The sequence below is a fragment of the Dasypus novemcinctus genome, chromosome 9 (genome assembly GCF_030445035.2).
Source record: "Dasypus novemcinctus isolate mDasNov1 chromosome 9, mDasNov1.1.hap2, whole genome shotgun sequence".
Classification (NCBI taxonomy): domain Eukaryota; kingdom Metazoa; phylum Chordata; class Mammalia; order Cingulata; family Dasypodidae; genus Dasypus; species Dasypus novemcinctus.
The window spans coordinates 62,139,075-62,374,173 of NC_080681.1; the positions used below are offsets into that span (position 1 = coordinate 62,139,075).

At 39.6% G+C, this 235,099-nt stretch overlaps 2 protein-coding genes, 1 long non-coding RNA gene and 1 pseudogene across 6 annotated transcripts; 2 read left to right on the forward strand and 2 right to left on the reverse strand.

The window, feature by feature from the left end:
• Positions 1-31,865: 31,865 nt before the first annotated feature.
• On the forward strand, positions 31,866-32,048 carry LOC111761985 (small nucleolar RNA SNORA73 family; annotated as a pseudogene).
• Positions 32,049-48,264: 16,216 nt separating this feature from the next.
• On the reverse strand, positions 48,265-52,561 carry LOC139439664 (uncharacterized). The gene is made up of 2 exons (XR_011649651.1): positions 52,306-52,561; positions 48,265-48,630 (listed from the first exon to the last, which is right to left on the reverse strand). It is a non-coding gene; the product is annotated as an uncharacterized lncRNA (long non-coding RNA).
• Positions 52,562-52,599: 38 nt separating this feature from the next.
• On the forward strand, positions 52,600-69,725 carry SERBP1 (SERPINE1 mRNA binding protein 1). Of its 4 annotated transcripts, none has more exons than XM_058303373.2 (8): positions 52,600-53,226; positions 56,769-56,919; positions 57,541-57,681; positions 57,808-57,879; positions 58,257-58,331; positions 62,126-62,303; positions 66,122-66,295; positions 67,501-69,725. In XM_058303373.2, exons 1-8 carry the CDS (start codon positions 52,755-52,757, stop codon positions 67,555-67,557), a joined length of 1,320 nt encoding a protein of 439 aa, XP_058159356.1. In that variant the 5' UTR covers positions 52,600-52,754; the 3' UTR covers positions 67,558-69,725. The 4 variants fall into 4 exon arrangements, with proteins under 4 accessions (XP_058159356.1, XP_058159353.1, XP_058159355.1 ...); XM_058303370.2 differs by having other exon boundaries at positions 52,716-53,226; positions 57,790-57,879; positions 58,212-58,331; XM_058303372.2 differs by having other exon boundaries at positions 52,716-53,226; positions 57,790-57,879.
• On the reverse strand, positions 67,789-169,937 carry IL12RB2 (interleukin 12 receptor subunit beta 2). The gene is made up of 16 exons (XM_071217389.1): positions 168,801-169,937; positions 162,337-162,448; positions 160,824-161,111; positions 152,542-152,656; positions 151,495-151,685; positions 150,109-150,251; positions 148,606-148,756; positions 137,378-137,457; positions 120,795-121,014; positions 110,940-111,140; positions 105,379-105,477; positions 105,129-105,287; positions 89,158-89,295; positions 86,923-87,013; positions 84,494-84,593; positions 67,789-80,060 (listed from the first exon to the last, which is right to left on the reverse strand). Exons 2-16 carry the CDS (start codon positions 162,410-162,412, stop codon positions 79,488-79,490), a joined length of 2,625 nt encoding a protein of 874 aa, XP_071073490.1. The 5' UTR covers positions 162,413-162,448; positions 168,801-169,937; the 3' UTR covers positions 67,789-79,487.
• Positions 169,938-235,099: the final 65,162 nt, after the last annotated feature.

Below are 235,099 nucleotides of genomic sequence, written 5' to 3' on the forward strand. Positions count from 1 at the left end.
CTTAGACTATTTTCATATTTTATAATTCTTTTTCCTTTCTGCTTTTCTGCCTGTCTCATTTCAAGTGTCTTGTCTTTGCATTCACTGATTATTTATTCTGCCAGCTCTAATCTGCCCTTGAAACCCTCCTAGAAATTTTTCATTTCAGTTTTTATGGTCTTTCGTGGTCAATTTTAGTAGTTCTGTTTGGTTCCTTTTTTTCATCCTCCCCCACCCCCACCCCGCCACGGCTTACTTGCTGTCTGCTCTCTGTGTCCATTCGCTGCATGCTCTTCTGTGTTTTTACGTGTCTCCCTTTTTGTTGTGTCATCTTGCTGAGTCAGCTCTCCACAGCACTTGCGGGCCAGGCAGCGCTCCACAGTGCTTGCGGGCCAGGTGTCACTCCGCGTCACTTGTGGGCTGGGTGGCTCTCCACGGCATGCAGGTGAGCCTGCGTTCACAAGGAGGCCCGGGGATGTGAACCCAGGGCCTCCCACATGGTCGATGGGAGCCCAACTGATTGAGCTACAACCACTTCCTTGTTTGGTTCTTTTTTTTTTTTTTTTTTTTTTCTTTTTTAAAATCAATTTTACTGAGACATTAACAAACCATACAAGCCATCTAAATTGTACAATGAATGACATTTGGTATAACCACAGAATTGTGGATTCATCATTTCAAATACTAGTAGAGCATTTTCTTTACTCCGCAAAGAGAAAAAAAAGGGGGGGAACCCCAAAAACACATAGGAGAAGAAATCCCTTCCACTTAGTAGTCACCTCCCAATCTCTATCTTTCATGTGCCATTCATAATTACTGTTGTATTTCCATTTGTGTATTTCTATTTTGTATAGATGGAGTCCAAAGTATATAGTACATTTGGTGTAGTTTCTTTCACTCAGCATGCTTCATTTTTATCATTGGTGGAAGATTTTAATATACTATAGTTAGGTCCTTTTCTTTCTTTTTTTTTTTTTTTTTACATTTTTTTTATTGATTTTGTAATAATATTACATTAAAAATATATATGTGAGGTCCCATTCAACCCCACCCACCCCACCCCACCTCTCCCCCCCCCCCCCCCCCCCCCAGCAACACTCGTTCCCATCATCATGACACATCCATTGGATTTGGTAAGTACATCTTTGGTCACCTCTGCACCTCATAGTCAATGGTCCACATCATGGCCCATACTCTCCTCCATTCCATCCAGTGGGCCCTGTGAGGATTTACAATGTCCGGTGATTGCCTCTGAAGCACCATCCAGGGCAGCTCCATGTCCCAAAGACACCTCCACCTCTCATCTCTTCCTGCCTTTCCCCATACCCATCAGCCACCATGTCCACTTTTCCCAATCCAATGCCACCTCTTCTATGTGGACATTGGATTGGTTGTGTCCATTGCACCTCTATGTCAAGAGGAGGCTCAGATTCCACATGGATGTTGGATGCAATCCTCCCACTTTCAGTTGTAATCACTCTAGGCTCCACCGTGTGGTGGTTGTCCTTCTTCAACTCCATCTTAGCTGAGTGTGATAAGTCCAATAAATCATATTGTAGGTGCTGGAGTCTGTTGAGGCTCAGGACCTGGCTATCACATTGTCAGTCCAGAGATTCAAATCCGCTAAATATATCTTAAACCCCAACATTAACTGCACCTCCATCATCTTAGCATGAAAGTCTTATGGAGGAAGATCCCATCTGAGTCCAGATTCATCACACATAAATACCAGTTCCAAAAAGGGGGCCATCTGACCTGGTAGTTAACCCCATCGGCCATGACCATAATTCCCATGGGTCTCTTTAGCCCTCGAAGGTGTTTGGTTCTTTTTTAAATCTCTCTCTCTATATTAAGATTCTCATATTGTTCAGTCATTGTTTTCCTGCTATCCTTTAGTTCTTTCTCTGTGTTCTCCTTGAATATTTTTAAGATAATTTTTTAAAGGCTTTGTTGGTGTAACAGTTTGATACTGTTTATAAATTCCAAAAAGATATTGGATTATGTTTGTGAACTGGTCTGGGCATATTAGATTGTATTGGATTCAGAGGTTTCACTTTTGCCTGATTAAATAATGATTAAGACTTTGATTGGACCATATCAGTAGAACAGAGAAAACAGTAAGGCACAGGAGTTAGCTGGAGTTTCGAGCTGGTGCTCCAGGAAGTAAACACAGAGAAGCAGATATGTTAGACATGGCAGAGGCCCTGGGAAGAAAGACAAGTCATTTGCCTGATAGTCTACAACTGACCTTGTGGAGAGACCAGAGCAACTGAGTCCAGAGAGGATGAGCCCCAAGAGAGAGATGAGGCTTATTTCAGCCTACAGCTGATATTAGAAGAAGCTGGGACCACAGATCCAAGAGAGAAAGAGGGAGCCTGAACCCTTGCAGACATTAGCAGCCTTCTTGCTCCAACACACGGCAACAGACTTTGGTGAGAGAATTAACTTATGCTTTATGGCCTGGTATCTGTAAGCTCCTACCCCCAAATAAATACCCTTATAAAAGTCAACAGATTTCTGGTATTTGCATCAGCACCCCTTTAGCTGACTAATACAGTTGGTATGTCAATATTCTGATCTCCTTCATTGGTGTACTCTGGATTTTTATCCTCTTCCTTTGGATGATCATAATTTTCTGTTTCTTTCTTTGTCTTGTACTCTTTTACTGCACACTGTACATTATAATATTTTTAAATGTTGACTCTGGGATTTATTCCCTGAAATGTCTGTCTCTTGATTTCAAGCTAACTTGTGGTAAGACAGAAATTTTCTTGAACTTCAACCCTCCTATCAGGAAGGTCTGCTCAATGTGAATGCAGTGTACAGGGTTTTCCCTGCCTTTCTGGGCCTCTTTTTCATTCTGAGCTTTTGCTTGTTAGTTGTTTTTCAGTTCCCCTGTTTACAGGAGTTTGGTTGTCCCCTCTGTTTCCCAGGAGACAAACCTCTCTTTCACGTGTGTTTGAAGCTAGCAATCCTTTGCCCCAGACTTAGTTTTGTTATACTCTTTTCATTGTTTAAAGCTGCTTTTACCTTGAGGGCAAATCCTGGGAGGAGGAGCAGAGCAGTGAGGTCTTTCCCAAGTGAGTCTTTCCCAGCCAAAACAGGGCCCAGGACTCACAAAGGGTGCATGAACTGTCTCCAAAGCACCCTGAAGAGGGGATCAGGAAGGAATTGAAGAGCTTCTTCCACAGCTGCCCGAAGGTGAGTTTTCTTGGCCTGCCCAGAAAATGCTCTCCTTCAACTAACTATCCCCCACAGTCCTGCAGAAAAGTGTAGCATCTTTAAGTCTCCTTCACGACTGCCTTTGCCCAGGCTGGGCTGAAACAATAGCCATCCTCAGAGCTGGGCTCCAGAAATTTGAATTGCTAATCAAAAGCATGATCAGTGATTGACCCTGCTGCCTCCAGTCCCGTGGAATGGCCCAAAGATACAACATCCTGCACAACTGTACCCTCTCCACCTGAAGGCTTGGCGTCAGCCTCAAACCCTTTAAAGTCTCTTTACGTCACAGCTTCTTGCCACAAATTCTTCCACGCTGATTTCATTGGTCTATAAGAGACTTCATTCCAGCCTTATCAATAAGATTAAGGCAGTGCAGGATATTGAAATGCTCCTTCCAGAATTCTGTGAGGGTCATCTGGGTGTCAGAGGTGATCTCAAAGCACCTCTGGAAAAACGTCTTGGTATACAACTTTTTGAAGTTTGAAATGACCTGCTCATCCCTGGACTGGATAGGAGTAGTGTTGGGGGACAGGAACCTTACAGTGATGAAGCTGAACTCCTCCAGTAAGTCATCCTCCAAGCATGGAGGGTCAGCAGGTGCATTGTCTAAAAGGAGGAGGGCTTTCAGAGGCAAATCTTTCTCTAGCAAATATTTTTTTTTCACTGAGGGAACAAGCACTTCATTTATCCACTCGGTAAAAAATTGCCTCGTGACTCAAGCTTGCTATTTCCTTCCACATCACATGGAGTTTGCTTTTTATGACATTATGCTTCTTGAAAACTCACAAGTTTTCACTATGATAGACTAGTAGAGGCTTGACTTTTAAGTCCCCACTAGCTTTCCCCCACAACAACAGAATGAGCCTGTCCTGCTTTGGTTTGTGGCCTGGTAATGCCTTCTCCTCTTTTGTGATGTAGGTCCTGCCTGAAATCTTTTCCCAAAAACACCATTCTCATCACAGATAAAAACTTGGTGGGGACTGAAACCCTCAACCTGTATGTAGTCTTAAAATTCACTGATGAATTCATAAGCAGCCTTTTTATTAGCACTTGATGCTTCACCATGCCCCACAAAACTATGGATGCCAGTCCTCTTTTTAAAATGATACAAGTAGCTGTAGCTAACCTTAAAAATTTCAACACTCTCATCACTCAGTTCCTGTTTGGTTTTTAAAAGTTTGGCATGCAACACTTTTGCTTTTTCACATATCATGGTTTCTGATACACTGTTGCCCTGCTAACTGCTTCTCCTTTACCCAAATTAATAACAACTTTTCAACTTCCTCCAGTGTTTGGGAAAGCGGCTTTGTTACTGCTTTAACTCCTTCACAACATCAGCCTTTTTTATTGCATCTTTATTCTTAATCATGGTGGAGACCTTTGTTCTAGGCATACCATATTCCCTAGCAAGATCAGTAATGTGAATGCCTCTCTCATATTTGCCTATTTTTTCTATGTTTTGCTCAATGGTGGTATGAAGTAATATTCTTTTCTGCTCAGTATTATCACTGCGATAAAAAATGCAAAATACACAAAATAACCACGGAAGCTAAGATAAGACCACAATGGATGTGCAGAGGACAAGAGCTACCATGTGACTAACACGTGGCCTTCAGCTGGCAAGGGTAGAAAGTCACGAGACAACTGACACCAATAAGTTCTAACTTGCACATGGAGTACCAAACAAACGATGCATACAATTTTTGTGTCAAAATGTGTCAACTACCATATTCAAGGAGTTTCAAGTAGTGTAGTCAAATACTAAGCTATGACTGTAGTCATTTCAGACAATTTCTGCCTATTTAATAGTTGTTCTGGTGGAAGGACTGAGTCCTGGAACTCCCTACTCCACTATCTTCCCACAACCATCATTTAGTTTCTTGTTTGTTTTTTTTTAAACCTATCTTTCTTTTTTTATTTTTTATTTATTTATTTTTAAATTTCTCTCCCCTTCCCCGCCTCCCCAGTTATCTGCTCTCTGTGTCCATTCCCTGTGTGTTCTTCTGTGTCTGCTTGTATTCTTGTCAGCAACACCAAGAATCTGTGTCTCATCTTGCTGCGTCATCTTGTTGTGTTATCTCTCTGTGTGTGCGGCGCCATTCCTGGGCAGGCTGCACTTTCTTTCACGCTGGGCGGCTCTCCTTACGGGGCACACTCCTTGCACATGGGGCTCCCCTACCCAGGGGACACCCCTGAGTGGCAGGGCACTCCTTCCACACATCAGCATTGCATGTGGGCCAGCTCCGCACGGGTCAAGGAGGTCCTGAGTTTGAACCTTGGACTTCCCATGCGGTAGGCGGATGTGCTATCTGTTGGGCCAAATCTGCCTCCCCATCATTTAGTTTTGTATGTGTCATTTTGCTTTCATGGGAATCTTGTGAAGTCAATCATGGTACAGGTGATCTCAGGTCTTCTGAAGGTTCCTAGGGTACTCCTTCACTATGAACTTAACCACAAAAAGTTGAAGACCATTCATGAAACTACAGCAAGTTTCAATGAATCTAATCCACAATTGCCAATTCCTTCTCCTCTCTGGTTTTTATTTCTCCCAATACACCAGGCTCATTTCCCTTTACCTCTTTGAGATTGTCATTTCTACAGCCATCTGGAGTCAACAATTCATTATGGTAAGAGTGAGACCTACCTTTTCCATGCCTGCACAGATTGTTTCCTTCTCTAACTATTTTGCACTTACTATTTGTACTACACAATGTGTTCTTCTTATAGAAAGTCCCATATTCTGATTTGTAAAATAGATCTGGTATGTTACCTCTATCTCTGAGTTGGAAGCTTCTTAGAGAAAGGATAATGGCTGTTGTTTCTACTGTATCTTCACATTATGAAAGTGTGCTGAACTCTTTAAATAATTATCTGTTTAATGACTAAACTGAAATAATAATCTTTGGGGATATTTTCATCTCAAAATTTTAATGACCCCTATGTCTCCTAAATGAAAAATTATCAAGTTAAGAAGTCATTTCCAAGATTTTTGTTTATGTATACTTGTGCTTTGCCTCTGTCCCAAAAGGATTTAAGATGGGCTTAAAATATTATGAGAACTCGGGAGGCAGGTGTGTCTCAATTGATTGGGCTCCTGTCTACCATATAGGAAGTCCAGGGTTCAATTCCCAGGACCTCCTGGTGAAGGCAAGCTGGCCCACACAGCAGTGCTGGCCTCAGTGGAGAGCTGGTGCAGCAAGATGACACACAAAAAAGGAGACACAGAGGAGAAGCAATAAGAGACGGAGCAGACAAGTGAGCTGAGGTAGCACAAGAGATTGAGCACCTCTCTCTCCCACTCTGGAAGGTCCCAGGATTTGTTCCTGGCACTGCCTGCAGAGAAGACAAGTAGACACAGAAGAATGCACAGTGAATGGACAACACAGAAAGCAGATGGGGGGGGGGGGTGTTAAATAAATAAATAAATCTTTTTTAAAAAATTATGAGAACTAGACAAGGCTATTAATTCCATTCCTTCAAACTCTAGAATTGTATAGTTCTAGGTTGCTTTTTTTTTTCTTTTTTTATAGGTTGCTTTTTTTTCTTTTTTTTTTTTTTTAAGTACCTGGGCTGGGGATTGAAACCAGGACTTAGCATGTGGGAAGCCAGCATGCAATCACTGAGCCACATCAGATTTTCTTTCTTTTTCTTTTTCTTTTTTTTTTTTTTTTTTTTCTGTTTTAGGAAGCACCGCAGGACCTTCCATCTGGGAAGCAGGCACTCAACCGCTTGAGTCACATCCATTCCCCTAGGTTACATTTTAAACAATGGAGAGATTTTATTTGTTTTTTGTTTTTGTTTTTAAAGATAAATGGCACATTTTATAATATCTCTCATTATCATGGTAGGGAACACAAAACAGGAATCACAGATTAAAAATTTTATAAAAAAAAAAAAGATTTGTTCAGCTTAGTAGAATGAGGGAAGGAGATGATGCTATGAGTCAGCCTTAACAGATGTGAGGGATTTTAACAGGTAAGGAAGGTAGGATTGAAAGAGGCAACATCTGAAATCTGAAACTGTTTTATTTTTAATTAAAATCAGATATTTTTTAAAAAACATTTTAAAAAATCTGCTGTAGCCTGGGGCCAGGGTGGGGATCAGGAATGAAGAGTTAATTTTTAAATTTTACAGTTTCTATCCAGGTTGATGGAAAAGCTTTCGGTAATGGATATTGGTGATGGCAGCACAATACTGTGAACGCAGTTAAAAGCACTGATCTATATGCCCATATATGGTCAAAGAGGAAATCCCAGGCTGCGCATATGTTACTAGGATAAAAACAGAAACAAGAAAAAACAAACAAACATAGGACTACGCAATACAACGATTGTACCAGGTAGCACGTTGTGTGGGTCTCTGCTGCTGGCAGATTGGGCACTCAGCAGTGGCTGTAGCCAAGTCAGCCTTGGTGAGGGGAAGTCCATTTTGCTGACCCCATGCATTACCTCTATCACTACCACTGTGGCCACTTTGTTCATGAGCCCATTGGGCAATGACAGAAGTGGCTGGGGATAGAGGCTGACTGCTATCCACACAATGAGTCATCATATTCATTTGATTATTAAAATCTTCCTCTGCTGAAGTCATCCTCTGGTGAGCATTCATGCGGGACACAAATATTTTCATGTTTTTTACCCACTCACAAAGGTCTATCCACATACCTCTTCCATAGATGTCTTTGTCACCAATTTTCCAATCATGTTCTTTCCATATCCCTGACCATCGATCCAAACCATTGGCAATATTCCATGAGTCAGTGTACAAATGCACCTCTGGCCATTTCTCCTTCCAAGCAAAATGAACAATCAGGTGCACTGCTCCAAGTTCTGTCCACTGGGAGGATTTCCCCTCACCACTGTCCTTTGGGGACATCACAGAACGAGACTGCAGTGCTACTGCTGTCCACTTTTGGGTGGTACCTGCATATTGTGCAGAACCATATGTAAGCCAGGCCCAAATTTTCTCTTCTGCAGCTAAATGATTATAAGGAACTTCCCAAGAGGCCATAGCTTTGATCTGGGAAAAAGATGATAATGTGGCAGGAGTGGTGACCATGGGCATTTGGGTCACTACATTATGTAACTTACTTGTGCCTTCAGGACCCACTCAATCCCTATCTCATATATACCATTTCCACTTCATTAAGGAGTGCTGCTCTGCACACCCAACATTATGCTTTGGTGGGTCAGACAATACCCAGCTCATGATAGGAAACTCAGGTCTCATGGTAACTTGGTGGCCCATGGTTAAGCATTCAATTTCTTCTAAGGCCAAATAGCAGGTCCAAAGCTGTTTCTCAAAAAGAAAGTCATTATTTGCAGAGGATGGCAGGGCTTTGCTCCAAAATCTTAAAGAGTCTGTGTTGTGATTCCCCTAAATAGGCCTGCTAAGGGCTCCAGATGGCATCTCTATTTGATACTGAAACTTCCAGCACCATTGGATCTACTGGATCATATGACCCAAGTGTTACTACAGCTTGAACAGTAGCTTGGACCTATTACAGAGCCTCCTCTGGTCCCCTCTCAAAACTAGCAGCTTTTCAGTTACACAATAAATGGGCCAGAATAGCACACCTGGATAGGGAATACATTGTCTCCAAAATTCAAAAGTCCAATTAAGTGTTGTGCCTCTTTTTTGGTCATAGGAGGGGCCAGATGCAACAGCTTATCCTTCAGTTTAGAAGGGATATCTCGACATGTCCCACACCACTGGACACCTAGAAATTTCACCAAGGTGGAAGGCCCCTGTATGTTTGTTGGATTTATTGCCCATCTTCTGTCATGCAAATGCCTTACCAATAAGTCTACAATAGTTCTGACTTCTTGTTCAATAGATCCAATATGCATGCTATCATCAGTATAATGGACCAGTGTGATGTCTTGTGAGAGTGAGAGATGATCAATGTTCCTGGAGACAATATTATGACATAGGGCTGGAGAGCTGATGTACTCTGAGGTAGAAAAAGTGGGGTTATATTACTGTCCTTGCCAGGTGAAAGCAAACTGTTTCTTGTTGTCCTTAATAATGGCAATTGAGAAAAAAACATTTGCCAGATCAGTAGCTGCATACCAGATACAGGCGGATGTGTCAATTTGCTCAAACATTGATACCACATCTGAAACAGCAGCTGCAACTGGAGTCGCCACCTGGTTAAGTTTATGTTAATCCACTGTGTTCCTCCAAGATCCATCTGTTTCCTCATAGAAACAGGCCAAATAGGAAAATTGAATGGGGATGTGGTGGAAATCACCACCCCTGCATTCTTCAAGTCCTTGATGGTGGTACTAATCTCTGCAATCCCACCAGGAATCCAGTATTGCTTTTGATTACTATTTTGCTAAGTAGGGGCAGTTCTAATGGTTTCTACTTGGCCCTTCCTACCTTAATAGTCTTTACTCCACAAATCCAATAACTAATGTGGGGATTCTGCCAGTTGCTGAGTATGTCTATTTCAATTATGCATTCCAGAACTGAGGAAACACCACAGAATGGATCTGCGAACTTACTGGACTCACCGTGAGATGGATCCGAGCTAAAACTCAATCAGCTGACCTCTATAAGCCCCTACTCTGACTGGTGGAACACAGTGACATTTTGTGTTTCTTGGAATTAATGTCACTTCTCAGCCAGTGTCTAATAATCCCTGAAATGTCTGATCATTTCCTTTTCCACAGTGCACAGTACCATGGTAAAAGTCTATAGGTTTCTTTGGGGAAGACTGGAAGGAAGATTAACAGTATAAACTTTTGGCAGTATTATAGAGTCCTTCCCCAAGGGGGCCAGACTTTCCCCTCATTCAAAGGGTTCTGGGTCTGTAAACTCTCTCAAATCTGGGAATTGATTAAGGGGCTGTGACTCTCTGTTTCTATAATTCAAGTTAGGGTTTTGTTCACTCTACCTAGAACTCTTCTGCTTATAAAGAACTAGTAGGAATTTAGTAGACTGCCCATCTATATTACTTCTAGGTACCCTATAATCTATTAGCCAACACCATAGATCTATGTGGCTCAGACTATTTTGATTGCCACTTTGAGTTGGTTTTACATTGAGGTAGCCATGCCCACCCTGTCTTTGGTGATTAAGTGCTGCCATTTGCCTTCTGTTGGCCCAGGATTTGAGAATCCTCATAATGTGTAAGGATCCTAGTTCCATTTTAGCAGTTCCCACAGTAATATCTCACCCACAGAAAAGTGTGGCCACGGAGCTCTTCAAAGATGATAAAGTTAGTCTCACAAATTTATTCCTCACAGTCCTGGTGAAAGGTGTGTCCTCTGGACATTCCTGGAGTGGTTGGGCAGGACTTAAATGGTAAATCTATTCTAACATTCCAATCTCTCTAAGCCTGGAGATCCCCTCATCTGCAGTGTACCAGGGAAATTCTGGCACCTCAACCTCAGGCAATCTCAGACATCTTTTGACCCATGTTTTAGTCAGCCATCCAAACAATTTGTAAGAGCCCTTTCTAACCCCTCAAACAACAACACTGAATCCAGAATCTCTCCTAAGTGGGTCCATATCAATAAATTTAGCCTGATCCAAATATTTATAGTCCTCCCATCATTATTCCACACCCTTAATATCCATTCCTATACACATTCTCCTTATTTCTATCTATATAATTTTTTTTGTGATAGGTGAATTTTTTTTAATTAATTAATTTTTTTAATTGACTTTGTAATAATATTATATTAAAAATATATATGTGAGGTCCCATTCAACCCCACCCCCCCCACAGCAACACTCATTCCCATCATCATGACACATCCATTGGATTTGGTAAGTACATCTTTGGGCACCTCTGCACCTCATAGTCAATGGTCCACATCATGGCCCATACTCTCCTCCATTCCATCCAGTGGGCCCTGTGAGGATTTACAATGTCCGGTGATTGCCTCTGAAGCACCATCCAGGGCAGTTCCATGTCCCAAAGACGCCTCCACCTCTCAATTTAAAACTCATGCAGTCCTTTTGGAGTATAGCATACTTTCTCATGGGTGATACTTTGTACTTCATCTTTGGGGGCTTGTTTTGACTTAGTCTAGTTATAGGTCTGGAAAAAAAGAGAGGTGGTGAGGTAGGTCACAAGAAGAATTATGTGTGCCTATTGAGTGTGAAGGAGAGGCAAGCCAATTACCTCAGGGCATTCCTTTGAGATTTCATCTGGTGAGACAGAATGATTTTCTTCAGGTGAAGGTTGGATGGCAGATTATTCAGGGCAGGCTGGAGGTTGGGTGGTTGTTTTTTCAGGGCAGGGAAGAGGTCGGGAATCCTTGGGGCAGACTGGAAGTCTGGTTGGGTGACGCCTTGGAGCAGTTGTCACCCAGGGCAGGGAGGAAGTCAGATGGCTATCTCCTCAGAGTTACAGATTCTCAGCAGAACTTAGGGTTTCAGTGTCCTCACTGCCATCATCATCAAACTATATGTCTCAATCCCAATTGTCAGGATTCCCTCCTTTCCAATTAATGTTCTCTCTTTAACAGCAGATGTCCTGCAAGTTTGAGATTTTAATTTCCATTGTAACTTTGCTACTCATACAATGAGATGCTGAATCTGATAATCAGAGATCTCAAGTCTGTGGCACATGAAAGAAGATATTTTTTAGGGAATACATAGAAACTTTCACAGAATGCTGGCAGTGCTTAAGTTGCAAACTTGAGGCCTTCAGCTCATCACTTCCTTTTGCAACTGTATCCAGAGTATTTAGGAACAGCCAGCCAACATCACTGTAACTCCACAAAACTCTGTTACTGTGTTAAAAAAAAAAAACCACTATCTCCCAGATCCTTGCCTCTTATAAGCAAGGAAGTAGTTGTATCCAGTAGTGATATTTTGCATATCTCTACTGCCAACTCATGCCATGGACTCTCAGTGGCTTCTTGATTATTGGAAACAGTGTAATTAGTGTCCTTGAATCTAATCAGAGTAGAAAGCCAGCTGCAAAAATCCCAGGACCAATGAAAAAAATCCCATCTTTAAGATTCTGTTTTTTAAGAACCATTCCCAGTGCCAAGCTGTATTAGTCAGGGTTTTCTAGAGTAACAGAATCAATAGGAAATACCTGTAAATAGTATGACATTTTATAAAATTGTCTCACAATTCCAAATTCCATGTGGCAGACTACATGCCAGGGACTCAGATGAAAGACCTCAACGAGCTCCCCAGGAGATGCTGGTTGGCTGAAGTAGAGATGGAAATTCTCTCCATGACTGCTGAAATCACTTCTCCTTTTAAGGCCTTCAACTGATTGGATGAAATATCACTCATTGCTGATAATAATCTTAGTTAATTGTAGCAGTAATCAGCCATGCAATCAACAAACTCATGATTAAATTCCATGAAATGTCCTTGTATTACAATTAGCCTAGTGCTTGCTTGACCAAAAAATGGACACCATTAACTAGTCAAGTTGACACATTAGCCTTACCATCACACTGCCCTTCTGGCTTCCCAGGAATATGGTGCACAGGATTGAACATACGTTACTAGAATAAATAAAACAAAGCAAACAAACAAAAACCATAGGATTGATTGCACAACACAAACACTGAACCCTATCCTAAATTATAGGCTATAGATAATACCTCAATTATAAAGATGTTCTTTCCTGAATTGTAATATACCACACTAATGCAAAGTGTTAATAATTGGATGCATTTGGGAACTTACTATTTTATGCAAGATTTTTCTGTGGACATTCAACTTCTCTTAAAAAAACTCTCAGAAAAGAATACATTTACTCATTTTGCTTATAATAAATCTTGAAAAGTTCTTTTTAAAAAATTGGTGCTGACTCTTGGTAGGAGGCATTGGTTCCTCTCCACATGGGCTTCTCCACAGGGATGCTTGAGTGTCCTTCAGAACATGGTGGTTGGTGTTACACAGAGCAAACAACCCAAGAGACCATGGTTGAAGCTATCAACTAGCCTAGAAAATCACACACTGCCACAATATTCTGTTGGTCACACAGACCAGCACAGACTCGATGTGCAAGTAGACACTACACAGGACATGAATACCAGGAAACAAGGATTACAGCAGGCTACTTCTTCACAACAAGGCTATTTTAAGTGGGCCTCACTCTTGTCCTATCTTTCTTCTATTTCAGTCAAATGTTATCACAGAACTTTCAGAGAATCTGAATGTCTCAAACTTCTCACATTAATCATAAAACACAATACAAATACCACTTGGTTAATATGGAAACATTAAAAATTAAATGAAGAGGTGTGATATGGGGGCATTTTCGGGACTTGGAGTTGTCATCAAAGATATTGCAGGGACAGATGCAGGACATTATACATCTTGCCATAACCCACTGAATGAACAGTGGGAGAGTGTAAACTATGATGTAAACTATAATCCATGCAGTGCAGCAGTGTTCCAAAATATATTCATCAAATGCAATGAATGTGCCACAATGAGGAAAGAGGTTGTTGATGTGGGAGGAGTGTGGGGGGATGGGGAGTGGAGTATATGGGAACCTCTCATTTTTTAAAGTAACATTTTTGTGATTTATGTATTGTTTTTTAAAAAAAGACAAAACTTTTTAAATCTTAAAAAATTATGATTAGAGATTTGATTAGGTCACGTCAGTAGGGTGTTGAGTCTCCACCCTTTTGTGGTTGGGGACCCACAGATAGAAGACATGGCAAAGGACAGAGTTGGAGGGGTTTTAATGTTGGAGTTTTGATCTTGGAGTTTGATGCTGAAATCTTAAGCTGGAACCTCAGAAAGTAAGCTCACAGAGGAAAGAGAACCAGGCCCCAGGAAGAGAGGAACCTGAGCCTGGAAAGAAGAAAGTCCTGGGAATAGAGGAACCCTGATGCCAGAGAGAAGCAAGATCTGGGAAGAGAAGAATCAAAGAAGCCTGAACCCTGACAGATACAGTAGCCATCTTGCTCCAACATGTGAAAATAGATTTTGGTGAGGGAAGTAACTTATGCTTTATGCCTGGTATCTGTAAGCTCCTACCCCAAATAAATACCCTTTACAAAAACACACACACACACACACACACACACAAATTAAATAAATCTTGCTATCTTTACTCCCTTAAGAGCATGAAAAAGTTTGGTGTACAAATACAGGAAGCCCATCTCTAGAATTCTCCCTCAGAGAAATAGCTCATTGGATGGGATCTTTAGCTGTTCCCTATCAATGAATCAACCCCAGTTCTCCCTTCCCCAGAATCCCTTTGCAGAATGGTGAGCTGCACTAGATAGCCACTTACTTCATTTTCTACCTTCCATAAATGAAGTAGAGTCTGGAAACTGCTATTCAAAACATTACCTAGAAACACAGCTCACTGTTCGTTACAAAGATCCAATGAGGGCAACTTAAGCAAACAGCTCCTGAACCAGCTTTCTTCCTATCAAAGTTTTTGGAATATAGATTCTAACATTTTAAAACTGAAGGGAACTTACTATTCTTTCCAGCCCCCAATGTAGTGTAACACCCTTTCCCCAGCATCCTTAACAGACTCCCTGCTTCTATTTATAAGTGTCACATGTTCTTTTTGGCTGGGCAGGGCCTGGAGAGAAGCTGGACAACATCTTTTCAGAGTGTATCTTCCCTTGGTGCATGGAGACTCCAAGTTTTATGACTGAGGGAAAAGAAAGGAGGTTTAAAAAAAAAAGATTTTTATTTATTTATTTCTCTCCCCTTCCCTCCCCCCACATACACAACCCTTGTTTGTGTTCACTGTCTGCTCTCTGTGTCTGTTCATTGTGTGCTTGTCTTCTTTTTAGGAAGCACCAGGAACCAAACCTGAGACCTCCCAGATGGGAGAAAGGTACCCAACAGCTTGAGCCACCTCCACTCCAGTTTTTGTGATAATTATTTTGCTTGTCTCTAAACTTAAAGAGAGGTAAAGATGATAGAGAAGGATATTATATCATATGAGCCAACTCCAGTTCTTGAACTGTCTTTGAAACTCTATAATCAGGAAGATGAAAGGCAGTAACTGTAAAGGCATCTTGTTGCTGGGAGATGGTGGACTCAGGCCAAAAATATTGTTTTCTGGGGACTCAGATGACAAATAATATATAGAAGTGGAACCATTCTCCACAACGCTGCTCAAAACCCAGCAACACATGGGTACCCCAAGGCCTGGGGACTGAGGGCATGTTGGGGAGCAAGCGCCTTTGGCATAGACATCGATGTTCTCACAACTGGCAGACACAGCAGAGAAGTTGCTTGAGCAGGACTGATGGCAAAGGCATGGCTGAGAGGGAATCTGTGGTGTGTGACACAGTTGCCTATAGCTTACAGATGAGTTTGGCCTGTAGCTTACAGATGAGTTTGTAAGCATAGGTAGGCATTCTTTGGGAACTCCTGGAAATGACTGGGGCATCTCTGGGTGAGGGGGAGCAAAGTTGGCATGGAGAGGCTTGCAGTAATATCTCAGGTGTGACCTCAGAACGGTCATTAAGAGCACAGACTTTGGAGACAAACTGCCTGAATTTGAATCACAGTATGACCCTGAGCACGTTACTAAACCTCTCTGAGCCTCAGTTTCCTCAACTGTATTGGAGATAATACACTTATTTCAAAAGGTTGTTGTAAGTATTCTGGGAATTAATATATGTAAAGTACTTAGAACACAGTAAGTACCATAAAATTTTGAAAAGAAAAAAAGGCACTCTCAGGTTAATTATGCCTGAAACAAACTTGTTACATACACTTCCTAGTTAGGAACTCATTCCCTTACCTAGGGAGCCTGTTGCAAGTTGGAAATTCTAGTAATTAAAATTTCTTCCTGATGTTAAGACAAACTCGCAAATTCTTGATGTTGCTTCTCATTTTCTCTCTAAAATTCTCACCAAAATAAACTTTTACCATGTTTGTGCATGGAGAAGCACTTGGAACCGATCTCCCTGAGTTTCTCTTCTCCAGGATAACCACTCCTCTGAGAACTGGGCCAGGCCCCTCCCCATTCTGGGCACTGGCCTCTGAATGCATTTCAGATTGTCAGTCTTGGGGAAGGATGCATAATCCAATCAGGCAGCCTCGGGACTGTCTCCAGGATATCCTCCCCTTGCCAGCAAGCATATTTTCCTCGGAGGAAAACTGTCAGATTAACCCAACCACTTCAAATTAATTTTATTTTGGAAAGCAAGGAAAAGGAAATTTCCAAACAGAGCCAAGGACTTTGTCAAAACTGTTCCACTGAAATAGAGAAGGACAACTGGCTGGCCCACAGCAGAGCCAGCTGGGAAGTGTAACCTGCCCCAAGGGCTCCTCCTCTCTGGGCGTAAGAACAAAAACATGGTTTTCTTCGTAAAGGATAGTGTGATGGTGTGTGCTCAAGATAAAATTAAAACTTCTCCTTTTCCCTGCACAGGCTCTAACACATGCCCCCAGCTGGAGACACAGCCTCCCTCATTGTGGTTTCTCTGTCAGAAGTCTGGATGGTTAGTTGTCTGCCCCTCACTTCCAGGGCATGAGGTTGCCAAGCATAAGCACAGCAGATTTCCAGGTTTCACTTGCTCAGGGCTTTCTGAATCTTTTATCTTTTATGGGCTTTAGGGATGGAGGAAAAGGAGTCGAGAGAGTGTGGAAAACATCCCTTTTGGTCCCAATGAGATTTGTTTTCTGAAAAATGACAGTTGAAACTCTCTTCAGTTGCTTTTTGTTTAGTAGGATTTAATAACGATTATACTCAAGGAGAGTTTTGAAAATGTCCTCATTTCTTTCACTAAAAAAAAATCCCTCACTATGAAAGTAAGGACATCTCATCAAAGGAGGAAAAAAACAACTATAGTCTACTACCCACAGACAACCTCCAATCACAGGTTAATGGCTTTCTTGCCAGAATTTGCCAGAGCTATTTTTCACCTCTTTTCCACATAATTATAATCACAATTTATAATGAACAATTCCAAATCATTCACACATATCATGAACATTTCTTCCATTATTATATACTTTAAAAGTATTTTAACAGTTTTATTGAGACTTAATCCACATACCATACAATTCACTCATTCAAAGTGTACAATTCAATGGCTTTTAGCATATTCACAGAGTTGTGGGACCATCATGATTAATTTTATAATATTTTCATGGCCCCATAAAGAAATCCTATCTCCATTAGCAATCACTCCCCATCCCCATGCCCACCCTGGCTCGGCCTGGTCAACCCCTGATTTATGTCTTTATAGACTCATCTGTTCTGGACGTTTCACATAAATGGAATCATACATTATGTGGTCTTTTGTGGCTAGCTCTTTTGCTTAGCATAAAGTTTTCAAGATTCATCATGTTGTATCACATATCAGGGCTTTATCCCTTTTTATTGCCAAATAATATTCCATTTTATAAGTGTCCTACATTTTATTTCTCCATTATTCAGATGATGAACATTTGTTTAGGCTGTTTCCACTTTTTAACTTTTATAAATAATATTGTTAGAACATTTGCATACAAATTCTCATGTGCACATATATTTTCATTTTTCTTGGCTATATACCTACGAGTGGAGTAGCTAGGGCATATGGTAGCTCTATGTTTTCCAAAGCAGCTGTACCAGTTTAATTCCCACCAGCAGTGTATGAGGGTTCCAATTTCTTTACATCTTTGTCAACATGTGTTATTATATGTCTTTTAGATTATAGGTTTCTAAAGGGTATGAAGTAGGGTTGTATTGTGGTTTTATCTTGAATTTCTCTAATGACTAATGGTGTTGAGCATCTTCTCATGTGCTGCTTATTGTCCATTTGTTTATTTTCTTTGGTGAAATGCTTCAAATCCTTCAAATTTCTTTATCCTAGACTTAAAGGAAGGTTTCCCCCTCTTTTCTAAAGTAATTAGCGATTTTTACTTGGCTACCCACATTTTTCTGTGCACCATAAAACTTTTGGCCCTTCGTTTTCTCCTTAAAACTTACAATTCCTGTGTTCTGTCCCCTTAAAGCTCTTCTGGTTGACTCATTAACTCAACTGTGCAAATAACACTTAGACCAGATTTTTATACTTGTTATCTCATTTTAGCCCACAAACTCTGAGAGATGGTGTATTAGTCAGGGTTCTCTAGGGAAACAGAGTCAACAGGAGATATCTGTCAATAGTATGCGATTTCATAAGAGTCTTTCACGTGACCATGGGGATGCACAAGTCCAGGTTCCACAGGCAGGCTGCAACCAGGGGCTCCAATGCAAGTCCGATGAAGGTTCTTGATGAGTTCTGGGAGACACTGGCTGTCCAAAGACGAGCTGGGAAATTCTCACTCAATGCTGGAATCACTTCCCCTTTTAAGGCATTCAACTGATTGGATAAAGCATCACTCATTGCTGATGTCAATCTCCCTGACTGATGTAATTGTAACCAGCTATCTATGACTTATCACTGCAGTAAAGTCAATAGCGACTAAAGTCTATAAATGCCCTTGTATTACCAAACAACTGGGCACAATTACCTGGCCAAGTAGACACATTAGCCGAACCATCACAGGTAGTTTTTACTATCATCCCTAAGGTACAGGTGGGAAACCTGAGGTACAGAGTCACAGAGAGGTTAAATATGCTGCCCAAAGCCACAAAGCTAGTAAATATTTGTGCCTGGACTAACCAAGCTATCAAATGGTTAGTTAATTTGATCCATGAATTCCTATCAAGGTGAGGGGGATTGAAAAGGACCTTCGCAGGTTGCCATCCCAGGTTAATATTTACACTTTAATAGTGACCTCAGCCCAAAGTTGTGATTAGTTCTGGGCACCATGACAAGATGGGTAGAGGGTAGAGGAGCTATTCTGGGATCAGGAGCCATGGTTTCCTTTTCCTCAACGTACACCACTTTGTTCTACAGCATATCTGAGCTAAATATACACAGGCCTGACACGGAGCAAGCACTCTGTAAATGTTGGCTTTCCATTCCTATTTCCCCAGTTCCTGGACAGGTCCTCTATCATCATCAGTGTAGGACCTTGGAAATAGTTTATGAGCTTCACCAGTAAAATAATCATAAGAACTATTGCTTGTGTGCATTCTACTACCAGACACTGGGCTGGGTGCATCATTAGCTCATGTAATCTCACCACACCTCCGAGCAGTCAGTCCTTTAAGACATACATCAAATCACATATTAAAACCATAAACAATCCTGGTAAGTAGATCCTGTTACCGCACATGTCAGACAATATTACTACTATTCTATTCGAACCCCTCCAGTGGATTCCCAGCTCATTTAGAGTATAGTCTAAAGGGTACCCATGAACTAAACATTTCAGTCACCTTGGCCTTCTTGCTCTTCCTCAAACACTTACTCAAAACATACCTCCTGCCTCAAAGTCTTTGCATCTGCTGTCCCCACAACCTGGAGTCCTCTTCATATACTTAGTTTATATCTAAGTTTGAATGTCACCTCCTCAGAGGGGCCTTCCTGACCCCTTCTTCTAAATAGCCCCACTCCATCCCTCTTACCCTTACCTTTGCTGTTCACTGTACTTGTCAGTAGACATCCTTATTTGTTTGCTTATTTGCTTGTTTGTTTGTTGTTTGTTTCCCCCAACTGATTGTTAGGTCCCTGAGAAAAGGAACTTTGTCTGTGTTTGTTCCCTGCTACATTTATTCCCACACCCTTGAATGGTACATTGCAGGTTCTCAAAAGTGTTTGTGGAAGGAAAGAAGGAAAAGAAGGGAAGAAGGGAGGGAGGGAATTAGGAAGAGAGGAGGGAGGGAGGGAGGAAGGAAGGGAGGGAGGGAAGAAGGAACTATTAAGATTCCTATTTCATAGATGGATCATACAGCTAGTTAAGAGGCATTGCTTGCTTTTTGACCTGAATAAAAGGGGGAAATGGAAAGGACAAATGAGTTTATATGGCTATGAGTCTCCAAAAAGAGCTGGGAGGTTATCAGAGGGGTTGCCCTTATGCACAACTCAGCAGAGTCCCAGAGACAGATAAAGTAGATACAACCCCAGGTATTGGTTCTTCTGAGGGCTACAGAGACCCACAGGTTCTATGATCATGGCAGATGGAGTTCAATGCCATGTCAGTTGGCCCTACTTTGGAGTTTGTGTTTCTATGTGATGGAGCTGGACTCAGATGTGATCTTTGTCCACAAGTCTCTCCTGTTACTTTTACCGGAACTGTAGTTGGTGCTGGGGTTTAATGTATACCCAAGGGACCTGAATCTCTGGACAGACGATGTGATAGCCAGACCCTGAGCCTCAATAGACTTGCAACTCCTACACTCTGGTTTATTGGACTTACTCCACTCAGCTAACATGGAGTTGAAGAAGGTCAACCACCACACCAGGGAGCCAAGAGTGCCTACAATTGAAAGCAGAATTGCATCCAGCATCCATGTGGAATCTAAGCCCCCTCTTGATATAGATGTGGAGTGGACACAACCATTCTAAGGTCCACAGGATGGAGGAATATTCCTCCATCCTGAGGTATGGACTACTACTCTTAATCACTACATGGGTCTGTCACTAAATGTCACCTTACACACAGGGTACACAGGATAAAGGAATAAAATATGTATTAGGGTGGACTTACTGGTATTCTACTATAGAGCTATTGTGACTCTAGCAATGGAAGAAATTGTATCATTGATGTGGAGACAGTGGCCATGGGAGTTGCTGAGGGCAGGGAGAGGGAAGAAGAGATATGATGTGGGGGCATTTGGGGGACTTGGATTTGTCCTAAATGATATTGCAGGGACAGATGGTGGACATTATATATCCTGCCATAACCCACTGAATATACTGGGGGAGAGTGTAAACTACAATGTAAACTGTTATCCATGTGGTGCAGCAGTGCTCCAAAATGTATTCACCAAATGCAATGAATGTGCCACAATGATGAAAGACGTTGTTGATGTGGGAGGATTGGGGGAGGTGGGGTGGGGTGTGGGGTATATGGGAACCTCATATTTTTTAATGTAACATTTTTTTGTGATCTATGTATCTTTAAAAAAAAAGAATTTAAAAAAAAAGAACTCATTTGCAATATTGTGTGACTTTTAAAATAAAAGAGGCCTAAATAAATGTCAGTTATATATTACTTGCTTTAAAAAAAAAAAAGGAAAAAAAACACAAAAAGAATCAAAAAAACAATGTGTACATTCTGGTTATAGAAGTGCTTGAATACTATAGTTGGTTTCAGTTTGGTACTTCATTTTTATTCCTTCTCACTATAAACACTCAAAAAGCACAGAATAATCCTTTTGTCTGTGACATGGGGCAGTGTTGCAAATCCCTGGTCACTGGGTTCATCTAAAAGGTTAGATGGGCTCCTGGCTTATCTAAAAGGCCAGAATCCAGGCATCCTCTCAGAATTCTGATGTGTCTTTGTTGCTTTGTCCAAGGTAACAGTTTGTAGTGAACCGAAACATGGTTGGAAAATTAGAGTCTGGATATTATCTTTTTTCCCTCTTTTCAGGTCATAGTAAACAAAAAGTAAAATTAAATGCTCAAAATACATAAACCAGAGAACATGAGTACTAGAAATACCTCTAGGGAGCATCTGGTCCACCCCCTCATTTTCCAGATGAGGAATGTAAGTCCCAGGGAGGTGAATTTCTACATATACAGTAATTATGCCTGACATTTGCTTTTAAATTTAGTATGGAGATATGCCAAATGAACCAGAAAGCTGAGAATATATGGCCAAAAATTTCCATGTGTTTCCTCAGGAACTGCTTTGAATCATAACACCAGTTTTCTTCTCAAGTCCCTATAAATTGAATTCCGCTAAAAATGATCTCACACCCCAATGGGAATACACTTGTAAGCCTGTTAACCTCATGTAATCCAAACTGGCAAAATAAAAAATAAAAAATTGGCAGTCCTTGTGATCCTGGATGACATTTTGATTCAACCCACAAATCTCTGTTGCGCTCCATCTCTGTTCTGTGATGCTGACAAGGGTGCTGCAGATATGAAGCCTCAGTCTTTAGCCAGGTAGGAACTCCAGTCTCAGGATGGTCTACATGATTGCAGCAAGATTCTCTGCACAAGAACTCACTAGCTTGAATGGCTGAAGGCAAGTGTAATAACCTTTTCTTTTCTTTTCTTTTCTTTTTCTTTTTTGTATTCTTTTCTTTCTTTTCCTTTCCTTTCTTTTCCTTTCCTTTCCTTTTCTTTTCTTTCCCCCATTCCTCCTCTCTTTTATCACCCACTTTTCCTCTTTGTATCCTTGCTTCCTATATAGTAAAACAAATACATGTTTAATGCAAAAAAAAAGTCTGCAAGGAACAATTAAGGATTGAGAAAAAAATCTATAATTCTATCACTCAGAGGCAAACATTATTAATCCTTGCATGGGTAACACTGACAATGTCTGGTTATTGGGAAAACAGGACTCAAGACTGGGGGAAATCCAGAACCTCAGATGTAACATCATCATTCAACACCTCCTCCAATGGGGCCAGAGCTCATACTAAGAACGAAACTTAGTGTGGATGGCCTGGTCCATGGTGGTGAATTTTGTATAACTGAGATCATGAAAATATTGTAAACTGCATCAGAAGTTTACCTTGAGATTGAACTCATGGTCGGGGAGAAAGGAAGGTTTCCAGCCATGGTAGGTATGTTGTGGTCAAGGCCCTTGAGGATCTGGAACCTGACTACTGGGGTTACAACCTCAACTCTCTCTTTAGGTGGGTTACTCAACCCAACTGAGCCTTAGTTTCTACCTTTTTAAAAATGGAGTAGATGATCCCTTCTCTGTAGGAAGAACACAAAGATTTAGTGAGATGGGTCAGTAGAGTTATTAGCAGAGAGCCAAGCACATAGTGAGTCCTCACTCAGCGTGAGCCGCTCTTGTATGATGTCTTTAAGTACTCTCTGTGAAGTCCTTTAGTGCAGTGTCACGGCAACCACAACTGAAGGAATAGTCAGCAAAGACTGGTTCCTTGCTCTGAATCATCCTTGTGGCAGTGTTTATTTGAGGAGTCGAGGTAGGAACCAGACAGAGACTGCCCTCTGCCCCAGTGCAGTGCAAAGTCATCTCCATGGGCTTCCCTGCCCTGGGTCATCTCCTCTCTGACCCAGAATCTTGTCTAGGTGAAAAATTGGTGAAAGTAAAGCATCTGGATCACCAAAGGAGTAGAAGGAATAGAGGCCCCAGAGAGAGAATCTGCAGCCTTGGGTGGGGTTATATAGAGTGAGGGAAGTGACTCCCACTTCCAATGTCCTCCCCTGATGGGGGTGGAAAGGAAAACAAGTCAATCAGCTGGTTCCTGTGGCAGGAAAGGGGCTCCCCAAGCCCAAGCCCTCAGAAATCAATTTAGGAAATTTGGTAAACCATTGGAAGGATAAAGATATAGGAAAAGAGGTTTCTAAAAGGGGGATGGGAGGGCTTGTGGGGTGGTCGCACTTCCTTTGCAGGGAGAGATTCAAATAAATACATTTCTTCTTGTGTTATCTGTCTTTCAGTGGAAAGGAAAACCACACACCCTCTCCTCTGTAATGAGAGGTTTGGTATGCCCTTCTTTGACTTCCTCACAAACAACCAAGAGAAGCAAACAGACTCCTCAGATTACTCTTGACCTTGAGAGTTGACCCTTGGAAATAAATTTGACTTCAAGATCTGAGGGAAAAAAATCAAACCAAACCCAACAACCTCATGTGAAAGATGATTTATTCTGCCGGGGGCCCAGTTTCTTCTCTTTAATCCATTCCTTGCTCCATAGTTAATTTTATAAACACACACACATACACCACATTATCTCTTCTCTAATTAAAATCCTTCATAAATTCCCACTGTTCTTAGTTTAAAATCCAAATTGTAGACAAAAAGTCTCACACAATTTAGCCCTTGCCCACCTCACAGTCCTTGTTCCACAATACTCTCCAGCTATTCATTATTTTCCAGCTTCAATCGTCTTGTTCTTCTTCCTGCCAAGTTTGTTTCTGCTAAGGGCCTTTGTACCAGCTCTTTTCTCTGACATGCTCTTCCCTATGATTTTTGCATGGCTGACTCCTTCTTGTCTTGCACATGCCATTCAAATGTTACCTTCTAAAGGAAGCCCTCTTGAAATACCCAATCTGAAGCACCCACTTTGTCACTCATCAACACTTATCACTGTCTGGAATTTTTCTTCTGTACTTTTTTTTAAAATAAAATTTTATTGAAATATACCATTCATACATGAATATACATAAACAACAAATATATGGTAAAATTTGTGAGTTTACAAAACAAGCACGCATATCATCATATAAGGCTCCCATACATCTCCCCACCAACAACACTTTGCTTTGTTGTGAAACATTTGTTACAAAATATGAAAGTGCATCATCAAAATAGTACTACTAACTGTAGCCCATATCATACATTTGGTGTATTTTTCCCCCAACCCACTCAGTTATTAACGCCATATATTGGTATTAAATATTTCTCATTCTGGAGAAAACATCCTCATATCTGTCCTGTTAACCACAGTCCATCATACAGCACTGGATGTTGTACTCGTTTTCATGATTGTTGTTTGCTTGTCACTCTCTACAGGGACATAAGCTCCCATGACCACAGGGTCTTATCTGGCCTGTTTACCACTGTATCCACACAGCCTAAAGTAATGGCTGGCATGTAACAGACTGGATGAATGAAGCTCTCATCTCTCTACTCTTTCTCCCACCATCATCTTGATGACTTCATCATCCATTTTGATGACACCTGATTCCTAGGCCTTCATCTCCCCTCCATACCATCCAGGTATCCACATAAACATCATTCTGGCCTTCATCATCATATTCCTGGGCTCCTACTCAAACATTTCCATCTTGGAACCACTCTGTCTTCTTCAAAATCTCTGAATCTTCAACTCTCCTTTGCACTACCTTCATTAAACTAGGCAATCCAATTGTACAATACTTTCCAAATCCCCAAGCCCATGTACTCCCTCTCAACTTGACTCCCTACACATATTTTTGGCATCATGTCTAAGAACACAGTGTTGTGTTCATGCCAGTGACCAGGCTTCGGGGTTTGTTGTGAAGATTAAATGAGCTCAGCTCCATGCCTGGCACAATGTAAGTGTTCAAAAAATATTAACCAGTTGTATTACTATCATTATTATAATTAAAGCTTCTTCTTTTCCCTTTGCCTCCTACTCTTCTTCTTTTCCTCCTCCCCTATCATTCCTGCATCACTAGTCTTATTTTCCCTGGTTCATTTATATTAGGTGCAATTGGAGTCTCTCCAGGTCTTCTTGATGCTCAAACTGGGTAGAACCAGCTCAGTGAAGGTTGGAGAAGAGATGAGAGCACCCCAAGAATCACACCAGTCCATAGACTTAGGCTCTGGCTGTCTGGTGTCCGTAACTTGGCCCTCCAAACCTGTCAGGGTGACAGAGGCCCCTGAGTGGGGTGAGTTGAGGAGATGTCCACCTGTTGTTTTCACTTATTGGATGCTCAAGAAGCCAGCTTTTTCAGTCTTTCTCATTAAAAGTCTCAGGCATCTGAAGAGCAATCTTTGGAAACAATTGTGCATCATTCCCAGCCTGGTTCTCTTTAAAGAAGGGTGGAAGGGTAAGCATGAACAGAGGAACCTTCCTGGGTCTTCTGCCTAAGGTTCTGCAACCCTTTCCTTGCCTCTTCTCAGATATGTCTCAGGCCCTAACTGTGGGGAATTTTTAATTTGGGGAAGTCTAAATTTATTTCAGGATGAACAATACCTATCACATACTAGATTTTCAAATATTTGTTGAAAGAATGCATGGGGAATGAATGTATCTCAAGTGGTTGAGTGCCTGCTTTCCACATATGAAGCCCCAGGTTCAATCCCCAGTACCTCCTAAAAACAAAAACAACAAACAAATGAAAAAAGTCAACTTGAGAGAGCCAGTGTAGTTCAGTGGTTGAGTGCTAGCTTGCCATATACGAGGTCCGAGGTTCAATTTCTGGCCCCAGTATCTGAAAAAAGGAAGAAGAAGAAAAAAAAGAATGCATGAATCAATGAAGGAAAGAACTCAGAAATGGATATTTCCAGAACCTGCAACTGTGGGTGACTGACAAGTCTGGGGTAACCAAGGTGACTTAATAGAATTAACCTAGTTGTTTCCACAGATGAACTGAATGCATACTATGTTCCAGATACTGTACTAGATGCTAGAGAGACAGTGGTAAGCAAGACAGTTTCAGTCCCTGTCCTCAAATTTCTTAGAATCTAACAAAGTGTACAGGCAAATACAAATACAGTGTGATAAGTACTGATGCCAGAAGAGAAAATATAGCATGATCCAGTGGGTGCACTTGGGACATTTAACCCATACTGAGGCAACAGGCTTGGCAAGGACTTCTTAGAGGACAACATGATACTCCAGTTGAGGTCTGAAGGATGAATGAGTTAGCTGGGTGGAAGGAGAGGAGGCAAGAAAGCATTGCAAGCTAAGCCAAGAGCAGGTGCAAAGGATAAAAGATGAGAGAGGGCATGGCTCTTTGCAGGAATAGAGAAGCAGTCTGTTATGGCTCTACTGTAGAGGTTCTGATTTAATTAGTCTAGGATGGATCCCAGTCTTGGATATGTTTTAAAAGCTTTCCAGGTGGATGTAATGTGTAGCCAGAGTTGAGAGTCACTAGCCCAGAACATGGGATGAAAGGGAAGGAGTAGTGGGAGATAAGGCTGGAGAAGGAAGCACAGCCAGATCATGCAGGGAGGGCCTGGCAGACCATGTTCAGGAGCTTGAGTTTTCTTCTCTGAGCATTAGCAATGTATTCAAACATTTAAGCAAGGGATTGAATGGTACTTTCAGAATGTCACTATTCTGGAATATGAATTAGAAGGGGTTATGAATAGAAGTAAGAAAAACAGGTGGGAGGCCCTTGCAATAATTCAGCCTCAACTAGGCTAGTGGCAGCAGGGATGAAGAGAAGTAGATGAATTCCACAGATATTCAGGAAGTAGAACTGATAACACTTGAAAGATTGCTGTGGGAGGGAGACTTTGTTTAGACAGTTGGGCAGATGCAGAGTCATTCACTGAGATAAGGATCATAGGAGGGGAACCACCAGGAGGAGGAGAAGCTGATTTGTGGATGTGTGGGTGAGGACATCCACCTGGGACATGTTGAGTTTGCGATGCCAGTGGAACATCCAAGTGAAACAAGTAGTAAACAGAAGGTAGTTTATACCTCAGGTGAAGATGGAAATTCAGAAGTCATCACAATAGAATAGGAATGAGTGAGATCACCCAGGCAAGAGAGAGTGTGGAATGAGAAGAGGAAAATATATTCACAGAATCTCACAAGTTATTGTCTTCCTTCAGGTAAACACTAAATCTATTGAGGGTAATTAGGCTTTTCCTGACCAGTCCTCCTCCAATATGTGAGCTGACTTACCCTAGCCAATGTGAACCCCTGCAGTTGGCCTATATTCAGGCCCTCGCTGTCACTGCAATTGGATCAAACTGATTTGCAATGAAATGTGGGCTGGCAGTTTTCTTGCACCTATGGAGCTTGGCTGCGGGAAGCAGTTCCAAATTTCATGGCTCTGTTTAGAGGTTTCTAAATAGGGTGGTAGTTATATTTTAGACATCTGAAGCATTTTAAAGAAAGTAAGCCTGAATCATCTGAGAATGGGAAAGTTCAACAACTATCTCAATACCAAAGTCCTGGGGAGAATTTGCTGTGGATAAGGGTAGGTAGCCAGTAATGCTTTTATTCTTGATTCTGTGCAATTGTAATTCTATTTTTGGTTTTTAAACTGCAAAGACCAAAGTGCCTGTTATGTCCTCAGATTAACAGAATCAACGTCTGTTTTATCGTAAATAATGACTACAAAGCATTTCTGCACATTAGGCAATTTCTTTTACTCCAAAATATGTCTATAAAGTAAATAAGCCAGGTGTTTGCCCCGTTTTAAAAGTGAGAAAACCAAAACTCATACTAATTAACTTACCCAAAGTTTCAGAAAATGTAAATTAATGGGACTAAAAATCTAATCCGGTTTTGGACTCCAAGCCTACTCTAACCTCCCAACTCTGGCTTCTCCCTCTTTTTAAAAAGGGCCTTTTTAAGCCACTCCAAAGAAGAAGCACAAGAGGGAATAGGAGGAGAATTTGGAAAGAAGCTTAGCAGGCACTTTCAGTGATTATTGTGGCTTTTTATCTTTTGATAGTTTTTCTTTTGCTCTTAATCTCATCCCAGCATAAATTGCTCATGCCTAATACATAAAAGTTTGAAAAAGACTGTCTAAATTGGGCAGAGGGGTCAGGAAAGCCAATTCCAAATGAATTATAAACCCTTAAAACTGGGAGGGACCACTTGATTCATCTACTTTAATCTCTAATTTAGAGATGGGAGAAAGTGAAGGCCAGAAGGGAATGTAACTTGCACATGCTCAAAGTCATCTGTGGCAAAATAGAGACCAGAATCCTAGCCCACTGGTTCATACTCACATTAGAGTATGAAAATAACTTCAGACTCAGAGCATTAAACAAATAAAACCAAAAAATTGGGGGAATAAAGAAACAGTGCACACTCTACTACCCCTTCTGGTTTCCTTTTAGATATGTTTTCATAAGGCTCTGATTAAGAAAATTAATTAAGAAAAATTGTTACAGTACTCATTTTCTCTTGTCTTTTATTAAAGTCATGGGAGGAGGTAGGTGGAAGTACCTGGAAGGTAGAGTGGGTGGAACTGGGAAATTACTCTATAAGATTTAGGTTGGTAACAAAGGGATTTTTGGTTCAACCAGTTTTATTATTCACTAGTCACTAGAATAAACTATAATAATAGCTTGCATTTGTGTAGCATATTCTAATTTACAAAGGGCTTTTATGACATTATCTCATTTGATCCCCTGACAATCCTGTGAGGTAGACAAGGAAGGTATAATTATCCTGCTTTATGGATGAGAAAGCTGAGTCTTAGAGAAGTTAAACGACTTGACCAAGCACACTCTGCCATTAAACAAAAGAGTCTGGACTGGAAAACAAGTGTTCTTACCTAGTGAGCTTAAACATTGGAATGGTCATGCAGCTATGTAGGACTCGAATCCCAGTGAGGCCATCTCTAGAGCCTATACTTTTAGCCACCATGCTCTACTAGGCATTCAACAGATATTTGTTGAGTGTGTTTTGCTTCCTTAGTTCCTTGTGCATTGTAAATATAACCCATGTGCTCTTGCTGAGTTATGTAAATATAAATAATGTGCTCATATCTTATTAGTGGAGACACGTTTGGCAAAGGCTTCCAGAACTTCAGCAAGTCACTGGGCCACGGAAGAAAATGCAAGCCTGTGGCCTAATCCCAGAGTCCCCAGAAGCACTAATTGTAGGGAAGATGAACAAATAGGAGACTGACTCAGAGCCCAAAGAGTATGACTGGAGTCCTCTCAACCTTTAAACTTAGAACTTGGGCATGAGGGAACTGGTATAGTGCATTTTCAGTTGGGCCCACTCATGAGGAAGCCAGATGAAAACTCTTCTTCCCAGGAGTCTTCAGTGTTGTGTGTTCCCTTGCCCTGTTAGCATTTCTTCTTAAAAATTAGTAGCAGTTATTGGCTGGTTTTGAAAACTGTCCAGCTCCAGAAGAGCAAGCCACAGAGCACACAAGGCCTCCTTGGGGCCGGAGCCCTGGGACAAGCAGCTCCATAAATAGCATCTGGACTGTGTGAAAGGGGAGGTGGGTCACGGACACATGCTGGCTTTCCTCAGTGATTGTAAACCAGGGAGTTGGACAAAAAATAGTTCCCATTACTGGTCTAAATGTTATACTAACCTAACAAACACTGAGAAATCCCTTTTAAAACTAATTTGTATTATGAATTGTTTAGGACTTTCCTCTCTTCTTCATTCCTTCTTTCTTTCTCTTGGTCTGTGACTAACATGCCTTTTCCATCTTCTTTGTCAGATGATAGTGTATAAGAAGTCAGCCTGAGTTTTTCTAACTCTATTTATAGAAGACAGTTGTGCTGCTTTAGCCACTACAGGAACTAAAGTTTGGTTCCTGGTTATGTTACAAGCAAAAAATTTACAGAAATGTCCTTGTTTCAAATGTTCCTATCATACCCTCTTCCCATCATACCAAGAGACCTCTGTAAACAACATCTCCCTCCCCCACATCCTTTTTTTATTTAAAAATACTTTTATGATTGTAAAAACAGTAAATGCTAAATTTTTTTCAGAGATTGTACACATATAGCTGAAAATGTAACAGTGTCTCTTAATCTCTTGCCCACAGATAACTGTTAAGGGTTTGGTGTCTTTTCTCATTTGGAGGCTTCTGCAATGATCTATGGGAAAGGTATTGAGAGAGAGAGACCAAAATGAGAAATGCTTCAGAGTAAAGTCAACAAGGTGTGGGAGAAGAGGAAGGTGAAGAAAATTAGCTCCAGTCTTTCATCCTGAGTGACAGGGAGGATGGTGTTTCATAGGTAACCCAGGGGACTAAAGATGTTTAGTCTTTTAGGCCTGGCTGATCATTGGCAATTATCATCGTTTTTCTAAAAGCTACAGTTACAATATATTAAAACCCTACAGGTAGCCTCACAGAAGAGCTGTTTAGTATTCTAAACTCAGAATTCTTCAGCATCTAGATAGAAATTAGAAACCAGGAAGGAAGGAGAAAATTCAAGTGTAGAAGAAACTGACTCACCTATTTGAAGAACCTAAAGTTTTCAAACATCACCTCCAAGCAGCTGCTTATAAAACTTTAGCTCTTGGATCCACATTTTCTATACACACAACCGTGACCTTCCCAATTAATACAAAATCACCATCAGCAAAATGAAGAAAAGGTGAAGGTTGTAACTTGGACCAAATGTACATTTTAAGGCTACTAAAGTGAAATGTAGACTGTTTCTAAGAAATGTGAACTTTGCCAGCCTACCTAAGGGTTACATCATCTAATAATTGGAGCAGACCAAGACTCAAACTTTTGATCCCATCACTCCTGTCACTATTTAATGTTGCAGATACTCATCCTCATATGGATAGCCAAGAAAATTCTGTTGCCTTGACAAACAGGTCCCACTGGTTTTTCCCTTCTTAATTCAGTATGCTGACAAGCACACACTATTAAGAAAGCTGCAGTAGTGTCAGGTCTTACACACCTTGAATGAGTCTGGTGAGGAGAAAAGTCAACCACTGGCCCTGACCTCAGACTGGGAAGGTAATTACTGCTGACTTGCAGCTCCAGTTCTTCTGAGGCTCTTACTCCCTGAGATTGCCCCTCAGGTGAGATTGTGTGTGGGGCTGGGGATCCTGTATATATACTTTGTTTTCTTTGTAATTATTGTAAAAGAAAAATAAAAGTGCAGAGATAAGATGACTATTGGTGCCACTTGGTTGTTTTATTTCATTTTACTTTCCTATTTTAGGTTTTTAATGTTGGCTAAACTAAACCTAAGCTTAAATTTTCTCAGCATAGCCCCAAGGGGTAGACCTAGGATCAATAAAAAGAAAAGGAAAAGGAGGCAATTTTCAGCTAAAGGCGTTTCTAAAGGCACAACCGAAGATGGAATGAGGTACGCTATGACTGCCAAATTTCTTCTACCAGGAGTCAAGTACATATAGGAAGCATGGCCATTTGTTAGGATGTTCTTATTTGGATGGAAATGAAGGCCTGGGGTAAAGTCAGGTGTTTCTTGGGCAAGGCAACTGGCTGACGATCTGGATGGTTTACCAGAAGACATTATTTAGGGACAGTCACCAGATTTCCAGGAAGGGTTATCCCCTTGAAGGCTCATAAGTACACCAAGAGGTGATTAGTACAACGTGAATATCCGTGGGAAGTCCCTCTCCTCGGGCTCTGTCCAGGTGGCCCTATGATGTATAGTCCCATTCCACATGTTAGAGATGAAGCCAGGCCTCGAGCTGGCACCTGCATATTCCTACAGCTTCTCAAGAGTCCTATGGACAATGACTGAGGAGACAAACCATGCAGGAAACAGCTCTCCAGGGTACCCTAATCTGGATCTAGGTTCAGTTTACCACATGTCCAAGAGAAGTACATTTTGTCTTGTTTAATCTACTGGTGAATTACACTTACACTTTCTACCTTTGTTTTACAAAATTCTCACAGAATTCCAAAGTAGCTAAGATTTGAGAATTCTCCAAAGAATTCCAAAATACCTCAGATTTGAGGAGAGAAGAGGAGCAAAGCCTTTACATTGAAATACAAGGTGGGAAAGTGGATACTATACTATTTGGAAGATGATCGTGGAGGGTTTGAAAATTGGCACACGTATCTCCATGTCTGGCTTTTTAAAAAACTGAGTAAATCAAAGAATTCCAGCCTTAAAAACAGAATCATGGGAACTGATTAGAAATGCAAATTTTCAGGTGACCCCAAACCATTTACCAGTTTTAATGTCTAAGGTAATAAATAACCCATGTATTTGGAGAATAAAGGCAAAGTAGATTAGCCTAATAAACTAATGTATTTATGAATTCAAATAAAGATGACTTTGAGGGGAAAAAAGAGGTGATTAGATGCTAAGAGACTAATTTACTAAACTCACGAGAGACCTATGTCTCAAAACTAGAGAGCCATTTACTCATTCCCATTGGGAAATACATCTACACAGCATATTGGATATATCAGTCAATTGACTGCCTTCTTCACTGTGAGGGAAAAGAACAAAATTTAAAGACATCATGTTGTCAAGACTGTATAGTTATGGATTTTATCATACTTTTATTTCTTTAGGAATAGAAACTATTTCATGAAATTCAAGTCTATTTACAGGATTTTACATTATCACCTTTGGAACATGATTCCAACTTCTGTCTTTGGTTATGTTTTCAAGAAAAGGTCTGCCTTTATTTGGGGGTTCACAGGCTCTCTTCTAGGTCATTGCCTCAGTTACTGAGCTGATGCCTTACATTCGGATTCTTGCTAATGCTCTTCTCACAGGGTTCTGTGTTGTCAGTTCTGAGAAAAACTTGCTGTTGACCCCTGTCCTGACTATAGCGTATTCATTTATTGAATGGGAAGACCTTGATGGTTCTTTTGAATTCAGGTTTTATGGTTCTATGAATAGAGCACGGGAAGGAGAAAGGGGTGGAAAAAATTAGAGAGCTGAGGCAGGAGAATAAGGAGAAGGCCAGATATAATAACTAAAGAAACTATTTTTTTTTTAATTTTTTTATTTTTTATTGACTTTGTAATAATATTACATTAAAAATATATATGTGAGGTCCCATTCAACCCCACCCCCCCACCCCCCCTCTCCCCCCCCCCCAATAACACTCGTTCCCATCATCATGACACATCCATTGGATTTGGTAAGTACATCTTTGGGCACCTCTGCACCTCATATACATTGGTTCACATCATGGCCCATACTCTCCTCTATTCCATCATGTAGGCCCTGTGAGGATTTACAATGTCCGGTGATTACCTCTGAAGCACCATCCAGGGCAGCTCCATGTCCCGAAGACGCCTCCACCTCTCATCTCTTCCTGCCTTTCCCCATACCCTTTGTCCATTATGTCCACTTTTCCCAATCCAATGCCACCTCTTCTATGTGGACACTGGATTGGTTGTGTCCATTGCACCTTTATGTCAAGAGGAGGCTCAGATTCCACCTGGATGCTGGATGCAATCCTCCCATAAGAAACTATTTTGACTGAGGTCAGAGACATGACATTACATACGTTTAATTTTCTTGACTTTGATTTTTCATTGGCCAAATGCCACTTTGGGCAGCTATAAATCCAAGGTGGCTCTCCTATGGCACAAACTATGCAGCTGCTCAGGATCATGCCTGCACAGTGTCACCACTGTGTGGGAGCCCATGAACCGGATCACCAAGAACACCTTCCAACTCCACACCGGAATTGGTTTGGCTTCAATTCTATATTCAGCTGAGTAGCTTCATTCCAGTCACTCATTTGTTCAAACCACTCTTACTGATCAATGAGCCAGATGCTGTCTAGAAAAATGAGTAAGATATTGTCCACTCAAAGTTTAAAGAAGAAAAAAGATGTACAAAAATGGCTTTAAAGCACAAACTATGTGTTTTGCTAAAGGAATATGCAAAGTATTGGTGGACTCAGTAGAGAGAAAGAAGAACTCTGCCTGGCTGGAGAGGCTTCTGAAGAGAAGGAAGAATGGTCTACCAGTCAGGGTCCCACCGGGAAGGAGGAAACACATGGCAATATTTTTTTTTAGGAGGTACCAGGGATTGAATGTGGGACCTAGCACATGCAAGGCAGGCACTTGCTCTGCGTGGTAATTTTTTTTTCAAGTTATTTTTTAAAGATAATTATAGAATACACTGCAGTTGGAAGAAATAATACAGAGGATCTATTGTACCTTTTGCCCAGTTTCCCCCGATGATAATATCTTGCAAAACAATAGTGCAATATCACAACCAGGATACTGACATTGATAGGGTCACGATACAGACATTTCCATCCCACGAGGATCCCTTGTGCTGTGCTTTTATAGCCATACCCACTTCCCTCCCACCCCACTCACTACTTAACCCTTAGCAACCACTAATCTGTTTTACAATTTTGTCATTTCAGAAATGTTATATAAAAGGAATCATACACTATATATGCTTTGGGGATTTTTTTTTTCTTTCACTTAGCATAGTTCTCTCAAGATTTATCCAGTTTCCTATTTGTATCAATAGTTTGTTCCTTTTTATTGCTGAATAGTGTTTCATAGAATGGCTTTACCACAGTTTGTTTAACCATTCATCCGTTGAAGAACATCTGGGCTGTTTCTAGTTTGGGGCTATTACGAATAAAACTGCTTATAAACATTTGTATACAGATTTTTGTGTGAGCATAAGTTTTCTTTGCCCTGGGATTAATGAGCCAGAGGCAATTTCTGGGCCATATGTTAGCTGCATTTTAATTTTGTAAGAAATTGTCAAACGGTTTTTCAGAGTGGTCCTACCATTTTAGATTGTCACCACAATGTATGAGTGATCTAGTTTCTCCATATCCACATCCTTGTCAGAATTTGGGATTGTCACTTTTTTTTTTTAATGGGAAGAAGGCACTCAATTACCAAGCTACACCTGCTTCCCATGTCAGTTTTTTTAAAGATTTGTGTATCTTCCCCCCTTCCCCTCCTCCCACCCTGCTGTTTTGAAGTCTGTGTTGCCTTCTTTTCTCATTTTCTCTCCTCTAGGATTCACTGGGATTTGATCGTGGAGACCTCTGATGGTGAGAGAAGTTCCTTGTCAATTGCACCACCTCAGTTCCTGGTCTCTGCTGTGTTTCACCTTGACTCTCCCCTTGTCTCTCTTTCGATGCATCATCATCTTGCTGTATGACTCACTTGCACGGGGCACTGGCTCACCATGCGGGCTCCACATGGGCAGTCGTGTGGGCACTGGCTTGCTGTGCAGGCACACTTTCTCTTCTTTTTCACCAAGAGGCCCCAGGGATCAAACCCAGGTCCTCCCACTGGTAGGCGGAAGCTCTATCACCGGAGCCACATGCGCTTCCCATTATTTTTAATTTTAACCATTCTAATAGTTGTAGGGATATTTCACTATGGTTTCAATTCACTTTTTCCTAAAGACTAATTATGCTGACTATCTTTATCTGTGCTTATTTGCCATCTGTATATCTTCTTTGGTGAAATGTATCATCCTGTCTTTTGCCAATTTTCTAATTGAACTGTTTGTTTTTACTGTCGAGTTTTGAGAGTTCTTTATATAAATATTAGTCCTGTGTCAGATATATGGTTTGCAAACATCTTCTCCCTGTCTGTAACTTATCTTTTCATTCTCCTAACAGGCTCTTTTGTAGATTAAAAGTTTTTAATTTTGACTAAGTCCCATGTATGGATTATGCTTTTGGTAGAAGTCTAGGAACTCTTTGGTTAGTCCTTGATCCCGAAGATTTTTCTCCTGTGGGAGTAGGAGGGGCACAACATTTCTATTGGCTGGGGGTGGAAAGCTAAGCTCTCTAGTGGTCTGCCCTGACACCATGGTGTGGGAGATGTCTCAATGATGCCTATTGGAGGGTGGGGGTGGGAATTCTGGCTCCTTACTTGCCCTTCTCTGGTACCACCCAGCACCCTAATGTAGCCTGGTGAGGGTAGAAGTCTAGGCTCCCCACTTGGCCATAGCTGGCATGGATGGGCGTGGGGCCACAGTTTGTTCTGACATGTTTGGGTATAGTAATTTGTAGACAGAGTGTTTATTATCTAAAAGTCTTCTGCTTCTTGGGCTTTCCCTTGTCTTGTCCTTTGCCTAGAGAGAATGAGGCTTTGTTGGGATTTTTATTGTCTGTGCCTCTTGGCATTTCCAGCTTGCTGGTTCTGGGATATATGAGGTGAAAAAATGATTCAGGGGAAGTGGATGTGGCTCATGCAATTGGGTTTCCATCTGCCTATAGGAGGTCTAGGGTTCAATTCCTGGGGCTTCCTGGTGAAGGCAAGCTGGCCTGCGTGGAAAGCTGGCCCACTCAGAGTGCTGGCCCATGCAGAGAGCTGGCGCAGCAAGCAGATACAACAAAAAAAGACACAGAAGAGAGACAATAAAAGACACAGCAGACCAGGGAGCTGAGGTGGCAGAAGAGATTAAGCACCTTTGTCCCAGGATCGGTTCCTGGTGCCACCTAAAGAGAAGACAAGCAAATACAAAAGAATACACAGTGAATGGACACAGAAAGCAGACAGCAAGCACAAAACAGGGGGGGCAGGGAAGAGGGGATAAATAAATAAATCTTTAAAGAAAAATGATTCAGGGAATTCATCACTGTGTTATTCTTTCGGTCCCAAAGTCCCTAACAGGTCTGCTCTCTTTCCACCTTTCAAAATCTTCTTATATTTGTTATATATTTGTCCAGGATTTTGAGTAATGTTTGGTAGGAAAAAGTATGTCTACTCTATCCTCCTAGAGGCAGAAGTCTCACCCAGTAATTTGAACAGAGAAATTTTAATGTAAAGAATTACTGACCATAAAAGAGGATTCGAGTAGTGAGGGAATTGCCAGTAAGACATAAAGAAAACTCTTAAGAATATAGGAATAGCAAATATAAGGAGAACTCACTAAACTCAGAGCTGAAATGGAGCATCCTCCTTTCCCCATCTTAGATCCAGTCCTTGTCAGAGAAGGCTCACTGAATGCCAGAGAAGTCACTGTACAGATGCTCTGGTGCAAATTGCTGGAATTTCCTGGGGAAGTCTGTTCACAGGGAAGTGTCTCCCCAGGGACACTCTACTATCATACTATCCCTGAGGAGTGCTGGGGGAAGCTGCTAGCTACAAGGTGCTGCTGGCTGCTGTGCACTATAGAAGTTGTGAGTGCATTGCAGGAGTTGGTGAGTGCACTGCAGGAGACTGCTAAGTGAACACACCAGAATCAGGCAGCAAAAACTTTCCTCCTATAATGTCTCTCCAGTGCTTTCTATTGACAGAGCTTCAGTGCCAGCTAGCAAAAGAAAAATATTTAAAGGGCCCAAGTCCACTTTTGTAGAGCAGACAAAAAGGATGCATTTGGAGCTGAGAGTCAATAAATTGATAACCAGTACAGGTGGGTAGGAGTTTTTGGATGAGAAAAGAGAGGAAGAACGTTATAAGCAGAAAGAAAAAAAATATGAAGAGGCACAGGAATGTGAATAATTTTAGGTGGCTGGTAATAAAAGGAGGGAGGATAAAAGAATTACTGTTATCACTACTGCTAGAGCCAAGTGATGCTTATTATGAGTACTAGGTTCTAAGCACTGTACAGAGGACTTTATGTATATTATCTCATCTATTTCTCCCAACAACTCTATAAGGCTATCATGACCTCCATTTCATGGATGAGAAAGCCAGGGTTCAGAGAGGTGATTGTGCTAAAGGGTACAGTGCTAGAAAATAGTGTATGTGGGCTTCAGATCCCAGCAGCAGGACTCTAGAGTCCCATTAAGGAGTTAGGCCCCGCAAGGAGTTTATTTTACTTTATCCTAAATGCAAGGGAAGCTGTCAGAAATTTGAAGTAAGGGAATAATATCAAATTTGTGGGGATGAAAAATTTCAGAGGTCATGGCAATCACAACAGGCCATAATAACCAGTTGAAAGTGAGGAAAAGGATGAGGTTAAAGAGAACTCCCAGGTTTCCAACTAGGAAGACTTGGTGGATGGGGATGCTATCCCCTGCCACAGAGCCTATAGGACAAGCAGTTTAGCTCAGAAAGGTGAGGGGATTTGTTGGGGGCATATTGAATTTGCAGTGTATATAAAACATTTTAGAGAAGCATTATTGGAGTTGTGGCCTATGAACCTTACTCTCCTTGCAGCTTTATAAATACGTGCTTCTGGTAAAAAGTAAAAGAATAGGTTTAGAATTCATTTTAGCACTGAGAGGCACCTTCAAGTTTACCTAGTTCAATATCCCTCTCCTCCTCAATTATAGATGAATTTCTTTCCAAAGAAAGAACATTAACTACAAGGAGCATTTAACTACAAGTAATTGCCTCTGGGGTCTGAGAAAGTCTTGATATCATAGAACCCCAGGTTTCAGGCTGCCCTCAGATCTCCAGAGGTGCCTGTCTATAAAATCCAGACTGTCATATCCATAAGAGAAAGAGATGCACTGAAATATTCATCTAGAAAGCTACCAATTATCCATGTTAACAAGCAAAGGGATAGACTAGATTATTAAAATCCAGATGTAAATTCCCAAATTCCAAATGTTAGCTGCATATATCAACCTACTGAATCTTTAAGAAGGTTTGGTTAAACAATAGAAAAACTGCCCTGTGCAAATTTCACCTGCTGCTCTTACTTTTTTGCCAATATTTCATGTAAAGGGAGAAATGGGGCATAAGTAATCAGACTGGATTATCAGCTCGCAGGTACTTTGAGTGAGAATGGTATGAATTGGTAGGGGCTGAATCTCAGCCTTTCCATTTACTATGTGACATTAGCTAAATTACATAACCTTTTGTAAAGTGAGGTTAATTATTTCTCATGCAAAAGTTTGTCACAAGGACTAAATAACATAGAAGGTTTGCAATAGGCCTTACCTAAAGAAAGTATTAATAAAAAAGAGTTCTCGTGTTGTGCTCCTGATGATTTCCAAAGAGAAAAGACAAATATTTGTATTTGAGTGCAAGGGTAATTCCTAACTGGGCCTTTCTTACCAGCCAGTTTGTATTTGCTTATACCATCCTTACTTTTCAGCATGAGTTGGAGTAACAGACAGAAGAGAGGTGTACTAGATGTTTAATATTTTGGTAACACTAACAAAGGCCTTTCTTAAGGAGCTTTTTGAAAAGTAGAATTTAGTGATCACTGCCTACATGATGAGCAGAGGATGGGCACTTTAACATCTGACATTCTGGCTTCCTTTCAGTGCACCCTCCAAGTCATTTCTGAGATCCAGAAAGATGAAGAGTCACATACACACAATAGGGAGCTGGCTTGAAAACTGAGCCTGGGATCCCGATTGGAGTATCCTTTGTAATTATTAATATATGATCTGAAGGAGTTACTCAGCTTCTTTATGCCTCAGTTTCCTCATCTCTTAAATGGGTTTAGACTTGTCTTTGGGGAAGTTATGCGGGTGAACTAGGTCAAGTCTATAAAACACTTGGGGACTTGGGGAGAAAAACATTTACAAACTTATAAACTTCATTGTCATCATCATATTATTATTGTTGATAAAGGGGACTACTAGTTCAGTGTACATGCCAATTTCAGAATTGGAAATATTTATTATAGAGAATGTAAATCTGAAGACACCTCTTTCCCCACTCTCTTTTCTGCTGCCTTAAAACATCCTACTCCCAGAGAAGTACATTTGCTCATAGAATTGACATTTTATTGTATAAGAAGCCTCCTGAGCCATCACCCCTCTTTTTCTTAATGTTTAAGGGTCTCTAATAGTGTGTTAGGTGAAAGTAGAAAGGTTTTCACCTACCTGTAACCTTCTCTGTAATGTAATACCTTTTTTGGTAATATGAACAGCTAACAGTGACAGAACCCAGCGTACCTCTGGTATTATGCTAAGAGTTTACCTGCCTTGTTTCACTTAAATCTCAAAACAGCCTGGAACACTCTTCATTCTCTCACTCTCTTTAGTCTTTACTCAAGGTTACCTAATTATGGAGACTTTTCAGACCACTCTATATAAAATACTAACCTGCTCTATCACCACCCCAGCCCCTACTGGCTAACCTGCTTACCTGGTATTATTTTTCTCCATAGCATGAAATGCCATCTGACATATTTAAATGCTGGGTTGTTTTGTTTTGTTTTGTTTGGTATAATCTCTGTATCTCCCACTAGAATGCAAGGGCTGTAAGGATGGGAATTTTGTTTTGTTTACTGCCTATCCTCAGCATCTAGTACAGTGACTGACACATGATGGGTTCTCCCCACCCTCCCCCAAATATTTGCAAGCAAATGAATGGCTCTTTGAGTTAAGTGGGATTATACTATTTTACTGGTGATGAAAAGGAGGCTTTCAAGATCTGCCCTTGGTCATACAGTAAATGGTAGCACTGGGACTGGAAACATTCTATTGGATTCTAGCCTGATGGCCAACCACTGACTGCGTGCTCCATCACCTTAAGGGAAGATCCCAAACATGATACCTTATTGCTGAAGCATGCTTCTCTTAAAAGAGTCATGAAGGTGATAGAAATGAGATGAAGGCATGGGATGTGTCTCAAGTACAAATAAGCTGAGGAAAATAGTTGGATTTTAGTAAATTCTCTCCTAAAACATGTCATATCTTAATAAGTATGTTATCAACTTTCTCTTCTGGTCTAACTATGAAGGTCTATAATTTCAGGGGCCCCAGATCCTTTCCTTTCCACGTTTACTTTCCATTATCTTTCTGTCAGTTTGCTGGTACCACAAATTTCTATAACAAGGAGAAAAGGGGAACAAATATTTATTAAGTACTTAATATACACCGTCACTGTGTTAGGTACGCTACCTTCTTACCTCTGCTACTCACCTAATCACAAAGCATAAGTAGTTTATATACACATTTTATAGAACAAGTTAAGGCCAAAAGAAGCTAATTATTCACTGACTTCAAAGTTCATGCTCTTTATCTGTATAGATTAGTGAAGATAGCCAAAGAGATTGGAAGATTTACCTATTGGGTAAACTCGTTTTTCTGCTAGGATTATTTGGTTGACTAGGATATTGATGACAAATGCCAGTTGTTAAATATGTTGCAATCAGACAGAGCAAAAACGTCAAGATTTGGATCTCTGTACTTGGTCAGGATATGGTCACCAGTGTTTTCTAAGAGTTGTCTTCAGATGCTTTTCAGTGTGGGAAAAGACCAGGGTCCAGAGCTAAGCATGCTCTACCTTGATGCTTTACTCTCTTCAAAGAGGATGCCTTGGAAAGAAAGGCCTGGTTAAAATAAGTTATCCAAGGAGTGTGGTATAGTCAGGCTGTGAGAAAATGGATCTGACTCTGGAAAAAGAAAGGGAAGGAGCATTGAGGGAATGCAGCCCCAAGAGAAGAGAGGGGGTTGACTCCCAGGGAAGGACTGCAATTGGACAGAACTCTTTCCTCCCCACTCTCTACTCTTCCTCCCCTTCTCTCCTAATCCCACCCCTACCCCCACATTCATTCTATCCACCCCCTACTTCCTTCATTCTCCTGCTGCCTGCATTCTAAAAGGCTATGGGGAAAACACAAATGCCTAAAAAACATAAGAAAAGCTGCCAACCTCCCTGGAAACCTGGGAAATGGAAATTTTAAACAAAGCTAACAAACCTTGGTAGAGTTTTAAAATGAAGAGGGATGTAGTCAGAATATTTTTCAAATATCCTCCTTAGTTTGACTCAGATTTTAATGCAGTGTGTAATTCTTTGAGTACAGCTCGAAAAATAAACGATTCCATTTTAGGTTGTAAACAAATATGTTAATAAATACACAGGTGTTTGAGTATTTATACTCAAGGATATATTTCCCATATATCCTTGTATATGGGAAAGTAGTTTTGCAATTAACCAGTTACCTTTCTTTTTCCATGTTTGAAGTTCTTTTACCTTGGGACTTTATAAGGTCCAAGAAACCCCAAAAATGACCAGTGAAGAAAAATCAAAGGCAAGGCACATGAACAATTTAGTTTGTAAACCTTAATTGACATATGCAATAAATTTCATTTAATAATAGGTCATGACTTATAAGTGGTATTGAGGTTAACTGTGTAACTCAGAAATCTTCTTAAAAGTTACAAAAATTGAAAGCTGGTTTGGTGTTTCTTGTTTTTCTTTTTTAAAAACTCATTCCATGGCAAGACCCAACCTGACCTGAATTCATTTAATGACAAAACCTGAATGGAGCTCCTATGTCATGTTGGCTATTTATAATCTTTACTTCCCTTTTAACATGAACATTCATATATTTTGCTGCAGAAATATTAATGCTTGATTACAAATATGGGTCTACTGTAGATACCACTGGAGTGCCATATAATATACCTTATATGCACATACTATCTTTCTAAAATCTGAAAATTTCTGAATTCTGAAAGTTTCTGGCCTCAGATGTTTTGGATAAGGGATTGAGGGCCATTTTCTAGACTCAGTGTTAATAGTTGCATAAAAATGTTAAAGAACAAAAGTATCTTAGAGATCATTAAATCCAAAATCTTCCCCTTTTAAAAATTTCTTTATTTTTTCTTCTCCTTTTTAAAGGAGAAAACTAACTTCCATAGAGTAAGTGCCTCCAAACATGCAAATGATTACTCATAAAGCTGGGACCAGAATCCCCACATCTATCTCATTCTAGAGAATTTTGCCACAGAGTGGCCCCTATGCTGTTGTGGCCTGAATCATCACCTTTTCACTGACTGTTATTTCATCTGTCCTCTCTGAGGGGCTGAGAAAAGTCCAGATCATGTTTGTTTTGCAAGGCTCTTCATGTATATTATTGTGGAAAAATATATATACAATAAAATTTGTCATTTTAAATGTATGCTTCAGTGGCATTAACTACATTCGTGAGAATAATCAACCATAATAGTTATTTATTTTAAAACTTGTTGATCACCCCAAACAGAAATGCTGAAGCCATTCAGCAATAATTCCCCATGTCCCCTCTCCCCAGTCCTTGGTAACTTCTAATCTGCTTTCTGACTCTTTGAATTTACCTATTCTACATATTCCGTATAAGTGCAGCCACACAATATTTGTCCTTTTATGTTTGGCTTATTTCATTTAGCATGTTTTCAAGGTTCACCCATGTTTTAGCATATATCAGAACTTCATTCCTTCTTTTTTTTTTTTTTTTAAAGATTTATTTATTTAATTCCCCCCCCTCCCCTGGTTGTCTGTTCTTGGTGTCTATTTGCTGCGTCTTGTTTCTTTGTCCGCTTCTGTTGTCGTCAGCGGCACGGGAAGTGTGGGCGGCGCCATTCCTGGGCAGGCTGCTCTTTCTTTTCACGCTGGGCGGCTTTCCTCACGGGCGCACTCCTTACGCGTGGGGCTCCCCCACGCGGGGATACCCTTGCGTGGCACGGCACTCCTTGCGCGCATCAGCACTGCGCATGGGCCAGCTCCACACGGGTCAAGGAGGCCCGGGGTTTGAACCGCGGACCTCCCATGTGGTAGACGGACACCCTAACCACTGGGCCAAAGTCCGTTTCCCGAGAGTTGGTTTTTTGGTGTTTTTGTTTTTGTTTTTAAAGGAGGTACCAGGGATTGAATCCAGGACTTTGTACATGGGAAATAGGCACTCAACCACTTGAACTACATTGCTCTCTGGTATATAGATCTTTAAATGCTGAAATAGGGTTATAAAAACTGAGGTAACAAAAAATCAACAAAGAAAGAATTTTTAAAAATTTTTAAAAATTGAGGTAATGCTTATATTAAATGGTTTTTGGTAACAGCTTTGTTAACATTTTAAAAATTGATATATTTGTGCTATTAACAAAATAATGTCAGGATTTATTAAAAATATTAATTGTATTACATTACAAGTAATATGATCCAATAATAGGAACACAAGTTTCAAGTTACATAATAAACATAATCTTTCAATTCTGTTTAAGTATATCTCATGACAGACATATATAACCTCATTTGGAGATAGTGTCAAAAGCCTAAATTTTGGGGACTTTGAATGAGAGGCCTAGGCCACAGACCTCCCTCGGCCATTCCTGTGCCAGGTCTTCTGGACTGTCCCTTGATTGCTTTCCTGTTTTAATGCTAATCTTTCAACTGCCTGGAACTGTCTGTCAAGCATGGGCTTTCCTTGCATTAATGTATTTCTGCTATTGAATTTATGTTATTCTTATGTTATCTTTCTGTACCTGAGAAGTTCAGGAGTCATGATTCTCTTTCCTATAAAAAATATGCTCTAGAAGGCCTGTGACTTTTCTCTAACTTGGGAGAAGAACCGGCTGTTTGGAGCCTCTGTGGCTTTAGTCTGTTGAAAAATAGGATCTCTCCTGGGCCAAGTGCTGCCCAGAGGACTTCCCTCTTACTCAAAAATCTTTTCCTCTTTGGTTGTTTCCTGCCTTTCACTCTAATTGTCTCCCTTGGCAGAGGAACCACCTGTCCTGGTCCTCTAGAGGCTGAATGCAGCCAACTGACCTAGGACTTTCTGTTTAACCACTTCGTGCCTAACGTATATAGGTTATTATTCCCTTTCTGTAGGTTAGGAGATTGAAGTTGAGAGAGGTTATATAACCTTGCCCAAGGTTTTACAGTTAGTAAATGGCATAGCAGTGACATCAAAATCCACGTGGTCCATTCTTTCTTTTATAAAGCATTTGTAACTTATTATTCAATGTCATAAATCACATAACTCTACTATCCTGTGACCCGTTTCTCTCTTTTCCACAAGAAACCCAATAAGTGCTTTGCTAAATAAGTGAATTCTTTATGAAATGTGAAGTAACCGTGAAAGAAAGAAAGAGAAAGAAAAGAAAGATTAATTCATAGAGCTAATATTTCTTAAATACCTACTGTGTGCCAAGCCATATTTTTGGCATGACTTATTCTTAATGAAGTGTCATGGGATCCTAGTGATCAATTCTTCCTATTTTAGTAATTCACAAACTATTCCTCTAACATGCAATTCCAGAATCTAGCCTACATTAAAGTACCTAAGTTGCAGTTTGTAAAACCCAAATTTGTCACTTTTTAGAAAATCAGAATATTTATACATATTTATATCCCCAGAAGACTTATTCTCCATGATGCTAAGCAAGATAATCAAAGTTGTTCATCTTCCTCATTTTTAACTTCTTTCCATGGATCCAATAAACTTTATTGCAGAGTACAACTTTGTTCACATTTTGGTTGACTATTATTTTTAACAGTAATGCCTATTTCTTCAGCTCATTCTGAGGCAAGTATACTGCCCGCATTATTCTTCGAAGGTCTGCCCAAATGAGATAGAAACCTGACCTCAAGGAAACCTTACTGCTAGATCTGGGATTTATATTTCATTGTGTAATATCAGCCTCCTATGTAATTTGGCCTACTCATAGACTTGCTTTTTCAGCATTTTCCTGGTTAGGGCTGCCTATAGCTGTTTTTTATTTTGCTGTTGTTGTTTGTTTTTGGTGTGGGGGGAGGATTTCTGGTTATCTATTGCTGAATAACAAACCACCCCAAAACTTAGTGACTTAAAATAAAAAATTTATCACTCTGTTCCATGGCTCTGTGGGTTGACTGGGCTCAACTGGGAAGTTCACATCTGAGATCTCTCAAATGGCTGCATTTAGAAAGCTGTTAGGTCCAGGACCTGTGGAGTCACATAGGGACCCATGCTTAGGATCTCATACGTGGTTCAATGCTCTGCTGTTGCCATCTCAAAATTCTTAATACTTGATGAGCAAGAGGCCCCAATTTTTCATTTTGCACTGGATTCTGCAAATTCTGCAGCTGGTCCTGACTGAGGCTGCATCAGCTGATGCCTTGCCTAGGATGGATGTCAAAGATGGCTCTCTCATCAGTTTGGCAGCTGATGCTGGCTGTTAGCTGGGAGCTCTGCTGGGCCTGTCACCTGGAGTCCCAAACATGACTTCTATGGCTCAGTCTTCCAAGAGAAAGCATCTCAAGAGCAAGTCATCCAAGAGACCCAGGCAGAAGCTAAAATTCTTCATACTACCTTGCCTCAGAAGACCCAGAACATCACTTGGAACCCATTGCATTGATTAAGCAAATCATTGAAAGCACCTCAGAATCAAGGATAAGTGAATTAGACTCCACCTCTTAATGGGGGAGTTGTAAAATCACATTGCAAAAGAGCATGTGGGTTGAAATAGATTGTTGTGTTCATCTTTGGAAAATACATTCTACTACAGGAGTAATTGGGGCATGCTATTGCTTTGCTTGAGTGCTCTGCCTGTCACAGGATGCCTTATAAGCTCTACCCTATTGGTGGATTTTCATTATCATGTGTGGATACACAAAGCAGCTTCAGAGTATCAGTCTTATTTTTTTATTTCTTCCTAACATGAAGAAAATAGGTCTTAAACAGAATGTCTTCAAACCAAGCATATGCCTATGAAAAATGTGCTTAAGGAGGATTCTGACGTCAAAGCGGGGTAAGGGCCTGCTGGAAGGAATTACTTTTTGTGCTCTTGCCACAGGTTCATGTTGAACAAAAATATCAAGTTTTTCTAGATTACATTAGCAAATCTTATAGTTTCCCACTCCAGTGGATTACTATGGTTATACAAGAGATGAAGGTATGGAGTTGGTAAATCTGGGAATAAATCCCAGCTTCACCATCAATTCTGAGCACCTCAATTTCTTTATCTATAAATTAGAACTAATGAGACTTATTCCCATAGAGGCTGTTTAATGATTAAGTGGAATAATACCTTATGCTCAAACTATGACAGGCAGTTATTAATAAGTGTATTATTTATCCTTGATTCAAATTACTTCCTTTTTGGTTTCCTTTGCCCTGGAAACTCATGGCTGACTTATTAAACCCACCCAGATTCTCGGGTGACTTACTAGGGTGGTCATAATGAAAACAGCCTAAGAGTGGCAAAAGGCTTTAAGTGGTTCAGAAGCCTCTGTGCTAGAAGTTGTGGTATGAGATGTTGGTATCCACCTGTAGATGTTGAAGGCTGGCAATACTAGTAGTAGAGGTAATAAATGTATTTAGATGTGCTAGGAAATTTTGCTTTAATCCTCATTACAACCCTGTCATGTGGGAACTGCTTTATTACTAATGTTAGAGATGAAGAAATAGTAGTTTGGGTAGAAGAAGCAATTTGTCCAAAATCACCAATGTGGTAAGTATTGGGCCAGGAGCTAAACTGAGATCTCTCTGCTCCCAGGGTCTGTGTCTAAACATGGTGATATACAGCTTCCCAAATACAATAAAGCATTTGTATTTCTGAATCCTTTGCATATGACCAGAGTGGCAGGCTCTTGTTTGGGAGCTTTAAGGCCTTAATATTTTACCATCAAGTGCATCTGTAGGACCTTGTTGTGGAAGAGCTCTTTAAGCCGCCTGACTTGCAGGTGTAAATTTCCTGGAGGGTGATCTTGGAGCGGACAGACCTAGTGGTCAGCCAGACCCTCAAGCATGTGTCTGGGTAGCTTTCAGCAAGGCCCTGACAGTTGACATTTTTCTTGGCAGGCAGTCAAGGGGACTGAACGTATGTTTTCTTTTTACTTTCATTCTTAACCTTTTCCTCTCAAAATAAATAAAAAGGAACTCAGGAATTTTACTAGTAGAAATGCATTTTTAAGAAACTGTGAAGGAAAGTTTGTGGAGATTGGAAAGGTTTCCATTTCTTCATGCCCTCATTTGATAGACACTTACGCACACGTAGGAAATACAGCATATTGTTAGGAGTGCAGACTCTGGAACCAGACTGCTTTGTTTGAATTGTGGCTCTGCCACTTACTTGCTCAGGTCACACAACTTGTGATTTACCCTTTCTGTGACTCAGGTCCCTCATAAAATAAGTTAATGATAATACTAATTTCATAGAGTTGTGAGTTTTAAATGAGTTCATCCATATTAAATGCTTAGAATAGTGCCTGGCACAGAGTAAATTCTCAATAAACATTAGATACTATTGAACACACGTTTGGGAAATAGAAGTATGTGAGGAATATACTTATTTACTTGTTTACTCTTTGTTTTTCTCCTGCCAGTGTGTAAACTCTATGAAAACAGGGTCCTAGCCTGTTTTGTTCACATACTCCCCAGGTCTCAGAACAGTCCTTGACACATACATGGACATTCAGTAAGTAGCTGTTGAATTAAATAAAGGTTTATTATCGGAACCAATAGATAAATAGTATTAAGAGTCTAATGCAGGGAAAATAAGGAAGAGGTCAAATCAACAGGTTTAGCCTTCAAAGTGAGTTTGAGGTGCAAAACAGGGGGTGCAATTATTTCTGTTTTAGCTTTGATATGCTAACTATAGCAAGAGTCTAGACTTACAGAAGTATACTTAGCATTCCATCCTCAGGTATAGAAGATTTGCTTTTTTATTCACAGGAACCACTTTTATTGGTTTGGCTTTAAGAATATATTATAGGAAGCAGATGTGGCTCAAGCAGTTGAGTGCCCGCCTCCCACATGGGAGGTCCCGGGTTCGGTTCCAGATGCCTCCTAAAGAAAACACAAAAAAAACAGACAATGAGCAAACAACAAGGAAAAAGATGAGGGAGCTGATGTGCTCAGTGGTTGAGTGCTGGCCTTGCACGTATGAGGTCCCAGTGCCTCAAAAAAAAGCATTATATATTCAGAGCATACTATGGATTAGAGAGTCTCTTTGTTACATTTGCGAAGTATCTGCATCCAGTGTCCCCAAAGAGTTAAAAACAGATTAATGATTTTATTGTGCTACATGTGGTAGCATAATAAGGATAAAAGACTTCGTTCCTCTATCATGTCTCTGACAAGTATAATGGGTGGGTGCCCAAGCTGTGGGTTCAAACCACCTGGCTCTTTCAGGTTCTGTGACGTGGGAGAGGCACGTAACCTCCATTTCTCCATCTGTAAAAGGAAGGGTAGTAATGTTATTTACTTCATAACATTGTTAGGAGAATAAAGGAAATAATCCATGTAAGGTACTTAGCACAGAGTCTAGCACATAGTAAATGCACAAATTATAGTTGTTGTAGTTATTATTATCATATAGCATAGTTTGCTAGTAACAGGTGATTGAACTACTGATAAGAAATAGATGAAAGCAAGATTGCAATGAGGCTGAGGACTGAGCACTACAATTCTAAAAGCAGATATGGGAGCTGGAGGAAGGTATAACTTTGTGTTTCTCAGTTTCATTAACAGTAGGCAACTACATTTGATATTTAGTCAAGGTGGTTTGCTAGAAAATTCTTTTGAGGGCTTTTCATAGATAAGTCCTGTTAAATTGTGGGAGTATTTCTTCAGAGAACAATATGTGCTTCAAATATTACTATAGAGAACTATTTGGTGGTATCTTTTAACTGACTTGTCACTTTACAACTAGAACATTTAAAATGAATAACAGAGTCTGCCAATAATCTGCTCTCCCTCCTCCCATGATGTTTATTTGACCAGTATTTTTCTGTTGAGAGTTGTGGGAACTTTTAAATATTTTAGAACTCTTAACTTCTTGGCAGAAAAGAAGCAAGAGATATAAAATCATAATTGTGAGATGTAAAAGTCCATTTTGGGTTTTGTCTATATATTTTTAAATGGGCTTTAAAACTTTTCTGGATTAAATTTTCTGGATAAAAATTCAAAAAGAGAAGAAAAAGGGAAAAAGAAGTTGAGTTTACAAGAGTCTCTTCTTTTTCCTCAAATATTTAAACATATTTTAAAATTATCCTAATAGGCAAATTCTCTGATGAGCATAAACGAACCTCATAAATTCATGACCAGGGAAGGGGACTTGGCCCAGTGGTTAGGGCGTCCGTCTACCACATGGGAGATCCGCAGTTCAAACCCCCGGCCTCCTTGACCCGTGTGGAGCTGGCCCACGTGCAGTGCTGATGTGCGCAAGGAGTGCAGTGCCACGCAGGCTGTCCCCGTGCAGGGGAGCCCCATGCGCAAGGAGTGCGCCCCATAAGGAGAGCCGCCCAACACAAAGAAAAGTTCAGCCTGCCCAGGAAAGGCGCTGCACACAAGGAGAGCTGACACAAGATGACGCAACAAAAAGAAACACAGATTCCTGTGCTGCTGACAACAACAGAAGCGGACAAAGAAGAACACACAGCAAATAGACACAGAGAACAGATAACTTGGGGGGAAAGGGAGAGAAATAAATAAAATAAATAAATCTTTAAAAAAAAAAATTCATGACCATACAATTCCCCTATATGTAGCCTGTCTTCAAATATTCTTATTGAAATAATGTTTAGTGGTCATAAAGATCTGTTTGAGGACACTAAGGATATAGTATGGAGGGAAAAAATAACTAAGGACAGGCCAGCCCCACTCTCTAGATTGTGACAGGAGTGGGCAAGTTATTCAACCTCTTTGCGCTTCACTTTCCTCACCTTAAAGCAGGAATAATAACACCTTCCTCATAGAGTTGATATGAAGATTAAATGAGATCACAAATGTAAAGTGCACCAAGTGCATAGTAAAATATTACGTTTTAACCATTGTTGCAGTGGCTTCTAAGTAAGAAATGGAGTTTTAGCAGATGCTCAAAGGCACAGATATTGACAGTCTTTCGGGAAAAGAAAAGGGTTTAGAAAAGCATGCAGATCTTCCAAATTTCACTTGAGCTATTCTCAAAGGGGTGGCAAGAATATGGTCTAAAGATCCTGGTCTCTTGTCTTTGGTAGGAGCCAGCAGAGGCACAGCCTGTGGAAAGTGGTGGAGGGTAAGATGGAAGTGTGTATGGCTGGGACTTAGGCAACAGGGAAATGAGCCAATTTTGGCGGGAGTCAGGATTTAGAAACAAGAAAACTACTAGGCTTGCTGCCACGTCTGTAATGTGACTCTTCTATTTTCCCTCTTAAGGAATTCATTTAGAATCTGCTAAGAAATTGTTAAGATTTCATTCAGCGATATTACATTCCCTAACATGCAACAGTGTTTATAAATCTTACTAAATACTGGAAATTAATTAATAATTGGCTGACTTCTATCAGAAGGCAGAGTCTGGATTTAAAAGAGTTGATGCCAACAGTTTTGGTGGTTAGAAGACTGGGTTAACTCACAGCACTGACATCTCTCTCTAGAGGTGTGAACTTGATAAATCATTTCACCTCTCTGAAACCATTATCTGTGGAAAGGAGAAACTATCTACCTAAAAAATTGTTATTGAGATGAATGTAGTCATAAGAAGTGGCACATAGTTGCATTCCCTACTCTATTTTGTGTTAAGGGAAAAGGGTTTAAAAACCCTTTTTACACTTAAAGTATTTCCAAATATGCATCGACACTGCATTACCTTAACGGACTTTAATGTTCCTCAACTAATCACATCAATGCTTTTAGTAAAGACTATTTGCTGACTTATTTCCCTCCCCTCACTGCACCTCCCAAGCACATATACACTGCGATTCTCTAAGATGCAAATTTGTTTTACTAACACCACAGCCACCTAAGCCTTAACTTGCTGGACACTAATAGACAATTAGAGTGGTTCTAGAACAGGGGTTCTTAACCAGAGGTCCACGGACCCCCCAAGGAGGCCATGTAAAGATTTCAGGGGGTCCCTGAGCCTGAATTGAAAGAAAAATCAACTTATTACCTTTATTTTCTCTGACCTCTAACTGAAATCAAGCATTCCCTTCCCCTATGAATGTATGCAAGAAATTACAATAATATTCATTTCATATCACATTACAGTTCTTGCATATCTCGAAAAATTGCTTACTCTCAACCATACTTCGAAATTATGGTAGCTGTTAGACCCGATGCTACTTGAGTATCATAAAACTATCTGCTGCTACATTCTGAGAAGAGATCCATGACATTCATCTTAATTGCAAAGGGGTCTGTAGAACGAAAAAGGTTAAGAACCCCTGCTCTAGAAAGTGTTTCCCCAAAAGAGTGTCTTCTAGAAACTTGCCCACGGTCTGGTGCAGCACCGTCAGAAGAAACAGCTAAGAGCAGCCTAGCAACAAGATATTTCTTGCCGGTGAAAGGTGCACAACATTTCCATGCGATAGTTCAACCTGCCTTTTTGCTGAATTCTGCTAACCGATTTCACGTCCAGCGACAGCAAGCGTATTCCACCTCAAACGAAACAGTAGAGGCTGGATTCGTTACTGGTAATGAAGGAGAGAGACTCCCGCAACTGAATTGCTAGGGACTTGGAACAGAAGAGGTTCTGCCTACCCGACGCCGGCGCGGCACCTCTGCAACCCCCTCTGCCCGAAAGTTTGCGAGTCTTCAGTTGAAAGCTCAGGAAGTGACACTGACCCTCCCGAAGAGGTGGAGAAAGTCCTGGGCTGGAGGCGGGATGAGTAAAACCAAAGACCGAGCACTTTCGCGAGCGAAATGTGCCGTCCTGTGTTCCTGTTTTCAGGGTAGCTGGAGACCTAGAGCGTATCACGGTGGCCAGAGCAGGTGGTAAAACTCCGCCCACTACCCCGCTTCCCCGCCCACTACCCCGCTTCCCCTCCCACAGTTCCCCTCCTTCAGCTCACACGCTATACTCCCTCCCCGCGGTCCCGCCTCTTAGGCGCGCGCGAAGAGTTGCCGCGCGGTGCATTCTGGGAATTGTAGTCCTGATCCCGACAGCCGCTTCTGGAAAGGCGCCTCTTGCCTACATACCCCATGGTGCCATGCGGCGAGGGCCGCTCCCGGATGTGTGTCTGGCGCCGGAAGAGAAGACGGCCCCCCTCTCTCGGCCCGGCCATCTTGTGGGAAGAGCTGAAGCAGGCGCTCTTGGCTCGGCGCGGCCCGCTGCAATCCGTGTAGGAACGCGCCGCCGAGCCACCATCATGCCTGGGCATTTACAGGAAGGCTTCGGCTGCGTGGTCACGAACCGATTCGACCAATTATTTGACGACGAATCGGATCCCTTCGAGGTGTTGAAGGCGGCAGAGAACAAGAAAAAAGAAGCCGGCGGGGGCGGTGTTGGGGGCCCTGGGGCCAAGAGCGCAGCTCAGGCCGCAGCCCAGACCAACTCCAACGCGGCAGGCAAACAGCTGCGTAAAGAGTCTCAGAAAGACCGCAAGAACCCTTTACCCCCCAACGTTGGCGTGGTTGACAAGAAAGAGGAGACGCAGCCGCCCGTGGCGCTTAAGAAAGAAGGTAAAGGTGGGGTAGAAGGTGGGGGGAGACCAGTGATAGAGGGAAGGAGCGAGGGGATTTGCGGCTGCCACTTGAGTCTGGAACTCCGAGGGTCCTTGGGACACTTTGCCGCCGATTTCCTCACGTTTACCCCCACGCGGTAAAAGCCAGGTCCTGCGAAGGTGCTAGGAGCGTGGTTGTCCTAAGTTTGAACCACCGCCTGCAGGTTTCCCGGAGCCATCCCCTTCCCGCCTCAGGTTGTGAGCGGGGGAGCGTGGTCCAGAGCTAAGTTGCTCCTCGTGCGTACTTGGTGTCCTAGGAGGGCGTTTGCCTTCCCGCCGGATTCCTTGGCGGCGAGCGCGTGGACTTGAGGTCGGGGAAGCCACCCATTTACAGAAGCTTTTGTAGTTGTGGAGAAGCTTGAGAAGCACAGCTTCTTCCTGCGCAGAGGTCTTCCTCAGCATGGTCTTTAGAGTTGCTGTTGTCTGTTTAAGCTGCTTTTCTGCCATCTTGTCCCACGATGGTGTGGAGTACCCCAGAGGAAAGGTTGGTGTCGGAGTTTATGTGTAAGATCCTAATACGTGTCGAGACGACAAGATATTGTGGAGTAAGGTGCTGTTTGGGCTGCTACATGTGCGTTGCACAAACCATTTTAACCATTAACTTGCTGGAGTGATGTAGGCTGGGAGAGCAGTTTGGTTGCATTCTGTTAAGCAAAGTGGGAATTCTGACCGAAGACTGCTTGTATCAGGAAATCCTAAGGATCGCCCGCGTGTCACGGTCCTTTCTCCCAACTGCTCACACTCAGAATTTCACATGGCGGCGTGGCCTGGGCCTCGTGGCGAAATAAGTGCTTAGGCTGTCACAACATTAGCCGCTGCAGAGCTCTTTTGAGTCTGCAGCTTTTTCTCTGTGAGTACATGAAGCATGATCAGGATTTCACGGCGATTAATAGTTACTTCCAGACAAGGTGAATTTCACAGGATTGTCTTCAGCTTCATTTTTAAACATTCTCACTTTCTGGTTTGTCTTTTGTGATGGATGAAAACGAGTAAAACAATTGGGGGTCAACAAAGAAAAGTGTATATGATTAGTAGCAAGTAGGTAGGACCTAAGCTCTGAATCATTAAAATTGCCTTAATATGCAGAAAGTTGAGATTACCCTTTATTGCCACGTGCTCCTGAAAAGAGTCAATTCTCATTTATTTTAATTGGTTTCTTTAGCAGTCAACTAATTTAAAAACAAAAAAGTTTACGTGCTCAGAATATTAGATTTTGGTTTAGGAATTTTTTTTTTTTTTTTTTTTGCTGACTTTTGTGAGTCCTGGAATGAAGAACCTAGGTGGTGAATAAAAGAAAAAAATAATTCTTGCATTAAAATCTATAGGTTGGGGGAAAGCACAGGTTGGAATATTAGAAAGCATGTGTACAGCACTTAGGCCAACTATTCAGCTGATTAAGCTTTATGGCAATCTTTAGTACAGTTGAATAAAACGTTTAATTCCTGTCTTAAGGAACACTGACTTTATATAATTATTTAGACTCTTCTCCTTTACCTCCTTGATTACGCTCATCCAAAGAAAACACATGAAAAAATTGAGTCTGGAGCATAAATCTAAAATATTAACAGGTAGGTGTGTTTACCCATTATGAATGTTCAGTGCATGAAGCATGGTTTAATACCTCAGTTGTTCTGATCATAAAAGCCTATCTGAAGTATGCCCTTACCTGGAAGCTAGCATTTTAAGTTGTAAATGCAGAGGATGATTTTGTAAATTTATAACCAGGATTAAGTTCAACACTGAGGAGTCGTTCTTTCCTTGGGAAAACTGTTTCGTGTTAGCTATCAATTTTTTCCTTGGGCTAACATATCAGAGTACCTTTTAAACTTTAGTTGCTTAAAACACATGCTTGTAAATTGTAAATATGGGGGAAATGTTGAATGAGAAGTATAATTAGTTTTGAGATTTTACTAGTCAGTTAATGTTCTGGACCTACAGGTCCCTGTGCTCTCAGTGGGAAGGAGTCTTACCTGATGATGCATTTCTGTACATTTTGATAATAGATACTGGCAAAGTGTTAAACATACCTTAGATAAGTATTATTTGTATTGTGAATTATATAGCTTGTGTTCAATAATAAAATCCTAGAATAGTGAAAATGAGCTGGCAAGTGTAGAAAAATGGAGTAGCTTGCAATTTTAATCATTCTTCATTGGGTGAGTTTATTTAATAAGCCTAATACTGAATATTGGGTGGAGAAGCAAGTCATTGTTCATTTGGGTGTGCTTTAGCTTGGATGACACAAGGACTGGTTCCATAGCCCCACCCCAGTACACTGTATCTCTGAAGAAATATACTTAATGCTTTGGTGTAAGGCTTTTTATCATCGTGGTCTCCTGAATTTACATGGAATGAATTTTAAATTTTCATTAGAATTGAAATAGTGACTATTTTGACACTAAAGTCAGTTGAACAGTTGGGTGTGTCGTGATGGTGTTCCACTTTCTTAGAAAGAACAAGAGTGAATCACCTTAAGATCTTGTTATAAAACCAATCCCTCAATGGTTTTTTGGCTTTATCCGAAATTGTGGTTTGGGAATTACAGCATACCTGAAATATTAGCTATGAATCTTATCATCAGTCTGTTAGTCTTTAAGGCCATCAGTAATGCATATTGATTGCCTTTGGGTGGGCCTCAGGCATTAACAAACAAAAACTAGTGAGGGGAAATCTTTGTCACTTAGTGCCATTAATAAGTATAAGAGTAAACTAAAAAAATTACTGTAAATTTCCTAGTGGTACTTAACTGTCTTTTGTTGTTGTTTGTTTGGTGGTACTGTGTGTGTATGTGTTCACACACAAACATAAAATATATGTAGACTGAACTATATATAAAACTATAGTTGGAGAGGGAGTGAGCTGGTTTTTTTTTTCTGGTTAAATAGCTATTTTAAGCTACGAGGATGTACTCTAGTAATCCTAAATGCCATTTATAATTTCATAGACGCATCAATCTTTTTACTCTATTGTATTTTCTCCCCTTCCAGAAAATGTAGGATAAAATATGGTGCCCATCACTGTTTTTTATTTAATTTTATGTTTTTGGTTTCACTGTTTTATTTTTTTGAGGGTTCCATTATTGGTGTGTTGATTTGCTGCTTTATTTATGAGTGGCTAGTATTATCTTCATAAGTATCTCTTAAGGCCAAAGTATATCATTTCCCTAAAATTTTATTCAATTTAAGTTTTTAAATTAAGAGATTGTAATATCTTGAAAAGTGAGAGGAATATGACTCCCCAAATAGCTTCCACGTTAGTAATAGAATACTTCAGGGAGAAAAAGTGAGTTGGCAAAGAAGGTAGAAATTTGAAAAAAGTTCATTGTCTTTAAATAGGAATCTCCCTAAACTATTTTGTTTCACTTTAGGGATGCCCATTGTTTGCCTTTTTCAACAGGAAATGGTAGTTAATGGACTGACAGAGGGACAAACTTTTTTTTTTTTCTCGGTTTAAACTTTTTACATTGCAAAAATAATTTGCTTGTGCATGCTATCATTTTAGGAATAAGACGCGTTGGAAGAAGACCTGATCAGCAACTTCAGGGTGAAGGGAAAATAATTGATAGGCGAACAGAAAGGCGACCACCTCGTGAACGACGATTTGAAAAGCCACTTGAAGAAAAGGGTGAAGGTGGAGAATTTTCAGTTGATCGGTGAGTTTTTAAAATCTTTTCCTTCTTTTGTCAGCTTATAGAATCACATCAGATTATTTACTGGGCATAAGTGTGGCTGATTACTTTGATAAGTTTTCAGAGAAACATAAATATGAGTGCATTGTTAATATATTAGACCTTTTGATAGATTTTAGTGTTCAAACTCAGATTTCTTGTAATGAAGTCCATAAGTTACATTGATGAACAGTTTCTTTTCCTTGCTAACCGCAGATGAGTTAAAAGGAAAGTCCTTTTAGCTAATTGTTCAAAGCAAAACAGATTAGATGTGTTAAATTTTAAGTTAAATATGTTGGTGGTAGCAGCTTTGCCTAGATTATATTGTACAGTGAATAACAATGAAAAAGACTATGCACTACAGTAATGTTTTTGAGAATGCCAAAATAATTTTCTTAGTGTTTGGGGTGGGGGGGTTCCTAGTTTTAATTTCCTTTTTATGGGTTTAGAAATAGATATATTGAAAATTTTAAAACATGTATTTATTTAACTGTTGGGTTATAAGGCAGTAAACATGTCCCTGCATTCTTGACCTCTTGGAATGAATTTCCCTTATTCCATTTTCTGGAAATCTCAAAAGTATAGTATTTTTTATTTGCATTGTAGACCGATTATTGACCGGCCTATCCGGGGCCGTGGTGGTCTTGGAAGAGGTCGAGGAGGCCGTGGACGTGGAATGGGCCGAGGAGATGGATTTGATTCTCGTGGCAAACGTGAATTTGATAGGCATAGTGGAAGTGATAGATCGTAAGTCTTATATTGGTTTTTATTTATTATATTTTATGCTATTTCTTTAATAAAACAAAATTTGAATTTCTGTAACTAAAGAGTATTATGTTAACTCAGTTTTGTTAGTTCTTTTTCACATTACAGTGGCCTGAAGCATGAGGACAAACGCGGAGGCAGCGGATCTCACAACTGGGGAACTGTCAAAGACGAATTAACGTTGGTATTCTAGTGTTTTTAGTTAATTAACTTTAATAAAATCAATCCCTTTAATTTACTAGAGGCCAACTAGAGGTTCACCCCTACTTCTGTTAAGTTTACTTGTCGTCCCTGGGGCAAGAATGAATAATCTGATCTCAGAGATTAAAGTACTTGAACTAAATTAACTGGTATACATTTTTATGCTTTTTTTCTCTTAGCCATCTACTGGGGAGTAAATTTAGGAAGAAAAGACTTCTTGGGGAACTTGGGTTTTAATATTTTAGGTGTAAAGAATCCTTCAACTTCTTATAAGTGGACCTAGATGCCTTTCTTTTTCTTTCTTTCCTTAGAGAGTGCCCAAAATACATTCAGAAACAAATGTCTTATAATTGCAGTGACTTGGATCAAACAAATGTGACTGAGGAAACACCTGAAGGTGAAGAACATCCAGTTGCAGACACTGAAAATAAGTAAGTGGTTTTATATGTAGTAGTAATGCTTCAGCATTGAAATCAGCTTGGATTTTTACCAATAAAACCCATAGGTTTTTTTTTTCTCCTTTTTTATTTTATTGAAAACCCATAGATTTTAACGTTGTTGTTTTATGAGTTTTTGGGGTAAGATAGACATTTTATACTTGTTAATGTAGCCTCTCTCAAGTGGTATCTATTTAGAAGAGTGCTTTGTACCTGTATATACTTGGCTCTTGTTGGTTTGAAAAATAGAATATTTCAATGCAATTATTTGTTTTGTTTAGTCATTTTACCGTTACATTGCTTAAATTGAGGAGTATACTTTTTTTTAGTAAAATCTGTTAGCCATATGTACAAAAATTACCCAACAGTTGTAATTTAAGAATTAACTACCTTACTTGGATTATTTGAGAATTATCTGCCTTAGTCGGTGGAGAAGTTGTAATGAATAATTCGGTAGTTAATTGAGAATTAACTACCTTATTTGGTGGAGAAGTTGTAATGGATAATTCTGGTGATTGCTATCCTAAGACATCAAATGGGTAGGAACTAGAAGCTGGGGTTGGGGTTTTCTAAATATTGGACTAAATATTTGAAGTAAAAGAACTTGTAGTATTTAGAATTCGTACTCAAAGTACTTTTGACTCTTTACAATGGTACACATTTTATTCCAAGGCAGTTTAAAATTATAAAACATGGCCATTTTCAGATTAGTTCCTCCATTTGGTAGGTTTTTTCCCATCAATATAGAATTTGGAACATGGCCTTACTGGCTTCTTTACAGTGGGTGAGAACAGCAAAGATCAAAATATTCAGTGACCACTTTTCTTGATATTTCATTTTTTGAGTTTAGGAAGAAGACTTCATTTTAAGTTTTGTTTTGTTTTTTTCCAGCAGTGGAGTTGTTTTAAAGATTCAGGTTATGCCACTAGAAATAACTTAATGCCTCCTCCTAGTTCTCATCACCTGGAGTAGAAGTTATATGCCAGTCATTTGTTAATGGTATTATTGTTTGAAGTCTTGTATTACGGATTATTTTAAAGAGACAGTGATTTTCAACCAGAGTATGTATAAATCAGTGAGGGAGGAGATCCTTTCTCCAAGGAAAATTGCTTGCAGTGAACCACTGCTAATGGTTACATAGCATTCATATTCTGTGGGTTTGTTGAGATAAAGAAAAACTTGATTTTCTATTGGATGGAGTAAACAAGAGAGCATTATGTTAGGTAATTGATAAATTGGGGGGGGTATAAATTTGTATATGAAATTGTAGAATCATAATTTTATTGTGATAAGCAATGAAATTGTGATGGGTGATTTAAGTGAATTCTAAGTAATATGAAGGAGCCCCACAGTGCTTAGCAAAACTGTTCCATTAATAAAGAGCCCAGATTTGAATTACCTTCAGAATGATCAGTGGAGATAATTTTACCAGAAGGAAGTGATTTCTTTCTTGGATATTGGAAATAAATCCATAGTTCTCAAGACGTAGGAATGAAATTGGGAATATATTTTATCTAAAGAAGATGATGATGGTCCATTGGAATTTCTTTAAGAGAATGAACCAACCCTTAGATTGGTAGAATAGAAGTTTTTTAAGTGATAGGCCAACAGGATTGAGAAGTGTGTGTCCTCAGTAGTATATGAAAAGATATTTACATAAAACATCTAATAATTAGAGCCATGTATTTACCTTGCTGACTATATTCAGCCATCTAGCACTGTGCTTGCTATTTTCCACTTAAAAAAAAAATTATTCCCGCCCCCGCTACTTGCGCTTACTGTCTACTCTGTCCGTCCATTCACTGTGTGTTCTTCTGTATCTGCTTGTCTTCTTTTCTCGTGTTCTCTTTTTTTTGTTTTGTTTTTTTTTAAAGATTTATTTATTTTATTTATTTCTCTCCTCCTCCCCGCCCCGCAGTTCTCTGTGTCTATTTGCTGCATCGTCATCTTTGTCCACTTCTATTGTCAGCGGCACGGGAATCTCTGTTTCTTTTTGTTGCATCATCTTGTGGTGTCAGCTTTCCGTGTGTGCAGCACCATTCCTGGGCAGGCTGCACTTTCTTTTGCGCTAGGCGGCTCTCCTTATGGGGCGCAGTCCTTGCACGTGGGGCTCCCCTACGTGGGGACACCCCTGCGTAGCAAAGCACTTCTTGCGTGCATCAGCACTGTGCATGGGCCAGCTCCACATGGGTCAAGGAGGCCCGGGGTTCGAACCATGGACCTCCCATGTGGTAGACGGACGCCCTAACCACTGGGCCAAGTCCATTTCCCTTGTGTTGCATCACCTTTCAGTGCAGGGCTGGCTTGCCTTTGCCTGGAGGCCCTGGGAATCTCCCATATGGTAGGCAGGAGCCCAGTCGCTTGAGCAACATCTGCGTCCCTCTTCCCACTTATTTTAATGAGTTTTTGTTTGTAGTCATAGAACCTTTATGTATGTCTAGCTGGTCTTACCAACAACCTCATGAGATAGTTATTCCCAGTTTTATAGATGAGAAAGTTATTCTCATTTTTTAACTTAACCAAATGACTAAGCAAGGAATTCAGTCTCTAGTCTAATTTCAGTGTAGGAGAGAATCTGGGCAGAGTATAACTTGGATACAGAAGTATAAATTTAAGAAGTACAGCTTTGATTAACCTTGATTAGCTCTCTTACATATGGTTTTTCATAGCTGCTATTTGGCTCTTATTTGGTCCTCACAGCAACCTTGAGGGTAGGTGTCATGGATGCATGATTGATGAAAGATATGCTAGATTCTCTATTCCTAACTAGGCATATTAACTAACTTAATTTTCTTATGGGTAAACTGACAAAATTGGACTTGATAGCCAGGATCATGTCAGTTCAGTGTAAACTTGATCTAGGTGTCTTTAAGATAGGATGTCTAGACAGTAAAGGACAGTGTTAAAGGGAGAGATCTTAGCTCTAGGGCTAACTGAATCACCTGCTATCTTTGGAAAGAAGCAGAACTCCCAAAATAGCAAACATCTTGCTTTGGTGACAATTGAAAATTGAGATTAGGTTGATATAATGGGTTCCTAAGCTTGTTCTTTGTTTCTGAAAAAAGGGGGAAGCATAATATAAAATTAATTAATAAGCTGAGAATTATTTGGAAATAACTAATTTAATATTAAGTATTGAAAACTCAGTGTATTTTGTGGGAAGGTATAATACTGGTAAATCCTTGGTCTCCTGTCCATACACAGATGGGTTTGAAAGTTGGAATATATAGAATTTAGGATTTGTAGAAACTTGGTTTTGTTTTTGTTTTGCCTTAAGATCTTGCTGAAGTCAAGGATAGGGGAACAGTTCTTTCAATATTTGAAAATAGGAAATGCACTTGCTCATGGGCATCCTTTATGATTACATTCAAACTTGTTATCATGAGATATGTATTGTGAGAAACTTAAAATTTGTGTTTTAGGAGAAGATAGGCCAAGGATTTTAATCACATAAGATGGTACAGCTTTAAAAGAAAACTGTGGTTTTAAGAAATGTGTTTTTTAGGTTTAGTAAGGTCAATTTTAAGATTTTATTATAATAGACGATCATTTAAGATCATGAAGATAAATTTAGGTATTCCTCTGTATACCTACTTGCCTTCAGCAAGAATTAAAATCTAGTCTTGGCCAAGTTGCATCTTAGCTGTTGGGGTGTAAAGAAATCTGTGAGTCACCCCACATCTGGATGATCTTCTTTAAAATAGTCTATCCAGCCAGGATTAACTTTTTTTCTTACCTAACAGATAAAAGTTTGAAATACTTTATGTAAATTGTGTAACTTTTCACAGGGAGAATGAAGTTGAAGAGGTAAAGGAAGAAGGTCCAAAAGAAATGACTTTGGATGAGTGGAAAGCTATTCAAAATAAGGACCGAGCAAAAGTAGAATTTAATATCCGGAAACCAAATGAAGGTGCTGATGGGCAGTGGAAAAAGGGATTTGTTCTTCATAAGTCAAAGAGTGAAGAGGTAAATTAAGTTTCATGGTGTTTGAAAATGTTCAGGTGTGACATGAATGGCAATTTTTATTTTAAAATTTCACATGGATAATCTGTTTATAAATAAAAGCTTTATATAGGGACAGATAATTTGTTCAAGAAAAGCTACAGTAAACTTTCAAGAAATTTAGTCTTTTTGATCCATAATTATATTTAATGTAGAAGTTCTTTTTCTAAAAAGTTGTCAGTGTTATACAATTATAAATGTTTTAGAAATACAATCCTTTTTCCAAAGCTGTGGGGCTTATTTTTCAAAATCCCACCTAAATGGGAATCATTGAGGAGGACTGGTATTAGCTTGGAATTTGGGTATTTTCATATGGTTTAACCTAAAATATAAGTGGCTACATTTATCAATCAATCTTTGAAACTGTCTATGTCATTTAATAGTGGTCAGGACCTTCAGAATTTGGGAATATCCTTACTGAGGAACGATGCCTTATGAAGACCAGAGCACTTTGGGCTTCTTTTACTTAAGAAACATGGAAACTAGAGAAACTATTTGATAAAGGCATGTTTGTGGCTTTCGATTTGATGAATGTCTATTTAAGCTTTAGAGCACATTCTAGAGGAATGTCCTAGTGCTATATCCTAATATAGCTTGTTTAAGTATGTTAGCTAAACTGATCTCTCTTCTAAATTCTTTTCAACTTACTCTAACATTATGGCATTTTGGGGTCGTTCCCCCCCCCAATGTCATACCAGAAATTCAGAGTGCAAATTTTTCATTCTTAAAATTTAAGTTAAATTAAAATATTATGAAGGTAACCTATAATAAGATCCAGTAAAGTCTTCTTACTTTTTAATCTTCTAAATAAAAGTGGTGAGACAAACTTGCAAATATTTTTAAACTAAAATTGAGGTTGAAGAGACTAAAATGCTTTTCTAGGATGAAAAAAGATGAGTTTTAACATTAACTGCATTTTTATGAATTATTCCTGTAGTTATTTTGAACATACAACAAGATAAACTGGTGGTATTGAATTTTGATCAGAAAGTAGGGAGATAAAAACTGTGGAAGCTTGAGTGCTCATATTGTTGTTATAACACACCCTGAGGAAGGTTGAGAAAGAATATATAAAATACTGGAAAATTTACTGGCAGTCATCCTCTTAATCTCTACAAGTCTTTCACTGTTCACTTTAAGTATTTTTAAATTATTCAGATTACCCATTCCATTTTGATGAACCAAAATTAAAAGCGCAGTAGCTCAGTGTCACCATCTCATTGGTCCATTGACTTGCATCCTTTTTTCCCCCCTTAAATGGCATAGGTTTTCGTCTAAAAGCATCTAAATAATAAATGACATTATTGTGTCAAGCTTGGTTTTGGTGGTGGGAGGGGCATTTTGCTTCATTAGAACACTTTTTCTTAATTTTTTCATAGAAATTCTTAGTGTATCTGGGTAAAAACATACTAGACTTCCTGGTTCAGGAACCATGGAAATTGATTTTGGAAGTTTGATCAGTTGAGGTAATTTTTTTTTGTCTTTATTTTTTTAATGTTACATGTATGAGGTCCCCATATACACCCCATCCCCCTCACCCCACTCCTCCCATAACAACCACCTCCTCCATCATCATGGGACATGTCATTTTGCTTGGTGACTACATCTCTGAGCACTGCTGCATCACATGGTCAGTGGTCCACATTATAGTTTACACTCTCCCCCAGTCCACCCAGTGGGCCATGGGAGGACATACAGTGTCGGGTAACTGTCCCTGCAGTACCACCCAGGACAGCTCCAAGGCCTGAAAATGCCCCCACATCACATCTCTTCTTCCCACTCCCTACCCTTAGCAGCCACCATGGCCACTTTCTCCAAATCAATGCTACATTTTCTTCGATTACTAATCACAATAGTTCATGAATAGAATATTAGTAAGTCCTCTCTAATCCATTCTCTATTCCTCCATCCTGTGGACCCTGGAATGGTTGTGTCCACTCCACATCTATATTGAGAGGGGGGCTTAGATTCCACAAGTTGAGGTAATTATTAAACTGCCTCAGTTAATAAGAAAAAGATTTCCCTAGGCTCCATTAAGACAGTTTGTAAATTTTTTTTGAATACTGACTGGGCTTTTTTCCCAGAACAAAATACGTATGCGCTTGTAAAATTCTGGTTGTAATTTAATAACTTAAAGCCTTTTCATGCATTTTTTAGACATTGGGTTAGGTATTCCAGTTTTAAGTACCATTTTAGACTCAAGTTTTCAGAAAAATTGTCTTAGATGATGTATAAATTTGAAAAGCATGAAATATGAACTTTGCTTTGATAGCTTTGGAAGTAGGACATTTTCATTATCAAGTCTGGGCCCTTGTAGTTATTGTGCCTTTGTGATATGGATACTTGTTTGAATCTGGCCCTTTTGGCATATTGACTATTTATGTCTTCAAGTTTGTTGTATATAACACTCCAAGCATTCTTTAAGTATCTTTTTCTTCACTACAAATACGATGTAGCAATCAACAGAACTGAAGCTGGAGCTCCTGTTTCCTGATTATTCTTTTTTTTAAATTTCCCAGCCTAAGCCAGTAGTGCTTAGGATGTGCTCTGAACACCCAAGGTTCCTCTTAATTTTTGTAGTTAAACCTTCTAGCAGTAATATATCTCTTAATATTTTTTTGTTTCTGGACCCTAGAAATTTATAAAACTTTCTAATTCATGACTTGATAATATTGACTTGGAGTAGCAGGTGTTTTAAAATTAGAATATATAGTTGGTTTTTAATTTGCAAATGGTTTTGTGAGTTTCTATGTGTATAGGTTTCTAGACTCCTTTAAAATTAATAATTAAAAAACCTTGCTTCCATTGCCTTTAAATTTAAGCTGGAATGGCTCAAAGGAATGATGTATAATTTGACTTTGAGATTAAGGGAGTAAAAATATGGGTACAAATAAAAGGGTATTTGTGCTTTAAAGAGTGGTTGTTAACAGATATATAATATTACAAGTTGGTTAGAAAGAACAAAATGTTCATTATTTAGAAAAGAGTGCTTATACCGTGTCAAGGGGGAAAATGTAAGTAGTATAAGAAAAGTTTCCAACTAGAAGGTTTAAAACCATTTCGTTCTAAATGTACAAGAAGGAAACAAGAATTAGTGTAAAATTCTCTGGTGTCTGATCTCTCTCCCTCCTTCTCCCTCCCCCACCACAAGGTTCCTTTGGTATAATTTAAGACACGGATTTATTTGTGTGCCTCTTTTCAGGTTCCCCTCTTACATAAAAATGAAGAATTACCACATTTCACTTAAATTTGTGGGTTTTCAACTTATACAGAAAAACCTGTAATATATGTATTTTATAGCAGGAAAACGTCTTAAGGGGCAGTCTATGCAAAATAATTTTTATTTTCATTTTTTTGGTTAAGTGATAACTGGAAGAGTCTGGAGTAGAGGTTTTCCTCATAACTTGTGAAAGAATTCCGTTTACATTGTTATTGTAATTGGAAGGGCATATTTAAAATGTACTTACCCAGACTTTACTAGTGAACTAAAGGTGATTCAGTAGGATAGGGCCCTGCAGCTTGGGTGATTGTGATCTGTACTTTGAATTGAGTACTGCCATTATTATCTGTACTTTAAAATTAGAAGAGTTTGAGAGAGAGAAAAGTAAAAAGGTATTTTACATTTTAGGTCCGTATACCAGAAACCAAAGCTAACTTATTAACCTTTGAGAAGTATCAATATAAAAGCACAGATCAGACTTGGGTATTTTTAGGAGAAAGCTCATTTATAAGTTCTGGAGCATTACCTTTTTATTAATTATCCTATGACCCTTAATTTTTAGGCTCATGCTGAAGATTCAGTGATGGACCATCATTTCCGGAAGCCAGCAAATGATATAACGTCTCAGCTGGAGATCAATTTTGGAGACCTTGGCCGCCCAGGACGTGGTGGCAGGGGAGGACGTGGTGGGCGTGGGCGTGGTGGACGTCCTAATCGTGGCAGCAGGACTGACAAGGTAATTTTTGGACTTGTTTCCCTCTTTAAGTAATTCAAGGACATCTTTTGTTAAAGTACTGGCTGGGTGCTTTTGGGGAATATAAGAAGAAAAAGGAGTAGACATGCCTTCAAGAAACTACATTTTAGGTTATGTCTTTGTTTAAAGCCTTAAATTACTATTTCTGTTTTTGAATAGTTGGCTGCTAGTAAAGTCAAATTACCATCCTTTATTGAGTGCTTATTAGAATGTGCTGGTCATGGTGCTGTGCTAGACATTTTTTATACTTAGTCAATGTCATTTAATTCTTGCTACTATGACAGCATCCCCATTTTATAGAAGAGGAAACTCAGGTGTAGGGAACCAGTTTAACTCTTGACCTTTGCTAATAAGGTCAACCTGAAATACATTGCAGTCTGTTCCATCTAGTTTATTAATTCCTGCCTACTTTTTAGATCTCCGCTTAACATAACCTTTGTATCAGTCTCATAATTCCTCTTGTGGCATTTGGTAGATGATTATTGTCACCTTTGTTTTTTTAAATTTTATTTAATAGATTCTGCTCTGAAGGTTGGAATTCATTTCTGTCCTACTTCATAGAGTCTTAACACCTTGCACAGTGTTAGGCATAAAATAACTTGATGAAATACTTTGATTTACATTGTTACTCTAACCCGAAGGGCATATTTTAAATGGGCCTTAGTAATTGATGGATTTGAACTCTTTTCATTGTCTCTTAAGGTCTGATGTCCTCCTAAATTTTCAGTACCTGATAATCCTAACATTTAGATTTCATGGTCTTCAATGACAAGATAGTATTTTCTTTCTTTCTTACTCTTTAAGGCCAATGTTTTGTTGTTATTTGTACCTTGGGCTCTGAATATCCTGCTTTCAAATTGATGCCATTCTTATTTAGCAGTTGAAGAAAATATTAAGAATACTGAACAACTAAGTAGGAATCTATAAACATAATTCATATTTGTGTGATTTAGTAGGAAATTTTCATTGGCCTCGATAGAAATTGGACAAAGCTCTTTGCAAATATTTGTAGTCCTTTTCTGATCCATGTAAGTCTTGCCTTTAAAGTAAAAGCTTTGACACATTTTACTTAGTATTTTTAACTTCAAGATTTTTTTAGAATTCTGTGTCTAATCAAATTAGAGACACCGGCAATCCATTTTCAAGATTTGAGAATTGTGGTTAATTTTGGTTTGTTTCTTTTTCAGTCAAGTGCTTCTGCTCCTGATGTAGATGACCCAGAGGCATTCCCAGCTCTGGCTTAACTGGATGCCATAAGACAACCCTGGTTCCTTTGTGGACCCTCCTCTCTGAGGCTTTGCATGCTTAAGGATCCCAAACAACTACGAAATTTAAAAAAAAAAAAAAAAAAAAAAGAGAGACTGTCATTCATGCCATTCACACCTAAAGACTGAATTTTATCTGTTTTGAAAATGAACTTCTCTCGCTACACAGAAGTAACAAATATGGTAGTCAGTTTTGTATTTAGAAATGTATTGGTAGCAGGGATGTTTTCATAATTTTCAGAGATTATGCATTCTTCATGAATACTTTTGTATTGCTGCTTGCAAATATGCATTTCCAAACTTGAAATATAGGTGTGAACAGTGTGTACCAGTTTAAAGCTTTCACTTCATTTGTGTTTTTTAATTAAGGATTTAGACGTACCCCCAATTACAAGCTGGTTTTAAATATTGAACATATCAATTTTAATACCTGCTTTGCATTTTCACACATGGTCAGCTGGGATATGTGTACTTGATTTGTCAAATTTTATGCTGTGTGGAATACTAACTACTATTTTAACTTAGTTTTAATATTTTCATTTTTGGGGAAAATCTTTTCAATTCTTGTGATAGCTGTTATATATGCTAAATCTTTATATACAAAATATCAGTACTTGAACAAATTCAAAGCACATAGGTTTATTAACCTTGCTCCTACAGTGATGCATGGTTTATTAGGTTCAAGTTATAATTCACAATTTCAGCTATGTGTACTTAAAAATATGTGACTTTCCCATTCTAAAAGTCAAACTAGATGGGTGAAAGTTGTTTAAGCTACTTATTATTGGGAGACAAATCCTATCAAGTGAAATAGTTAAATGGGTATAGATTTTTTCCCCACTCCAACAGGGTGGGTAGAATATGTTGATTTGGCTAATGCATAATATTTAAACTTTCCTTGTAAAATAAGTGTCTGGCCATTCAGTATGATTTTTGTGTGTAAAAGGCCCCCAAATCAAACTTGTACATCTATAATCAACAACCCTTTAACTATTCTTTGTTTTAAAGAAACCAAAGGACACTGGTTAGCATGGTGAGATGGGGAAGTATTTTAATATTTGGACTTTGGAAAGCAGACAGCTTTACTTTATAAGCTTGGAACAGCAGCACCATTCATGAAATACAAACCAAAAATCTTTGTTCCCAAATTCTTTATATTGCTATTAATTTTGGTCTTCAGTTGATAGATAAAAGTGTGTTCCACAAAAGGTGATAAGTATGTTTTCCCTCTTTCTCCATTAGATAATTAGGTTAATAACGGATTCCTTGAACAGGAAGAACACCACTTAACTAAAAAAATACTTAGAACAATGAATAAACAGGTTTTCTAGGATTTTTTAATACTTCTGCCACATTTATTGACAAGTAGGAAAGGAATTTTGTTTAAAAGTTTAAAGATCTTTAGTCACTCAATTTTCAGTAATTTTCTGTGTATGATAATGCCCAGTTAAAATAGTGAATATCTTAAAATGTCTGCTGTTTAACTGATTGGTTCTCCCAAAATACTGCTAAAAGAGAAACTTGTACAGTGAAAATTTAATCATATGAGTTAGATTTATTGATCTGATGACTGCTAGTCTGACATCTTAATAAGAAGGACATGTTTTTTTTAAAGATGGTTAAAACTTGTGCTGGTGTTTTAGATCTTATGATGCTGAGCATGTTCTGCACTGGTGCTAATGTCAAATACAATTAAAAAAATATTTACAAAGAATACCTGCTTACCCAGAGGCAAGTATTAATTTAGTCCACGTGGACTATTGACCCTTCTTGAGATTGGAGCATACTCCTAAATTGTGTTTAGGCTTTTAACTAAGTTGCTTCTGAGCATCTGACATGCTTATAAGCCTCTGGAGTTCTGGCGACATATTATAGAAAACACCTGTTATATAAATAAAAAACACTTCACAAGTTCTACTCAGCTAGCCATTGTGCTGGCATTCTGTCAGTAGAGCATTCACAGCAATAGCTGGTATGTTGGAAGTTTTCAAGGTAGCCTGAATTTTTAAAAGTTGGTCCATTAGTTGTATCTGATGGATGTAAAATTTGCCTCCTAGTTCACTTTGTGTCAAGAGCTAAAACTGTGAACCTTAACTTTCTCTTATTGGTGGGTAATAACAGAAAATAAAGATTTATTTTCATGCTCACTTCTTAAAAAGTCATAAAACAGTCTTAAGTAGGATCCCATTTATTGTCATGTGCTTCCTGGTTTCTGCTCTGTTTGTGCACCCCCAAAGATAATGCTTATATTTAAACTTTTCCCCTTAAAATAAGATTTTGTTTATTTGGGGCTTTTGTTAAACCAGTGTGTCATCACGTTTGGGAGTGACACCTATCTTGAGGATTAAGGAAGTTTAACACTTGGAAAATGAATTTCAAGAACTGACACATGGCAATTAGTGTGTCTCTTAGCAAAGTTTTGAGCCTGAAAGTAATCATTCTGAATGCCATTTTTAATTGATAACTAATAAGTACAAATACTCCAAGAGAAAATCTCTTATGGGGTACAGATTCCTAAAATATTAATGGTGGTTCTGATGAACTTATGCCTTAATGCTTTTAAATAGGAATAATACCAGAGCTGAAAATTTAAAAATTTTTTGCATGGAAATGATTTGGAAAAGGTTTTTTATTAGACAAAAACTTTGAGTTATGAAAAATGTATCATCAGTTACTATAAATACAGTGATTTTATCTCAACTTTATTTTGAAAAATGGAATCAGGATGCATGATCCTTTAGGGTTGTAAATACATTTGGGGCTCATATTTGGTATAGGTTTGTTTGGAAGGAGAATATTAACTCATTCTCATTGTTTTATTTTCTAATGGCTGGAGATGGTTGCACTGAAATAGAAAGTGTTAGTACTATTGGGCAGTTGCAGACAAAGTTTAAATATTCTAGATTGGATTTTTAAAAATGTATCTTTAATGGAAAACTAAGCATTATAATGTGAAAGGAATCACATAAATGCTTTTAAAACCTTGAGAAGTGTGAAGCTGCTAGAACGTAGTGATTCTGAGTTGAAGATTATTACACGTATATTAATGGATATGTATGTAGCCTAAGGCTGAGCTAATTGGTAAAGCAAATTCTAGGGTTCTAAGGTGCAAATAGCTTTTTTCTTTATGCTTAGAAAATAGATTTTAACTCAGTTCTTCTGAGATTAACATGTAAATAAGAGTCTGAACAATTAACTTGATTATTAGTGTGTTCTCAATAACAAGGCAGTAAAATAAAATCTGCCAGATACTAGTACTTGAAATAGTTTATCAACATAGTTTGCAAAATGGTTAGATTTTATCATTGGGATGACATGTAGCAACTTTCAGAAATTTGGGGTCAGTTACTGTTTAGTCTTGCCCAGGCCTTACCTTGGGCAAGTTTCCTTGACTTACGAATCTTTTTTTTTAAGTTCCACAGATTGAGAAGTGATTCAGACAGGTCAGTTTCAAACCAAGAATAATTCAAAAAAGCAAGATTGTAATATAAAGGATGAGAAGCTTATTAATTTCAGAAAGTGAGTAGATTCTGAAGATAATATGTTGGGACCATCAAAAGTTTTGGCCACAGATGAAAGTACTACCATTGGAAGTATCATATTTAACCTGCAGTATCAAAGCCAGAGGTCAGCAAACTTAACCCTGTGGCCTGTTTTGTTCACTCCCTGACCTAAATGGTTTTACTTTTTTTTTAAGGAGGTACGGGGGATTGAACCAGGGACCTCATACATGGGAAGCAGTCATTCAACCAACAGCTACATCCACTCCCCACCTTTTACATTTTTAAAGTGTTTAAAAAAAAAAAGGCTTCAGAGACAATGTAGCTTTGCAAAGCCTAAAATATTTACTATTCGGCCCTTTATAGAACTTTGCTGACTCCTCATCTAAGCTATCACACATAGGTCAACATAAATAATCTTTTAAAAAAGTTTAGTTTTAGGTACAAATGTTCTAACCCATGGAAAGTTACAAAATGTGAGGTAGTTTTTTAAAGCAACCTTTTTACCTACAGGGTAAATAAGGGCAAGGTATCTAATAGCCTCCTAATAAAGATGGTGTTAATTAAAAAAAGATCATGTTGCTGGCAACTTGGATATATTCATATTGTTTTTAATTAACTCCATAGGTTTTGTTGGGGAGGAATTAATGGCTTTTGATAAATGGATTTCTCAAAAGATTATTCAGAATATCCGGCCAGAATTTAGCTTTTGTGACACTGATTACTTCTGTATTGACTGAGTCAATTGTTTGCTTGTAAATGTGAAGGTGAGAGATGGTACACACAAGTTAGAAAGTAATCTACCAAGTTGTTTCTGTTTGGGGTATTAACCATATATAGGTACTTAGTGTTTTAAACCAGTAATATTTATCCATTTTTGCAGCTCTTTTGGAAGGGTGTGGCAATCCTAGTGCACTTAAACTCGTATGGGTAGTCTCATAAGTCTTGTGCATGGGAGATACTGTATAAAAGATACCTGTTGGTAACTCTGGGAACTGGTTGATTATGGAGTTTTAAACTTAGATATTATATTAATTCATACCAGGTGATGAGACAATTGCTGTGAACTCCAGATTTTGTGGTGGTTTTACTCCTTAAGTAGCTGATGAGAAATGTGGAAATTTTAGGGCTAATTTTCAGAATTTTGATACTTTATCATTGAACAGAGTAGGGAAAAATGGGAAGTTACTTTGTCTTTGGACAGTTATGTTTGCATTATATTTTCTTAATTACATTTGCAGTGGATTCATTTCTAGATTTTAGGATCTAAAAGTTCTCTAATTTGAAGGAATGGCATTTGTTTTCATATTCTGAAAATGAAGATTCTGTATAAAGTGATCCATCTTAACTTTATTCTTGACATTTGACTGTCCAGAATGTTGTCAGATTCAAAGTGGAGCTAAAGTTTTCCATTAGCTGATGACTAATAATCCAAGGGAAACTTTGTTTTGGGACATTTGCATATTGAAGTCCTTGTTTCACACCTTTAGTGTAATATTAATATATGGAGAAATCTTGCTTTATTTGGCAACCATTCTGACAATATTTCAGATGAGCATTTAAACTCTGCCAGGATTGTTTTGGAAAGAAACTGATGACTAAACATAAAAAAATTTTTTTCCTTTTTTTGCCATTTCATGGCTGACCATGTTTAGACCTTTATGATTGGTAAATTGAACTTAACACTTAGATAACTCTTTATTTAGAGATACAGAATTTATTTAATTTGTCTTTTTCCCCTGGAAGCCCTTAATTTCAGCTCTCAACTTCCACATTTCTTTTAGGTAAAAAAAAAAAAAAAGGAGTTTTTCCTTTAAAAGACCAGGTAATTTGGTTTCAACTTGATTTCATGTTTGCCATGGCTTCATTATAGATATTGAACTCTAAGCTTCTGAAGAATGCACGGGGAGAACTGAATTTGGATAAAGCGATATTTTTGAGGCAGAGGTTGCAATTGGATGACTTGTCACAGGATAAAAAAAATCAATATACCAGTAGGTATATCGTGTGCCTCAGACAATATTTCCTCTTAACAGTAACTCTTAAAGTTTTAAGTGGCACTTAGTCTTGCATTTTTTACTAACAGGTGTGTAACCTGCTGCATCTTGAGCCAAATGGCAGAGTTGGAAGACATCTTGACTGAAGTAGGGAAGTGGCTTTTGATTTTATGTAATTCTAAGTGAAAATACTTCAGGAAAAGATGGACAGTTTTTATCAGAAAATTTGTAATAAACTGTTGCTGGAAGAATTTTAATAACCAGTGCTTCCAAATTAGAGAAGAGCATAGATGTTCCTTTTCAGGATAATCAAACTCTTGCTACTTAGGGTTGTCCAACTGTAAAGTTGTTTGCAGACTTCTAGGGGAAAATTTTTAAATTGATTTGAGGATTGCTTCTATAGCTGGAGAAATGACTTAAGGACTTAAATTATTCCTGCAAAGTATTTGTTAGCACTACGCTTTTTACTCTGTTGCAAGCAGGTCAGAAGTACTTGTTTTTTAAAAAGCTTTTTCTTCAGCTTCTCTGAAAGCCACCCTGCCATAGACCAGAGAGGTAAACTAAAAGTAGTTACCTGAGTGTTTTTGTAAGAATGCAAAGTAATCCAATCAAATGGAGCTTTAAGTATTAAGATGTGAGAAAAAATCTTAGAAAGCAAATATTTTCTACAGCATTGTGAAAAGACAAAAATGGTCTTTAATCACCTTGTAGTGGAATAAAGATGTCTCTCTGAATGAATCTTGGAACATCCTACTTTTCACCTTGACTTTTTGGGGGAGGGTCTTTGGGCTCCTTCATTTGAACCATACAAGGGAAGTATCCTCAGATTACACAGCCACATTCTCAACAAATTTGCAGGGAGGCAGTGCATTATAGCAAGTGGATTGAATTTTTTTTTTTTTAAAGGAACAGATGTTTTTAATAGTTTTCATCAAATTTTGAAAGAACATTCTTAGTTTTTGACCTAGGGAAAATGTTCCGCTATGCACCATCTTGCCTTGTCAGAGAAAATTGAGGGCCTTTGTGATGAATTTTATTCTCTGAAAACCTAGGATCATATTTCCTTGGGTTCTGTTTCCTATATGTGATAAAAATTTCTGATATTGGCAAGAGAAAGTATTTTGAATCTCACCTAATTTTAATTTTCCTTTGCCTGGGCAAGAAGATCATTTAATGGTAAACTTTTTAAGTGGCCCGAATTGACTTAAGAAAGCCCGTGTCATCAAGTAATGTGTATGTTTCTTAGAGATGTGATTGAAATCCTAGCAGAACAACTGTAGAATAAATGGCTTTGCCTCTTGCAAACGGAAACAAATTACCACTGGAAAAATGAGGAGCCTGTTACCATAGGATGAAGGAAAGAACTTTCTCTTTCAACATTTAATGTAAGCAACAAAATTGAGTCAGATGTGGTCCTAATTCCTTTTTAAGAAATAGTCTTCACTTTTGGGAAAAATAAGTAGGTAAGCTATTTTAGTTCAAATAGGAGCACATTGCTCTGGTCGCTTTTCTATTGAAAAGCCTAGTGTTTTATTTACAGCTTTAAATAATCCATTTATCAGTTTCCTTAAAAGAATGAACTTTCTTGGGAGTGGTGTTTCTTTCCTGTGGCCTACCTGTGGCTTGTATTAAAGAATTTAGATTTAGCTGGGAGATATATGCAGGAGTGGATTATTTGAATTAGTGTATGTAATTTGTGTTTAAGTTTACCTGATGTTTTAGGTTGATTTCTCAAGAACCTAGAATGAACTGGAAATTTACAAGTATGAGAATACCTGTTTTTGGTTAGCTAGTAAAAATAATTTGTGACCCTAATTGATGTAAACATATATGTAGAATAGTCATTTGCTTAGAAAGGAATTATAGAACTAGTTAAAAGGATAGGCTCTGGATCCATTCTGTCTGCTATTAGGTACAAGTGTGATTTTGGGCAAGTTACTTAGGTTTTTTTTTGTTTTGAGGTACTGGGGCCCTGGACCAAGCTGGCATTCAACTGCTGTGCCACATAGGACATAGGCTTCCCTTGGTGGTTTTTTTTTTTCCGTTTGTTTTGCTTGTTCTGTTTTGTTTCTTTTTTCAGGAGACTCTGGGACCTCCTGTGTGGGAGGCAGGGGCTATTTTATTAGTTGTGAGAACCGAGTTAAAGCACTTGAAAGCCACATGTACCAGTACATTTAACTGTTGATGCTATTAGTCATTAGTGATTCCTGTAGAATGGTAATTTGGCAAATTGGCTTGTTTATATAAACTCTGGATTTCAAAGTTCCATTGACTGAATTATTGCCTTATTAGCTTAACCCCAACCCTTGCCATCACATCTGTCATCTGTTTCGCTTTTTTTAGTGTGGGGAAGGAGTAGTAATGACCAATGAAAGTGCCAGATATTGACAGGTGATGGTGGAGGGCAAGAGAGACCTGGGCCACAAAGAAATGTCTTTAAAGTAGTCACTAGTGTCTCTCACCAGATCCCCTGTCAGGGTTTTAAAAAGATATTTGCAATGTTTTCTTGTTTGTTTTTTTTTTGGTCCAGTCACAAGAGTAAAGAGTATTTGTGGTTATGATAATGCAAAAAATGTAATTTATAAATCCCTGTGGCCTAGAAATGTTAGCATTTTGGTTTTTATAAAAGTGGGAGAGCTCTATTCAGCTGTTTGGCTATTTCCCATGTCATATTGTTGTACATTTCCTAAAAAGATAGCCTAATAAGTTTTTCATCATTCCTAAGGTCCATCCCAATTTCAGACATTTTAAAATATGAAGAAAAAAATGCACTATAGAACACATAGATGGCACATTACAGTTTAATTAGCATTTTCCTTATTAAGAACATAAAAGGAGGAAATCTTAGATTCCATGGGCATTTGAGGTTTTTTCCCCCTATAATGCTGTGGTGAATCCTATTTTCAACTTAAGACTGTTTATACTGTTCCTTAGGGGCCACATTGCTAGAAGTGGAGTTGCTTATTCAAATTTTATTGACTGATTCCCAACCACCCTTGAGAATGCGGAGTTTATACTATTACTGGCCAATTTTTTCTTAACATGTTTGTGTGCATGTGCACACATTTGTGAGTTTTGCAAGGTTTTAGTTTTAATCTATTGCAAATTCTGGTATAGGTTGGTTGACTTGCTTTTTTTCCTTATTCGTCAAGTTAGCCAATTGATTGGATTGTCTATGCTTTTTAGGGGGAAGGAGAGACCTTTCTGATTGATCTCTTACTCAGAAGGTGCTTCAATCATGAGGGTTCACCTATCCTTTCACAAGGGGAGATAATGTGAACGCCCACCAGCCCTGCAGGCTAGGGAAAGAAAAACAGGTCTTTGGAGGGCTTGAGCCTCCAAATTGGGGCAGTTGGTAAGTGCATCAGGTGAAAACCTGTGGAGAGAAAACAAAGATCAAACGTGGAGAGTTGAATAAAATAGAAAGTGCCTAGGCTGGCATCTCATTCACTGGCTTCAGCTGGTGTGTTGCAGCTACAACTACAGCATTTATAGTTGTAGGCTAATAATGAAGCTGAAAAATTGGGAGAGGGTGGAGGGAGGAAGGCAGTAAAGGGGAGAAAATCCCAGTTAGATAATAGTTTTGCTCTCCTAATGTCTCTAAGGAAGATGGAGTCTGAGCAAATGAAATTCTGGGATCTGGGCAAGAGGGTTCTTTCAAGGAACAAATCATTGCTTTTTCCTGAGGAAGTTAAGCCTGGCTGTATGACTGGTGGTTAGCTCCACCTAGTTCTGGTAAACCTGACAACCTGATTTTGAGGATTTGACTGTATTGGGAGTAGGGGAAATTGTGAAAATTATTTGATACAAAGGCAGAACAAGATTACGCATCCTCTGTCGCGCATGGAAAGGGCACTATTTGGCAGCATGAGCTCAAATTATGTCTTGAAAATAAATACTTCTATGTATTAGAAGTGCTGTCAATGGAAAATGGGGTGCAATGGAGGTTTGGGAATGAAGAGGAACAAACTATTGACCCAATAAGAAGGAAGCAGGCACTGACTACTAGAACAAAAGGAACAAGATGAAAGGTGGGAAGTGATATGTTACTTTGTATTGAGAGCCTACTATAGACCAGGCATAGTGCTGGGGAAACATTGCTGTGGCTCCTACTTTCCAAGTTGCAGTCTAATAGAGGAAATCAGTGCTGTGGGGAGCATGCTGTAAGAGCATAGAGCATAGAGGAGGGGAATCTGCCTCAGCCTAAGGTCATTAAGGAAGGCTTCAAGGTGTCATACTCAACCTTTTTATTTAAAAAAAATTTTGGGGGGGAGTCAGAGAAGAAATGCAGTATTCACTTGAGGCTTTAAGTAAGGGAAAAGGGATAAAAAGGAGATGGGGAGTTGGGTGTTGGGGAGAAAGGAGAGGACTAGTTCCTAAAATGAATTTCATTTTAATAATCAAAAAGAAACCAAAGGTAGGTAAAACATTGCGAGAAAGCAATAGTTAGCTTTTGCTAACGTACTAAGAGAGGTACTCTGGTCTGTTTCTGAGGAGGTGGCCTTGACTGTTAGTGTCCATGATGAACATTTCATACATGGGACACTACATCCTGGGTGCAGCAGAGTCAAAAGGAACCATAGTGTGCATAGAAATGTAAGGCAAAGCTTGGGAGGACTAATTATGCTACGTCTGGAATGGCAGGAAATAGGAAATAAAGATGAATAAAGAACTTTAGTGTCAACGAGCAGAGCAAATGTACATGACTTTAACCTCTAGACCAGGGGTCTCACCTTTTTTGTTCCATGGACCCTTTTGTCAGGCGAAAACCACAGACCCCTTCTCAGAATGAAGGGGCAGTTTTATGACACTCAACTAGCATTAGATCTAACAACTCTAATTTTGAAGTGTGGATGACTATAAGTGATTTTTCAAGATACGTAACAGTTGTGATATGAAATGAAGACTATTGTATTTAATTGCATAAGTGAAGGAAATGTTAGCTTTTAGTTAGAGGTCAGGGGAAAAAAAGATAAGTTGACTTTTTAAAATTCAAGTTCTCGGACCCCCTGAAGTCTTTCCACGGTTAAGGGCCATGGACCCCTGGTTAAGAACCCCTGCTTTAGACTTGAAAGAAACCTGGTAAGCCCAAAGGATGATGAGAACAGTTTTTTATACCGGACCAGATTGTAAATCATGAACACATTCAGCTGCTAGGTTAGGGAAGAAGTACAAAGTTATAAGAAATCTTTTGTTCAATGAAAATGCAAAGGATAGTGTAGAAGCCACAGTGAAGGTTATGGGGTAGACCCCAGGTTTGGACAAGATTTAGGAAAGTATCCTATTTTGGGAGGATGCTGAATGAGAGTATAGCTATTAGTCTGAACCAGGACTCTTACCCCTAGCTTGTGGAAGATGAGGCTGTAATGAAAGGGTAGGGATAGAAATGAGCTGAGGGTGATAAGCTGGAGAGCACAGCTTTCCAGGTGTAAAACTTGGGTCATATTCCAAGTTAATGCTGTGAAAAATTATCTCCCAGGCTAAACTTGAGCTGCTTAAGGACCAGCTAAGAGTTCATGAGGAAGGAAAGCATGATGGCTTTGAAAGTAGGGGAAAATCTGTTAGTGTGATCAGGTGGTCAGCGTTGTAGACTTAGAGAGCCCTGGTCTTGTGGGCAACATCTGCTAGTACAGAGAAGATGAAACGGGTTATACAGCCTTTGGCCCACCCCTTTATAAGACATCTGAGATTCAGAAAGGGTAGATTTCCTTGCCCAAGAAAACACTTCAACTGTGTGTTCACAGTAGCACTCCACCATAAGCCCTTGATTTCATTGTGTAAGGGTGAAAGCAAAGTAAAACCACAATAATTTAAGAAAAAAAGTACATTTTTTAGGCAATGGTGACAGTCATAACCATTTTGTGGTCTTAAACTGTTCACCAACTCTTCCGTCTTTGGTTGACTTGTTCTGAAGGCTGTTGGTAATTCTCACTAATGTATCCATGGCCTAGAGCTGTGCTGTTCAGTAGGGTAGCCATTAGCCACATGGACTACTTAATTTCAATCTGAATTCAGATCCTCACTCTTGTAGACACATTCCATGTGACTGTGGATAGGACAAATGTAGAACATTTCTATCTCGAAGTTCTATTGGACAGTATGAACCAGAGCAATATGGTTCTGGATTGTAGTAGGTGCTTTATAAATATTGCATGAATGGTCCTCTGGACTGTGCCATTCCTAGTAAGAGTTTGCTTCTCCTTTTTCCTTGTCAGCATAGCCAAGTTGCTAGGAACCCAGGTTGGAGTCTGTGGGTTCATACAGTTAAGGCTTTAGGGAAAGCAAGATGAGGTATCTGGGTGAAGGCTAACTCAGTTCCCGAGCTATCATGAACTTACTTGCCTGCCCTCCAGCTGCAACCAAATCTGGTAGTACACCTAGAGGGGGTCCTGGAGTGGTGATTTTATCCTTCTTAGAGAGGGGCTTGGTAGATGGGACTTGATGTACTGGTTGGGGACACATTGGAGCTACAACCCATCTTTAACCGATCCAGAGTCAGCTTACCACAAGGAAAGGGGAGTGGATGAAGAGAAATCGAGGGGAAAACAGAGAAAGAAATGTGCTGAGGCTCCATTTCTTCCAGAGGGTTAGTGATAGGCGTCTCATGTGAAGGGAGATAATCTATGTTGGAGGGCAAGTAGCCCTCATGGGTAGGAGGGTAATCCACTGGGAAGACTGTCAAGGGGCTGGCTGACTTTCCTGGCTTTGAGTCCGGGCCCCTGTTCCCCAGCACTTTATATAGATCTACTAGTGGTCCTGTCTCATCTGTGAGAGCTTGTGGAGGTGGTGAGCTTGAGGCACTGTAACCTGTGTCTTCCTCAGAGGTATTGTGAATACGGACTCCTTGTTCCTTTTCTGGTCTTTTGGCATGATAGGAATGCCCAAAGACTGGGGCCACTTGAAGGACTTCACTGATGACCAGGGTCTCAGGTTCTTCAGGATTGGGCCAGGCAGTCAGGAGCCTGTCCAAGGGCAGCTGCATATTCTGAGAGAAAGGAGAAAGAAGAGCTTCCTGTCACTGTGTAAGTAACCTTGAAATCTGACTTCTCTAGTGTTCCCAAATAGCTCACAGCCTGCACTGCCTACTCAGCTTGAGTTGAGAGTGGACCCTTGACTTTGTCAGGGAAGAGAAGCAGAGTTGGGAGTAAGGTTTCCAACCCCCAGCCAATGATTTACTACCCTTAGTCTTCAACCAGACTGTTTCTAATGTGAATCAAACTGTGCTATCCGTTTTTCCTCTAGGATAGAGGGCACAGTCTGTATGGATGGGGAGTCAGGGAAGACATACCACACAAATGATGAGGTTACACCTGAGCTGAGTCCTGAAAGATGTGTAGTATTCACCAGATGGGGAGGTGATGAGCAAGGAGAACTGGTGTATTCTGGAACCTCATTTCTTACGGCAGACAAACTGAGGCTTCAGAAATCAGGGGGGTCACATCATGAAAGGCCTTTAAGGGATGTTGAGCTGGAATTTGTCTGACAGGTTTAGGCAGGATAATAACCTCTCATCTGCTTTTAAGACACCTCTGGAGTACCTTAACTGGCAGAAATTTTCATCTTCTCCATATCACTAATTTTGTCTGTTATTCTTTGACTTACTCTCTCCTATCCTTTGAATTCCCAGTTATCAGCTCTTCAAAGTCATTTATCTCTCTTCCCTTTTCATAGTTAACTGCCCAGATCCAGTTTCTCACCACCTTAAGATTTCTTTAAATAGAATTTAATTCTCTCTGCTTCAGTCTCTCCTTACATCATGTATTGTATACACTGAATGCCCAATTTTTCTACAGTAGACCTCCAAACCCTTTAAATATAGTCAAATTTCAACCTCTTAGCCTGACCATCAAATTCCTGCACAACTACCACCCTCAACCCACTCCCCACGGTTTCTCTTCAGAAACTGCCATTTCAGTCACACTGTCCTGGTCTTTGCTTAGCACACTTTTTCCCTTCGCAGCTCCACCACCATGCTTTTGCTTCCACTGCCAGTCTTGTCTCTACTTGTATATGCCCCACCATCTTCTATGTGAAGCCTTCTTTCAAATAAGTTCCTAAAGACTCTTCCTTTTACAGAATTTGGGCAACAGTGAAGAAACTACCCACTAGTGTCCTGGTGTGTGATGCTTTGTACTGTCACTTTTATTTTTAAAATGCCTGAAAGCCATCTGCAGGAGGGGTAGCACAACAAAAATTAGCCTTGGGATAGGAAAAACCCTGGGCATTGGTCCCAACTCTGGCTCTCTATGAGTTTGGAAAACTCAACCTCCCTGGACCCAGTTCCCACTTTTTTCAAATGACAAATCCTGCAAGTGAGTTTGGTCTGCATTGGCCTCTGACATTTCCTCACCTCTACGTGCCTGCTACCACCTCAAACATAAATGTCCAGAAAGTGAATGGTGCTGCTGTCTCAGGACAGACTTCCAGAGTCTTCCAGAGCACCCTGACAAGCTGGAGGGTTGCATATGTTTCTCTTTGGGGAGTCTGGTCTTTGCCCTTTGCTAGGGAGACTGGCCCAGCAAGTTGGTCAGCTTTGGAAAGCAGAACTCCCAAAGTGCTGCTACCACAGATGTGGGAGATTGTGCAGGGTGTGGAAATGACTTGTTCTCATAAGGTGGTGTTTGCTCTGCATCTTTAAAGCTTTGGCAATATTGAGAAAGGCTACTCTTCAGAGCTTTACCAAAGCAGGACTTTTGCTCACAAGTCCTAGGGGAAAGCCCTCTTGAGCCACTTTTGGTTCAGGCACCTCATGGATACTATTTTAAGCTTTTATAAGTAGAATACAGATAACATCCCAATAATTCCCTTTGTGATTTGGTCTTTTTCTCCAGAGCTTTAAGGTGTGTTTTTTTTTTTTTCAGCCACATCTTAGGAAACAGTAGGGAAATATAAGGCCTGAAAGTTCAAAGCCCACTTTACTGGAGGTGAAAGGCAGACTATTTTGTTTGTTTTCTCTGCCAAGCACCAGAAAAGCTGTTTGGTTCTTTAAAAACAAACTACCCACTTCAAGGGGCAAGCCACATGGATGCTGAGGCTGCCCCCATGGCCTTCATCTTGGGGACCATGTTTAGTTAATTTTTTAAAAAATTTTCTAACTCATGACCATTTTTGAAAAATAAGTATATGCATAGTTTTTTTCTAACAAAAAGTTCAAACGGAATATGAAATGAAAATTAAGTGGCCCTCATAATGCCCATCCCTCTTCCCAGAGGAAATTAGCATTATCAGTTTCATATGTATCATATGTATACTTCCGGAAATAGTCTATGTACAAACTGGGGATGTGTGTGTGTTTATAAAATCTCCCTCCTTTATGTACACATGACAACCTACATACACAATTGTTACAAACTTGGTCTTTTCACTTAATATATTTTGGAGTTCTTTAGGCACATATAGCTCTATTTCATTCTGTTAAACCATTGCATAATATCCTGTTGTATGGATGTACCCAAAATATTTAACCTGCCCTTTCCTGGACCTTTACATTATACACAAGTTTTTGCTTTTATTTATAATGCTGCAATGAACACACACTATACAACTGGGTATGTATGTGGTAATTTCTGTGCTACCTTCTACCTGTCTTACTTTTCTAACTCTGTGCCTCTTTCTCAGCATTTCTTCTAGGCTTTCTATGGGCCCTTCAGTGGCTCTCTGTGCCTCTATCCCCTGATGACCAGGTAGAGGCAGACAGAGTCTGTGACAACAAAGCTACCAGTTTGGGAGCCAGGTGTCCACAACTGACCCAGAGCTGCCTCTCCCCTGTGCTATTACAGGCTTTTGGGACCCAGGTCTGTGGAATCTCAGCATGGGAAGAGACCTTAAAGCTCAACTGGTTCATCTCCTAGTACCTGAATCCTCACTAACACTAACAATGACATCTTTCTAAGGCTCCACTCCTTCTAGAGTGCTTTTCTTAGGTCTTTACAATGTTGCCACTGAATGAGGTCTCATCATCTGAACACCTGGTTGTAGGGCTGTTCAGTTTGGAGGTGTTGACTAAGAGTACTCCCCTCAGCTTGTGCTGAAAGGTCTTTTAGAATGTATAGTATGTTGGTGGATAGCATGTGGTTTGGAGTTAGCCTGCTTGAATGTGAATCTAGGATCCACCATTTACTAGCTGACTAATTTTGGCAAGTTATTCCTCTGTGCCTCAGTTTCCTTATCTGAAAAATAAGAATAATAAGTACAGTCTCATAAAGCTGTTGTATCGATTAAATGTTAATGTATGCAAAATATTTAATGCCTGGTATATAGGAATATATATATATACACACACATATATAGTGTGGTTATTACTGTTCTTGCTGTTGTGACTTAACAGGGACAAAATCCCTCCAAGTATGGGTCTTAGAAAGAAAGTTAATAATTTTTGCCTTTTATGATCCATGTGCTTTACATGGCATCTTATTTAAGCCTCTCAACAGTATACAAGGTAAGTATTGTCAATTCCTATTTTACAGAGAATAAAATTAGGGCTTAGATACTTGGGCAACTTGCCCCCCATGGGTCATACACGTAGTAATGGCAGAAGTGGAGTTCACACTAAACCTGATTCTAAAGGCACTAAGCTGCAGTGACTTAAATTCCTTCCGAAGCAGATATGACAGACTAGCCCTTTCCCTAAGTAGAGGCTGGGACCGCTGGCTTCTGGCCTGGAGAAAGATGTGGATGAACTGGGTAAATGAAGAGAAAAATCTTAGAGGAGGATTGTGAGGTTTGAAAGCCCCAGACTATGGGGAGAATATTGGTGTACTGCTTCCCTCCCATGTTGTTCCCCTTAAGTGAATATAATTTTGCCCCATATTCAGATACTTCAACTTCCAGACCCTTCCACCAGAGACAGATCATCTTGCCCACTACTGAACTTCTTTTCACTTCCTCAGACTATACTGCAACAGCTCATTTCTCTTCCTATACTCTCAGCTCTCTCATCTGCCACCTGAGTACCTTTCCTCTTTTAAAACCTTTTCTTTGCAGAATAGTATGCTTTACTGCCTTCCTGCCAAAACCAAAACAGTCTGGACTCTGTTTGTCTGCTCTATGCTTAGACAGGACTGGGAAAGTTTTGATAAAGCCCCAGTACTCTTGGATGACTCAGTGCTGAGGCTAGTGCTTGGAAAATGGCAAAAAATATTTGCATTCTTTTTTCTTTTGAAAGAAGTCGAGGTGAAGAGAGGAATACAAGGTATTCCATTTTAGTCTTGGTCACAAGCTTCTTAAAATTCTTGTGTCCTGTTTTGCTCTTCAGACCAGGAAGAAAGCGGACGGTGATGACTCAGATGATCACTTAGCAAAAGTGACTTCAGCTTATCCATAGGGACAGAGAATTTGGGTTTCCTACTAATAGTGGGAAGCCTGGATGCAGTGGTCACCAGTACTCCATCAAATAACCACTATGGTTTTATACCTTACCTCCATGATTGGATAGTTTTTGGCCCAAGTGCTATTTGCTGGGTCTGGAATTTCTCTGCTGCACCACTGAGGTCTGAGGGCCGAAAGGAGAACTAATGCCCTACAGATAAAAAAAAAACAATGACATCTTGGTCAGTGTACACATGGTGGCATAGAAACACAGGTTCTTAGTGCAGTGATTTCAGTCTAGGAGTTACCTTGCATGCAAATAAGTTAAAATATAAACACTAAAGGAGAAAGATGATGCTTTAGCCATGGCTAGAGTAATTTTCTGTGAAGTTTGGATTGATAAGGAGTCATGGTTCAGCCATTTGGGGTTTGCTAGATAAACTTCTGGAACTTCCACTCAATGCAGTGTTTATCACTTTCAATCCATGCATTCAGTAAACATTGATCAAACCCCTAATATATGACCAGCAAGGGTGACAAGCAGGGGATAGAACAGTGAATGAGAACACATGGTCCCTATGCTTGGGAAGCTTATATTTAGCTAATTAGAATGTTTACAAAGAGTTTGTAATAACAGAAATTTTTATGCCAAAAAATGAACAAAATGGTATAAATAGCTTGAACATAACTTAAAAAAATGCCATGAAAAAAATAGAGGAAAATATATCCAAACTGTTAGTAGTGGTTGTGTTTAATAATGGAAGGAAATACAGGTTTTCTTTTTTCTTTATATCTCCAGGTTTTTAAAAATATTTAAAAATGAATATAGATTATTTTTGTAATGTGGAAGGAAAAAATCCTGAAAATGTTTCTTACAGATGCATGTGACTTAAATATTTTGAATAAAAGTTCAAGACCAATAGGAGACATTTTTAAAAGACACACTAGTCTGGCTTTAATAAGCTTTGATGTTTAATGAGAGGGGTAATTTTGAAACCAGAGACATGGCCATGTGACTAATTTCTCTCCAAAGAAATGTGAGCAGATGTGCCGTGACCTAGTATAAACCATTCAATAAAGACAATGCCCAAGGAATGGTGGGCCAATAAGATGGAAGAAAAGTGGGCCTCTGAATGACTGTGGAGCAGAGCTGCCCACCAACATGGATGACTCACCTCAGGACTATTATATAAGAGAAAAATAAACCTCTATTTTATTTAAACCACTGTATTTGTGCTGCTTTGTTACAGTAGTTTAGCCTTCATCTTACCTGATAACTTACTATTATTCTGAAGAGGATGTGTGTGATCTTAGCTGACTATTTTTGAGTTAAATTTTTACAAAGCTTACATAAAGAGAAGTATCTATCACACTGGATCTTCAGTAAATATCAGTAGAGCCTTTCAGACATGTTCAATGGCTAGGAGAATGACTGAGTTATTTTGACAACTTTTCTATTACCTTATACAGTGTCAGAAGAAAGCTTTTTATTGAATAACTCGCTTTTAAAAATCTGTTTATAAAATGGTACATTTACTAAAGAAATTTTAGAAAATACAGGTAAGTAGGAAGAAGTAAAATCATCTATGATTCTAATCTCCCATATAACCAGCATTAATATTTTAGAGTATATTCTTGGGGAAGAGAATGCTGATTGCCATCCAATACCGATTTTCCCTTCTTCCTTAGGAAAAGGATCCTGAGTTATTAGTACAACAAGCCCAGGTAAAATACCACAATTTTCAGGCTTCCTTGCTTTACCAAGTTCTGGGCAATAAGATAAGGTCAGAAGTGTCAAGTGTAACTCCTTGAAGGCTCTTAAAAGGGTAGTGTAGTTATCTTACTTCTTTTCCTGTATTTGTAAAATACAGGCATGTTACCTATTCCTGCAGCCATAAGGCCACAAATGAACTTGAGAATGGAAGCCAACACAGGGTGGTGAGCAGAAAGAAGGAACCTAGGTCCCAGATGACTATATAGCTACCTCACCAGCCCTTTACCTGAGTGAGAAACTGTTAGCTTGTTTGTCATATTTTGATTTTTATGTTATACAACCAAATTTAATGCTAATATATCTTTCCTATGTATATGTATGTATGTATACTATTTTTAAAAAGTAAAGATACATAATGTTTTGCAACCTGCTTTTTTTCCTATGTAACCGAATTATTTTCACATGAGATTTCATTTTCTACATCATCTCTAGTAGATACATAATAGATGACAGTATGGGATATGTCATAATTTATTTAAGCACTCTATCACTGGATCTTCAGGCTCTATTTTTTCTTTTATGAACAGTATTTGAATGAACATACTGTCATTATCTGCATATACCTATGATATAATAAATCCCTAGTTAGAAACTGCTAGGTCAAAATGTTTAGTATTTTTAAAAAACTTGTCACCCAGAAAGACTGACAAAATTTAGCCTTCCACCAGCAAAGTGTGTGCGTGATCGTTTCCCTGACCCTTAGCAGCAACAGCTATATATGTATAAAAGTGTACATTTACCAAATCGACAGGTATAATCAACTCACTTTTGCCGGAAGTAACGCATTGAGAAAATGCCCACTGTGATTATAGCAATGCAAATGCTTGGCACCACAAACACGATCCAATTGGCTTTACCTGAAAAATTAGCAAATTCTGTGCTTGAGTTGTCTTCAATGAACATTTCAAAATACTGACTTTCGGGTGAACTCTCTGAGCTCTTTGGTGGCTGGGCTCAGGACCAATGTCAAATTGTTTATGTACATTCAATTACACAAAGAGAGGGCTCTAAGGCTGATGATTCTATGGCTCTAGAGAGGAGGCAGAGGGAAATGGTGCAATACACAAAGCACTGTAAACTGGAAGCCATGAGTTCTAGTCCTCATTTTGCCACTAAGATGTGTGACTTTTCAACCCCAGTTTCTTGAATTATAATATGTGTATGATGACATCTACCTCGCAAGTTGTTGTGAGACTTAGAGATGGTGTATTTAAAACACATAGCAGTGCGTCTGAACATAGGAAGCCCTCAAGAAATGGTAGCTACTAATTTTACCAAATCACTGGATAGGCACTCTCTTTAACTAGAGTCTTTGAAATTGTTCTATTCCCTCCTATGAAAAGGAAGCATTTCACTACTTACTGGAATAAAAAAAAAAATACACATCCAACATTTATCAAGTACTTAACAGGTACCAGACCCTGTTAGGTGCTAGAATGCAAATAAAAATAGGACAGCAGCTCTGCTGTCTTAAGAAATTGTGAATATAGTAGAGGAGACCGAAATATAAACATGTAAACAAAAAGCCACAATGCCATGGGATGCGAGTAAAAACCCAGGCATGCATGAGGCAATGTGGCAGAGAATAGCAAAGAAAGCTGCCTCTGGAGCAGCTTAGGAATGTTTCACAAAAGACATGTCAAACGTTCAGAATTGAAGGATGGATAGGAGTTGGCTCAGCAGAAGTTAGGGGACAGCAGACTAGATAAAGTGAAGCATGGACGAGGAAACAGCACAACACTTTGAGGGACTGCAAGTCTTCTGGTCTGCTTAAGCATATGGACCGATGAGGTGAGTGGCAGGGGATGAAACTCCTGGTAAATAAGGAGTTTGGATTCTAGCCTGAATTGGGGAAACAATAAAAGGTTCTAAGAGGTAGAATGTCAGGATCGCAGGTCTTGAGCAGATTATTCTGATCAAGTGAAGATTCTTGGAGGATGGGTGAACAGTGGAGGACTGGAGGCAAGAGATGGCTCCTTTGAGGAATGTAACAGGGGCAGCCTAGTTACCTTCAGATGGCAGACTAACATTTCTTCATCTGCCTTCCTTCCTGATCATTTGAGACAAGTTTGGAGTACCACATATAGGAAGATGCTGAGTCCTTAATTCACTTTAATTGCCCACAAGTTAGCCTTCACCAGAGTGCAGGGAGATGAGAAGAGGGCTTAACAATTTTCCCAGTGAAGATATCCTGAATGATCAGTGTGATGCTCTATGTCATGAAGCAAGAACAGCTTGGATCATATGCAAAAAGAGCTTTGCCAGAGAAGGCAGTGCTAACTTAGCTAGTAGAAGGAAGCCTACATCAGCTGGGTCACTTACTCATATACTTTAATTTAAGTAACTCAAATCTATTTGATTTGTAGTTCTTGGGTAGTCTTTTTTTTTTTTTTTATCTTTTAATCTTGGTTAAAAGGCACAACAATCCCTCACTTCTTTATTCATTTCATATTGACTGCCAGGAAGTATATGAGCCAGGCACTTTACATAGTTGTAGCAAAGGTATAAAAGGCCCTAACACAATGCCTGGCACATCATAACCTCCTGATACGCAAATACTGCTGCTGTTATTGATAGAATTTTCATCATCAAACATATTTAATGAACAAGTACTATGTCCTGGGCACTGTTCTAGGCTTCAGGGATAGAGCTAAAATGGTATCAGCCCATCTGGCTGAATGCAGAGTTTGGCATAAGGATCAAATATGTAATGCATGCTGTAGTGGCTTATGAAGGAAATATTCATAAGTGCATTTGGAAAGGCTTCCTGGAGGAAGAAACATTTCTTCTGAGTTTTGAAAACTGAGGAGGCACTGTCTCCAAGCAGACGGTGAAGTGGCAGGGGATATAAGCTAGAGGAAATAGCAAAGGCAAAGGTGTAACAGCAAGAAAGAAATTAGGGAATTAAAGAAAATCTGATAATCTCCTTGCAAATGTAGTGGGAGTGTACATCTGTGGAAGGATCCAGGATGAGCTTGCCATCTTGAAGGTTGGATCTTACCTTGCAGGTAAAATTTCCTCTCATTTCCTTTGGGGCTTTCGCCAGCAGCTGTCAGAGCTGTCATCCACAGGACATATGTCACTCTGGGCTGCAGGCGATTTATTGGATGTGGATTTTGGAAGTCCCCATAGGGAATTTCTAAAAGGAAGAAAAAGGAAAAAAAAAAAAGTAATAAAGGAAACGTTTGTATGTTGGCTTTTACTCATTCTTACTTTCTAATGTCTCATTTGATTTGAAAGGAAAAAGAACATTGCCATTTTTAAGTTGTCCTAATTTTAATAGGCCCTTTAATAGGCCCTAGACACTCAATGAAGAGGCCACACTCCACAGCATATCAAATTATCTTTTCTGTGGTAAAAATCTTTTGAATTTTATCATTTTGCTTTTGAAATATTTGAGTGGTAAAACTTTTATTTCCTATGAAAATAATGTTGCAGGCATTTACCAGGTATATTTGAGAATTACTGGGGGCAGAAATTAACTGTGCAAATTGTTTTCAAGGTAATGGAATTATTAAGAAAGCCACGGTTAGAATTTAATGAGATAGACACCTAAGTAACATTTATTAATGTGATTTTGTACTTTTGCTTTTGTAGGCTCTGGATACTTGGCTTAAAGCACTTAATATGATGGATCTGCTTCATTTGACAAAATCATTCAAAACTAGAGCAATAGTACTTAGTTTGATTTATTTTGGCAGCCTTAAGCCTAGATTATGGGCAACTTGTGCTCTCAATACCCATGCAGTTTCTCAACAGGGAAGATTGTGTTTTTAGAGAAATGTGCTGAGGCTTTTTCTCTCTAGAGAAACATGAGTGCTGGAGCCTTTACTAAATAGGCAATCTTCTCCTCCAGTGATCTGCTGCATGTGGGTTTTGGAATGACATCTCAAAAGCTAGGAAGGACTGTAAAATCAAGACCCGAACTTCGGCATGAGTTCCCTCTGCAGACGTGCTCTGGAGATGGTGATGAATGTGAAAATCAGAACTTAGCACTTTGTGCCCAAACATCATATACTGGCTCAGAAATCCCAGGGAAAGTCAGATGATGCCCTTGTTTGCTAAATTTATTTCAACTTTTACAAATATTTATTGAGTACCTACTTTGGACAAGGCACTGAGTATACCAAAGCACAGAATCTGCCTCAGAGTTTTTGTTTTAGTTGTGGAAAACAGACCCTTTCCACCCTGCCATCTCAACTTACTATCTAGTAAGCAACAATATTATCTCCATTCTACCCAAAGGGGCTGGAGCCTAAGCAGGTAATTTAACAGCTGTGAATATCAGAACAGTTTCTCTGTATTTTACATCCTATTTAGAAAAGTACCTTGTGAAAATTCCCAATACTACTCTAGCCTGACGAAATTGCTTGCATGGGCTTAAGCTATATGACTGAGCTCAAAAAGTCCTTTTCCTTACTTCCCAAGGTCGGGGATTTAAAACTTAATTTTAGAGAGAACTTCTGCTCATCTTGTTGCAGCAAAGCATAGGTGAGCATCAGGGAGTCAGCCATCCAACTGCATAACAGCATCCTTAGCTGTGGGAGTGAAGTAGGTCGTTGGAACAGAAGGGAAGGGATTTGTTTGGTTTGCTGGGCTGAAAAAGTTCATGCGTGTGTGCACACACATGTATATTTGAAGAACAAAAATAGAAACTCTATTGGAGGGAGCAGTGAGGAGGGTGATAGTGTCAGCAGTTGAGTCTGTCAGCAAAATACCTGGAGGTGAGTAATGGGAGAAAGAAGTCAAGAAGTCAAACAGGAAATTCTAGTGCTGCTGCCTCTGCCTGGGCTGTGATCTCTGACAGAGATAAAGGGGCCCATTCAATCCTTGTGGTCTGAAACTTTACAGCTCTGGGTGGTTAAATGACAAAGGCACCAGTTTAGGAAGATGTGATAGCTGCCAAACACCGATCAAGAAAAACAGCTGCTCTGTTACTGAAAATGAGTTTTTAACTAAAAAGCTGCATTGGTTTAACAACATTTGGGGCAGTAGTCATACATCTGTTATTCAACAATCACTGTATTTAATAAGTGTCTACCATGGACTTGCCACTATTCTAGGTATAGGGGAGATAATGGTGAGCAAAACTGCGATGGCTTCTGCTCATGATGTTTGGAGTCTGTAGGAGAAGACAACCAAGCAGTGGAAAAGTATAATGTGTATTCCAGTAGAGAAGTGCACTTGGCATTGGTGGAACCCAGAAGTATCAACAAGTTTCCAGAGGAATAGTTACACATCAGACTCACCTGTGGACCTGACTAAATTGTGATGCCTGGGCCCCACCCAGTTCTACATCTTTCCTCTCCTGCCTTGGCAGGGGTGAGTGACCTTTTTTTTTTTTTTTAATTTTTACTGTGGCAAAATATATATAATAATGTTTGTTCTCTTAACCATTTTTAAGTATACAGTTCAGTGGCATTAATTACATTCACAATCTTGTGTAACCATCATCACTATCCAAAACTTTTTCATCACTCAAACAGAAACTCTGTACCTATTAAAAAAGAATCTCCATCCTGTCCCCTCACCCGACCCCAGACCCTGGCAAGCACCAATTTACTTTCTGTCTCTATGAAGTTGCCTGTTAAAGATACCTCATATAAGTGGAATCATACAATATTTGTCCTTTTGTGTCTGACTAATTTCACTCAGCACAATTCCCTCAAAATTCATCCATGTTGTAGCATATATCAGAACTTCATTCCTTTTTATTGTTGAGTTGTAAGAGTTCTTTATATATTCTGGATATTAAATCTTTCTCAGATATATTTTCCAAATATTTTCTCCCATTCTGTAGGCTGCCTTTTCACTTTTTGTTAGTGTCCTTTGATGCACAAAAGTTTTTAAATTTGGGGAGACAATCCAAGATGGTGTTAGAGTAGCTCAGGCAGGGCACATGTATGTCTCTTGCAAAATAGAGGAGAAGGTGTAGAAGTAGTCTGAGGGAGTCACTTTGGGACTTTGGGGACCCCTGCAGGCCAGAAAAGTGCCACACACATCCAAGAGGGACCAAGGACGAAAAGGAAAAATGTGATATGATCCCCCTGTGGTTGGGAATGCTGCCCATCCCCCATCCTGAGGTGACAGCCTTGGTAAAACCTGTGGTGGCATAGCCAACAGAGAGGGGAAAAGACAGATCCCTCCCAGGGAAGAGGGACGGTGCCATGGAGGGCTGACTGCGGTTTCTCTTCAGTGAAAATAACTACCATAATTTGCTAGGTCAGAAGAGGTAGTAGAAATTGAAGAATTCATCTTCGTGGAAGGATTTACCAAGAAGCTCCATTTGCTGGCCAGCTGGGAAAGTGAAGGAAGACAGGCTGGTCTCCCTATTCTTTCCCAGGCACGGTAGACATAGATGGGCCCCATTAGTGACTCCCACAGTTCTGACAGAGCAATATTAAAATTTTAGAAAAAATTAAAATAAAAAGAAGAGCTATGAAATAATACCAATAGGCAAGAGAGAGATATTGATCAACAGACCAAAATCAATTTAGGCAAACAGCTGGGTATTAACAAAAGATAAAAACCCACTAAAAAACAGAGATAAGGCTCAGTCAAAAGAATAAGCCAAGAATCTAGATGAGACTCAGGATGAAAGACACCTAAAAAATGATGTTCAAACAAACCTTAATCAATTTAAGGAGATGAAGGAAAATATGACTAAAGAAATAAAGGATATTAAGGTGTGTGAGCATAAAGAACAATTTGAAAGCCTGCAAAAAACAAAAACAAAAAACAAAGCTTATGGGAATGAAAGATACAATGAATGAAATTAAAAATATATTAGAGGGAGGAAGCAGATGTGGCTCAAGTGATAGAGCTTCTGCTTACCATATGGGAGGACCTGGGTTCAACCCCTGGGGCCTCCTGGTGAAAAAGAATAAGAGAATATATGCCCACGCAGCAAGCCAGTGCCCACACGAGTGCCCGCGTGGTGAGCCAGTGCCTGCACAAGTGCCCGCACAAGTGCCCACATGGTGAGACACTGCCCCACGCAAGTGAGTCATGCAGCAAGATGATGACAAATCAAAAGAGAGACAAGGGGAGAGTCAAGGTGAAGCACAGCAGAAACCAGGAACTTAGATGGCGCAACTGACAGGGAACCACTCTCCCCATCAGAGAGGTCTCCAGGATCAAATCCTGGTGAATCCTACAGGACAGAAAATGAGAAGAGAAGGCAACACAGAGAGCAAAAATAGTAGGAAGGGAGGAGGGGAAGGGGAGAAATAACTAACTAAATCATATATATATATATATTAGAGGGAAGCAAATGTGATTCAACAAATTGGGTGCCTGCTTACACATGGGGGGTCCCGGGTTTGGGTCCCAGTGCCTCCTAAAGAAGAGGAGCAGATGCTGCACCTACCCCAATGAGCTAGATGCCAGCACCAGCTGCAATGAGCTGAACACTGCACCTATCGCAATGAGCTAGATGCCATACCCACTACAATGAGCAGATGCCTAAACGAGCAGATGCCACAAGCCTGCAGATGCTGCAACCTGCAAGGAGTGGATGTGGCTCAGGCCACTAGGCATTTGCCTCCCACGTGGGAGGTCCCAGGTTCAGTTCCCGAGGCCTCCTGGAGAAGGTGAGCAAACAATGAGCAGACAGATGAGGAACCATCTGGGGGAGAAGGGATAAATTTTTTAAAAACACGTTTATTAAATTTTTAAAAATTAGAGGCATGTAACCACAGATTTGAAATGTTAGAAAAATGAATAAGTGAATTCAAAGATATGACAGTGAAAAAGATGAGAAAAGACAGAAAAGAATGCAAAAAATTGAATAGGGTCTCAGGGACCTAAATGATGACACAAAACACACAAACATATGTGCTATATATAGGTGCCCCAGAAGAAGAGAATGGAAAAGGGGTAAAAAGAATATTTGAGGAGATACTGAAAAATTTCCAACCCTTATGATAGATATGAATATCAGTATTCAAGAAGGATAACATACCCCAAACAATAAATCCTAATAGAACTACTCTGAGACATCTAAATATTCAGGCTGTCAAAGTCCAAAGATAAAGAGATGATTTTAAGAGCAGGAAGAGAAAAGCAATGTATTACTTACAAGGGAGACTTAATAAAGCTAAGTGCCAATCTCTCTTGAGAAACTATAGCAACAAGAAGGCAGTGGTATGATATATTTAAGGTACTAAAAGACAAAAACTGCCAGCCAAAATTCTTTATCTGGCAAAACTATCCTTCAGAAATCTAAGTGAGTTTAAAGTCTTTACAGACAAGCAAAATCTGAGAGAGTATGTTACCAAAAGACTGGATCTACAAGAGATATTAAAAGTGTTACAGCCTGATAGGAAAAAAGAGAGAACCCTGAAGAAGAGTGTGGAAATGAAGAACATAATTAAGAGAAATTGAATGGGTTAAAAGAGACAATAGTAAGGTATGACAACAGAAAGCCAAGGAATAAAATGGACAAAGTAATATCTTTATAGTAGTACACTGACTGCTAATGGATTGAACTCCCTAATTAAAAGACATAAACGGATAGAATGGATGAAAAAAAAAACGAGCCATCTATTGTCTACAAGATTCATCTTAGACTAAAGGACATAATCAGGAGTGAAAGGCTGGAAAAAGATATGCCATGCTAATAGCAATTAAAAAGGAGTGGATGTAGTGATACTATTTTTGGATAAAATATTAATAGATTTTAAATGCAAAACTGTTATAAGAGATGAAGTAGGTTACTATATATTAATAAAAAGAACAATTTACCAAAAAGAAAAAATAATAATCAATATTTATGCACCTAGCATAGATGCCCCAAAATACATGAGACACACGCTGGCAAAACTGAAAGGAGAAACAAATGTTTTTGCAATAATAGTTGGAGACTTAAATACTCCACTCTCAGCATTAGATAGAAAATCTTGACAGGAGAAAAATAAGGAAAATGAGGGCTTGAATAATATGATAAATGAACTAGATCTGATAAGACATTTATAAAGCATTACACCCCAAAATAGCAGCATATCCATTCTTCTCAAGTACTCATGGACCTTTCTCCAGGATAGACCATATATTGGGACATAAGTCCCAACTAAAAACCACTGAAATTGTACAAAAAATTTTCTTTGATCATAATGGAATTAAGTTGGAAATAGGGAAAATCCAGAAATATATGAATATTGAACAATACACTCTTAAATAATAATCAGTGGGTTAAAAATCAGTAAATACCTCAAGACAAATGTAAATGAGAACACAACATACCAAAACTTATGGGATACAGCAATGGCAGTACTGAGAGGGAAAGTTATAGCCCTCAAAACTTGCATTAAAAAGCAAGAAAGAGCTAAAATCAAAGACCTAACTGTACAACTGGAAGAATTAGAAAAACAACAGCAAAGCAATTCCAAAGCAAGCAAAAGGAAAGAAATAATAAAGATTGGATCAGAAATAAATGAAATGGAAAAAAAAATAGAGAATATCAACAGAACTAAAAATTGATTCTTTGAGATGAGCAACAAAATTGATAAACTCTTAGCTAGAATAATAAAGAAAAAAGAGAGAAGATGCAAATAATATCCCAAATGATAAGAATGACATTACCACTTTAGCAGAAATAAAAGAGATCATAAGAGGATATACTGTGAACAACTGTATGCCAACAAACTAGAAAACATTGATGAAATGAACACATTTCTGGAAACACATGAACAAACCATGCTGTCCATAGAAGAAATAGAAGACCTCAATCAACCAATCACAAATGAAAGAAAGTGAAAGTCATCAAAAACCTTCCAAAAATGAAAAACCCAGGATCAGAAGGCTTCACAGGTGAATTCTACCAATCATTTAAAGAAGATCTAATACCAATCTTGCTCAAACAGGAACACTATCAAACTCATTCTATGAAGCTAACATCACCCAATACCAAAGCCAAATAAAGACATAATGAAAAAAGAAAATTACAGAACAAGTTCTTTAATGAATATGGATACAAAACTCAACAAAATACTAACTAAATCCAAAAACACATTTAAAAAAGTATACATCATGATCTAGTGGGCTTTAAAGCAGGCATGCAAGGATGTTCAACATAAGAAAATCAATCAGTGTAATACACCACATTAATAAAGTGAAAGAAGAAAAATCACATGATCATTTCAATTGATGCAGAAAAGACATGTGACAAAATACAACAACTTTTCTTGATAAAAACACTCCAAAAGATGGGAATAGAAGGAAGCTTTCTCAATATGATAAAATGCATATATGAAAAACCCACAGCTAACATTGTACTTACTGGAGAAAGACTAAAAGCTTTCCCACTGAGATCGGGAACAAGACAAGGATGCTCACTCTCTCCACTGCTATTCAATATTATGCTAGAAGTTCTAGCTGGAGCAAATAGGCTACAAAAAAGAAAGAAAAAGCACCCAAAAATGAGAAGAAGCAGCAAAAGTTTCATTACTTACTGAAGATATGCTCCTATACTTAAAAAATCCACAAAATAACTATTATGATTTATAGACAATTTCAGCAATGTGGTGGGATACAAGATTAATATGCAAAAATCAGTAATATTTTTATAGACCACTGATGAGAAATTTAAAGAGGTAGTTGAAAAGATTCCATTTACAGTAGCAATTAAAATAATCAAATATTTATGAATAAATTTAACAAAAGATATAAAGGACCTTTATTCAGAAAACTACAGAACAGTGCTAAAAGAAACCAATAATGATCTCAGATAAGTGGAAGGATATTCCATGTTCATGGTTGGAAGACTAAATATCATTAAGATGCCAATTCTACCCAAACTGATCTACATATTTAATGCAATCCCAATAAAATTTCAGTATCATTTTTGGAGAATTAGAAAGTTTATCCAGAAGGTAAGGGCCCCTAAATAGCCAAAAAGCATCTTAAAAAGAATGAAGTTGGAGGACTCACTTCCAGACCTTAAAACTTATTATCTAGTTATAGTGGTAAAAACAGCACGCTACTGGCATAAAGATATAGAATGACCAATGGAATAGAATTGAGGGTTCAGTAATAGACCCTCACATCTACAGTCAAGTGATTTTTGACCAGGCTGTCAAACCCACTCAGCTGGGTCAGAATAACCTATTCAACACATGGTGCTGGAAAAACTAGATATCCATATCTAAAAGAAATAAAATGAACCTCATACCTTATACAATAATTGAAATGTAAAAATTAGAACCATAAAACTCTTAGAAGAAAATGTAGGGCTTTTCTTGTGCTTGGTGGTTGTTTCTTGGACCTTACATGCAAAGCACGAGCAACAAAATTAAAAATAGATAAATGGGACTGCCTCAAAATTATATACTTTCTAAAACACTTTGTCCAGAAAGTAAAAAGGCAGCCTACTCAATTGGGAAAAACCTTCAGAAATCTAATATCTGATAAAGTTGTGTTATATAAAGAGATCACACAACTTAATGACAAAATGACAAGCAATCCCATTTAAAAATGGGCAAAAGAATTGAACAGACATTTTTGCAAAGTGAAAATATGAATGGCCAAAAGACACATGAAAAGATGTTCAACACCTCTAGCTATTAGGGAAATGCAAATCAAAACTACAATGAGAGGGACTTCCGGCAAGATAGTGAACTAGAAAGACATAGAACTCTCTTCTCCAAAAGACAGGATGAAACAGCCTAGAAAAAGATCTTCTAGGGTTTAGGACACCAGATGAAGGCTGGACACTACCCAGAGGAGAGAGGGACAAAGGAGGGAAATTGTGACTACACAACTGTGAGATGAAACCAGCAGCACCTGCTGCTGGCACCATCCCCAACACTTTAGAATTCTTTAAAAACACTTTAGAATTCTTGGGCCTCTGGGCCTGTGGCTACAGACAAAGGGGGCTCCAGGGACCTACCACCCCAGGAAAGGAGAAAGAGAGGGACACAGCCTAAGGCTGACTCAGCTTCTGAATCACAAATTTGGTCTGTTGTGTCTGACCACTCCTTCCAGGCCAGGTGGGACCACATCATAGTTTGCTCTGGCAGCTGTTACAAGACTGGAAAAATCTGACCTTACAATCTCCCTCTCTTCTAGCTGGGACTGATTGTTGAGGATGGACCTCCCCAGGAGAGGGGAGAGAGTGGGACACAGTCTAAGGCTGATTCAGTTTTTGACTCATCAATTTGCTGTGCTGTGTCCCAGGAGCCCTTCCTGGATGGGTGGAGCTGTACCATTGTTTGCTTGGGAGCTGGCATAGGGCTAAAGATATACAACCATCCCAATCTCCTTCTCTAGTAACCAGGACTGATGATTATGGAGGAGTCAGAGGGAAGTGGAAATATTTCCTAGTTGGGAAAAGGGAGCGGGCTTTCAGTGAAGGCTGGAGAACTATCTCAGAGAAATTCGAATTACAAGGTTCCTAACCTCCAGACAGGAAACTCTATCACATTGATTCCATCTGTGTTGCAACAAACACACTCTAACCAGGCATTGTACTGAGAGGGAAGCTAAAGGGCACCATTTGCTGGCAGACATAGGAAGTGCACACAAGAAAATTAAAAATAAGTAGGTGAGGCTTTTTCCAGCCTCTATAGCCTCCCTGCCCAAGGCCCTAGGAAGTGAGTCTATAACCAATTACTGGGTCCAGTGCCCAGTTTTGAGCAACTAGCAGGGACAATCCTAACAATCCAGGTCAAGTCAAGAATCAGAGAGCAGTGGAAATGCACACCCTACTGCCACTAAATCCCTACAAAAGAGAAAGAAATTGAGCATCTAAGCACTACATCCTAATCAGAAGCCTAGACATAAGCAAAAAAGTATGAGCTATACAAAGAAAACAGGAGACATGGGCTGAGAAAAGGAATATATCAAAGCCCCAGAAGAGATGCAGGATTTGAGAGAACTAATCAGCGAGATGCACACAGACTTCCAAAATCAAATTAATGAGCTGAAAGTCAATATGATTAAAGAGATAAATGACATAAAAAAGACACTGAGGGAAATGGATGTGACTCAACTGATAGAGTGTCCATCTACCAAATGGAGGGTCAAGGGTTCAATCCTCAGGGCCTCCTGACCCACGAGGTAAGCTGGCCCTCATGCAGTGCTGCAGCATGCAAGGAGTACTGTGCTATGCAGGGGCATCCCCGTGTAGGGGAGCCCCGTGTGCAAGGAGTGCACAAGGACAACCACCCTGACGCTATTAAAAAGACAGAGAACTATAAGTGTTGGAGAGGATGTGGAGAAATAGGAGCACTTATTCACTATTGGTGGGAATGCAGAATGGTACAGCCTCTGTGAAAGACTGTTCGGCAGTTTCTGAAGTAGTTGAATATAGACTTGCCACTTGACCCTGCAATACCACTACTAGGCATATACCCAGAAGAACTGAGACCAGTAACACAAACAGACATCTGCATACCATTGTTCATAGCGACATTATTTATGATTGCCAAAAGTTGGCAATGTGATGGACACAACCCAGGTGTCCATCAATGGATGAATGCATAAACAAACGGTAGTGTGTTCACACGTGTAATATTATACAGCTGTAAAGAAGAAATGAAGTTGTAAAGCATATGACAACATGGATGAACCTGGAGGACATTATGTTGACTGAAGCAAGCCAGACACAAAAGGACACATACTGTATGCTTTTGGTAATATGAATCAATATATTGTGTTAACATAATGTATGATTAAAAAATTTTATATGTTTCTAGTACATTTAATTGAGAAATGGATGTTTTTATTCGATTGTGTTTCCTTTTTGTTTATATTTTCAATTATTAAATATACAAATAAAGTTAGGAAAAAAAGCTACAATAAGATATCATTTCACGCCGATTAGACTGGCCATTATTAACAAGACAGAAAACTATAAGTTTTGGAGAGGATGTAGAGATAGGAATACTTAATACAGTTGGTAGGAATGTATAATGGTACAGCCACTGTGGAGGACTGTTTAGCAGTTCCTAAGGAAGTTGAATATAGATTTGCCATGTGAAGTGGCAACATCACTACTGGGAATATAGTCAGAAGAATTGAAAGCAAGGAAGGGAACAGATATTTGTATACCAGTGTTCATAGCAGCATTATTTGCAATTGCTGAAAGATGGAAACAACTTAAGTGTCTGTCAAACAATGAATGGATAAACAAGATGTGGCATATTCATATGATGGAATATTACTCAACTGTAAGAAGAAAGCAATTGGGAAAGCACATGAAAACATGGCTATTGAGGCTATTATATTGAGTGAAATAAGCCAGGCATAAGGTGAATATTGTATAGTCTCACTGATATGAACTAAAATGCAGTGAGTAGACATATGGAGTTGGACTATGAAGTATATGTTGGTGAGAGATGGAAAGTGGGATGAGAAGGTGGAGAAGATGTGGATATATATAGAATGTTTAATGAAGTCAAATGTAAATATGTGGTAATGGTTGGACTTGATGGCAATACATTATAATGAATATAACAGATACTGTTGATTTATGGATGTGATTGTGACAAATGAGGAATCTAGGGAGATTAAAGTTAGGTGGAGGACAGCTAGAGGATAATATTGGGCATAAATAAAAATTATTTTAGGGGAAACGGACTTTGGCCCAGTAGTTAGGGCGTCCGTCTACCACATGGGAGGCCCGCGGTTCAAGCCCCGGGCCTCCTTGACCCGTGTGCAGCTGGCCCATGCACAGTGCTGATGCGCGCAAGGAGTGCCGTGCCACACAGGGGTGTCCCCTGCGTAGGGGAGCCCCATGCGCAAGGAGTGCACCCATAAGGAGAGCCACCCAGCGCAAAGGAGGGAGCAGCCTGCCGAGGAATGGCGCCGCCCACACTTCCCGTGCTGCTGACGACAACAGAAGCAGACAAAGAAACAAGACGCAGCAAATGGACACAGAGAACAGTCAACTGGGGGAGGGGAGGGGAATTAAATAAATAAAAATAAATCTTTAAAAAAAAAATTATTTTGGAAGTAGGTGAGGATTGTGGTTAATAAGATAAATACAAGAATGTCCTGCTACAGGGTATCAAGAACGTGGTGATACATGGGAAAATATAACTTTTAACTAATAGGCTATAGTTAAAAATAACATTGTAATGTTTTTGAAGCAAAATCAGAGAAGGTACTATATTAATGCTAAAGGTAAAAAAAAAAAGGAATATGGGCTTTGGTTTTGTGAGATATGAATAAGATTAAGCATTTTTTCTCTTCTTCATTTTCTTCATTAATAAGGAGACCTTGACTATGCCATTTAACTAATCTGTATTCATCTATGTATCTGAACACTGGAGGAACAACTGAGTTCATTGTCAGGATTAGATGAGATAAAAGTGACTGGACAGAACTTTTTAGGAGTAACACTTTCATAACTTGTTGAATTTGATATAAAGTTTTAAATTTTTTAAAAAGTCTTAAATTTTTTTAGGAGGTACCACAGATTGAACCTGTACATGTGAAGCAGGCACTCAACCACTGAACTACATCTGCTCCCCAGTTTTTAAATTTTGATGAAGTCCAATTTATCTATTTTTTTCTTTGGTTGCTTATCCATTTGGTATAATGCCTTAGAATCCATTGCCATGTCCAAGATCATTAAGATTTACCCTTATGCTTTCTTCTAAGATTTTCATGGTTTTAGCTCATATGTAGGCTGTTGATTCATTTTGAGTAAATTTCTGAATATGGTATGTAATAGGGATCCAAATTCATTTTTTTTTACATGTGGAAATCCATTATTGAAGAGATTATCCTTTCCCCCATTGAATGGACTTGGCACCCTTGTTGAAAATCAATTGGCCATAGATGTTTGGGTAATGCCCTTCATTTTTGCTCTTACTGGATTCTGCATGAGTTGTTAGTATTGCTGCCAGGTTAACAGTGCCAAAAGGCAAGAAAGATGGGGTTGCTTCCTTCTTGGAACTCCATCCTTTTGCTGTTGTAGAGCCTTTCTCTGTATGTCTTTCTCCTGCATACTCAAATTACTGCCCTTCCTCAGAAACTACCTTAATAAATTCACCAATGTTGTTATGGTTGCCAAATGCAAGGAGTAGTTGTCAGTCCTTGATTATACAGTTCCATCACTTTTGAGTACTCTTCCTTCTACCTCACTGGACTACGAGCTTTCTGAGGACAGGAAACAATTCTTATTCATTGCTTATTCAATGCTTATGGGCTTAAATTTTATACCAATCTAAACTAGTATAAAATAGGATTGTGAATCTGCCATTCCTTCCCCCTTTAACTTATTCAAAATTATTCTTACATAGGCTTTAGAGTTATCATATTCATAGCAAAATAAGGTAGTCATTTTCTTCAACATCAGCAGGGGCAATTTCAATAATCATCTGACCATGTTGATCTTTCTGGCTGTATACAGGCATCTCAGTTTAAATTCTGCCGAAATGAAGATTATATGGGGGGTGTAACAGTTTGGTATTTTTTATGAATTCCAAAAATAGATATTGGACTATGTTTGTAAACTGGTCTGTCTGAGATTTCACTTTTACTTGATTAAATTGTGATTAGGGGGAAGCAGATTCAGCTCAATGGATAGAGCATCCACCTACCACATGGGAGGTCAAGGGTTCAAACGCAGGGCCTCCTGACCTGTGTGGTGAGCTGCACATGCATAGTGCTGATGCACACAAGGAGTGCCATGCCATGCAGGAGAGCCACCCCACGCGAAAAAAGCGCAGCCTGCCCAGGAGTGGCTCTGCACACACAGAGAGCTGATGCAGCAAGATGATGCAACAGAAAGAGACACAGATTCCCGGTGCCACCTGACAAGAATGCAAACGGACAAAGAAGAACACACAGTGAATGGACACAGAAAGCAGACAACGGGGGGGGAGGGGGGGCGCAGAGGTAAGGGGAGAGAAATAAATCTTTAAAATTGTGATTAGGGCTTTGATTGAGCTATGTCATCAGGGAGTTGAGTCCCCACCCACTGGTGGGGACACACAGATAAAAGACATGGCAAAGGACAGAGTTGGGAGTTTTGATATTGGAGCCCTGGGAAGTAAACACAGAGAGAAGCGTATACATGAGGAAGGAGAGACTCCATTAAACACTGTGGAGGCCCTAGGAAGAGAGAGAAGCCATTCATCTGATAGTCTATAGCAGACCTGTGGAGAGACCAGAGCAGCTAAGCCCAGAGAATGAGCCCTGGGAGGGAGACAAGACTTATCCCATCTTACAGCTGATTTTGGAAGAAGCTGGGACCACAGAGCCTAAACAGGAAAAGGGAGGCCCGAACCCTTGCAGATGTCAGCAGCCATCTTGCTCCAACACGTGCAATAGACTTTGGTGAGGGAAATAACTTATGCTTAATGGCCTAGTAACTGTAAGGTTCTACTACAAATAAATACCCATTAAAAAAGCCAACAGATTTCTGGTATTTTGCATCCGCATCCCTTTTGGCTAACTAATACAGGCGGCAAATTTCATATGAGTTCCAAATGGCCTGAGAGGAGGTCAATTGATTCATCATCTCTGGGAATTATTTCAGAACTAACTTACCCTGACAGGCTGAGTGGGAAGTATTCCTGTGCAGTGATATATTCTGTTGATCAATGTTGGACTAGTTAAGTAGATTATTGTAAGGGCTTGTAGTAGAATATTATGGAGCTGTTAAAAAGAGTGAGGTAGGTGCTTATGGCCTGATGTGAAAAGATCTTCAGTATGTGATATTGACAGATAAAAACAAGAGGAAGATCAGAATATAGAATAAGGTCCCAAATATATGTTGCACATGCATTACAAATTTTTTATGGGAGAACAAGGAACTACTAACAGTAGCTACTTGCCTAAATATGGAGGAAGGGAGATTTTTTCATTTTATATCTTTTTGATGTATTTGACTTTTTTTTTTTACCATGTGCAACTATTATTTGTATAATAAAATCCACACTAACTTTAAAAGTCATAACTTGTAGAGAAGCCATGCTACAGCTCTTCTAATCAAGATGGAGGACCAACTCCTAAAGTTTCCAGGTAAAAATCACACTTACAGGCTGCTCTCTGGCAACGATAACTCAGGGTGGCTTTGTTATATTCTTACATTATATTATGTTGTATTATGCTGTATTAATAACTTTCACGAAGGAATGAAAGTGTCATTTCTTTATGACAAATGCCCTGAAAAGAAAGCTAGCTGCTTATGAAGTAAAGAGAAGGTCAAGCCAGGGGAAAAAAGCTCTGAGTAACTAAAGATTGGGAACATTAAATCTGGGAAGTGGCTTGGAGCTGCCACACAAATAAGTGATCTATGAAATCATTTGAGTTAATGTGTTTTTTTTAAGGAGGTACCAGGGAAGGAACCCAGTACCTCACACATAAGAGGCAGGCGCTCAACAACTTGAGCTACAGCCTCTCCCCAATGAGGGTTGGTTTCGTTTGTTTTTTTCATTTGTTTGTTTTATTTTTAGGAGGTACTAGGGATCAAATCCAGGATCTGATACATGGGAAGCAGGTGCTCAATCACTTGAGCTATATCCATTTCCCAGTCAGAATGTATTTTAATTGCTTTAGTCTTATAGAATACTTAGTGGTCATAAGGGATTACTTAAATTGTGTGGTATTTTATCCATTTTAAGGATAAAATAATATACTATAATGACATTTGCAAATGGGAAGATTCAAAAGTTCTATGAAGGCATTCCTTAAAAACCTCAAGTGTCTATATAGTATTTAAGTGCCTTTGTTGCTTTTTGAAAAACTATCTCCCCATATGACTAAGCTCCTTGAGAACCTAGTCCATGTCTTTATTCATTTCTGTATCCTTAGCAATTTGCTTGGCACATAACATATAATCAATAAGTGTTCATGTGTGGTTAAATGTCTTTTCTTCATTTAGTTCATTTCACAAATATTTATTGAGTATCTACTAAGTGCCAGGCATGGTGCTAGGCCCTTTTGTGCATATACATATACACACACACTTTCCCAGCATATGAACAAGAAAGGCCCACTGCATTTGGTTCTCACACATACCACAGAGCCGAGGCTGGATATTGGAGTTCCATGCCTTCCAATATATCCTGTAATGGAGGATGCAGCCCCTTTGCTCCTGGGCTGGAATTCTGTTCCATGAAATTAAAATGCTCCCGTTTTCTTCTGTGATGGCGTTAATGTCGGGGCCACTCAGTGGTGCTGTGAAGTAGAATGTGAGAGGTTTTTAATCACCCTCCAAATCCAAATCATTGATCTAAAGCAAAATTTGGCAAAAGATCCCAAGACTCACCTTTGTGCTTAGTGTTACTCCGGATGGAACTACATCCTGCCTGACTGCCTGACAGTGCGTAAACACGGATTTCATAACACATGTAAGGCTTTATGTTCTCTGCAAGGAAAGGAACTTCTTATTATAGCAGAAGTGGCATCACCGGTGAGTCATGCAAGGAGCCATCTTAATATCTAACATGGACTCCTTGAAATTTCTTACCCTTTCTTAGTTTGGAAATGGTTCATGAACAGTCTGGCCTCAGGGTAAATGTATGAGCTAAGTTACAAATTGTCAACATCCTATTTGCCATGGCACTGACTTCTGAAAGTCACTGATCCCAATTCCCAAGTAAGAGGGTAAAAAACCAGACAAACCTGCATTTCTTTTTATTAAACAAACAGACTCATCATGATTAAGAAGGAGGCAAAGCGATTCAAGTTTCAACATGGCTTTAAATATAACCACATAGACATACACACACTGCTTTTGAAACAAAACTCCTCTTCTAGGGAAAAAAAACCTTTGACTTCTACAAATAAATCATTTGCTGTTTATAAAAAAGTGAGGCTGGAGTTTTGCAGGCATAAAACCTGAACTGCTCTTCTAATTGCACAGATGCCTATTGGGATTTGACAGAGCATGACTAACCAGGACACATGCAATGCAATCAGCCCCCTTGTTCCTTTACCCCTTCACCCCACATATCTTACTGATAGTTGCTTTACAGTCTGGAAGTTCTGGAAGAGACCTGGGAAAGAGATCAGAAGGAATGCAAGAGAGCATCTAATATTTTTTTTTTAATTTACTTTTTGGTGGGCTCTTCTATTTAGAGGATGACATATGCTAATGTGCCTTCCTGGCTTTCAAAATGCCACCCTTTATAATTTCCGTTGGTCACAAAGCTTATTGACAAGTCACTCTTCCCTGTCAAAGCTCTTTATTTCCATGAATCTCAGTATCTACTTCCTGTGAAGAGAAGGGCCCTTGCATAAATGATTGCCCTTGACAAATCTTTCCCCAAATGAAAACTTAAAGAAAGAAGATAATCGTTCTTAAATAATTATAGTATCAAGTGGTCAAAGTAAGAAAGATTTTATCCCAACCAATATTCTATCCCAATATTGTTTAATGTCCTGCCAGTAAGTAGATCTGGTCCCCTATATTGATAATTGATCAGGGTTAAATACGTTCTCTTTTCAGAAGAGAAATCCTGTCAGAATAATTTACCAAATTGTACGTGTTTTAAATGAATATCCATTGTCCCTTAAATATTCCAGCAAGTAAGGAGCACACAAAGCTCAGGAAGGAAAATAATACTACTAGCAGAAGAGACCACAATGAGACCAAAATGCACGCCATGGGTAGGTAATGATTATGCCTATTCCAATTCATATTCATGGATCAAGTGAAAAGGAGGAAAGGACACAGTTCAGCCCTGTAATCCAAAGATCCCACATGGGCTTCTAGAATATGGAATCATATTTCACTTGGAAGAGGCTAATGCATAGCTTTCTACTCTCAGCTGTGTGGCTGTTCTGCCCCTGGTCATGGAAAGGCCAACAACTGTGCCATGTGGAGGTTTGTGTGTTCCAGATGAGCTCCTTAGGTAAATGTTGTTTGTTTTTTTAAAGATACTTAGATTACACAAACATCACATAAAAAATATAGAGGATTCCCATATGCTCCACACCCCACACCTCCAACATTTTCCCACATTAACAATATCCTTTATTACTGAGCTACATTTATTTCAATTGATAAAAACATTTTGGAGCATTGCCACTAAGCATGTATTAAAGTTTACATTGTAGTTTACACCCTCTCCCACCCAATTCTGTAGGTTACGGCAAGATATATAATGGCTTCCATCTGACATTGCAATGCCATTCAGGACAACTCCCAAGTCCTGAAAACACCCCCCCATTACACCTGTTTTTTCTTCTTCCTGTCCCCAGAACCTCCAGTGGCCACTGCCTCTACAACAATGATATAATTTCTTCCATTGCTAGAATCACAATAAGTCTAGTAGAATATCAGTAAGTCTACTTTAGTCCATATTTCATTACCCAATCCTGAGGACTCTGGGATGGGGATGTCCACTCCACCTCTAACTGAGAGGGGGTGTGATCCCATTGGGCTGATGGATGGAACTCTCTTGCTTGCAATTGTAAACTCTCTCAGTTCCTTGGTATGGTAGTTGTTCATCATCATCTCCTTGTTAGTTGTCCTGAGTGTGACCAATGAACTGGAGAATAGGTGTTGCAACTCCTTTGAGATTCAGGGCCCAGCTGGCACATGAACAGCCCAAAGTTTTAAGTCTCTTGGATGTACACATACCAACTCTAGTATTAATTATAGGTTCAAATAGAAGGACAGAAGAGCCATGTGTAGGGAAACCACAACTGAGCCCAATTCTGTCATTCTTGGGAGCATAAATTCCAAAGAAGGGCCCACTGGCAGGGCACCAAACTCCTGAGCTGTCAGCCCTACCTACAGGGTCTGGATATCTCCTGAGCCCTCAGGAGCCCCACTATTTGGGGTAGTATCTACTTTGGCAGCCAAAGAGATCCTGCTGGATGTGCATAAGTGTAACCTCTGGGATGATCTCTCGACTCACTCTGAAGTCTCTTAGACATATAAGCTCATTTGCCTTTACCTTTTCCCCCTTTTGGTCAAGGTCTTTTTCCAGTTGCATTGCTAGTTTGTGCTTGGTAGTAATCCCTTGGTGCCAGGGAGGCTCATCTCCATGAATCATGTCCCACACAGGTAATGTATTTATATGCTGAGTTCAGCTTAGAGAGAGCCACATTTGAGTAACAAGAAGGCTCCCAAGAGGTAACTCTTAGGAACCCTATAATACTAGGCTAAGTTTCAATTTCAGGAGTAAAGGCTCATATGCACAGTCATCAATATCAAGGGCCCATCAATGGACTATCCTCTTTCACTAGTACTGCCCCTGTACTTGGGATTCTTGCTGATCCATTACAGAATGTGGCAGAGCTCCCAGGGTAAATGGTTTCATTTCATTTTTGCCAAGCAAAATGTTTCAGGACAGAAGACTTGGGAGCAGTTGGGAACTGTGGGCTTCTTGCTAAGACACCTTTAATGGAGGAAGGAAGTCTACATGGCTCCATAACTCAGTGGACATTTCCCTTTACATGAAGGGTAGAACCCTAGCAGCCTTATTTCCTGGTTCTGCAACAACTCTGAGAACAGGGTACACTGCCTTGAGAGGCAATCAATTGTCCTATTAGAGACAATCAACAGGAAGAAAGGTCTTTCTTAAAGTTGAACTGAGATCTACTTTCTGACAATTTCCATGCAGAGTTCTTAGTTTTGCTCTTTACAGCAAATAAAGACATATACTCTCTCACATATATAAGCCAAAAAGCAGAAATAGCCCTGAAGCTGCCCACCTCTATCAATCTAGAATTCTCTTCTATAGGCTAAATGGTCTCTGAAGAAAAAATTCCAGGCCCCCCAATGACTTGCCTACCTTCCTCTGGAAGCACACAGCCAAATAAGTAGGCACACAATTAAGGATGGGACCGTGTATTATCATGCAGTGTGCTCTGTTCATTTCAGTTGTTTAAGTCTTGTCTCCTTAAGCAGGGCATGTGTATCCTCCTGGGCAAGGATAATGATTGCCACGGTATAATGAAACTATGTGGGGGTTTAGAGCTTGAAAACCTATTCAAATCTTAGCTCTGACATCTATAATAACTATAGCTAAATTCACTGAGCAATTAAAATGTGTAAGGCACTGCTCAAAGCATTTTCCATTATTAATTCATTTAGTCCTCACAATAACCCAACGAGGCAGATAATATTATTACTCTGATTTTACAGATAAGGAAACTGAGGCATAGGGAAGTTAGGTAATTTGTTCTAGATCACATGACTAGTACGTGATAGAACCAGGATTCAAACCCAGTGTGCTGGTTGGAGTCTTTTGTGGACCCTGGAAAATTATGTTCTTAAGCTAAGCCATTCCTGTGCATGTAAATTTATTTAGATTCAATTAAGGGATCTTTTGATTAAATCACTTCAATTAAGAACCTTTGATTAGATTGTGGGACCCAGGGTGGGTCCTTATCCTGGGGTCTTTTATAAACAGAGAACTAAAACTAGAGACATGGAGAAGACAGCTGCCATTTTACCCTGCCTTGTGAGGGAGGACTCCAAGATTGCCTGCAGCTCCAGAAAGAGAGATACCCCAAGAGGCTGGAATCAGAGGGGCAGCTAAAGCTGAAGCAATGAATCCCTGAGAAGAGGGGAGAGAAAAACCATGTGCCTGATGGCTCATGGCTGAACTCAGGTAGTAAGTGAGCCTGGAGGGCAAGGCAGAAACCTTGACATAGACTGGCTGTCATTCTGCCTTGCTACATGGCAGGGTCCAGGACTGCCATCAGTTGACCTTCAGTGAGATAGTAACTCGGATGATGCCTTGATTTAGACATTTTCACATCCCTGGAATTATAAGCTTCTACTCCCATAAATTCCTATTACAAAAGCCAACACGTTTCTTGTATTTTGCTTTGGCAGCCTTTAGCAAACTAAGACACCTAGGTAGTCTCGCTCCAGAGCCAGCACTTTTTTTTTTAAGATTTATTTTTATTTATTTCTCTTCCCTTCCCCACCCCTGCACACCCATTGTCTGCTCTCTTGTGTCTATTTGCTGGGTGTTCTTCTGTGTCTGCTTGCATTCTTGGCAGCACCAGGAATCTGTGTCTCCTTTAGTTGCATTATCTTGCTGTATCGGCTGTGTGCAGCACCACTCCTGGGCAGGCTGCACTTTTTTCGCACGGGCAGCTCTTCTTGCAGGGCGCACTCCTTGTGTGAGGGGTTCCCCTACACGGGGTACACCCCGCCATGGCACGGCACTCCTTACATGTGACAACACTGCACATGGGCCAGGAGGCTCGGGGTTTGAACCCTGGACCTCCTATATGGTAGGCGGATGCTCTATCAGTTGAGCCACATCCACTTCCCAAGAGAACCAGCACTTTTAACCACTGCTGAATTTATGTTTAAAAACTGACATTAAATAAGTTCTATCCAATGCCTTTAATATATTTCAAATACTTCCTCTTACTTGATACAAACCACTTGATTCTACCTGACAGACTGAGAATCAGAGACACTAATTATCACATAAATAATTCTGGATTTATTATCATACAACAATAAGTAGCAGAATTGGGGAAGAAACTTAGCTCACCTGGTTTCCTCATCTGCAGGCCCATGGTTGTTTTGAGAATTAAATGAGCTCCCCCAAATGTACAGGTGCCTATCACACTGACCAGTTACTACTTAGCTCTCAGCTATGCTTGTTTGGTTCATTTATTTGTTCATTCATTCTGTTTGACACTGTGACGGGCCTATGGATTTTCCAGTCAAGCAGGTGGTCCTCTCCAGCTTCAGTGGTGAATTATGAACTGCTGTCTTGATGGATTCTAGCTCAGTACTTTCCCTTTTATCACGTACTTGAGGGCAAGGTCCTAGGATCTCACCTTTCATTTCTCTCTAACAAAGGTGACCTAAGTAACACTCCAGAAGGAAGGTGAACAATTTGGTACCTGAAATCAGGGCAGTCACGTTGTCGGGTGGGCTCCGCAGCCAGTTCAGAGGAGGCCGCGTGCTGCCCCCTGGGTGGTCCTCCCTCCATTCTACCACGTACTCCTGGACAGCAGAGGCAACTTTCCAGGGAGGCTCCCAAGTCACCACAAAGTTGTCCATGCCCTCTGAGTCTGCAGAGATCTGGTGAGGAGCGAGCAGCCCTTCATAGGGGAAAAATAGGGGGACAAAATTGTAGTGGATGAAAATATAGAAAACAACTCATCCCAGCATAGTTTTAGGAAAAAAAACAATTTGGGGGTGGGTGGGGGGTGGGTAAAGACTTCAGGTTCACACTGAGTTTGTAGAGAACCAGCACCATCAGCTTGAGCAAGAACCCTGTGTAGTGTGATATTTCAAATTATTTTCCCCTTCGTCTTCTACTTTTCTTTCCGTTTTTGTGTCCCCATAGATACCTACTCTAATGAGCGTAATATACATCCTTTCAATCCACCTTTCATATGTTTATCTAGACATGTATGGATTCTTGAAAATGAGTGTTGCTTTGTGCTTTTGTGTTTTATTTTCGTGAAAGATGTGAGATAAATCTAATGCTTTTTCCAACTTTTTTAACTGAATACAGTTTCTGGGATATATTCACCCTGCTGCTACACGTAAATCCAGCTCATTCTTTTAGACTGCTGCCTCAAAGAACCTACTTTGTCCAAGTGACAGGCAGGAGGTGCCTTCCCACTTCTTACTAACACAAACGAGGATGCAATGAACACTTTTACACAGCCTCTTGTGTGCCTGTGCTAGAGTGTCTCTGGGTATATACACACAGAATTGCTAGATTATATAGAGTAAATGCATATATTATTTCCCTAAATACTGCCACATTGCTCTTTAAAATAGCTGATTAGTGGACGCTCCAACAGGAAAACACGAGGGTTTCAATTTCCCCACCAACATGTGGTGTTTTCTGCCTTTCAAATTTTTGCCTACCTGACACATGTAAAGTGGTATTTAATTGTGGTTTATTTTCATTTTTCTGATTTCTTTTGAGGCTGAGCTTCTCTTCATATATGTCTAGCCATCTGGGTTTCCCCTTCAGTAACTTCCTCTTCATATACTTTGCTCATTTTTTTCTGAGGAGTTTCCTGTCTTCTCTCTGATTTTTGTAGAAATACCTCTTATATTCTAGATATTAATCACTTGTCAGTTTTCAACACTAAAAATATCTTATCCAAGTCTGTCAACTCTCTGATAGCTTTATGATGTATCTGTTGCATATAAATACTTACACTGATGTAAGCAAATGTATCTGTGGTTTGTGCATTTGTGACTTATTAATATTTATGAAATCCTTCTTCATCCTTGGGTTACAAAGACACTCAACCACATTTTCTTCAATCAGCTTTTAGCTTTAATTTTTACATTTAGGATTTTAACTGAAATCCATTGGAAGGTTGTTTTTTTTTTTAAGTGGTATTAGGAAGGAATTAAACAACTTTATCTTTACCACACAGTGAACTAAATCTCCCCAAACCATTTCTAAGCAATCCATCTGTTCCCTACAGATCTATTTTACCATCCTTACCCTACAGCAAGTTCCATAAGCTTGTGAATCTGTTCTGGGTCGGCCTCTCCACCACAACACACTGTACACATTATTTGACTATTTGGTGGTCAGAGTCTCCATATTTTTGCTCTTCTTATTTCAAGGTGGTCTTAAATATTCATGAACCTTTGTTCTTCCATATAATGTTGAGAATCAGTTTGTCAGAGTGCCCCCAAATTTCCAACTGTTTTTTTTTTATTAGAATTAAATTACATTTATAGTTCAATTTAAATTTATGGTTCCATCTGAGATCTTATAATGTTAAATTGTACCATTTGTGGTAGGCTGTTTCTTTGAAATTAATCAGATTTGTTATAACCTTTAATGGAGTTTTAAGAATTCCTTCTTAAAGTTTCCATGCATTCTTTTTTTAAAATCAATTTTATTGAAATGTATTCATAAACCATACAATCCATCTAAAGAGTACAATCAGTGGCATTTGGTATTAATAGAATCACAGAGTTTTGCATTAATCACTGCAATCGATTTTAGAGTATTTTTATTACTCCAAAAAGATTATTCCCCTACCCCTTAAAAGTCACCTCCCAGTCCCTCTGTCCTTCCCCTTCCATGCATTCTTTGTTAGATTAATTCCTATACACTTTATATTTTTAGTTGGCTATTCAAATGACATCTTATTTTATACTACTTTTTCTATTAAGCTGTATGATGAGCTTACTTCTGACAAACCTCCTAAACTCTCTAATTATTATAGTTTTAATAATTTGTCTATTGGCCTTACATTTTCTATGTAAACGATCTTATTACTTGCAAACTTAAAAGACCTCCAATTTTCACTTAAAATCTCTTTTCTTTTTTGTTTTTATCTTATTGCTTATTTTAAAGGTGAAGTGCCTACATCTCTTTATTAAGATGACATTTACTACATGTTTTTAGTAGAAAGTCTTCAAAAAGCTAAAAATTTATCTTCTGTTCCTAGTTTTCAAGGTTTTTGTTTTTATAAAATGGTGCTGAACTTTACTAAATTGTTCTACATCTGTTAAGAACATATCCTTTCTTTTTCTCTTTTGGTATTAATCTGATGAATTACACTGATACATTTTTCTGGTATGGAATCATTCTTGAATTCTTAGAGTCAACCCTTGGTCATTCTACACAAATTTTTAATAAATGTATTGGTTTCAAGTTACTATTTTATTTAGGTTGTTTGTCAGTGTTCACAAGTAATATTAGCTAATAATTAGTCATGTACTATCCTTACCTGGTTTTAATGTCAAAGTTAAAACAGCCCCCGTGAAATAGGTTGGACTGCTTTCTTTATTATCTAATTTCTATAACAACTTGAATACCATCGGGATTATCTATTCTTTCAGAGTTTAGTTGTAAAACAGTTTGGACCTGGAGCTTTTTCATGGGAAGAGATGTTGGGTGTGAAGTTTTTCACTCATTCCAACTTCTTAATGGTGATTCTTTTCAGTTAGATATTAAAAATTCTTTTTGTGCCAATTTTGGCATTTTATAATTTTTTCTGGAAATTTATTCATTTCATCTAGGTTTTACAGTTTATTGGGAAAAAAATATTCCCTTTCCCCTTGTTTTGCTGGGAAATTTATTTTTACCTCTTCTCTCACTCTCTTTCTATCTTTCCCACTGGTTTTATTAGAGTTTTGTTTAATAACCTAACTTTAGGTTTTACCAATTATATCTATAGGGTTTTAAAAGTATATATTATCAAGGCCTAATTTATTGATTTCTGTCCTTGCCTTTTATTATTTCCTTACTTTTTATTTCTCTGAGTTTAGCCTATTACTTCTATTTCAGACTCATTTTTTTTATCCCCCCCGCCTTGTGGTTTTTTGTATGCTGTCTGCTCTCTGTGTCCATTCGCTGTGCATTCTCCTGTGTCTGTATTTATTTTTTATTTCCCCTCCCCACGTGTGGCTTGCTTGCTCTCTGCTCTCTGTGTCCATTCGCTGTGCACTCCTCTGTGTTTTTTTGCTTGTCTCCCTTTTTTTGTTGTGTCACCTTGCTGAGTTGGCTCTTCGCGGCACTTATGGGCTGGACTACGCTCCGCAGCATGCAGGCACACCTGCCTTCACAAGGAGGCCCCGGGATGTGAACCCAGGGCCTCCCATATGGTAGAAAGGAGCCCAACTGATTGAGCCACAGCCACTTCTCTATTTCAGTCTCATTTTTAAATTATTTTTGTGCTGGATTAAAAAATTCCAGATTCAAAGTTGTTTACTGTCTTCAGTTTGAAAATATTATTTCATTGTATTCTTACATGCTTTGTTGTTGTTGAGAAATCTCATGTCCTTCTGGTTCTTGCTCCTTTGCAGGTGTTATGCTAATTCCCCCTGAAAACTTTGATAATTTTTTTTCTTTGATTTTTCTTTAAATTTCACTATAGGGAAACTGTTTTTCTTTCAATCTGAAATTTTATATCATCTTTAAAATTCTGCAGTGTTCTTGATCATTAGTCTTCAAATATTTCTTCCTTTTCATTTACTTTCTTTTACTGGGGCACCTTTTAGATGGTTGCCATAACTTCTGTTTCTGTTCTTTCAGTGTTTTAATTTTTTTCTCATTTAAACTTCTTTACCCATTTTTTCTTAAGATTTATTTTTTTATTTCTCTCCCTTTCTCCCCCTCCCCGTCTGCTCTATGTCCATTTCGCTGCACACTCTTCTATGTCTGCTTGTATTCTTGTCGGCTGTACTAGGAATCCATGTCTCTTTTTGTTGCATCATCTTGTTGTGTCAGCTCTGTGTGTGTGCAGCACCACTCCTGGGTGGGCTGAGTTTTTTCGCACAGGGTGGCTCAATGCGGGGCACACTCCTTGCACGTGGAGCTCCCCTGTGCAGGGAACACCCCTGTGTGACATGGCACTCTTTGCATGTGGCAGCACTGCGTGTGGGCCACCTCACCACAGGGGCTAGGAGGCCCTGGGTTCGAGCCCTGGACCTCATATATGGCAGGTGGTTTTTTATGCCTTTTGGAGGAGTTTCTCCTTCAATCTTCCACTCACTAAATTCAATCTTCAAATGAGTCCTTTCTTGGAGGTAGAGCTGAGGGGTAGAGCATTTGGCTGCAGGTGAGTCCTTTCTGCTCTTCAACCCATTGGTTGAGTTCTTTATTTCAACAATTAACTTTTCATACCGAATATCTATTTGTGGCTTCTTCACAATCACCTGTTTCTGATTCATGATTCTAGTGTCCTCTCTTATCTTTCTAAGGATATATATTATGTTTATTTTAAATACTTGTTTTTTCTTTTGCTTTAGTTCTGCTTCCTATCATATGGGTTGTTCTGTTTGTTGCCTTTCTTTCTCGGTATTTGCACTCCTCAGATTTCTCCTGGTTTTCTCCTTTGGGATCAAGCTTCATTTTCTTGGATAGATTGGCAGCTTGAGACTTTATTTTACTATGGGGGGAGGAGGAAAAGTTCAGCAGTAGCTCATGGTCTTCCAGGTAAGTTGAGAGTACTTTTCAGGGTGGAAAACTCTAGGCCAGAGAACCTGCAATGTTCCAACCTGAGCTCTACCTGTCCCCAGCTTCCCCCAGACCCTACCAGTGCCTCTGCAGCGGGCAGGCAGACAGACACTGTTTTTCTTTTTTGTAGTTGCCAGGTCAGGAGGTTGAGGAAAAGAGGAAATACTCGAGGGCTGGTCAACTCACAGCACTCTTTGCTCTCAGCTACCCACCTACCACCCTTCCTCTACCACCCCAGTTAGATTCCAAGGCTTCCACGAAGCTACTCTGTCATGCTTTGCTGCTTCCAGCTGCAGGGGCGCTACCACTTTCTTGTCCCATAGTAGAGATGGCTGAGAAATGATCAGCCAGGACAATGAAGGCAAGAGGAGGGGGTTAAATGGAAGGTGTTCCTTCAGCTCTCTCCCCTTGAGGACCATGTCCCTTTCCACTCCAGGTCACTATTCCCCATTACACAGGGGCTCAGTCGTCCACCTCCCTACCTCTCCTGCAGCACCCACAGAGTGGGGTTTGGTGTATTGGACATCTTTTTGGAAACTGGAATTCTCCAGCAGTGTTTCATTTTGTTTTTTTGTCCTGGCTATGCCATGGGATTTTTTTTTTTTTTTTTAAGAATCAAATTTACCCATTCAGTAAATATTTACTGAGCACCTACAGTTTGCAAGCCTTCGCTAGGCAATGAGGTAATATAGCCAAAGAGTCTTTCTAAACCCTGCCCTTGCTTTCTCTGGAATTAACTTAAGCAAATCAACTCAATATTGGCCAGAGTTGTCCTGCCCCTGAGTCATCACACTTTCAGAAACCAGCCTGGAATTTCCTCCCCTATGATGTTCGCCGAGGCATGTTTTTCTCCTTTAAATTCTGTTAATAAATCACCTTCTCCCTGTCATGTCTCCAAATGATTCCTTTAACCTTTATCATTCAACTTTCCATCTCCATTTTCATTGAGTACTTCTATACAGAGCTACACAGTTCATAAGGCATTTGGAAAAAGTGTCCATCGAAGGGACAGGTTTTTCAGACCAGCTCTGCCACTAATCAAATGGCTTGATCTCAGCTAAATTACTTCACCTCTCGGGGCTTCAATCTGTCATGTGTGTGGAACCCTGCTTATGACTGTGCTGGCTTCTGCTTCATCCTGTAGTTTCTTCATTTTTTGAGCACAGGGCCTGGATCTTTGAAATATTAAATATGTTTTACTTGATGACCAGTGAGTTTATCACACAGTCAATTTTCATCATAAACCAACAAAATCATTCTTGTGCCTCTTAGCATATGATGCCATGGCAGATGTCTTCTACAGTAAATTTGTCCTTGGTTTCTCAAAATCAAAGTAATTTTGCCTGTTGGGGCGTAGTTTTTCCCTTCCTAGAAGTAACAATACCTATGTGAATAGTGTAAACATATGCTGAAAGGTGGGAGGGGGACCCAAAATCATAGGACTCTATTCTTCAGAGTATGCCCAAGACAAGTTCCCTCCAGGACGGGATTCCACAGTTTGTCAGTTTGTCCTCCAGGCCACTCTGAGATGCACAGCTGCTTGTATCGGATGGTTTAGGTGTGGTCCTCAGGGAGGCAGTAGGCCGTTGAGAGTCCACCATCCTCAGGATCCTGAAAACTCAGTTCCGGAAAACGTCCTCAATGGCCCACTTTATCTTCAACTTATGGCCCCACTCAGCCCTCACTATTTTTTTTTTCCTTATTTATTTTTTTAATGTTATATTAAAAAAATATGAGGTCCCCATATACCCTAGCCCTCACTATTAAACAAACCCTTAGCCCACACCTGCCCTCCCTCACCTGGCTAACATCAGTTTATCTCTCGGTATTCCATTCAGATACCTTCTTCTCTCCTTGCCTTCTCTCCAAGCCCATTCTTCCACTTCTCTTTGTTCCAGTAGCAACCTGTGCTTACTTCTAGCCTCTCACTTATTATACTATACTGCAATTTACTTGTTTATATGTCTGTCTCTTCCATTTGACTATAAATAACTTGAGGACTTCAACTGCATTTTTTATCTATTGATGGATTCCAATGCCTTATATAATATAGGCCTGATAAGTGATTGTTGAATAAATAAAAGGTAGACTCTAAAATAACAAATATGGCATTTTGAGACATTGTTACCAAATCTATATATAGAAACTGAAATGGGCCCATAAAATTCGTAAGGTTTATATCCTCAAATCCATTAACAGTGAGGTTTTAAGAAGTAATATGCTCTAATATATTAAATTTTTAAAAGTGTAGGATAATAAACAATGGCATAACTTCAAATTTTCCCCACAAAATCCACTTTAAAGACTACTTATATAGTACTTACACATTGAAGAATTATTAAAAAGCAAAAGGGAAGAATAATCACCTGTATTCTCATGATGCGGAGATAACCTCTGTTAACATGTCCACATATATTCTACCATATTTTTTTCTTACGTAAAAACGAATACTTATGTGAGGGCATGCTGGATTAGGGTGGGCTTTAATCTAACATGACCCGTGTCCTTATAAGAAGAGGAGAAGGTGTCCAGAACCACAGAGGGAAGATGGCCATGTGGAGGAGGAGGCAGGGGATGGAGTTATGCTGCCCTAAGCCAGGAAACAACTGGTTCTACCAGAAGCTGGAAGAGGAAGGAGGGATAGATGCTCCCCTAGAGGCTCCGGAGGGAATGTGGCCTTGCCGAGATCCTGATTACTCTTCCAGAACTGTAGGAGAATACATTTCTATTGTTTTGAGCCACCTACTTTGTGGTACTTTATTATGGCAGCCCTAGGAAGGTAATACTGTGCAAAAAGTTTAATTATTTAAAATTTGTTAAGCCACCTTTTCCTTCAAGCTTTCTGATTTAGGTGCCTTTCCCAACTGAGGTAGAGCTTGCCAGCTACCTACCAGATATACTCTCCTCATCTTCCTTAGCAAGGGAATAACATTGCTGCCTGAAATATATTTCTGAGCCTCCTCTGCAGCAGGGTGTGGCCATGTGACCAGCTGGGGCCAATGAGTGCAAGTGTTGTGTGCAACTTGGGGCAAAGCTCCTCAATAGTGGGCAGCGAACCCTTCCTTTGTTGCTCTTTTCTCCTGCCTAGAAGAAAAAGCCAGCATGTCAGCAGCCATCTTGGACCATTTCCATCTGGAGGATGAAAGCCGAGCTTGGCAGAGGGAAGAGAAAGAAGGAATTGGGATCCTGATTATATCACGAAACTGTCACACCAGCCTTGGGCTGCCTACCACTGCCTTCTTTCATGTGAGGGAATAAATAAGTCACTACAGTCAACCCTCTGTAAGAGGCCCCCTAACTCTTAAAAGCAATTTCTTTTGTTTTTTTTTCTTAAATATTATTTTTGCTTTTTTTTTTGGTACTAAGTCTTTTTTTCCTACCCCACCCCCACCCTGCCCTGCTGTTTTTGCTGTCTGTGTCCATTAGCTGTGTGATCTTCTGTATCTATTTCTCTTTTTGTCTTCTCTTCTCATTTTTTTTTCCTCTAGGATTCACCGGGATTTGAACCTGGGACCTCTGATGTGGAGAGAGGTTCCCTGTCACCTGCACCACCTCAGTTCCTGGTCTCTGCTCCACTTCACCTTGACTCTCCCCTTTGTTTCTCTTTTATTGGGTCATCATCTTGCTGCGTGACTCCCTTGCGCAGGCACTGGCAAATTGGGCAGGCACTCAGCTCAGCATGTGGGCACTCACATGGGCACTCGGTTCACTGCACAGGCAAACAGCTCACGCGTGGGCACGCTTTCTCTCCTTTTTTTTTAAACAGGAGGCCCCAGGGATCAAACCCAGGTCTTCCCATATGGAAGGTGGAAGCCCTATCACTTGAGCCACTCTGCTTCCCAAAAACTATTCCTAACTCATGCACCACCCCAAGGTATGTGAATTTTTTACTTGTATTTTCTTCTATTATTTTAATCTACTCTATTATCTCTATGTTTACAAATGTAGGACTAAAAGATATATAACCAAGATTTAACAGTGCACAAAAAATAATAATGTTTTAGAAGAAAGTTCTTCAAAATGTCCACATGTGGATAAAATTGTTGCATTGAATTTTAAGGAAGGATCTAATTATAGAGTTTCATTCTATTATGTATTCTTTGAAACAACAGGCAATTGATATTGATATGGAATCCCTTTATAATACAGATCTTGAGAAATAGCACCAATATCCACTATCTTAGCTAATCATGGGCTCTTATGTGAAGTTAGTTTTTAGAGGATGTGACTTCACCTGTGAAATGTGTGCCTCTATGTCTAATGGGAAGCTTTTGGATATGGATAATTACATACATATACAAATTTGTATAATACAGATATGTACTACAGCAGAATTTTACTAAAATTTCCTGTAGTCAGAATTTCACTTTAATACTATTAATTTTTAAATATGTTTGTGCTGTTGATACAAAATGTTTATTGTGGAATTTGAGAACATATTATTCTTGCCTTCTTTAAGAATTGGTCAGATACTAGTGTTCAATTTAATGTAACTAATATTTCCTTAATTAACATTTATTAAGCACATGCTATGTACTAGTCCCTGTATTTAATTTCACAATGACCTGCAAGCAAGCATTATAATTCCTATCTTAGAGAAGAAGAAATTGGAGCTCAGAGGTGTTCATTCTTGCCCAAGGCCACACATAGACTGAAAGTAGAAAAGACAGCCCCTGAAAACTCTTGACTCCAAAGTTTGAACTCCTGTGTTACTCATGCCCAGCATGGGCCAGGCCTGCAGGAGATAAGAGATGAGTAAGGCACAGTTTCCCACAGGCAATAGTAAAGAAAAGCTGATACCTACCTGACCCGCAAAGGTCTGTTATGTTTATACGAGTGGGCAGGGAACTGCCTTTTGAGTTGGTTGCAGATACAGTTGCAGTCCAGTTTCCAGTGCTGGGAACAACCCAGGTCCAGGAGGTGTGTCCTGTGATGTTCTGTAGTGTGGTCTTTCGCGTTGACACCTCCTGTAAGGTCACCCGATAGTGGAGGATTTTTCCTCTTGCCTCTGATACACTCAGATTCTGCAGTAAAGCACATCCACTTACTGTTTACTCTGAGATGGGGTTGCCAGGTGCTCTGTGCCTGGACCTCACGGCCCCTGGCAGCAGGCGACTACATCTGAGTGGCCTTTTTATTTACATCCTCTCATCTCCTGCTCCCCACACTTTTATGCACTACCACCACCCATTCAGAAATAAATTAATTAGTATTTTCCAAAAATCCTCACAAAAACACATTGATTTTCCTTTCTTGCTTCAAAACAAAATTAACCAATAGTAGCCAACTTGATCACATCCAATCAGACAAGTGTGGGATCTGAACTCAGAAGACCTGGGTCTACCAGCAACCTGCTGTGTGACTTGGGCAAGGCCCTTAACCCTCTGACTCTCTAGTTCTTAACTGGTGAAGCACCCACATGCACACACATACATATGTATAACTTTTTTAGATAGAAAAAGTGCAATGCATCTCAAGAAATAAAAAAACAAGGTTATCAGGAGCTAAACTAGTAAAATCCACAGGCAGTTAATTGGATTTGCCATTTGTGCTAGAGAACTAAGACACTGTTTATAAATTGCAACTAACAAGTCTTAAAACTGCAAAAATTCCAATTCAGATCATTTGGGAGCAATCCCAGGAAGTAAGCAGGAAATGAATTATTTGTATCATAATAACCCTGCTTGGAAAATGATCATGGAAAACAGAAGCATAGAAAACAGAGAGTTGCCAAGGCCAGCACTGGCAGTGCCCATCCACACCTAGCTCAGGGAGAGGATGGCTTGGCTAACAAGATTTAAGAATTACAGTTTTCCTGGCAAGGCTATTCCTTCCACGGGTGAGGAACCTCCTGCTGCCTTTGCTGAAAGACGCATCTTGGGACTGGCAGATGCTCCTTGCTCTAGTTCTCTGCTCACCAAGCAATCTTCTAATAATTTGGTTTTCTATATTTTACCTGTCAGGAGAGACTAGGGCCAGTATGAACATCTGGTACACTTAAAATTTGTATTTTTCACTTTAAGTGAATAAATTGGCCTTCTGGTTATAATTTGGCTTCTGGAACAATTAGCATACTGGGAGAGAATGTTCTGATCTGCTGACTCAAGCTTTCTGGTTGAGCCAACAGCTGCATTTCTCACTGTAAGTCAATCCATGAGTATCCAGATTTTTATACGTCAGCCTCTGGGAGCATAATTAATACAGGTTCTGTCCTGGGTAACTTTCCGGACCCAAAAGGCCCAAAACTGGATCTTTCCACAGTTTTGAATGCCATTTTGCTGGATGCTGTTTTGGTGAACATTCAGCCTTGCCTTGGAAGAGATCCTTGTGCACTAGAAAGAACCAAGAAAGTTTGCATTTCATACCTGCATTTACAGCTGATCTCAAAGTGTTGTTGCATGTATAAAATAAGCAATTACTTTATAAATTGTGATGTTCTAAACTGTTCTTAATAAACTGCATGCTCTTTGTCAGAAGAGAGAAAACAGACTAAATTAAAGCAAAACAAAAGCTGGCTGAGGAAGAGCATTCCCTCAGCTCTCTCACTCCATCCTTCCCTATCCGTCTCCTCTGTAGGTCTGGAGGTAGGACTATTTGTCTCTCCTCCAGCCCTTGCACCTCCAGTCTTAAGGCAGTCCCTAAGAGTTAAGTAAGCTCACAAATCTCCCCATTTATGCCAGAGACCAAAGGGGCTTCTGTCCCACTCTGTCCACTAAAGAAACAGAGTCTTCACTGAAAAAAAAACTTGCAAATCATCTTTTATCACTTTCCACTCACTGTCTTCAAAAACAGATAGAATCTCATTAATTCCAATGATAAACTGCTGAAAGGACCGGGGGCAGGGAGGGCCCAGTCATCTTGGACCCAATGAACTTAAACAGTGACTTCTGCAGAAATCTGGCTCTCACTGGTCTAGTAAACAGAGGTGTAGATCTGAAAGATGATTGAAGGTTCCCCGAAGACCGTGAAGACCCAGATCTTTGTGTTTTTCCTCCATATCCCATATTTTTGAGTTGAAAATATCAGTGAGTAAAAGAAGGTGGGGTGAGGAGGAGATAGCATGCAAGTAAATTTGGCAGTTCATGTGATATGCTTGTATAAAATGTTTTGGGATAAAAGTTATTCTCTCCCAGGTAATTGGTCTCCTTAACCAACTTGGAGAACAGGCCTAACTTGTCCAACAGTGTCCATGGAATGAAAAATGCAGTGAGCCAATAGGAAAGCAGGTATGTGGCCAGCCGGGCACTTTGCTTCCTGAAGCCACTGAAGACAGTATAATCAGTATAATTTGTTTGGTTTAAAAAAAAAAAGCATCATAAAGATGACAAATAGTGTATGTAATCCATCACCCTTGGATTACACCTGGCCCTGACAGAATGGAATATCATAACAGAATCCCCACACTGGAGGGGAAGGTACAATTAAGAATTCATTCAACATTCCATTTTATAAATGGGGAAGCAGAAGACCAGGGAGATGAAGTGACTTGCTCCTGGTCACTCACGGGGTAAATGGAGGAGCTGGAGAGGAATGCAGGCGGCTGACGAGGCTAGTATGACATACGGCTCCTTACACTGGCAGGCCTGAGACAAGGAACTGGCTGCTATGGGGCTGCACATTCCAGAGCTGGAGTCCCCAACCACTCTTCTGGCAAAAAGTTGCAAAGCAGCTTCTCTAATTATGAGGTTGTGGTCATTCTGATAGGGAACATCAACATTTCACGTAAGTTCAGCAAGTCTGTGAGAGTGGAGATCTGGAATTACTTTCTTTCAGAGCCAGCAGGTCCTGAGTCACAAGGAGGCAAGCTGTGAGCCCTGAAGAAGTGCAGAACTGAGGAGTTAACTGGCTCTTCCCACATAAACTTATTTTTACTTTAGTGTTTATTTGGGTGGGTGATAAGGAAGAAAATAACATTTATTGAGCACAGACCCTGGGTTAGGCGCTTGACATCTGTTGTCACACTTAGCCCTTATATCTCCCCATTCTGATGAGGGTGCTGAAGCTTGGAGAAGGAACCACAGGAAAGTAATGTGAGATTTTAGTGCGCCCCCTAGTGGACGAGTGAGAGGAATGCGATAGTCAGGTGCTCGGCGCTCAGGGAATGTCTCTGAAGAACTGATTCCTCCGGTACCTTCTCTAACAGTGCTGAGAAGGGTCTCAAGCCAGAGCTCCTATGGTAATTGGCATCCACTCCTATTAGTAAGAGTATGCTAAAGAGAAAAGGCTGTCCTGCTGCCTCTCTCCTTCCGTTTTATTTCTCCTCTTTCCTGTGGAAAATGATCTAAGCTTATACAGAACGCCTTTCTGACTTACATTTGACCAAGAAGCAGAGAAAACAGCTCCCTCAATAAACCTAAGAGTCCTGCCACCTGAAAAGGCTTTCAGCTTCAAAAATAACTTGGTGAATGTAAGCCATGATAAGACAGAACACGGGGCATCTTTTTTTTTTAATTAAAAATAATATATTGGAGAAGAGATGTTTCTGTGGATGGATAAATCATTTCTTCTGAAGACTTAAAAAAAACTAACGTACTGGTCATAAAATAATGTTTTACATCTGCATTTCATGTGGTACAAACAATAAGAAACTGTTAGAGCTCATTCACATAAAAGAAGAGAGTCCATAATCAAGTCCATTTAGAAAGCTGGGGGAATCTGAATATTTACTGGTCACAGATTTGCCTGTGAGGACTTTCCATCTGTTAGGAATGCCACTGGCATTCTTCTTATTAGCACAATCCTTTGCTTTCCTGCTCTACTGTGGAGCAGCTGTGTGACCTTGAGCAAGTCATTTTACCTCTCTGGGTCTCAGTTTCCTTGTCTAAAATAAGGATAAATCCATGAACAGTGTAGGCTTATTAGAGGATTCAGTGAGCTAAGGGACGTAATTAGTTTCAAAGAGTGGTTGGCACATGACAGATGTTCAGACATTTGTGAGTTCCTTTCTCTTACAGTTACTCTAAAGTGATATAAAAATGGTCCTAATTGGTACTTCCCTACCTTATTTACATGACTCTTCTACTGATCTATCAATTCTGTCTTGACCCTTGTCTTACAACTGCATATGGAAGTCTCACCAATGCTATACAATTGATCACAAAACACATAATTTGTGGTTTAAGCTTGAGTACCTTGATTTCAGAACTCATGACTGCCTTCAAAAACCCCAGTCTAAAAGTGAAGGAATGGTTCACCTGGAATTTTTTTTTCAATTGACTGTATTGAACCTTTCTGTATGAATCCATCTTCCCACTTGCCTGCCATCTCATCTCTGAATCCTCAGGGCCATGTACAATGTTTGACTCTAACAATTATCTATTAAACACTTTCCATAAATATCTCATTAATCTTCACAGCAACCTCCTGCATTTTACTTGTGAGGAAAGAAAAGCACAGAGAAGTTAAGCACCTTGCTCAAGATTACACAGCCAATAATAAGTGGTGAGCTGGAATCTGAACCCAGGCAGCACAACTCTCTCTGGATGAACTCATAACCCCTGTATCATGCTGGTACTTAGTAGCTAACCCCCAGGTATTTCTCTACACTGAGCTGATTTAATTGATAGTCATACCTCATGGAAGATATCCTGGCATAATGATTTCTATCTTGTTTTGTGACTAGATAAAAAAACAGCAAAATAAGAAAAACGTTCATGGGAGGAAGAATTTTATTCCCTTCCATGTCTGCTTTCTATCTTCTGCTAAACCTCTGATGCCTACTCTCTTATCTTTGACACTGGCCACAATCTATGTCATTCTACAGAAAATTCTCTACATTACAGCTGACATATCTGTGTGACTAGTCAGTAAGGGATAGCAATAAATTCTTTCTTAAAATATCTTCAGAAATGCTGCACCAGCCAGCAATGGGGCAAGAATTAGAAAGGGCAGGAAACAGTTGAATAGCGCAACAAAGCTATCACAGCTTTCCCATCTGCTGCTTTTGTACTGAAATATTGATTCTGAGATGCTCCCTTAAATTGGGTATGTCCTATAATCATATAAGGGCTCCAGTCTTCTGACATCTAATCTGCCCTGGGGTCTTATGATAGCGCTTTGTTCCACATCAGTATCACTCAGGTTACCAAACATATTTTACTTTTGCCAAACCTCTTTCATCTGAGAAGGCCAAGGAATTCATCCCTTCAACAGTACTATGTGATCTAGGCTGAAATATTTTCCATGTGAGGGAGAGAAATGCAGGAGGAAGAGACAAAGTGAATGTACTGAACAAGCTGCCCCCATTCGCAGCAGGTCTTCTCTCCATGGGGTAAGCTTGGTGGACAGGGCTTGCTATTTTCTTTTTCCTCTCACCACCCACCCCCAGATGGAAGACTGGAGGGTAGCTGTTTATCAAAATGAATCACTTCATTTAATAAATGAACAAAAAAACACCAAATCTCTTTTTCACTTTTGGAATCAAGAGTTTTCTTACTTCTCTTATTTATTGCTTAAGGCTCTTGAGCTGTGCTGCCCGGTTCAGGAGCCACGAGTCCCAAGAAGCCGTTGAGTCCTTGAAATGTGGCTAGTCTGTAATGAGATGGGCTGTAAGCATAAAATACACACTGGTTTTTGAAGATTTGGTAGGAAAAAAAGGATAAAATCTCACGTAATAATTTTAAAATATTGATTACCTACTGAAGTGATATTTGGAATATATGGAAATAAATAAAATATATTGTTGAAACAAATTTCACCTGATTCTTTTTACCTTTTAAAATGTGCTTACCAGGGGAGCCAATGTGGCTCAGTGGTTGAGCATTGACTTCCTACATATGAGGTCCCAGGTTCAATCTCTGGTCCCAGTACCTCAAAATAGAAAAAAAAAAAAAAGTGCCTACCAGAAAATTTTAAATTACACATGTGGCTCATATCCGTGGCTGCATTATCTTTCTATGAGATGGTGCTTCCTTTACATGCTGCGTCCTTAGTCTCCAGAGGGTCTCCTGATAAATGCTCTCCCCACCGCTGTCTAGGATAACCTGTTCTTTCAGGGTCACCTCCAGTATTACCTACCCAGAGGTCTCTCTCTGACCCTCCACCCACCATTAATTATTCTTCTCTATGTGACAAGCCCGACCTTCATTACCACTGAACACGAATCTTCTGAATGCCCCGAACACCCTTGTCGTCCTGACTCTGAGTCTTGCCCTCCCAGTGGACTGTGAACTCCATGACATGAGGACTGGATTTGTCTTTTTCACTTCCATATTCATGGCATGCAGCACAGTGTCTAGTACTAAAGAGGGGGCTTTAAAATATGTGTGTGAATGAATGAATGAACAAATGAATGAATTCAGTACACTTCATTTGCACACAAGAATTTCTCTTCCAGATCCATGAGTTCCACAATAATTTCAGGAAGTTAGGATGTGCTAGGATCGAGAGAGTATTCTGAAGAGATCAAAAGAGGAAATTGTCATAGTGTTTGCACACATTATCCTCATCTTCAGGGTGATTTTCTTCTTAGAGAATACATATTGTATTAAGTGGAAGAAAAGTGTAATGGAATCATGAATTGTCTTGTTTAGTCAAGGCAAAGGAAATCATACAAACTTTTGCAGAGAAAGAGATGATAGAAGAAATATGAGAGATGGGTATTGTTAAAAGGCCCCACATGGACAACCAGCAAGATGGCAGCAGAATAAAGAGTTCCTAGAGTCAGCTCCTGCTACAGGGCAGTTAGTAAACACCCTGAACTATCTAAAGCACCTATTAGGGGCTCAAGGAGACGAGAAGAGCATCCTGCAGCATCCTTCAAGGAATGGAAGAAGAGAACTGCCCAGCTGCAGAGAAGATTTGTGGGTGGAATACTCCACTCCATGGAGGCCGGTGCCCATTCTCCACTGGAGGCACAAGCTGCCCCGGGAGCTGTTCGGCAGCTGGAATTGGAAGCTCCACTTCCCAAAAACGGGGGAGGAAGAGACGGTTGGGCACCAACTTCAGCTACTGATTGTAAATTCAGCAGGCTGGAGTATAATCCTAAGAACAACTAAAATTGAACCTGTCCAAGTCAGAAGGAGGCTGGTAGCCAGCATTTTAACTCCACTCCTGGCACAAAGGGAAGCAGGGAGGACTGAAAATCACAGTGCTGGTAAGAACCGGCTTCTTTCCATCCAGATCAGATTCCAGATCTAGCATAAGCCCCAGCCTCACATCTGGCAGGGAGGAAACTGAAGGGACGTACATTGGCTTCTCCAGGAAAATACAGGACATGCCGTGGAGGCAAGTGGTCATCCTACTCCAGTGGCACAAGCCATCCCAGGAGCTGTTCTGTGACTAGAATTGGAATCTCCATTTCCTAAAGACAGGAGGGAGAGACGGTTGGCCACTGACTTCAGCTACTGATTATTAACTTTGGCTAGCTAAAGTATAACCCTAAGAAAACTAAAATTTGAACCTGTCTAAGTCAAAAGGAGGCCTGTAGCCACCATTTTAACTCTACCCCAGGCATGAGGGAAAGCTCAGCTGATTGAAAATCACAGAGATGGTAGAGACCTGTTTCTTTTACCCAGATGGGCTACAGCCCTAGCCTAGGCTTCAGTCCCACCTCTAGCAAGGAGGAAGCTGGTGACCCCTGCACCAACCTTTCTGGGTAACTGCAGGAACATCTGGCTGGCACAGACTGATTAATTGGAAATCTACCAAGGCAACTGTGGTCATTTTGGACCAGCGCAGTGTAGATTATTACCCACACCTCCAGTTCCATCCCCACGCCAGGTAGAGGAGAATGAGGTGTGAAGCTTCACCAATCTCTCCGGGCAACTATAGTCTAGGCCTGCAACTATAGTCTAGGCCTGGATTATTACACATAGCTGGGGCTCTGTTCCTACCCCTGGCAAAGGAGAAAGTTGGGAGAAGCTTCATTGGTTCCTGGGAAAATGAGGGCAGCTTAAACCTCCACAGCTTGCAGCACCAACTACATCCTTGGCTCCTACTACACAATCAGCAAAAGAGAAAGGGCAAGAAAACCCTAAATTAAAGAGAGAAACTGCACCCAGAATAAATACATCTAGTAAGCCAGATGCCAAGTCACCAACAAAAATTTACAATCTACACCAAGAAAAAGGAAGATACAGACCAGTTAAAGGAACAAGATAAGCCTCCAGATGATATAAGGGAGTTGAGACAACTAATCATAGAAGTTCAATCAAATCTCCTTAATAAATTCAAAGAGATGGCTAAAGAGATTAAGGATATTAAGAAGACATTGGATGAGCACAAAGAAGAATTTGAAAACATACATAGAAAAATAGCAGATCTTATGGGAATGAAAGGCACAATAAATGAAATAAAAAATACAATGGGGTTATGTAAGAGCAGATTTGAGGAGGCAGAAGAATTGGTGAGCTTGAAGAAATGGCTTCTGAAAGCAAACATATAAAAGAACATAAAGAAAAGAATGAGGAAGCAGATGTGGCACAAGCGATTTGGCTCCTGTTTACTATATAGGAGGTCCAGAGTTTGATTCCTGGTGCTTCCTGGTGAAGGCAAGCTAGCCGAAGCTGAGAATTGGCCCACACAAAGTACTGGCCTACGTGGAGTGCTGACGCACACAGGGTTGCTGGCCCATGCAGGAGTGATGGCCCAGGCAGGAGTGCTGGCCCACAAAGAAAGCTGGCAAAGCAAGGTGATGAAACAAAAAGAGACACAAAGGAGAGACAATAAGAGATGCAGCAGACCAGGGAGCTGAGGTGCAAGAAAGTGAATGCCTTTCTCCCATTCTGGAAGGTCCCAGGACAGGTTCCTGGTGTGGCCTAAAAGAGAAGACAAACAGACACTGAAGAACACATAGAAAGCAGACAGTAAACACAAAAACAATGGGGGAATAAGTAAATTTTTTTTTAAAGAAAAAAATTGAACAAGTTCTCAGGGAACTAAATGACAGCAAGAGACGTGCAAACATATGTGTCATGGGTGTCCAAGAAGAGAAGAGAAAAGGGGCAGAAGGAATATTTGAATAAATAATGATAAAAAATTTCCCAACCCTATTGAGGGACATTAATATCCCTGTCCAAGTAGCACAATGTAATCCCATCCAAATAAATCTGAATAGACCAACTCCAAGATGCACACTAATCAGAATGTCAAATGGCAAAGACAGAGAATTCTGAGAGCAGCAAGAGAATTGAAGTGCATAACATATAAGGGATGCCCAATAACATTAAGTGCTGATTTCACATCAGAAACCATGGAGGCAAGAAGACAGTAGTGTGATATATTTAAGATACTGCAAGAGAAAAACTTCTAGCCAAGAATCTTATATCCAGCAAGACAATCTTTCAAAAACGAGGGCAGGTTTAGAATATTCACAGATAAACAGAAACTGAGAGAGTTTGTAACCAATAAACCAGCTTTGCAGGAGATAAAGCGTATGCCACAGTCTTGAAAGAAAAGACAGGAGACGTTTGGAAAAGAGTCTAGAAATGAAGATTATATCAGTAAAAGTGGCTAAAAGTGTCAATAGAGTGCTGGAAATAAAATATGAAAGATAAAACTCAAATATTTTGGAATAAATTTAACAAATGATGCAAAGCACTTCTATTCAGAAAACTATACCTCATTGTTAAAAGAAATAAAAAAAAGACTAAATAATTGGAAGAACATTCCATGCTTACAGACTGGAAGACTAAATATCATTAAGATGTCAATTCTACTGAAATTGAAAAACAGATTCAATGCAATCCTATTAAAATTACACCAGCCTGTAAAAAATAAATGGAAAACATGATTATAAAATTTATTTGGAAGGGTAAGGTGTCTTGAATAGCCAGAAATATCTTAAAAAGGAAAAGCAATATTGGAGGACTCTGAGTTCTGAACTTTAAATCACATTACCTAGCTACAGTGGTAAAAACATGGAACTGGCATAAAGGCAGACACACAGATCAATGGAACCAAACTGATGGTTAAGAAACAGACCCTCACATCTATGGTCAAGTGATTTTTGACAAGCCTGTCAAACCCACCCAACTTGGGCAGAACAGTCCATTCTACAAATGGTGCTGAGAGAACTGAATAACCACAGCCAAAAAGGAAAAACGACCCCTATCTCACACCTTATACAAAAATTAACTCAAAATAGATGAAAAACCAAAATATAAAACAACCATTAAGCTTCTGGAAGAAAATGTAGGAAAATATCTTTAAGACCTGGTGGTCGGTGATAGATTCTTAAAGGAGAGAAGAGGAGGGTCATGAAGGATTACTGATGTTTCATGTATGTATTTCCACATATATATTCCATGCATATATTAAACAAATGTTTAATATGTGTAATGTATGTGGAGATGTATCAAGTTGATGGTAACACATAGTGAGTAGAAGCTGGTTGATAAATGGGAATGTGGTGGAAAAGGGTAGTCTAGGGGTATAAATGCCAATTGAAAGAAAGCTAGAGAATAATCTAGGGACTGAATAACACAGTAAACCCAGAGGTGGATGAGAATTGTGGTTGATGGTACAGATATAAGAGTATCCTTTGTGAGCTAGAACAAATGTACATCACAATTGCCGGGTGGTGGGAATGTGGAGAAGCATGGGAAAAATGCAACTGGAGTGACTTATGGACTGTGGTTAACCATAATAATCTAATATTCATGCATCTATGCCAAAGATATACTGTGTTGATAATGGGGGAGTGTAGCAGTTTGATATGGTTATGAATTCCAAAAATAGAAATCGGATTATATTTGTAATCTGATAAGTACCTGGGGGTGATTGAGTTATGATTAGGGCTTTGATTGGGCCACGTCATTAGGGTGTTGAGTCCCTACCCCTTGGTGGGTGGGGACTCAGATAAAAGGCATGGCAAAGGACAGAGTTGAGGGTTTTGATGTTGGAGTTTGATGCTGAAGCCTTAAGCTGGAGCCCTGGGAAGTAAGCTCACAGAGGAAAGAGAAGCCAGTCCCAGGAAGAGAGGAACACTGAGCCCAGGAAGAAGCAAGCCCTGGGAAGAAAGGAACCTTGAACCCGGAGAGAAACAAGACCCTGGAAGGGAGGAACCCAGGAAGCCTGAGCCCTCGTAGCTGTTGGCAGCCATCTTGCTCCAACACCTGAAAATAGACTTTGGTGAGGGAAGTAACTTATACTTTATGGCCTGGTATCTGTAAGCTCCTACCCCAAATAAATACCCTTTATAAAAACCAACCAATTTCTGGTATTTTGCATCAGCACCCCTTTGGCTGACTAATACAGGGAGTATTGAAGAAGTGTGTCCAATGTAAGCTATGAACCTGGTAATAGTCTGATGATATTATCTCATAATCTGCAACAAGTGTTCTACCACAGTGTGGTGTATTGATAGAGGGGTGCTGTATGGGAATTCTGCACATGTGTGTGATTGTTTTGTAAGTTTATAACTTCTCTCATAAAAATATATTTTAAAAATAATAGGGCGGGTTTGGGGGAAAATACACCAAATGTAAGATAAGGACTAGTAATAAGATTTTGACAATATTCTTTCCTAATTTGTAACAAATGTCTCATGCAAGGTATTGGTGGTGGGTTGATGAATGAGACCCCTACATGATGTTCCGCATGTTTGCTTTGTAAGTTCACAACTTTTACTATATACTTATTGTTTATGTATGCTCATGTATAAATGAAATAGTAATAATAATAGGCTGGGTTGGGGGAAAAATACACCAAATGTAAGATACTTTGGTTAGTAGTAATATTCTGAGGATGCTTGATGCTTTTTAATCATTAGTTAAAAATGTTTCACAATAATGCAAGGTATTGGTGGTAGGGTGAGGTGAGGTATTTGTGTCCTGTATGATGCTATGTATGTTTGTTTTATAAGTTCACAACTATTACTATATGCTTATTGTTTATGTATGTATGATACACTTCAATAAATTCTAAAAAAAGGAAAAAAGAGGACCCACATGGCGAGGGATCTAACTCAACAGTGGTGTTGTTGGTTACAGAGCAAAATTTTTCTCTTGGAGAAGACTTAATTTGTTATTTATTTGCAGTTTTAGCAATACCAATGTGTTCCTGTTTTATTTCATAGACTAGGTTATACTTTTTTTTTTAGGAGGTACTGGGGACTTGAACCCAGAACCTCATACATGGGAAGCAGGCACTCAACCACAGATACATCCACTCCTCCTAGGTTGTACTTTTTAACTTGAACATAGAAAGTATTTTTTCTCTTAAAAATAGCTATAATAGAAAATAGTACAGGATATTTTTGAAGAAACAAAGCTTTCAGAGGAGTAAACAAGGTGTGGGAAATGAATAACTATATGGGTACCATAACAACAAAGCAAAAGTCTCCTTCCCTTCAATATAAATACACTCACACATTCACCACCATAAATACACACTTTTGGACACATATTCATACTCACATCCATGTACTTACATTTTCACATACTCACCCTCATACATACACACACTCATATGCATTTTCTCTCTCACCCTCTTTCTCTCTCTCACACCAGGCTACACCCATTCAGCCCTGAGTTCTCCTCTAATGTAAACATCCTACAAAAGTGAAAGGTCATCTCACAATTCCCCAAATGCAAGAGAAATGTGCTCTCACACTGTTCACAGGCTAACTGGGTTGTATGTTGGCCTTCATTTGGTGCCAAGGCCTGAAATTCCCCACTCTGCAGTGCCTGGGTGTCCCTCTTATCTGGTTTCCCAGTACTGCTCAAAGGAAAGATAAAGCAAAACAAAAACCACCACATGCACATCTTTGCTTCTTTCCCCGGGTGAGATGTGGTTTGGGCTTTCCCACAAAGCACCTGATCTGGCTGCAGTGTTTTCTTTCTAGTCGACATTTAGATGAATCCTTTGTGCCAGTGTCACCCTCTCAAATCCCCCAAACCTGCTAGAGAGTGGCAGCAGGAATCTCCATTCTGAAGCGTGGGACAGAAGTGGTTTAAAACAAAGGAAGCTGTGAAGGACTCTGTCAATAAACTATTACCGGAAACTCCCTCATTGGATATCACTTCACCTCTCTAAACCTCCGTTTCAGGGTTTGTAACATAAGGGGTGGAACAGGATGCTAAATTCCCTTAGGCTTTTTTGGGTTTTTATATGGACCAGTTCCAGTCCAAAGTATCCTTTCTGCGCCCAAGGCAATTCTGGCTCCACAAAAGGAAAGATTTCCTAATGGTTAAGAGCTCTCCAACCATAGCATGGGCTGCCTATAAAGATGTTCTCCCTATCCCAGAAGGCACCAGTGGAGACATCTGTCTGCCTTGGACGGAGTAGGAGCCATATTTATAATGCGAGGAAAGGTGGTCTAGGAGAGCATTAGAGTCCCTTCTAATTCCAAGATCTCATTTTAGAACATAAGCATTGTGACAAGCCTATGGCTAAAAATATGTATTTGATTTCACTCTGATAGGGAATTCAAAGCTCTACGATCACACCTGTGACAAGTTCTCTTTGTTATACTGAGAAGTACTGTAAGACATGGCACTGAGTAGTTTGCTTTCACTGTCAGGATAAAATTTCATGAAGTAGAACCTTCTAGCTTTACCTCGGTGGCCTAGTGATTTTCTACATTTGTGTTCTCTCATTTCCTTGATACCCACAATGATGTAACCTGCCACAGCGATACCAGTATCAGTATCCTCATTCTGATGAAAGAAAATCATTGAGCAGAAAGGAGTAAAAGAGGATTAAAAGAGTGTATCCTTCAGATCACTGTGGAGGACATCTTTGGAGGAGGAATCTTTAGAGGAGAGGAATGTTGGTTTGATTCAGTTGCTTACTTGTGCAAAGGTAAATCAATAGCCAAGAATTGAGCTGGTTTCTTCCATAATATTTACAAAGTATGGCCACTCTAAATGTCTTGCATTGAGAATTGTCTTCCCATTAAAAGTGGCTTTATTTTAAAATAAATTTTGAGCTGCAGTTTTAGTTTCAAACTGAAGAGCTTGATTATGACTCACCAAGATATTTTTAGTGAGTCTCCTCTTATACCAGACATCTTGTGTGTGTGAGAGAGAGAAAGAGGGATAGAGGGAGAAAGAGCTCATTTCTTCCCTGGCTCATTTCTTAAAACTGAAGATGATAGCATAGTATCACAATCAATCATGCTAACCCTATCAGAAGACTTTATATTCAATGCTATGGATCTTCTGGTTTGATGTTCACCAGGTTCCTAATTCCAAAACTATTGATTTACCCTTAACTGGAAGAGGTATAGTGAAAGGGATACACATTTTGGGAAATAAAGAAGAGTACAGCTCACCCCATACCTCTTCTTATGAGTACATCAATCAGCAGATGAATTCAAATAGTACTGAGTCATGAAGTGACCTAAAGAGATCTGGATGGGGTTTCAGCCTCGGCTCTGCACTTAGTAGCTGGATGACACGGGGCAAGTACTTACTCTCTCTGTTAAATGGGGATAAGATTTTCTACCTCACAAGGCTTTAATGAGGATTACATGAAATTATGATGTCAGCTCTCAGCACTTTATGAGCCTTTCACAGTCTATAATAATATTAGGCCTCATTGGTTCCTTATAAACTTAAGAATAAACTTACCATATGATTCAGCAACCCCACTTCTAGCTATATATCCAAAAGAATTGATAGCAGGGACTTGTAGAGATGTTTGCACACCAATGTTCATAGCAGCATTATTCATAATTGCCAAAAGATAGAAACAGCCAAAGTGTCCATCAACAGATGAATGGGTAAACAAAATGAAGTGTGTGTGTATATGTATTTCTAATATATATATAAATACATACACAGACACACAATGGAGTCATTCAGTGATAAAAAGGAATGAATTCTGATACTCACTATAACATGAATGAAACTTGAAGATATCATGTTGAGTGTAAAAAGCCTGACACAAAAGGACAAATATTTCATGATATCACTGATATAAAATGAGAATATGCAAATTCAGAGAGTAGAAACTAGAATATAAGTTACCAGGGGTTGGAGTCAGGGTAGGGAATGGGAAGTTAATGCTTATTTGGTATAGAGTTTCTGTTTGAGGTGTTAGCAAATTTTTAGTAATGGATAGTGGTGGTGGTAGCACAACATTGTGAATGTAATTAACACTACTGAACTACATATTTGAAAGTGATTAAAATGGGAAAGTTTAGGTGGTTGTGACAGTTGGAAGTTTTTTGTGAATCCCAGAAAAGATGATGTTCTTAGAACTGATCCAGTCCTGTGGAGCCCATTGATTACATTGGATTTAGTTAAGGAACTATTGATTAGATCACTTTAGGGTCTTTGATTGAACAGTGACAGTGAAGCATGACCCAGGTTGAGTCTTTACCCTCTTTCTGGGGTCTTACATAAACTGAGACTTGGAAGCAAAAACACACAGAGACCAGCTGTCATTTTTATCCCAAGAGGCTGAGAGAGAGGTTAAGAGAAACTCCAAGAATTTGAGAGATTATAAACCGAACAACCCAATGTATGAGAAGAGTCAGGGACCTTGCCAGAGACAACCTACGATCTTGCCTTCCCTTGTGGCAGGAGCCCAGGATCTGCCAGCAGCTGACCTTTGGTGAGACAGCATCTCTGATGATGCCTTGATTTGGACATTTTCACAGCCTCAGAACTGTAAGTTTTTACCCTAGTAAATTCCCTTTGTAAAAGATGACCCATTTCTGGTATTTTGTATTGGCAGCCTTAGCAAGCTAAAACAGTTGTAGATATACCACCAGAATGAAAAAAAAAAAAATCATAGAATTACACAATATAAGCAGTGAATCCAAATATAAACTATGGACTACAGTTAATAGTATATTTATAGCAATATTGTTTCATCAATTGTAACAAAAGTACTACACTGAGGCAAAGTGTTAATAATAGAGAAACTTTGTATGAGGGGATGGTATATGGAAACTCTGTACTTTCTGTATGATTTTTCTGTAAACCTACAACCTCTCTAAAAAAAAACTAGGTCTCATTGTTTTCCAGAAGGTTGTGCAATTTAACAACCATATTACTCCAATTCTTGAGGGCTGCTTTCTATTCCTACTGTTATTACTTTCTACTACTATTAGTATTCCTGAGGTTGGGCCTCAGGAGAGGCTCCCTTCTGGGAGAGACAGCAAGTGGGCAGAGAGGAGCGTAAGAGTCAACGAGATGGTGTAGCTGGAGTCAGAGAGTGGCAATGCCTGAGATGGAAAAGGACCTTGATTGATTAGGGGTAGGATGAGGAAAGAGTGTGATGGTTCAGGGGAGGGAACACAGAACTCTTGTCATTATCTGAAAAGGGAAACGACACCGAGTCATGTATCATAAAGATATGTCTGAGAAAATGAGCTCCAACAAAGTCCTGAAACCTCATATCAGTCACTATAAAAATGGAAGGTCTTTTTTCTGCCTTGAAATTCATCATTCAAATATTTAATTCTCTTGAGTTTTAAGTTGCCTGAAAACTTACCTTCCAGAAAAGGGAAATCTGTTGGCTATTGTTGTCAATGCGCTCTTTAAGGTACCAGACATCTAACATCCCATTGGGCTCTGTTTTGAAGGGGGAAAAGAACATCATTTCACATATAGAGCTATTCAATATACTACACTGAAATATAAGCATCAATTGTTTATTCTATAAATATTCTAGGAAAGTAGGATAATAGGATAATTTCAATTTCCTTTGTGCTCCAATATTTCCCTTTTTCTTTTGCTTAACAACAAGCACGTATATCTTTGGCCATGAAAGTCAGAAAATGCAAGATTACTTTAAAAACAAATTTTTAAAAAATGATGATGAGGACCAGATTCCTACCTTACTCTTAAAACATGTATTAATGAAATAATCCAAATAAAATATGTGTGATTATTTCTTTTATTGGGATAAAGAATTCTTAACAGAAGGAAAGATATAAATCAAAGGAAAAAACATTTTTTTGATCTTGAAAAAATACAAAATACAAATACAAATGATAAAGCCGTGTTCATCTCCATTCCTGAACTCACTATGCTGTACTATAATTATTTGGTTTTATGTTGATAAGACAGTGAGCTACTTGAAGGCAAGGCCTCTCTCATTCATCTTAATATTCCCTATACCTAGCACAGAACTTGCAATGTGCTAGGCTCCCAGTAAGTTTTTGTTAAATGATGAATGAACAAATGAACAAGTCAGGCGATATTATCTACTTGATGCTGAAACACAGACTGAGCCTTTAGAAGAAATAAACTCTAATCTATAAGACAATGGTGAAAAATGACCCAGTTTCATTTGAAAAGAGACTGAATAATCGATCATCTCCTGTGTGTAATGTTAGTGTGTGTGTGTGTGTGTGTGTGTAAAGTAGTTTTATTTCCCCCACTACCAGTCACTGAGATTTGTTCTGATTCACAGCCAAGGGCAGAATCAACAGAAGCAACCACTGAAAACAGGCTTCAGCTGCACCAGCCTGACTGCTTAAACTGTGAAACTTAGTGTGTATTTGAGGTGAAGTTGCACTGAGATTCCTTTTGGAGTAGGAAGTTCCATTTAAGCAGATGAAAATTTCCAGCAAAGTAAGTTTCCACCTTGGTAATAGGAGACAAGTAGTCAGGGGGAAGAGAAGAGAAAAAGTGAGAGGCAAAGAATTAATAGGTGCCGAGCACAGATTGTAGCCCTGTGTGAGTCCATTCACAAGTGCCATCTTGTGTCTTCCTCATACCCCATGAAGGAGTTTTAGTGCAGTGGTTAAAGTGTGAGCGTCAGAGCCAGACCACCTACAGGCAAGCCCTGGGTGGGGGTTTGAAGCTGTATGTACCTGAGAAAAGCATGTTCTTAAAAGTAATCCATTCCTGTGGGTGTGAACCCACCATGAGTGGGAACTTTTGATGAGGTTACTTCAGTTAAGGTATGTCGCACCTTAATCAGGATGTTCACTGAGACTCCTGATGTATAAAGGGTTCCTACACTAGAGCCCTTAATAATAGAATGAAATTCAGACAGAAAGGAGTGCCACGGAGGGAGCAGCCAGAAACTGAACATCAATGGAACATGGAAGAGAAGGGAAAGACCAGGAGATGCCACCATGTGCCTTGCCACATACAAGCTAAGGACCAAGGATTGCCAGCAGCCAACCCCAGAATACCACCATCTTCAGGTAGAAAGCAGTGCCTTGACGAGGCCTTGATTTGGATTTTTTTCCCAACCTCAAAACTGTGAGCAAATAAATTCCCATTGTTTAAGCTGAACCATTGTACGGTATTTGCTTGAGCAGCCAAGGAGAATAAAACATCCTGGCTCTGCAGTCTTGAGCAAATGTTAAATGCGTGCTCAACAAGTTTCTTCATCTGCCAAACGAGGATAACAATACTTTATGTGATGTTGTTGCTATGAGAATTTAAGTGAGCAAAACACTGCCTGACACATGGTACGCACTCAGTAAGCTTAGCTGTGATTGCTTTCTTCATTTGATAACCGATGTACCGAGAAGTTAAGGAGCTTGCTCAAGGCCTCAGAATAAGCACAGATGCCAAGCTTTGAACATGGGTCTGTGCTATTCCCTAGACCATAGTCCTCACTCTGTACCAAACAACAGCCTGGCTTTAAGTGATTTCTCTGCAATACTTCCATCCCCCATTATGCATGCTTCTTTCTTTTGTAGGCTCTTCCTTCATCACTTCCTCTTCCTGCCTTGCTTTTTCTGTTTTCTAAATACCTACTTCTTTTCTTTCCTAAAGGCTTCTTTTCTTCCCCTTTGCTTTCCACCAGTGGTAGTATTTACCTTTGTGGCAAGGATTTAGGGGTAAAGAAATGCTGACACAAGACATTCTGCAACTATTTCAAATCCTTCAGGAATCAAGCCAGGGACTTCTTTCTGCTGGCTCAGATGTAAAAAAGTACAAGCAACAGAGGGAAAAGAGAAACTGACATTTATTAACCACCTACTATGTGCCAGTTAATGTTGGACAGTATCTCATTTAATCCTCATATAATGCAGGAGGTGCATGTGATGATACCTGTTTTACAGATAAGCACCAGGAGGTTGACATATGTTAAATGATTTACAAAGACTGGTAAATTGTAAAGATGAGAGCCAAGCCCAGGTCTCACTGTCTCCCAAGACCCTGCTCTACCCATTTGAGATCACTGTATTGAGCAAAGATCTGAACATGCCACAAACTCGAAAATCCAGACGCTCACTACATAATCAGGATTTGAAAACTTGGGTGTGCTCATTCTCAAAGCAAATTAACTTATACCATAGCACAAATTATCTTCAGTTAATTAGATTTTAGTAAGAAACTTAAAGGGAACATTCATTGTAACATTAAAGACTTACAATCCAACAGATCATTGCAGAGCTAAGAATCAAATTCTAGAAATTTACTCTCTTCGAGGGGTAAATCACAAGTGAAACTAAAATTTTAATAGTGCTTACCTGCAGCGTAAGCCTCTATAGGAGACAAATCATTAGTTGAATTTGTAAGGGTTTCAAAGTGTAAAACTTCTGATGAAAGGTGCCAAGCCACAGCTGCTGAAAGTAACATTAGTGCTAACACTAAAGAGAAACTCTGACATTCAACTGTCACAAAAATCACTTAAATTTCTATCCTCAGTGTCACCTAATAAAAGAGAGGTGTAACTATCATCTTATAGGCAGGCTAGAATGAGACAGTCAGAAGCCAGTAAGTTCAAGCGATTTCAAAACAAAGGGCTACAAATTATTAAAAGAACAAATAGCAGACATGGAAATCGAGTCTCCTGAGATGAAGCTGCCTTCTATTTAAAGAGCAAATTGGAGGCTTAAAGAGGAAGAAGTTCCCAATATGAAAAAAAAAGAGGAGGTCCTAAATTTTGCAGGAAATTGGCCTAAATGACCTAAATGACCGACAGGATTCTTTCAACTCTAAGATCCTGAGATTCTAGGATTCCATAAACAGTATGTTTATTAAACAAATCAGAGCCACCCTGTGTTACTTCTGAGAAGAGCATCCACACCCAAAGGCAAAGGCAAGGGCAGGGGGCCTGGACGTTACTGAATCACAGGGTGGTAAACAATCACTCCCTGTTCCTATAGTTTCAGAAATTTTAGCATACAGTTGAGAGAAGTGTAAAGGCCTCCAGGGACAGTAAAAATGGAAAATTTAACAAAAAGTGAATATGGGAAGGGCATATCTTAAGAGGTTTTAGGCAGTGAGTGAATGAAATACACAGGAGGTTTTCAGTTGGTTGATGTCCACTCTTTGGGCTATGGTATATGTATCTAAAATTTAGTTTCAAGTAACTAGGTGCAAAGGGGTCTTACAAAACACTTACTTGATTTAAAAGTTTTTGAAGGTAGGTTCATGCCTTCAATGTTATTGACTACTATGCCTCCTTGTTAAGTTCTACACAGACTCCTATTACTGCTCCATACCTCTGTTCCCTTCAACAGAACTTCTTGAAAAAAGTTGTCATTTGTTACCGCTTCCATCCACTCACCTCATTCTCTCTCGACCCACACCATTGGAGCCCATTCCACTGATACCTCATTCCACTGACACTGCTTTTGGTTGCCAGTGCACTCCCTGTTGCCAAATCTAATGGTCAGTTCTGTTGTTATTTTATTGGACTTCTCAGCATGTTTAATATAGTTGACATCTCCTTCCACCTATTTTTTGGAACATAACCTTTTAACATCCAGATCACAATTAAACAGGTTGTTGGTTTTTTTAGGAGGCACTGAGGATTGAACTTGGGAAGCAGGCACTCAACCACAGAGCTACACCCACTCGCACGTTTGATAGAAATGGGGATGCATCATCTGCACTAAAATCAATAGAGACATTGTGTTTATGACATGAGTTACAGATTATACATAGAATTTAATTTTAATAAAGTTCAAAACTGAGATTTTTTTTTGAGAGAGAGTCTATTGTGTAAAGACATATTTTGTGGAAACAAAGAAAAAGGGAAGGGAGATGATAAACATATCATCAGGATAGTGGCTACTTCTGGGGAGGCATGACAAGGAAAAAAATACATTGGTAATGTTAACACTTGAAAAGTGTCCAATTGGTTGTTATACTTCATACTTAGGAAGTAGCTTGAATTAGGATGGTCATGGTGGCAATGGAAAGAAGTGAACAGATTTTGAACATGTTTAGGAGAAAGAATCTGTTGTTGATATGGAGGAAAAGGAGAAATTAGGGATAATTTCTAAATCTTTGGATTGAGTAACTAGGAAGATGGTGGTGCCATTTAATGAGATGGGGATTACCGAAGCAGAAACATTTTGGAAGCATTTTGCTTTAGAGTAAAAGTGAAAGTTTTTATTTAGGCTATGTGAGGTTTTGGATGCCTTTTGACATCTGAGTGAAGATATTAGAGAGGCAGGTTGGACACAAATCTGAAGTTCTGGAGAGAGGCCAGGCTGAAACTATAAATATGGTTTTAGTACTACGGGGCTGGAGGAGGTCACCTGGGAAAAGTAGGGCCCAGTGTAAAGCCCCAGGACATCCAACCTTTAACAATTGAAAAGAGGAAGGTGGCTGGCAAAAGAAATCAAGAAATATTGGGAAGCAGACTTGGCCCACTGGATAGGGCGTCCGCCTACCACATGGTAGGTCCAAGGTTCAAACCCTGGGCCTCCTTCCCCCGTGTGGAGCTGGCCCATGAGCAGTGCTGATGTGCACAAGGAGTGCCCTGCCACGCAGGGGTGTCTCTGCGTAGGGGAGCCCCACGTGCAAGGAGTGTGCCCTATAAGGAGAGCCGCCCAGCACGAAAAAAAAGTGCAGCCTGCCCAAGAATGGCGCCACACACACGGAGAGCTGACATAACAAGATGATGCAACAAAAAGAAACACAGATTCCCGGTGCCGCTGATAAGGATAGAAGTGGTCGCAGAAGAACACACAGTGAATGGACACCGAGAACAGACAACTGGGGGGGGGGGGCAGGGAAGGGGAGAGAAATAAATAAAAAAAAAAGCAATATTGGCCATCAGGTTAAAACGAAAATCAAGAATGCAAGATTTCACAAGTCAAGAGAATCAAGTACTTCAAAGAGGAAATAGCTGCTTTTCCCTACTGCAATAACTTTGGAGGCCACCAGATTCCCTTTCGACTTTGCATTTCATCTTGGTGTCACCTCCTCCAAGAATCTTTTCCTAACCCTCCAAGAGAGACTATAAGTACCTGAGTCCGAAGACCTGTCTGGATTCATTGTGTCCCAGCACCTAGTATAGTTCCTGATACATACATTCCTCACAGGCCATCCAAAGAAGCATATATATATAGATATATCTATATATATATCTATATATACACTTTTTTTTTCCTGTTCAAAGGAACTCAGGGAAAGCATTCCTCCTATTGGGGTAATCACTGTTTTGTCAAACAACAGCGCCCAGGCATTTACAGTACTTACAGGGTAGGTGTTGGGCTAAAAGGAGAACAAAAGAAGGAAAAAGGAGGAAAGGTACTGTTACTGGATCACAAACATAACATTTTCCATCTAATGAAGATGTCTGCACGTAAGTCTCTTTAGAAGGGTAAAGAACCATTCATTCTTATTTCCTTGAGCCTTCAGCAAAAGGACTCAAGTATGACGATTTCAAGTTTAGCTAGTTTAGAGGTCAGCAAATTATAGTCCACAGGCAAAAACCTGGCTCACTGTTTTTGCTACAGTGTATTAACTAATACTGTTTTTTACATTTTCAAATGGTTGGGGAAAAATTCAAAATAATAAGAATTTTTTGTGACGTGTGAAAACAATATGAAATTAAATTTCCAGTGTCCATAAATAAAATTTCATTTGTTTATGTGCTGTCTATAGCTGCTTTCATCCCACAACAACAAATTTTAGTAGTTGTGACAAGACATTTCAATGGTCCGAAAAGCCTATACAGAAAATGTTTGCTCCGAGCTACACTGTTATGGAATATTTAATAACCAAGACAGTAAAATAACTTATAGTATTTGATTATTCACATCTAATCTATCTTGGCAATATTTTAAAATTACAAATGAGTGAATTAATGAGTTGCTTAGCTTCTCAATGTGGGAAAGGGTACCTGGAGCTGGTAACCGGCATTTTCTCCCTCTTTAGAGATTTCTCACTAACCACATTTGCAACTGCCATGATGGGGGAGGGTATGAACTGTATTCCTGTGGGTAACTGTCCAGAGTAGAGTTGAACAAGACCAAAATATTTAAATAAAGGCTTTAAAAGATGGTGAATGAACAGACAAAACACCGTTAAGTTAGCTCTAAGAACTGCTCCTTTTTTTTTCGGTCTTCTCCTGCTTTAAGCAGTAAGGGATTACCTCCCCCTCCACCTAGTCAGGCATGGGTAGACCCCATGAAGTCCAAAATCAAGGATGTCTTCCCACTAGAAGTAAAATGTGGTAGCTCGCTTCCTAGTAGAAGGACTGTCTTCAATGACTGACTGACTGCAGGACTGTTCTAAACAAAGGAAAGTGGTTTTTCCTCTTCTACCCCTTTATTTAGTGTCATTTATAAAGCATTACTCAAAAAATAAAAATAAAATAAAATAAAGCATTTCTCATGGAGGACCATGACAGGAGTTGAAGTAATGACCTAGGAAAGGCCTGTATGGAGTAAATAATGTCTTCATCCTCTGCTGAAATGCTATAAATAACTGGCCCAATCCACCAAGAGAAATTATATTCCTCTAAGTATTGAGTAGAAAAGGCTGAAAAGAAAAGAGCTCTATCAGAAAATCACTCACAGCTTTAGAGAGTAACTAAAAAAACTTACTATTAATTTTTTTAAATGCCAAATTATGTATGAACATCCATTTAAAGGGTAAAAAAAAAGAAGTGTTAAAAAAAATTCACACCTTTTACATTTACATCAATTGGTATTTCATAAAGAAACTGATGACAGAAACAGTGGTAAGTGGTAAAAACCATGCAGCTTAGAGTAAGTGAACAACCCACAGAAAGATCAAACACAAAAAAGGGAGATTCAGACATTCAAAGGAAGTCAAGAGAGCTTGGTAAACATGGTATATCTCTGAGAATAGGTTTCTCTCTTTATGAATGTGAGCAATTACTCTGAATTATCCAACTTCCTAGCTTCAACTCACAACCATTCACACACAGAAATGATGTGGTTTATTTTATGAGATAGGAAAAAATAGTGATTCTGTCTTAAAAGGGGTTTTAATTCAACAGATAAACACTTAAAAAAAATCTTTTCACACATTTCTAAATAGGTCATTATAAATGTGAGAAAGAATGACAAGATTTCACAAGCCTAGAGTTTCCCTAGTTTATAGTTTAGCCTAACGTGATATAATTCAAATATTTCTCAGTCTATTTTCTACCTTAGCCTTGGACAAAAAATTTGGCCTATTTTCAAGAATTTTATCTGTATTCTGTATAGATAAAATCTAATCCATGAGGCATAAAAAATATATATATATATACAAAGTACTTTGACTATGTATAATAATAAGGATACTACCAGTAAGCTCTGGATTACAAAGGTGACAAGCATTTAAACAGAAAGCAAGTGACAACATTAATTGAAGAGATTTTATTATAAAATGAGAGGAAATAAATGATTAGTTATTGGACTAACATTTTTTAAATTATCTTTTTAAAAAACTAGAAAAATACAATTAATGCCAGAAGAAAGTAAGGATGTAAGATTATTTATAATTTATATATTGGGTATTATATTGTCAATAGGCCTTTTAGGCCTTTGAATGTCATTGAAGTATCACTGATGAGTGTCAGTTACCAAAAACCATCAATGGCTCATAGAAAATGAATGCAATACACTAAGATAGTTTATATGCACACATGTCTATAAGTCTCCCAAATAAGAATTTAGTTTTTTTCACATTAATACTAGAAAATTTAGGTGTTAAAGCAAAGCATTATATGTCAATTTTCCCTGGGTTCCAAATTTATGCAAATTATGAAAAGTTCTTTCTGTACTATAGCCCTAATAGAGTACTTCTGAAACCGTCAGGTAACTATTTCTTGTGTCTCCAAAGACTTATTAAAATTGGTATAAAGTTTAAAGTTTGGGCACTTTTGCTTCAAAAAATGTTTGATTACACTTCAATAAAACTGATTTCCCAATAATTAAGAGAAAGAAAAGTTCATTAGACTGAAAAGTATATTTGATATCCTGTTCATAGCTATGGGCAATCTGGCAATGCTCATCTGAGCAGTGAATATGGGAGGCTTGAAGAATTATAATACTGTAATATTTGGTGAAGAGGAGACTGCTGGCCATTAAATTTTATTTTAAAATGTTATATCTCTAGAGTCTACTTTCAAGATTTTAGTATAAGCCTTATTAAATTTTTATAGAGTCATACTAATTTGGACAGAAACAAAACGATGAAATGCTTCAGAATTTAACGATGAAGGAATGAGATTAATTACCATTCCTGCCTTGCAGAAAAGGAGAGTCACTGAGATAATAAGAGAATTAGACATAAGAGTTAGAACTAAACACTGCTGAGGCATATGCCTATAATCAACACAATTTGTCAAAAACAGGAGTAGGACTTACCTAATGTTAAACATTTTTAGTCATATAAATATATTTCCTTGGACAGTTTCAGTACTTAATGTCAAAATTAACATTTTTTAAAATAGAAAACATTTTATTTCTCTTTGAATTTATGAAGAGATATTTGTGGCATATTGCATATAAATAAGCAAGTGATGTTTCTACTATTATTCCTTTTTTAAAGTATATTTTTAATTTATTTTTAAAAGATACATGGATTACACAAAATGTTACTTTAAGAAATATAGGAGAGAAGCAGACTTGGCCCAATGGATAGGGTGTCCGCCTACCACATGGGAGGTCCATGGTTTAAACCCCAGGCCTCACTGACCTGTGTGGGGCTGGCCCGTGTGCAGTGCTGATGCGCGGAGGCAGTGCCCTGCCACGTAGGGATGTCCCCCTTGTGGGGGAGCCGCAGGGAGTGCGCCCCGTAAGGAGAGCCACCCATTGTGGAAGAAGGTGCAGCCTGCCCAAGAATGGCGCCGCACACACGGAAAGCTGACGTAGCAAGATGATGCAACAACAACAACAACAACAACAAAAAAGAAGCACAAATTCCCAGTGCCGCTGATAAGGATAGAAGTGGTAACAGAAGAACACACAGAGAATGGACACAGAGAGCAGACAACGGGGCGGGGGATAAAAATAAATAAATCTTTAAAAAGAAAAAAAAAAGAAAAATAGGAGGTTCCCAAATGCTACACCCCCCATTTTCCCACACCAAAAACTTCTTTCATTAGTGTGGTACATTCATTGCATTTGGTGAATACATTTTGGGGCATTGCTACACAGCATGGATTATAGTTTAAATAGCAGTTTACACTCTCTCCCAGTCCATTCAGTGGGCTATGGCAGGATATCTAATGTTCTGTATTTATCCCTGCAATATCATTCAGGACAACTCCAAGTCCCAAAAACGCCCCCATATCACACCTCCTTTTCCCTCTCCCTGCCTTCATCAAAGCCAGTGGCCACTGTATCTATATGAAAAACATAATTTCTTCCATTGCTAGAATCACAATAATTCTATAGGAGAATACTAGTAAGTCCACTCTAGTCCATATTTTATTCCTCCATCCTGAGGACCCTGGAATGGCGATGCCCACTCCACCTCTCAATTGAGAGGAGGCTTCAATCCCAAGCGGCTGATGTGTCTGCAGCTATAGACTCTCTGGGTTCCTTGTGTGGTGTGGTCCAACCCCACCTCCCTGTCAACTGACCTAGCTAAGTCCAACAAACTGAAGAGTAGGTGCTGCAACACTGCTGGGTCTCAGGGCTTAGCTGGCACATGGACAGCCTAGAGATTCAAATCTCCTGGGCATACTCCAAACCCAGTGCCAACCATAGATTCAATAAAAGGGACAGAAGAGGCAGGTGTAGAGAAGTCACATCCAAGTCTGACTCCATCACACTCAGGAGCACAAATTCCAAAGTAGGATCCACTGGCAAGGCACCGAACTCTGAAGTCATCTGCCATGACTGTAGGACCTGGGTGTCTCGAGCCTCAGGAGCACCCTTACCTGGGGTTGTATCTACTTTGCTGTCTAAGAGATCCTGCTGAGACATGCATAAGCACAACCCCTCTGACGACCTTCTGACTTATTTTGAAGTCTCTTAGTCATATGATCATTTGTCTTTACCATTTCCCCCTTTTATTCAAGGCTTTTTTCCAGTTGCAAAAATTTGTTAATTAATACAAGTATATCTTTTGATTTGGTATCAGTAACTTAGAGATTCTATTCCAAGGACACCATTATAAGCAAATGTAGAACTAAAACTTAGCTCTGCAAAGATCTCCTCCCCACCCCCCACCCCCAAAAAACAACCCTAAATGCCACAGATAAGTAGTCAACTTGGTATAGTTAAATGAAATACAAGATGACCCTTAAAATGTGTATACCTCATGCATTAGTTTCTCTTTATTTAGCTTAGAGTTCATGACCCAGCAATAAAATCACTTGCTCACATAGTTCTTTCCACTATTCTCAACCTGGCCAAACTACAAACTTGCTTAAACTCAATTGTCTTCTTCATGCCTACACACAAGAAGCTGCTGGAGAAAAAACATATACCATGATGTTAAATGTGTGGTCAAAAATCTCAGTGGGTACTCAACAACTGCCTGACAATTTAACAATTACTTCCCTTTCATTTTCCCCTGTTACCTCCCTTTTTTGACTCATACCTTCTTCTGGTGTTTGTGTCCTCAATGATTCACTCCAATCACTCCAGCTTCCTTTGTAAAGATGTAGCTTAGAGGAAATCTGAAATTCATATTCTGTAAATGGTTTCAGATCAAGCAAGTTATGTTTTCCTTTGGCATCTGTAACATTAACCTACAATCAGACAAGATTTTAAAATGCGCACAATCATACAAAATTAAAAGAATATTAACAAACAGAAAAAGGTACACTAGATGGCCCTTTTTAGGTTGTTGTTTTTTTTTTTTTTAAGATTTATTTTTTATTTATTTCTCCCTGCCCCCGCACCCCCCCCCCCCCAGTTGTCTGCTCTCTCTGTCCATTCGCTGTGTTCTTCTGTGACCGCTTCTATCCTTATCAGCAGCACTGGGAATCTGTGTTTCTTTTTGTTGCGTCATCTTGCTTTATCAGCTCTCAGTGTGTGCAGTGCCATTCTTAGGCAGGCTGCACTTTCTTTTGCTTTGGGCAGCTCCCCTTACGGGGTGCATTCCTTGCACGTGGGGCTCCGCTACATGGGGGACACCCCGTGGCGAGGCAGGACACTCTTTGTGCGCATCAGCATTGTGCATGGGCCAGCTCCACACGGGTCAAGGAGGCCCGGGGTTTGAACCGCGGACCTCCCATGTGGTAGACGGACGCCCTAACCACTGGGCCAAGTCCGCTTCCCTAGGTTGTTTTTTGGATCTATTATGCAATGAGAAGAAATTCGATGACTGGGTTACTGAATCCATGGGATGTTAATCTGAAACAATAGCTTCTCATTAAAACAAACAAACAAAGGAACAAACTCCTGGGACTTAGAACCTATACAGGTTCCAAGGAGGGTTTGGAAAGCAGCTGAACAATGAATGAATGTGAAACTACGAATTTTCAAAAAGCCTTGGAGAAGTTGCTACACTACAGATTTTTTAAAAAGATTTATTTATTCCCCTCCTCCTACCCCCCCCCCATCATTTTTGTGCTCATTGTCTGCTCTCCATGTGTTCTTCTGTGTCTACTTGTCTTCTCTTTAAGTGGCACCAGGAACCAATCCTGGGACCTTGCAGAGTGGGAGAGAGGTACTCAATCTCTTGCACCACCTCAGCTTCTTGGTCTGCTGTGTCTCTTATTATTGTCTCTCCTCTGTGTCTCTTTTTGTTGTGTCATCTTGCTGTACCAGCTCTCAATGCAGGCCAGCAGTTGGCATGGGCCAGCTCTCTGCATGGACCAGCTCTCTGCTCAGGCCAGCTCACAGCACAGACCAGCTTACCTTTCACCAGAAGGCCCTGGGAATTGAACCCTGGACCTCCCACATAGTAGATGGGAGCCCAATTGCTTAAGCCACATCTACTTCCAAGATATTTCTTAATAAACAGAGGTGTACAAGGCTTTCTGATATATTTCAAATACGTACTTCTGGTTAAAATATTCTTAAACTCCGTATTTTGCTGGAATGATACTAAGTACCTCCTTCCCATTTTCTTTTCCTTCACTCTAAAGACAATTACCATATTCCAGGACCTGCTGTTACTGGGTCGATATCTGAGTCGATTAAGCAGCACCAGTTCCTCATCTCTCCACTGAAGGGTACATCTGCTCACTGAAGCATTTAGAAATTGGATTCTGATGTTCCATGGAGGAAGAGGCCTCACTAGTAACCAGGACAAACAAAAAAGTGTGATTCAGGCTTGATGGTTGGAAATTACTCTTATTTACATGAGCTATAAAGAAGTTGAACACAACTAATTTCTAAGATGCACAATCACAAAATTTGATAAAATATACAAGAGAGAAGTGCCTGGGTTTTCAAAAGAAGGAAAAGGTAAATGCACTTCTAAATCATTAAAATAGTTACCCTTAATCCTCCCTCCTTTTTAAGAAATAAATTCCTACCAACATTAGTGATAGTGTCAACTCCACCTACTCCAGTGACTTAGAGAAAACCAATGTGCCAAACCTGAAAGACTCCAAGTACTAAGAAGGCAGAGGTGGCTTGTGGGGAGCACCTCAGGAAGAGAAGGAATATTGGTAGTAAAAGTCATAAGGGAGAGAGGAATAGAAAAAAGAATAAAGGGGAAAAAAGATGGCTTGGAGATGAGTGGTCTATGCAAAGAGATGGAAGGTAGGGTTGGGAGAAGTATGGTAGGAAAATATATAACTAATTTCTATATTCAGACTCACAAAGTTGGCCATATTCATGCAAAGAGGTGCTGTGGGAAGAGAAAAGATATTCACAGTGTGAGGTTGGAACTTCAAGGCAAGCTAGAAGCCAGAAGCAGGTCTATCTGGGATGGTCAGAACTCAGGGATGCCTGGGCTTGATCTCTGATTCAACTGGGCCCATTGTATTTGCTCAGAAATGTGCTGCAACTGACTCACTCCAGCTCCCGAGCTGGTAAGGTGGGTGGAGATAAACAATCCCAGAGCAAGATGCATTTGCACCTTGATACATTTTATTTGTAGTTGCACCTAGCTGCTCTAGCCCAGCAGGCCCACATGAAGCCCTTTCAGGACAGTGGGAGTAGCCATGTGGGTAAAAAGACATCTCTATCAAAGGTCTGGGGTCAGTTTCTTGAAGGACTTCACAGAACCTCTCTTCAGTCAGATGGTATCATTGGAAGCTGTTGCCTTCAAGGAACATGAAACTAGGGATTCTTATTTCTACACAAGAGAGAATAATGAGTATCCCACTTTGTGGAGCCATTTTATACACCTCTAGGTACCATGTGACATTCTACTTGCAAGAAAGTAACTTCTTTCCTTTGCTTTTGCCCTTTGGCCACTTTTTGTCAACTACTGCTCCCTTGAAACAACCACATACATAAGATTTGAGTGTTTTAAAAAACAAATTTCATGTGCCAATGCATGAAACCTATAAAGTAAAATAAACCGTACATATGTCCAAGAATGTGAATGTGGAGGGAAATGAAGAAGAATTTCCAAGCTCGTTGATGGCAATAACCTTGGCTGTGTAACTGGATTCAGGTGATTCAGGAGTTAGGTTTATTCCAAGGTCCAAGTGGTCACAAGAATGATTATTATTAATATATTGTTTCTGCCAAGTTAAATTTTTCGGTCCATTTAACCTGTAAATAGAAGGCAATTATGTTCAGCAACGTATTTTATGTGCTGCTTTCCCCTTTTAGTACAAAAGAACAAAATGTTTTAAATTCTAGACATTTTATAACGTCAGTCTTATTATCAAGGGAAACATCGTGGGAATATCTGTACTCTATGTCCATATATATGACCATACCACTCCCACTGCTTGGATTCCCCAAACTCTGACTGCCATATTATATCCTAGGAGCAATTCAATCCTTGGCCAAAGGATCCATGGCTACCTTGGCATCAACTGTACAGAAGGGTCAGCTTCCAGTACAGCGGTGACCAGACTTGATACCTGGGCGCCATTTCCTTAACCCCATTTCCTGTTCACTCAGGCATGGGGCCACCTAGAGGAAACCAGCCTGATCTTCAGATGGGGTCATAAAATCAATGTCAAGGAATAGAATCTCCCAGTCCCTCTCCTCGTGCGGACCTTCAAGTCAGGAAAAGGTGCAATAAAAAGAAAGTCCTCCAAAACTAATAGAAAGCTACAAGGAGAGTCGATTTACATATCATGACTCCAAGAGACTGTGACTGCAGAAGAGGAAAAGGGTATCATGCAGCCAGTTTTACCCAGTAGAGCAGGGAAGGGCTCCCAGCCTTGGATCCCTGAAAGGCACTCTGAAGTATTTTTCAAGATATCAGCTCTCAAATTTTAGATGAATGAATCAGTTGTATTTGATGAACAGTACATATTTTTTAGCATCTAATTGTCTAGAAATGTCTATTTCTTCATTTTTTTGGTAAAAAATAGAACTGTTGGATATTTCTAAATGTCATCTAACAGAAGTCCTTTCCTACAAAAGAGCTGTAAAAATACAGTCTCGCACTCACTGTAAAGTATACGTAGTAGAGAGGTGGGTGTTTCTCCCACTGTCCCAGGTGCAGGCCACAGTTCCATGCTCTCCCTTTTGTATACAAGATAGGTTTTGAGGCTGTTCTGGAACAACTTTAAAAAGAAAGAGAGCAAAATGTCATATTTTAAATATCACACAAATGATATTTAAATTGTACTGTTATATTTCATCTAACAGGACAACAATACTTATCCTCAGTCCCCCATACCCAGATGCGGTGGAAGGCATTTTAGTGTCCATCAAGTTCAAATTTGTTTGTTTGATTAAACAATAAGAATTTATTAGTTTACAATCTTGAGGCTAAAAGAAAGTCCAAATTAAGGCATCATCAAGATAATGCTTTCTTCCCGGAGACTGGCTGCCGTTGATCTTGGCTTCTCTGCCGCATGGTGGCACATGGCAAAATCTGCTGGTTTCCCCTTTTCTTCCAGATTTCGCTGCTTTGTATTCTTTCTAATGACAGCAATAATAATAGTGGCCATGGAGGAAACAGTTACTATATTCCAAGCTCTATGCTAAGTGTTTCATGTGCAGTTTTTTCTCAAATATCATAGCAGCCCCATGAGATAGATAATATCATTATCCTCAGTTTATCAATGAAGTAACTGAGAGTTAAGAGAGGTTAAGCATCTTGTCCAATATTGCAATGCTATTAAGTGGTGGAATTAAGGTTCAAGTCCAGGTGTGGATGACTTGAGTCCAAGCCTTTCCCCACCATATTCTAGTGTTTTCCCTGACAGATGGACATCAAGCACCTGCTCAGTACCCTCTGGTGATGATAACTTAGCTTTTATAGAGTGAAGCCCATTCAAATATTAGTCCCCTTTAAAAGTTAGGGTGTCTTTTTCTCCTCTGACCTGAAATTTGCTGGAAGACACTTCTGTCCATTTGCCCTAATCATGGTCTCCTAGGTTAAAGTGCTTAAGTCACATTTCTGCAGTGTATCTCTTGGAGCATGTTATGAAATGTATAAATTAAATTAACTCTTTTTTTTTTAAAGATTTATTTACTTTATTTCTCTCCCCTCCCTACCCCACCCCACCCCAGTTGTCTGTTCTCTGTGTCTATTTGCTGCATCTTCTTCTTTGTCCGTTTCTGTTGTTGTCAGTGGCACGGTAATCTGTGTTTGTTTTTGTTGCATCATCTTGTTGTGTCAGCTCTGTGTGTGTGTGGTGCCATTCCTGGGCAGGCTGAACACTCTTTTGCATTGGGCGGCTCTCCTTACGGGGTGCACTCCTTGTACGTGGGGCTCCCCTACACGGGGACACCCCTGCGTGGTACGGCACTCCTTGCACTCATCAGCACTGTGCATGGGCCAGCTCCACATGGGTCAAGGAGGCCCGGGGTTTGAACTGCGGACCCCCCATATGGTAGGCAGATGCCCCATCCACTGGGCCGAGTCCGCTTCCCCCTTAAATTAACTCTTTATGTACATAGATAATGAGTTCCTACCATGGGCCAGTTACACTGCTAGCTGTGAAAACACAAAGATGAACAAGGCAGATGTGTTTCCTTCTCCTATAAAATATATTTTTTTAAATGAAGCCATTTTATAGTCAAAAAATAGTATCAAAAGCTAGGAGTTTCTCAGACTTAATGGAAGACAGAGAAAATAAATATTCTATTACTTGGTCTCATCCAATTTAACCCTAATTCAGAGACCCACATGTAGAATTCTATTTGAATAGAACAGGTGTTTACTTTGGGTGAGATAAAGCAGGTAAACCAAAACCTGGGATATTGTCTGTGCTGAAAAAGGCTGCAATTGATGTAATACATAACTCTTTTTTTGTCCTTAGCATACACCAGAGACATGGGCACAGTAATTGCCCACTGTGTGGCCTTGGACAAGTTAACTTCTCAGAGCTTCAGTTTCTTCATCTATAAAATAGGTATAACAATATCTAGCTCATATTGTTTTATTTGAAAATTATACCTCCACCAGCTTTAAAAACAGTTACACAAGGCCTGCTGCAGAAATTAATAATCCCCTGATCCCTCCCACCAATTTCCCCTCCCCAGAATCTACCATTTTAGTCGATTCCTTTGGCGTATTGACTTTTCATTTTTAACTATTCTTTAACTCACTGTCCGGTATGGAAAATGGAGGATTTAGTTCTTTTTCTTCTTCCCAGCGTAGGTACAACATAATTTTGGTAGGTTCAACATTGAGTATAGATTATTATGACTATAATTATATATGTACACATGTAATGATTACATATAAAAATTATATACATATATACACACTACTCACAGTTAAATCATGTAGAATACTAAAATAACTTTTCATTTTCTGAATAACTTTTTGTTTATCTTGAAGTTAGCAATTGTCTTACTTTTCCATTTGCTTAGTTTTCTATATTTCTTCTTATTAACTCCAAACTCCAAAGATAACAATCTGAATCACTGTTCAACATATTCAGATACATTAGGAATTCTATTTCTTTCATCTGCTTGAGGACTTCTCTCAGAGCTTGGTGAAATTTCCCATCAAGACAGGTTGCCTCTACACTTGGCCCACAGTTGTCATTCTGGGACTTCCATCCTCAGTGTACTGGGGATTCCTTCCCCTTTTCCTGAGTTGGAGCTCCTGTTTCTTAGAGCCAATGCTTTCTACTTTCTTGATTTAATTATTTGTGTTGGCAGAAGATATCCTACAGTAGATCCCTGGGAAAGGGGTATGGAAGGAAATATTTTGAGTATGCTAAAAATGTCTTTGCCCTCACACTTGACTGATACTGTGGCTGGTATAAAATTCTAAGCTGAAAAGAATTTTCATTCAGGATTCTGATGCTCTATCATCTTTTAGATTCTAGGTTGCTGTTGAGAAGCTTGAAACCATTCTGATTCTTGATCCATTATATACAGTCTATTGTTTTTTTGGGAAAGTTGTAGAATCTTTTCTTTGTCCCCAGGATTCTGAATTTTTCACAAAAATTTGCCTAACAAGGGTCTATTTTCATTCATTCTTCTGAGTTCTCAGATGATTCATCACACTGGGGACTTCGTCAGTTTGGGAAATTTTTCTTGAATGATTTCTCTGATGATTTCCTCCTCTGTTTTTTTTCTTTCTAAAAACTCCTATTATTTGTGGGTTGAACCATTCTCTGATTTTATTTTGTATCCCCTGTATGTGTGAACTCTTGATCTTTTTGCTTGACTACCAGGGAAATCTCCTCAGTTTATATTTCTGTCCTCCTACTGAGTTTTTCACTTTTATTTATCATCTTTTTCAGTTGGAGGACATATTCTGTAGTCTTTGAACGTTTCCTTTTCATAGTTTCCTGTTCTTGTTCTGATGCAATATTTTATCTTAATTCTCTAAAGCTATTAAGGATAGTTTTTTTTTTAACATTTTCTTCTCCTGAACAATCTCTTTTTCTCTACTTTGCTTATTTGCTTTGTTCCATATGGTAGTGTTTTGTTTTGTTTTGCTTTTGCCTTTAGATTCTGTCTTTAATGTTAGATATTTTCCTCAAGACTTTGTGTTTTTGCTTATACATAGGAGTGGGGCACTAAATTATAAATCAGAGCTGTGTGTGTGTGTCAATTGGGGGAGGGACATTTGGTGACTATGGGTTTCACTCCAGGGCAGGGGTTCTTAACAAGGGGTCTGTGAGCATGAACTGAAATTTTTAAAAAAACATTATTCTTATGGGGACATGTTAGTGTGGGTGTGATATATTTATTAAATAATACACAGCATAGTGTGGAATTACCAAGGGTCCTGTGGTTTTCACCTGACTGGCAAAGGCGTTCATGGAACAAAAAAGGTTAAGAACCTCTGCTCTAGGGAACTCTGGCTAGGTTTTTTTGGGCAACCCCTTTTATCAATATTTTCAGATATTTTCTCTTGCCTGGCCAGAGTTCTAAAGAAAGGATTTTCTAATTTTCTGCCTGAAGCACAGGCCTGGCTGCCAGCATTCTTGCTGCTGAACGGGGGAGACAGCTGTATGTAAATATTCCCTCAATCTCTCAGCTTTTCAGTATGGTACTGCCAACCTCAACTGGACTAGTGTCACTTAGTTCAGAGACCCTCTGTTTTACTTTCCAGATCCCAAACCTCCAGCTTACCCGGCTACGCAGAACTGGGAGGGGAATTGGAGACTCTAACTGCTTTTTGAACAGACTTTCAATCAAACTTGCTGTTTTTAGCCCCACTTTTACCTTCACTCCCTGAAGCACATGGTGCCACCATTTTCTGAGTTCTTGGGTGTAGGGGCTTCTGCATTAAATCAGGTTGCATCTTGACTTTTCTCACTGTCAGCTGTAGGCTAAGTTGGCTAAGTCAGTTATCACCAGCTGGTCTACTTTCCAGCTTCCAAAAACTGAAAATATTTTGTTTATGTCTCTTTCCTCCCTTTTGTTTTTTTGTTTTTTTGTTTTTTGTCTTAAATGTTATGTCACTTGAAAGCTTTCTTTACTGTCATCTTGACCTTATCTCAGGGAGAATTTAAATAAATACATGTGTTCAATCCACCAACTCTTCATAGGGTCTTCTAATGAGCAAATGAGATACAAAGTGCCTGGCAATTTTACATCATGAAAATGGTAATTCTCACCCCCACCCTTACTCCTAAAGGTTTGCAGAGATGCTTATTTAAAGACTACAAATAGGTAAGTGGATTTGGCTCACCTGATAGAGTGCGCACCCCCCATATGGGAGGTCCAGGGTTCAAACCCAGGGCCTCTTGACCCATGTGGTGAGCTGGCCCATGCACAGTGCTGATGTGCGCAAGGAGTGCCGTGCCATGCAGGGGTGTCCCCCTCATAGGGGAGCCCCACGCACAAGGAGTGTGCCCTGCAAAGAGAGCTGCCTCAGGTGAAAAAAGTGCAGCCTGCCCAGGAGTGGTGCTGCACACACAGAGAGCTGATGCAGCAACAAGATGATGCAACAAATGAGACACAGATTCCGGGTGCCACTAATAAAAATACAAGTGGACACAGAAGAACACAAAGTGAATAGACACAGAGAGCAGACAACTGGGGGGGAATGGGGGAAAGAGAGAGAAATAAAGAAAAAACAAAAACAAACAAACGAACAAAAAAAATAAAGACTACAAATAAACTTTCTCAACATGAGCTCCCTGGACAATGAAGCCGAGGTGTCTATCTCAGCCCAGGACCTGGTTTTGGCAGATCCTGTTTGTCTCAGGAGAAACCAGAAACAATCCTTCTCAATACAAATGCACAGTGGCTGATGCCAAGGAAAGTTCAGAAATCAATGTTTCTGAAAAGTTAAAATAGCTTACAATATAATAGACTGTTACAAGTATTATTGTTGTTATTGTTTTTAAAAGCCATACTTATCATGGGAAATAAAAAGTCTTAAGAGGGGAGCAGATGTGGCTCAAGCAATTGGGTCCCAGTTTTGGTTCCCAGTGCCTCCTAAAGAAGATGAGCAGATGCCACACAAGCAGACATTGCAACCAGTAGACACTGCAATCAGTAGCGAGCAGAAGTGGTTCAAGTGGTTGGGCACTCACCTCCCACATGGGAGGTCCCGGGTTCGGTTCCCAGCACCTCCTAAAGATGATGGGCAGACAATGAGCAGACAGACGAGGGAGTCATGTTGGTGGGGATATAAAAAAAAAGTCTCAGAAAAATAGCTTTCAGAAATACCAACAGTCAAAGCATATATAAAAAAACACTAAGTAAGAATCCATTGTCTTTCATTTACTTTGCTAAATGGTTGTGGAGCAATCCTATGAGGCTTAGTAAAGCACTAGTTCCTACTTTCTGTTTTGTTTTGTTTGTCTGTTTTGGGGCTTTTGTTTTTAAAGATTTATTTTTTATTTATTCCCCCTCCCTCCCTGCCCCTGTCATCTGCTCTCTGTGTCCATTCGCTGTGCATTCTTCTGTGTCCACTTGCATTATCAGGCGGCACTGGGAAACTGCATCTCTTTTTGTTGCGTCATCTTGCTGCATCAGCTTTCCGTGTGTGCAGCTCCACTCCTGGGCAGGCTGTACTTTTCTCACATGGGGCAGCTCTCCTTGCGCGGAGTGTACCTTGCGCATGGGGTACCCCTATGCAGGGGTGCTCCTGCATGGCATGGCACTCCTTGCGTGCTGCAGCACTGCACGTGTGCCAGCTCACCACATGGGTCAGGAAGCCCTGGGGATCAAACCCTGGACCCTCCATATGGTAGATGGATGCTTTATCAGTTGAGCCACATCAGCTTACCTGTTTTTAGTTTTTTTGTTTTGTTTTTTAGAGGTACCAGGGATTGAACCCAGGACCTTATACATGTGAAGCAGGTACTCAACCACTTAAGCTATATCTGCTCCCCAAAACATTCGTTGTTTAGTTACTACATAACTTGGATGAAGTCTGGAGAGAAGAGTAGTTGTAGCTCAAGCCCAGGAAGGGGACAGGAAGAACAACTTAAAGGCGCTGGCCTATTTCCAGGTCTGAAAAACCAGGTAACTTTATGATGGGCCCCCTCAGTATAAGCAAAGGCACTGTGGACCACCACTTATCACAAAAAAGAAAATGGGCTGCAGAGTTTCTCACTAGAAAGGTTTGGACTTACTACACCAGACTGAACCAAAATTCTTATGCCCTTTCTTGGAATGACTAGCCATATACGTAAAAGGTGTTGCTTCCAGTCAGTCCGTGACCTCAGAGTTGCTAAACTGGCTCAAAAAGCAGTTATTTCATTGTGTGGTTACCACTTACACACATTGCACAGGCACCACCCAACTGAGCTGCACCATTACAGATACTCTTCACCATCTCCGAAGACCTTGAGATCCTGCAAATTGTCATAAATGCATCTACTTGCCCTGGATGGGTAGTAAAAACTGAAAAGGGAAATGAAGCATTCTAATGTATCTCAACACAGACATGAAATGGAATGGAATGGCTGTGTCTGCATGGGTACTGACTGCCAAGGCTGTTGTTGGACTACTGAAAAAAGAAAACACCAGCCCCACTGTGGGCACCTGCAGCTGAAGGCACAGAGCTGAGAATGTCTTACAAGAATATGTAATTTGTTCTGATCAGGCAGTGAATTACCTGGGTGAACTATTCAGGTGTTCTGAAGGCAAGGGAGGTGAAGACTACTGGTGTGTGTATTTTAAATTTATTTTACATAAATTCACTTTTTAACCAATACTTGTAGTTTCTTTTAAGGGATATATGCACAGACACTCAGCAAGCTGCATAAGTAGAAAGATCCATCTCTTTTTTCTTTTTAGGAGGTTTTAGCTTTGAACAAATAAATTCTTATGTCAAGAAGGCACAAAGACTCTGCAGAGGTCCATTTTCCTGACTTCAGAGTCCAAGGACAACAGGTAAATCATAGAGAGTGAGTGAGCGAGCGAGTGAGCGAGCAAGAAAGAGAGAGAGAGAGAGTTATTCAACGATGCCCAATTCTACAGATTTCTGGACTTCTCATATTAGAGCTCTCATGTTGCTATCAAATAACATCTCCCATGTGATGGGAGGAAAAAGCACTGACCTCTGTTTTAGTTGCCAAAGGGCTTCCAATACAAAGTACCAGAAATGGGTTGTGTTTTATAAAGGGGATTTAATGTGGTAAAATCTTACAGTTTCAAGGCTATGAAAAATCCAAATTAAGGTACCCTCAGGGTGCCTTCTCACAAAAGTTAGTTGCCACGTGGTAAAGCAAGATGGCCTCCGATCTCTGCCGAGGTCTCTGCCTTCCCCTGCCTGCTCACTTCCCTCAGAGCCCAGCTCTGAGAGCTCAGCTATGAGCAACCAGGCATAGGGCTTTTTCTATCAGTTTCGGCTCCTCTGCTTTCTTCCGGAGTTCAGCTGTAAACTATCTCATATGGCTCATTTTACCTTGGGCCTCAGCTCTTTGAGCCTTTCGGGGGCTTCTCTCCTTGCAGCTCAGCTGTGGGCAAAACTGGAGTCCTTTATTTCATCATTGCAGGATTGAGTGTGGCGGCTTCCTTTATCTGTGTCTGTGCCTGTTGCTTTCAGTGTCTCTGTTTATATCAGACCCTGACAGAGGGCAGAGACCCAAGCTGGTTCACACCTTACAACACAGTCCAATGAAAAGCCCTAAAGCTATATTATCAAGTAATCTAATTAAAAGGCCCTCAACTGAATTTAATGCAATCAAAGGATATCACACCCCCAGGAAAAGATTTGTTTAAAAATATAATCTTTCTCTTTTTGGGAGTCACCAAATTCAAACTGCTGCAACCTCTATTTGAGATTCTTCTGAACATATCACAAATACTAAAAGTATACCAATTTTTAGGAATTTAGAATGGAATGCTCACCACCAACTGTGATCTCTGCTCCACATATTCCAATCTCATCAGTACTGCTGCAGGCCAGTTTGCAGATAAACAGGGTTGTACCAAGGGGAAGACCTGTGACCTGAGAACTGAGGGAGTGTCCATGCTGAAAACTGATTCTTTCATTGAACTTGTAGAGCATTAAACCGTTCAAACTGGAAGAGGGTGAGCAGCTTTGTTTAGGCTTCAAAGAGCACGAAATATTGACGGTTGATCCAAGTAAAATTACATAGGAAGGCGTCACAGTAACATCTCCTCTCTTGCATGGATCTACAATACAATACAAATGCAATATGCGGTCGGCACATAAGGAACCCATTTCAAAATGGAGGATGTGTGGAATCCAAAGGCAGGGTAAAATTAACCCCATCAGATCACGGAAACAAATAATCTACACTGCTCTGGCTGGATTGGTGATGTATCATGAGAACAGAAGGCAACCACATTAAAGTCTGACTGTATTTGAATTTAAAATAATTCATCCTTCTCAAAATAGTAATGCTATAACCAGTACCATAAATAGGAAGCAGTGAGAAAACAGGGTTGGAAGAACATGCAGGAACACAGTTCCTAGAACAACCAGCTTCTTTTATATGCAAATCACCTACCAGACAATGAAAGAAGGCTTCCTAGAATAAATCACATTGGTTTCCATCAGCACTTATAATTTATAATGCTTATTTTAATACTCATACTAAGAAAACTCAGTTTTAAAAAGGTATTGCAAATTTTAAGGGCAGATTTAGGACTTCTATTAATAAATATAACAACTATTCAGAACCTAACAGCTGGTGGTGGTACTCAGTAAGTGCTGATGATATGAACTTCAGAATTATAAATTCAATCTGCATTTTCAGATGTGCTATAAAGCCTTCACTGAAAATCTTTTATGGGGGGAGGGGGTTAATTTTAAGATTTCTTGGATCAACTGTAATAAGTAGGAATTTATAAAGAAGTTATTTTCATAAAATAAAGGAGACACTGAAAATTCATTTTAAATAAAAAATTCTCATTTTTATTTTCAGGACAAAAACTTAGTCTCTGTGTCTCTTAGCTCACTTATATGTTTATTCTCTGTTTCTTTGGCCTGTTTCCTCTTCCTGATAACCCAGAAAGCCAAAAATAAGCTCCCAAGAAAACAGCAAAAATAATTTCATTCGTTAATTTTTTTTAGTATAATACCTGAATCCACCCATGAAGGCACCTCTGTGAAAAGGCACTATGACGTAAAACATGCACTAATGATGCCTAGCATGGTTACCTAGACACTTTATTAAAAGGAAATGACATGACTGGACTCTTACATTAATAATTACGTAAATTAAATAAAATAGATATTAGCTACAGACACAGAACCGAACCTACGCACTTAAATGAGAGAAAATGAACTGCAGAAGACGAACTACTAGAACACTTAGCAGAAATGCTTATTTCATCTATGACTGAGAATTTCAATCACATATCCTTCCATGGATTAACTTACAGAAATTCTTACCTATTTCTGTGTGAATCAACAGCCATGTGATTACAAAAATAAGTGCCGATGTGTATCCTCTAACAATATTTGCCATGAACAGTCAATTCTGGAATACACCTCCGTATTCTTCCTTGTAAAAGAAGACAATGTCATTCAGGTTAAATACAGTCAGAAAAGATCAGAACCAAAATCAATCAGAAGAGCTTAAAAAGCGCTTAACTATTGTTTGTTATTTTAAAAAAGGTAGTCTACCTTTTAAACTAGTAAATGGAAAGCCTTCACTCCCTCCCAGTTGCTGTCTCAGTTAAGATGCTTGGGATCGGCAATGAGGAGAAGCATGGGTTTTAGAGACCTTTAGACCTGGGTTTCAATATCTTGAGACTGTGGGCAAGCTATGTGAACTTTCTCAGTCTTAGCCTCTTCTAGAAAATAGCATAATGAAACCTGTCTTGCAGAGTAGTAGATATTAAAAAAAAAAAGCCTTAGTGCTTAGTACTCAAAAATATTGGTACATAAACCACTCCCCTCTTCAGCATTCAATGGTTTTATGATCCATATATGGACACGTTTCTCTCGCAGATAAGGCCCTCTCTTAATACGTAATTGAAATAACTAAAATACCAGTATATTTTTTTCTTTGATTCATTCATTTACGTAGTCATTTAAACACTTGTCATTTACCTACTATGTGCCCGAAACTGTTAGATGAAAGTTTGGAAAGAGTAATGAAAAAGATGTGGTTCCTTTTCTTTAGGGTCTCAGAGTCTAATACAGGAAACAAGTATCAGTAACTATGCTACAGTGTGATACGTGATATTCCTAAAATAAAGGAACACAGAGCTATCAGAGAACCAAGGAGGGAGGAAGAATTGATTCTCGGTGATGTGAAGAAGTAAAAAAAGGAAAGATAGCCAAAAAAACACTTACAAGGAAAACAAATGCAATTCAAATTTGGTTTTGAAGGCTGTCTCCCTATAAAACTGGGAGAAGACTTTTAGAAAATATACTGTTTACTAGAGAGTGCTAACTGAAGTTATCTGAGTTTTGTTAATTAGGAGATTCTGAGAGTCATTAGAAATACTCTTGGGGTTCAAACACTTGGCTTTGATATATTAGACTGGAACAGAAATCCTCCCATTAAGGCAGAAGTCTGAAGCTTAAGTCAATGAGACAGTTTAAATGACAGGATTCTTCTACAGGAGAGGTTAGCTATTTTATCCAATTAGCTGCAACATAAACAGCAATTACAGTTCATTCCCAAAGATAAGTGTGTAACAGTGTATTGTTGCCACCTGTCCCAAGGCTACCACAAAAGTCTCATACAAAATGAAGATGATTTAAAATAATCATTATGCCACACAAAACTTCTTTCTTCTAAAGAGGGCTGCTTTACCATAAACAAACTTAGTAGTGTTAAATCCCAAGAGAACTGAGAATTTCTGATCTACCTATGTGCTTCTTGAAAAAATAAGTAAAAATAAAGGACTCATTATCAATCTCTTTAGCGGTAAGAAAAAAAACCCAAGGGTTCCAAGAGCAATGTTTGGGTTTTCTATTGAATCCCATTTTTATTTATCAGTTTATTATTACTTACCTTGCTGATTATTTTGATATTGAGTGGTTCAGAAAATACAAGATGGTGATTTCTGATTAGTACCAAATTCAAACCTAAGGAATGGTTCTACTACTCATTAGTAAATTCCCATAAATTCTAGTAAAGGTGGGCCCAAGATCCATAAGATAGGCTGGAAAGTTCTGTGATGCCAGGCATCTAGGAAGAAGCCAATGCAAATATTCATCCCCGTCCCCAAACTAGAAATAGGCCAGAATGTGTAGGAAAGTCTCAGGAAAAATTCACTTACTCATTCAAAATCAATGGCCTCCTTTCATGTGCTAGGCACTATGCTAAGTGTTGGAGAAACAAAAGCCCTGCCAGCTGGGGGAGTGCCCACTAGCCTCTTTGACTCCGATACAACCAGGGAGGCCCATATAATATCAGCAATTCTCTACAGTTTGCTTACTTCTCCTCCTCCTGATTTTAAACTCTTGGAGGACCTTGGTGCACTCAAGGCACCATTTTTTCCCCTCTATTTCTACTCTCTCCCTAAGGGGTCTCATCTAGTCTACTGGCTCTAGACATCATCTGAATGCTGAAGACTGTCAAGTGCCTACCTTCATCTCAGACCTCTCCCTGAGTTCCAGTCTCATACGCCTGACTCTTTGGCATCACCTCTCAGACATCTAAGAGATTTCTCAATATTAATATGTTCAGTCCAAATTCTTGATTGCCTTTTTTTCCAATCTGGTTCTTTCCCCAAGTCTTTTCTATCTCAATGAATGATACTCTTATCCCCTCAGTTGCTCAAAAACCTAAAACTCACCCTTGATTCCACTCTCTTTCTCATCTTCCACAACCAAACCCTAAATAAGTCCTGTCTACTTTACCTCCAAAATGTAATGTATCATAGATAATCTACTTCTCTCCATTTCTATTGTCCTCACCCTAATCCAAACCACTGCCATCTCTCTCTTAGAGTGGAAAAGGAAGTCAGAGAAGTGATGTGAGAAGAACTCACCTGTCACTGGCTTTGAAGACAGAGGAAGAAGTCTACAAACCAAGGAACATGGCAGCCTCTAGAAATAGGCAATGGCTCTCAGTTTACACACAATGTAAAATGTATTGTGGGTTCTGGTTAAAAATGGTTCAGAAACATTGATCTGAATGGAATCTGACTCACCATTTTCCCTCTCTAAACCATGAAGTCCAAGGTTATGACATACAATGGCCTTTGTGAGTTAACTGTCTTTATCACCAGCCATATCCAACACCACTCTCTGTAGACACTCTACCTTCTAGTAATGCTGAGCTGTTTATAGTTCCCCTGCACCCCGCACATCCTACATGATTCATTTTTCTGTGTCTTTGTTCGTGCTACCTCTTTACATTTCCAATATTCTTAGACTGGCTAAGTCTTACTCATCTGTTCAGTCTCAGCTCAGACATCTTTCATTCAGTTATCCATTCAACAAGTATGTATTAAGCACTAACTATGTGCCAGGGGCTCAGATACAGTGGAGAACAAGATAGAGTTTCTGTTCTCATGGAACTAACATTCTAGGGCAGGAAGAGAGAAAACAAAAAAAGAATAAATTAAAATCAGGATAGAAGAGGAACATAAGATAGCATAAGGGGAGAAAGAGTCTTAGGGAAGGAGAAGCTGGTCAATGCAGATGTTTCAAGGAGGTAACATTTGAGCTGAGATTAGCACCAGCTATATAAAGACTTGGGGAAGAGTTTTCCACAGAGAGAAAATGGTGAGTACAAAGCCTGGAGGCAGAGAAACAAGCTTGCCATGGGTACAAAAATAAAGTCGGGGGACAGGAGAAAGTGAGTGTGGAGAAGAATGAAAAGAAACTGGAGAAGGAGGCAGGGACCAGATGTACTATGGTTTATTTGCCATGGAAGGAAGCCTTGATTGAACTCTCAAATCATGGGAAACCACTGGAAGATTTTAATTAGGGATGGAACAATATATAAATTGCATTTTAAAAAATATTCTGGACCCTGTGTATGGGGGAAAGAGAAGGAACACAAAAACCAGTTAAGAAGCAATTCCAGAGATCCAGGTGAGAAATGGTGGTATGGACCACAGTTATAGCAATGGAGATGGAAAGAAGTAGTCAGATTTCAGGAAGTCTCCCCTAAGGCTTCCTGTCATATTGCAGCCTCTTACCAGTAAGTAGCCTCGTAGTGTCCTGGCATACCCCAAAGAGAACTAGATTATCTAGGCATCTTCCTCTGTCCTTCACTAACCTTCAGGCTCATCAGGGACAGGGGCCACACTGTTTTCTTCTTAGCCCAATGATTGGCACACAGTAGACATAGGAATAAAATGGGTTTTGTTTCCTAACTGAAAGGATCTCCACAGCACTCCCTTATAGGGAATTTTTCTTTAAAGATTTATTTTACTTATTTATCTCACCCCACCCCTTTGTTCTTTGCACTTGCTGTGTCTGTTCATTGTGCATTCATTTTCTTTTTTAGGAGGCACCAAGAACTGAACCTGGGACCTCCTACATGGGAGGGAGGCACCTAATCACTTGAGCCATCTCCACTCCCTGCTTTGTTGGGGCTTTCGTTATATTTTCCTCCTTGTGTCTCCTGTTGCATCATATTGTTGTGCTACACCAGGCCAGCCTGTCATGCCAGCTTATTGTCTTGCTCATCTTCTTTAGGAGGCACTGGAAACCAAACCTGAGACCTCCCTTCGGGTAGGCGGAAGCTCAATCACTTGAGCCACATCTGCTTCCCCTTTTAGGGATTTTCAATGTATCTTGCATTTTACGAAACTATAACATTCCCCAAAGGGTAAAATATCCAAATGGTCATTCTAAGGATTTTTAAATTTGAGATATATATATATATATGAAATAGGTAAAATGGAGAACAAATTTTAGTTTATATGGTACCTTGATCCAAACACAAACTTGCTCATTTTCTCTGAATATCAGGTAAAAACAGCTTCTCCATTTATGAGAAAGACCTTCAAGTAAATGAGGTATCTTCCAATAAAATGAAACCTCCTATCTACTGTAAACATCCTTTAAGCCTGCCGGAGGGTCAATATTAAGATTACAACTCTACCTTGAATCAGAAAACCAAAGATGTCACTGACTCATCACTCAAGTTGTGACAGTTTCCAGACTGTGAAAACAATGTCTCAGATTGAGGGGGGAATCAGGACCAGAAGTACAGCAACTGACAAAAAGGCAGAGGCAACAACTACCCTTCAGCAAGTTTCTTTCTCCAGAAAGAAGCATAAAACATGCAGCTCCTTCAAAATCATATTTTTACTAGACTAGGAAAAAGCCCTGATGTTTTCTTTCTTGGGTGATCATTTCATATAGGCAGGAACTCTTTTCTACATCCACATTATTTTCTTTTTCTGTAGCACCATATTAAGTGCAAGGGCCATTGTTGTACTGTGGGAAAATAAAAAGCTTCGGACTCTCAGTTCCACCTGAGTTATTCACTGTCAGAGCTTAATTTCCTCATCCATACAAGGGGTATGATGATGCTACCTAGTCAAAGTCACTGGGAAGATTAACATGATATTGTTGAGGACACATGAGAATACCTGTTCCCCTGTTCCCTTCTGGGTCCTGCTTTTGCCTTTCTTTTCTAAGTCACATTGTGACTTTAAATGTCCTGGAATTGTATGTTTTGTTATACTAGGTAAAAAGAAATCCTATGATTCCCTAGGCAATTAAAGAACTTTTGAAAGAATCAGGGGAGGAAGGAACCTCAAAGGTTACCTAGTAACTATCACATCCCTGTCACTACCTCCCATTCCCAGCAGCTACTATTTCGGTCTGGACCACGACAGAATAACCAAGTGATTGCCCTGTGTGTGCATCACTGCCTCCATAGGGCTCAGAGTCCACTCATCCCTGTGTGAACTTGTGAGGCTGGCTGTATTGCAAATGCATGCCTGCCATCAGAAGACTTAAAGAGGCAGGGTACAAAATCTTCTACTTCTGGCAAAGTTACTTACAGACATGTCAAAGTGGTGGTGATCAGGATCATGACAGAAGGATCCACTTAAAAACAACCCCTTGGAGACTCATTTTACAGATAGGTAAAATGAGGCCAAGGTAAAATGAGGCCAAGAGAAAAGAGGGAACTTGCCCGAGGTCACATTAATAGCAGAATTCAGATCAAAACCCATGTCTCCTGATTTCTAATCCAACATTCCTTCTAGCCCAAGAAGTTTCTTGCAACCATAGCCCCATAATACTAATTAGGCTAATGCTAATGCTAACGCTAGTGTCAACATTAACACTAATACTAATACTATAGTTGATCTCTTACTATGTGCCAGGCAGGATATTAAGCACATTATGTCGATCTCTATGATACCAATCTTGTAAAGCACTTATAATGCCTAATGCTTTAATATTCAGAGGCTTGAATCATTATTTCTGATATCCCGCTCAAAAGGGAATGAAACAATAACAAAATCCAATGCGTGTTCAATATACAGCCATCTCTAGTGATCTAATCCGCTATGGAGAAGGACAAGTAAAATCAAATCCACCAAGTAGCTCACAATCAGCTTAGACACTGGAGCCAATCTTCTCTCCTCCATGATTTTTCTTGAGCTATGTCATAAAAAAGAACATTCTCCCGACTGAAGTGTTAAGTCCTTCTTCCTTCCAAGACTACCATTTGGTTAAAAATCTAATAAGCCATAATATGGACAAAAGCTGGTCTGTCAGGCCCCATTCATCAAAACAGTCCCTTTAGAATGTCATGTTATGCCTTAAAGGGGAAGGAAAGTGATATAACATCAACCTCCTTTAGTTTTCCTCTTTTTTTCCCTACCCAATAGTCTAAATACCCTTTACATAAGCTGATTCAACAGACACCTTTTTTCTCTTATGCAGCTGCATAGGCTCCCTTGAATTTTCTCTCAACTCACTGGTAAGCTTCTGTAGTCCTAGTTCTTCTATAGCTTCATCCAAGTACAGGCAATTTCTTTTCTTGCTTGAATTCAGGCTTAAAAACTTCTGTTCCTTTTTTTTTTTTTTAATTCAATGTTTTTTCCTTCCCCTTTTTATGATCTCCGTAGCATTTTTTTTTGTAAAGGAAATTGTTTCCTTTATCATTTTATCTCTTCATTTTTTTTTTTTAGACTATTCCTTCTGACAACTCGGTTTGCCTTGATTCCCACTTTAAGATATATCACACTTGATATAACAGACAGGCTCCTGAAATATGTGTAAACAGATCACATTGGAAATGTATTAGGGAATCTTATTTCCCGTCCCCCTCCCCAAATCATTTGTATTGCGAAATATTTTATAAATTGAACAAGCATTCTCCCAACATTAAAAGAAAGAAAAAAAGAGGGAGATAAAATAGAACAGGACACATAGAGAGATGGAAGAAACAAGACAATTTCAAATAACTGGATATTTATTGCTACATTTCCTCTTTTCCTTTCTTTCCTTAATTAGCTCCCTCCAAGCCTAACACTTCATGGCACTCGTTCAGCTCAAAAATCCAACTTTTTCAACTTTTGCCCTCTCTGTCTTTCAAAGAACTATAGATAAAATAAGCTACCTTCTGTTGGGCAGGTGATGTACTGGGAAGGACATGGAGTCTGGCACTGGCCCTGAACCTCCACTGCTACCCGTGTCACTATTGGAAGTAACTTCACATTTCAAAGCCTCTGTTTCCTCATTTTTAAAATGGAGATCTACATTTATTGAGAAAATTAAATTTCTTTCACTAACTTTTCTTCCTTAGTTCATTAAAACACCTTCTTTTTCTTCTTCTTCTTCTTTAGGAGGTACCAGAGATTGAACTTAAGACTTCATACGTGAGGAGCAGGCACTCAACCACTTGAGCTACATCTACAGCTTCTCCTCTGAGATCCTGAAACTTGAAATCTCCTCTTCCTATTTGTGGACAGTGGGAGGATGGTAGATTGTTACCTTAGGATTTTGGGCATTGTAAAATCCTGTCAGATTTTACTCTACCTTATAATATTGACACTGAGTCTTTTCACAAGGTGCTACGTGGCATTAAAACATTAAAGCACATTACAATAATTTTTTGACAGTTTTCTAGGAATTTCACAATTATCTTAAGAAACTGGAGGTACACTGGGGAGTAAAAAGATAAGACTAATGGTCACCATCCCACACTGTTTCTTAACGTTTCTTATATAAATAAGGAATTCAACCAAAGCCTCTAAACTAACAATTCCACATCTCAGTATCTCTGCCTGACATTTTAATGTTTTCCTTTTTCTTCTGCATATCTTTGTAACACAGACATAAACTAAGATTCTTATCTTAATCATTGTAGGCATTTGTTTAGCAATTTATCACAATGTGTAGCAAATAATTTAGTTGCTAATATTTGGCTATATATATAATTAGTATCTATTCTACAGGTGGAGAAATTTGCAAGTTGACCAAGATAATATAGGAAAACCAGAAGTACATTCAGACTTAAATTAATTGGAACTACAGTCTGTTCTTCCCTTCTCACTCCATGATCACCTGGGAAATAAAAATCCACCCCTGATGTTCTGCTAATCAAACTGGTTTGCTTTTTTTTTTTTTACTCCCCATATAAATTCTGTAGGAATAAGCTTACATTCCTCATTTATTCCCAGTAAGCCCCAGTGCTTCCCCATATTGATACAACAGAGTGATCTACTAAAAAACAAATGAACTGGGAAGTGGATATGGCTCAAGTGATTGAGCTCCTGTATACCACACGGGAGGTCTGTGGTTTCATTCTCGGTTCCTCCTAAAGAAGACAGCAAGCTGGCACAATGGGTAGGCATGGCCAGCTGATACATGATGATGCAACAAGAGACACAGAAGAAAAACATAATGAGAGACACAACAAAGCAGGGAGCAGAGGTTTCCAGTGCCTCCTAAAAAAGATAAATAAGACAGCAAGCTGGCAGCAGCCTTGGCCCAGTGGTTAGGGCGTCCGTCTACTACATGGGAGGTCCGTGGTTCAAACCCCAGGCCTCCTTGACCCATATGGAGCTGGACCATGCGCAGTGCTGATGTGTACAAGGAGTGCCCTGCCACACGGGGGACACTGCGTGCAAGGAGTATCCTGCCACGCAGAGGTGTCCCCCGCGTAGGGGAGCCCCACGTGCAAGGAGTGCACCCCGTAAGGAGAGCTGCCCAGCGCGAAAGAAAGTGCAGCCTGCCCAGGAATGGTGCCGCACACATGGAGAGCTGACACAACAAAAAGAGACACAGATTCCCGTGCCACTGACAACAACAGAAGCGGACAAAGAAGACACAGCAAATAGACACAGACAATGGGGGGGGGGGGGGGGGCGGCGGTAAGGGGAGAGAAATAAATAAATAAATCTTAAAAAAAAAAAAAACAAAAAAACTAGATCCCAGATCCCTGAAGAAGTTAAAGCTGTTTGAGGAGACAAGAATTATAAGAATTCTAGATTATAGAGAATATAAATGTCTTTATATTCACTGCAATGTCCAGTACAATACCTTGGACATAGTAGATGCTCAAACATACTCGTATTTGAAAAAACAAACAAACAAAAAGCACAACACTGTTTCCACGAGCAAAGAGCATCACAAAATTCCAAAAGCAAAGGAATTTAAACAGACTTCTTTTGGAGTTTAGTTTTCTTTTCAGGTTAGCCTGCACAAATTCATATGTAGAAGTTGGGAAGAGCCCTATGAGAGTAATTACAAAGATGACAATTTGCCAGAGAACAAAGCAGGTACAGTAACAAAAATAACATACATGGCAAAATGATGTACAACTACTGTAGAAAATTCCTTTTCCATAAAAATCATCCACATGCTTTTGAATCTTTTTTTACACTAGAATTCATGATAGCACAGGGAAGATTCAGAGCTTGCTAAAGTTTGGAATTCTATCGTCCTACATAACCATCAGGACACCCAAGGAAACAGTGACATTCTAAAAAGCATGTTGCAAACACTTGAGCTTCTTGTGCCTAGCATGTTGTAATACACTGAGGACTTCACATTAAAATGGGGGAGGAAAGTGTCACCTCTTAGCTATAAAGTCCTTTCAGTTATCGGTAGGACAGAGAAATAGGGCACTGTACCATTCCTTGTTAAGGAGGAATGAGAATATGATGTTTGTTTCCTTGGGTGGAGGTGAAAAAATATTATGAACCAGAGGTATAAATAGAAGCAGCACAGAGTTTGGAGCCAGAAACCTATAACTCACTTTCCAGGTGAAAGTGCGCAAGTTCTATATAGTGGGAACGTTGGTAACACTTTACTGGGATTTTAAACAATTATATAAGATAGTGGATATCTTTCCAAAGGCCAGGTACATAGGTGTCCAACGAAGGTTTTCATCTACACAGAGTGGACACACATATGGAAGTAGAGTATTATAATAATTACCCAGATTTCAAAAAATGAGAGACTAATTTTGCTGTTTTTTAGACATACCAGAAAAACTTCTTTCTGTATGCTTTCGTCTTCCTATTTGTCAGACTTGGATCTAATTGTACGGTTACATAGTTTACGATACTTACATTTTAGTGTCACCCAACAGGTGAGAAGGGCCTCCCTGTGAAGGCTTCCAGATATGAAAAAACTGAGGCCGGCCCGTCTTCTCCCCCCAGAACACCCTGTTAGTAACCGGCCCCGAAGCACTCCAGGCCTGTCCACAGAGGCCCCAGGGAAGCGCTGCGGAGGGGGACCGGCCGACCCCCACCCAAAACTAAGCGCGGGCTTTCCTCTATCGTACTCACAGGAGGTCCGTTTCCAAGCCCCGCGTCACGCCCGTCGACCTGGACCACGGCTGGACCCTTCTCCCTTCCAGACACCACTCCCTGCCTTCTTCCCGCGCCCCCCACTCTCGCCCGGCCCTCGAGGGCTCTTAGGAGGCGCCTTGTACCCGCTCCTCCCGACCTGGCCAGCCCGCAACCCAGCATTCCCAAAAGAAGGTCGGTGCCCAGAGGTGGGGACGCGACGACGAGAGACTCCGCGGGAGAAGCGGGGCACGAAGCGGCGGCCCGGGGTTCCGGCGCCCCGCCCCACCGAGTCGGGGTCACTCACTGCGCTCCGCGGGTTCGCAGGCTGGGTCCGGCGGCGGCGGCGCGGGCGCAGGGGCCCGGGAGCTGCGGGCGCACGTGCGGCGCTCGCCGCGGACGCTCGGGGCGCCCCGGCACCAGCGCTCGCCCGCCGGCCCGGGCTGGGCTCTAGGGCGCCGGAGACCCGCGCGGACGCGGCAGCGAGCGGCGGCGGCGCGGCGCGGGGCGGTCGGAACCCGCTCGCTTCAGCCGCGCGCGGCTCAGCCCAGCCCGGCGCCCGGCGGCTCGCGGCTGCGGTCCCGCGGGCCGGGGTGGAGTGCCGCCGCTCGTGGGTCGTTCCTGCGTCACCTTGAGCAAGGTACTTCCTTTCCACGCCTCAGTTTCTCGTTTTTTAAACGGGGATAATAAAGTCTATCTCGTGAGCTTGCGGGAAGGTTCACTGAGAAAATGTAGTGAACTGTGCACCAAGAAACAGGTGAGCTTTTGTAATCTAAAGCTTCTTTTAAAATACATGAAAAAATGAAAGAAAAAAAGAATAGATATGCATGACAAAATCATGCTCTCAACGTTCACAGCCGCAGAGAAGTGGCACTTTGTTGCCACTCATCAGAGAATTTTTCTCGGAGTTCTTCCTCTGTGTTCTCTGCAACTACCAACTCCTAGCACACTCCTGTGTAATTGCGTGTTGCTGTGGTTTCCAAAGTGGTCTGTGTACGGTGAGCCGATAGGGTGTGGGAAGAAAATATTAGAACTTTCTTTTCTATCTGTTGCTTTAAAATAAGAAAGAAATTAACATTAAATAGAAGGCGTCACACGGGACCTAAATGGTCATATGAGCTAAATGGTGTGAGTGGAGTTCTGAGAAGGGGAAACCACACAAAACAGAGGGATTGACAGCAATGCCCTTATTTACATTATTTAATCGAATTTGGGAATTCCTCAACCATGAGACATTATTATTTATGTACCAGTAAGAAATAAAAAGAACTGCCAAATTAGTTATGACAGAATGATTTCTTATCACATTGAACTTTTTCAATTAAAATTTTATTTATTGAAATGTCTCTTAGATTTATTTAGGTATATATGTTATCTCTTATGCATTCAAGAAAAGAAAAGAAAAACTAAATATATAGGAAAAATAAATTGATTGATATCATTTAGATGTCTTCACATTCAGAGTCCAACACTTTTGATCATTTTTGTTTCACCCATTGTCATCCTTGGCGCCATAAGAGTTTTAATAAAGTAGCATTTCTTCAGAGAGCTCCCCTATTATCTCTGGGATATATTTTTCCCTTAACTGAACCCAACCCAGTTTTGCTGAGCATGCACAGATAGTGCTAACTACATCACCATTACTACTTGGTCAATACCATTTGTTTAAAAAATTGAAGAAAAAAAAAAGAAAATTAACAGCTTCTGATTAGTTTGAAAGGACACCTGATGGATATCAGGAATAATAGAATTATGATAGCCAAATGTTAATAACAAGCTTGCATAATTCATGGATTTGATTATTTTATAATATTTAGTGAGAAAAAGGTTACTATTTGGTTAGTACATAAAGTAAATTATTCCAAAATATGATTTACTTTCTCATTTTAAAATTTAACTTATATTTTTATGTACATTTCATAATGTACATAAAATTTGTAAGCAAATTAATAAACACCCAAAATATATTGGGAATGTATTCCCAAAAACCGTTTTTCCCTCCTGAACTAATGCACAATCTAAAATCTTTAAAGACTGCCGTTCTATTAACTTCTTTTTTTTTTTTAAGATTTATTTATTTATTTATTTCCCCTTCCCTCCCACCCCATTTGTCTGTTCTCTGTGTCTATTTGCTGTGTCTTCTTTGTCCCCTTCTGCTGTTGTCAAGCAGCACGGGAATCTGTGTTTCTATTTGTTGCGTCATCTCGCTGCGTCAGCTCTCCTTGTGTGCAGCACCATTCCTGGGCAGGCTGCACGTTCTTTCACGCTGGGCGCCTCTCCTTACGGGGCACACTCCTTGTGCGTGGGGCTCCCCCACCCGGGGGACACCCCTGCGTGGCAGGGTATTCCTTGCGCACATCAGCACTGCGCACGGGCCGGCTCCACACGAGTCAGGGAGGCCCGGGGTTTGAACTGCGGACCTCCCATGTGGTAGACAGACGGCCTAACCACTGGGCCAAGTCCGCCACCTCTAGTAATTTCTAACTCTAGTATCTTACGAAGTTGCTAGGTCAGACACAAGGTGGTATTCCATCTGCATCTGAGTCATTTTCTTTGTGGGGAACCAAGGAGAGATAGTTGTGACGGGACTTGAATCTGGTTGTTCAGCAAGCACAAGGAATTATAAGAAAATAAAATGCAGAAAGTTGATGTGGCTCAACTTACAGAGTGTCCGCCTACCATATGGGAGGTCCAGGGTTCAAACCCCGCACCTCCTGGCCTGTGTGGAGCTGGCCCACGTGCAGTGCTAATGCACACAAGGAGTGCCATGCCCCTCAGGGGTGTCCCCTGCATAGGGAGCCCCACGTACAAGGATTGCGCCCCACATCGAACTGCCCCGTGTGAGAAAAGCACAGCCTGCCCAGGAGTGGCGCAGGACTGCCGAGAATACAAGCAGATGCAAAAGAACACATGGCGAATGGACACAGAGAGCAGACAATGGGGGGGGGGGGGGGGAAGGGGGCGCGGAGGGGAAGGGGAGAGAAAGAAGTAAAATAAATCTTAAAAAAAAATAAAAATAAAATGCAGGCAATGTATTTTTCTCCCCCCAAATGGAAATAAATGAAAAGATAACCAACCATACATTCATACGTAAATATTATTAGAGAAATAACTATGCTACAAGTTCATCAGCGTATCATTCCACTTAGGGTTAAATATCAGGTGAAGACTTGTGCTAATATTTATCGATAATGGCAGTTCTCTCATCCTGCATCCTCCATTCATTTTCTCCAGTTCCTGGCACTATAATTGGCACAGGGCAGGGGCTCAATAAATATTTATTGACTGGAATTGACTTGTATTAGAGTGATCTCACTCCTTTTGGCCAACCAAGGCTATAGGATTTGTTGACTCATCAAAACTTTCAACAGAGTTAAAAAGCAATTGGAAAATTATATATAGTCTTTCTTAGAAAGTCAGAGATCTGTCCACACGAGATTTAGGCATCTCTAGAGATCTTTCTGTTTTCTTCTTTCCTCCTCTTCCTTCTTATACTATCTAAGAATTTCCTAATAGATGCATAGCTAATGACAGCGATTGCCTGTCTAGTTAGGAAAAAAAAATTCTTCTGTTTTTCCAGTAAAATAAGCCCTGGATAGTGGAGAATGCCTGGTAAAGGAAGAGACTGACATACAAACTAAAATGTGAACATGTGATTGTTAGACTGATTATTTTTTAGTATATTGGTGTGAGATTGTTAGTAGATGGCTTTCTGTGTAGCTGCAGCTAGATGACTATACTTGTAAATCAAAAGCTCAATTAAGTGAATAACCACAGTGACAGTGACAAAGCCTTTTCTAGGAAATACTAGTTCAGTTTCCATTTCTGGTAGTTTTCCATTCCTTTAAATGTCTATTTTGGTTCACTGTTGATACCAAAGGTCCTGAAAATACTTTATCACAACTGAATTTTGCTTTGCTTAAAGCATTAGAATAACAATTAAACCATATTACCTTCTATCTGTCCTCTATCTATCTAATCTCTTATCTGTCTTTTTTTTCCCCACCACGTCATAAGTTTCCTTGATAGATCTCATTTCTTTTTGCAATATCTACAAGCATTCCATACTACGTATATATTATGATCTAATAAGCCATTCTCTTAATTATAGATAGGTTTTCCCCCCAATTTTCCCCATAACAAATAATGCAATATACTCACCAAAATAAAAATATTTTTGAACATATACATGGTGTTTTAAATTTTTTTTTAAGGTTTCTTTTATTTATTCTCCCCTGCCTTGTTGTTGCACTTGCTGTCTGCTCTCTGTCCATTTGCTGTGTGCTCTCTGTGTTTGCTCATCTTCTTTGGGAGAGAGGTGCTCAATTGCTTGACCTGTCTCAGCTCCCTGCTTTTGTCGTGCCTCTCATCATCTCTCCTCTGTGTCTCCTTTGCTGTGTCATCTTATTGCATCAGATCGCTATCTTGCTTATTTTCACCAGGAGGCACTGGGAACCAAAGTGGGGACCTCCCGTGTGGTAGGCGGGCACTCAATCACCTGAGCCACATCTGCTTCCCTGTGCTTTAATTTTTGTATTCTTTTTTTCTTTTTAAAGATTTATTATTTATTTATTTCTCTCCCCCTACCCGCCCACCCCTCTCCCCAGTTGTCTGCTCTCTGTGTCCATTCCCTGTGTGTTCTTCTGTGTCTGCTTGTATTCTTGTCAGCGGCACCAGAATCTGTGTCTCGTTTTGTTGCATAATCTTGCTGCGTCAGCTCTCCCTGTGTGCAGTGCCATTCTTGGACAGGCTGCACTTTTTTCACACTGGGCGGCTCTCCTTACGGGGCTCACTCCTTGCACATGGGGCTCACCTACGCGGGGGACACCCCTGTGTGACACGGCACTCCTTGCGCGCATGAGCACTGCGCGTGGGCCAGCTCACCACACGGGTCAGGAGGCCCTGGGTTTGAACCTTGGGCCTCCCATGTGGTAGGCAGATGCCCTATCCATTGGGCCAAATCTGCTTCCCTCATTTTTGTATTCTAGTATCTCAAATGTTGCTTTTTGAACCAAAGGACATATACCTTTTCATTTTAATGGATTCTACTAGATTATTATACAAACTGTAGTAATTCACACACCCTACTAGCATACCATATTATCACTAACAGTGCATATTATCCATCTTTTGTAATTTTAATCAATTTAATAGGTGAGAAATGGTATCTTAATGCCTTGAACTGTATATCCAATACTTTGAATATTTTTTCATATGTCTGATATTTTTATAAATATATATTATCAAAGTCTACCTTCAAATAATATTATATCAGTTCATGTATAATGTAAGAACATTATGACAGTGCACTTGTATCCATTCATAGGTTGTGCTATTTTATTGTACATTTTACTTCCTTATATGTTGTAAGTCCCACATTATCAGTTACTATTTTCGCTTTAACCATTTCTCTTTTAAAGAAATTTAAAATTGAGAAAAGAAAAATTTTTGTTTTCTCACATATTTGTGATTGCCAGGGTTCTTTATTCCTTTATATAGATCTGAGTTTCATCTGATATAATTTCACCTCAGCTAAAGAACTTACTTTAACATTTCCTGTAGTACAGGTCTGCTCAGCTTTTGCTTGTGTAAAAATTGTCTTTGGGCATCTAATCATTGTCTTTCAATTATCCTGAGTGCTCAGCCCTACTGATTACCATATACTTTGACTGATTTATAAGTGATAATAATAATGATACTAAGAAACAACAGCAAAACCAATGGGGAAAAACTGGAGTATTCAAGACTCATTTGAAATCAAAGATAGATCATAGCTCAGTATCCTGAACTTAGTACAATAACCTTCTCAAAGTGTATAGTAGTAAAATACCCAAGAATGTGGTCAATAATCTATATGAAAATACCTCTCATCAGTATAATGTCATATGAGAAGGGAGACATCTGCTATAAAGTGAACATAAGTATAAAAAATTGTCTTTATTTCACCTTCATTTTTAAGGTGTTGGTTTTTGTTTTTGTTTTTTGTTTTGACTGTATACAGAGTTGTAGGTTGACAATTTTTTCCTTTTTGCTCCATGGTCTTCTGGTTTGCATTGTTTCTAATGGGAAGCGAATGATCATGCTTATCTTTGTTCTCCTGTATGTAATATTGTTTTTCTCTTGATGGTTTTAAGATTTTCTCTTTAACAAAAATTTTCAACCATTTTATTATGTTGTACCTTTGTGTGGTTTCCTTGGTACTTATTCTGCTTAGTGTTTGTTGAAGTCCTTGGATTGGTGGTTTTTACAGTTTTTGCCAAATTTGGAAAATATTTAAGATTTTCCAAATTTCTTTAGATATTTATTGTACCCCCTTTTTAAGATCCCAGTTATACAACGTTCATGTTCTCGATATTGTCCCACAGGTCACTGAGGCTCTTTCACTTTTTTTTTTAAAGATTTATTTTATTTATCCCTCCCCCCCCCACCCCACACTGTTTGTACTCATTGTATGCTCCATGTGTACTTTTGCTGTGTGTTATCTGTGTCTGCTCGTCTTCTCTTTAGGAGGCACTGGGAACCAAAACTGGGACTTCCCATGTGGAAGAGAGGTATTCAATTACCTGAGCCACCTCAGCTCCCTGGTTTGTCTTTCCTCTTTGTGTCTCTTTTTGTTGCATCTTCTTGTTGCATTAGCTCACTGCACCTGCCTGCTCCACCAGCTCGCCTTCTCCAGGAGGCACTGGGAACCCAACCTGGGACCTCCCATGTGGTAGGTGGAAGCCCAACTGATTGAGCCACATCCACTTCCCTCCTTTCATTTTTATCAGCCATTCTTTTTCTCTTTGCTTCAGTTTCTATTGCTATGTCTTCAAGTTCATTGCTCTTCTTCTGCAGTGTCAAATCTGTTAAATCCACCAATTAACTTTTTATATAAGATATTCAAATATTTTTAAACTCTTAAAGTTCCATTTGGTTCTTTTTGTAGTTTCCATTTCTTTTCTTATGTAATTTTTCCTTTAAGTCCTTGAGCATATTTAAGTAGCTGCAGCAAAGACCTAGTCTTCTCTTTCCATAATCTCTCTCATTTCCAGATGTTTCTATCAAATGATTTTCTTCTTATTATGAGTCACACTATTGTGCTCATTTGCTTGTCTAGTAATTTTTATGTTAAATGCCAGAGATTATAAATATGTGGCTGACGGTCTGGATTTTTTTCATCTTCCTTTAAAAAATTATTGAAACTTGTTTTGACACACTGATAATTTACTTGCTTGAGACTTGTTTTTAATTATTTTTCTAGGATAATTCTAGTGTAGTATATACTCTAGAGCTACTTTTATAGAATCTATACTGAATGCCCTGGATATTAAACAAAGTCTCTCCATCTGGATGGTTAAAACTTGAATGTATCTCAGTCCTGTATGAACTTGAAGAATCATTTTGCTTATAGCTACTCAGTAATTTTTCTGTATCTGGCCATGTGGAATTCCCCCTTATGCATGCAAAACTCCCAAGGGAATCCCTATGCAGATATAAAACAAACAAAAATCTATATAGGGAGTGGATGTGGCTCAAGCAGTTGAGAGCCTACTTCCCACATGGGAGGTCCCAGGTTTGGTTCCCAGTGCCTCCTAAAAACAAAAGACAAGCAAACAAATGAAAAACCTAATTCAAAGGAGCTGATGTGGCTCAGTGGTTGAGAGCTGGCCTCCCACATATGAGTACTGGTTCAATCCAGGCTCCATTACCTCAAAAACAAAATCAACCAACAAAAAAACCTATGTAGTTGCCTCTCTCCCTTCTGGTATTTTGTCCCATAAATTTTAGACACCTCACCTCCTTGAATTTTTATCTCTGTCTCTTCCACTCAGTGATAGCTCCATGCTCTTTGAATTTTTCCTTCCTATGTTATAGTCCAGAAAATGAGTTTAGGAAGAAAACCACTATTCTAATTTTTGTATTTATATATTTGCCCATTCTGGATATTTCATATTAATGGAATCATATATTATGTTGTCTTTTCAGACTGGCTTCTTTCACTTAGCATAATGTGTCAAGGTTCATCCTTGAAACACTTGTATGTGTTGGTACTTTGTTTCCATTTTATGATTCCATAATATTGCAATGTACATGAGCCCAGTGTTTTGCATGTAGAAGACACACATCAAAGTTAATTGAAAGAAAAGGAAAAGGAAAAAAAAGTTAATTGAATGATTACGTTGACCAGAGACTGCCAGGGTGTTAAGTTGGGAAGGGTATTCCAGGTAGAGGAAAAGACAGCAAGGCAAGATTTGTTTTGGGAAGGATAATCATTCTGAAGTATATAGAGAACTACTGAGGGACTGAAACATTGACCTAATTTTCTTTTTAAGTCACTTTTGAAATAGAAAGAAGAATGACTTGGAAAAAGGAGAGACTGGGTATTTTGGGAGTGGAGCATGGAGATACAGAGAAGAGTATGGAATTAAGAGACATTTAGGCGGCAGATGCCAAAATAAGATTTGGCCAGAAGATTACGGAATGTCATGGAGAAGAATGAGTCTAGGATGATAGGAGATAAACCTGAAAAAGGATCAGAACTGGGGGGAACAAATTGAGTTCAGTTTTGAACATGCTGAATTTGAGGCAGGTATGGGGCTATGAGGTGGGATATCTAGTAGGCAGTTGACTATATGAGTCTGGAACTTTGAAGAGAGATCCAGCCTAGATATGTAGATGCTGAAGTTATCAGTATGAAGGTAGTGACTGAAAACATGAAATTATATGACATCACCCAGGAAAATTTTGTAAAATTCTTAGGACCCATAAAACAACAACTTTCAAAAAACATGAAAGCGGATGAGATAGTCAAGAAGCAGTAAAATGTAGAGGAAAAAAACAGGAAAAGAGAGAGCCTATGGAAAGTGAAGGAGGCACTACTTCAAGAAGGCAAAGAAGAGTCAACAGTGATAAATACTGCTTCAGAGGAGTCATCTTTATTCATCTTTTTTCTTTATTAGAGAAGTCATGGGCTTACAGAAAAATCATGCATAAAATACAGGATTCTCATACATTCCACTACAAACACCTTACACTGATGTGGAATATTTGTTGCAATTGGTGATAGTACATTTTTGTGATTGTATTAGTAATTAAAGTCCATGATTTAACTTAAGGTCCACTGTTTGTGTAGTGTACTTCCATGGATTTAAAAAAAATTGTTGCCATATATATAATCTAACATTTCCCCTTTTAATCATATTCATATATATATATCATTGCTGTTAATTGCATTCACAGTGTTGTGCTACCACTGTTACTAAATGTTTCCATCATTCCAAAAAGGAACCCCGTACATTTTAAGCCTAACATTCCATTCCCTATCCTCACCCTGTCCCCAGCTGTCTTCGCTGAAAGCTTCTGAGAGAGCAATATACCAGGAATGGGTTGGCTTTTAAAATGGGAATTTATTAGGTTAAAAGTTTACATTGTGAAAATGCCCAAATCAAGTTATCATCAGAGTTGCTCTCTCACTGAAGTTCAGCGGCTGGCAATCCTGGACTTCTGCCATGTGAGAAGCCACAATGGCAGGTCTGCTGGTCTGGGTGGCTACCTCCTCCTTGAGGCATATTTCTTTCCTGAGTTCAGCTGTGGGTATTCAAGCATATGGCTCTTTTTTCTTCTTTCCTCTGGGCCTTGTCTCTTCCAGCATCTCAGGGTTTCTCTACCTGTGCCACTTTTTTTTAAATGTGTCTGAGATAAAGGACTTCAACAAGAGGACCAAGACCCACCCTGGGTCATTGCCTCATGGAAGCAATCCAATCAAAGTTCCCCCAACTGAATCCAATTCAGTCAAAGGGTCCATACCCATGGATTAGCTCCAAGAACATGATCCTTTCTGGAATCCACAAAAATTTCAACTGTCACACCAGGTAACCTATATTCTAGATTCTGACTCTATGAGTTTGCTTATTTTAACTGTTTCAAATTAGTGAGATCACACAATATTTATCCTTTTGTATCTGGCTTATTTCACACAACATGAAGTCTTCCAGGTTCATCCATGTTGTCACATGTATCAGGACTTCATTCCTTTTTCATGGCTGAATAATATTCCATTGTATGGATATATGACATTTTATTTAGCCATTGGACACTTGGGTTGCTTCCATCTTTTGGCAATTATGAATAATGCTGCTATGAATATCCATGTGATGTTTTGATTGTGGGAAGATGGCCAAGTACAAAGCATCAGAAATCAGTCCTCCCATGAAAATATCTCTTGAACTGGCAAGAACTGTCTGAATCAACTACTTTGAAACTGGACTCTAGTGGATCAATCTGTAGTATCCAAGGAGGAATGGGAAGAAGAGGCTAGTAAACTGCCACAAATACCAGTGAGTTTCACCCTCCCTGTGGTAGCTAATATTCTTCTTCTCCCAGCAGGGGAGACTGCAGCTCAGACTCCTGACATAGCTTACTGGTGTGAGGGTGGGGAATAAATACTAGTCCTTCTAACTCCAAGAGTGCATGTATTCTGATTGCAGGTCTCCACCTGTAATCAGCTACTTAAGATTGCTGGGGGCTGTCTTTGTTCTATCCCTCCTTAGGAAAAGGCAGTAGAGGAATTTTAAAGACAGTAATCTTTCTCTAAACAATGGAAACCATTAAAAGGCTGCATTAACTAGGCAAGAGATGAATTAAGAAAACACAGTTTCAAAAACCATATAAGAAGCTCCTAGGACCTTGATGGTCCCTGTCCCATTCCCTCCAAAATTAAGAGGGGATCCAGACTGTGCTCCTATTGTTGGTCCCTGGTCCTGTTCCAGAGGCTACAGACTAGCCCCTGGCACATTCTGGAATTCATGTATATCAGTGCCAGTGATTCAGATGGAAGTCTGAGTGACTGATCTGGGAATGTGTCTTAGGCTCACCTTCCAAGAGTTTGTCCTGAAGGCAGAGAAACCACTTGCAGAGTGCTGGCAGAGTGTGTGAAACAATTAAGTTGAAGCAGCCTGGGACAAAGGACTACCTGCATTAAATCACTCAAGAAAGGACTCAAGAAGAGGAGGAGGTCTATTTCAAAGGGAAAAGATGGGACATTCCGTGAAGCCCTGGAAAACCATAAAAGAGGAATTCCTAAGGCCTCTAGCAAGCATAAGCACTAGAAAAGAAGCAAGCACCATGACTCCAGCTCCATGCAAACTCAGTTAAGACAGAGAAGACCTTGCATTTCTCATTTGCTGAATTTCTTGATAGGAAGACTAAGCTCTGAAGGAAACCACCAGCCAAAACAGAGCCAATTTGCAAATACAGTGAAAGGTGCTTTTTGCCTTCAGTTGATTGTTTTGATTAGTTCCTGTAATTCAAAGGAATCTCTGTCATATCACAAGCTAGATACAAACTTTAGGAACAGACAGCTTAAGGACTAAATCCCAAAGTTAACACTTTAAAATAGTAAAATGTACAGTGTGCAACAACAAAAAAAATTATAAGACAAACATTAAACAAGAAATGAGGGCTTATCCAAAAGAACAATATAAAAATCTAGGAACCAGGAAGTGGACTTGGCCCAGTGGATAGGGCATCTGTCTACCACATGGGAGGTCCGCGGTTCAAATCCCGGGCCTCCTTGACCCATGTGGAGCTGGCTCATGCCCAGTGCTAATGCACGCAAGGAGTGCTGTGCCACACATGGTGCCCCCCACGTAGGGGAGCCCCACACACAAGGAGTGCTCCCCATAAGGAGAGCTGCCCAGCACAAAAGAAAGTGCAGCCTGCCTCAAAAATGGCACCACCCACACGGAGAGCTGACACAACAAGATGACGCAATCAAAAAAAGAAACACAGATTCCCATGCCGCTGACAACAACGGAAGTGGACAAGAAGATGCAGCAAATACACACAGAGAACAGACAACCAGGCCAGGGGGGTGGCGGGGAGAAATAAAAAAATAAAAAAATAAAATAAAAATCTAGAAACTGTTAACAGAGAGGACCAGGTTTTGGACTTACCAGACAGAGACTTTAAAAAGGTGATCCTCAATATACTAGAGGAGATAAAGGAAAACATGAGAAAGAACTAAAGACTATGAGGAACACAATGAACAGTATAAGAATCTCTCTGGAGAAATACTGGAGTGAATATACAACTACTGAAATCAGGAATTCCCTAGACAATTTCAACAACAGATTAGAGGTGGCAGAAGAAAGAATCAGTGAGCTCAAAGACAAGACAACTGAAATGATGTATGCTGAGAAGCAGAAAGAAAAAAGAATTTAAAAAGATCAAACAGAGCCTAAGGGACCTGTGGGATACCATCAAGCATACTAATATATGCATTATGGGAATCTCAGAAGGGGAAGAAAGAGAAAAAGGGGTAGAAAGAATATTCAAATAAATATGGCAGAAAAGTTCCCAAATTTAATGAAATACATGAATATGCATGTTCAAGAAGCCCAACAATCCTTAAACAGGATAAACTCAATGAGAACCATTCCATGACATGATAATTAAATTGTGCAATGCCAAGGACTAATAGAGAGCTCTAAAAACTGCAAGAGAAAAGCAACAAGTTATTTACAAGGGAATCCCAATAAGATTAAGTGCTGATTTCTCATCAGAAACCATGGAGACAAAAAGCCAATGGTATAAAATACTTCAAGTGCTGAGAGGAAATAATTGCCAACCAAGAATTTTATATCTTGTATGACTTTCTTTCAAAAATGAGGAAACGAGTAAGAAATTCCCAGATAAACTAAAGCAGAGACAGTTTGTCACCACTAGATCTGCCCAATGAGCAATGCTAAAGGGAATTCTTTAGACTGAAAGGTAAGGACACTAGACAGTGAATCAAAGCAGCATAAATGAATAAAGACCTCAAGTAAGTGTATTAAAAGGCAGATGCATAAAAGGTAATGATAAATGTGTTGTTATAGACATACAATGTACAAAGATACAATTTGTAACAAGTACATAAAAAAGTGGGGGGACAGAATGTGGAGGAATAGTTTATGTGTATGCTACTGAAGATATATTGGTATCAAATGAAATATGAATGTTATATATTTAAAATGTTACATTTAACCCCATGGAAACCACAAGGAAAATAAATCAAAAATAAATTCAGAAAGAAATGAGAAGGGACTCAAAATGGTACAATGCAAATCAAAGAAATAAATATGGAACTAGGCATTAACAGAAGAATAGAAGTTCAAAAAAGGTATAAAATTTACAGACAAAAATAACAAAATAGCAGAAGAAAGTAATGCAATATCATTAGTTCTTTTAAGTGTAAATGGATTAAAATAACCAATCAAAAGGCAGAGATTGGCAAGAATGGATAAAAAAGCACAACCCAACTGTTTTTTGTTTACAAGAGACTCACTTTAAATTCAAAGATATAAGTAATCCATAAGTGAAAGGATGGAAAAAATAGACCAGGTAAGTAGTAAGAAAAGAGAACTAGGATAGTTAGACTGATATCAGATATATATTTTAAGTCAAAATTATGAGGGACAAAGAATGTTATTATACACTGATGAAGGGGTCGATTAAACAAGAAGACAGAAGAAGATAGAAGAAGAAGATATAACAATTAAACCTATAGATGCACCTAACAGCAAAGCCCCAAAATATATCAAACAAATTCTGACAGATTTGAATGGATGGAGAAATAGATGGTTCTACATTAATAGTAGATTTCAAGACACCATTTTCAATAATGGGTAGAATGTCTAGAAATAGGAACAATAAGAAAGCAGAAGACTTGAGTGATATTCTAAATCAGCGAGACCTACAAGACATATATGGAACACATCATCAACAACCAACAGCATCAGAATACACATTCTTCTCTAGTGCATATGGATCATTCTCCACGATAGACCATATGTTAGGTCACAAGACACATCTCTAAATTCGAAATAACAAAATCATACAATGTATCTTCTCCAACCACAATGAAACAAAGCTTGAAATCAATAACAGGGAGAAGTAGAAAATTCACAAATACATGGAAATTAACATATTCAAACAATAAATGAGTCGAAGAAATCACAAGGGAAATTAGGAAAATCTTTTTTTTTTTTAAAGATTTATTTATTTATTTAATTCCCCCCCCCCCCCCCCCGGTTGTCTCTTCTCTGTGTCTATTTGCTGCATCTTGTTTCTTTGTCCACTTCTGTTGTCGTCAGTGGCACGGGGAAGTGTGGGTGGCACCATTCCTGAGCAGGCTGCACTTTCTTTCGCATTGGGCGGCTCTCCTTACGGGGCGCACTCCTTGCACGTGGGGCTCCCCTACGCGGGGGACACCCCTGCATGGCAGGGCACTCCTTGCGTGCATCAGCACTGAGCATGGGCCAGCTCCACATGGGTCAGGGAGGCCCGGGGTTTGAACCGCGGGCCTCCCATGTGGTAGACGGATGCCCTAGCCACTGGGCCAAGTCCGTTTCCCAGGAATATCTTGAGGTGAATGAAAATGAAAACACAGTACACAACTTATAGGATAGAGCAAAGGCAGTGATGAGAAAGAAATTTATAGCTCTAAAAGCTTGCATTAAAATGAAGAAAAATCACAAATCAGAGATATAACCTCAAAACTAGATGATCTAGAAAAAGAAGAACAAACACAAAGCAAGCAGAAGGAAGGAAATAACAAAGATTACAGTACAGATAAATGAAATAGAGAATAAAAACACAATAGAGAGAATCAACAAAACCAAAAGTTGGTTTTTTGAAAAGATCAATGAACAAAACCTCAGCTAGACTGACAAAGAAAAGCGAGAACACAAATGACTCAAATCAGAAATAAAAAGGGGAATATTACCACTGACCCCACACAAATAAAAAGGACTACAAGAAGATGCTATGAACAACTATGCATCAACTAATTAGAGAACCTAGATGAAATCGATAAGTTCCTAGAAACACTCATGCCTACTGACTTAGTTTTCCTGACTGCTGAGAGAAGTATGCTTAAGTGGACCAGGTTAAACAATGGGAATTTATTTGCTCACAGCTATTTTTATTTTTTTTATTTTTAAAGATTTATTTATTTTTCTCTCTCCTCTCCCCACCTACCCAGGTTGTCTGTTCTCTGTGTCTATTTGCTGCATTGTCTTCTTTGTCCACTTCTGTTGTCAGTGGCATGGGAATCTGTGTTTCCTTTTGTTGCATCATCTTGTGTCAACTCTCCGTGTGTACAGCACCATTTCTGGGCAGGCTGTATTTTCTTTGGGGCTGGGCGGCTCTCCTTATGGGGCACACTCCTTGCACGCGGGGCTCCCCTATGCGGGGGACACTCCTGCGTGGCACGGCACTCCTTGCGTGCATCAGCACTGCGCATAGGCCAGCACCACACGGGTCAAGGAGGCCCGGGGTTTGAACCGCGGACTTTCCATGTGGTAGACGGACGCCCTAACCACTGAGCCAAGTCCGCCACCTGCTCACAGTTTTGAGGTTAGAAAAAAGGTCCAAATCAAGGCATCATCAAGGAAATATCTTCTCTTCAAAGACTATGGCTTTCTGGGACTGGCTACTGAATCCTCAGTCCTTAGCTTGTCACATAGCAAGGCACATGGTAATATTTCCTGGTCTCTGCCTTCTCTTCCAAGTTCCATTGGTGTTCAACTTCTGGCTCTTGCTTTTTTGGCTTTTTTTCTGTTTGAACTTCATTCCTCTTATAAAGGACTCCAATAATAGGATTAAGACCCATCCTGATTGAGTTGGGCCACGACTTTCTGATGTAACCTCGTCAAAATATTCTACTTATCATGGTTCAAACCCACAGGAATGGATTAAATTCTAAAGAACTTGTTTTTCTGGGGTACATACAACTCCACACCAACCATCTACACTGTCTCAAAAAGACAGATCAACAAGCTAATAGCTACTTAAGAGACTGAATCAGTATTCAGAAGCCTCCCCCAAAAAGAAAAGCCCAGGATCAGGTAGCTTCACAGGTGAATTCTGCCAATCATTCCAAGAAGAATTAGTACCAATCCTGCTCAAATTCTTCCAAAAAATTGGAGAGCCAGTAGCACTCCCTAACTCATTCTGTGAGACCAACATCACCCTCATATCAAAGCCAGATAAAGATATCAAAAGAAAATAAAATTACAGACTAATATCCTTGATGAATATTGATGCAAAAATCCCCAACAAAACACTAGCAAACTGAATCCAACAGCACATCTAAATAATTATACTCCATGTTCAAGTGGATTTTATCCCCGTTATGCAAGGATGGTTTGGCATAAGAAGATCAATAAATGTGGTAACATTAACAGAGTAAAAGGGAAAAAAAACCACACGATCATCTCAATTGATGCAGAAAAGGTATATGACTATAGCACTCATTCTTGATAAAAATATTTAGAAAACTAGGAATAGAAGGAAATTTTCTCAGCATGATAAAGGACACGTGAAAAACCCACAGCTAATGCCATCCTCAGTGGTGGAAGGCTGAACACCTTCCCTCTAAGATATGGAACAAGATAAGTATGCTCACTGTTAAGACTATTATTGTACTTCGTATTGGAAGTTCTAAGTAGAGCAATTAGGCAAGAGAAAATAATAAAAGTCATCCAAATTGAAAAGAAAGAAGTGAAACTTTCCCTGTTTGCAGATGGCTTGATCCTATATATACAGAAAATTTTGCAAAAGCCATAACAAATCTACTGAAACTAATAAATGAATTCAGCAAAGTGGTGGGGTACAAGATCAACATGCAAAAATCAGTAGTGTTTCTATACTTTGGTAATGAACAATTTGAGGAAGAAATCAAGAAAAATTTCCATTTACAATAGCAACTCAAAAAATTAAATATTTAAGAATAAATCTGAACAAGGTTGTATAGAACTTGCATGCAGAAAACCACAAACCATTGCTAAAAGAAATCAAAGAAGTCTTCAATAAATGGAAGGAAAGGACATTCCATGGAATAGAAGACTGATGCTGTTAAGATGTCAATAATACTAAAAGTGATTTGCAGATTCAATGCAATCCCTATAAAAATTCCAACAGCCTTCTTTTCCATAATGGAAAAGTGAATCATCAAATTTGTATGGAAATGTAAGAGGCCCTGAATAGCCAAAGCCACCTTGAAAAAGAAGAATGAAGTTGGAGGACTCATACTTCCTAACCTTAAAATTTATTACAAAGCCACAGTAATCAAAACAACATAGTACTTACACATATAGACCAAATAAATCAAATGAAGTGTTAAGAAATAAACCCTCACATTTATGACCAACTGATTTTTGACAGAGGTGCCAAATCTACTCACTTGGAAAGAAAAAGACTCTTAAGCAAGCAGTGCTGGGAAAACTGGATATCTACTTGCACAAGAAGGAAGGCAGAACCCTACCTTACACAATATATAAAAATCAACTCAAAATGGACCAAAGATCTAAATATAAGAGCCAGGACTATAAAACTCCTGGAAGAAAATATAGGGAAACATCTTCAGGATTTTGTTGTACAACAGTGGTTCCTGGACTTTACACACAAAGCATGAGCAACAAAAGAAAAAATAGATAAATGGGACCTTATCAAAATTTAAAAATTTTGTGCATCAAGGATTTTTTCTTGAAAGTAAAAAGACAGCCTACTCAATGGGAGAAAATATTTAGAAACCATGCATCTGATAAGATTTAATATCCAAAATATGTACAGAAACCCTACAACTAAACAATAAAAAGATTAAAAACCCAATTTTAAAACTGGGCAAAAGACTTGAACAAACATTTTTCCAAATAAGATATACATGTGGTCAAAATGCACATGAAAAGATGCACATAATCATTAGCAGTTTGGGAAATGCATGTCAAAACCCCAATAAGACCCCATTTTCCTCCCACTGGAATTCCTGCTATTTAAAAAACAAAGTTACAGGTGTTGGAGAGGATATAGAGAAATAGGAACACTCATTCATTGTTGGTGGAAATGTAAAATGGTGCTGCTGTTGTGGAAAACGGTTTGACTACTTATTATTAACACTTTGCGTTAGTGTGGTACAATTAAATACAATTCATGAAAGAACATTTTTATAATTTTACTATTAACTATGTCCATCTTAATGGCTAAGACTCCTCAAGACAATCTTGAAGAGGAAAATAAGCTGGATAAAAGACTTGTTACAAAGCTATAGTAATTAAGACAGTATGGTATTGATGCAAGGAGAGACAGATCAAAGGAATGGAAAGGAGAGACCAGAAACAGAGGTGCACATATTTGTGACAGAGGTGGAATGGAAGAGCAGTGGGAGAAAGAAAGTCTTTTTAATAAATGCTACTGGTCCAATTGGATATATGTGTGGGAAAATACATGTTGACCTTTTCCTTATACCAGCCATTTTGGGTGGACTGTATGTCTAAACATGAAAGGTAAAACAAAAAAGGTTTTAGAAGATAATATAAGAGAAAATCTCATGAACCTAATTACTGGAATTTGTGTGGAAAATATTCAACTGAGAAAATCTCTTTTCCCTGGGATTGTTAGCATTAAGAATGATCTGAGTTTGGAGTAGTTGGGATCATCATAGGAAGACTGAAAATGAAGCCAACATTGGAGAAGGCTAAGAAGAGGAGAACTGGAGTCTTGATGCCATCCCCTGTGCTCCTAGATCAAGCTGTACTTCAAGTTAAGTCTATCCAGGACAGAGAGCTGGTTGATCCAATAAGTTCCCATTTTCATTTAAATTCATTTGAGGTAGATTTTCTTTTCTTTGGCACCAAAAGTATCCTGATGAATGTATCCTCCTTCTATTCACCATTTACATAAGGTGACTCTCAGGGCAGAGAGATATACTTTGCTGAAATAGTATGTATGCACCAATAGATCCAATTTTTGCTTCCGTTATCCAATTTGGTTATCAGGTTCCAGAAATTCACTGGATAATTACCAAATATCCACTTTGTTTTATTTTAAATGGTATCAGACCTTGATCAAAAATATTTTCCATTTGCGTGTTTTTCTTCTTTTTCAGTACATGCAATTCAATTGTAGCTATTAATGGAGAGCCAGTAAATTCCAGTGTACATGTTTCCTTCTGGGGTGTAACTTTCTTTGCAGGTTCATGGAACTAACAATGCTAGGCATGAAAAGCTCCTCTTTTCACATCATTAAAATATGGCTAAAAGTTCTCGAACTTCATTGTCTCCTTTTAATTGTACTGTAAGTTCTATGAACTTGAGGAAAGTGATCATGCAAACTTTTTCTTTGATACTTCAGAGTCCTTTTTCCGTCAAAGCATTCTGAACCATGTTTTATTATTCTCTGACCATCCTGTAGATAGCTCAAAATTCTCTCAGTACCTGTTTGTTGAATTCCATTAAATTAAATCTACAAATGCTCGTAAGCAGGCTGAAGATTATAATAATTTTTGTGGTTACAAATCTAGCTTGAATAATATAGAACATAAAGTCTGGAAGGTACCTGAGAGATTCTCTAGCTGAACCCTTTTATAACACTTTCTCTCTCTTTTAAAAACTAAAACATTATAGATACAGCTAAAGTCCTAATTCTATCCCATTCCTTCCTCCTCTCTCCCTCCTTCGGTGGAAGTAAGTTCTATGGTGAAGGTTATGTGCTTTGATTCAATGTATGTTTTTGCAGTTTTATGATATGTTTAGTGTTTGAAATTTACATAAATGGAATCATATCAAATGTATATTTTTACATTATAATTTTATTTTCACTCAATATTATGTTTTTGAGATATATTCATGTTGATAAATGTCAGTCTATCTAGGACATGCTTGCACGTGTGCACAAGGAAACATGTATAAGCCTGTTCACTGCAGCACTGTTTGTAAAAGTGAAAAAAGTGCTGTGGAATGTATGAGCTGAGTTTTACTCGTACAAGGGAATGTTTGTCTGTGGTTTGAACTATATATATGTATTATAGAAAAGAGGCACGATCCAGACAGATTATGTGAAATGACAAATGTTATTCAGTAATGGAAAATCTGAACCTTGAATCCAGGACTCTGGTCTTAACCAAGTGATATATATAATTTTTTTAAAAGACTTATTTATTTGTTCTCTCCCCTTCCCCCGCTCCACCCTGGTTGTCTGTTCTCTGTGTCTATTTGCTGTGTCTTCTTTGTCCACTTCTGTTGGACAACAGAATCTGTTGCACGGGAATCTGTGTTTCTTTTTGTTGCGTCATCTTGTGTCAGCTCTCCGTGTGTGCGGCACCATTCCTGGGCAGGCTGCACTTTCTTTCGCACTGGGCAGCTCTCCTTCTGGGGTGCACTCCTTACGTGTGGGGCTCCCCTGCATGGGGGACACCTCTGCATGGCAGGGCACTCCTTGCGCGCATCAGCACTGCGCATGGGCCAGCTCCACATGGGTCAAGGAGGCCTGGGATTTGAACCGCGGACCTCCCGTGTGGTAGACGGATGCCCTAACCACTGGGCCAAGTCTGCCACCCTATAATTTTTTTTTTTTTAAGAAAATAAACTGTCTTCATTCATGAATGACATGATTTTTTTTTCCAATTCTCTCTTTTCTTAAAGATACATAGATCACAAAAAAATGTTACATTAAAAAATATAAGAGGTTCTCTCCCACATCAACAACCTTTTTCATCATTGTGGCACAGTAATTGCATTTGGTGAATACATTTTGGAGCACTGCTGTACTGCATGGACCATAGTTTACATTGTAGTTTACACTCTCCCCTAGTCCATTCAGTGGGTTATGGCAGGATATATAATGTCCTCCATCTGTCCCTGCAATATCATTTAGGACAACTCCAAGTCCCGAAAATACCCCCGCATCTCATCTCTTCTTCCCTCTCCCTGCCCTCAGCAACTACCATAGCCACTTTCTCCAGATCAGTGCTAGAGTTTCTTTATATATTTTGAAATAATATCAAACTTACAGAAACGTTGTGAAAACAATACAAAGAATTCCCACATACTTTTAACCAGATTACCTATTTTTAATATTTTGCCACATTTATTTTATTTTCTCTCTCTCTCTCATTTTGTGTCTTCTCTCTAGATACATTGTTTATTTCCCAATCCATCTGAGAGAAGTTACTTGCATAGATCATGCCTCTTCACCCAACAATACTTCAGTGTGTTTTCATATTAATAAAGATATCCCCTTAAATATTCACAGTTCAGATATCAAACTCAGGAAATTTAACATTAATTCAATTTTTAAAAATGTAATCTAGGGATGCAGATGTGGCTCACGTGATTGGTCTCCCATCTACCATATGGGAGTCCAGGGTTCAATTCCTCAGTGAAGGTGAGCTGGCCTGAGCAGAGAGCAGGCACAGCAAGATGACACAACAAAAAGAGATACAGAGGTGACAATAAGAGATGCAGCAGATCAGGAAGCTGAGGTGTTGCAAGAGTTTGAGTACTTCTCTCCCACTGTGCAAGGTCCCAGGATTGGTTCCTGGTGCCACATAGAGAGAAGACAAGCAGACATAAAAGAACGTACAGCAAATGGACACAGAGAGCAGACAATGAGGGGGGAAGGATAAATAAATAAATCTTTAAAATACATACATGTTTTATATTCTAAGTCTGTTCACAAAAGGAGACGTGGGAGGTGACCTGTAAGTCATTTCTTCCATGTTTCTGAAAAGGTTATCTGGTTTCTGTGCAAACACAGATAAAGGTGCTCTCTCAATTGCATGTTACACTACATCAAACTTGGTACCGTACGAAAGATTTTTGCTTACTTAGTCACAGAAAAGGAAATTTGCATCAGTTTGCTTCAACATTTTGGTTAGCAATTCTATACTCCCAATCTGAAACTCAGATATGTAATTTAGAGGGGTTTTCCTTTTCTCAGCATGCAATGTTTATATCCAGACAAAATTATTGAGACAAAAAATGACATTATAAACATTTATAAAAGAAAAACATCAGAACTCTGATTGTATTTTAGTTTTCCAAATAGGATACACAAAAGTCATTTATGCAAGCCAGCAGTCATTGGTGAATTTTAAAAATGTATCATGTTTTCTTCAAGCTACATTGTATTAATTCCCAGTTATCTGCAATTTGAAAGTGGTGGATGCAGCTGGGAGTTGTCAGGATGGCTTGAGGTTTAACCCCAGTCACAAGGCATAGAACACAACATCAAATATTTCTTTGTGCAGTGGTCCATGCTCAACTTCAGGTAAATGAGAATACAAGATCAAACAAACAAATGAACACAGCCAGCCATTGCTAATCTTTATTATTATTTTTAATCATGTGGGTTCTAGCAGGAAACTACAAAGTCTTGATTTTTTTCTAATTCCAGTCCGTTGTGTTAGTTAGGACTCTCAATTTAAAATAACAGAAGCCGGCCTCCACAACCCGGGCGGAGCGTGCAGCTGGGCGCCGGGGGAAGGAAGCAGGGCACTAGGCGGCCTATGCTTGGGGCTGTTGCTCCTGGCCGGGACTTGGCAGTGAACCCTGGTCTCCCCGGCCTCTTTTATGATAAGCAGGAAGACTATAGATCAGCTGACCATGACCAGTATAAATTGCCAGGATGTCCCAGGGACTACACCCCCGTGGGTGGAAGCGACAGTGGCCACTTACCCCAAAGAGTGCACCCTGTGCATGAAAATCAGGGAAGAAAATGATCCGAAATGAACCATACTAATGGAACAGTTTACAGAAAAGATGGACAAGCCACCTTAAAATGAGCATATTAGATTAATTCCAGCTTTCCCATTTTCCCTTTTCCTATGTTTCTTTTCATGAGATTTGTTAACCATTTTCTGACAGGAGGTGTGGAAGAGAGCGTTGTCTATTAACTATGTCAAAATAAAAACTTGTTTCTTGGCTTTTGAAAAAATTTAAAAAATAAAATAACAGAAGCCTACCTTAAGCAATAAGAAAACTGTATGAAAAAGGTTTCTCATGAACCTTAAATTATGAATGAGCTTGAGCCTTATTAATTAATATTAAAAATCAGGGACTTGAGTGTCCTTCCATCTCTCATCTTTGCCCTTTTCTGTTTACCTATTTATTAGGAGGAAAGTGGCAGTTACTAGGAAAGGGGAACTGGGGAGACAATTTAATTCATGTCCATTATAAGGGTGTACTTCATCCATTCTTTGAACAAATACTTTCTGATCACTTATTGTGTCCATTAGGATTACTTCATATACAAATAACAGGACCCCTGATAACAGGATTTTTAAAAATTAGTTTTGTGTAAAAGAAGGAGAGGTGTGATCCAGGCACATGTCTCAAAATCATCAGGGACCTGGGCTCTTTCCATCTTTTTCTCCAGCATCCTCAATTGCTGATGTTAACCTCCAGGTCCCCTCATGTCCCAGATAGCTGCTGGAACTGTGGCTACCATGTCTAGGCCGTGGGAAGAAGGGAAGGTAAAGGAGAGAAAGGATTTCTTCATTGGCCTGCCACCCTTTTGAAAAGACTTCTTGAGGGAAACGGACTTTGGCCCAGTGGTTAGGGCGTCCGTCTACCACATGGGAGGTCCGCGGTTCAAACCCAGGGCCTCCTTGACCCGTGTGGAGCTGGCCCATGCTCAGTGCTGATGCACGCAAGGAGTGCCATGCCACGCAGGGGTGTCCCCCGTGTAGGGGAGCCCCACGCGCAAGGAGTGCACCTCTAAAGGAGAGCCGCCCAGCATGAGAGAAAGTGCAGCCTGCCCAGGAATGGCGCCACCCACACTTCCCATGCCGCTGACGACAACAGAAGCAGACAAAGAAACAAGATGCAGCAAAAAGACGCAGAAAACAGACAACAGGGGGAGGGGAGGGGAATTAAATAAATAAAAATAAATCTTTAAAAAAAAAAAGAAAAGACTTCTTGAAAATATCTCTAATAATTTCCATAGATATCTCATTGTTCAGAATTCAGTCATTTGGCCACACCTAGCTGCAAGGGTGACTGGAAAAATGTATCTTTTAGCTGGGAGCATTGTTGTCTTCAATAATGTAGGGGTTCTGTTAGCAAGGACAATATTAAAATTGACTTTTTAAAAAATAGCACTTAAACTTTTTTCTTTATTAGAGAAATCATGGATTTACAGAACAACCATGCATAAAATACAGGATTCCCAAACACCACCCCACTATAACACCTTGCATTGGTGTGGAACATTGATTACAATTGATGATAGAACATTTTTATAATTGTCCTAGTAATTAAAGTCCATGGTTTAATTTATGTTTCACTATGTAGTATAGTCCCATGGATTAAAAAAATTGTTTTATTGTTACCTTTTATACAATCTAACATTTCCCCTTTTAATCATATTAAGATATATATTTCAGTGCTGTTAATTGCATTCACAATGTTGTGCTACCATCACCATCATCCACTATCAAATTATTTCCATCATTCCAAATTGGAACCCTGTACATTTTAAGTGTTAACTTCCTATTCCCTATCCCTACCCAATCCCCTGGTAATCTGTATTCTAGATTCTGATTCTCTGACTTTGCCTATTCTAATTGTTTCAAATCAGTGAGATCATATAACATTTGTCCTTTTGTGTCTGGCTTATTCCACACAACATGACATCCTCAAGATTCATCCATGTTGTCACATATATCAAGATTTCATTTCTTTTTATGGCTGAATAACATTCCATTGTATGTATATACTATATTTTGTTTCTCCATTCATTGGCTGATGGACAGTTGGTTTGCCTCCATCTTTTGGCAATTGAGAATAATGCTGTTATGAACAGTGGTGTGCAAACATCTGTTTGAATCCCTGCTCTTAATTCTTTTGAGTATACATCTAGTACTGGGATCGCAGGGTCATATGGTAGTTCTATATTTCACTTTCTGAGGAACTGTCAAACTGTTTTCCACAGTGGCTGCACCATTTTACATTGCATTCAGCAATGAATGAGTGTTCTTATTTCTCCACATCCTCTCTGTAACAGTTTGATATTATTAATGAATTATAAAAAGAAATATTGGATTATGTTTGTAAACTTGTCTATTCTTGGCATATTAGAGTGCATTGGATTCAGAGGTTTTACTTTTACCTGATTAAATTACGATTAAGGCTTTGATTGGGCCATGTCAGGAGGATGTTGCATTCCTGCCCCCTTGGTGGACAGGGACTGGCAGAGAAACTGCACTGCAGAGAAGGGAGGTTGAAGTTTTGAACTGGAGCCTGGGAAGTGAAACATAGAAAAAGAACACAGAGGAAGAGAGACAGCTCCTTAGACACGGCAGAAACTCTGGGGAGAGAGACAGAGCCATTTGCCTTATAGTTTACAGCTGGTCTTGTAGAGAGAGCACAGCAGCTGAGCCTGGAGAGAAATGGAGAGAGGAACCCAAGAAGCCTGAACTTTTGGCAGATGTCGGCTGTCATCTTACCCCAACATGGGGCAATAGGCTTTGGTGAGGGAAATAATTTATGCTTTATGGCCTGGTAACTGTAAGCTTTGTCCCCAAATAAATACCTTTTATAAAAGCCAGCAGATTTCTGGTATTTTGCATCCGCACCCCTTTGGCTGAAAATACACTCTCCAACACTTGTTTTTCATTTTTTAAAATAGAAGCCATTCTAATGAGTGTGAAATGATGTTTTTTAGTTTGCTAGACTGCTTAAAGCAAATACCATGAAGTGTTTTGACTTTTAACAATGGGAATTTATTAACTTACAAGACTATAGTTTTGAGGCCATGAAAATGTCCAAATCAAGGCATCATCAAAATGATGCTTTGTTTCTGAAGACTGACTGCTGGCAATCCTGGACTCCTCTGTCACATGGCAAGGCATATGGAGGCATCTCCTGGTCTCTTCCTTCTCTTCTGAGTTTTGTTGATTTCAGCTTCTTGCTTCCATGGCTTCCTTTTCCTCTCTCTGCTTATAAAGTACTTTAGTAAGAGGATTAAGACCCATCCTGAATGAGGTGAGTCGCACCTTATATACAGTCACAACTGTATATGCAGTTTCGAACCCCCATAAATGGCATCTCATTGTGGTTTTGATTTGCATTTCCTTAATATCTAATGATGTTAAGCATCTTTTCATGTGCTTTCTGGCTATTTGCATATATTCTTTGGAGAGATGTCTGTTAAAGCCTTTTGCCTATTTTTAAAATTGAATTGATTGTCTTTTTGTTGTTAAGTTGAAATATTTCTTTATATATTCTGCATATTAAATCATTCTTGAATATATGGTTTCCAAACATTTTCTCCCATTGAATGGTTGTGAATAAAGTCCTTTCATGAACAAAATTTTTAAATTTTTGATTAGGTCCCAGTTTTCTCTGTGACTCAATTTTTTCTTTTGCTGCTTGTGCTTTGGGTATAAAGTCTAAGAAACCATTGCCTAATAAGATCCTGAAGATGCTTCTCTATGTTTTCTTCTAGAAGATTTATAGTTTTAGCATTTTAGGTCTTTGGTCCATATTGAGTTGATTTTTGTATGTGGTGTGAGGTACATACATATTTTGCAAATGGAGATTCAGTTTCCCCAGCACAATTTGTTGAAGAGACTCTTCTTTTCTAATTGAGTGGTCTTTACCAAGTCATTAAATATTGGACATAAATATGGGGGCTTGATTTCTGAGCTCTTAATTAGATTCCATTGGTCTATATGTCTCTCCTTGTGTCAGTACTATGCTGTTTTGATTACTGTGGCTTTGTAGTAAGTTTTATGATTGGGAAGTATGAGTCTTCTAACTTCCTTTTGAATATGGCTTTAGCTATTTGGAGCTCCTTACCCTCCCACATAAATTTGATTAGCTATTCCCTTTCTGCAAAGATGGTTGTTGGAATTTTGATTGAGATTGCATTGAATCTATAAATTGCTTTGAGTAAAAACATTTTAACAATATTCAGTCTTCCAAGCCATGAACACAGAATGTCTTTCCATTTATTGAGGCTTCTTTAATTTGTCTTAGCAATGTTTTGTAATTTTCTGTGTACATGTTCTTTACAACATTGGTTAGATTTATTCCAGATATTTGATTTTTTAAAAGTATTTTTAGTTTTCCCTTTATTGTGAATGGAATTTTAAAAATTTGTTCTTCCATTTATTCATTGTTTGTCCATAGAAATGCTACTTATTTTAGGGTGTTGATCTTGTTCCCCCCCACTTTGCTAAATTCATTTATTACCTCTAGAAACCTTGCTGTGAATTTTTCAGGGTTTTCTGTATATAATATCGTATCATCTGCACCTAGGGAAAGTTCTACTTCTTCCTTTCCAATTGTGACGTCTTTCATTTCTTTTTCTGGCTTATTTTCTTTGGCAAGAATCTCCAGTACAATGCTGAATAACAGTGGTGACAATGGGCTTGTTGTCTTGTTCCTGATCTTAGAGAGAAAGCTTCAATCTTTCACCATTAAGTAGGATGTTAGCTGTGGGCTTTTCACACATGCTGTTTATCATGTTGAGGAAGTTCCCTTCTATTTCAATGGTTCTAAGTGTTTTTTTATCAAGAAAGCATGCTGCATTTAGTCAAATGCCTTTTCTGCATCAATTGAGATCATCATGTGTTTTTTTTTTCTTTCGTCATGTTAATGTGTCGTATTACATTAACTGATTTTCTTATGTTAAACCAACCTTGCATACCAGGGATAAATCCCACTTGATCAAGATGTATAGTTCTTTTAATGTGCAGTTGTATTTGGCTTGCTGATATTTTGTTGGGGATTTTTGGATCTATATTCATAAGAGCTATTGATCTGTAGTTTTCTTGTGGTATTTTTATGTGGCTTCGGTGTGAAGGTGATGTTTGGCCTGGTAGAATGAGTTAGGGAATATTCCCCCCCTCTTCAATTTTTTTGGAAGAGTTTGAACAGAATTGAAGTCTTCCTGGAATGTTTGGTAGAATTGCCTGTGAAATCACCTGATTCTGGATTTTTCTTTGTTGGGAGGTTCTTGATTACTAATTCAATCTCTTTACTAATTAATTGCTTCTTTTGAGATCTTCTATTTCTTCTTGAGTAAATGTAGACAATTTTTGTGTTTCTAAGAAGTTGTCCATCTCAGTTAATTCATTGGCATACAGTTATACATATCCACTTACAGTTCTTTTTATTTCAGCAGGGTCTGTAGTAATGTCCCCCCTACTCATTTCTTATTTTTGTTATTAATTTTCTCTCTTTTACTTTTTTTCAGTCTAGCTAACATTTGTCAATTTTATTGATCTTCTTAAAGAACCAACTTTTGGTTTTGTTGATGCTTTTTTTTTTCTATTTCATTTATCTCTACTGAAATCTTTTTTATTTCCTTCCTTCTGCTTGCTTTGGGCTTAGTTTGCTTTTTTTTTTTTCTAGTTCTTCCAGTTTTGAGGTTAGATTTATGTTTTGAAGTCTTTCTTTTAAATGTAAGCATTTAGAGCTATAAATTTCCCTCCCAGCACTGCCTTCACTGTTTCCCATAAGTTTTGTTATGTTGTATTTTCATTTTCTTATGACTTAAGATATTTGCCAATTTTGCTTCTGAATTCCTCTTTAACCCTTGGTTGTCTAATATGTTGTTTAACTTCTACATATTAGAGAATTTTCCTTCTCTCCATCTGTTATTGACTTCTAGCATCATTCTGTTGTGGTTGAAGAATATACATTGTAGAATTTCAATGTTTTTCAATTTATTGATACTTTCTATGACTCAATATAGGATCTATCTTGGAGGATGATCCATATGCTCTTGAGAAGAATTTCTATTCTCTTTTTTTGGGGGTGCAGTGTTCTATATAGGTCTGTTAGGTTTAGTAGGTTTAGTGTGCCATTCAAGTCCTGTACTTCCCTATTCATATTCTGACTAGATGCACTATCCATTTTTGGGAATGGTCTGTTAAAGACTGTCTCCTACTATTAACATAGAATGATCAGTTTCCCCCTTCAATCTGTTGGTATTTGCTTCATATATTTTGGGGCTCTGCTGTTAAATGCATATATATTTATAATTGTTACATCTTCTTGTTGAATTGTCCCTTTTATCAGTATATAATGACCATCATTATCCCTTTTTAAAAATACTTAAAGTTTATATTATCTGATATTTGTGTAGCCACCCAAGCTCTCTTTTGGTACTACTTGCATGGTATATTTTTTCCCTTCCTTTCACCATTAACCTACCTGTATCTTTGACTTTATGTTGAGTCTCTTGCAGACAACATATAGTTGGGTCATGCTTTTTAAAAATCCATTCTGCCACTCTCTGCCTTTTTACTGGAGAGTTTAATTCATTTATACTTCAAGTAACTACTGATAATATGGGAATTTCTTCTGACATTTTACTGTTTGGCCTTATAAATTTTATACCCTTTGTGTTCCTCACTTCTGTTAATGCCTTCTTTTATATTTATCTCTTTGTTTCTGTTGCATCTTATTGAGCGCCCTCTCCTTTCTATCCGAATATATTTTTTAATCTATTTTCCTTGTGGTTACCATCAGTTTAAAATTTAACATCCTATATATATCACAACTATATTTCATTTGATAACAACTTAACTTCAATCACATGCACATATACTTTTCCTATACTTCTCTGTTCCCCCACTATTTCTTTTGTACTTGTTATCCATATCTTTACCCACTGTATGTTCAAATCCTAGATTTAACACTACTTTTTTTGCATTTGCATTTTAGCACCAGTAGGAAGGAGGAAGTTGAGTTACATATCAAACAATATAGTACAATAATACTGGCATTTATAATTACCCAAATGGTTACCTTTACAGCAGTTCTTTATTTTTTATGCTGCTTTGAACTACCGTGTAGTCATTTTCTTTCAGTCTGAAGAATTCCCTTTAGCATTGCTTGTAGGACTGGTTGCGTGGTGATGAACTCCTTCAGCTTTTGTTTATCTAGGAATGTCTTAATCTCCATTTTTGAAAGAGTCTTACTAGATTAAAAAACAAAGCAAAACAAAACTTGAGATTTGTTTTCTTCAACACTTTTAGGTATTTCCACCTACTGCCTCCTAGCCTCCATTTCTGATGAGAAATTGGCACTCAATCTAATTGGGACTCTCTTGTACATAATACATTTCTTTTTTCTTGCAGCTCTCAGAACTTTCTCCTTGTCCTTTGCATTTGATAGTGTCATCAGTATATGATGGCTTGAACTTTTCTTCATGTTTATCTTGTTTGGTGTTCTCTGAGCTTCTTGAATATGCATATTCAGGTTTCTTACTAAATTTGGGAAGTTCTCTGTCATTATTTCTTTGAATATTCCTTATGTCCCTTTCTCTCTTTTTTCGTTTTCTCAGACTCCTATAACATGCATATTGGTGTGTTTGATTGTGACCCACAGCTGTCTGATCCTATTTTTTGCTTTTAAAAAAATATGTTACGCAATATATTTGGTTCATAGCAATGCAATCACACAGTATTTGTCCTTTTGAGTCTGGCTTGCTTCATTCAATATAATGTCCTCCAGACTCATTCGTGTTGTCATATGCTTTCTGACTTCATTTCTTCTTATAGCTGATAATATTCCGTCATGTGAATGCACCACAGTTTGTTTATCCATTCATTGGTTGATGGACACCTGGGTTATTTCCAACTTTTAAGCAATCATAAATAATGCTGCTATGAACATCAGCGTGGAGATGTCTGTTTTTGTGACAGCTCTGAATTCTTCTGGGTATATACCCAGTAGTGGTATTGCAGGGTCATGTGGCAAAGTCTATTTCATCTTTTTTAGGAACTGCCAAACAGTCCTCCACAGTGGTTGTACTGTTCTGCATTCCCACCAATGGTGAACAAGTATTCCTTTCCACACCCTTTCCAACAACTTGTAGATCACTGTCTTTTTTTTATTAAAAAAAAATTTATTGAAGTATATCACTCACACATACATATACATAAACAATAAGTGTATAGTAACAGTTGTGAACTTATGAAACAAATATGCATAGCATCATACAGGACTCTCATAACTCACCCTACCACCAATAGCTTGCATTGTTGTTGAATATTTTAAACAAATGATTAAAGGGCATTGTCAAAATATTACTACTAACCAAAGTATTTCCCCCCAACCCACTCTATTATTATTATTATCTTTATATCATTTATATATAAACATATATATATATATACATATTTATATATATACACATATTAAACAATACATGTATAGTAAAAGTTGTGGACTTACAAAGCAAATATGCATAACATTATACAGAGGTACAATACATCAACACTCCAACAACAGCTTGCATTGTTGTAAGACATTTGTTAGAGATTATGAAAGAATATTGTCAAAATCCTACTGCTAATTATAATCCTTATCTTACATTTGGTGTGTTTTTCCCCCAACCCACCCTATTATTATTTTTTAAATATATTTTTTATGACAGAAGTTGTAAACTTATAAAACTTATAAACTTATAAACTTATAAACTTATAAAACTTATAAAACACATGTGCAGAATTCCCAAACAACAGCCATCATCCATCAACACATCACACTGTGGTGAAACATTTGTTACAGATAAAATAATATCATTTGATTGTTACCATGTCGGTAGTGTACATTTGGCACACATTCTCCATACTGCTCCATTATCAACACAGTACATCTTTGGCATAGATGCAAGCATATTACATTATTATTGCTAACCACAGTCCATAGATTACTCCAATTGTATTTTTCCCATGCTTCTCCACGTTCCCACCACCCAGCAGTAGTGATGTACATTTGCTCTAGCTCACAAAGGACACTCTTGTATCTGTACTATCAACCACAATTCTCATCCACCTCCTGGTTTACTGTGCTGTCCAGTTCCTAGATTATTCTCTAGCATTCTGTCAATTGTTATTTACATACCTCGACTACCATTTTCAGTCACATCCCCATTTATAGACTAGCTGTTATTTACTATGTGTTACCATCCACTCTATACATTTCCACACTTTTATGGTATAGCTGATTAAAACTTCTACATACATTAAACATCAGTAGTCCATCTCAGTCCTCCTCTTATCTTCTTTAAGAATCCATTATCCACCACCATGGCTTGAAGATATTTTCCTACAATTTCTTCTAGAAGCTTTATGGTTCTTGCTTTTATATTTAGGTTTTTTTATCCATTTTGAGTTTTTGGATAAGGTGTGAGATAGGGGTCCTCTTTCCTTCTTTTGACTATGGATATCCAGTTCTTTCAGCACCATTTGTTGAATGGACTGTTCTGTCCAAGCTGTGTGGGATTGACAGGCTAGTCAAAAATCACTTGACCATACATGTGAGGGTCTGTTTCTGAATCATCAGTTTGGTTCCATTGGTCTATGTGTCTGTCTTTATGCCATACCATGCTGTTTTTACCCCTATACCTAGGTAATATAGTTTGAAGTCTGGAGATGAGAGTTTGCTTTTCCTTTTTAAGATGTTTCTGGCTATTCAGGACCCTTTACCCTTTCAAATAAATTTGATAATTGTGTTTTCAATATTTTAAAAAATGCTGGTGGAATTTTTATTGGGATTGCATTGAATCTGTATATCAATTTGAGTAGAATTGATGTCTTTATGATATTTAGTCTTCCAATCCATGAGCATGGAATGTCCTTCCAGTTATTTAGGCCTTTTTAAATTTCTTTTAACACTGAGTTGCAGTTTTCTGAATATAAGTGCTTTACATCATTGGTTAAGTTAATTCCTACTTGGGTTTTATCTGTCATATTTTATTTTTCCCACTCTTTTGACACTTTTGGTTGCTTTTATTGATATAATCTTCATTTCTAGACCATCTTCCAGGCCTTTCTCTCCAGGCTCTAGCACACCCTTTAGCATTTCCTGAAAATCTGTTCTGTTGCTTAGAAATTCTCTCAGTTTCTGTTTAATTGTGAATATTCTAATCTCACCCTCATTTTTGAAAGATAATCTTGCTGAATACAAGATTCTTGGCTGGATATTTTCCTCTTGTAATATCTTAAACATATCATACCCTGTTTTCTTACCTCCATGATTTCTGGTGAGAAATCAGCACTTAATCTTATTAGGTATCCTTTATATGTTATGCATGCTTTTCTCTTCTGTCTTTGTCTTTGGCATTTGACATTCTGATCAGTATTTATCTTGGAGTTGGTCTATTCAGATGCTTTCAGATGGAAGTACTTTGCACTTCTTGGACATAGATATCTATGTCCTTCAATAGGGTTGGGAAATTTTCTACCATTATTTCTTCAAATATTCCTTCTGCCCCTTTCCCTTCTCTTCTCCTTCTGGGATACAAATGACATGTATGTTTGCACATCTTTTGCTGTCGTTAAGTTCCCTGGGACCCTGTTCAATTATTTCCATTCTTTTTTTCATCTGTTCTTTTGTATGTTCACATTCAGAGGACATTTATTCAAGCTCACAAATCCCTTCTTCTGCCTTCTCAAATCTGCTATTATGAGTCCAGTGTTTTTAAAATTTCATTTAGTGTGCCTTTCATCCCATAAGATCAGCTATTTTTCTATGTAGGCTTTCAAATTCTTCTTTGTGCTCATCCAATGCCTTCTTACTATCCTTAATCTCTTTAGCCATCTCACTGAATTTATTAAGGAGATTTGTTTGAACATCTATATTAGTTTGTCTCAACTTCTTTATGTCATCTGGTGGCTTATCTTGTTCCTTTAATTGGGCCATATCTTCCTATTTCTTGGTGTGGATTATAATTTTCTCTTGGCGTCTTAGCCTCTGGCTTACTAGAGTATTTATTCTGGGTGTAGTTTTTCTCTTTAGTTTAGGGCTTCCTGCCCTTTCTCCCTTGCTGGTTGTGCAGTAAGAGCCAAGGATGTAGTTGGTGCTATAAGCTTTGAAGGCTCAAGCTGTCTTCATTGCTCCAGGGACCAATGAAGCTTCTCCCAACTTTCTCCTTTACCAGGGGTAGGAAAGAGTCACAGCTGTGTGGAATAATCCAAGTCATGCAGGCCTAGACTGTAGTTGCCCAGAGAGACTGATGAGGCTTCATGTCCCTTTCTCTCCTGCCTAGGGCAGGGATGGAATTGCAGGTGTGGGCAGCAATCTATGCAGTGTGAGTCCAAGATGACCGCAGTTGCCCCAGTAGACTTCTGATTATTCAGTCTGTGTCAGCCAAAGGTACCTGCAGTTACCTGGATAGGCTTGTACAGGGCCTGCCAACCTCCTGTACAGGGCCTTGCTAGAGGTGGGGCTGAAGCCTAGGCTAGGGCTGTAGGCTGATCTGGGTGAAAGAAACCAGTTTCTACTATCTCTCTGATTCTTGGTCTTGGCTTCCCCTCAGGCTGGAGATGGAGTCAAAATGGCAACAACTGACCTTTTCCTGACTTTGACAGGATTACACCCTAGCTGTTCCTAGGGTTATACCTTAGCCAGCCAAGTCTACTAATCAGTAGCCAAAATTAGTGACCAAGCTTCTCTTCCTCCCCTGTTTTTTTTGGGAAATGGAGCTGCCAATTCCAGCCATAGAATAGCTCCTGGGGCAGCTTGCCATTAGGACAGTCATGGGCCTACATGGCTTGGCCAGTAATTTCCCAGAGAGGCTGGTGCATGTCCTCCCAGCTTCCTCCCTCCCAGAGGTGGGACTGGGGCCTAGGCTAGAACTGCAATCTGATCTGGATGGGAAGAAGTCAGTCTCCACCAGTACTGGGATTTCCAGTCCTCCCTGCTTCCCCTGATGTCAGGCGTGGAGTTAAGATGGCAGCTGCTGGCCTCTTTCTGACTTGGACAGGCTCAAACTTTAGCTGTTCTCAGGATTATACTTTAGCCTGCTGAAGTTACCATCAGTAACTGAAGTTGGTGCCCAACCATGTCTTCCTCCCCTGTTTTTGGCAAGTGGAGCTTTCAATTCCAGCCACAGAACAGCTCCCAGGGCAGTTTGTGCCTCCAGTGGAGGAAGGGCACTGGCCTCTGTGGCATGGAATGCTCTACTTACAAATCCTCTCTGCAGATGGGCATTCTCCTCCTTCCATTCCTTCATGTATGTAGCAGGATGCTCTTCTTGTCTCCTGGAGCCCCCAAACAGGTGCTTCAGCTAGCTCCAGATAGCTCTCTGAGTGTTTACTAACTGCCCTATAGCAGGAGCTGACTCTAGGAGTGCCTTACTCCACTGCCATCTTACTGGTTGTCCCCAGTTCACTGTCTCTTTAACAGTGGCCATAATGATAGGTGTGAAATGATATCTCGTTATAGTTTTGATTTGCATTTCCCTAATCATTAGTAATGTTGAGCATTTACATATATGTTGGGTTTTTTTGGTTTTCATTTTTTGCCATTTGTATTTCTTCTTTGGACAAGTGTCTGTTCAAGTCTTTTGCCCAGTTTTTAATTGTGTCATTTGTGTTTTTATTGTTGAGTTGTAACATCTCTTCATATTTCTTGGATATTAAACCCTTATTTGACTTGTGATTTTCAAATATTTTCTCCCATTGAGTCACCTGCCTTTTCATCCTTTTGACAAAGTCCTGTGAGGTGAAAAAATGTTTAATTTTGAGGACATCCCATTTATCTATTTTTTTCTTTTATTGCACATACTTTGGGTATGTGGTCCAAGAAACCACCTCCTACTACAAGTTCTTAAAGATATTTCCCTACATTTTCTTCTACTAGTTTTATGGTCCTGGCTTTTATATTTAGGTCTTTGATCCATTTTTATTTGATTCCTGTATAGGGAGTGAGATAGGGGTCCTCTTTCATTCTTTTTTTTCCCCCTTCTTTATTTTTTTTAAATGTTACATTCAAAAAATATGAGGTCCCCATATACCCCCCATCCCCCTCACCCCACTCCTCCCACATCAACAACCTCTTTAATCATCATGGCACATTCATTGCATTTGGTGAATATATTTTGGAACACTGCTGCACCACATGGATAGTGGTTTATATTGTAGTTTACACTCTCCCCCAGTCCACCCAGTGGGCCATGGCAGGACACACGATGTCCAGCATCTGTCCCTGCAGTACCACCCAGGACAACTCCAAGTCCTGAAAATGCCCCCATATCATATCTCTTCTTCCTTCTCCCTACCCTCAGCAGCTACTCTGGACACTTTCTCCACATCAATGCTACACTTTCTTTCATTACTAATCACAATAGCTCCATAGTAGAATATCAGTATCGGTAAGTTCATACTTTATTTCTCCAGCATGTGGACCCTGGGGTGGTTATGACCACTCCCCCTCTATATCAAGAGGGGGCTTAGATTCCATATGAGTGATGGATGCAATCCTCCTGCTTTCAGTTGTAGGCACTCTTGGCTCCCTGGTGTGGTGGTTGACCTTCTTCACCTCCCTTTTGGCTGGCTGGGCTAAGTCCAATAAACCAGAGGGTAGGAGTTGCAAGTCTGCTGAGGCTCAGGGCCTGGCTGTCACATGGACAGTCCAGAGATTCAGGTCTCCTGAGTATACACCAACCCCAGTGTCAACCACAGGTCTGGTAAAACTAACAGAAAAGGCATGTGTGGAAAGGTCATATCTGAGTCCAACTCCATCACACTCAGGAACACAAACTCCAAAGTAGGGCCAGCTGACATAGCACTGAACTCCAGAGCCATCTGCCATGACTGTAGAACCTGTGGGTCTCTGTAGTCCTCAGGAGAACCAGTACCTGGGTTTCTATCTACTTTGGCTCTCTCTGGGACCCTGCTGAGGCATGCATAAGCATTACCCCTCTGATGACTGCCTGACTCTTTTTTGGAAGCTCATAACCATATAAACTCATTTGTCCTTTCCATTTCTCCCTTTATCCAAAGTCATAAAGCAGTTTTTAACACCTGATATTACATGTAGGCTGAGATATTCTGCTGGTCTGGGTTGACCCTTTTATTCAAGGTCTTTTTCTAGTTACATCATCAGCTGGTGCTTGGTAGTAATCCTTCAATGCCAGGTAGGCTCATCCCGGGAGTCATGTCCCATGCTGGGGGTGGAGGGATGTAATGCATTTATGTGCTGAGTTTGGCTTAGAGAGTGGCCACATTTGAGCAAAATTGAGGCTCTCAGGAGGTAACTCTTAGGCACCCTGCAGCTCTAGGCCTAGTTGGAATTTCAAGCACACAGGCTCATTGATACTCATAGTCATCAGTATCAATTTTTTTAAGAGTTTAAACAGTGTTGGTGTTAATTCTTTTTGAAATCTTGGTAGAATTCACCTGTGAAGCCATCTGCTTCTGGGCTTTTCTTTGCTGGGAGATTTTTGATGACTATTTCAATTTCTTTAAATGTGATTGGTTTGTTAAGTTCTTGTGTTTCTTGTAGTGTCAGTGTAGGTTGTTTGTGTATTTCTAGGATTTGGCCCATTTCATCTAGGTTGTTGGCGTACAGTTTCTCATAGTATCCTGTTACGATCCTTTTTATTTCTGTGGGGTCAGTGATAATTTCCCTCTTCATTTCTAATTGCATTTATTTGCAACTTCCCTCTTTTTTTCTTTGTTAGTCTAGGTAGGAGTTTGTAAATTTAATTGATCTTCTCAAATGACCAGCTTTTAGTTTTGTTGGTTTTCCCTATTATTTTTTTTTCTCAAGTTCATTTATTTCTGCTCTAATCTTTATTAAATTATTGAGAGCTGCATTGTGACCTAATATGTGGTTTATCCTGGAGAAATATTCATGGGCACTTGTGAAGAATGTATAACCCAATGAGTTTGGATGCAACATTATATATATTTCTATAAGGACTAACACATTTGGCATATTGTTTAAGTTCTCTTGTTTCTTTGTTGATCTTCTGTCTAGTTGTTCTCTATAATTATGTGCGTGGGGTGTTGAAGTCTCCAAGGATTATTGTATTCTTTTTTTTTTTTTTAAAGATTTATTTTTATTTATTTAATTCCCCTCCCCTCCCCCGGTTGTCTGTTTTCTGTGTCTTTTTGCTACGTCTTGTTTCTTTGTCCGCTTCTGTTGTCAGCGGCACGGGAAGTGTGGGTGGCGCCCCTCCTCAGCAGGCTGCACTTTCTTTCGCGCTGGGCGGCTCTCCTTACGGGTGCACTCCTTGCGCGTGGGGCTCCCCTTCGCGGGGGACACCCCTGTGTGGCACAGCACTCCTTGCGCGCATCAGCACTGCGCATGGGCCAGCTCCACATGGGTCAAGGAGGCCCGGGGTTTGAACCGCGGGCCTCCCATGTGGTAGACGGACGCCCTAACCACTGGGCCAAAGTCCATTTCCCTATTGTATTCTTTTTTTTAAGATTAATAATTTATTTATTTCTCTCCCCTACCCCCTTCCCCACAGTGGTCTGCTCTCTGTGTCCATTCACAACAGCACCAGGAATCTGTGTCTCTCTCTTTTTTTTTAAAGATTTATTTTTTATTTCTCTCCCCTTTCCTGCCCCCCCCAAGTTGTCTGTTCTCTTTGTCTCATTCACTGTCTGTTCTTCTGTATCCACTTGTATTCCTGTCAGCAGCACCCAGAATCTGTGTCTCATTTTGTGTGTCATCTTGCTGCATCAGCCTCCATGTGTGCAGCACCACTCCTGGGCAGGCTGCATTTTTTTCACGCTGGGTGGCTCTCCTTACAGGGAGCATTCCTTGCGCATGGGGCTCCCCTATGTCAGGGACACCCTTGCATGGCAGGGCACTCCTTGCGTGCATCAGCACTGCACTTGGGCCAGCTCATCACATGGGTCAGGAGGCCCTGGGTTTGAACCTTGGACCTCCCGTGTGGTAGGCAGAGGCCCTATCCATTAGGCCAAATCCTCTTCCCTGTGTCTCTTTTTGTTGCATCTTCTTGCTGCCTCAGCTCTCTGTGTGTATGGCACCACTCCTGGGCAGGCTGCACATTTTTTTGGGCCGGCGGCTCTCCATATGGGGTGTACTCCTTGTGCATGGGGCTCCTCTACATGGGGGACACCCCTGCATGGCACAGTACTCCTTGTGCACATCAGCACTGCTCATGGGCCAGCTCACCACACTGGTCAGGAGGCCCTGGGTTTGAACCCTGGACCTCCCGTATGGTAGGCAGATGCTCTATCCATTGAGCCAAATCTGCTGCCCTCCAAGGATTATTGTAGAGATGTCTATTTCTTCCTTTAGTTTTGCCAGAATTTGTTTCACGTATTTTGGGGTACCCTGGTTAGGTGCATAGATATTTATGACTGTTATATCTTTCTGGTATATTGCTCTTTTATTAATATATAATGGTCTTCTGTATCTCTTATAACTTTTTGCATTTAAAGTCTGTTTTGTCTGATATTAGTATAGCTAATCCTGCTCTTTTTTGATTACTATTTGCATGGGGTTTCTTTTTCCAACCTTTCACTTTCAGCTGGTTTGTATCCCCGGGTCTAAAGTGACCTTTCTCTAAGCAGCATATGAATGGCTCATTTTTTTTTCATCCATTCTGTCAGCCTGTATCTTTTGATTAGGTAATTTAATGCATTCACATTCAATGATATTACTGTAAATGCATTATTTACTTCCACCATTTTATTCTTTGCTTTTCATATGTCATATCATATTTTTTGTCTGTCTTTTTACCCTTTTGGTATTCTCTCTTCTATACTTTCATCCAAGTCTCTCTCTCCTGTCTTTTTCTTTCAGGCATTAAGGCTTCCTTTAATATTTCCTGTTAAGGTGGTTTCTTTTTTGCAAACTCTTAGTTTCTGTTTGTCTGTGGATATTTTATACTTATCCTCATATTTAAAGGACAATTTTTCTGGATAAAGAATTCTTGACTGGCAGTTTTTCTCTTGTCATATCCTAATTGTATCATACCACTGTCTTCTTGCCTCCATGGTTTCTGAAGAGAAATCTGCACTAAGTCTTAGTGGGCATCCCTTCTATATGATGGTTTGCTTCTCCCTTGCTGCTGTGAGAATTTTCTCTTTATCTTTGACATTTGACATTCTGAGTAGTATGTGTCTTAAATTAGGTCTATTCAGATTTATTCTGATTGGGTACCATGTGCTTCTTGAACATGTACATTCATTTCTTTCATGAGAGTTGGGACATTTTCAGCTAATATTTTCTCAAATACTCTTTCTGCCCCTTTCCCTTCCCTTCTCCTTCTGGAACTCCCACAACACCTATGTTGTTGCATTTCATGTTGTCATTCAATTCTTTGAGCTCCTGCTCAATTTTTTCCATTCTTTTCTCTCTTCAATTTCAGCTGTTCTATCTTCAATATTACTTATTCTTTCTTCTATCATTTTGATTCTGCTGTTGTTTGTCTCTAATGTGCTTTTGATCTTACCTTTTGTGTTTTTTTATTCCCATGAGCTCTGTTACTTTTCTAATCAGGATTTCATATCTTCTTTGTGCTCACTTAATGTCTTCTTGATGTCATTTATCTCTTTATTCATATTGTTTTTCAACTCATTAATTTGATTTTGGAAATTTGTGTATATCTTGCTGATTAGTTCTCTCAAATCCTTCATCTCTTCTGGGGCTTTGATATATTATTCTTCTTGGCCCTGACTTCCATTTTGTTAGTATGGCTCGTAATTTTTTTGCTGATGTCTAGGCATCTGGTTATATTGTAATTTATCCAGATGCTCAATTTCTTCCTCTTTTGTAGGGATTTATTGGTGGAAGGCTGTATGTTACCAATGCTCTTTGATTCTTGGCTTGACCTGGATCATTAGGATTATCCCTGCTAGTTGCTCAAAACTGGGCTCTGGAGCCAGTAATTCGTTGCAGACCTGCTTCCTAGGGCCTTGGGGAGGGAAGCTATAAAGGCTGGAAAATGCCTTTCTTACTTAAGTTTAATTTTCTCTCATATACTTCCTTGTCTATTAGCAGATGGCACTCTTTGGCAGCAATCAGTTCGGTGTGGTTGGAATGTATTTGTTGTAACACAGACCAGATCAATGTGATAGAGCTTCTTGCCTGGGGGCTAAGAGCCTTTTCATTCAAACTTTCTCTGAGACAGTTCTCCAGCCTTCTCTGGCAGCCCCCTGCCTTTTCCTGGGTAGGAAATACTTCTCTCCCCTCTGAGTCCTCCACAATCAGTCCTGATTAGTAGAAAAGGAGATTGGGAGGGTTGTGTATCTTTAGCCCCTTGCTGGCCCCCAAGGCCAACAATGGCATGGCCCCACCCAGCCTGGAAGGGCTGGTGGGGCACAGCAGACCAAATTTGTGGGTTAAAAGCTGAGTCAGCCTTAGCCTGTGTCCCTCTCTTTCCCATTTCCTGGGGTGGTGCTCCCCTGGAGCCCCCTTTGTCTGTAGCCACAGACCAAAAGGGCTGAGAACTCTTAAGTGCCTTCAGTGTGGGGGAGGGTGCCAGCAGCAGGAGCTGCTGGTTTCAACTCACAGTTCTGTCATCACAATTCCCCTCATTTGTCCCTTTCTCCTCTGGGCAATGTCCAGCCTTCCCTTGGTGTCCTAAACCCTAGAAGATGTTTTTCCAGGCTGTGTCAGCCTATCCCCTAGCTATTTTTCTGGAGGAGAAGAGAGTCCTGTGTCTTTTATTTTTGCTTTTAGTTTTTCTTTTTTACTTTCTGCTTCTCAGCCCAACTCATTTCAAGTATCTTGTCTTCAAGTTAACTGATTCTTTTGACAACTCTCTTCTGCTATTAAAACCCTCTTAGGAATTTTTCATTTTAGTTATTCAAAAATCAGTAGTTTTGTTTGGCTCCTTTTTGAAATTTTTATCTCTGCTTAGACTCTTATATTGTTGATTAATTGTTTCCTAATATCCTTTTGTTCTTTCTCTCTGCTTCCTTCATCTCCTTAAGCACTTTTTTAGGAGGTACCAGGGATTGAATCTGGGACCTTTTACATGTGAAGCACACACTTAACTGCTGAGATACACCTGATCCACTTCTTAAGTAATTTTTAGATGAGTTTTAAAAAGGCTGAATGAAGAGATAGTTGGTGATCAAGGGGCAGGGCAGAGAAGAAGCCAGATTGCAGTGGGTTAGAAAATGAATGGATGAGAGGAGGTGGAGAAAAGAGTTGCTCTGTGAAAAGTAGGGTAGAGAATCTGAGACGATGGCAGCAGAGTGAGGAGCCCCTGGAGTCAGCTCGTGATACAGGGCAGTTGGTGGTGACCCAGAGCTACCTAAAGCACCTGTTTAGAGGACCCAGGAGACCAGAGGAGTATCCTGCAGCATCCTTGAGAGTGTGGAAGGAGGGGACTTCCCATCTGTACAGAGGATTCATGAGGAGAGCCCTCCACATTGTGGAGGTCAGTGCCTGTGGTGCTAGCCACCTTGGGAGCTATTTCATGACTGGAGTTAGAAGCTCTGTTTCCCAAAAAACAGGGGAGGAAGACATGGTGTGGCACCAACTTCACCTACTGATTAGTAGATTCAGTGGGCTGAGGTATAATCCTAGGAACAAGTAAACTTCGACACTGTCCAGGTCAAAGGGAAGACAGTGACCACCATTTTGACTCTGCACCTGGCATGACGGGAAGTGGGGATGACTGAAATCACAGTGCTTGTAAGGATTGACTTCTTTCCATCCAGGGTGGGTTGCGGATCTAGCCTAAACCCCAGTCCCACCTCTGGCAGGAAGGAACCTGGGGGAACCTGCACCACCTCTCTGGGAAGCTGCAAGCCACACTGCATAGGCCAGTACCCATCCTAATCTAGTGGTGCAAGCTGCCTCAAGAGCTATTCCATGACTGGAGTTGGAAGCTCCACTTCCCATAAATGGTGGAGGAAGAGACAGTTGTCCACTGACCTCAGCTACTGATTAGTGGACTTGGCTGGCTAAAGTATAATACTAGAAACAGCTAGGGTTTGAACCTGTCCAAGTGGGAAAGAGTCTGGTAGCCCTCAGCATGAGGGGAAGCCTGGCTGACTGAAAATCCAGTGAATTTAGGGTCTGGCTTCTTTCCACCAGGATCTTATTGCAGCCCTAGCCTAGGCTCCAGCTCCCCATCCAGCAGAGAGGAAGCGGGTGGGACCTGCACCAGGTTCTCCAGGCAACTGCAAATGCTCTCTGCTGGCACAGACTGAATACTTGATCACCTGGGGCCACATGCCTGCACCCCAATAGGATAGGAGAGGTGCTGGGTATACTTGGACTCTCCAGGCAATGGCAGGAGTTTTTAGCTCACAAAAACTGGTTTGTTGAGTGCTTTTGAGCCCATCTCCACCTCTGTTCCCCCATAGGATAGGAAGGGGCTGGAGTTCCCTCAGCCTTTCAGGGCACCTTTAGGCAGTTTTGGCTTGTACAAACCTGACAGTTGGGCATCTGTCCATCCCCAATAGGACAAGAGATGAACTGTGTTTGCCCAGCCTCTCTGCATAACTCCAGGTGTTTTGGCCCACACAGCCTGGACTGATGGGTACTTGTGTATCCACCCTCACCCCCAAGAAAAGAAGGGGGCTGATGTTTTCACAGCCTTTCTGGGCAATGGCAGGCTTTCAGCCTGCATGGACTGGACTATTGGATGCCTATGAATCCACCCCCATGCCTTAATAGGATAGGAGGGGACTCTCAGGCTCTCCAGGCAATGGCAGCTATTCTTAGCCTAAAGGGAATTAACTCTTAGGCACTGGTGGAACAACCCCCACCACCCAATAGCATAGGAAGGGGCTGGTGCTTCTTCAGCCTCTCTGGGCAATAGCAGGTATTTTCAGACTACAGGGACTGAACTGTTGAGCGTTGGTTGTTCTGTTCCCAGCCTCTAAAGACAGAAGGACCCTCCCTCAGCATCTCAGGGCAACTGCAGGTATAGTTGGTCTGCAGAGATTAGATTGTTGGGCATGCCAGAGGGTCCATTCCCAACCCCAGCAGGGAGAGGGTCTGGTGCTACGTCAGTTTACATGAGGAACTGTGGTAATTTTGGACCCGCACAGCATAGATTGCTGCCCACAACTATAGCTCCATCCCTGCCCAAGATAGAGAAGGAAGGAGTGTGAAGCTTCATCAGTGTTTCCAGGCAACTACAGATAGTCTTGTCTTGACCAATGTGCATTATTATACACAGCTGCAGCTCTGTCCCTACCCCTGACAAAGGAGAAAGGTGGAAAAAGTTTCATCAATTCCTGGGGCAATGTGGACAGCTTCAGCCTCCATAGATTACAGCATCAACTATACACTTGGCCCCTAATACATAACCAGAAAGGGAGAAAAAACAAAGCCCAAAACTAAAGGGAGAAACTGCACCCAGAATAAATACATCTAGCAAACTAGATGCGAAAACACCAACAAAAAATTACAAACCATACCAAGAAACAGGAAGATATGGCCCAGTTAAAGGAACAAGATAAGCCTGCAGATGACATAAAGGAGTTGAGACAACTAATCTTAGATGTTAAAACAAATCTCCTTAATAAATTCAATGAGATGGCTAAAGAGGTTAAGGATATTAAGAAGACATTGGATGAGCACAAAGAATTTGAAAGCATACATAGAGAAATGTATGCAGACCTTATGGGAATGAAAGTTGCAATAAATGAAATTAAAAATATGCTGGAGACACATAACAGCAGATTTGAGGAAGCAGAAGAAAGAATAAGCTAGCTCAAAGACATGGCTTCCAAAAGCAAACAAACAAAAGAACAGATGAAGAAAAGAGTGGAAAAAATTGAACAGGGTCTCAGGGAATTAAATGACAGCAAGAAGTGTGCAAACATATATGTTGTGGGTGTCCCAGAAGGACAAGAGAAGGGAAAAGGGGCAAAAGGAATATTTGAAAAGATAATGGTGGAAAATTTCCCAACTTTATTGAAGGACATAGATATCTGTGTCCAAAAAGCACAACTTACTCCCATCTGAATAAATGCAAGTTGACCAACTCCGAGACACATACTAACCAGAACGTCAAATGCCAGAGACAAAGAGAAAATTCTGAAAGCAGCAAGAGAAAAGCAATGTATAATATATAAGGGATACCCAATAAGATTAAGTACTGATTTCTCATCAGAAACCATGGAGGCAAAAAGGAGTGGTATGATATATTTAAGATACAGCAGGAGAAAAACTGCCAGCCAAGAATTTTATACCCATCAAGATTATCTTTTTAAAATGAGGGTGAGATTAGAATATTCACAGATAAACAGAAACTGAGAACATTTATAACAAAAAGGGCAGCTTTGCAGGAAATACTAAAGGGAATGTTACAGTCTGACAAGAAAAGACAAGAGAGAGAGGCCTGGAAGAGAGTCTAGAAATGACAACTGTATCAGTAACAGTAACTAAAGTGTCAAATATAAAATGACAGATAAAATGCAAAGATCAAAATGGATGAAATAAGAACTGCCTTTATGGTAACACCATTGAATTTTCAATGGATTAAAGTCCCCAAACAAAAGACACAGACTGGCAGATAAGAAAATATAAGCCATCTATCTGTTGTCTGCAAGAGACTCACCTTAGACCCAAGGATACCAATAGATTGAAAGTGAAAGGTTGGAAAAAGATAGTCCATGCATGGAGTAACCAAAAAAAAAAGCTGGGGTAGCTATACTTATATCAGGTGCTATAGACTTTAAAAGCAAAACTGTTATTAGAGAAAAGGAAGAAATAACAAGAATAAATATATATGCACCTAACCAGGATGCTCCAAGATATATGAGGCAAAAAGGGAGAAATAGACCTCTCTACAATAATAGTTGGAGACTTCAATACATCCCTTTATGCATTGGATAGAACATCTGGGCAGAGAATCAGTAAAGAAACAGAGAGCTTGAATAATGTGATCAGTGGACTAAACCTAATAGACATATACAGAACATTGCACCCCCAAACAGCAGGATATACATTCTTTTTAAGTGCTCATGGATCTTTTTCCAGGATCAACCATATGTGGGGTCACAAATCAGATCCCAATAAATTCAACAAAATCAAGATTATACAAGGCACTTTCTCTGATCATAATGGAATAAAGTTGGAAATCAACAAGTGGCCAAAAAAAAAAAAAGGAAAATTCACATATATATGAGATTAAACAACATGCTCTTAAATAATCAGTGGGTCAAAAAAGAAATTTCAAGAGAAATCAGTAAATATCTCAAGACTAATGACAATGAGAATACAACACATCAGAACCTATGGGATGCTGGGAAGGCAGTGTTGAGAGGAAAATTTATAGCCCTCAATGCTTACATTAAAAAAGAAGAATGAGCTAAAATCAATGACCTAACTACATATCTGGAGGAACTAGAAAAGAACCGCAACTAATCCCAAAGCAAGTAGAAGGAATGAAACAACAAAGATCAGAGCAGAAATAAATGAAATTGAGAATAACAACAATAACAAAAACAATAGAGAATTAACAAAGCCAAAAGTTAGTTCTTCAAGAAGATTAACAAAATTGACAAACCCTTAGCTAGAGTGACTAAGGAAAAAAAGAGAGAAGATGCAAATAAATGAAATAAAAAATGAAAAGGGGAACATTACTGCTGACCTCACAGAAATAAGAGAGTGTAAGAGGATACTATGAACAACTTTATGCCAAAAAACTAGACAGTGTAGATGAAATGGGAAAATTCCTAGAAACGTACAAATTACACTGACCCTAGAAGAAATACCTCAACAAACCAATCACAAGTAAGGAGATTGAAACAGTCATCAAAGAACTCCCCAAAATGGAAAGCCTAGGACCGGATGGTTTCACAGGTGAGTACTACCAAGTATTCAAAGAAAATTTAATACCAATCTTACTCAAGCTCTTCCAAAAAATTGAATGAGAAGGAATGCTACCAAATTCATTCTGTGAAGCCAAAATTACCCTAATACCAAAGCCAGATAAAGATATTACAAAAAAAAAGAAAGAAAATTATAGACCCATTTCTCTAATGAATACAGATACAAAAATCCTCAATAAAATACTTGCTAATTGAATCCAACAACACATTAGAAGAATTATTCATCATGATCAAATAGGTTTTATGCCAGGCATGCAAGTCTGGTTCAACACAAGAAACTCAATCAGCATAATACACCACATTAATAAATCAAACAAGAAAAATCACATGAGCTTATCAATTGATGCAGAAAAGGCATTTGACAAAATACAGTATCCTTTCTTGATAAAAATATTACAAAAAAAAAAAGGAATTAAAGGGAACTTTCTCAACATGATAAAGGTCAATATGAAAACCCCACAGCTAGCATTGTACTCAATAGTGAAAGACTGAAAGCTTTCCTATTGAGATCAGGGACAAGACAAGGAGGCCCACTGTCACCACTGTTGTTCAATATAGTGCTAGAGGTCCTAGCTAGAGCAGTTAGGCAAGAAAAAGAAATAAAAGGCATCCAAATTGGAAAGGAAGAATTAAAATTTTCACTATTTGCAGATGATATGATTGTGTATCTATAAAGTCCAAAAAAAAATCCACAACAAATTTGTTAGAACTAATGATTTCAGCAGAGTATCACAATACAAGATCAATACATGGGAAATGGATGTGGCTTAACCAATTGGGCTCCCATCTACCATAGAGGAGGTCCAGGGTTTGATGCCCAGGGCCTCCTGGTGAGAATGAGCTGGCCCACATGGAGTGCTGGCCCATGCACGAATGTGGCCCCATGCAGGACTGCTGCCCTGCGTGGGAATGCCACCCAGCATGGGAAAGGTGCCCTGTGCAGAGTGCTGGCTGACATGGAGAGCTGGTACAGCAAGATGATGCAACAAGAGACATAAAGGAGAAAAAATAAGAAGACATAGCAAACCAGGGAGCTGAGGTGGTGTGAGAGAGTAATTGCCTCTCTCCCACTCCAGAAAGTCCCAGGATCGGTTCCCAGAGCTGCCTAATGAGAATGCAAGCAAATACAGAACACACAGTGAATAGACAGAGAGAGCAGACAACACGGGTGGTGGGGGGAAATAAATAAATAAATAAATAAGATCAATACGCAAAAATCAGTGGTGTTTCTATACACTAGTAAAGCACAATCTGAGAAGCAAGTCAGGAAAAAAGTTCCATTTACAATAGCAACTAAAAGAATCAAATATTTAGGAATAAACCTAACCAAGGATGCAAAGCACTTTTATTCAGAAAATTATAATGCATTTCTAAAAGAAATTTAAAAAGACCTAAATAATTGGAAGAACATTCCATGCCCATGGATTGGAAGACTAAATATCATTAAGATGTCAGTTCTACCCAAATTGATATACAGATTCAATGCAATCTCATAAAAAATTCCACCAGCATTTTTTAAACAAATGGAAAACACAATTATCAAATTTATTTGGAAGGGTAAGAGGTCCTGAATAGCCAGAAACTTCTTAAAAAGGAATAGTGAAGTTGGAGGACTCTCACTTCCAGACTTGAAATCATATTACCTAGCAACAGTGGTAGAAGCAGCATGTATTGGCATGAAGATAGACACATATACAAATGGAACTGAATTGATGGTTCAGAAACAGACCCTCACATCAATGGCCAAGTGATTTTTGACAAGCCTGTTAAACCTACCCAGCTGGTATAGAACAGTTTATTCAGGGAAGCAGATTTGGCTAAACTGATAGAGCATCCGCTTACCAAATGGGAAGTCCAAGGTTCAAACCCAGGGCCTCCTGACCCATGTGGTGAGCTGACCCACGTGCAGTACTGATGTGCTCAAGGAGTGCCGTGCCATGTAGGAATGTCCCCTGTGTAGGAGAGCCCCACGTGCAAGGAGAGTGCCCTGTATGGAGAGCCGCCCCACGTGGAAAAAGCACAGCCTGCCCAGGAGTAGCACTGCACACATGGAGAGCTGATGCAGCAAGATGACACAACAGAAAGAGACACAGATTCCTGGTGCTGCTGACAAGAACACAAGTGGACACAGAACACACAGTGAATGGACACAGAGCAGACAACTGGGCAGGGGGGAGAGAAGTAAATAAAAAATAAATTTTTAAAACAAAAACAAAAAACAGTTTATTCAACAAATGGTGTTGGGAGAACTGGACATCCATAGCCAAAAGAAAGAAAGAGGACCACTGTCTCACACCTTATGCAAAAATTAACTCAAAATGGATCAAAGACCTAAATATAAAAGGAAGTACAATAAAGCTCCTAGAAGAAAATGTAGGGAAACATCTTCAAGACCTGGTGGTAGGTGGTGGATTCTTAAACCTTACACCAAAAGCACGAGCAATGAAAGAAAGCAAACTTAAACACTTCTGTGATTCAAAGGACTTCATCAAAAAGGTGAAAAGGCAGCCCACTAAACGGGAGAAAATATTTGGAAACTACTTATCCGCTAAGGGTTTGATTTCCATTCTATATAAAGAGATCATACCACTCAACAATAAAAGAGCAAGCAATCCAATTTTAAAATGAGCAAAAGATTTAAATAGACATTTCTCCAAAGAGGAAATATAAATTGCCAAAAAGCGCATGAAAAAATTTTCCATATCACTAGCTATTAGCTATTAGGGAAATACAAATACAAATTAAAACAACAATGAGATGTCATCTAACACCACATAGAGTAGTCATTATTAAAAAAACAGACAACAGTAAATGCTGGAGAGGATGTGGAAAAAGAGGAACACTCCTTCACTTTTTGTTGGTGGGAATGTAAAATGGTGCAGCCTCTTGGAAGACAGGCAGTTCCTGGGGAGCTAAATATGGAACTGCCATATGATCCAGCAATTTCTCTACTAGGAATATATCCAGAAGAACTAAAAACTATGACATGAACAGACATCTGCATGCGGATGTTCATAGTGGCTTTGTTCACAATTGCTGAAAGATGGAAATGGCCCAAGTGTCCATCCACCAATGAATGGATAAATGTGGTATACGCATATGATGGAATACAATGCTGCAGTAAGAAAACGTGAAATTGGGACACATGTGATAACATGGATGAATCTTGAAGACATTATGCTAAGTGAAGTAAGCCAGACACAAAAGGACAAGTATTGCATGGTCTCATTAATATGAACTAAATATGAAAAATAAACAAATGGAATTAAAACCTCAAGTATAAGTTCTCAGGAGATAAGAGGAGGGTTGAGAAGAACTACTAATGCTTAATGTATGTAGAAGTTTTAATTTACTTGACTGTAAAAGTGTGGAGATAGATAGAGTTGATGGTAACACTATAGTGAATAGCAACTGGTTTATAAATGGGATTGTGACTGAAAGGGGTAGTCAGGGAAGTATATGTCAATAGAAAGAAAGCTAAAGAACAATCTAGGGACTGAATAACACAGTGAAGCCGGAGGTGGATGAGAATTGTGATTAAGCGTACAAATGCAAGACAGTTCCTCTGTTAGCTAGAGCAGATGTGCATCACTATTGCAGGGTGATGGCAATATGGAGAAACATGGGAAAACTACAACTGATGTGACCTATAAACTGTGGTTAACAGCACTACTATAATATTTAAGCTACACTGTGTTGATAATGGAGGTGTATGGAAAAAGTGTGCCAGATGTATGCTATGGACCATGGTTGGTGGTAATAGTCTAATGATATTATCTCATAATCTGTAACAAATGTTCTACTGTGGTGTGGTGTGAGTGTTGAAGGGGTGTTGTATGGGAAATCTACACATCTGGATGATTGTTGTGCAAGTTCACAGCCTCTGTAATAAAAATATATTTTTAAAAAATAGTGTGAGTTGGGGGGAAAATACACCAAATGTAAGGTAAAGCCTATAGTTGGAAGTAATATTTTGACGGTGCTCTTGCATGGTTTGTAACAAATGTTTCACAACAATGCAAAGTATTGGTGGAGGGGCAATGTAGGAGACACCTATATAATTTTATGTATGCTTATTTTGTAAGTTCACAATCTTTACTATACAATTATTGTTTATGCATGTTCATGTATGAATGATATACTTCAGTAAAAATATATTTTTAAAAAGTAGGGGGGAGATAGTAGAGTAATGAAAGCAGAGCTCAAGATCTGTCTTCCCTCTACTCCTAATTGTATGAGATTTGAGCATATTTAAAAACAAATGAACAAACAGTAGAGTGGGGAATGAAAAAAGTATCAAAAACGGACTCATCAGTGAATCGAGAGTGGTCCCTGAGGCAGCATGAGATGGGGTCTGGTGCCAGGTGGACGTGTTGGCCTGCTGGGGGGGAGGTACACCTCTTTTGTTTTGTAGAGGTAAAGAGAGGATGAGTGAGGGACCAGCTAAGTTAGTAGATAGCATGGTGGTGAGGCGAGGTGCTCTCATTGACTGGCATCTCTTTTGCATGAGAAGAAGAGGTGATGGGAGCATCGGGGGTACTAAATAATAATGGGCAAAGGCAAAAAGTTCCTTTTAACAAGATCCAAGGAGGAACAGGCTGGTTGTCCTCAAACCCGCAAACTCATTTAAAAAATATGATGGGGCTTGGAGTGGGGCTTAGGTTTCAGTAGGTTTTGTTGTTGTTGTTTGCTTTTGTTTTTTAAGTTCTCTAGGTGATCCTAATGTGATTTTAGCATGCAGGCAGGGGGAGAATCACTGACCCATTTCCAAACAGTAATTTGGAATGGGGTATGAGAATATAGGACTAGAAATTTGGGGGATAGGAACTGCTCCTACTCTGCCAGTCTATGCAAAACACCCAGGCAGCCCCAGCTTCATTCAGAAAATTAACAGGCTAGACGGAAACAAAATTAGATAGTATCTGAAATGATAATAAATATTGCCTGCTTTTCCAGAATTCAGCTGTTATTTTTTGTTAGTAAGATATTTAATTAATATTCAGTAAGATGATTACACCTGTTTGTTTGTTTAACAGGCTGCATCGTTTGTTCCTGCTAACCAGTCACTGTCTAATTAATGTGGAGTCTGGAAATATTCCCTCCCAAAGAAATGCAAGGTATTGTATGCTCATTGCAGTGTCATTAACTCTGCTGTATGAATCTATTTGAAGAAAGGCTTCCAGTTAAAAGTAGAAAAGACAGTTGAAAATGTCGGTCACGTTGGAATAGTCTAAGAGAAGATGGAAAATAAACACATTTTTATATCATTGTTTTCTCATCAATTAAATGGTGGCAGTTTAGTGAAAAACAAAAACAATGGTGATAAAAATATATAAGAATGTTATGGAAGAAAACCTTAGAAAACACATTGGAGTCTGAAAGCTCTTTGATGTCTTCATGTAATATTGTTTCCTTCTTATGGGATATAGACGGAATTAGTAGATTAGCCCATTGTCTATCATTCATTCATGCAACAAATATTTACTGAGTAGCTACTAAGTGCCAGGTGCTGTTTTAAACATTAACTATTTTCAATGAACAAAGCAGACAAAATTTCTGCCCTTGTGGGTCTTACATTTCAGTGTGGATGATAAACAAGGTAAGTGACTAAACTATGCAGCATGTTTGATTTTTGATGGGGTTGCTATTTTAGGGTACAAAGAAAAAAAAGGCAAAGCAGAGAAGAAGAATAAGAAGTATTGGGAGGAGGGGGGAGAGGTTTATAATTCTAGTTAGAGTGAGCAGGGAAGGTCTGAATGAGGAATCCATAGTATTATTTACAGGAAGTGTGCTAGTAAGCATTGCAAAATCTGGGGTAAGAGCATTCCAGGTAGAGGGAACTACAAGTGCAAAGGCCCTGAGTGCTTACCAGGTAGTTTGTATAATAGGAGCTGAGTGATTACAGGGAAAGATGCTGGAAGAGAGCGGTGAGAGAAGGGGTGGGCCTTATTGGTCATTGTAGCGACTTTGGCTTTTATTGTATGTTGGGTGGGAAGCCATTGGCAAGTTTTGAACAGATAAATGTTGTTTTAGCAGGATCATCTAAGTACATCTTGTTACTTCATTGAAGATGGACGTTAGGGGGCTTTTACAGTAACCCAGTTGAGAGATAATGGTGGTTTGGACTAGAGTGATTGAATTGAGATGGTGAGAAGTCATCCACTTTCTGGATATATTTTGAAAGTATGGCAGACAGGATGTGAGGAATGAGAGAAAAAAAGTCCAGGATGACCTCAAAAATTTCAAATACCTGGAAAAAATGGCATTATTATTTACTGAGATGAAAATGTCTGTAAGAAGAAGAGAAGGTCTAGGAAAGCATCTCTTATTGGGTTTGATATGCCTTGGTGACATACAAGTAGAAATGTCAAGTAAGCAGATGGATATATGAGTCTGAAATTCAGAATAGAGGTTAAACTATCCTGGGCAGAGGTAAATTTGTTTTCATATTATGAAGATAGTGTTTAAAGTCACAAAAATGGATAGGATCAGAAAAAAGAGGGGAAAAAAAGGCCTGAGTCATATACCTCCAACATTTAGGCAGGAGAGAAATTAAGGGAAACCAGAAAAGGAGATTGAGAATGAGGGGTCAGGGAAGAGTATGAGAGAAAGAGGCATGTGGTATCCTTCAAGTGAAATGAAGTAAAGGCAGTGTTTCAAGGAGGAAAGAGTTGTCAACATAGTAAACTGCTTCTTAAACAAGGTACACTAAGATCCTGTCCCTATCCCAGAAAATAAGACAAGAAGAAAGAACATGAAATTCCAGTGGTTTTCCCAAGGTCGCATACTTGGCAGGTGGTAGAATTGAAATTCAAAAACCCTGATTGCTTATTTCAAGCCCTTTAAAGAAAAAAAAGAGGAAGTTTGGTCCATCTATTTGCAATGTTGACTGCATTTGCAGTTCCCTGTGCTTTTCTGGAAATTTGTTTCTGAGTATTTCTGCTGCTTTAGTTAAAAAAAATGGGGGGAGGGGGAGCGGGAATGAACAAACAACATAAGAGTTTAAAATAGTGCTTTTAATAACCTTCATCACTTCATCAAAGTGAAGAGGATGGATTGAACCAATCATCTATTGTATTTCCTAAGCATTTTTGTTTTACATTAGAATTGACTTTCTGCATTACTTTGGACATCAGCAAGCTCCCTCCCTTACCTCACAGGCAGATTCTATGCATGCTGCCCCTATTCAATCAAACGGAACTTCCAAAATAACAAACGGAATGGGATATGCAGTGAATACTGAAAAAGGAAAACAAACCTGCAAATACTTTTCAGCTGGAAGCTTCTTAAAATCCTTAAAAAATCTCCTCAGTTAATGAAACACATGTGATTTTCAATTTTAGCAACCAAGAAAAAATAAATCCCATACATTGAATCTACAAATAAAATAAGTGCTAAATTTTGCTTAAATCCAGACAAGAAAAAGTTTGGGAATAAGTTTCACTTCAACCAGTATCAAAGGAATATCAAATTTTCCTTGTTTACTTTTACTTTAGTTTCCTGGCTACTAAAACAAATACCATTCAATGGGTTGACTTAAACAATGGAAATCGATGGGCTCATGATTTGAGGTTGGGAGAAGTCCAAAATCAAGGCATCAGCATGGCAATGCTTTCTTCCTGAAGAGGCGTTCTGGTTCTGGCTGCTGGTGATCCTTGGTCCTTTGCTTTTCCATCACATGACAATGCACATGGGCAACATCTTATCCCTTCTCTTCCAGGTTCTGTTGACTTCCAGCTTCTTGCTGCTTCCTGTGGCTTCCTCTTTCAGTGTCCAATTTCCATTGCTTATAAGCACTCCAGCCATTTTGAGCACACCTTAACTAATAACATCTTCAAAGGCCCTACTTACAAATGGGTTCATACCCACAGAACGAGCGACTGGGACCTGAACATGCCTTTTGTTGGGAACATGATTCAGTCCCCAACTATGAAATCTGGAACACTAAAGCAAAAAGTCAAGATTTTGATAGGATTTAGGGTTAGTGCTATTTAATACATGGACAAGAACCATTCTGCATGATTTTGGAATTTGCTAGTCCTGTTTCCTCACCTCTTCTTCCCTCCACCAGTCCTCTGACATTTTCTGCCTCTTCTCTCAGGAACCTCTAATTCTCACTCCTGTGGTGACAAAATTTCAGTGCCTACTGTGTGTCAAGTACCCTACCAGCCCTCTCATATAGGAAGAAGAAACACAATCCTAGAGAAGTTAAGAACTTGCTGAAACTACATAGTGAGGATCTCTGAAAGCAGGATTCTAATCAGACCTATGGGCTTCTAATGCTCAGTTTTCCTATTGCTTCATGACAGCACTAGGTATTCTAGCCAAAAAATATATCTTGCTACACATGACACATGGCCCAGAAATTATAAAGGAAACTAGCAACAGATTTGACTACATACAATTTTAAAACATTTATATGTCAAAGGAAACAATAAAAAATAAAAAAATAAAAAACCCAAACAGGGGCATGGATATGGCTGATATGGTTCAGTGCCTGCTTCCCACATGGGAGGTCCTGGCTTCAGTCCCTGGCTCCAACACCTCAAAACAATAACAGCAACAGCAAACAGGTTGGGGGAAAATTCTTGGAATAACATACTATATAACAGAAAAGATTATATATAAAGAACTTCTGCAAATAACTAACAAAATACCCAACAACCCAATAGAAAAATGGCCAAAGAATATGAAAAGGGCAAATTTTAAAAAAATAAGAAATAAAGAGAAAGAGTAATAAATATATGAGAAGATTTTCAACCTTATTTTTTTAAATTGCAAATAAGACACCCACCAGATGAGCAAACATTTTAAATACTGATAATATCAAGAGTTTATGAGATGGTGGTGGGAAAATACTCATTCTTATACAGAGTAGGTGGGATTATAAATTGACAAAGTCTTTTGGGGGGAATAATTGGTAATATTTACCAGAATGTAAATGCTTTGTCCCTTGACCTGGAAATACCACATTTAGGCATCTATTCCCCACTCCCTACCCCCACCACCAACACAATAAATATCATGTGTGTATAAAATATGTACAAGAGTATTTTTACAGGATTAGTTACAGTAATGAAAAATTGGAAACAACCTAAATGCCCATTAATGAGAGAATAGGTAAATATATTATAATACATTTTTCCCTTGGAATACTATACAACTGTTTAATAAGGTGAAGCTGTATGTATTGACATGTGAAGACTTCCAGGATATGCTGTTAGGTGAAAATCGCAAGTCAAAGAATAACACCATATTTTACCATTTAAGTTTTTAAAAACGGAAAAGAAAAAACCACAGGAAGGGCAAAACACTCACTTGTTGAGAGTCTTGAGAGTCACTGCTTTGACTTTTAAAGTGTAGTTTCATGAGTTACAGAGTTACATGTATATTTTAAAATAAAAATAAAAGAGCTGCTTTTTTTTTTTTTTTACTCTTGTTCTCCCTCTCTCTCTCACAGGATGTGAACAGTCAGGTTTATTGCCTTCTCTATCTCACACTTGGCTTCCAGTGTTTGACTATTTATGATTTCCTTCCTGTGCTTCTGAGTCACTAATTTTAGGTATGCCTTTATGGTTAGAAAGAGCATTTTCTTTGGTTTGAAATTTTGAACTAATGATCTTGTTGGTAAAGAACTATGTTTTTGTAACACTATTCTTCAGTTTAGTTTTTTTCCCCCTCTCATAAAGCTAGGCCAGAAACCTCTTACACCCCAAACAAAAATGGACCATGTAAGAACAAGTTTTAAATTTGTTGATAAATGCTAGTTATGGAGAATTAGATAATTTTATCTCTTAACGTAAGCACAAAGGGAATGCATCTTTAGAGAATTGGTGGAAATTCTGGATATAAAGGATGCAGAATGTTTATCCTAATTTAAGTTGAAAAATGAAATTAGCAAAAAATAGCTAAGAGAGTCTCAGAATGAAATATTAATTGGGATTTAACAGTATGATCTTAGCAGTAGAAAGAGACATAATGATATTCTGTTAAAGCTTTGGCATAGTTCCTTGTGATTTTGCCTTAACTGTGTGTATTGGTCACCCAAAGGGGTACTGATGCAAAATACCAGAAATCTGTTGGCTTTTACAAAGGGTATTTATTTGGCATAGAAATGTACAGTTACCAGGCCATAAAGCGTAAGTTATTTCCCTCACCAAAGTCTGTTGCCACATGTTGGAGCAACATGGCCGCCAATACCTGCAAGGGTCCAGCCTTCCTCTTCCTCTTACAGCTCCATAGTCCCAGTTTCTTCCAATATCAGCTGTAGGCTGGGATAAGTCTTACCTCTCTCCTTGGCCTGATTTTTCTCTAGGCTCAGCTGCTCTGCTCTCTCCACAAGGTCAGCTGTAAACTACCAGACAAACAGCACAGCTCATCTCTTTTCTGGGGCCTCTGCCATGTCTATGGAGCTGTCTCTGTGCCTCTATGTTCTTCTGTATGTTTACTTCCAGGGGCTCCAGCTCAAACTCCCACCTCTCTTCTCCATGGTGCGCTTTCTCTGCACCTGATGTGGCCTAATTAAAGCCTTAATCATAATTTCACCAAGTGAGAGTGAAACCTCTGAATCCAATCCAAACTAATATGCCTGGAGGGTCAGACCAGTTTTCAAACATAATCCAATAACTATTTTTGGAATTCATAAACAATACCAAACTGCCACACTCTAGCATCCTAGAAAGTTGTTCACAATCCATTCCATGAATCAGAATCCAATTATTTTATATTGGTTTCTACCCAAGAGAGATCCATAAACTGTTTTTAATTGCTTCTTTTATTTTAAATCAATATTGTTTGCCAAGAGGGTAACATTTCCCATTAAAACATCATCTCCTAAATTGGTATAAGTATTTCATGAAGAGATAAACCATACACAATTCAACACTCTTTGAGTTTTGTAAAATCTAATTATGTTCACAATACAGTATTTTATTCTTAGTGATCTCCAAAATAACATGAACAAAGCCCAGACATTTATGACAAAGTAATTGGAAAGAAACATGTTAATTATTGCCTGTGGTACTTCCTCTATTAACACTCTGAGAGAAAGCTCCTTTGACAGTCATTCAAGATGTGAGAAGGTTTGGGGGAATTCTGGTTCCTCTAACCTGGGTTGGCAGCCTTGTGGCTGAGGTGCAGAGTGAGGTACAATCCTGAAGTAGAAGGGCGAAGGGATTCCCGACCCAGATCACCCAGGTATGGGAGAAAAAACTCCCCAGTCAGTGGATTTTCATATGGCCTTTATTTTTTTTTAAATATGTATTTTTACCAAGATATTTAGATTACATAAATGTTACATAAAAATATAGGGGATTCCCATATGCCTCGCTCCCTACAGCTCCCTTCATATGGCCTTTAAAATCTGCTTCAGAGGCAGGTACAGAGACTATAGAGAGAGGGAGAGCACAGAGCCGTGGCCTCTAGCCCCCGCTTCATCAGATGGACTGCTTTCTGTTTTGCATTGTGCAACAGATTTCATTTGGAGAATGGGAATCAGTTGCTAAAATTTATGTTTTATTGAAGAGGGAGGGGGAGAGGGAGAGGAAGCAAAGAAGCTGGGTATGGAAAGCAGGGGAGGACAAGCAAGAGAATGTTAAAAGAGAATTTTGGGGGGAGCAGATGTGGCTCAAGTGGTTGAGCACCAGCTTCCCACATGGGAGGTCTGGGGTTCAATCCCTGGCCCTGGAACCTCAAAAAAAAAGAAGGGGGGCGGGTTTAAAAAGTTGCACTGTATTTTATATAATGTAACCTTTCCTTTCTGGGCCACTTGAAAAATATCTTTAGTGAGATCCACACACTAGCCAACGCCTTGTGGGTTTTTGGGATAAAGGGAAGTAAGCCTGGCCTTGCAGATTAATATGAACAGCAGAAGAGGTTGCCCACAGGGATCCGAGTTCATCTGGGCTACATGTATTTGCAGGAGAGAAAACCCATTAAGAGCAGCCCACAGATTGGACTAGGCCCATGGCACCACCATTCGCTCATTATTCATGTGCCTAATTTAGAAACCTTGGAGTTATCCCTGATGTCCTTTCTCCCAGGCCACATCTTGTCAATAATTTGACTTTGGCCCATTCTCTCCATCCCTATTGCCATTGCCTTAATTCTGACCCACCTCATCTCTCAGTGGACTATGCTCCAATGTGCTTGGATTCCTGCAGACCCCTGGTGCCTTTTTCTTTTGCTGATTTTGTGTTGTATTCTTTCACTGTAGTAGATTCTAGCTGTGAGGATGACAATATGTGGGGTCCTGTGAGTCTTCCTAATGCATCATCAAATCTGGGAATAGCCTTGGGGAGGTATATATCCAGGAGCTGAACTGATGGGTTATAGGGCATTTGTTTACTTAATTTGACATAGTAGTGCCAGATTGTACTCCAAAAAGGCTACTTGAGTATATACTCTTACTACAGTGTGAAGAATTTCTAGGTCCCTTAAGCTTTGCCAGTGCTTGGTGTTTTGGTCAGTTAGGTTCAATCAGAGAAGGTAATCCACTGGGAAAGATGTAGAATAATGCATTTACTAAAGGGATGTGATCATATGTGAATGCAGAAATTAATAAAACAGTCTTGTTTTGGTTGTTTCTTCTGCATCTGGTACTTCAGCCTGAAGTGACAGAGTAGGTATTCAGGAAGGAAAGGGGAACATGATGTGGAGGAGGGCCAGAACACCTAGAATCCATTAATAATAAGCAAAACCTGCAACTGCCTTTCTCCATTCCCTGCACTGGCCTCTCCTTGTCTCCAAGCCTCCAATCTCAAGCCTCCAAGATGACCTGCAGGAGATTTAGACATTCTTGCTGTACAGTCACTGCTGCACCTAGCTCAGGATTTTGAGACGCTAAGGAAGAAATCCTGCAGATTCTGGAGCACCTTTGGGCCTAACTGCTGCCCATGCCAATTAGGTGAGCCAGAATATTTGTGAAAAGATGTATGAGCTACAAAAGGGCCTGTCCTACGTCGACCTTCAGAGTAAATATGGGTACACCTCCACTTCTCCTTCCAAATCTCATGCACACTTCATTCTGGCCAATCAGAATGGAAACATACAAGGAAGGGAACTCTGGGAAACATGGTTCCGATTAGCCAAGTTGACATATTACAAAAGACCGTATTTGGTATGATCCAGTTTCAGAGTTCTAAAATCCACAGCTCTGTCATGACCTTTTTCCAGTTTAAAATTCATGGATGATTTAAAGGATAAAAGTCCAAAGCCTTTAGCATGCTTGGCATGCAAAAAATACTTCACAAACTGAACCTACCTACTTTTTCCCATTTTCCACCTATTTTCTCTGTGCCATGTCAGATATTGTACAGTACTTTGAACCCACTTTCCTTTTACAGGTATTTGAGTCCTTGTACATACCATATCCTCTGCCTAGAATTTTCTTCAAGCCCCTCATCCTTCTGGAAAATTCTTACTCACCCTTGACGATCTAAATTAATGTCGCCTGCTCTAACAATCAGGAAACAGAAACCACACCAGTAATTTGAACAAGGAAAATTTAACATCAGGAATGGCTAAGCAGATAAAAGAAGCTTCACTACTCAAAGAGGGAACTCCGAAGTGTACAAAGGTGGCAATGATAGAGACAGGGAGCCACCCCTAGGGCTGAACCTAGAATCCGTAAGGAAAAACCTTTAGGAAAGAACTGAGAAACCTGAAAAGGGCTTGCAAAGGTGAGGTTCAGAACATGCAGCTTGCAGAGGTGTGGTGATGAAGAACCCTGCTGGATGGCAATCACCCAGAATTTGTAAGGACTGTTGCCATCAGCACTGGTGGCCCCTGACCTACCCATCTGCTCACCTGTACTTGGAAAGCCACAGCACTGCCTTGCAAGCTCTCTCCAGCACACTCAATTGGCAGAGCCTAACACTGAGCCAGCAGACAAAGGGAAAATATAGTCCCCAGAGACCAGTTTCAGTATCATAAAGCAGGCAAAGAAGGGCAAGTTTGGAGCTGAGAGGCAATACCATAAACGAGGTGTGCCTCATCTTCCCAACTTCTTGGTTTTCAGAAAATCCATTGCTCCTATTTCAGGATTCTGATAGATCCTTAGACACCTTTCATTTTAGCATCTCTGAAATGGAATAATAATACCTATCTACTACGGTTGCTGTTAAATGAGGTCAAGAATGTAAAGTGAAGATAAAGTATTGTTTAATACTTGTAAGGGAATAAATATATGGATAAAAGTAATATTCTGGGAAACGGACTTGGCCCAGTGGATAGGGCGTCCGTCTACCACATGGGAGGTCCGCTGTTCAAACCCCAGGCCTCCTTGACCCGTGTGGAGCTGGCCCATGCGCAGTGCTGATGCGCCCAAGGACTGCCCTGCCATTCAGGGGTGTCCCCCGCATAGGGGAGCCCTACGAGCAAGGAGTGTGCCCCGTAAGGAGAGCCGCCCAGTGTGAAAGAAAGTGCAGCCTGCCTAAGAATGGCGCCACCCACACAGAGAGCTGACACAACAAGATGACTCAACAAAAAGAGACACAGATTCCCGTGCTGCTGACAACAACAGAAGTGTACAAAGAAACAAGATGCAGCAAATAGATACAGAGAACAGACAACCGGGTTGGGGGAGAGGGGAGAGAAATAAATAAATAAGTAAATCTTAAAAAAAAGTAATATTCTTTATGTACAGTTTTATTAGACTAATTACTTACTGTCTGCTGTAATTCCATGAAGAACTAGAATGACATGAAATTCACAAACACTTAGTGAGGAAGGGACTTGGTCTCTAAGACGAGAGAACTAGAAGGACAGATGGGCTTGGTTAGTAATCTTGGTTATAGTACTGCTTGCAGATGGGCACAGGAAAAAATATGTATTTAGGGTCAGGTTTGACCAAGGCCAACATATGAGGTTTCTGTGCCTTGATCAGCTTTTAGTATTGTCCATTTTGTTTCAGCCTTACTGTGCATTACTCTGTCTTTCTTTGAATTTCCCTTCCCTTCCTCCCTCTCAGTGTTATCTTGAGAGGTTTTTCCCTCCCTTGTTTTCTCTTCCTGTTTCCCCTTAACCCACACCAATGAGCATGATACACCCATTTAGGAAGCAGCAACTTGGACAGATTGTGAGATTCAGAGAAAGAAAGTGAAAAGGCTCAGGGCTAGATGGAAAATGAGAAGATACACAGTTGTCCCCAGATCCACAGGTAATTCTGACTGAGGAAGGGGAAGGGAGGTGGGCTTTAGGACAACTTAAGGAGGAGAAGAAGAGACATTGACAACTCCAGAATTTTTCTAAGAAGGGGTTTTTTAGAAGCTGATTCTCACTTGCTGGCTCTTTTTTGCAATTCAGATCTCAATGCCAAAGCCACCTCTCAGGAGAGACCTTCCCTGACTGTCCAGTGTAGGGCAGCCACCAAGCCGCTCCCCACCACATTGTCCTTCTACACAGCACTTACTATTATCTGGCATTTTCTTTATTTTTTTTTTCTGCCTCTTTCCATCTCCCCCCTTCACCCCTACTACAATGTAAGCTCCTGGAGGCCAATGACTTGCCTCAAAGTCTGCATAGACTTGGCCGGTTTTGTTAATATCTGCATCCCTCAAAGTGCCTTGTATACAGAAGGGGCATTCGATACTTCAAGAAATATTTGTTGAATAAAAGAATTATGGAAAGAAAACCCTTGCCTCTTTACCAAGGTTGTGTGGTAATGAAGCAGGTGAGATTTTCTTTATGAGCTGGGGCAGTGGAGGCATGTTTCCCCCATTCAGGTATAGCCCATTTGGATCAACAAGGGCTAATGGCAAAGATGCAATCCCAAGTGTCTCCTCTGGGCTGAGCAGGGATATGCGAGTGGGAAGGACACTGCAGGAAGGGAAGGCAGGCTCCCTCCTTGCCTTTAGAGGTTCTAAAGGAGGGACTCACTGCAATGGACCCATCCTCAGAAGACCAAATGTGCCATAATCTGTTAAGTTTGACAAAAGCTATTTTAATGTGTGGTAGATTACAGTTATGGTGAAATCACTATGAACATATTCTTCACAAGGTACCAGATGTCTTCAACAGGATGTGAACATCAAGTTTTATCTCAGTCTTTTGTTTACTTCTATTTCAAATATTACCTGCCTCTTTGCTTCATTGCAATTCTCCCTTTTGAGAAGAATAAAGCAAAAATATACGATAGTTTGCA

What these genes read in the sequence shown, in the direction of transcription:
- IL12RB2 (XM_071217389.1), bottom strand. Translation starts at nt 162,412, where the DNA reads ATGGCAAATATTGTTAGAGGATACACATCGGCACTTATTTTTGTAATC. An exon ending in TCTACTACGTATACTTTACA is followed by an intron (nt 151,686 to 152,541) that starts GTGAGTGCGAGA and finishes TTCTATTTACAG; the next exon opens with GTTAAATGGACCGAAAAATT. An exon ending in GAGTAACACTAAGCACAAAG is followed by an intron (nt 105,288 to 105,378) that starts GTGAGTCTTGGG and finishes TCTACTTCACAG; the next exon opens with CACCACTGAGTGGCCCCGAC.
- SERBP1 (XM_058303370.2), top strand. Translation starts at nt 52,755, where the DNA reads ATGCGGCGAGGGCCGCTCCCGGATGTGTGTCTGGCGCCGGAAGAGAAG. An exon ending in CATAGTGGAAGTGATAGATC is followed by an intron (nt 57,682 to 57,789) that starts GTAAGTCTTATA and finishes CAGTTTTGTTAG; the next exon opens with TTCTTTTTCACATTACAGTG. An exon ending in GTGGCAGCAGGACTGACAAG is followed by an intron (nt 66,296 to 67,500) that starts GTAATTTTTGGA and finishes TTTCTTTTTCAG; the next exon opens with TCAAGTGCTTCTGCTCCTGA.